Source organism: Chlorocebus sabaeus, chromosome 8, assembly GCF_047675955.1.
Source record: "Chlorocebus sabaeus isolate Y175 chromosome 8, mChlSab1.0.hap1, whole genome shotgun sequence".
Lineage (NCBI taxonomy): Eukaryota > Metazoa > Chordata > Mammalia > Primates > Cercopithecidae > Chlorocebus > Chlorocebus sabaeus.
Window position 1 is genome coordinate 39,314,846 of NC_132911.1, and position 210,761 is coordinate 39,525,606.

Below are 210,761 nucleotides of genomic sequence, written 5' to 3' on the forward strand. Positions count from 1 at the left end.
ATTAAGCATAGAAGGAATGTTTCTTTGTTCAATAAAGGCTATGTATGACAAACACAGAGCTAACATCATAATCAATAGTGAAAGGTTGAAAGATTTTTTTCTCTGAGATTACAAACAAGACAAGGATATCCACACTCTTCACTTTGTTCCAACATAATATCATTTCTGGTCACAATTAGGCAAGAAAAATTTAAAAATGCATTCTAATAGGAAAGGAAGAAGTGAAATGGACTCTTTGTAAATGACATAATATCATATCCAAAATTATATATGTTTTAAGGCTATAATATAAATTTTTATACATTAAAATATAAATATGTATATATTAATATGTAAGTATATATAATTATATATAATATATAATTTTAAATTAATATAATTTAAAATTGATATTAATTAAAATTAATTAATTATATTAATTAAAATTAATATAATTTAAAATTAAAGACTTCACCAAAAAACTGATAGAACTAATAAACCAATTCAGTAAAGATGCAGAATATAAAATCAGAGTATAAATATCAGTAGTGTTTGTATGCACTAACAAAAAAACTGTGTGAAAAAGATATTTAAAAATTAGCCTCTTTATTAAAATACTTGGGAATAAATTTAACCAAGGATGTGAGAGATCTATCTCTGTGCTGGAAATAATAAAACATTAATGAAAGGAATTGAAGAAGGTACAAATAATTGGAAAGATATTCCTTGTTTATGAATTGGAATAATTAATATGTTAAAATCTCAGTGATATCCTAAGCAGTCTACAGATCAGTCCAATCCCTATCAAAAATACAAGGGTATTTTCCACAGAATGGAAAAAACAATGCTAAAATTTTTATAGTACAACAAAAGATCTCAAATCATCAAAGAAATCTTGAGCCAAAAGGACAAAGCTGAAGACATCACACTGCTTGTTTCAAAACATGTTACAGAGCTATAGTAATCAGACCTTCATGGTACTGACATAAAAACAGACCGATTAAGCAATGGAACAGAATAGATCCCAGAAATAGTCCCCACAAAATTTTGGTCAATTGATTTTTGAGAAAGATGCCATAAACATATAATGGAGAAATTACAGTTTCCTTAATAATTTTTTTTTGGAAAAAGTTCATATCCACATGCAGAAATATGAAATTGGATCCGTATCTCATAGCATATGCAAAAATAGACAAAAATTGCATTACCGACATAATGGTAATATCTAAAATTGTAAACTATTAGGAAAACACAGAAGAGGAGCTCCACAACATTAGTCTGGGGAATAGTTTTTTGAGAACTTCATCAAACTGAAAAGCTTTTTCACAGCAAAGAAAAACAACACAATGATGACATATTTTCTGATTGGCAGAAAATATTAGTAAGCTATAAATCTGATAAGGGACGAGTATCCAAAATATGTTGGAAACATATTTTGATATGTTTCTCAACAGCAAGAAAACAAATAACCTGATTGGGCAAAGTATCTGAGTATAGACATTTCTCAGAAGAAGACACACAAGTGGCCAAAAAATATGTAAAAATATGCACAAAATCACCAATCATCCAAGAAACGCAAATTAAAATCACAATGAGTTATCACCTCAGACATGTTAAAATAGGTATTATCAAAAAGACAAAAGATAACTAGTGACAAGAAGGATGTGGACAAAAGGAAACCCTTGTTCATTGTTGGTGGAAATGTAATTTAGTGCAGCCATTATGGAAAACAGTATAGAATTTCTCAAAAAAATTAAAACATAGCTACCATATAATCCAGCAATTCTACTTCTGGGCATATATCCAAAGGATTCTAAATCAGTATATTAAATAAATGTCTACACCCATTTTCATTTCAGCATTATTTACAATAGCCAAGATTCATCAACAGATGAATGGATAAAGAAAATGCCCAGTATCTATTTCTCCTATTCTACTGTTCACAATGGAATACTTTTCAGCCTTAACAAAATGAGGAAATTATGTAATTTGCAACAACATGGAGAAAGCTTGAGGGCATAATGCTTAGTGAAATAGGCCAGGCACAGAAAGACAAATATTGTATTATATCACTTATGTATGAAATCTAGAAAAGTCAAACTTAGAGTTAGAGAACAGAATGATGGTTACCAGAGCTTGGCGGTAAGGAAGTGGAGAGATGTTGGTCGAAGGGTACAAAGTTTCAGTTAGATAGATGGAATAGGATTTTAAGGTCTATCATATAGTATGCTGAATATAGTTAATAATAATGTAATTCATATTTCACAAATGCTATTAGAGTAGATTGCAATTTTTCACACCACAAAAAGAACAATTATGCGAAGTTGTTAATATGTAATTTATCTTAAGTATTCCATAATGTATGCATATATCAAAACATCATATTGTACACATAAATAAATACATATATTTATTTTATTTAAAAATTAAATACAAACACCCAATCTGTAATGTGAAAGTCACGTTTAAGGAAATAGAGAAAAAAGTAAATTAAGAAAGCAATGATATAAAACTGATGGGAAAGAAAATCTAATAACATGTGATGGTTAATTTCATGTGTCAATTTTGCTAGGCCACGTTGCTCAGATATTTGGTCAAACATTATCCTCGGTGTTTCTATGAGACTGTTTTAAATGTGATTCACCACACCGGTGGACTTTGAGTAAAGTGGATTGTTCTCCATAATGTGGGTTGGCCTCATCCCATCTGTTGAATACTGGAGAGAATGAAAAGACTGACCTTCCTCCAACAGGAACTTCAGCATCAGGTCCTTTTGGTTTTCAGCCTGACAGCCTCTGGACCTCAATTGTAGCATCAGCTCTTCCTCTCTCCACCCTCCTGGCCAACTCTGCTGATTTTGAACAAGTCAGCCTCTGTAATCATAAAAGCCAATTCCTTATGATAGATAGCTTTCTATTTATATAAACATCCTATTGATTCTGTTTCTCTGGAGAGCCCTGACTAATATAGTAAGAAAAGCTAACAATGGCAGTTCAAGATAAGTGAAATTATCATGAATAAAGTAGCATGAAAAGTATTCCGAGTTATTAAAGAATAGAAGTTTATTGAAATAAAGTTGCCCTAAATGAGAAAAAAATTTTTAAGAAACTCTGATAAAAACTTGTATCACTGAGGTATAGTGAAATTAATATATTGGACTGTGTAATTAAATAATGAAAAATCCTATGGGCATCTTGGCCACAAGGAAAGTCAATAATGAGGTTAGGAAAACTGACTGGTGTTGGGCTTTGACAAAATGGAGTGCTTACAAATGAGTCAAATAATTTCTGTGAACTTACTGGAGGACATACAGTATCTCAGGGTTTTACACGGTCAAATTAGCATTGTAGTATAAACATTCTCACTTTTTCAAGAATTCTAAGACTGCAGTATCTATGGAACTTTGTGGCAATGTTACTTAAATCAATACAGCCAAGCAAGAACTGAAATACGCAACGTAACAGATACATGTAGAGAATCATGGGATCATAACGATAGTTCCAGGAAAAATCCTTTGGAAAAATTCCACATCCATTCATGATTTAAAAGTATGAATAGAGAACTTTATTGGTCCCAGAGTAGTGACTCATGCCTGTAATCCCAGTACTTTGGGAGGCAGAGGCGGCCGATCACTGAGATCAGGAGTTTGAGACCAGCCTGGCCAAAATGGTGAAATTTCGTCTCTACTAAAAATACAAACATTAGCTGGTGGCACGTGCCTGTAATCACAGCTACTTGGGAGGCTGAGGCAAGAGAATAGCTTGAACCTGGGGGGTGGAGGTTGCAGTGAGCCAAGATCATGCCACTACACTGCAGCGTGGGAAACGGAGCGAGACTCCATCTCAAAAAAGAAAGAAAAGAAAAGAAAAGAAAAGAAAGAGTTTATCGATCTAATTAAGAACATCTATGAGAAACCTATAGCTAACATAAAAGTATAAATGACTGAATATTTTCCACCTACTGTAAACTGCATGTTTATGTACCCCACAAATCCACATGTGGAAACTCCCCCAAAAAGATGGGATTAGGAGATCAGACTTTGGAAGGTAATTAGATTGGTTGATAAGAACCCACTCTTCCTGATGGAATTAATTTTCTTACAAAAAGAGGGCAGCATTCAGAGGATCTTTATCTCTGCTCTCTGCCATGTGAAGACACAAAGAGAAGCAGCAGTCTGCAAGCCAGGAAGAGAGTTCTTACGAGATATCAGATCTGTGAGTGCCTTCGTCTTGAACATTTTGGTCTCAAGAAATGTGAAAAAGCATGTTTGCTGTTTAAGCCACCCAGTCCATGTATATTTGTTACAGCAATTTAAACTAAGATGGGATTGGGATTACTACTTCCATTCAATATTTTACTGAAGTTTCTAGTGTAACAGGAAAACTAACAATAATAAAGGGCATAGAGTTTAAAAAGAAAATGGTAATCCTACTTATCTGGATCCTTACTCTTGACATAAAAATTGCTAAAAAGTCACCACTAAAAGTACCAGGACAAATAAGAATTTAACAAGTCACAGGAAATAGAGGAATTAGCATTGTTAAATTGTTCATTATTCCCAAATTGATCTGTAGATTCAGTGCAGTACTAATGGGAATTCTAGAAAGCATTTTTTTTTTTTTTGTAAAAGTTGGTTATCAAATTCATAAAGACATTCAAATATCCTGGAGTAGTCAAACAATTTTATAAGGCAGAATAAGAAGGACAAGTTATATTTTTCTTAAAAGGAAAGGAGAGCTTACTTCTTAAAAGACCAGATTGTGAATATGTCAGGCTTGTGAGAAATGTGGTCTGTTGAATCCACTTCATTCTGCCTTTGTACCATGGAAGCTGCATAGATGATATGTAAATAAATGATTATGACTGTGTTCCAATGAAATATTATTGCCAAAACAGAGCCATAGTTTGCTGACCCCTGTATATTGTGTTATTGGCACAAGAATAGACATATAGAACAGTAAAACAGAATGGAGAAATCAGAAGTAGACCCATATATTATTATTGGTTGGCTTTTCAAAAGGGTGCAAGAACTTTCAAAGGGTAAAAAATTATCTTTTCAACAAATGATACTAGAAGAACTGTATACCATATAGAATAAAATATACTTTGACTCCTGTAGAAAATGAATTAGGCATAGACTTATATGTCAAGGCTAAATAAAATTTCTAGTGGAAACTTTAGAAAAAAACAAATTAGTGGGCCACAAACATGTGAAAGATGTTCAACATCACTACTCATCAGAGAATGGCAAAGAAAACCTCAGTGAGCTATCAATACAGACCAACAAGAATAAATACAACAAAGAAGACTGAAAATACAAAATATAGGTAAGGATGTGGAACAATGGGAATTGATTTATTCTTGTTGAGAATGAAAATGATCAAACACTTAGGAAAGCAATTTGACTTATTTGTACTATTTACACACTCACAATTACCATATGACTCAGGTATTCTATTTATAAATATTTACCAAGAAAAATAAGAACACATAACTGCACAAAGACCTGGATACTCAGAGAGGCTTTATTTATAATTGCTAAAATGTGTTAGTAATCCAACTGACCATCACCAGGCAAATGTATAAACAAACTGTGATGTATCTATAAATGTGCAGTACTTAGCAATAAAAACTAATGGACAACTAGTAATCACAACATCGATGAATACTGAGTGAAAGAAGCCAGATATTTTGAAAGTTAACGTCGATGAATACTGAGTGAAATAAGCCAGATATTCTAAAAGTGCATGCCATATGATTCCAGTTATAAGAAATTTCAGAACAGACTCTCAATAGTAAGAGGAAGCAGATCACCTATTGTCTTGAATCATGTGGTCTATTGACACAGTAAAGGATGTTGGAAACATTCTTTATCTTAATTGTGAAAAATGGATATGTAGGAGTGTGCTGCAACTCTTATAACTTTATATTTAAACCCGATGCATTTTATTGGAACATAAAGCTTAACAAAGTTAATATAAAAGTTATAAGTACAAAAATGATGAGAAAAGAGAGACATCATTTGGGGTCAAGTTGTTTAGCTTGAAGGTTAGGGTGATACGCTACAGAGCACCCACGAATTTTTGAGAGGGTGGAAACATTAAATTCTCTCATTTTTGAAGGTATTAATTAGCAAGAATATAAAATTAAAGCTTCGTATTGTTTACTAAAATTTTTATTTGGACTCTGGCTTGCTTTTTACTAAGTAGACATGCATCTTCTTATTTTCCTATGATCTACATCTATATCTATTGTCAGAGCGATAGCTGTATCTATGTGTCTGTATCTGTGTTTGTATGGAACTATATCTACTTTACTTCTGTGCAGGTGTGTATACATTTATAGTATATATAAATATATAGCACATAATAATTTCGAAGTAAAAATTTTGAAATTGGTTTAATTCGTGTACTCTTGTTTCACAGAAAGAGTCACATGTTGCGCTATTGAAAAGAACCCTGAAAATACAAATCTTTATGGATAAAGCTTTGGTATGCATTACTGATGTATTTCATTATATCTTTGTTTTTTGTTTAAAATCAGGAGGAATATGCAAAAGAAATTTCTATTGTTTGCAATGCAGGCATATTTTACTCTGTTCAAAATATGTGTCTCAATAAAATAGCACATTAAGAAATGTTATCAATGGGCTTTACATTGACATAGGGAGATCAATATTTAGGTATTGATTACCAAATTCATATAAAAGTCTAGCAATAATGTACATATTTTTACAGAAGAGTTTGACCACACTATAATCTACTGGATTATAACTGGTAGCAGATATTCTGGATCCACTTCAGCTCCTAGATGAAGCCTTTTCCCTAAATTGATTATCATTTTAAAACAAGCTATTTCACTTATTCAATTGGAGATCTTTCTCATTAAATATTATATGTATTAAAATTATTACATGCTTTATAAGTGCTCGAGTTCTCTTGTAGAGGCTCTGTATTTTAAAAATGAGAATTATTTATGGGAACATTCAGGTTGCTGCAGAAATTATTGTTTATGTCAATCAGTTTCAGCACGAACTTACTGTCAGTAAGTTAAAATAACTGATTTGTTCATTATCATTGATATTTTTGCATAAAGTCTCTTAATGAGTGTCAGAATGTTCTAAATTTTGTTCTTAAAACAAAATATTTGCATAACTTAACAAGTTTTTATGAAAATAATAGTAGAAAAATATAGATGAATAAAACAATAGTTTATGGCAAGGTGATAAATTATATGCATATATTTCTGTTTTTCATATAATTATATATACATAAACTTTTATTTTATATATGCTATTTTATGAACTGTTTTATAATGTTTTCCCTTATATTCACTAAATACATCATGTCAACTTAATTTCAATATTTATGTATTGTCTATTTAATATGTTTAATGGAATTTAATCTATTTTACTAGCAAATGCCTCTTTCAGGACATTCAGATTTTATTATTATTGTTATTACATGAGGAATAATACTCTTTGGCTGAAAAACAAGATCACAAGCATTGGAATTGTGCTTTGCCACAGCTAAAATTAAATCCGTCAGCCTACTTTCCTGTCCCCACTTAGCCATATACCTTCTTACCACCCCAGTAACAATGGAAACCATTTTTAATGAAAAAGCCATCCTTCAAAAACAATCAGAGAGTTTTTTTGAAATAATATCCTATGATTAGTATTTTCCCTCTTTTTATTTTAAACGTATCTATCTTTAGTTTTAAAGTATAACACTGGGAAACAGCACATTGATTGACAGTCTTTTTTTCTCCCTATCCAGTCAGATAACCCCTGCCTTTTCATTAGAACCTTTAGTTGGTTTATGTTTATCAAAAATACTGATAACTATACATGTAAGTTAACTACTACTTTGCTATTAGTGTTTTTTTTTTTTCTCCCACATCACTTATTTGCTACTTTGTTCCTTGTTTCCTACCCATGGGTTATTGGGTTATTTTTAGCATTTATTTTTATCTTTTATATTGATTTTTGTTTTGCTATCTTCTGTTTCCAGATCTTCATCCCAGCGGTTTTTCTAGTTGTTACAATTAGCACTCTTACCATTATCTAGAATTATCACCTCTTATTTGATGTAAGAGCCATAAAACAATAAAGCTTCATTTAACCCCAATCAGTCATAGTTATTATTATTTTGTTGTTTTATTTTATATATATATATATATATATATATATATACACACACACACACACACACACATATATATATATATTTTTGAGATGGAGTTTGGCTCTTGTTGCCCAGGCTGGAGTACAATAGTGCAATCTTGGCACACCGCAACCTCCGACTCTGGGGTTCAAGCAATTCTCATGCCTCAGCCTCCTGAGTAGCTGGGATTACAGGTATGCACCACCACTTCCGATTAATTTTGTATTTTTAGTAGAGTGGTGTTTCTCCAAGTTGGTCGGGCTGGTCTCGAACTCCCAACTTCAGGTGATCCACTCGCCTCGGTCTCCAAAAGTGCTGGGATTACAGGCATGAGCCACCGTGCGTGGCCCGTGTAATATATTTTAATTCTTATGTATCATAAATTGCACAAGAAATTAATTTTTAATTGAGTATTTAGTTGTTGTTTACAGAAATTAAAGAAAGAATATATTTTATGTTTCTCCACATATTTACCATTTCCAAAGCTTTTAATTCCTCTAATAGGTCTGTGTTTCTGATATGCATTTTTTGACTATTGAATTCTCTTTAGCTTTTGTTCATCTGAAATTATCTTTACTTGTTAAATACTTTACTTTACATCAACTTTCAGAAAAGTTGCAACATTGAGAATGATACAAAGAATACCTGTATTCTCTTTATCTATATGTATTGTTAATTTGTATCTTATTATCACTTTGTTCTCTCCACGTAAAAGCAAGTTTTATATTGCATCATGGAGCATTATTCTAAAATATTTCAGTGTGTATTTACATAGAACAAGAACGTTATCTTTTATAATTACCGTGGAGTTATATGCCTCAGAAAGAATAGCCACATTTATCTTCTATCACTTTGTTGGATAATATAAGTGCTACTATGTATTATATTTAAAGAAGCTGTTTTATGGTCTAATATGGATCAGTTTATATAAGACTTTCATATATGTTTCAAAAATGTATATAATCTCTGAAACTTCCATATACATGTATGATATCCACCACTTGCTTGGGTTTTAACATCTTGTGTATTGTTATGGGTTAATTGATCTGTTTGATCTATTAGTTATTGAGATAACTGCATAGCAATATCTCACTCTAATAGTCTATTTCTATTTATTATTTTATTAGTTTCTTTTAAGTATTTTGTAGCCATATTACTAGGTATAAGGAAGTTTAGAATAGGTTTATTTTTCTGATAAGTTGAATGTTTTTATCAATATGTTGTGATAAGCATGTCCATTTTTTGCCTTTAAGCTCTATAATAGTTATATATTAAACACAACTATTAACATATAATGATCAATATAACTATTATGTTAACTAATATAACTATCATATAACATAACATATGCTTATTTTCTAGTATTTTTCTGGTATATTGTCATCCTTTAGCTCTTAGTATTTCTGTGTCCTTATGTTTTCAGGGTTTTAAATTTGTTTATACAGGATTTTCTTCACCCTCTTTATCCTTTAGTATTTGATCTGTTGTTATTTTGTGGTTATTTGGACTCACTTCCATTATCATGCTTTTGTTTTCTGCTGTCTTGCTTTTCATATGTTCAGCCTTGTAAAGGAGCACCTCCACTCATGCCACATATCCTACATTGTGTAAATGTGTAACATGGTTAATTGAGGAAGGTTACATACAGAGAACTAAGAAAATGTAAAACTGTTTCTAAAAGGCCTGGCCTCCAAGTTAGGAAAATAACATCTCTTTTGTCTGTATCAGAGAGGAAAGTTCTATTGCGTTATTTTTTTCTGTCAGGAGTTTTCGGCAGACTTGCTGGAGACTGTTGAAGATCCCAAGCTATGAATTTTTGTGTTTTCAGCAAACAGAAATGTGTGTGTACACTATTTGCTACAAAGTTTCAGAGAAAATAGTATAATTTTTCTCTTGAATGAGGATATATTATTGAAATTAATCACCATTGCAGTACTCAGGGCAGTGTGTTTAGAAGGCACATTGTTTATTCAGGATAAATAGTCATGTTGTTTTATTGGAATGAAGACGAATGATGGAATTATACAACAGTAGACAAAATAGGCTTAGTAGCTCAGTAAAAAGTCTGAGGCCTGGTTCTGGTCTTTAATGAATATGTGCTCTTGTGGAACAGGAATTAAAAGAAATTAAGGAGTGTGTAAGCAGAAACTCAGTTGTATGTAAGAAAACCCAGTTCACCCTGAGAAAGAGAAAGAGCCGGAGTCCTTTAAAAATTAACTGCCTGTTGTGTCTCTGCCAGGCTTTGGTATCAGGATGATGTTGGCCTCATAAAATGAGTTACGGAGGATTCCCTCTTTTTCTATTGATTGGAATAGTTTCAGAAGAAATGGTACCAGCTCCTCCTTGTACCTCTGGTAGAATTCAGCTGTGAATCCATCTGGTCCTGGACTTTTTTTGGTTGGTAGGCTATTAATTATTGCCTCAATTTCAGAGCCTACTATTGGTCTATTCAGGGATTCAACTTCTTCCTGGTTTAGTCTTGGAAGAGTGTAAGTGTCCAGGAAATTATCCATTTCTTCTAGATTTTCCAGTTTATTTGCATAGAGGTGTTTATAGTATTCTCTGATGGTAGTTTGTATTTCTGTGGGGTCGGTGGTGATATCCCCTTTATCATTTTTAATTGTGTCGATTTGATTCTTCTCTCTTTTCTTCTTTATTAGTGTTGCTAGTGGTCTGTCAATTTTGTTGATCTTTTCAAAAAACCAACTCCTGGATTCATTGATTTTTTGGAGGGTTTTTTGTGTCTCTATCTCCTTCAGTTCTGCTCTGATCTTAGTTATTTCTTGCCTTCTGCTAGCTTTCGAATGTGTTTGCTCTTGCTTCTCTAGTTCTTTTAATTGTGATGTTAGAGTGTCAATTTTAGATCTTTCCTGCTTTCTCTTGTGGGCATTTAGTGCTATAAATTTCCCTCTACACACTGCTTTAAATGTGTCCCAGAGATTCTGGTATGTTGTATCTTTGTTCTCAATTTTAGACCAATATCCCTGATGAACATCGATGCAAAAATCCTCAATAAAATACTGGCAAACCGGATTCAGCAGCACATCAAAAAGCTTATCCACCATGATCAAGTGGGCTTCATCCCTGGGATGCAAGGCTGGTTCAACATTCGCAAATCAATAAACATAATCCAGCATATAAACAGAACCAAAGACAAGAACCACATCATTATCTCAATAGATGCAGAAAAGGCTTTTGACAAAATTCAAGAGCCCTTCATGCTAAAAACGCTCAATAAATTCGGTATTGATGGAACGTACCTCAAAATAATAAGAGCTATTTATGACAAACCCACAGCCAATATCATACTGAATGGGCAAAAACTGGAAAAATTCCCTTTGAAAACTGGCACAAGACAGGGATGCCCTCTCTCACCACTCCTATTCAACATAGTGTTGGAAGTTGTGGCTAGGGCAATCAGGCAAGAGAAAGAAATCAAGGGGATTCAGTTAGGAAAAGAAGAAGTCAAATTGTCCCTGTTTGCAGACGACATGATTGTATATTTAGAAAACCCCATTGTCTCAGCCCAAAATCTCCTTAAGCTGATCAGCAACTTCAGCAAAGTCTCAGGATACAAAATTAATGTGCAAAAATCACAAGCATTCTTATACACCAGTGACAGTCAAACAGAGAGCCAAATCAGGAATGAACTTCCATTCACAATTGCTTCAAAGAGAATAAAATACCTAGGAATCCAACTTACAAGGGATGTAAAGGACCTCTTCAAGGAGAACTACAAACCACTGCTCAGTGAAATAAAAGAGGACACAAACAAATGGAAGAACATACCATGCTCATGGATAGGAAGAATCAATATCGTGAAAATGGCCATACTGCCCAAGGTAATTTATAGATTCAATGCCATCCCCATCAAGCTACCAATGAGCTTCTTCACAGAATTGGAAAAAACTGCTTTAAAGTTCATATGGAACCAAAAAAGAGCCCGCATCTCCAAGACAATCCTAAGTCAAAAGAACAAAGCTGGAGGCATCACGCTACCTGACTTCAAACTATACTACAAGGCTACAGTAACCAAAACAGCATGGTACTGGTACCAAAACAGAGATATAGACCAATGGAACAGAACAGAGTCCTCAGAAATAATACCACACATCTACAGCCATCTGATCTTTGACAAACCTGAGAGAAACAAGAAATGGGGAAAGGATTCCCTATTTAATAAATGGTGCTGGGAAAACTGGCTAGCCATAAGTAGAAAGCTGAAACTGGATCCTTTCCTTACTCCTTATACGAAAATTAATTCAAGATGGATTAGAGACTTAAATGTTAGACCTAATACCATAAAAATCCTAGAGGAAAACCTAGGTAGTACCATTCAGGACATAGGCATGGGCAAAGACTTCATGTCTAAAACACCAAAAGCAACGGCAGCAAAAGCCAAAATTGACAAATGGGATCTCATCAAACTAAAGAGCTTCTGCACAGCAAAAGAAACTACCATCAGAGTGAGCAGGCAACCTACAGAATGGGAGAAAATTTTTGCAATCTACTCATCTGACAAAGGGCTAATATCCAGAACCTACAAAGAACTCAAACAAATTTACAAGAAAAAAACAAACAACCCCATCAAAAAGTGGGCAAAGGATATGAACAGACATTTCTCAAAAGAAGACATTCATACAGCCAACAGACACATGAAAAAATGCTCATCATCACTGGCCATCAGAGAAATGCAAATCAAAACCACAATGAGATACCATCTCACACCAGTTAGAATGGCGATCATTCAAAAGTCAGGAAACAACAGGTGCTGGAGAGGATGTGGAGAAATAGGAACACTTTTACACTGTTGGTGGGATTGTAAACTAGTTCAACCATTATGGAAAACAGTATGGCGATTCCTCAAGGATCTAGAACTAGATGTACCATATGACCCAGCCATCCCATTACTGGGTATATACCCAAAGGATTATAAATTATGCTGCTATAAGGACACATGCACACGTATGTTTATTGCAGCACTATTCACAATAGCAAAGACTTGGAATCAACCCAAATGTCCATCAGTGACAGATTGGATTAAGAAAATGTGGCACATATACACCATGGAATACTATGCAGCCATAAAAAAGGATGAGTTTGTGTTCTTTGTAGGGACATGGATGCAGCTGGAAACCATCATTCTTAGCAAACTATCACAAGAACAGAAAACCAAACACCGCATGTTCTCACTCGTAGGTCTGAACTGAACAATGAGATCACTTGGACTCGGGAAGGGGAACATCACACACTGGGGCCTATCATGGGGAGGGGGGAGGGGGGAGGGATTGCATTGGGAGTTATACCTGATGTAAATGACGAGTTGATGGGTGCAGCACACCAACATGGCACAAGTATACATATGTAGCAAACCTGCACGTTGTGCACATGTACCCTACAACTTGAAGTTTAATAATAATAAATAAATTAAAAAAAAAAAATTAACTGCCTGTTTTACTGTGGCCAGTGAGTCTTTCTCTCTTCCTTCCCCAGGCATTGTGAAGACCCTGATTCCCTAGCTGTGCAGTTGCAAGGTCACTAGACAGATAAACTCAAGTCGCAAAACATGTTTTTCTTTTAAAAGTAAGAAATGATGTAATGCATGTCACAATTAATTAAATAACTGTCTTTATTTCTCACTTCTGTAATATGCTTCCCCCTGCACCGATCTCCCCCTGTCCCCACGAAATGCGTAAAAGGTAACGTAACTCGTTGTTCAGGGCTCAGTCCGTCCTTTGGATGTTAATCAGATTGGGCTGGTGCACCTAAATAATTAATAAATATCCTCCTGAACCCCATCAGTCTCTCTGATTCCTTAAAAATATCCCGCAACATTGGAAACTTCACTTTTTGACCTTTCATACATACATATATGTAAGGAAGATAATCACAACTATGTCATTTTAATATCATTAATTAATGTATAAAGCCTCTAGGGTTATGCCTCAAACTTAGCACTTAATTTTGTTTTTGTCTCTTCACTTTAGCACTGCATTATTCTAACATTTTATATTTAAATACATTTACAATGTGATAGTTCAGTCATTTTCACTAGGGATTAGGAAAGAAAATTTGTCTTTTAGTATGCTTATATGGGCTCTGACATGACAGCTGCAGCTGAGAAAGTTGTCTATATCTTTGGTCTTGTCAACACTGTAAGTATTTATCTTTAGTATTTAACAAGAAACATTTATTTTAATGCAGTAACACTATTTATATAAATAGCATTTTCACTTTTATAAAAACTACAGTTGTGCTAACTAGTTTCATCCACCAATGGATTCTTCTCCAAAAAATAGTAAATTGAACATATTAGCATTATGTATGGAGATGTAATGTTATATTTATGGTCACCCAAAGCCATGTATCGTATATCTTCTGTTTTCAGATGTTTTCTCAGCTTAAAATGACTATTATTCTACCTTCTTTGGAGCTCTGGTCAGATGAAAATAAGATTTCAACTAATGGGGATGCTGGTGATGTACTACAAAGGTTTTTGTCATGGAAACAAAAATTTGTGTTTCAAAAGTCCAATATCATGGCATATTTATTAATGTAAGCAATTTATTCACACTGATAGGGGGGTTTTCAAATATTTAATATGTTCACTATCAAAATTATACACAAAATTTATTATATGTATAATGCTAAGACACTTTAAAAAGATTTATTAATACTGTGTTGTCAAAATGCAGAATATAAAAATCTGACAACCATATAAGGCACCAATTAAGTCATAGTAGGACATTGTTCTTAAAGTGGACCATTTATTTATGAAAATGTAATGAGCTGAAAATGTAAAGCTTTTGGATAAACGTGGCGCCTTAATAATTGTAGAGCTCTTCTCAGTATTAAATAGTTAAAACTATTATTTTATCATTATTTAAAATGTAAACCAATGGCATGCAAAATATGCAAAAATAATGGATACAAAAATTGCATATGATGCTGGCTATAACACAAAACATTAAAATAGTAAATAACTGAAATGGATTACTTTATGATCCCTGTGGTTTTTCTGGCATTTCTATGATAATCTAATATATAGCTATTAAACTAATTGCTATATATCTTTGAAGAGTCTTTACATGGATTTTTTTTTGTTTTACTAATTTGATTATTTAGGGCCAAAAACCCAGTCCTAAAGATCTTAAGCAATACGTAATAAATTTGCAAATCTATGGTGTCTACTGTGGAAGCAGAAATAAGGTTTGGGAATTCAGAAGCAACATTAACAAACGACTAAAATGTGTGAGGATATCGTACTATATCATCTCTCTCTTTTTTGTAATGAATGTACTGAATGTTCTATCTCTCTCTCTCTCGTCTTTAACATTCCTTACAACGTTTAGTGTTGGTTTACTATGTGAAAATTATGGCAGTAAATAACCCTGACTTTTAGAATTTAGAATTTTATCCAGCCAGTTATGATGACAGCAATAATTAATTCTGGGGAAAGATTAGACACTGCTAGGTTTTGTGCTATGTATCATAAAATGTTCAATAGCCCTTAGAACTTAACTTTATAGAAACTACGGGAGATTATCCAAATAAAAAATGCTTGAAAGTATAAGACATGACCTGCAATATTCATGTTTTAAGGAAAGTATAGCTTAATTGGGGTACCCAATTTATGAAAGGTGATTAAGTTATTAATAAATTAAAATATATTTATTTTAACAAGAAAAAAATTTTAATTCAGTTATAGGGATCATCCTACTTATGTGGGAGCAAGGTACTATGGAGTGGCATGTGATCCAACATTTGCTGCAGGAATAACTTTGTTTTTTTGTACATTTTATTTCTATCTCTTGAGTAATACCAGATTTTGAAACTTAATATCTACTTGAAGGAGCATAAGTGCACATTTTTAGATTTTGAAGCACAAATCATTTTAAAGAGCTTTTTATTATGATAAGAAACATAAAAAATTTATAATCTTAACCATTTTAAGTCCACACTTCAATAGTGTTAAGTATATTCACAATGCTTTGAAAGAAATCTCCAATTTTTTTTTGTCTTGCAAAATTGAAACTCTAAACCTGTTATACAACCTTCATTTTACCCCTGCCCCCAATCTCTGATAACAACCAGTTTACTTTCTATTTCTACAAATGTGACAACTTTAGATTATTTATATAAGTAGAATTATATAGTATTTTTCTTTTTGCAACTGGCTTATTTCACTTAACATAATGTCCTTATGGTTTGTTCATGTTGTTATGTGTGACAAGATTTCATTCCTTTTTAAGGCTGAATAATATTACATTGTGTGTGTATGTGTGTGCTTGTTGTTTTATTCATTCACATGTCAATGGACACTTAGGTTATTTCATAATTTGGCTATTTTGAATAATGCTGAAAACATAGGAGTACAGATAGCTCTTTAAAATCCTGATTTTAATTCTTTTGGATATATACCCAAGAGTGGGATTGATGGATCATATAATAGTTTTATCATTAATATTTGGAGAAATCACCATACATATTCCATAGCAGTAGCACCATTTTATAATCCCATCAACAGTACATAATTGTTCACATCTTATACACCACACTTTTATTCCTGGTTCATTTAATATTTTTATTACAAAAGTGTGTGAAATCTTATGAAATGTATTTTCTGTAACAATTGAGATGATCACATGGTTTTTGTCTTTCATCATGTTAAAATAGTGTACCAGATTGTTTTATTTGCATATGTTGAGTCATCCTTGCATTTCAGATTGACTCTTACTAGGTCATGATATTAAATCCTTTTAATGTGCTACTGAATTCGTTTTTGTATTATTTTGTTGGGGAGTTTTGCATCAGTGGGTAATGGGGATAGTGGTCTCTAGTTTTCTTTTCTTGTTAAACCTTTGTCTGGCATTGGTATTAAGGTAATGCTGGCCTCATAGAATGAGTTGAGAAGTATTTCCTTTTCTTAATTCTTTGAAAGAGTTTGAGAAGAATTGGTGTTAAATCTTCTTTACATGTTTTATAGAAATCTCCACTGTAGAAATCTTATCCTGGGATTTCTGTATTCAGATTTTGGAATATTATGTCAATCTTTTTACTGGTTCTGTGTCTTTTAGATTTTCTATTTCCTCATGAGGCAGTCTTGGTAGTTTGTGAATGTGCGGTAATTTATATATTTCCTCTAGTTTATCCACTTTTTTGGCATACAGTTGTTCCTAGAATTATCTTATAAGATGTTTTTATTTCTGTGGCATCAGTTGTAATCCTTCTATTTCATTTCATATTTTAATTATTTGTGTATTTTCTCTTTTTTCTTAATCTAGCTAAGGGTTTGCCAATTTTGCTGATCTTTCCAAAAAAACAAAATCTTTGTTTCTTGATTTTTTCTATTGGTTTTCTTGTTTTATTATATTTGTCCCTGCTTTAATCTTTATTATTTCTTTCTTCTGCTTGCTTGGGTTTAGTTTAATTTTTATTTTACTAGTTCCTTGAAATGTAACATTAGATTATAGATTTTAGATCTTTCTTCCTTTGTAATGTGTGTGTTTAGAGGTATTAACGTCCCTTCTAGTAATGTTTTCACTGGACCCCATAACTTTTAGTATATTGTGTTTTCATTTTAATTTGAGAGAGTATTTTCTACTTTTCCTTGTGACTTCTTTGACTCGCCAATCATATAAGATTGTCTTGTTTGATTTCTATGTATTTCTGGATATACAAGTTTTCCATCTCTCGTTGATTTCCATTTTCTTTGTGTTGGGGTCCGCGTGTTTCCTAAACAAAGGAATGAACACACAAGACAACACAAGACAAGACAAACATGGCGGCTGCCTCGAATGACGTGCTCTGCTTTATTTTATACAGTTGTTTGTGGAATGTTGCCAAGTCACAAGACACATTGTTGTTTTTCTGACTTTTCCCTGACTTTCTGGATTTTCAAGATGTCTACACATAAGCCCCCAGGGTCTGCTGTTAGCAGCTGGCTCCTTTGTCCTCCCTGTTTGCAGGGAAGGAATGCCCTGCTTCATTTGCCCTGCTTTGTTTGCAAGAGCAGGACTTATCGGGAACGCCTGGTTTGCGAGCACGTAGTCCTCTACACTATGTATTTTATAGTTTCAATGTAAAGAAACTATAAAATACATTTTGCATAATTTGAATATTTTTAAAATTGTTAAGACTATTTCATGGTCTAAAAGATACTCTGTGCTGTAGAATGTTCAATTGCTCTTGACAAGAACATGCATTCTAATGTCGTTGAGTGCAATGTTCTGTAAATATCTGTAAGGTGTAATTGGTGTATACTGTTGTACAAGTTCATTATTTACTTGTTCATCTTCTATCTAGTTATTCTGTCTATTGTTGAAAGTGGAGTATGGAAGTATCCAACTACTATTGTGCTGCCATTGCTTCCTTCAATTATTTTTTAAAGATTGCTTCCTATATTTAGAAGCTCTGATATTTGATGTATACGTACTTACAATTGTTATATCTTCTTGGTGAACTGACTTTGATCTGTAACTAGTGTCCTTTTTAGTCTCTTGTAACAGTTTTGGTTTACAGTGTATTTTGTCTGATATTAATACAGCTATTTTGACTCTTCTCTGGCTACTATATGCATGAAATGTTTTACAGTCCTTTCCCTTTAAGTTAATATGTGTCCTTGTATCTAAAGTGATTCTTCTGTAGAGAACATATACTTGGATCTTGTTTTTCATCTGATTAGCTAATCTGTTTTTGTAATGAGAGTTTATTCCATTTAGATTTGAATTTATTACTGATAGGAAAGAACCTACCACTGCTATTTTATTGCCTTCTTTATACCTTGTAGATTTTTGGTTCTCTATTACTGCTTCCCTCTGTGTTTTATTGATTATTGTGTGTTATATGATTTCAATTCCTTCTCATTTTCTTCTGTGTATAATTTCTAGACATTCTCTTTGTGGTTATCATTGCAATTAGATAAAGCATCTTTATGTCATAATAGTCTATTTTAAACTGATAACTTCAGCCAAATGCAAACCTCTATTATTTATACATTCACTTCCATTTTATGTTATTGGTGTAACACATATCTTCATATGTTGTATACCCATTATATAGATGCTCAGGAGAATTTATTTGTCATTTAAATTCTATGAAATAATTAAAAGTACATTTGTGTCCCAAAATTATGACAATTTTGTCACATTTTTACCTTTATCAGATAACTTTATAATTTTTATATGGCTTTGTATTGCTCTCTATTTTCTTTTGTTTTCCAACTTAAAAGCCTCCTTTCTCTAGCATTTCTTACACAAAAGGTCAGCTGGCAATGAACTCCCTCAACTTTGGTTTATCTGGAAAATTAATTTTTTCTACTTTTACTTTAGGTTCAGGGAGTACATGTGTGGGTTTGTTACATGGGTAAGTTGCATGTAACTGAGACTTGATGTGTAAATTGCCCTATCACCAAACAGTGACCATAATACCCAATATGTAGCCTTCCAACCCACTGGCCTTTCCCAGCCTTCCTCCTCAAGCATTTCCCAGTTTCTATCATTCCCATGTTTGTGTCCACATGCATTCAATGTTTACCTCCCACTTCTAAGGGGAAATGTGCAGTATTTGGTTTTCTGTTCCTGCATTGGTCCGTTTATGACAGTGTCTTCCAGTTGTATCCATGGAGCTGTAAAAGACAAGATTTCATTTTTTATGGCTATGTAGTATTTCCTGGTGAATATGTACCACATTTTCTTTATCCAATCCACTGTTGATGGGCATCTTGGTTGATTCCATATCTTTGCTACTGTAAATAGTGCTGCGATGAACATATGGGTACATGTGTCTTTTGGGTGGAATGATTTATTTTCCTTTGGGTATATACCCAATAGTGAGATTGCTGGGTTGAATGGTAGCTCTAAGTTCTTTGAGAAAACTCCACAGTGCTTTTCACAGTGTCTGAGCTGAATTAAATCCCAAGCAGCAGCATATAAGGGTTCCCTTTTCTCCACAGCCTTGCCAGCATCTGTGTTTTTTTTTTTTTACTTTTTAATAATAGCTATTCTCACTGGTATAAAATGGTATCTCATTGTGGTTTTGACCTGTATTTCTCTGATGATTGGTGATGTTGAGCATTTTTCCACATGCTTTTTGGCTGTATGTATTTATTCTTTTGAGAAGTCTGTTAATGTCCTTTGTCCAATTTTTAATAGGGTTATTTATTTTTGCTTGTTCATTTGTTTGAGTTCCTTATAGGTTCTGGATATTAAATCTTTGTTGGGTGCAGTTTGTGAACATTTTTTTCCATTCTGTAGGTGGTCTACTTAATCCGTTAGTTTCTTTTGCTGTGCAGGAACTCTTCAGTTTAATTAGGTCCAACTTGGCAATTTGTGTTTCGTTGTAAATTCCTTTTGGGGATTTAGTCATAAAATTTTTACCAAGGCTAATGTTCAGAATATTTCCTGAGTTTTCTTCTATAGTTTTTATTGTTTTAGGCTTTACATTTAAAAATGTGATCCATCTTGATTTAGTTTTTGTATATGGTGAAAGGAAGATGTATGGTTTAAATTATCTGCATATGGCTAGCCAGTTATCCAAGCACCATATTAAGTAGGGAGTCCTGTTCTTTGTTTGCCATTGTCAACTTTATTGAAGATCAAGTGGTTGTAGGTTTGTGGATTTTTTTCTCAGTTCTTTGTCCTGTTCATTTGGTGTATGTGTCCTTTTTTTGTATCAGTATCTTGCTGCTTTGGTTACTGTAGTCTTGTACTATAGTTTGAAGTCAGTATAGTGTGAGGCTTCCAGCTTAATTGATGTTGCTTAGGCTTACTTTGGCTATTAATGATCATTTTTGGTTACATATGAATTTTGGTATAGCTCTTCATAATTCTAATTCTGGGAAGAATGGTGTTAGCAGTTTAGTAATAGCATTGAATCTGTAAATTTTTGGGAGGAGTATGGCTATTTTAATAATATTGATTCTTCTTATCCAAGAATATGGAATGTTTTCCATTTGCTTGTGTCATCTATAATTTTTTTTTTCCCCAGCAGTTTTGTAATTCTCATTGTAGACATCTTTTACCACTTTGGTGAACTGTATTCCTAGGAATTTTATTCCTTGTTATTTTAAATGTGATTGAGTTTTTGATTTTGCTCTCAGCTAGAATATCATTGGTGTATAGAAGTAGTACTGGCTTTTGTACATGTATTTTGTATCCCAAAGCTTCAGTGAAGTTATCAGTTCTAGAAGTCTTCTTGTGGAGTCTATGGTGTTTTCTAAGTATGGAATAATATCTTCTGTGAAGAGAGATAGTTTGACTTTCCTTCCTTCTATTTAGATGCCTTTTATTTCCTCCTGTGGCCTGATTGCTCTGGCTAGTACTCCCAATATTTTGTTGGATAGGAGTGGTGAGAGTGGGCATCCTTGTATTTTTCCAGTTGTCAGTGCTTCTAGCTTTTGTTCATTCATTAAGATGTTGACAGTAGTTTTCCCATAGATGGTTTTTATTATTTTGCACTATATTTACTCAATGTCTAGCCTGTAGAAGGTCTTTATCATGAGGGAATGTTGGATTTTGTGGAGGGATTTTCTGCATCTATCAAGATGATCATGTAGTTTTTGTTGTTAGTTCTCTTATGTGATGAATTACATCTATTGATTCATGTATGTGGAACTAACCCTGCATTCCAGGAGTAAATCCTGTATAATTGTGGTTAATTAACTTTTTGATGTGCTCCTGGATTTAGTTTGCTAGTATTTTCTTGAGGATTTTTGTGTCTATGTTCATCAGGGTTATTGCCCTGAAGTTTCCTCTTTTCGTTGTGTCTCTACCAGGCTTTAGTATTAGAATGATGCTGGCTTCACAGAATGAGTTAGCGAGGAGTCCCTTTTCCTTGATGTATTGGAATAATTTCAGTCAGATTGGTACTTGCTTTTCTTTGAATGGTTGGTAAAATTAGGCTGTGTATGCATCTTGTCCAGGGCTCTTTTTGGTTTGGACGTCTGTTAGTCTGTTCTCATGATGCTAATAAAGACATACCTGAGACTGGGTAATTTGTAAAGGAAAAAGGTTTAACTGACTCACAGTTCCACATGGCTGGGGAGATCTCACAATTACGGCAGAAGACAAATCAGGAGCACAGTCATGTTTTACATGGCAGTAAGCAAGAGAACTTGTGTAGGGAAATTTCCCTTTATAAAACCAACAGATCTTGTGAGACTTACTCACTATCATGGGAACTGCACGAGAAAGACCCACCCCCATAATTGAATTACCTCCTACCATGTCCCTCCCACAACATGTGGGAATTATGGGAGCTACAATTCAAGATGAGATTTGGGTGAAAAACAGTCAAACCATATTGTTCCAACCCGGTGCCTCCCAAATCTCATATCCTCATATTTATAAACCATTCATGTCTTCCCAACAGTCCCTCAAAGTCTTAACTCATTCCAGCATTAACTCAAAATTCCACAGTCCAAAGTCTCACCTGAGACAAGACAAGTCCCTTCAACCTATGAGCCTGTAAAATCAAAAGGAAATTAGTTACTTCCTAACTCTGGAACAGAAAACCAAACACTGTATGCTCTCACTGATATGTGGGAGCTAAGCTTATGAGGATGCAAAGGCATCAGAATAATACAGTGGACTTTGGGGACTTGGGGTTGAACGGGAGGGGACCGATGGATAAAAGACTACAAATAGGGGCCGGGCATGGTGGCTCACGCCTGTAATCCCAGCACTTTGGGAGGCTGAGGCGGGTGGATCACGAGGTCAGGGGATCGAGACCATCCTGGCTAACATGGTGAAACCCTATCTCTACTAAAAATCCAAAAAAAAAAAAAAAATAGCAGGGCATGGTGGCACGCACCCGTAGTCCCAGCAACTCTGGAGGCTGAGGCAGGAGAATGACATGAACCTGGGAGGCGGAGCTTGCAGTGAGCCGAGATCACGCCACTGCACTTCAGCCTGGGCAACAGAGTGAGACTCCATCTCAAAAAAAAAAAAAAAAAAAAAAAGGACTACAAATAGGGTGCAATGTACAGTGCTTGGGTGATGGGTGCACCAAAATCTTACAAAGCAACAGTAATTACTCATGTAGCCACATACCACCTCTATCTCAATAACCTGTGGATAAATAAAAAACAAATTTAAAAAACAAGTTAGTTACTTCCTAGATACAGTGGGGGTACAGGCATTGGGTAAATACAACCATTCCAAATGGGAAAAATTGGCCAAAATGAAGGGGTAACAGGCCCCATGTAAGTCTGAAATCCAGCAGGTCAGTCAAATCTTAAAGCTCCAAAATGAACTCTTTTCAATGCATATCTCATATGGATTGATGCACGAGGTGAGTTCCCATGGTCTTGGGCAGCTCCGCCCCTGTGGCTTTGCAGGGTACAGCCCCCATTCTGGCTGCTTTCAGAGGCTGGTGTTGAGTGTCTGCCACTTTTCTAGGTGCATGGTGTAAGCTGTTAGTGGACCTACCATTCTGGGGTCTGGAGGACGGTGGCTCTCTTCTCACAGCTCCACTAGGCAGTGCCCAAGGTGAGACTCTGTGTTGGGGCTCACACCCCACATTTTCCTTCCACATTGCCTTAGTAGAGGTTCTCCATAAGAGCTCTGCCCCTGCAGCACACCTCTGCCTGGACATTCAGGCATTTCCACACATCCTGTGAAATCTAGGCAGAGGTTACCTAACCTCAAATGACTTCTGTGTACTCACAAGCCCGATACCAAACATAAACCACCAAGGCTTGGGGCCTGCACGCTCTGAAGCAATGGCCTGAGCTCTGTGTTGGCTCCTGTTAGCCATTGCTGGAGTGGCTGGGATGCAGGACGCCAAGTCCTGAGACTGCACGAAGCAGCAAGGCTCTGGGCCTGGCCCACAAAACCATTTTTTTCCTCCTAGGCCTCCTACTTCGTGATGGGAGGGGCTGCTGTGAAGACCTCTGACAGTAACTTTTTATTACTGATTCAATTTTGAAATGCATTATTGTTCTGTTCAAGATTTTAATATCTTCCTGGTTCAATTTTGAGAGGCTATGTATTTCCAGGAAATTATTTATCATAGGTTTTTTAGTTTGTGTGTATAGAAATGTTTGTAGTAATGTTTGAGGATTTTTTTGTATTTCTGTGGTTTGGGTTGTAATGTCACCTTTGTTATTTCTGGTAGTGCTTATTTGGATCCTCTCTCTTTTGTCGTTAATTAATATAGGTAGCAGTCTATCAATCTTGTTTAATTTTTGAAGAACCAACTTTTTCTTTTGTTTTTATGGATTTTTCCAACTTAATTTCATTCAGTTCAGCTCAGATTTTGCTTATTTATTTTCTTCTGCTAGCTTTGTAGTTGGTATGCTCTTGTTTTTCAAGTTTCAGTGGGTACAATGTTAGGCTTTTAATTTGAGAACTTTCTAACTCTTTGATGTAGGTTAGGTGTTTAGTGCTATAAATATTCCTTTCATGTGCTTTAGCTGTGTCCCAAAGATTCAGATATGTTGTGTCTCTATTTTCATTAGTTTCAAAGAATTTTTTGATTTCTGATTAATTTCACTGTTTACACAAAAGTCATTCAGGAGCAGATTGTTTAACTTCCATGTAATTGTATAATTTTAATAGCTCTTTTTGATGTTAATTTCTGTTTATTTTGCTGTGGTTCAAGAGCATGGTTGATATGAATTATTATTTTTTTTTAGATTGTTGAGACTTGTTTTATGATTGAGCATACAGTTGATCTTAGTGTATGTGCCATGTACAGATAATAAGAATCTATATTCTGCTGTTGGTGGTGGAGTGTTCTGTAGATATCTATTAAGTCCAGTTGACCAACTGTCAAGTTTAAGTTCAGAATGTCTTTTTCAGTTTTCTTCCTTGATGACCTAATGCTGAAGTCCCACAGTAATACTGTGTCATTGTCTAAATCCCTTCATAGTTTTCTAAGAACTTGTTTTATGGATCTGGATACTCTATTTTTGGGTATGTATATATTTAGGATTGTTAAGTTTTCTTTATGGATTAAGCCATTTTATCATTACGTAATGCCATTTTTTGTCCTTTGTGATTATCTTGGTTTAAAGAAGTCGGCTTTATCTGATATAAGAGCAGCAATTCCTGCTTTTCTTGTATTCCATTTGCCTGATAGATCTTTCTCCATCCCTTTATTTTGAATCTATTGCTATTATTACTTATGGGATAGTTCTCGTGAATTCAGCAGACAGTTGCATGCTCCTTTTTTTATCTAACTTGCCACTCTATGTCCTTTAAGTAGAGCATTTAGCCCATTTACATTCAGGCTCAATATTGATATTGAGGATTTGATTCTATGATTGTGTTGTTATGTAGACTTGATTGTATAGTTGCTTTACAGTATCAATGCTTAAGTGTATTTCTGTGGTGGCAGGTATTCTTTCTTTTCCATTTTTAGCACTCCCTTCAGGACCTCTTGTAAGGCAGGTCTAGTGGTAAAAAATTTCCTTAGCATTTGCTTCTCTGAGAAGAATTTCATGTCTTCACTTATCAAGTTTAGTTTGGTGGAATATGAAATTCATGGTTGGAATTTATTTTCTTTAAAGGTATTGAAAATAGGTCCCCAGTCTCTTGTGACTTGTAAATTTCTGCTGAAACATCCATGGTTGGCCTGATGGTCTTCCCTTTGTAAGTGACCTGGTGCTTTTCTAGCTGCATTTAAGATATTTTCTTTCATGTTGACCTTGCAGAATCTAATGACTATGTGTCTTGGGGATGGTCATCTTGCATAATATGTCACAGGGGTTCTCTGAATTTCTTGAATTTGCATGTCAACTTATCTAATGAGATTTGGGAAAAATTTGTGAATATATTCTTAAATATGTGTTCTAAGTTGCTTGCTCCCTCACCTCTTTCAGGAATGCTATCAAATCATACATTTCATCTCTTTACATAATCTCATATTTCACAGAGGTTTTATTTATTTATTAATATTCTTCATTCTTCATTTTTATCTGCCTGTGTTACTTTAAAGGAATTGTCTTCAAGCTCTGAGATTCTTTCCTCAGCTTGGTTTATTCTGTTGTTAATTCTTCCAATTGTATTTTGAAATTTCTATGGTAAATTTTTTATTTCTAGTCTTTCAACTTTTAAATCATTTACTGTTTTCTTTTGGATTGGATTTAAACTTTCTCTTGAGCTTCCTTGTCATTTAGATTTGGAGTCTGACATTTCAGCCATTTCAGTTTGGTTAAGAGAAGATACTCTGGCTTCTAAGATTGCCAGTTCTTTTGCTGGTTCTTTCTAATCTATGAGGGTTGATGATCCTTTATCCTGTGAGGTAACTGTCCTTTGGATGGTACTTTTTGTTCTTATAATCTTCAATGTCATTGAAAATTAGACTGTAGTACAAGTTGGGTGTAATCAAACGGCTTCATTTCTGGATGCTTTCAAAGGTCCATGGCTCAACTCCACAATCCTGGGCTGCATAATCTAACTCTGGGTGGCTGGGACTGGGTCCACAGCTTTGTCCTCTGGTTTCTCAAGGTCAAGCACCAGCTGGGCTGGAGAAACCAAGCTGTTTCCATAGCACTGGTAGCAACATTCTTTAGGGGACAGCAAGGGGGCTGCAGGCATTAATGCTCTGGAGGAAGTGGCAGGGTTGTTTCAGGCTGGAGGTTCTCTGGTGAAGGGAAGTGGGAGCACTGCAGGCAGGAGGCGCTCTAGCAGGGGCACCACAGATGAGTGGTGCTCCAGTGGGGGTGGGCAGCACTGTAGGTGGGAGGCACTTTGGTGGGTCAGCTGGAGTGCTGTGGCCTAATGCACTTTGAAGGGGTGGCAGTGGGATTGCATGCAATCACATTCCAGCAGAAAGCTGTCAGCCAAAAAGCTCCAGTGGCTGTCCCATTTTGCTGATGAAAGCACTATGGCAGTGGCCACCTGGAAAAGCATTCTGATAGGATTTCTGAGGCTGCACTGCATGCAGTCATGGCCAGGCAGGAACTCTGGGAGGGGTTGGTGGACAGTGATGTGAGCAGATCAGACTTACTCCTATTCCCTGCCAAAGACAACTCTGCCCTCTCAAAGTCTGTCAGCTTCAACATCTCAGACCCACCCCTTCCTTAGGAGTCATTCAGGGGCTAGAATACATCCTGGCATGCAGCAACCCCATGCAGGGTTGCCAGTTTCCTACCTAAACTGTTGAGAGTTTTTATCAAGGAAGGGCATGGCATTTTGTCAAATTCTCTTCCTGCATCTGTTGAGATAATAATGTGATTTTATCTTTTGTTCTGTAAATGTGGCGTATAACATTGATTTATATATGTTAAACTACCTTTCATGTCAGAGATGTATGCCTCTTGGGCATAGTGTAGAATTCCTTTTAAGTGTTGTTGAATTCAGTTCCCTAATAATATATCATGGCTTTTTGCATCAGTGTTCATCAGAAATATTGACCTTTAGCTTTGTGTTCCTGTGGCATTTTTGCCTGGATTTGGAATGCATTTGTAAGTATTCCTTCTAGTTGTATTTTTTGGAAACGTTTAAAATTGAAGTGCATTAGACTTCTTTGAATGGTTGGCAGAATTCTGCCATAAAGCCATCCAGTCTTGAGCTTTCATTTTTGGGAGGTTTTAAATTACCATTTTAATCTATTTGTTATTGGTCAAGTAAGGCTTTCTATTTATTTATGATTCAATCTCAATAGGTTTTATTTTTCTAGGAATTCATTCATTTCTTCTAGGTTATCCAGTTTTTTGTCGTACAATTTTTATAATAGCTCCTTAGAGTACTTTTGTATTTCAGAGGCATCCATTGTACTGTCTTCACTATTATTTCTGCTATTCTTTATTTGTGTCTTCTCTCTTCTTTTCTTAGTTGGTATAGCTATCTGTTGATTTTCTAAACAAATTAAGGTTTGTTGATTTTTTAAATGTTTTTAAGTTCTGTGTGTGAATATTTCTGTTCTGATCTTTATTATTTCCTTTTTTATACTAAACTTGGGTTTTGTTCTTTTTCTAGTTTCCTGAGTCCTTTTTAAATGCAGAGATTTATTGCTATAAATTTGCATGTTAAATCTGCTTTTGCTACATCTCCCATGTTTTGGTATTTTGGTTTTTTTGTCATTTTTTTCAAGATAATTGTTAGTTTTCCTTTTAATTTATTATTTGTCTCATTAGTTTTCATTTAATTTTCACATATTTGTGTATTTTTAATGATTCCTACTTTTGACAATCTGTACTTTTATACTATTATGGATAAGGATAATACTTGATATGATTGGAATCTTTTTATGTTTATTAAAATTTGTTTTGTAACCTAACATATGGTTCTATACTGGAGAATTTGCCATGTGAGCTAGAAAATAATGCATATTCTGCTACTGTTGGACAGAATGTTCTATATGTGTCTGTTAGGTCCATTTGTTCTAAAGTGCTGTTCGAATCAAATATTTCTTCATTACTTTTCTGCCTGAATGTCCTATCCATTCTTAAAAATTGAATATTTAATTGTCCCCTGCTATTATTGTATTGTTATTTCTCTCTCCCTTCATGTGCATTAATGCTTACTTTATACTTTCAGTTGTTTCAATGTTAACTGTTTATATGTTTATAATTATTATGTCCTCTTGAGGTATTGATCTTTTTATTATGTAATTATATCCTTTGTCTCTAGTGACAGTTTTTGACTTGAAATCTATGTTTTAATGATACAAGTATGACCATGTCTGCTCTCTTTTGTTTACCATTTTCACGGGATATATTTTTCCATCCCTTCATTTTCAGCCAGTGTGTGTCATTATAAATGAAGTAAGTCTCCTGTAAGCAGCATATAGTGAGGTCTGGCTTGTAATATGTTTGTCCATTTTATGTCTTTTGTTAAAAAATTTAATCCATTTATATTTCAAATATTGACAGGTAAGAACTTATGCCATTTTGTGAATGGTTTTCTGATTTATTGTAGATCCTTTGTTTATTCCTATCTTATTACCATCCTTTGTAGCTAGTCAATTTTCTCTTGCCACTTGTGTGGTTTTTCTTTGCCTTTCACTTTTGACAGGTTGATTATAATGTGTCTCCATGAATACCTCTTTGAGCTTTTCCTAAAGTTGTTAATCTTGAAAATCGATGTCCATTTTCTTCCTCTTCTTCGAATTAAGTTTCCCTTTCTTTCTCTTTCTCTTTTTCTTTTGAAATACCCATTGGTAAGGTTTCACAGGATGACAGACAATCTTCATTTTCTCATTTTTTTTTTGCTTCCATGACTGTTCTAACAGTAGGGAGTGTGTTCTCATGAGATCTGGTAATTTAAAAGTATGTAGCACTTGGCTGGGTGTGGTGGCTCACGCCTGTAATCCCAGCACTTTGGGAGGCCGAGGCAGGTGGATCACAAGGTCAGGAGATCGAGACCATCCTGGTTAACACAAAGAAACCCTGTCTCTACTAAAAATACAAAAAACTAGCCGGGCATGGTGGTGGCGCCTGTAGTCCCAGCTACTCAGGAGGCTGAGGCAGGAGAATGGCGGGAACCCGGGAGGCGGAGCTTGCAGTGAGCCGAGATCGCGCCACTGCACTCCAGCCTGGGTGACTGAGTAAGACTCTGTCTCAAAAAAAAAAAAAAAAAAAAAAGTATGTAGTACCTCACCCCTTGCTCTCTTGCTCCTTCTTTCACCATGTGATGTGACTGCTTCCCCTTTGCCTTCTGCCATAACTGGAAGCATCCTGAAGTCTCCCTAGAAACAGATACTGCTATGCTTTTTGTACTGCCTGCAGAACCATGAGCCGATTAAACCTATTTTCTTATGAATTACCCAGTCTCAGGTATTTCTTTATAGCAATTCAAGATGGCCAAATACAGAAAATTGGTACCAGAAGTGAGGTATTGCTATAAAGATACCTGAAAATGTTGATGTGACTTTGGAATTGAGTAACAAGTAAAGGCTGGAAGAGTTTGGAGGACTACGAAAAATACAGGAAGATGAGGGAAAGTTTGGAGCTTTATTCAGAGACTGCTTAAATGCTTGTGACCAAAGTGCTGATAGTGATATGGACAATGAAGTCCAGGCTGAGATGGTCTCAGATGGAAATGAGGAACTTATTGGGACCTGGGTCAATAGTCACGAATTTTGTGCCTTATCAAAGAGCTTGGCTGCATTCTGTTCATGTCTTAGGGATCTGTGGAAGTTGATTTAAAGAGTGAAGATTTATAATATCTGGCAGAAGAAATTTCTATGAAGCAGTGTTTAAGTTTGGCTTGGCTGCTTCTAACAGCCTATGTTCATACACAAGAAAAGAGAAATGACTGAAAGCTGAAACTCATTTAAAAGAAAAGCAGAGCAACAAAGTTTGGAAAATTTACAGCCTAACCAGGAGAAAATTTCAAGCAGGCTTCTGAGTAACCCAAAATATAAGACAGCAAGTTTTTATTGCTCTCTTTTACTATTGGCCATAAGTACAAAAAATTTTCTGTTTTTCTTTTCTCTGTATACTCTCTAACAGACCAGTTTCAGTAAAGCTTGTATTAAATTTAAGGATTTGATGCAATTTTTAAAAATACATTTCCTGCTTACTAATAGACACAACCTTAAGTTCAAAGATAAAAAACAAACAGCTGCTTTGTTGAAACAGTTGCTTTGCTAACACGTAACAGTGATTAACATGTTTGTAATCTTTATTAAGATATTCCTCTTTGTAATGTCTAAAAAATATGATTGGTACTAGATAATATTAGTAATGTATTGGTCAGTTTATCTTGATGATGAATGGCCAAACAAGGAAAACACTGCAGAAGATTAGGTGGAAGATGGGTCTAGCTTCCTGCTAAGTGAATCTTTGTTTCAAACAGTAACAAGATTTTTGATCTATGCATCTTCTTGGGTGTCTTTGCATTGTGGCTGACAATTCTAACAAGCTTTCATATATGATAGCAATAGGTCATTTTACCTCTCTGTTTTTCTAGTCCACAGTGTGCTGTGCAATATTTCAGAAGAGTAGAGAGAGCTTCTCCTTTCCAACATTCATTTCAATACTTGGTAGTGGAGGAAAACATGAACAATCTTGTGAAACTGAATTTCCCACCCCTATACTATCATTGTATCTGAGGATGTGTTAGATTATCACCCTGTGTCAGAAGCAGATTCATGCGATTTATAACCCCCTTATAGTGGAGGTGGAACAGATCCTGAAAAGAAAATTACATGAACTACAAAATGAAAAAGATGTCTCTCAGACATTTTATTTTCATTAAGCATAAATACTTTCTAGTTATTTTGAAGAAAATAGATATTTTGAAGAAAATGGGATGCATTTTAACTATGAGAGCTTTCACTAAAAATTGTTTAAAAATTGGGGTGAAACTCACAAATCATACAATTGACCATTTTAAAGTGGCCAACTCAGCGTCGTTTAGTACACACACAATGTTGTACCTCTATCTACTTCCAAAACATATTCGTCAACACAAAAGGAAACCCCGACCCATTGAGCAATTGCTCACATTCTTCCTTCCCCTCAGACCCTGGAAACCGCCCCTCTGTGTTGTCTCAATGGAGTCCCCTATTCTGGAGATTTCATATAAGTAGAATTGTGCAATACTTGACCTTTTGCCTCTGACTTTCTTCACTTAGCATAGTGTTTTTGCAATATGTGTCCATACTCCTTGTAATATGTGTCCATACTCTATTTCTTTTTATGATTGAAAGTATGTTATTGTATGTATATTTACAATATATTTATCCCTTCATCAATAGATGGATATTTAGGTCATTTCCAATTTATTTCACTATAAATTTTTAGTAAATCCATAATTTAACACTAAATTGTTAAATGATAGAAATGATAAATGCTAATAAAATGTGCCTTTTGAAATTTTTGGCATTTTTTATTAACCACTTCATATATGTGTGTGTGTATATATACATATATATACACATATATACACACATATACACATATATACAGATATATATACACATATATACACATATATACACACATATATACACACACATATATACATATACACACACACACATTTTGTTTCCATTTGTCTCACAGATACATAAAAGAGGACATGTTTGCAGGAAAAGCATAGATCTGTGCGATTTTACAGAATATTGCAGTGAAACATCTGAGTTTTGTGTACCTGATGTGAAATCTGCTGATTACGAACTATGCAATAAGACTGCCTATTGTCTTAGAGGAATATGCCAAGATAGGGATGGACAGTGCGTGCAATCGTTCATTTTTAAACTGTAGTTATTCTGAAGTCAGTAATCCACCCTATAAGCATGTAAAAGAGTTTTGTTTTTTTAAATCCAAATTTAAAAATAAAATTGCAATTTAAAGTAACTTTGAACTATATCAAGAGGTAAAATGGACTTAATAATCACAGAACAAAAAAAAAATAGAGCATTAGTCAAATATCAGATGACAGGTAGAAACGGAGAACACTATTAGAACAGTAGAAAAGAGAGAAAATGACTGATCTCTCAATTATATCTGCACTAAAATAACACTTTTACTCTTTCTTCCCAAGTAGGTAGTTTTTAGCAGGTGTTTCTCCTTTGTGTATAGACAGTACTTACATCAAAAGGTTGTGGTGGATGACACTGAATGGGCATTATTGCTATCTAGATATCTCCATATTAATTTACTACATTTTTACTTTAAATTATTTTTTTAAAATGAATAATTGGAACTTCTTTATTTATGTTTTCAGTTGCTCAGGGTGCTCCTTACCTGTGTTCACAAGAAGTGAATTTACATGCTGACGATTTTGAAAACTGTAAAACTAGTTCCTGTAATTTTGAGTACGTATTTTTAAATGTATACATTTTTCTAATGTTGGTATGTGTGTGTGTATATTTCAGAGGGTCACTTAATACAAATGAGAGATGAACCTAGCATATACAGGTGAGTTTGTATTTTGCAGTTTATAAAATGGTATAGGTTCTGAATATATTTGGTGGTGTAATCTAAGTAACATTTTGAATTATCATTATATTTTGAGCTATTATTTACCTAGTATATTTTGTCCCTAAGTGAAAAATGGTTAATTTTTTCTGCCTTATATTCCCAGACATGTCCTTTGTGCAAGGCTAGTTTGTCACTGGACAAGTGCAGACTTAATATCACATAAAGATGGTAATGTTCAATATTCTTACCTTGGAAACCATATATGTGTGTCTGCATTTTTACAAAATTCAAGTGGTAGCAAAAAGGATAACTCCTATGTAAAAAATGGTACCTTATGTGGTCCAGAAAAGGTAAATAAAAATTTTACTTGACACTATATGGTGTGTGTGTGCGTATGCATAACAGTGTGAGAGAGATAGTCATCTTTACTGTTGTATTATTGTTATAAATTTTTATTACTGCGTGATGTTGAGATTCAACTTCAGAATTCTTGTTGGTCAAAGGAACTCTTATTTTACTACCTGTCATTTTTTTTTAAGGTAGATATGTTCTATTGTTAATTGTAGTTGTTTTTTTTCTTTTTTATTATACTTTAAGTTCTAGGGTACATGTGCACTACGTACAGGTTTGTCACATGTGTATACATGTGCCATGTTGATGTGCTGCACCCATTAACTCATCATTTACATTGGGTATATCTCCTAATGCTATCCCTCTCCAATATCCCCACCGCACAACAGGCCCTGGTGTGTGATTTTCCCTTCCTGTGTCCAAGTGTTCTCATTGTTCAATTCCCACCTATCCTTTTTTATGGCTGCATAGGGTTCCATGGCGTATATGTGCCACATTTTCTTAATCTAGTCTATCATTGATGGACATTTGGATTGGTTCTAAGTCTTTGCTATTGTGAATAGTGCCGCAATAAACATATGTGTGCATGTGTCTTTATAGCAGCGTGATTTATAATCCTTTGGGTACATACCCAGTAATGGGATGGCTGGGTCGAATGGTATTTCTAGTTCTAGATCCTTGAGGAATCGCCATACTGTTTTCCACAATGGTTGAACTAATTTACAGTCCCACCAACAGTGTAAAAGTGTTCCTATTTCTCCACACCTTCTCCAGCACCTGTTGTTTCCTGACGTTTTAATGATCGCCATTCTAACTGGTGTGAGACAGTATCTCATTGTGGTTTTGATTTGCATTTCTCTGATGGCCAGTGATGATGAGCATTTTTTCATGTGTCTGTTGGCTGCATAAATGTCTTCTTTTGAGAAGTGTCTGTTCATATCTTTTGCCCACTTTTTGATGGGGTTGTTTGTTTTTTTCTTGTACATTTCTTTGGGTTCTTTGTAGATTCTGGATATTAGTCCAGATGAGTAGATTGCAAAACTTTTTTCCCATTAACTGTCACAAATAATTCATTAAATGTTCATGTTGTGTATATATAATGCTCTTATTTTATTTGCTTTTGGTTTTAGGTTTGCAATACTCTGAATAATTGTCAGTGTGATGTTGGATATTCTCCAACTTGTAGGCAAGACAGTTCGTCACCAGGAGGAAGTACTAATGATGGGTTATAGATTTTAGGTTAGTCTCTAGATCCATGTTCCAATAGAGCTTTCTGCTCTCAAATAAATGGTCTACATCTCTACTGTCCTATGTGGCTATTGAACGCCTGATTGTGGATGGTACAACCAAGGAACTGAAATTTCAACTGTACTTTACTTTAATTTAAATTTATATAACCGTTTGTGGCTAGTGGCTAGTATATTGGATAGTGCAGCTCTAGATCATACTGTCAACCAAACTTTTCTGTACTCTTGATTTTCACCCAAAAGTCAACATTTGAAGAATCCTTTCCTCACCTTAATTATTAACTGAGGTCCCAAGAACATTTCTATTTATTTAAACTTCAAAGGACCCGCCAAACCATTTTCTAGAATGGCTGTGTCATTTGACATTCCCACCAATAATATATGAATGACCCAATTTTTTGGCATTCTCACTAATATTAGATAGCATCATTATTTTTTAAGACATTCTAATAGGAGTATATTAATCTCTATTGTGGTTTTAATTGTGCTTCCTCAATATGTAATGATGTTAAACATGTTTACTGTGTTTATTTGGTATCTGTATTTTCTCTTCAGTGAAAAGTCTGTTCATATATTTTGTCCATTTCAAAAATTGGATTGTGTTTTTTTAATGTTGCATTTTGAGAAATTTTACATTTTCTAGATACAAGTAGGTTTTTGAGAATATGTTGCTTCACACATATTTTCTTCAAGTCTGTAATTTATTTTTTCAGATTAGTTATTTTTTAAGTTTTATTTTGATAAGGCATTTTTTTTTTTTTCCATTTTACGATCATGCTTTTGGTGTCAAATATATTGAACTCTCTGCCTATCCTAAGTCCTAAAGATTTTTGCAATGATATTTCTGAAAGATAAAGTTATTTATTTTACATTTAGGTTCATTATATATTTTGAGTTATTTTTATAAAAGATGGGAGATATTAACACAACAGTAATTTTTTTATTTATGGATGTCCAAGTTTTCCAGCAGCAGTTTTTGAAAAAGCTATTACTCATCCATTGAATTTCTTCTCTCACCTTTGTCACAAACATTGGACAGATTTCTGTTGGTGTGTTTCTTAATCCTCTCTTCTTATCTTTTGATCTTAGTTTCATTGTCTCCACCAGTACACCAGTACCACATTGCTTATTATAGTTATGTCATAATTTTTAACATTGTAAAATAATTCTTTTTCTTCAGAGTCATTGTGCCTATTTTAGAATTTCTCCTTTTCATATGAGTTTTAGAATTAGCAGAATAAGCTCATCTATGTTTATAAAATATCTTGCTGTGATTTTGATACAAATTGTATTAAACTTATAGATTATTTTTGGAAGAATTTGCCTCTCTTCTATTATTGAATCTTCCAATCTATGGACACATGCATCTCCCTGTATTAGTCTGTTATCACACTGCTATAAAGATACTACCTGAGACTGGGTAATTTACCAACAAAAGAGAATTAATTGACTCACAGTTTCACATGGCTTGGGAGGTCTCAGGAAACTTATAATCATGGTGGATATGAAAGGGAAGCAGGCACCTTCTTCTCAAGATGGCAGGAGAGACAGAGAGAGAGAGAGAGAGAGAGAGAGAGAGAGACAGAGAGAGACAGAGATTGAGATAAAGGGAAACAGCCACACACTTATCAAGCAACCAGATCTCATGAGAACTCCACCATGAGAACAGCATGAGGGAAACCACCCCCATGATCCCATCACCTCCTACCAGGTCCATCCCTCCACACATGGGAATTACAACTAGAGATGAAATTTGGTTGAGGACACAGAGCCAAACCATATCACTCCATTTATGTAGGTCTTCTTAGATTGCTTTCATCAAAATATTATAATTTTCACAAGATACTATACATGTTTTGTTGTTTCATTATTGAGTACTTCGTTTTCTTTAGAGCAATTATAAATTATGTGAGTTTTTTGGGGAGGGGTTTAAATTTTGACTTGTTCACTGTAAGTATACAGATATGCAATTCATTTTGGGGTGTTGATCTTAGATTCTGCAACATAATATATTCATTTTTAGTTCTGAGATTTTTTTTGTAAGTGCCTTCAGATTTCTGTGTAGACTATCATGCTATTTTTAAAAACAGAGTTTTTTTCAATATAAATCCCTTTTATTTCTTATTATATTGGCTAGAAATGAATTAAAGTGAGTAAACATTCTACCTTTAATACTGATTTTAGGAGGGGAATAATTCAGTCTTTCACTATCAAGTCTGATGTGAGCTGTAGGGATTTTGCTTTGTTTTGTTTGGAGATAACCTTATGAGTTTGAGGAAGTTTCTCTCAATACCTAGTTTCTGAGATAGTTTTCATATACATAGCATTGGGTTTTATGAATGTATTTAGTTTCAATGGCTAGGATCATATGATTTTGCCTTTTTGTCTGTTGACATAATGGATTTGAATATCCACATGAATTTTGGATACTGACCTAGTCTTGAATATCTAAAATAAATTCTTCTTGCCTATAATCTATCATTATTAGTAGTATTTTTATAAAGATAATATGGTTATTTATTATTGCTTTTATTTATTTTTGTTATCTATTATTTATTGCACATTACTAAATTTGACTTGTTAATACTTTGTTGAGGATATTTGTATAAATATAGGTTTATATCTGTCATTATTTCTTCATTGTACTGTCTTTATCTTGTTTAGGTATCAGTAATACTACCTTCACAAAATCACATGGGAAGTATTTACTTCTATATTCGATATTACTTAAAATTGACATCATTGCTTCTAATAGTACATTTTCCAGGTAATTCTTTTGTGCTGGTAAATTTCTTTTCAGGGAGTTTTTGAATTTTTAAAAAATCGTTTTTAAATTGAAAGACAAAATTGCATATATTTACCATGTACAACATCTCACATATTTATCATTTTGGTCATGAGAACATTTTAAATATGCTCTCTTTGCATTTTTAAGAACACATATTTATTTTCTTAATAAATATATAGCCATTCATCGCATCAGTTTCATATTAGCTGAGTAGAGTGGTTTGTACTTTCTGAATAATCGATGTAACTAATTCTTTTCTACTTCTATCAAATACTGAGACAGAAGTTTTTAAAAGCTCCAAGCATGATTATGGATTTATTTCCGTATTTTTTATTTCACTGTATTTTTCATTCCATCTTGAATCTTCATTAATTGCTGCATTCATTGGATTTTAATGTCTTTGTGTGGAACAGCTTCTTTTATTACCTCTGTAATTTATTTCTTCATATTTGTCTTGAAGTCTACTTAATCTGAAAATAATCCTCAGAAGTTATCTTTAACCTGGGATCCATTAAATCCTTATTTTGTGTACTTTAAAAATCGTATCACAGATTATTTAGAGAAGTAGGAATAAAAGTAGCAAAAACCAGCTTTATAAAATCCTACATTGAAATTTAAACATAGAAAATCAACTTTATAGTCTACATTTTTACTGTGCTTCAATATGAATGAGATGAGATTAGTGCACTTGTAAAAAAGATCCCAGTGAAATTCTTCACCCTTTCCACAAGTGAGGTTATAGCAAGAAGATGGCTATTTATGAATGAGGTAGCAGGCCCTGACCACACAATGTCGCCAGCACCTTTATCTTGGACTTCCTAGCTCCAGAACTGTGAGAAGTACAATTCTGTTGCTTATAGGCCCCCAAGTCCATGGTAATTTGTAATAGCAGTCTAAACAGACTAAGATAATTATCATTACAGATTAGAGTCCAGCTTTATGTTTCTTTGGATTTATCTGATTCATATTGTGTAATGTCTTCTTGTACTGATTTTTAAAAATCATTATGGGCAGTACAAAAAAATCTGAGTTCTCACTTGTGTTCAATAATAGCTAAAATAAAAAGACAATTTGTCTTCAAGACTCTTCTGTACCTTCTTGAAAACGGATACATTACTTTGGTAAACAAATTAAGAAAATGAAAGATTTACAAAGAAATAAAAAAGGGTCCCAGGAATAAATCCTTTCATATATGTTGTAATAATTTTCAACAACACTGACAAAACCATTCAATAGAGAAAGGGCATTCTTTTCAAAAAATTGTGTTGGGAAAACTGGATAATCGCATGTGAAAGGATGACGTTGTACCCTTACTTGTATTCTACACACACACACACAAACTCACAGTGGATTCAAGATCTAAATGTGAGTTTTAAAACTATAAAAATACCAGAAGAAAATACAGGGGGAAATCTTCATGACATTGGATTTGAAAATAATTTCTTGTATATGACACCAAAACCATAGAAAGCAAAAGAAAAATAGATAAATTGGAGTTTAATAATTAAGAATTGTGCATTTTGGGAGGCCGAGATGGGCGGATCACGAGGTCAGGAGATCGAGGCCATCCTGGTTTACACGGTGAAACCCCGCCTCTACTAAAAAATACAAAAAAAACCTAGCTGGGCGAGGTGGTGGGCGCCTATTGTCCCAGCTACTGGGGAGGCTGAGGCAGGAGAATGGCGTAAACCCGGCAGGCGGAGCTTGCAGTGAGCTGAGATCCGGCCACTGCACTCCAGCCTGGGTGACAGAGCGAGACTCCGCCTCAAAAAAAAAAGAAAAAAAAAAGAAAAAAAAAAAAAAAGAATTGTGCATTAAAGAACACATTCAATAGAGTAAAAAAGAAATGTGTGAAATGGGAGAAAATATTTGAAAATTATATATCTGATAAATATTCAGAATATGTAAAAAATTCCTACAGCTCAAAACAATAAAATCCTGTTAAAAATGGGCCAAGGACTTGAATACAGACATTTCTTCAAAGAAGATATATAGATGACTAATGAGTACATGAAGGAAGATATATAGATGGCTAACGAGTACATGAAAGAAGATATATAGATGACTAATGAGTACATGAAAGAAGGCATATAGATGACTAACGAGTACATGAAGAAGATATATAGATGGCTAATGAGTACATGAAAATATATTTACCATCACTAACCCTTAGAAAAATGCAGGTCAAAACTATAAGGAGATAACAATCTTAACCTACTAAAATGGCTAGTATAAAAAATTTTTTTAAAAATTGTGTTGACAGGAGTGTGGAAAAATTGAAAGTCTTGCACATAACTGATGGTATGTAAAGTGATCCAGGCTTTGTGGAAAATACTCTAGTGGTTCCTGAAAAAAAGAAACACAGAATTACCATAGTAGCCAGCAATTTGCATATCCATGTAAACCCAAAAGTATTGAAAGCAGAGACACAGACAGATACTTTCGCATCCATTTTCATAGCAGCATTATTTCCAATAGCTAAAATAGCACGGAAATAACCTTTTCTTATACACGAGATAGTGAAGAACCTTAAAAGCATTGAGCTCTACCATACTTTAAGGTTGCTGCATATTTGCTTAATTTCAACAGTTTTGCATTGCAATTCATTTCTTATATAAAACATTCTGAATCACTTTTCTTTAGACAAATCACTTTAAATCAAGATATCATTATATTGTCTGCCTGTATATGTGTGCATGTACATGTGTTTTAAAGTTACTGTTTCCTTGTCTTTTTTGATGGTCACTAAATCTATTTACATTTAATATCATAATATTTTGGTGGCAATACTGATTGCTTAATTCATTACATTGATATTTTACTTGTCTGGTTTATTTCTTTCATTTAATTCTATAGATATTTTTGCATAGATTTTATATTCCTCTCTAATTCTCTTGATATTCATTTTATATTAATTAGAGAAATATCTATTTTTCTAATTAATACAGTCAAAAGTAGAATAATGTTACATTATACAAATAATGTGGAAATTTTCCATAGAAATTTTGCCATTAACTCACTTTAAAATTAGTTCCCAAGCATGTCAATAATTTTTCATAAAATTATTTTTGAAACTGCTTATATAGCTCCGCTTTAAAATTTATTTTTAAATGTTTGTAATTTTAACTGACAACTTATAATTGTATATACTTATGAGGTAAGAAGTGATGTTATGATGTGTCATGACATGTTATGATATGTATATATACAATGTGGAATGATTGAATCAAGTTAATTAGCATGTCAATCCTATCAAATACTTATCATTTAATCCTCCTATCTAACTAAAACTTTGCATCCTTTGACCTACATCTCCTTTTTGCTATGCCCCCAGCCTCTGGTAACCACCATTCTACTTTTTCATATATGTTTATATTATGATTTCATATGAATTTTATAAAGTTTTATTTATATGAAATATAGCATTGATATTTTTATAAAAATTTCATTGAATCTGTAGATTACTTTGGGTAGTATGGACATTTAAGCAATATTAATTCTAATTCATGAACATATGAACACATATCTTTCTATTTATTTATTTCAATTTAAGTACTGTCATTTATTAATTTTTATGATTCACCCTCAATAATTTTTTATAAAATTACTTTGAAACAGTTTTTTTGCTCCATTTTTAATCTGAAGAACACTTTATTAGATAATATTAAGTTAATGTGTTATATGTAGCCATTCATAGAAGGCAATATGTTAGAATATGATAGATTAGAATATATCATGTAAATAAAGATTAAATATAGCTAAAAGTTTAAGACTACATTTGTCAATAATATTGCATATTGCCAATGGCTGTATATTGTCAGAGATATGTGTAAGTGTACTGAGTTGACATAAACATATAATGCACTTTGGGGCACAGCTCATAGAAGATTTGAAAACACTTTTAAATTCAAATTTATGTATTTATTCTATAACTGTATTTGAATTTCAAATTTTAAAATTCAAATCAGCAGTACGCTTTAAATATCACGTTTGTAAAAGTCCCTCTCATGTTTTCAGGAAAAAGTACTCCCTTGTTTGTGAAACGACATGCTCTTCCTCAGAAAAATGGCCTTTTCATCAGTTCCTACATTTTTCTACCTTACCTCATTTTAACTGCCATCATTGGTCTTAAATGGAATAAAATGAAGGGATTTTGGCACTGAGCAAAAAGTGTAAGTGGAAGGTAAAAAATGTTAGACCAACATTAGATAAAGGCCAAACACAAAAATGTATGCTCTCTGAGGGGTAAATGGAAAGCAAAGTGTGGTATCGGTACCTATTAATTAGCTATCACAAATGTAGCTTTTTTACTCTTCTTGATTTTGCTTGAGATTACAACAGCTATTAACCCTAAAACCAATGTTAATCTCTTTTGTGCAGTTCTACATCAGAAGTCAGCAGTAGTAGCAGCAACAGTAACAGCAGTAGTGACAGCAACCAGTCATAGAGGTAAGTGATATAATTCATAATACATACATATTTAAAAATTTTTAACAGTACCTTGGTTTGAGAAAGCTTTTATTCCCATATTTTATCAGTATAGCTTCTACATTTTAATATCATATGCTAAGCAAAGACTAAAGTATTTTATGTTATTACTGCTTTATGCTAATTTGGAAATATTTTAGTGTAACTGATATCAGCCAGATATTTATTAGAAATATTTTCGTAATAAGAAATGACTTCCAAATTATTTTACATACATTCTTAAAGTATTTATGAATAATCATATTTCCTGCTCCTTCATTTAAGATTCTAATTTGTTTAGAAATTGGTAAATCTAGTTGATTTACATAGATTGTTTCCTTATATTTACAGTTTTTCCTTAATAACACTACACGGGTATTATTATCCTTATTTTAGAAATAAGAATATGGATGTAAATAATGTAAGTAATTCCTCATATGTATAGAGTTTTAGTAAGTTTTGCCGTTGGGGTTTAACTTAAAGCAATCAAACTCTAGAGTAGAAACTTACAATCTTAAAACATAGTCTGATATGTGGTTAGGGATAAGGAATAGAATACACATGGATTGAGGACCTAGTTGATGCTAAGCAAAATGCTAAATACGCTCTCCCTCCAAGGCAGAAAGACAATTAATTATTTACCATGAAATGGCTTGAAATAGGCATACACATGTACTGTTCAAATTCATATGGGTAGAAAAATTATAAAGTTTGATGTTAGGTCTATTACTGGCAGTAAATTGAAAAATTCAAAACTTCAATATAGAGCAAGACCCAGATTTCATCCAATTGTTTATCTCCCATTCCTTTGTATCAGAGTTTGAGTAATAATTATGTCCATGGGTCTCTATTTCCTTATCTGCCACCAAATAAAACCTTTATAACTTGTAACCTCAATGTAAAAGTTTTATTCATGCCTAGACCAATCTCTACATCCTCATTAAAAACTTCATTAGAAGCTTATGTCTTGCCTGAGGATTCTGGCACTTGGCTACTGCCTTCTTCTCATGTCCTTCAATCAGAATCTCACCATCCTGCTGCGTGTCTTCACCTGAACTCCCTATCACTACCATTGACCAAACATAATCATTTTCTCCTAGAGCTTACCATTTCCCTGATTTCTTCCAACTCATAAGTCGTAAATGCAACATCTTGCTTTCCTTTTTCCCTCTTTTCACAGCTTCCTTCTGCCAACAGTAGCTTCTGGTTGCATTGAAGTCTTGCCTCAATAATATGAGATAGAGGGTTAGGCTATCAGCCCATAAATAATAGACATACAAGTTGATGATATAGTAAATTGAAACATGATTAATCATATACAAAAGATTATAGCAGCAAGGATGAGTGGGAGAGTTGCTGTTGAGGAAGGAATTGGATAACAATTTTATTTTTTTCTCAATAGGTCATATAGCACAAGTGATTAGTAAGCAAGTAATCTGAAGGAGGTGAAATAGTTACTCAGCTTTGATCATTGAAAGGAGTTACCTGAGTTCAAAGGATGAACTCACAAAAAGCTTCTATTTAAATGCAAAGGGTACAGTGTAGCAAGAGAGCGTGCAGGCAAGCATTGGGGAGTCAGAAAAACAAGGGGCTCCAAGGTTCCTTATTGTAGATTTTGAACAGCCCATTAACAATCCCAATGCCTTTTTCTCAACAAAAAGTCAAAACCAGACACCCAGGCTTTCCTGGAGATAAAGATTGAGCTTTTCGATTTTAGCTGTAAATCAACTCTGTCCTACAGAGGCATGGAATTGGCAGAATTACTCATGCATATATCTAGGCAATATATTTCCAAGCACATGAATGATATGATACAAAATAAGTTGGGAATGTTTGAAGAATACCAAAGACGTGAGTCCACCTGGAGCAGAGTTAGTCAGAGGGCTGTCGTTGTGGTTAGGTCAGAGAAGCAACACCATGAAGGGTCTTGGAGCTTTTGGAGTCCATCTCTGTTTTACTTTGAGTGAAAGGAAAGAATTACTGAATAGTTCAGATTCCCGGTACATGGCCTTACTCTCTAAAAGGCTGACTTGTTGAAAACTGTCTGTATGATCGCAAGAGTAGAAGTAAAGAAAATACTGCAATAATACATGAGAAAAAAGATATACATGAGAGAAAAGATAGTACTTCAAGTCAGGAGTGGTAAGGATAATCTTATGGATACATTTTGAAGGTGACACAACAGAATGCATTGACAGTTAGGATGCAGAATGTAAGAAAAAGTGCTTAAATAATATGACTATTGATGCAAAGCAGGAAAACAGCAAGGCTAAAATGTAAAACTAGGCCTGTTTCTAGAATTTGGGCTCTTTGTGCTTTTTAAAAGTCATTTGCAAATCAATGAATACTGAGATATTAAAAAAAAAATGGGTAATATGAGCCAAGACAAGTAACTGGTATGCTACAATAAGGACTTTAAATGTTTTTCTATATGAGCAAGAGCAAAAAAGTATTTTTGAGGTTGTAAGAGAGAGATCTGGCATGACATGCTTTGCATTTTACCTATTTCATTGGGATAAAGTGGGGAGAACGGATTCTGTCAGGACTGCAGACTGGGGAAGCAGCTAAGAGATTACTGAATGCACAGGAAAGATGTGACAAGGGCAGGATTAGAGAGGAGGAAAAGCACAAAACTATTTTCAGGAATATGACAGAGGCAGAATCTGGTGAATTGGTTACTGAATGGATGTATTTGAATTAGAATTAAAGAGAGAACTACAAAGACCTGTACTTTTCTGGCAGAATGGATAGTGAAACCTTTTACCAAGGACATACTGTATAGTAGGGAAAGAACTGTCTTAGGTTGGGGTGAGGAAGTGGAGGGGAGTGAATGATGAGTATGGTTTTGAATGTGTATATGTGGAAACCTGTTGGAAATGCACTGAGCGTTTTTGAAAATTCTCTCCCTCTGCAGATACATAATATAATAGAGAAATGAATAGGAACTTTTTTCTGTTTTTTCACAGGTTTACATTGCTCTTTCCCCCTCTGTTTTCTTGTTGGTGATTTCCATTTATCGATGTAAATTTAGAGACCATGTTAATGAAACGTATGTGACTACAAATTTACAACATTTACTTTTAATGTGACTGTCACACATTATTCATGCATAAGGAACTTTGCTTTATGAATGTCCTGAGTATCAGGCACAAATTATTAATACAACAGTATAACAAGCAGTGTCTTATTTGACTAATTAATTGCTGTACCTGTAGTTGCATTATAAAACTTTTATTAACAATGACAATTTAACATTTCTATTTTTCTGTATTTCTTTTACAACAGTAACTACATGACAACTTCAAAAGCCATAAGATAGAGAAAGGATATGACCAAGAAATTTACCATTAACCGGTTTGATTCAACAATGAAAACAAAAATCGCCTTTTTTCTCCTTTCAAAGGAGAAAGGAGAAAAAAAGCTTAAAGCTTTCAATTGCACAAACAAAATAAATTCTATGACAGAAAGTATGCAAGTGTGTATCTATTATTCTACCTGCCATGAATCTGTAGGAAAAAAACACTTTGCCTCTGTTTCACCCAGAAACCTGTCGTCACGCGCATCCATGTGAAGAGGCTACCAAACAGGCTTTGTGTGAGCAATAAAGCTTTTTTAATCACGTAGGTGCAGGCAGGCTGAGTGTGAAAAAGGGGTCAGCAAGGGAGATATGGGTGGGGTAGTTTTATACGATTCGGGTAGGTAGTGGAAAATTACAGTCAAAAGGGGTCTTTCTCGTGTGGGCGGGGGCGGGGGTTTACAAGGTGCTGGGTGGGGAGCTTCTGATATTCATTGTCCAAGGAAAGAATTTCACAAGGTCAATTGATCAGTTAGGATGGGGCAGGAACAAATCACAGTGGTGGAATGTCATCAGTTAAGGCAGGAACTGACCATTTTCACTTATTTTGTGGTACTTCAGTTGCCTCAGGCCATCTCGATGTATACGTGCAGGCTTGGACTCAGAGGCCTGACACTTGTTACATCCTAAACTGAAAACTTTCAGATTCTTCAGATGCCCACAGTCATGCTGACTGCTGCCATCTCAGGAGAGGACACCAACAGCCACACCTCTCTGATAGTTCATGATTCCCCTGCCCTGTCTGTTCCAGGCATTAGGATTCTGAGTGGAAGAATTACTAGGTATTCACTCTCACAGCCCCCAGATAGTCACTAGTATCTCTTCTAAGGAAATTGCTCAAGCTGAGTTTGAGGTCATAGTGTAGCAGGACGAGCTGCAGACAAAACCTCTCAGACACCCAGTTGTAGAAGGAAGGGCTTTATTCAGCTGGGAGCATGGGCAAGCTACTGCCTGAAAATTCGAGCTCCCCGAGTGCACGGTTTCTGTACCTTTTAAGGGCTCACAACACTAAAGATTTCATATGAAAGGCTTGTGATTGATTAAGCAATCTAGGGGACACATGACAGGGATTTCATGCACTGGTAGTCAGAGAGAAACAGAACAGGGCAGGGAGTTTCACAACGTTCTATACAATGTCAGGGACATCTGTTTCTAAGTCATGAGTTGATTCTTAACTACTGGGTTTAGGCCAGGCAGACCCAGGCCTGGTTCCGGGGCTGGCACCGGGCTGCCTGTCTTTGGTTTTACTTCATTGTTTTTTCTTAAAACAGGTACTGAGTATAAAACAATATAAAACAATGTGAGAGGGTTTCTCTCTTTCCTCAATCGTACCATCAGGTACATATGCTTCCTTGGCCCTGTATAAACTGATCTAGAAGATTTCTCTGTCCTTTGGGAAAACCCAAACTTGCTGCTCTATCTTCCCTGAAGTTGGGCATTGCTGGCTAAGATTTTCTTGCCTCGGTCTCCCCTCCCCTCTGCCTCTTGCTGAGATGGGGGCACTTCTACACATCGCAGAGCATTGCACATGGGTTAGGGATCCATTAGCCCACCTGGAGTCCAATTAGGACCTACAGAGTCTTCATCACAAACCAAGATGCTCCTCGGACAGGAGTGGAGGAACCTCACCACAGAGGTCCAGAGTTTCCTATTCCAAATATCCATCAACTGAAAAATGGATAAACAAAATGTGGTATATCCAAACAATGGAATATTATTCAGCCCTAAAAAGGAATGAAGCACTGACACTGGTACAACATGATTGTTCCTTGAAACCATTATGCTAAATGAATAAAGCCAGTCACAAGCATCAAATATTTACATGTGTATTTGAAGCAGCCTCATTGTCTGGGGCAAGTACAAAGATTCTTTGTCTCATGGCCAAGGAGATCGAGGTCATGGACTCACACACACAGACACACACAGACACACACACACACTCAGAGGGAGTTTGGAGCAGGTGTTTAATAGACAAAAGGGAAGAACAGAGAGGGGTCCCAAGAGGGTTGCCAAGTTGTCAGCGTTTTTATAAATGGGCTAGTGAGGAGGGGGCTCGTGAGGAGGGGATGTCTTATCCTCCTAGGGCCAGACGATTTGATTGAGACCAGGTGTGCTATCTGTGTGGCGCAGAGTTTTTTGTCAGTTCTCATTCCATTCCCTGCCCACATAGGCAGAATCTCAGTCTGTGTCACTTTGTTATGCTTATCTTGGAGGGAGAGTTTCTGTGTCTGTTCCCAGACATCTTCTTGCAGCTGCAGGCATTCCCTCCCCCTAACAAGTCTGCTTTTAGCTTCCCTATCTTAGTGTGCCTAAAGGCAAAGGAATGTGCTTATTAAAGTCCGCTGTTTTACTGGGGCCCATTGTGTAAGTGTGAAGTTTGGTGATTACCCAGGAGACTTTCCCCTTCTTTCTGTGCCCGAGCTGCTGATCTGTGCTTTACAGCCTGAACTTTTGCCTGCTTGTTGTGAGAAGAGAAGTGATTTCTTTGAACTGTCTGAGGTAAGAAAGGGGGCTATTTTTGAGCTGCTTTTTGTTAAAAGGAAAGATTTCTGCCAGGGACTCACTTTACCCTGTCTACCTAAATAATTTATTTCTGCCTCCTATAACATATTCATTTGTATGAAATGTCAAGAATAGAGACATCTCTTGAGACAGAAATTAGTTTAGTGGTTATTTAGGGAGTGGAGGGGTGGGACAAAGAACTTGTGTTGGGGATGGGAGGGTACTGTATGGCTAATGGGCACAGAGTTTTTTCACGATGAGATGAAACTAATTTCAAATTGACTATAGTGATGGTCACACATATCTGGGAACATACTAAAAATCACTTAATTGTATGCTTTAAATGGGCAAACTGCATGGCATGTGAATTATATCTCAATAAAGCTGTTTAAAAATATAACCTGGGATAATTTTACCAGAAAATACAACCTGGGATAATTCTAGCAGACTTCTCTCATCTTCATTGCCACTAACTTATTTTGGGTCATTGTGTTCACTGGGCTGCTTCTTGTCAGTAATAATTTTTGAGCTACCTGTTCAGGTGTACCAGTACCTAGCAGATCCAAGTTTTAGTCCTCATGTGTTTTATTTATTTTGTTTTTTATTTTTTGAGATGGAGTTTTGCTCTTGTTGCCCAGGCTGGAGCACAATGGCACGGTCTTGGCTCACTGCAACCTCTACCTCTGGGGTTCAAGCAGTTCTCGTGCCTCAGCCTTTCAAGTAGCTGGGATTATAAGTGCCCACCACCACACCAGGGTAATTTTGTATTTTTAGTAGAGACAGAGTTTCACCATGTTGGCCAGGCTGGTCTCGAACTCCTGACCTCAGGTGATCCACCCATCTTGGCCTCCCAAAGTGCTGGGATTACAGGCATGAGCCACCACGTCCGGCCCTGATCAGTTTCATTTTTGCACACAATTTTGCACACAATTTTTGCACACATATTTTGACACAATTCATCCCTGAAATAGGGGGTACTGGAGTAAAAGGCTTGAATGTGATAGATGAGTTAGGTTTTGGACATGTGCCATTTAAGATATTTGTCAAAAAGCTAAGGGAGGCAGTTGTATAGTGTTCCACACTGGTCTCAATTTTTCTCTCTCCCCTTGCCTTGCTGCCCTTCCTGTCTCCAGAGTTTCTTACTCAGAGCTTAAAGTCACTGTTAACAAAACAGTCAGATTGCATTGCAAAAGTTTTCTTTTCCCTTAGAACACTATATTATAATCTTGTGTAGTAAGCAAGGTACACAGTTGAAGTAAAGTGCTTTCTGATTGTCTTTTCAAGATAAAGTTCCATTTTCTTGAATTCTCTTTATTTGCAAAAATAACACTAAATATTAAAGCTTTCCTTTCTCTTTCCTCCACTGATTATAATATAGTTTTATGAGAAAAATACACAGTTGAAGAAAAGTGCTTTTTGATGGTCTTAGTAGGATGAACTCCATTTTCTTTTTTGCAAATATATTTCAAATAATTTTGTGTATTTATAGGGTACAGTGTGTTTTGATCTGTGTGTAAACTATAGAATGCTTCAATCAAGCTAGTTAACATATCCATCACCTCGTCAATTTATCATTTCTTTGTGGCGAGAACATTGAAAATAAATTTTAGCAATTTTGAAATATGCTTATTATATTAACTGTGGTCACCATGTAGTGCAAGACATCATTAAAACTTATTCTTTCAGTTTGACTCATACTTTGTACCTTTAGATTAACATTTTCCCTTTCCCCATCCCTCATCTCACCTTCCCTAGCCTCTGGTAATCACCCTTCTATAAGATAGACTTTATTAGATTTCACATACAAATGAGATCATACAGCATTTATCTTTCTGTGCCCGGCATATTTCCCTTAGCATAACGTTCTCTGGTTCCATCCCTGTTGTTGTAAATGAATTTCCTTTGTTAAGGCTGTGTACGATTCCATTGTGTATATGTACCGCATTTTCTTTATTCACTCATTCCTCATCCACACTTAGGTTGATTCCATGTCTTGGTATTATGAATAATGGTGAAATTGTACCAGCATTAAAAAGTTCAATTTTCTTGATTTTTCCGTATTTGCAAAGATATTTAAGTCTGCAGTAGCATCTAGAAAATTGCTAGTAATAATAGCTAATAATAATAGCTATTATTTCTCTTTTCCTCTTTCTCTTCCACCTTAGTAAATAAAACCTGCCATAAAACCGTGATATGGAGAAACAAAATTACCAAGAACCTCACTAAAAAGGAAAATCTGGCTTATTTACCCCAATGTAACTACTGAGGGCTTTAAACAACTTAAATTTCTCTGCAACAAATTTTGCGCAACCTATGCTTCCATCTGGCATTTCCTCTCCCTGCCCTGCGGAAGTGGCCCAGCCCCCAGAGCTTCTCAGGCCTCACCCCCAGGGTCCTGGGGCAGCACAGGGTCCTCCCTGGCCCAGGCGCCCGGTGGCCAAGAGCCTGCCCGCGAGCTCAGCGCTGCTCAACGGTCTCTGTCCTTGGCTGTGCCTCCTGCGCTCTGGTTGAGCCATGTTCTTTCTCCTTGCCCTTCTCACTGAGCTTGGAAGGCTGCAAGCCCACGTAGGTAAGTCCCCGGGAGCCTCCCCTTTCTTCTTTGGCTTTAGAGGGGGCCTGGGCTCTTCCTGGGAGCAGTTTCTTGTTATTCTGGGACGCTCCCCCGCTCCCCTTTGGGATCTCAAGCAGGTGCTTCCGGTGTGTCGTGTACACCTTTCTACGCCAGGCCAGGGGAAGCAAGGTCCTTAGCGGAGGAGCTGTTAGCGCTCTGCATCAGCGCCCATGGTCTCAGTGGCCCACACGCAGCGCGCCTTCCGGGATCTTCCCACTCTGTGAAGGATGGAGGTGGTGGAGTACTAACTGCCTTCAGCGAACGCCTCAGAGTCCTGAGGAAGCAAGCCTCGCAGCGATTCTAAAAGGGAACCAGAGGGGCCTGTAGAACAGCAATGTCTACTTTTTTTTTTCTTTTTTTGTGCCTTAGCCATTTTCAATGTGCTGTTAATTATGTAGTGAAATTTGTGGACTAGAGTGTGAGCACATGTAAAAACGTTTACTTAAAATTTTAGGCGCCACCATGCAGTCAGGGATAAGAACCCATGCTTGACTGAGACGATTGTGGATGCAAAACAAAGACGAAAACAAGCACATTTCCTTACTGCAGGTTCTGAAGGAATATTTCTGCATGTCACAGTTCCACGGAAGATTTTGTCAAATGACAGTGAAGTTTCAGAGAGGAAGGTAAAGATGAGGATTATTTATTCTATATTTAAAGTTTTATGGCAATTTTTATTTACCCTTATATTAAGTCAGATCATACGGAATTGTATTCATTGCCAAATCATAATATTTTGCCTGTGCTATTTTGTCTCCTGCCATGTTTTGATCCTCTTCTCTCCCATTTCTGCTGCTTATTTCCCTGTCTTTTCTCTTCATCTCTTCCTAACACACTACTTGTTCACAATTTCCAAGAAATGTTCAGCAATCAAACTGGTAGGAAAAAGAAACCAGTATAAAATATGCATGACCATGGTTTAGCCAACAAATTAACAAATTTTTTATTGTCCACTAAATGATGTAGAAATTGGTCATAAGCAAAATTTAGACATGGAAAATTTGATCCACAGGCATAAGTCTTAATAGCATGTAACCTACAAAGACTTTGTAAAAAGCGAAGAAAAAATAAGAATGTCACATTTGCCCTGTTATGATGAAAAATATTACAATAAGTAAAAACTAACTGGAAAAAGAAGTTGGAAAATTACTAACCTGCTAGATTAAAAAGTGATTAAACTGAAGGCCTTCAGTCTTGTATATTTGCTTGATTAAAATGCCTGAAATCGACATAGTTAAAATGTTCTATTTTACAAACTGGAAGTTACAATATAGGGGTTTATATTTCTATGCAGTCAAAAGGTGCACAATATATGTCAACTCTGAAAATGTTTCAGGTTGAAAGAGTGATTTTAAAATTATGAGTAAGGAAAAGATTAATCCATTAATTCTATTTTGGCACACAATATTGGGACTTACCATGGCCATGTTCTACTAGTGAACAATTATACTAAATAAAATATATGTCAAATTGTGTTTAGGAATCACAGTAAAATGAATACTTTCCTTTAGAGAAGTTGGAAAGGATTTTCATTTATAAATCTTATTTATCACATTATCCTCCTGAAGTGGAATTATTTGTTATATATATTCATTTTAAAAGACAGAGGATTAAAAAATATTAATGGCATCAAATCTGTGTCAGCATGTAGAGTCTAATCTTTAATTTGTAACTCCAATTCCACTACAGTAAGCTGCTTTCTGTTGAAAAGTTATTTGCATAAGTTATTTTCTGACAACATAATGGCTCATGACTGTAATCCCGTCCCAACCCTTTGAGATCGCAAGGTGGGAGGATCGCTTGAGCCCGGGAGTTTGAGGCCAGCTTGGGCAAGTTGGTGAGACCGTATCTCTACAAAAATAACCTAACTGGGTGTGGTAGTGTGCGCCAGTAGTCCGAGGTGTTCTGGAGGCTGAGGCAGGAGTATCTCTTGAGCCCAGGGTTTGGAGGCTGCAGTCAACTATGATTGTGTCACTGTACTCTAGCCTGGATGACAGAGCGAGACTTCATCTCTTAAAAACAATAAACAAACAAAAAACCCCCAACTATCTATCTTTCTGTCTATCTATCTATCTGTCTATCTATCTTTCTGGTTTTTTTTTTTCCCTGATTTACTACTGTTGCACGTTGTCATTGTATAATCACTGTAAACTTCAAATTTCTTACTACTTGTCAAGAAGCATATAGCAACTACGCAGGACTTGATGAAATCGTTTTACTATGAGAGACATGCAGTATTCAGTCCTTGTCTACACTTTTGGTATTATTTATATGGAATTCTTGAAGTTATTTTTTGTTGTATATAGTATTCTCTTCATGTTTTAAAAACTTTATTGAGTTATAATTGATATAAAAATTGCACCTATCTAGTGTAAACATTTTGATGAGTTTGAATATATGCATACATCCATGATATCATGACCACAATCGATGTACTAAACATATCCATCACTTCCAAAAATGTCCTTGCATACTTTAATTTTGTATTTTGTGCTAAGAATGCTGAAGATGAGAATGATCCTCTTAACATATTTTCAAGTGCACAGTGATGTATCGTTAACTATAGGTGCTATGTTATACAGCATATCTCTAGAACTTATTCATCTTTCATTACTGGAACTTTGTATTCATTGAGCAACAATTCCCCATTTCTCTCTTTCCCCATACCCGTGGCAACCACTATTCTATTCTCTGCTTTTATGATTTTGACTATTTTATTTATTTATTTGAGGTGGAGTTTCTCTCTGTTGCCCAGGCTGGAGTGCAGTGGTGTGATCTTGGCTCACTGCAACCTCCACTTCCCAGGCTCAAGCAGTTCTTGTGCTTTAGCCTCCTGAGTAGCTGGTATTACAGGCGCATGCCACCACACCTGGATACTTTTGTATTTTTTTTAGTAGAGATGGGGTTTCACCATGTTGGCCAAGCTGGTCTTGAACTCCTGAACTCAAGTGTTCTGCCAGACTCAGCCTCCCCAAGTGCTGGCATTACAGGCGTTAGCCACCACACCCACCTATTTTAGCTATTTTAGATTCCTCATGTAAGTAAGTGGAATCATATAGTGTTTATCATTCTGTGACCGTCTTATTTAACATAGCATAATGTCCTGTGGGTTCATTCATGTCTCAAATAGGATTTCCTTCTTTTTTAAAGCTAAATAGTGTTCCAATATGTTTATATGCCACATTTTCTTTATTTGTTAATGTCATTGAACATTTGGGTTGCTTCCAAACCATGAATATTGTGAATAATGTTGGAATTAACATGGGGCTGCAGATATCTCTTCAAGGTCATGGCTTTAATTTCTTTTTGGATATGTAGCCAGATGTTGCATTGTGGATCATATGGTAGTTCAATTTTTAATTTTCTGTGGAACCTCCATACTGGTTTTCATAATGGCTGCACCATTCTCCATTCCCACCAATAGTGTACAAGAATTCCAACTTCTCCACATCTTTGCCAGTGCTTGTTATCTTTTGCTTTTGTTTGTGGGTGTGGGTTTGTTTTTTTAAATAAAACCCATTATAATAGCTGTGAGGTGATATCTCATTGTGGTTTTGATCCTGCATTTTTCTGATGATTAATGATATTGGGTACTGTTCCTTATACCTGATGGTCATTTGTATGTTTTCTCTGGACAGAATTTATTCAGCTCCTTTGCCCATTGTTTAATCTGGTTATTTGTTTTGTTTTTGGCTATTGAGTTGTAAAAGGTCCTTTTGACATTTTGGATATTAATTATTTGTCATATAGATCATTTGAAAGTATATTCTTCTATTCCATAAAACAATGGCTTAAATTTTAGGATATTACAGGAACTATGAAGAAAGTTTTAAATCTTCTGTTTTATCTAAGTATACATATGGAAGCCGTAGTACCCATTGTTGGTTCAACACAGGGAAACAACTCTCCAGTTGGGGAGAGCTGACCTCAGTTAGGATGTGTTTGTTTCCTGCTATCAATGCCTTCTTGTCAAAGACCGTTGTGAACACACCAGCAATTGAACAAATGAGAATTATTACACATTGCAGTGAGGGAGAATGCACACTGTAGGGAGCCATGGAACATCTCTTTAGGAGGTTGTTAAAGCACTTATAAGACATTGGCGTGTTTTGGGAATTTGGGGGAAGTTTTAGGACGTGTGCCTTTGATCTGATTTAGATATGGTTTGGAAGTAGGCATAATACTATGATTGTGTATCTTAGTAAGTCTTATCTAGGGCACAGGAAGACCAGAAGATTCCTAAATCTGTCATTAGTTAAGAAGCAGCAGCCATTCACACTAGCCCAATAAGGGCATATTCAATCTTTCTTTCTTTTTCTTTTTTTTTTTTTTGACTTGGAAGGACTTACATTTTGTTGGTGTTCACACATGATTATGAAGTAGTGTTGGTTTTGTCTTGATGCATAATTGTCTCACAGTGGTCCTGTGTTACACTGATGTCCTTTTAAAGTGATTATATTCAACAGAAGAACTCCAAGGCTAGCTGATGGTACCGAGCCAACTCTTTAATGTTACTGGCTGCTCTCCCCTTTCTTATTCTTTATGTGATTAATTTATGTTAAGCACATTATATCTTACTCAGACTGTAGCCAGAAGCAAGCATTGGAATCATAAATGTCTGCACAAGACAAATATATATATATATATTTTGTAGTGAATTAAGTTGTCATGGTAAAGTTGAGAAGAACCATCTATGCAGAATATCTATTGCAAATGACTGTTGTTTATAGATATTAATAGAAATAGAAAATATAAGAATATATGTAACTACATATTATGTATAAATTATGTATGATTGTGAATATTATGCATATCAAGATGTATGTATATATTCCTTGACATGCATATTTTACACACACAAACATGTCAATGATTATGTATGCACATGAAGAAATATATATAAATATATACACCAACTTGTGTATGTATGTATATATTTTTATTATTAATATTTTTATTAATAAATATTTTTAATTACAAATTTTGTAACATATGTTTCAAAATTTTACACTTTCATTTTAAGTACTCCTTGAGTTGTATTCTACACTTTTTAATTCATTTTTCAATATTTTAAAATGAATACTATCATTTCTTTTTGGCTCAAGTATTTTGGGAAGAGGACATTTTGCCTTTAATTTCCAAAATAAATTTTTTCTAGGTTTTCTTTTTTATACTAAAATAACATTTTACATTGATAAATAACATATATATCTCAATGAATTTTCACAAAGTAGACACACCTCCAAAATTAACACTCAATTCAGAAATAGAACATAAGGAGCAAGTCACAAACTCTCTCCTGATTCCTTCTAGTTATTTTCCTGCTTATTTTGACTTGTAATGTCCTTGCTTATTATTGTTCAAAATTGAAAGTTACAGGCATATCTTGGAGATATTGCAGGTTTGGTTCTGACTTACATTTGGTTCTAGACTGATGTCTAGAAAAAAAATGTAAAAAAAGTCACACAAACTTTTTAGTATCCCAGTGCATACCAAAGTTCTGTTTACACTATACTATAGTTTATTAAGTGTGCAATAGTGCTATGGCTAAAAATAACAATGTGCAAACCTTAATTTAAAATACTTTATTACTAAAAAATGATAACTATCATCTCAATTTTCAGTGAGTTGTAATCATTTGCTGATAGATGCCCTTGCCTGATGTTGATGGCTGCTGACTGATCAGGGTGGTGGTTGAAGGTTGGGGTGGCCGTGGCAATTTCTTAAAATAAGACAATGATGAAGTTTGCTGCATCAGTTGACTCTTCCTTTTGTGAAAGATTTCTCTGTAGTATGCAATGCTGTTTGATAGCATTTTACCCACAGTAGAACTTATTTTAAAATTGGACTCAATCTTCTCCAATCCTGCCACTGCTTTATCAACTAAGTTTATGTAATATTCTGAACTTTTTTTTTTTTTTTTTTTGTAATTTTAACAGTATTCACAGCATCTTTACCAGGAGTAGATTCCATCTCAGGAAACCAACTTCTTTGCTCATCCATGAGAAGTAACTCCTCATCCATTCAAGTTTTATTATGAGATTGCAAAAATTCAGTCATATCTTTAGGCTCCACTCCTAATTCTAGTTCTCTTGCCATTTCGACCACATCTGTAGTTATTTTCTCCACTAAAGTCTTGAATCCCTTAAAGTCATTCATGAAGGCTGTAATTAACTTTTTCTGAGTTCCTGTTAGTGTTGATATCTTAACCTCTTCCCATGAATCGTGAATGGTCTAAATGACATGTAGAATGGTAAATTCTTTCTATACTGTTTTCAATAGACTTTGCCCAGATTCAGTAGAGGAATCACTATTTGTGGCAGCTATATCCTTACAAAATGTACTTCTTAAGTAATAAGACTTTAAAGTCAAAGTATCTCCTTGACTAGGCTGCAGAATGGATGCTGTGTTCGCAGGTAGGAAAACAGCATTAATTTCCTTGCACATCTCCATTAGACCTCTTGGGTGACCAGGTACATTGTCAGTGAGCAGTAATATTTTGAAAGGAATCTTTTTTTCTGAGCAGTAGGTCTCAACAGTCAACTTCAAATATTTAGTAAACCATGTTATAAATAGTTATATTTTCATCCAGACTTTGTTGTTACATTTCTCATCACAGGCATGGTAGATTTAGCGTAATTCTTAAGGGCCCTAGCATTGTCAGAATGGTCACTGAGTATTGGCTTCAATTTAAAGTCACTAGCTGTGTAATAAGCATTAACAAGAGTCAGCCTGTCTTTTAAAGCAAGACATTAACATTGGGTTGAATGATAGTTCTGTTTTTACTTTTTTTGATGTTTGACCCAGCAATCTCCCTAATGGGTATCTACCTAAAGGAATATAGATCGTATAAAAAAGACACTTGCACTTGTATATTTATTGCAGCACTATTCACCATAACAAAGCCATGGAACCAATCTAAATGTCCACCAACAGTTCACTGGATAAAGAAAATGTGGCATATATACACCATGGAATATTATGCAGTCATAAAAATAATGAAATCGTGTCTGTTGTAGCAACATGGAGGAACTGGAGGCCATTATCCTATGTGGAATAACCCAGAAGTGAAAAATAAAATGTTGCGTGTTCTCACTTATAAGTAGGAACTAAATAAATGGTATAGTTGGACATAATACGATGAAGAAAATAGACTCTGGGGACTCCAAAATGGGGGATGGGAACAGAATACCTACTAGATACAATGTCCAATATTTCAGTGATGGGTACACTAGAAGCCCAACTCCCAGCATCATACATTTAATTCCCATGTAACAATCAAGCATATGTACCCCTGAATCTAAAATAACAATTTAAAAAATCCTATGCATGGATTTCCCCTCTCTAGCTGTGAAAGTCTCTAGCTGAGTCCTAGATGGCATATTCTAGTAGAAGGCTGTTTTATCTACATTGAAAATCTGTTGTTTAGTGGAGCGGTCTTCATCAATTATTTTAGCTAGATCTTACAGATCACTTATTTCGGCTTCTACATCAGGACTTGCTGCATCACCTTGCATTTTTGTTTTGGAGATATCTTCTTAAGTCTCACGAACCAACCTCTGTTAGCTTCACTTTTCTTCACTTTCTTATCATTCTCAGTCTTCATAGAAATGAAGAAAGTTAGGACTTTTTTCCAGATTAAGCTTTGACTTAAGGGAATGTTATGGCTGGTTTGATTGTCTATCCAGACTGAGGAAACCTCCATATCAGCAATAGCTTGTTTGCTTTTATGTTATGGGGCCACTGATTTTTATTCTTGGGTAATGTTGCTAAAATGTCCATACTACCCAAAGCAATAGGCAGATTCAGTGCAATCCCTATCAAAATTCCAATGGCACTCTTCACAGAAATAGAAAATGCAATGCTAAATTTTGTATGGAAGCATGAAATAACCTCGAGTAGCCAAAGCAATACTGAGGAAGAAAGTTAGAGGCCTCATATTTCCTGATTTAAAATTGTATTTAAAAAACATAATATTCAAAACAGCATAGTACTGTCATAAAAAAAAAAAAAAAGACATGTAGACCAATAGAACAGAACAGAGAGCCCAGAAATGAATCCAAACATATACAGTCAACAGATTTTCAACAAGTTCACCAAAAGGACACAATGGAGAAGGATAGTCTTTCCTTTCTGTCAAGTTTTGCTGCTTATATTTTGCAGTTCTGTTGTTTGGGGCATACCCATTTAGGATTGTTACATCTTGCTGGATTGATACCCTTTATCATTATATAATGCCCTTCTCATTCTCTGATAAATATCTTTGTATTATCTGATACTAATATAACAATTTCTACTTTCCTTTGATTTATGTTTGCATGATAAGCTTTCTTCAATATTATTGCTTTCAGCCAGCCTAGGCAATTGTCTTTGATGTGAAATTATTTTTAACAGAATATAGCTTTGTCAATTTTTAAATCCACTCAATCTGTAATTTCCCCTGTTCATACCATTTATATTTAATGTAACTATTGGTGTTACATCTACTAAGTAATTTTTTGTTTTGCTTTTAATTTTTATTTTCCTTTTTCATGCTTTTGTAGAAATTGCCAGAATAATATAGTTTTTTATTGTGGTGGTGATTCAAGAATATATACTTGTAGAGCTCTTTTAGTGGTTACTCTAGATATTACATTACATGTACATAACTTTTCAAAGCCTACTGTCATCATTTCACCAGGTTAAGCAAAGTATTTAAACCTTAATTTGTTTCTAAATGTATGTTGAGGAAATATTTAAGGCAATTGTAAATGGGCTAAAGTAAAGGAACACAAAGAAATGTGTTATAATTTTTGCTTCAATCTTCAAATTAATTTGGAAAACTCGGTATGAAAAGGTAAACTTTTGTAATTACCTGTACTTTCCCCTCTGTGTTTTTCTTCATTCTGGGTGTTTCAATCCTTCCTCTTTTATTTTTATCTTTTTGTTTAGAGAAATTTATTTAGTCGTTCTCTTAGTATAGGTTTATATGAGACAAATGTTCTTAGTTTCCTGATCTGAGAATATCTTGATTATCTCTTCATTTTTGAAGGCTATTTTTTAAACTGGATTTTCATAGAATTCTAGATGTATGAGTCTTTTTTCTCATCATATACTTATGTTATGACATTTCCTTTGATCTTCATGTTTTCTTATGAGAAATTTGCTGTCATTTGAATTGTTTTTTTTTTCCCTAATGCGTAAGTTGTCATTTCTCTCATTACTTTCAAGATTTTAAAAATTTCTTTTAGTTTTCAGAAGTTGAGCTCTGATGCATTTTGGTGTGAAGTTTTTTTTTTTTTTTATAGTTTCAATAGTTTCTAGCTTCTTAAATGAATAGGTTTATGATTTTATCAAATTTGGTAAATTTTCATCCACTATTTCTTGTGAGTACCTTTTCAACTCTAGCCTCCATCTGTATTTGGGATTCTAATGACACAACCGATATAATTTTTGTTATAGTACCTTAGGTCCCTGAAGCTCTGGACATTTTTGGTCATTGCCTCTCTACATTTTTTTGTAAGTTTCCTCAATTTTCAGGTTGGGTAATTTCTATTTTTCTGTCTCCCATTTCCATATTTTCTCCCCTAACCCCATTCTGTGGTTGAGCCTTTCCACTTAGATTTTTATTTTGGTAGCTTTGCTTTCATGTGTTATTCATTATACGTCACTGGAATCCTCAATAGGTGAAGCACAGGGCTGACTTTCACTGCCATGGAGGGTGGTGCTTCATCACTACAAGGAGGGACTGCAATCTCAGCTCTGCACTGGACCCTGTTGACACTGTGCCTGTTGGTAGTTCCAGGTTGCTATCTTCTCAAAACCATTTACAATGCATAGAAGTCAAAAGAAAACCAGTGAACTTTTTATTTTTTATTTTGTTTTTAAAAAATATTTATTTATTTATTTGTTTGTTTGTTTATTTTGAGACGGAGATTCACACTGACTGGATTCACTCCAGGAGATTCACTCTGGAGATTCACTCCAGGCTGGAGTACAGTGGCATGATCTTGGCTCACTGCAACCTCCGCCTCAGAGGTTTCAAGCGATTCTCCTGCCTCAGCCTCCCAAGTAGCTGGGATTACAGGTGCATGCCACCACACTCGGCTAATTTTTTTGTATTTTTAGTGGAGATGGGGTTTCACCATGTTGGCCAGGCTGGTTTCAAACTCCTGACCTCAAGTGATCCACCCACTTCGGCCTCCCAAAGTGCTGGGATTACAGGCGTGAGCCACCAGGCCCAGCCTGAACTAGTCATCACTCAAGTCCTTATGTCACTGGTTAGTCTGCCTTCTTGTTTCCATTTCTCCAAAATGTTTTATTTTTATTTTTCTGTTATATTTCCAGGATTTCTTAGCTTTAGGAGGGAAGAACTTGGAAGAATGAAGCTATTCCATTTTGGCTGGAACTTGGCTGGAATCTGATCTTATTCATTTTTAATTTCAAAAATTTCTAAAATAAACTTTTTTTTTTTTTTTTTTTTTTTTTTTTTTAAGAGCAGTATTAACTTCAGAGAAAAGATGAGAAGAAAGTACAGAATCTTTCAATTTACCACCGTCCTTATGGATGCACAGCCTCGCTGACTATCAGGTCTCACATGTTTGTTTCAATTCATGAATCTATATTGACACATCATCACTCAAATTTTCGTAGTGTACCTTAGGGTTCGCTTCTAGTGCTGTGTGCCATGTGGGGTTTGAACACATGTGTAATGACAAATACCCACTAATAGTATCATACAGAATAGGTTCACTGTTCTAAAATTCCTTTGTGCTCTACCTAATCATCCTTCCCCACCAACCAAATCCTTGACATTTACTTATTCTTTTACAGTCTCTATAGTTTTGCCTTTTCCAGAGTGTGTTATAATTGGAATCTTGAAGTATGTAGCCTTTTCAGATGGCTTTTCTTCCCATTTAGTATGTGTTTAAGATTCCTTTATGTCTTTTAATGGTTTGATAGCCCATTTCTTTCTATCACTGAATAATAATCTATTGTCTGGCTGTACCACAGTTTATTTAGCCATTTACCTACTGAAGAACGTGTTGGCTGCTTCTAAGATTTGGCAGCTATGAATTAAGCTGCCATAAATATTTCTACATAGGTACTTGTATGGACATAAGTTTTCAGCTCTTTTCAGTAAATACCAAGGAACACAATTGCTGGATTATATGGTAAGAGTATGTGTAGTATTGTAAGCAACTGCCAGCTTATCCTCCAAAGTTGATCTATTATTTTGCATTTCTACCAACGAGGAATAAGAGTTCCTGTGGCTCCTCATCTTTACTTCAATTGCGGTTGTCAGTGTTTGGGTTTTGACTATTCAAATCACTGTGTAATAGTATTTTATTTTTAATTTGCAATTCCTTAATAATATATAAGGGTTAATTTTTTTAGAGCAGTATTAGGTTCAGAGAAAAGATGAGAAGAAAGTACAGAATTTTTCAATATACCACTGTCCTTATGGGTGCACGGCCTCCCTATCAGGTCTCATGTTTGTTTGACATATGTCTAATTTGCTTGACATATATCTTATTAGATGAGATGTCTGTTTAGGTTTTTGTTTCTTTTTAAAGCCTGGTTGTTCATTTTTTTATTGTTGAGTTTTAGGAGTTGTTTACATATTTTGGTCCTTTATCATATAGGCCTTTTGCAAATATTTTCTTTTAATCTGTGGTTTATCTCTTCATACACTTGACAATGTCTTTCACAGAGAAGAAATTTTTAGCTTTAATTAAATCCAGTTTATCAATTATTTATTCACGGATCATGCCTCTGGGGTTGTACTAAAAAGTCACTGCCATAGCTAAGGTCACTTAGATTTTCTCCTATGGTCTCTTCAAGTAGTTTTATAGTTATGTATTTTACATTTTGGTCTATTATTAATTTTAAGTCAATTTTGGTGAACTATTATGTTCTGTGTCTAGATTTATTTATTTTTTTTATGTTTGGATATCCAGTTGTCCCAACACCATTCATTGAAAAGACTATCTTTACTTCATTGTATTTCCTATGCCATTTTGTCAAAGGTAGTTTATTTATATAGAACAATTTCTGTGCTCTTTATTCTGTTCCATTATTCTATTTGTTTACCCTTTAGCCAATACCACATTCTCCTAATTACTGTAGCTTTATAGTTCAGTCTTGACATCAGGTAGTGTCAGTCCTCCAACTTTGTATTTCTCTTTTAGTATTGTGTTGTGTTGCCTGTTCTTGGTCTTTTGCCTCTCCATATAAACCGTAGAATTTGTTTGTCGATATTTGCAAAATAACTAAGTGGGATTTTGATGGGAACTATCTTGAATCTATTAATCAAGTTGGAAATAACTGATGTCTTAATGATATTTAGTGTTGCTATCCATAACATGGAATAGTTCACTTAGTTCTTAATTTTTTTCATCAATTTTGTAGTTTTTCTCACATAGATCTTGTATATATTTTGCTAGATTTATATCTGGCAAATCTATCTAGCAAATCTATCTATTTTGAGTTTTGGATGCTAATGTAAATGTCATTGTTTTTACTTCACATTCCCTTCCTTCATTGCTGGTATGTAGAAAAAGCAATTGACTTTTGTATGTTTACTTTCTATCCTGCGACCTTGCTGTAATTGTATTTTAGTTCCAGAGGGGTTACTCCTCAATTCTCTCAGAATTTCTACATAGACAATCTTTTTATCTATGAACAAAGACAGTTTCATTTCTTTTTATCCCAATCGACTATACCTTTTCTTATTGCATTGGCTAGGACTGGTAGTGTGATGTTGAAAGGAGTGGCTATCTGTGCGTTGTTCCTGATCATAGCATGAAAAGGTCTAGTTTTTCAAAACCTATGTATGATGTTAGCCCTAGATTTTTAAAAAATAGATATTCATTATCAAGGTGAGAATGTGGCCTGCTATTCTTAGTTTGCTGAAAATTTTTATCGTCATCATTATTATTACTCAAAGTGGGTGTTGGCCAGGCACGGTGACTCATGCCTATAATCCTAGCACTTTGGGAGGCCGAGGTGGGTGAATCACCTGAGGTTAGGAGTTCGAGACCAGCCTGGCCCACATGGCAAAAGCTAGTCTCTACCAAATATATGAAAATTAGCAGGGTGTGGTGGTACATGCCCGTGATCCCAGCTACTCAGGAGTCTGAGGAAGGAGAATCACTTGAACCTAAGCTGAGATCACACCACTGCACTCCAGCCTGGGCAGCAGAGCAAGACTCCATCTCAAAAAAAGAAAAAAAAAAAAAAAAAAAAGAAATAGGTGTTGGATTTTTTTCTTTTTTCTTTTTTTTTTTTTTTTGAGACAGAGTCTTGCTCTCTCACCCAGGCTGGAGTGCCGTGGCATGATCCTAGCTCACTGCAACTGCCGCCTCCTGGGTTCAAGCGATTCTCCTGCCTCAGCTTCCTGAGTAGCTGGGATCACAGGACTCACCACCATACCCGGCTAATTTTGTAGTTTTAATACAGACGGGGTTTCGCCATGTTGGCCAGGCTGGTCTCAAACGCCTGGCCTCTGGTTATCCACCCACCTCGGCCTCCCAAAGTGCTAGAATTATGTGTGTGAGCCACTGAGCCGGGCCGGATTTTTTCAAATGCCTTTTCCACATCTATTGAAATGATCTTGTGATTCTTTTCCTTTAGACAATGTGATGATTGCATCAATTGATTTTGAAGTGTTGAGTTACCTTTGCACACCTAGGATAAACTTCACTTGGTTGTAATGTATAAAAAATAAAATAATTTGTATAAAATATGTAAATAGTTTGTATAAAGTAATGTATCAAAATAATTATTTTTATACATTGTTGAATAAGATTTGCTAATATTTTGTTGAGGATTTTTCATCTATCTTTATAGAAAAAGAAGTATTCCCTGTGCTTCTATCTCTTGAAAGAGATTGTAGAAAATTAATATAAATTATTTCTTAAATGTTTAGTAGAATTTACCAGTGAATCCATCTGGGCCCGGTGCTTCCTGTTGTACGAGGTTATCGATTCAATGTCTTTAATAGATGTATTTCAATGGCTTTATATATGTATATACACACACATCCATTTATTTATGTCTTTGTTAATTTCACTAATCATTTTTCTGAAGCTTTCTAGACGCAGATATTACTCATATATTTTACAACTTTTAAAAAATATTTCATGTTTTTGATGCTTGTGTAAATTCCATTTTTATTGCATATTCCTGTTATCCATTGTTGTTATGTAGAACTAAATTAAATTTTAAATATTGAGCTTCCATTCTAGTAGCTTTTTTCATATATTACTTAGAATTTTTTCTGTGTATTATCACGTGTTTTGAAGATTTAAAAAATTTGTTTTTTTTTCTTAATTCTGCCTACCAGTTATTCCTTTTCCTTGTGGTACTGCACTGACTAGAACCTCCAGTACAATATTCAATAAAAAGTGTGAAATAAATTGTCAATAAATATTTATTTCTTGAAATTTCAGAGAGGATGCATTCAATTATTCACCATTAAGTCTGACGTTATCTGTAGATTTTATTCAATGCCTTTTAATAATTTAAGAAAGTTTTCATCTGTTCTTGGTTATTTCTTGCTAATAAAAATATTTAAATTTGTAAATTTTTAAAAACACTGTTAAAGAAAGGTCTGTAAAGTTTCTTTTAATCACTTTTTATTTTTCTACAGGCCACAAAGTTTTATAGGTTATGATTTTATCATTATTTGTTTAAAATTATTTCTAAATTCTTAGAATTGCTGCTTTGACTGAGGGAATATTTAGAAGTGAGTTATTTAATATCTAAAAACTTGAGAAATTGTCTAGATATTTCTGATACTGATTTATATTTTAATTTTATTGGATCCAAATAACTTGCTTTCAGTGACTTAAATATTTTTAGAGTATTGAGGCTTGGCCTAAAATAAGGTATATCTTAATCATTGTTCTTTGTGGATTTCAAAAATGTGTTTATTTCATCTTGGTGGATTGCGTGGTCTATAAATGTAAATTATTTCAAGTTGATGGATAGTGTTTAATCTTCTGTGTCCTTGCTAATTTTCTGTCACTAATGCTATTTCTGTGGATAACTGCTCTCAGTTTGAGAAACAGAAACAGTTTTTGACTTGCTAATGAGCCTTAATAAGACTGAATGCTTAATCAGGGCACCAGGTTACCCTGGGACCTGAGCTGCCCATGAGTAACTGGGTGCTATCGGACCTACGAAGCTTATGGTGGCGAATGCACAACAGGATTTCACCATCAGATGGAAGGTGTATAAACATGACTGAGCTTTGGAATGTGCCTGAAGGCAGTATTAAGTTACATGATGAAGTGGCCCAAATGCCCACAGTCTCAATTCCTATTTGTGTTAGTCCGTTCTCACACTGCTACAAAGAAATCACTGAGACTGGGTAAGTTTTAAAGAAAAGAGGTTTAATTGGCTCACAGTTGGGCAGGTTGTACAAGAAGCATGGCTGGGGAGGCCTCAGGAAACATTCGATCATGGTGGAAGGGGAAGGGGAAGTAGGCATGCTTTACATGGCAGGAGCAGGAGGAAGAGAGAGGAGGAGGAGATGCTGCTCACTTTTAAACAACCAAATCTCACGATAACTATCACAAGAACAGCACTGAAAGGGAAATCTGCCTTTCTGATCTAATCACCTCCCACCAGGCCCCACCTCCAACATTAGAGATTACAATTTGATATGAGATTTGAGTGGGGCACAGACGCAAACCGCATCGCTGCTGCACTATCTTCTGTCTTCCAGCCCAAATGTGGCAGGGGCCAAGTGGTGGCACTTTGCTCTCAGTAAAGTGTTTAAATCTCCATTTATAGTTAATTGTTTCCTCCATATTTCAGTTTTTCATGCATTTTACAGCTTTATGCACGTTTGGATTTATATTGCCTTCTTGATGAATTGACACTTTTATCATTATGAAATGTTTCTACTTATTCCTAATATTATTTCTTATTATCGTGAAGTTTGCCTTCTTAGTTTTTAATGTACACATTTAGTTTATTTATGATTAGCATTTGGATGATATATTTCTCTCTGTTCTCTTAATCAACATGTCTCTGTGGGCATATAATTGGGTCTTGGTTTTTTATCCAATCTCACATTATCTGTCTTTTAGAAAAATGTACTGTACAGTAGCATACATAAGATAAAATTTACCACCGTAACTATTTTTAAGCATACAATTCAATGCTGTTAATTAAATTCACACTGTTACGCAACAAATCTCTAGAATTGTTTTATACTGGAAAACTGAATCTGTATACCCATTAAATACTAATTTCCTTGATGGCCTTCCCCAGCCCTTTCCACCCATCTTTCCACTTTTTGTTTCCGTGCTTTTGACTACATTAGATATTTTATATGAGTGCAAACATACATGATGTATTTCATGTTTGGCTTATTTCAGTTAGCATAGTGTCCTCAAGATTCAACCTTGTTTTGGCATGTAATAGCGTTTCCTTCTTTTTTAATGCTGCATAATATTCTATTGCATATTCCACATTTTATTCATCTATTCACTCAGATGGTCATAAGGGTTGCTTCCACCTCTTGGCTATTGTTAATTATGATACAAAGAATATTGGTGTGCAGATAACCTCTTCAAGATTCTGCTTTGAGTTGTTTTGGATGCATACCCAACAGTGGGGTTTTTAAATCATATAATAATTCTATGTTTTATATGATTCTATTTTTATGTGATTTTTTGGATGAACCTCTCTACTATTTTTTGTAATGGTTGCATTATTTTAAATTTCCACCAACACAAGGATTCTAGTTACTCCACGTACACACCAACATTTGCTGTTTCTTGTTCTTTTGATAGAAGCCATTCTATAGTGTTTAAGGTTTTGATTTGCATTACTCTTATGATTCTACAGGTGACCATGTCTCATGTAATAGACTGGAAGTCACAGTTCTACCTTTACTGGAACTGCCCTGAATCCAGATGAGAACTTTAGGGTCATTTCTGCCATACTCTTGTGTGCCTTCTTGACCTTCAATCTCTTGCAAAATCCCCTTCTGTTCTAAGATTTTAAAAATATACCTATTATTTTCCATAAGTATATCTTCTTTGGTAAGATTTGAAAATTTTGTTCATTTTTAAATTGAGTTGTTTCTTACTTTTGAGTTTCAAAGCTTTTTATATACTCTAGTTAAGTCTTTTATAAGATGTGTGATTTGCAAATATTTTTCCCTGTCTATAGCTTTTTTTTAATTCTTTTAACAATGTCTTTCTTTGAGCTAATTTTTTTTCACTTAAATGAAGTCCAACTTATTATTTTTCTTTTGTATGGATTATGCTTTTGCTCTCATATCTAATAACTCATCACCAACACCAGGAATACAGAGGTTTTTCTCCTGTGTTTCATTTTAGATATTTTGTGGTTTTATGTATTACCTTTAAGTCTATGATTTCTTTCCACAGTTGTGCAAGGTGTGATGTCTGTATTGAGATTCATCTTTCTCCCTGTGGACAAATTGTTCTATCACCATCAATTGAAATGACGGCCCTTTCTTATGAAATGACGACCCTTTCTCCATTGAATTGCCTTTGAATCTTTTTTAAAAATCAGTTGAAGGTCTATTTCTGGGCTCTTTTTTCTGTTTCATTTGTCTGTATGTCCATTTTGTTTTGCAAGTATCATTCTGTCTTCTTTATGGTAGCTTTAGAGGGAAATCTTGAAATTAGATAAGGCAATTTCTCCATCTTGGTTCTTTCTTCTCGAAATTTTCATGGGTATTTTATGTCCCTCACCACAGACAGACGTTATTTTATTGTGCTTTACTGAATTGCAATTCACACCTGTGCCAAGCAAGTTACCTGTGCCACTTGTACAACAGCAGGTGCTCCTTTTGTATCTGCGTTTGCATTTTTTAGCAATAAAACATTTTTTAAACTAAGGTTGAATAGTTTTAGACATAATTTGCTTTACATATTCAATGAACTATAGTATAGTGTAAATGTAACTTTTATATGCACTGGGAAACCAAAAAATATATATCACTTACTTCATTGAAATATTTGCTTTATTGCAATGGTTTGGAAATAAGTCTGCAGCATCTCTGAGGTCTGTGTTTTAAAATCTTTACATGACCCTTGATGAGCACATTAAGTGATAATACTTATGTGTTCAATTTTGAAGTAGTAGTTTTTAACTATTAATATTTCTTTCACTTTGTTATCTTTATTTTTGCCTTCTTAAATTCTTACTAGTTGATATTGGAAGTCCTGGAAATAGCTTCTCTGTTTCTTATTTATTCTTTCAGATCTTCCACTTTTAAAACACTTTTGTGTTTAATTCACAGAAACTTTCTTAGCTTTGATGTTCAACCTCACTAATTAATCCTTCAGATATAGCCAGACTCTTATTCAGGATAATGATTTACTTAAGAATAAACAGTTACATGATCATTTATATGATCTATAATTGATTCATTTTTTACAATTTTCTGTCTTTTCTTCACTAAGAACTCTCTGCTCTTCACCACGTGCTAGCATTGTCACACAGTGGTAAAGCACATTGCTTCTCTCCCGGGCTCTTACATTCATTCAGTGTGTCATCTTTGGGGAGTTACTCAATCTTTTTTTCTTGAAATGAAAAATAACTTTTCTGAGGATAAAAATGTTACAAAAAACATACAAAATGCTTTGGACAATGCTAGGCATTTGATAAGCCCTCATTAAGCATTAGAAAATTATAGAATTAGTTTCTTATTACATTCAATCCCTACTCCTTGTAATACCTATTTTTATTTTTCTAAAGATATTAAATATACTTATATTAAGGTCCTGTTTTATTCACACATGATGCAGTTTGCATATGTGTTCTCTCCAAATCTCATGTTGAAACGTGGTACTCAGTGTTGGAGGTGAGGTGCAGTGGGAGGTGTTTGGGTCATGGGGGTGGATCCCTCATGACTTGGTGCTGTCCTTGCAGTGGTGAGTGAGTTCTCCCGAGATCTGGTCATGTAAAAGTGTGTGGCACTTCTCCCCGACCCCCACTCTTCTTTTTGCTTTTGCTTTCACCATGTGCAAGTTCCTGCTTCACCTTCTGCCATGAGTTTAAAAAAAACTCCCTAGGCCTAGCCAGAAGCCAAGCAGATGCTGGTCCCATGCTTGCAGAGCCTGCAGAACGATGGGCCAACTAAACCTCTTTTTTAAATAAATTACCCAGTCTCAGGTAGTTCTTTATAGGAACACGAGAACAGCCTAATACAACACACCTCATGGTTTTCTCAGGAGTAATTTGAGAAATCACTCCTTTTGTTTGTTGAATTCGTTATTGTCCCTTCTTAGTGTAGATAACGCGGAAATTAGATTTTTACTGTGACTTGCCATCGGAGTGGAGATTGTGTCAGAACTTTTGTTACCTCTGTTTTGCATTCAATCTGGGAGAATGCACTGAATTTTACCGTAGTAGCTTATGTTAGTTTCAGGGGAATAATGGGATGAGATTTGCTTCCAGTCTGGGTGATGAGCAGATAGCCTTCTGAGCCTGTGTGCTCCGTTTTCTTTCTGCCATTTCCAGTCATAGGCAGTATTGCCCTGTTTCTCTCTACCCAGTTCACAGACTGCTCCAGCTTAAAATCAGAGATCTCGGCCGGGCGTGGTGGCTCAAGCCTGTAATCCCAGCACTTTGGGAGGCCGAGACGGGCGGATCACGAGGTCAGGAGATCAAGACCATCCTGGCTAACCCGGTGAAACCCCGTCTCTACTAAAAAATACAAAAAAAAATCTAGCCGGGCGAGGTGGTGGGCGCCTGTAGTCCCAGCTACTCGGGAGGCTGAGGCAGGAGAATGGCGTGAACCCGGGAGGCGGAGCTTGCAGTGAGCTGAGATCCGGCCACTGCACTCCAGCCTGGGCAACAGAGCGAAACTCCGCCTCAAAAAAATAAATAAATAAATAAATAAATAAATAAATAAATAAATAAATAAAATCAGAGATCTCTCTTGACATTAGTTTGCCTTGGGAGAGAAATGGTGGGTTTAGTAGGATAGACCTCTGTCTGCATCTGTAGACATAGGCCAGTTACGGTCCCTGTAGAATTTCATGGCATCACCTGCTGTTTCTGGATGCCATCACAATAGGATCATGAGCATTGTTAGTACCCAATGTGTGATAGTTTAGAACTCTTATCCCTGGAGGTGTGGTCTTCCTCACTGGCTTCTTGTCTGCTTTCAGTCTCTTGGCTCTTTTTCCTCAGTTTTACATGTTGAGAAAGAAATGCTAAATGTCTCTGAATAGGTATGACTGCATATACGTATGTATAAAAAATTTTTTAGTGGTTCATTATATTTTGTGTGGCATGTAAGCCTAAAGTCATGTCTAATTTATCTTGACTAAAAATGCATGCTTTTTTCTAAATAGAAGCAATTAATATAGTGTTAATAATGCTAAAGTTTTATATATATACATATGTACTAAAATGTATTTTTCATTTTTATTTTATTTCATTTTATTTTTTTTTCCATAGAGGTATTTGGTTACATGAGTAAGTTCTTTAGTGGTGATTTGTGAGATTTTGATGCACCCATCACCCAAACAGTATGCACTGAACCCAATTAATAGTCTTTTGTCCTTCACTTCTTTCCTACCCTTTTCCCCTGAGTCCCCAAATTCCATTGTGTCATTCTTACGCCTTTGCATCCATAGCTTAGCTCCCACTTATGAGTGAGAACATACGATGTTTGGTTTTCCATTCTTGAGTTACTTCACTTAGAATAATAGTCTCCAAACTCAGCCAGGTCACTGCAAATGCCATTAATTCCTTTCTTTTTATGGCTGAGTAGTATTCCATCATGTATCTATACCACGGTTTTCCTTCACTTTTATTTTAAAAAGTCACCCCTGCACATTAAATTGGTCACATTGTTCCTGAATTTATTAAGATACTAAACTCTTACTATTTAGGATAATAAATTCTAAAGACGATGTTCATTTTTAATAGATAGAGTGACTCATTTTTATTAACTTGGGTGAATATTGTTTTATTTTATATATTTCTGATTTCCTTCATAATCTTTACTGATGTGTTTTATTTTAGATGATTTACATCATTACAATTGATGGACAACCTTACACTCTACATCTCAGAAAACAGTAAGATGTGATTTTTTTTTCATTAAGGAAAAGGGAAAACCTGTAAGTTTGGATTTTACAGCCTTAAAGTTTTTGTGCAGTATTTAAATTCAGGAATGCTGTATAAAGTAGACTTGTTTTATCGGTTGACTTCCCAATTTAGGATTCATTAGGTCTTGAATATCAGATCTATAGATCTCTTTCATTTTAATTTTCACTTGGCATTTTCAAATTGTGAAATAAATTACATACTTGTAAAATCTCTGATTGAATGTAAGCCATTGAACCCAAGAACTGCAAGTTACATATTAAGTATATCTGGTGTGAAGTCAAATATAGTTACATGTCAAGTGATTATTGGTGGGAAATTCAACTAGTAACACAGTTTTTATGATGTGCTAATTACATGTGTGTCTATTTTTAACAAGTTTATACAAGCTACTTTACATGTAAAATTCTCTAAAGTATAAAATTCAATAATTTGATGACTTTATCAAATATAAATCAGTTTTAGAACATTCTTTCCCCATGTAAGAGTGCTCATGTTTTTTCAGTTAGTCTTTGTTCTCAATCACAACTCTAAGCAACAATCTACTGTTTGTATCTTGATTTATATTTTCTCAAAATTTTATAAAGATAAGTTAAGTAGCCTCTTCTCTGTCTGCATCTTCAAACATATATATTTATAGCAACTGTCCCTTGTCTGCCTGCTTCCTTGTAATTGAACAAGGCTAGACGGAATTATTCTAACTTAATTCATGACTACCCTACTTAATTCACATTTACTTTTCTTCCTGTACAACTGAACAAAAGTGTTTTCTGCACAAAAGATGACTCTGCACAAAAGTAGAATCATCAGTGGTCCTCATGTTTTTGAATGCCCTGTTTGTGTTTTAGTTTTAATTTTTCTTAACCAGTTGGCAGCATTGATCATAGTTGACCGGTGTCTCCTCCATAAAATACTGTCTCCATTTGGCTTCCAGAATACCACAGACTCCTGGTCCTGATTTTACCCATTGTGGGTACTTCAGTGCTCTCTCTCTCTCTCTGTCTCTCCTTTCTCTTTTTTTTTTTTTTTTTTTTTTAATTCTTTCTCATCTCTCAAATCTTAAAGTACTCCATGGTACTATTTCTGCATTCTGTTTTTTTATTTTTCTCTAGCTATATTCGGTCACCTGGTTGTCTAATTCCTGTGACTTTAAATGCCATCCACATGTTGGTTGCTCCCAAATTAACATCTCTACCTTATTCCTCTTCAATAAATGCCATATTCACTTACCTGAGTACTTAGTTGATAACCAAATATTTACTAGAATCCTCATAAGTAACATGTCCAAATGGAATTCTGACTTTCTTCGCAAATTTGTCTTTCCCACAGTCATGTCAGGAATTGGCAAATATACCAGTTTTTCAGGGAAAAAAAAATTTAAAAAGTTGGAGTCATACTTGACATCTTTGTGTCATTTTCCCCTATTTCCAGTGGATTATAAACCCATATATTCAAAATATATCTATATCTATATCTAAGCCCTACAAAATATATCCAGAATTAGACCTCCCCCATTGATGCTATCTTAGTTCAAAGCACCATCATGTCTTACATCTAAATGGTTTCCCATTCCCATGTAAGAATGGTTTCCCATTCTTCTGCCTATTTGTCCTGCAGATTCTTCTCAACATAGCACTGATTTTATTAGAACATTGGTCTGATGCTGTCTTTATCTGCTGAAACCCTCCAATGCTTCTCACCTCTGTTACACCATCTCTTACTATAGTCTCTCTTCATCACTCCACACTCCAGTCATATTGCCCCCAGTTGTTCCTTGTTTGTACGAAGCATATTTCTGTTTGAGGGTCCTTGCATTTTCTATTAATTCTGTCTAGAATAACACTTCTGTGAAAATCCATGTGGTTTATTCCTCAGGTATTTAATCATCTATTCAGAGAGATTTTCCATGCCATCTTATCTACATTTTGTAACCACCCTCCCCAGGCCTTATCTATTATCATCTAATTACTAATACTGTGTGCCCCTGGCTGTCACAAAGACTAAGGCTTGTTGTCTCTTGTTTATTGCTGAATCCCAGCACCTACCTGAGAGTCTGTCAGATAGTGAACACTCAGTACAATTGTTGAACGTCATCATACACAGCCATACGCACATATATCTGATGCAGAGGAGTCCCAGAGTCTGTCCCAGTGCTGAGAAAGTCTAAACTCCTTGATTCACCACTTCTATGAATTTCAAGTGTTATACCTCACTAGAGTCACTCGAATTAAATCATGCGATTATATAAAGCTAATTAAATCATGTTATATAAAATGTAATATTTGTTTTTAACATTTATATTAAAATTATGACTCAAACTTTTTTTATTATTTCTTGCTTTTTTTAGATCATTCTTACCCCAGAACTTTTTGGTTTATACGTATAATGAAGCTGGATCTTTGCATTCTGAGTCTCCATATTTTATGGTAAAGTAAGATACCTTATGTTTTTTGTTAAAGTGGATATATTATTACCATTAGATTGTGTTTCATGTTGACAGTTTAATACAGATGTTTTATCCTTACTGACATGTTACTGGCTTTTGCACATAGAAATGCCATGTGATAGAGATGAAACCCAGGTACAAGAATACTCACAGAGGCCTAGGTGGTGCAAAGTAAAGAGAGTTGTCACAAATCTTTTTTTTTCTGAAAATATGCATTAATAATTCTACATGATTCATGATCTTATTAAATCTTTTAATATTTTGAATCTTCTGACATGTTTGACAATACATTTTTTATTCACAACAAATTTATATACTTGCCTTTCTATACTGTTTTTCAGATGCATTGCCATTACCAAGGATATGCTGTCGAATCTCCAAATTCATTTGTGACACTCAGTATATGTTCTGGTCTCAGGTAATAGCACCTTATAAGAAATCTATAGATGGAGAATTTAAGATATACTTTAAAACAAAGCTTAGTGACTAGCAGATGCAAATCACGAAAGTTTAAGGGAAATCAAAATGGAAAGTTTTCTTTATAACAGCTTTATTCTATTTATATTAATGTTAATACTTAGACCTAAGGGCCTATTCCCATGAAATCAATCCAGGGATATCATGGAAAATGGAATAGTTTCATGAAAGAAAACTTTAAAATATCTCCTTAAGTGTGATTGTTGTATTCTGCATCTGTTTTCTCAAATAGTTATGGAAAATGACATTAATTAGTTATATAAATATAATAGGAAAATATAGTATGTTCTCATCTTAGTACCAGATATAAAACAACTAGTTAAGAAGATCCCTCAGGAATAAAGGATAGGGAAAAGTGATTTTTGTTACTGATTCTGGGAGACTCACTTATGATCTGTTCATCAGGAAAAGAAGGATCCAGAGCAGAGAAAAATGTTCCCTCTAACTTTCCTTTGGTTTCAATTGCCTGATTTCCAGAATTTGTTCACATCAACTCAGAAACTTGGCATTCTCTGAATGTGGTTTTTATAGATAACAACCTATTTAGATATATAGTCTGCATACATGCTGTCCCTTATCACACCTCTGTAAGAACAGGAACATTATTCCTGGGATTCTCAACAAATATATTTGTTTGTGGCAAATTTGGCCTTAATTAATATGATTGCCTTACAAAAATATTCTTCATTGCATTTAGATCTTTAAAATGTAAGCAAAAGGAAGCCAAATATGGTGGCTCTTACTAGTGATAAACTGCCCCCCCCCAAAAAAAATGGAAAAAGAAAATGGGCTTAAAGTTCTTTAGTATAGTTTTTTATTTCTTAGGCCATTTCAGATTATCATTTTGATGGGATCATTTGTGGGATTTTTATAACTATTTTCTTATGCTTTCTAAATTTTCAGGGGATTTCTCCAGTTTGAAAATGTCAGTTATGGAATTGAACCATTAGAATCTTCAGCAAGATTTGAGCATATAATTTATCAAATGAAAAATAATGAGCCAAATGTATCAATTTTAGCAGAAAATTACAGTCATATTTGGCAGAAAGACCAGTCCTACAAAGTTCCTTTAAACTCACAGGTGACTGTCATCATTCTGATGTTATGACATGCTAGAAAATTGCCTGTGTAGTTTTCTTTTAAATCATGAAAGGAATTTAGTTAGCTACTGAGTAGGCATATTAAATTTTATATATTTTTCTACCTTTAAATAAAACATTGAAACTTCATCTAAAATACTTGGAAAGTTACATATTTCAAGCTTAATATTTTATGATGCATTTTGTAGCCCTAATTTTTATATTTTTTTCAAGCCAAATGGATACTATTGAAAAAGTTTAGAAATGCAGAAAGAACAGTCACTGTTATTCCAGTACCTTGGTAAAATTAATTTTAATATTTTGATATCTATCTTACATACTATCTGAACATATCTCTCTAAAATACACAGCCATTTGCATGTTGCTCAGTGCTCTTAATTTGCTGGTAGACTAGGTATAGAATTCTTGCTTGACAGTTTCTTTCAGCACTTCGAATATTTCAATCCATCATCATGTGACCTCTGTTTTTTTCTGATAAAAGTATTCTGTTATTCTTATTGAGAATTCCTTGGACAAAATGAGTCGCTTCTCTTTTGTTTCTCTCTAGATTCTTTCGTTGCCTCTGTCTTATGGCAGTGTGCTTATCATGTGTCTATGAATGGATCTCTTTGTGTTTACCATACTTGGCGCTCAAAGCACTTCTTGGGTCTGTAAATGGATGTGTTTTGAAATTAAATTAGCTTGTGTGAACCTGAAAAAAAAAAATCCGTGAAGCTATGAAACCAACTATCTGTATGTTCCTAGAGACTTCACGCTTTTTTGCTACTTTAAAATTTGTCTCGATTTTGTAGTTCATTATTGCCAAAAGTATTTACTGAGATAAATAAAAAAGCATTCTCAGGTTTCTGGTTTCAGGTGAGATATGGAAAGCTGGAAACAGCATTGCTTCCACATATACAGCAGAGTAAAATTTAGACCAACTGCACATTATGATTTTTATGGAATATATCAAAAACCTGAGATTTCAGATTAAACCATTAACAAATATGTGGAGGAAAAAAGTGCCTATAGGTTGTGATGGGAACCAAATGTATAAAAAACATAATTTTTCTTTTTCCTTTTTTTTGTGACCACAATTAATTTGGTATCAGTACAAAATAACCTGCTACAACTGTAAGATGTTCTTTGTAAGCATCATGATAACCATGAAGCAACATTTTTAACAGACCCACTAAAAGTGGAAAGCAAGAACTCAAAACATACTTGATAGAGAAAAAATCACTTAACCACAAAGGAAGATAGCAAGAAATGAAAAAAAAATTAAAAAAGAAGAAGTTTATACAAAACAACTAGAAAACAAATAAGAATATGGTAATACCAACTTCTTACCCATAAATAATTACCTTGAATGTAAATGAATTATTCTGTTCAACTAAAAGAAATAATGTGGCTTAATTAGTGAAAAAAAAAGGGGAGGGAGGAGAGCAAAGATGGCCAACTAGACACAGCCAGGAAAGTTATCTCCCACCGGAAAACAAGACAAAGAAGACCAACACATTCTGAGCAGATCTTTGGAAGGAAGAAATTGAGGGTGGGTGGAGGGAGGATGTAGACCGTGTACTGAATGGGGAGGAAGCTGGGAACCCTGCACAGGACTGTTAAGCACCAGGACTCATCCCTGGCTCCCAACAGCTCCTGGGGAAGAGGATAAATGTTAGAGGAGTAGCCCACTCTCACTATAAAAACTTCCAGAATTCTAGCTGCAGGCGATACCATGACCCCCACAGACACTTGATCTGGCAGGGAGAGCTGCTTGGAGAAGTGGCAGGGACAGGACCCCAGCCTGTGCAGAACCCAGGGAGTTTGGTTCAGGAAGAGCTGCAGTGGAGTAAAGCCAGGAGTGCTCATACCCCAAGGCTCCCCACACTCCTCTACGTGGCTTTGGCTTTTGTTGATTGTTGGACCTGGACAAAACAGGGCTGCCTCGCTTGGGGGGACAAGGCCATTCTGATCTGAGCACCCCACTATCTGACGTATTCTTCTGGGGTTCCTCCCTGGCTACATTCATTTGCAGCACAACCTCAGCTGCGCAACCTGAATGCCTCCCTGTTGCTGCTACCATAGCTCTTTCACCAGCAGACCCTACCTAACCATTGGAGAAATTTGGACTCTTGCCATCATACATGTGCCAATAGCCTCTCCCACCACTTTGTTGGTGCACACTTACCCATAGCCTCCCCCATTATTTTTCTGGTATGTGTGCATGCACCTTGCTGTTGCAGCTTCACCCCTGCCGGTACATGTACACATGCAGACTCCATAGAGCTACCACTGCTGGAACACACCTGGATGCGTGGACTCCAGCATGTCTCCCTGTTGCTGCTGCCATGCATGCATGCATGGAAGCCAACATGCCGCTACCACCACCACATGTACATGCATGCAGACCCTGCTGCACCGCCAGTCAGCCACTGCTGGTCTGCATGAAGGAGTGCAGACGCTGCTGCCATCACCATGACAGAGCACTTTTGATAGCACGCCCAAATGGAATGTTGTTGCCAACATATCAGGAATATCTTGGCCCCTCAAGCACAGCAGGTGCTTAACTAAAGAACAAAACCATGGGCCTGATTTCAGCCCCCCAGGGTTACAGCATGCAGCCCAGGAATATGAAACCAAGCATGAACCCCCTAAAATCATCCAGATACAAAGTTAGTTGACTGAACTCAACTTACAAACATGGTCAAACCCTCAAAGCATCAAAGAATATAAAAACAAAAAGCCTCACCCAAAGGACAAAAACTTTAAACATCAGCCCACACAGATTAGGAAGCACTAGCACAAGAACTCTGGAACTCAGAAAGCCAGAGTGTCTTCCTACCTATAAATGACTGTACTGTATCTCTGGCAATGGTTCTTAACCAAGCTGAAATGACTGAAATTACATACTTAGAATTCAGAATCTGGATGGCAATAAAGATCATCGAGATTTAGGAGAAAGGTGAAACCCAATCCAAGGAATCTAACGAATCCAATTAAACAATGAAGAGGTGAAAGAGGATATAGCCATTTAAAGAAAGAATCAAACTGGTATAACAAAACTGAAAAATTCACTAAAAGAATTTCATAGTACAATCAGAAGTGTTAACAGAATAAGCAAAACTAAAGAAATAATTTCAGAGCTCAAAAACTGGTTTTTCAAATCAATTCAGTCAGACACAAAGAAAAAATGCAAAAGAATGAACAAAATCTCTGAGAAATATGGGATTGTGTAAAGAGAACAAACCTATGATTGTCATCCCTGAAACAGAGTGAAAGAGAGAGAGCAAGCAACTTGGAAAACATATTTGAGGATACTTTTCACAAAATATTTCCAAACTTTACTAGAGAGGTTATCATTCAAATTTAGGAAATTCAGAGAACCCCAGGAAAATGCTATAGAAGTACAACCATCCCAAGACACATAGTCATCAGATTCTTCAAACTCAATGTGAAAGAAAAAACATTGCAAATAGAAACAAGGGGCAGGCCATCTACAAAGAACACCCTATTAGGTGAAGAGTAGATTTCTCAGCAAAACCCTACAAGCCAGAAGAGATTGAGAGCCTATATTCAACATTCTTAAAGAAAATAAATTTCTTTCTTTCTTTTTTTTTTTTTTTTTTTTGAGATGGAGTCTTGCTCTGTCATCCAGGCTGGAGTGCAGTGGCACAATCTCAGCTCACTGCAAGCTCTGCCTCCCGGGTTCACGCCATTCTCCTGCCTCAGCCTCCTGAGTAGCTGGGACTACAGGCGCCCGCCACCACGCCCGGCTAATTTTTTTTTTTTTTTTTTTTTTTTTTTAGTAGAAACGGGTTTTCACTGCATTAGCCAGGATGGTCTCGATCTCCTGACCTCTTGATCCACCCGCCTTGGCCTCCCAAAGTGCTGGGATTACAGGCGTGAGCCACCGCGCCATCATTTTCAGCAAACTATGGCAAGAACAGAAAACCAAACACCGCATGTTCTCACTCATGGGTGGGAACTGAACAATGAGATCACCTGGACTTGGTAAGGGGAACATCACACACCGGGGCCTATCACGGGGAGGGGGGAGGGGGGAGGGGGGAGGGATTGCATTGGGAGTTATACCTGATGTAAATGACAAATTGATGGGTGCTGACGAGTTGATGGGTGCAGCACACCAACATGGCACAAGTATACATATGTAACAAACCTGCACGTTATGCACATGTACCCTAGAACTTAAAGTATAATAAAAAAACAAAAACAAAAACAAAACAAAACAAAACAAAAAAACACAAAAAGAAAATAAATTTCAACCAAGAATTAGATATCCATCCAAACTAAACTTTATAAGCAAAGAAGAAATAAAAACCTTTTCAGACAAGCAAATGCAGAGATAATTTGTTCCACCAGACCTGCTTTACAGGAGACCCTTAAGGGAATGCTAAACATGGAAACAAAAGACCATACAGGGCACCACAAGAACACATGTAAGTACATAGACAATTGACACTATAGGGAAACTACACAATCAAATCTTAACAGCCAGCTGACAAGAATCAAATGACAAGATCAAATCTGCACATATCAATATTAATCAGATGACAGGATCTGTCACATATCAATATTAATCAGATGACAGGATCAAATCTGCACATATCAATATTAACTTTGAATGTAAAGAAGAAAAACACCCCACATAAAAGCATGGCAGGTTGCATGAAGAAGCAAGACCCAACTGTATACTTTCTTCAAGGGACCCATTTCACATGCGATGACACCCACAGATTCAGAGCAAGAGATGGAGAAAAATCTACCAAGCAAACTGAAAACACAAAACGCAGGGGTTGCTATTCTAATTTCAGATGGAATAAACTATAAACCAACAACAATCAAAATGGACAAAGAGCACTGCATGATGATAAAGGGTTCAGGTCGACAAGAAGATTTAACTATTCTAAATAGATTTTCACCTAACACTGGCACACCCAGATTCATAAAGCAAGTTCTTGCAGACCTACAAAGAGATGTAGATAACTGCGCAATAACATTAGGAGACTTCAACACTCCACTGACGCAGTAGACAGAACATTAAAGCAGAAAACTAACAAAAATATTTGGGACCTAAACTCAGCATTTGACCAAATGGACCTAACATGCATCTACAAAACACTCCACCCTAAGAACAACAGAATATATATTTTTCTCATGGCTGTATGGCATGTACTCTAAAATCAACCGCATGCTTGACCATAATGCAATTCTCAACAAATTAAAAAAAAAAAAAGTCATACGGACCACACTTTTTGGAACACAGTGTAATAAAAATAGAAGTTCACACCAAGAAGATCTATAAAAACCATAAAATTACATGAAAATTTAGCAACTTACTCCTGAATGACTTCTGGATAAATGATGAAATTAAGGCAGAAATCAAGAAATTCTTTTAAACCAATGAAAACAAAGATACAACATACCAGAATCTCATTCAGTAGCAGGTTACTTAACAGAATCCCACATGAACATCTCAGCAGATGCAGAAAAGACTTTCAATAAAATTCAATATCCTGTTATGTAAAGAACCCTTAAACTAGGCATTGAAGGAACATACTTCAAAACAATGAGTCATCTATGACAAACCCACAGCAAACATACTCAACAGGCAAAAGCTGGAAGCATTCCCCTTGAAAACCAGAAAAAGACAAGCATGCCCACACTCACCACTCCCATTCAACATGGTACTAGAAGACCTCACCAGAGTAATCACGTAAGAGAAAGAAATGAAAGACATTCAAATAGAAAGAGAAGAGGTCAATCTCTCTTCATAGATGATATGATTTTATACCTAGAAAACCCCATAGTCTCTGCCCAAAGGCTCTTAGATGTAACAAACAACTTCAGCAAAGATTCAGGATACAAAATCAATGTAAAAAAAAAAAAAAAAGTAGCACTTGTATACGCTAATAACCAAACTGAGGGGCAAATCAATAACATAATCTCATTCACATTAGCCACAAACAATAAAATACCTAGGAATACAGATAATCAGAGAGGTGAAAGATCTCTATAATGAGAATCAGAAAACATTGCTAAAAGGAATCAGATGACAGAAACAAATGGGAAAAATATTTTATGCCCATGGTTAGGAAGGAAGAATCAATATTGTTAAAATGGGCCAGCCACCGTGGCTCATGCCTGTAATCTGAGCACTTTGGGAGGCTGAGGCAGGCAGATCATCTGTTATCAGGAGTTTGAGACCAGCCTGGCCAACATGGTGAAACCCTATCTCTACAAAAAAAAAAAAAAAAAAAAATATATATATATATATATACACACACACACATACACACACACACACACACACAAAAAAAATTAGACAGGAGTGGTGACATGCACCTGTAGTCCCCAGCTACTGGAAAGGCTGAGGCAGGATAATCCCTTGAACACAGGAGGCTAAGGTTGCAGTGAGCCGAGATGGTGTCACTGCACTCCAGCCTGGGTGACAGAACAAGACTCCTTCTCAAAAAGAATAAAAAATTGTTAAAATGTCAGTGCACCCCAAAACAATTTACAGATTCAATGCCATTCCTATCAAACAACCAACAAAGTTTTTCAAATAATTAGACAAAACTATTCTAAAATTCATATGAGACCAAAGAAAGAGCCTGAATAGCCAAAGGAATTCTGAGCTAAAAGAACAAAGATGCAGTCATCACATTATCCAACTTCTAACTATACTTTAAGGAAGTAACCAAAACAGCATGGTCCTGGTAGAAAAACAGAAACACAGACCAAATGGAACAGGTTAGAACCCAGAAATAAAGCTACACATCTACAACCATCTTCAACAGCATCAACAATAACAAACAACTGGGAAAATAATTTCTATTCAATAAACAGTGCTAGGATAACTGGCTAGTCACATGCAAAAAGATTGAAGATGAACTCCTTCCTTTCACAATATACAAAAATCAAATCAAGATATATAAAGGACAATGTAAAAGCTAGAGCTATAAAAACTCTAAAATAAAACCTAAGAAATATCACTCTGGACATAGGCCCTAGCAAAGATTTTATGATGAAGATGCCAAAAGCAATTGTAACGAAACCAAAAATTGACAAGTGGGACCTAATTAAACAGAAAAGCTTCTGCACAGCAAAAGAAGCAATCAACAGAGTAAACAGACAACCTACAGAATGGGAGAAAACATTCACAAAGTATGAATCCAGCAAAGGTCTAATATCTAAAATTTACAGGAAAAAAAAAGAATCCTATTTAAAAATGGCCAAAGGACACGAACAAGCACATTTCAAGAGAAAACATACATGCAGCCAACAAGCATATGAAAAAATACTCATCATCGGTAATCATTAGAAAAATACAAATCATAACCACAATGAGATACCATTCCACACCAGTTAGAATAGGTATTACTAAAAAGAAAAAGTGACAGATGCTCATGAGGCTGTGGAGATAAGGGAACCATTGTGCACTGCTGATGAGAATGTAAATTAGTTCAGCCACTGTGGAAAGCAGATTGGAAATTTCTTAGAGAACATGGAACTACCATTTGACCCGGCAACTCCATTGTTGGGTGTATACCCAAAGGAATAAAAATTATTCCACCATAAAAACACATGCACACATATGCTTATCATAGTGCTATTCACAATAGTAAAGACATAGTATCAACCTAGATGTCCATCAATGATGAAATGCATAATGAAAATCTGTTATACGTACACCATGGAATACTACACTGCCCTAAAGAATACTAAAATTATGTTCTGTGTAGCAATATGAATGGACTTGGAGGCCATTATTCTAAGCAAAGTAATACAGAAATAGTAACTCGAATACCACATGTTCTCACTGATAAGTGGGAGGTAAACATCGAGTACATATAGACACAAAGAAGGGAACAATAGACACTGGGCCTACTTGAGAGTGTCAGGTGGGTAGAGGATGGGGACCTATTGGGTACAATGCTCATTATCTGGGTGACAAATTAATCTGTACATTAAACCCCTATGACATGCAATTTACCTATGTATCAAACCAGCACTTGTACCCCCCAAACCTAAAATAAAAATTGGAAATGAATAAAGTTAATAAAACCAGAAACCCTAAAACAAGACCTAACTATTTGATGTCTCCAAAGACTCACTTTATCTTTAAGTATACACATAGACTGAAAGTAAATGGATGAAAAGTATATATTTAATGCAAATAAAAACAAAAATAAGTTAGGAGTAGCTGTACTTAGATAAAAATATTCTCCAAGGAAAAAAGTGTAAAAACAAAGACAAGGGCATTATATAATGACAAAGTGGTCAATACAGGAAAAGGATTTAACTATCACAAATATCTTAGCACCCAATAATTGTAGCACCTAAATATATAAAGCAAACATTAATAGATCTAAAGGAAAAGATAGACACATATACAATAATAGGGGATTTCAACACCTCACTTTCAGTAAAGGAGGAAACATGCAGGTATAAAATCAACGGAGAAATACCATATTTTAACTGTACTCAAGATTAAAAGAGACTTAATGGACATTTACAGGAGATCTGATCCAACAACTTTAGAATTCACATGTTTTTCAACTGCATATGGAGCATTCTCCAGGATAAGTCACATTCTGTGACACAAAACAAGTCTTCATAAAGTTTTTAAAAATTGAAATTGTGTTGAATAGTTTTTCTAACTGTAGTGGGATAAAACTAGAATTATAAGAGAAACATTGGAAACTGTACAAATACATGGAAATTAAAAGCAACATGCTCCACATAAAAAAATCAGTAGCATTTCTATATGCCAATAGTAACCTATCTGATAAAGAATTCAAGAAAACAATTCCATTTATAATAGCTACAAAAAATAAAATAACTATTAGTAAGTTTTTCTAAGGAGATTAAAGAGCTCCACAACGAAAACTATAAAACATGGATGAAAGAAATTGAAGTAGACACAGTAAATGGTATCTAACACAGGTATCTAATGTTCCTGAATTGGAATAATATTGTTAAAATGTTCATATTACTTAAAGAGACTTACAGATTCAATACAATTTCTATCAAAATTCTAATATCAATCTTTACAGAAATAGAAAAAATTCAGTCCAAAATGTATATGCAACAAGAAAACACCCCAAATATCTAAAGCAATCTTGAGTAAAAAGAGGAAAATATACTATAAAGCTATAGTAACTGAAACAGCATGGTATTCACATCAAAACAGACACATAGACCAATGAAACAACATAGAAAGCCCAGAAATAGAAGCATGCATTTACAGTCAGTATTTTTTTTTTTTTTTTTTTTTTTACAAAGGTGCCAAGAACTCACAATGGAGAAAGGACAGTCTCTTCAATATATGGTGCTGGGAAAACTGAATATTCACATACAAAAAAGAGAAAGTAAATTCCTATCTCTGAACTGATATAAAAAGATCAAAATGTATTAAAGATTTAAACTTAAAACCCCAAACCATGAAATTATTAGATGAAAAGCCTAAGCAAAACACTACATGACATAGGTCTGAGCAAGGACTTTTTTTAGACAGGACCTAAAAAACACACACAACAAAAGCAAAAAAAAACCAAAAACAAAAAAACAGAAAAACAAAAAAACAAAAACAAACAAACAAAAAACCAAAAAACAACCAACCAAGCAAACAAAAACACTACAACAAACTAAAAAGTTTTTGCTTGCAAATGGGCAAGATATTTGAATAGGTAAACATACTTTCTCAAAAAAACACATACAAGTAGCCAACAGTTATATTAAAAAAGAATGAAATCCTATCATTGGCAACAACACAGATGAACTGGAGGCCTTTATCTTAAATGAGACAAGTCAGACACAGAAAGATAAACACTGTAGGTAGTTACTTATAAATGGGATATAAATACTGTGCACACGGGGGTGTAGAGTGTGGAATGATAGACAATAGAGATTTGAACGGGTGATGAGGTGAGAGACGGGTAGATAATGAGAGAATATTTAATGGATACAATATACAATATTTGGGTGATGGATACCCTAAAAGCTCTGAGTTCACCACTACACAATCTATGCATAGAACAAAATTATGTACATTTATATCCCAAAAAGATAAGCCACAGACCTGAAATGCGACAATGAACTGATATTGAGACTATATAAATAACTCAAAAGTCAACATTTAAAAAATACAATTAAAGAATAGCCAAAACATTAAGAGGCATTTCACTGAAAAGGATATAGACATGGCAAAAACAAAACAAAACAAAATAAAAAATACATTAAAATATTTACATCATCACTACCCATTAGAAAAATGCAAATTAAGAACATTATCAGGTACTATTACATACTTAATAGAGCAGCTGAGTTTTTAAAATGTGACATGAATACATGCATGACAAAATGGCACACACACACACACACACACGCACACAGAGACTGTACCCATGTCAGTGTCCTGGTTTTGATAAGTTTATGACCACTGGGGAAAACTGGATGAATGACACATGAGTTCCCTGATCTTCTTTGGTATTTTCTAGTGTTTCAATTTTTTTTTATTTTTAAGTATAAAATATGGAAAATAAACATAATCTATTAATATTATAATAATTTTGGAAGTTACTTTTATTGCAGGTAACATATCCAACAATATTGTGAATATTATTTTAAATTTATTTAAAAACTCAGATACTAAAGATATTTATTTTTGTTTTGAGACTAACAAGAATATAAAGTCACAATAGTAATGACGTGGAATCAACCCAGATGGCCATCAGTAACACACTGGATAAAGAAAATATGGTACATATACACCATGGAATACTATGCAGCCATACAAAATAATGAGATCATGTAATTGCAGGGATATGGATGGAGCTGGAAGCTGCTATCCTCATCAAACTAAAGCAGGAACAGAAAACCAAACACTGAATGTTCTTTTATAAGTGGGAGCTAAATGATGAGAACACATGGACACATGCGGGGAAACAACACACACTGGGGCCTGTCAGAGGGTGGAGGATGAGAAGAGGAAGAAGATCAGGAAGAAAAGCTAATGGATGCTGGTCTTAATACCTGGGTGATGGGATGATCCGAGCAGCAAACCACCATGGCACATGTTTACTTGTGTAACAGACTTGCATGTCCTGTACATGTACCCCTGAACTTAAAATAAAAATTGGAGATTTAAAAAAATGTATATATACATATATATTCAATTTCCAACTTTTATTTTTAACTACTTCTACTTAAAAGTTATTGACAAAACTAGTTGTTTTTCTAAAAACAAGTACATCAACACACAAGGCAAAATTATATTCTCATTGATTAAAAATAGCATAGGGAAAATTATATGTAATATATTATGTATATTATATACATAATTTTACATATATAATATACATAATACATATAATATATATAATGACCTTTGGAAAGATTCTATTGAAAATGTTCACAATTTTAAATGTACTAACCATGAAATGCAGTTTTGAAAATAATCATAGGCAGTGTAATGAAAATATTAAGATAATATTGAAAAACACATTGCTCTAAAATATCAGAAATATAGCATTAGAAGGAGAGACACCTAAGAAAATAAAGCACATGAGAATCTATCAAGAGCAATTATTTTACTTATGCAATTTTTAATCAATGAGAATATAATTTTGTCTTGTATGCTGTTATATTTGTTTAGAAAAACGTCTAGTTTTGTCAATAACTAGTTTTAATTATATCAAAATAATACAAACTTATTAATTTTTCATTTCATATCTTATTTAATGCTATTTACAATCATGCTTGTCATACCTATTTTACAGATACATAACCGAGGTTATGATAAGTTACATAACTTAACAGAAGGCACAGAGATAAAAGATTTAGAGGAGTCATACACAACACACACTGCTGTTTGTAAACCTCTAAGACTTTCTAGTTTTCCAGGCTACCAGTCTCCAGTCTCTATATATTTATATATTTTATATATATATATATATATATATGTATTCATTTCAATTGCTTTTGGGTATGAGTGGACAGTTGCATGGATGAATCGTATAGTGGTGATGTCTGAGATTTACTCCACCCGTCACTTGAGTAGTGTTCATTCTACCCAATATGTGGCTTTTAATCCCTCACTCCCCCTCTCACCCTCCCCATTTCTGAATCTCCAGTTTCCATGATACCACTCTGTATGTCTTTGCATACCACTTAAAAGTGAGAACATATAGTATCTGTTTTTCCATTCCTGAGTTACTTCACTTAGAATAATGGCCTCCTTCATTCAAGTTGCCGCAAAAGACATTAATTCATTTTTTTTATGGCTGAGGAGAATTCCATGGTGTATATATTATCCACTCACTGATTGAAATACATTTAGGTTGGTTCCGTATCTTTGGAATAATGAATTGTGCTGGAGTAAACGTATGTGTGCAGCATTCTTTTGGATATAATAATTTCTTTTTTGGGGGATAGATAATCAACAGTGGGTTAGCTAGATCAAATGATAGATCTACTTTTACTTCTTTGAGAAATCCCCATACTGCTTTTCCATAGTAGTTGTAGTAATTTACATTCCCACCAGCAGTATGTACATATACTCCTGAACTTGAAATAAGTTCCCTGTTCACCACATCACATCTATTTTTTTTTTTTTTTCAGTTTTTTAAATAATGACCATTCTGGCTGGGATAAAGTGGTATCTCATTATAGTTTTTTGTTTGTTTTTTTGTTTTGTTTTTTGAGATGGAGTCTCACTCTGTCGCCCAGGCTGGAGTGCAGTGGGGCGATCTCGGCTCACTGCAAGCTCCGCCTCCTGGGTTCACGCTATTCCCTTGCCTCAGCCTCCCAAGTAGCTGGGACTACAGGCGCCCGCCACCACGCCCGGCTAATTTTTTGCATTTTTGGTAGAAACAGGGTTTCACCGTGTTAGCCAGGATGGTCTCCATCTCCTGACCTCATGATCTGCCTGCCTTGGCCTCCCAAAGTGCTTGGCTTATCATTATAGTTTTAATTTGCATTTCCCTGATGGTTAGTGATGTTTAGCAATTTTCATGTTTGTTGATCATTTGTGTATCTTCTTTTGAGAAAGGTCTATTCATGTAATTTGCCTACTGTGTGGGGGGGATTATTTGTTTTTATCTTGCTGATTTGTTTGAGTTCCTTGTATATTCTGGATATTAGTCCTCTGTCAGATGCATAGTTTACAAATATTTTCTCCCCTTCTTTAGGTTGCCTGTTTATTCTGATGGTTATTTCTTTTGCTGTGCAGAAGCTCTTTAGTTTAATTATGTCCCACTTATTTATCTTTGTTTTTGTTGCATTTGCTTTTGGGGTCTTAGTCTTAACTTCTTTGCCTAGGACAATGTCCAGAAGAGTTTTTCCTAAGCTTTCTTCTAGAATTTTTATGGTTTCAGGTGTTAAATTTAAGTCTTTGATCCGTCTTGAGTTGATTTTTGTATATGATGCGAGATAGGGATGCAGTTTCCTTCTTCCACACGTGGCTATCCAGTATTCCCAGCATCATTCATTGAATAGGGAGTCCTTTCCCCAATTTATGTTTTTGTTTGCTTTGTTGAAGATCAGTTGGTGGTATTTGGGTTTATTTCTGGGTTCTCTAGTATATTCCATTGGTCTGTGTATCTACTTTTATACCAGTACAATGCTCTTTTGGTTACTAAAGCTTTGTAGTGTGGTTTGAAATCAGGTCATGTAGTGTCTCCAGATACGTTATTTTGCTTAAGAATGCTGGTATGTTTCTGTATCCTCCCAAATCTCATGTGAAATTGTAATTCCCAGTGTTGAAGGTGGAGCCTGGTGGAAGGTGATTCGATCATGGGGGTGGTTTCTCATGGCTTAACACCATCCTCCTAGTACTGTTCTTGCGATAGAGTGCTCAGGAGATCTGGTTGTTTAAAAGTGTGTAGCACCTCCCCTGCTCTCTCTTTCTCCTGCTCTGTCCATGTGAGACATGCCTGCTTTTCCTTTGCCTTCCACTATGATTGAAAGTTTTCTGAGTTTTCCCAGAAGCTGTCATGCTTCCTGTACAACTTGTGGAACCGTGAGCCAATTAAATCTCTTCTTTATAAATCACCCAGTCTCAGGTATTCTTTTATAGCAGTGCAAGAATGGACTAATAACATTGCTTTGGCTATTCAGACTCTTCTTTGGTTCTATGTGAATTTTAGGTTTTTTTTTCTAATTCTGTGAAAATGGATTTTGGTATTTTGATAGGATTGCTTGAATATGTAGACTGCTTTTGGCAGTATGGTAATTTTCACAATGTGGATTCTTCCATCCATGAGCATGGGATGAATTTCCACTTGTTTGTACTATCTAGGATTTCTTTACACAGTGTTCTGTAGTTCTTGTAAAGATCTTTCACCTCCTTGGGTAGGTATATTCTTAATTATTTTATTTTATTTTTGCAGCTGTTGTAAAAGGAATTGAGATCTCAATTTGATTCTCAGCTTGGTCATTGTTGGTGTACAGCCATGCTACTAATTTGTGTACATTGATTTTGTAACCTGAGACTTCACATAATTCACTGGTCAAATGTAGGAGTCTTCTGGAGGAGACTTTTAGGGTTTTTTAGGTATATGATTATAATACTGGCAGAGTTAGCTTGACCTACTATTTTCCAATTTGGATTTCCTTTATTTATGTCTTTTGCCTGATTGCTCTTGCTAGGATTTCCAGCACTACGTTGAATAGAAGTAGTGAAAGTATCCATCTTTGTCTTTTTCCAGTTTTCGGGGAATGCTTTCAGCATTTTACCCATTCAGTATGATGCTCGCTGTGGGTTTGTCATATATAGTTTTTATTATTTTGAGGTATGTTCCTTCTATGCCTGGTTTGTTGAATTTTTTTGTTATAAAGAGATGCTGGATTTTATTGAATGCTTTTTTCCGCATCATCTATTAAGTTTATTATAATTGTTTTCCATTTTTATGTGGTGAATCACATTTATGGACATGCATATATTGATCCGTCCCTGCATCCCTGAGGTGAAACCTGATCATGGGTGAATTACCTTTATGATGTGTTATTGGATTCTATTTGCTAATATTTTGTTGAGGATTTTTGCATCCGTGCTCTAAATACTTTGCAATAGTTTCAGTAGGATTGGTATCAATTCTTGTTTGAATGTCTGGTAGAATTTGGTTGTGAATTCCTGTGACCTTGGGCTTTTCTTTGGCAGGTTTTTAAAATTACTGACTCAATCTCACTGATGGTTATTGGTCTAGTCAGGATTTCTATTTCATCTCGATTCAAGCTAGTAGGGTTGTGTGTTTCCAGGAATTTATCCTTTTCTTCCAGATTTTTCTAGTTTGTATGCATAGAAGTGTTCGTAGTAGTCTTGGATGATCTTTTGTATTTCTGTGATGTCAGGTGTAATACTTTCATTTTTATTTCTAAATCTTCTTTTAATCTTGTCTCTTCTTGGCTAATGGAGCTAATGGTCTATTAATTTTGTTTATCTTTTCAAAGAACCCAAGTTTTCATTTCATTGATCATTTTAATATTTTTGTTTCAATGTCATTTAGATCTGCTCCGATCTTTGTTATTTCTTTCCTTCTGCTAGCTTTGGGTTTGGTTTGTTCTTATTTCTCTAGTTCCTTGAGGTTGAGATTAAGTTGTCAATTTGTGGTCTTTCAGACTTTTTGATGTAGGCATTTGGTGCTATAAACTTTCCTCTCAGTGCTGCATTTGCTGTATCCCAGAGGTTTTGATAATTTCTATTATTATTACCATTCATTTTGAAGAATTTTTAAATTTTCATCTTGAGTTTATTGCTAACCCCAAAATCATTCAGGATCAGATTGTTTAATTTTATTGTATTTCTATAGTTTTGAGGGTTCCTTTTGGAGTTGATTTTTAGTTTTACTCCATTGTATCTGAAAAGATACTTGATATAATTTTGATTTTTAAAAAATGTATTGAGACTTATTTTGTGGCCCATCATATTATCTGTCTTGGAGAATGTTCTATGTGCTGATGAGAAGAATGTAGTTCTTGGGTAGAATAGTTTGTAAATATGTGTTAGGTCCATTTGTTCTAGAGTACAGTTTAAGTCCTGTGTTTCTCTGTTACCTTTCTGCCTTGAAATCTGTCTAGTGCTGTCGGTGGAGTGTTGAAGTCATCCACTATTATTGTGTTGCTGTCTATCTCTTTTCATAGGACAAGTAGTCATTGTTTTATGAATGTGGGAGCACCGAAGTTAGGTGCATATATATTTAGGATTGTAATATCTTCTTGTTGGATTGATCCTTTTATCATTATAAAATGACATCTGTATTAGTTTGTGCTCACACTGCTGATAAAGACATACCCGAGACTGGGTAATTTGTAAAGGAAAAAGGTTTAATGGATTCACAGTTCCACATAGCTGGAGAGGCCTCACATCATGGCAGAAGATGAAGGAAGAACAAAGGGACATCTTTCATGTCAGCAGGCAAGAGAGCTTGGGCCAGGGAACTCCCATTTATGAAACCATCAGATCTCATGAGACTTATTCACTACAATAAGAACAGTATGGGGGAAACTGCACCCATGATTCAATTATTTCCACCTGACCCCACCTTTGACAGATGGGGGTTATTACAATATTTAGATGGGGACACAGTCAAAGCATATCAACATCCTTTTGTCTTTTAAAACTTTTTGCTTAAAAGTCTATTTTACCTAAGAATAGCACCTCTTGCTTGCCTTTAGTTTCTATTTGTCTAGAATGTCTTTTCCACCCCTTTGCCTTGAGTCTATAAGAATCTTTACATGTTAGGTGAGTCTCTAGAAGACAGCGGATATTTGATTTGTGAATTTTTTTATCCATCCTGCCAATATGTGTCTTCTAAGTGGTGTATTTAGACCATTTACATTCGACATTAATATTGAGGTGTGAGACACTGCTCCAGTCATGCTGATTGTCACAAAGATACTTCGTATTCTTCATTGTGTTATTGTTTTATAGGTCCTATGCATTGTATGCTTTCAAGAGGTCCTATTCTGGTGTGTATTGACATTTTGTTTTAAGAGGTACAACTCCTTTTAGCATTTCTTGTAGGGCTGATCTAGTAGTGACAAATTCGCATAGTATTTGCTTGTTTGAAAAAGACTTTACTTCTCCTTCATTTATAAAACTTAGTTTTGCTGGCTACAAAATTCTTGGCAGAGTTATTCTTTATAAAGAGACTAAAGATGAATGTCACCCCTTCTTGTTTGCAAGGTTGCTGCTGAGAAAGTTAAACTTTTTAGTCATTAAGTATCGATTTTAATAATTCTATAATTTTGATTATTTTAGTGCACCCTTTTCTCACTCAACGTTATTTCAGTTTGAGCAATAAGTTGTATGGTCATTCAATAGTATGATCACAAAAAACATACCAATAACAGAAAGTTTAAAAGACAAAACTCACATATTTTAGAATATTGAAAAAAAATGAGAGTCCCTTTTTTTACAAAATTGCATATATACATGTATACACAAGGAGAAGATATATAAATAGATGGATAGATAAACAAACATATATGTCTTGATAGATGATATACTGATAGATTTAGATGATGAATAGATAGTCTGATAGGTCCATTAGATAGATAGATAAATAGATAGATAGATAAACAACAATAGATATATGAGATGAGGCATACTTTACTTTCCCATGGAAATATAAACCAACCTATTTAAATAGAGGCTCTATCCAGTAAGCTTATTCGTTTGCTTGTTCACTTATTTTAACTCGGACTATTCTATTGCAGATTCAACACCCTCTTTACTCTTGTATTTGGTGGCCAGTAAATATGCTTAGATCAAAGAAGAAATTTCTCCGAAGTTTCTATGTGTGAGAAGGCACTTCAGTTTGTTAGAAATAAAGCACATGTAAGATTATCAATAAAGTGTTCAATGAGGATGTAATAAGTGATGATTTATAGGCGATAATTGTATGGGTACACAGGGAAGAACAGAATGTAAAATATCAGAAATAATTCAATAGTTCCAGAGCATAGGCTTTGTGTGTCATTTGATGTAATGCAATAATTATTGATTGTACTAAGATAATAACCTATAAATCATCAATTATTATTAACAGACAAATCACAGTATTTACCTGAATTTCAGTATAGACTATGTGTTCTCAAATATTTCCTATATCTCTATGAATGGACAATTTTCAGTATGCCACAGTTAGTGTTGCTTAGTCCTTCATAAGACAGTCAGTGAAAAATGTTCAAAGTGTAGATTTGTCAGCAGATGAAGACAGCAGAAGGTGTATCTTTATGTTTATGTTTTTTTCTCCTCATTCAGCATTAACAGAGACTAGACCCTTACATTACTCTAGCAGGTTCATTGTAAATATTTTAAGCTTGAAATATGTTTTGAAGTAGAATTTTCTACGTTGGAATTAATTTTTATATTTAAGTCCTCATGAAAATTTTATATGCAATTTTTTGCTGTCTTTACATGCCATTTTTTCTGTTAAATTCAATACATGATAACATTTTATAAATCCGTGTTGTTGTTGTTTTCCAGAAAAAAAATCTTTCAAAACTATTACCCCAATATCTGGAAATATACATTATAGTGGAAAAAGCTTTGGTAAGTATGCTTTCAAGAGGTCTTTCAAAAAGGAACTAAGTATGCTTTCAAGAAAGAACTTTCCTTCTTGCCTTCCTGTCTGCTCCCTTTTCTCTCTTCCTCCTCCTTTCCCTTCCTCCATTGTCTCCCTATTTTCTTCCTCTCCTCTCTTTTCCTCCCCTCCCCTCTGTCTTCCCTTTTCTTCCTCTACCCCTCCTTCATTCACTCTCTCCCTTTGTTCCCCTCCCTCCTTCTCCTTGTTATCAAGATTATCCTAGCCTCATCAAATAAGTTAACGAACTTTCTTCTTCTTACAGTCTCTTTGAGAATTTAGATGTTGTGAGTATGACTCCTTCCACATATTGTTGAAAGAATTTACTCTGAAACCCTGTAGACCTTAAGTTTTCTTTGGGTAAATATTTTAAAGTACACATTCAATTTCTTTACATATGATATACATAGGGAAGTTTAGATGTTCTTTAAACTTGTTTTACTTTCTACAAGTTAGATTGCTATGGTTTGAATGTGTTCCCTTCATAATTCATGTATTAAAACGTAATGGCCAATGTTATGGCTTTAAGGAATGAGGCAATTCTGCCATGAAAGATTCTTCCCTCATGTATGGAATTAAGTCTCCTATAAAACAGCCTTCAGGAAGCATTCTGTAGCTTGCCTTCCTGCTTTCCTCCCTGTGAAGACATAGCAAAGAGGTCCTCACCAGACCAGTTTGTGGTGCCTTGATCGCGAACTTCTCAGCCTCTAGGACTATGAACAATAAATTTGTATTCTTTACAAACTACCTGTCATATTCTGTCATAGCAGCACAAATGGACCAACACAGAAGTTGGTATCAGGAGTGGGTGTTGCCATAGCAAGTGTCTAAAAATGTGGAAGTAATTTTGGCACCTGGCAATGGGTTGAAGCAGGAACTGTTTTGAAGTAAATAATGGAAAAAGCTTGTATTACTGCGAATGGAGTATGAAGGGTGATTCTGATGAGTGCTCAGAAGAAGAGAAGGGAATTAGGGAAGTTGTGAATCTTTTTAGAGATCAGTGGTTATGAACAGTTTTTAGAAGTTACTTAAGTGGTCATGAACAGAATGCTGGTAGAAATATGGACAGTAAAGGCTATTCTTATGAGAGCTCAGATGGAAGTGAAGTCCAAGGTACCGGAAACTGGGAGAAAGACCACTCTTCTTATAAAGTGGCCAATCACTTGGCTGAGTTAAGCCCATGCCGTAGAACTTTATGGAAGGCAGAACTTAAGAATGATGAACTCAGGTATGTGGCAAAAGAAATCTAAGCAGCAAGGTGTTCAGGATGCTGCATGGCTTTTTCTACTTATTTGTAGTAAAATTTGAGACAAGATAAATGGTTTAAATATAGATTTTATAATTAAAAGGGAAGAAGAATGTAAAGATTTGAAAAACTCTCAGCCTGGCCCTGTAAAAACAAACAAACAAACAAAACAAACAACAACAAAAAAAAACGGTGGAGGCGGGAGTGGGGGTGGGGTAAGTATGTATGGTAGAATAGCAAGAGTGTGTCAAGTGACCTTTAAAGAAAATTGGTGTGGATAGAGGAAGTCAGCTGCTATTTATCAACACAAGAGGAGAATAACCCCAAAGACATTTTGGAGATCTTCAAGGCTGCCTTCCTATTACAAGCCCAGAGTGCTAGGAAATCCCTAGCACTTGTAAGCAAGACAAGTTAAAGAGAGAAGCCAGAATGCTTATAGGACCTTGAGACTTACACACCAGGGCCACCTCAGGTCTAAGATGCTTGCATCACAGCCAGGCACTTCTCTGCTGCCCTGGCTGTAGCTCAGCTGGGCCCAGGTGCATCTCAGACTGTAATTTCAAAGGGTGCAGACTGTGAACCTTGGCTGTGTCCACCTGGTGCTAACTCTCCAGGCTCACAGAGTGCAAGAGCTATGGTGGCATGGCTACCTCCACCTCTATTTCAAAGGATGCCTCAGAGAGATCCCACCAAGGCAATGTCTAGCAGAGACACAGGTGCTGGACCACCCACAACACCGCAGAACTATAGAGGCACCAGGAAGGAATGACAGCCTGGGAAAGCGGCGTGCATGCATTTTCAATGTGTGAGAGCTGAAGCATGGGCTGCACACAGCAAAGCCTTTGGGGCTCAAATCCCACCCCGGTGTGTCTCATGGGTGGGTCATGGAGTCAAAGAAGATCATTTGCAGGCCCTAAAATTTAATATTGTTTGCTCTGTTGGGTTTTGCATTGGTTTGGGACCTGCTGTTCCCTTCTTCTTGACTCTTTCTTCTGCCTGAAGTGGGAATGTCTGTCCTATGCCTGTCCCACCGTTGTATCTTGGAAGCGTATAACTTGTTCGATTTCATAGACTCACGGCTGGAAATTAATTTGCCTCAGGATAAATCTTGCCTTGCGTCTTAATCATATAATATTTAGGTGAGATTTTGAAATTAGACTTAAAACCTGATGATAGAACAAGTTAAGATTTTTTAGGACTATTTGGATGGGATGAAGGTATTTTGTACGTGATAATGACATGAATTTTGGGAAACTAGGGATGGAATGTTAGGGTTTGAATGTGTTCCTTCCAAAATTCAGGTATTAAAACTTAATGGCTAAGGTGATGGTATTAAGGAATGGGACCATTTAGAGGTGATTAGTGCATGAGGAACTTCTTCCCTTGTGGATGAGATTAAGGCCCTTATAAAAGCACTGTGTGGCTTGCTCTTCTGCCTTCTGCCATGTGAGGATATAGCAAGAAGGCCCTCACCAGGCCAGATGCTAGCAACTTGTTCTTGGACTTCTCCACTCCCAGAAATGTGAAGAAATACATTTCTCTTTTTTATAATACCCAGTGTGTGTTATTCTTTTTAGCAGGCAAATGGACTAAGGCATAGGTTTTCAAGTAATTTTAAAAAATGATCTAAAGTATCAAATTTCTTAGAATGAATTTGTAACACATTCTTTTTATCTTTTAGAAATTGGTATATTTGTAGTATCAGCATTTCTAATGTTCACCAGTGATATTGGTGGGATATCCCTCTTTGCTTTTTAGCTGCATTTTACTATTTTAAACTTATTATTTCAAAAGAACTTTAGACTTACATGAAAGTTAAGAAACAGCAAAGAGATTCTTTTCACAACTTCTCCTAAGTTAACCTCTTATTATAATCATAATATCATAATCAAAACTTAAAAGTTATGTTTCTACATTATTATCAACCATTATAAAAATTTTGATATTTTTCCCACAAATGTCTTTTTCCTAATTCAGTCCTCAATTATAAGATCGTACATTCCATTGAGTTGACATGTCTCTTTTTTCTACTCCAATCTGTGGCATTACTATGATCTTTGTCTTTCATGTACCTTGGTACGATTGGAGAATACATGCCAGTTATTTTGTAGAAATGTTTCTCAGTTTGGACTTGCCTGAATTTTCTTGTGGTGACATTGATAATCCATTTTATGTCTGATGAGAATATCCAAAAAAGACCTTTTCTTGTTAAGCTGTTGTTAAAGTAGTGTTGGTTTCATAAAACAAATTACAGTGTCTGCCCTTTTCCTACATTCTGAGTGAATGATTTTTGTACAAATACCTTTACTTATTCTTTACTTATTATTTAAATATCTGTAACCATTAACTTTTTTTAGAGAGAGAGAGAGAGAGACAGGGTCTCACTCTGTCATGCAGCGTGGAGTGCAGTGACAAAATCATAACTCACCTCAATCTCGAACTCCTGGCCTCCACCAATCCTCCTGCCTCATTCTTCCAAGTAGCTGGGACTACAGGCATGCACCACAATGCCTGGATAATTTTTTTTTTTTTTTTTTTTTTTTTTTTTTTTGAGACGGAGTCTCGCTCTGTCGCCCAGGCTGGAGTGCAGTGGCCGGATCTCAGCTCACTGCAAACTCCGCCTCCCGGGTTTTATGCCATTCTCCTGCCTCAGCCTCCCAAGTAGCTGGGACTACAGGCGCCCGCCACCTCACCCAGCTAGTTTTTTGTATTTTTTAGTAGAGACGGGGTTTCACCGTGTTAGCCAGGATGGTCTCAATCTTCTGACCTCGTGATCCGCCCGTCTCGGCCTCCCAAAGTGCTGGGATTACAGGCTTGAGCCACTGCGCCCGGCCAGCCTGGATAATTTTAAAAAAATTTTTATAGAGACGAAGTCTCACCATGTTGTCCACGCCTCAGTCTCCCAAAGAGCTGGGGTTATAGGCATGAGCCACTGCACCTGCTCAACAATTAACCCTTACAGTCCTCTCAACCTGATATTTCTTTATGGGAAGGTTTAAAGTTATAGAATCCACTTTAATAGTTATATGATTATATATTGTTTGAACTTTACCTTTGGCCATTTTGGCAAATGCCATTTTAAGTAATATTTTCAAATTTATGAAAATGTAATAAGTGTTTGACATCAGTATTTTCATACTTTATTATCATCCTTTGATATTGTAATCTTCTTTCATTCCTGATATTGGCAATTTATATCTTCTCTGTAACCTTTTATTCTTTTTAAAAGTGTATATGTTTAAGATGTATACATCATGATGTTTTTGTATACATAGTGTTACCTTTTTGTGGTAAAAGTACCTAAAATCTACTCTTTTAGCAAATTTTCAGTATATAAAGCAATATTGTTAACTGTAGTTCTCACATTGTACATTAGGTCTCTAGATTTATTTATTCTACAAAACCCACACTTTGTATCCTATGAATGCCATTTCCACATTTCTTCCCACACTCTGCCCTCTGCCCGTTGACAACTACCTTTTCACTTTGTTTCTATGTATTTGAATATATTGGTTTTGTTTTGTTTAGATGCCACATGTAAGTGAGATCATGTAGATTTTCTTTTCTGTGTATGGCTTATTTCACTTAGCATAATGTCCTCCAGACTCATCCATGTTTTCACAAATGACAGGACAACCATTTTCAAGGCTTAATAATATTTCTGGGTGTGTGTGTATTTTATATATATATGTATATACATAATATATAATCCATAGACACTTAAGTCCCTTATGTAAAATAGCGTAGAATTTGCTCAAATCTACATTCTCCCATGTACTTTAAAACAGCTCTAGATTACTTATAATACCTAATACAATGCCTAAATATTTCATTCACATGATTCAAAATAATACTTTTATGAAAAATAAAATTTCTTTTTCAGTATGATTATATGGGATCTGAAATGATGGCTGTAACACAAAAAATTGTCCAGGTTATTGGGCTTGTCAACACTGTAAGTTTTTACTTTTTCACATTTCCATTTTCATGAAAGTTTCTTTAATATAATTTCGGTTCTATCTTGGCCAATGAATAACTTCAATACTTTTTGTTAGTTCAATACTCAAAATACTGGAACATTTTCTTTATTTTTTAGTGTATCTTCTAAATGTAATAACTTGTTACTTTAAAAATGTATAATAAATTTATTTTTAGATGTTTACCCAGTTCAGATTGACTGTTACACTGTCTTCCTTGGAACTGTGGTCAAATGAAAACCAGATTTCCACCAGTGGGGATGCTGATGATATATTACAAAGATTTTTGGCGTGGAAACGGGACTATCTCATCCTACGGCCCCATGACATAGCATACTTACTTGTGTAAGCACCATGTTCTACATTAATAAAGATATCTGCATAATTATTTTAAATTGGTAATTTAGTGAATTTATTGTGTTCGTCAACTTTTCGTAAGCCCCTTTGAAAGTGTTTAAAAATTAGTAGCCTTTGCCATGGAGGTACTGGTGTACTTAAAGATACAATAAAAGTAACAATAATCAATTTTGTATTAGAATAGTTTGGAGTATAAGTATTATTTCAAAAACCTGCATTTCATGAACTTCTACGATATTGACTTTACTACAGAAAACATATAATCCTTAGTTTATGAATGATGTAAAAACGGAGACTATTCAGTTAAAATTATCCATGATAAATTAATACATTTCATGTCTACTTTTTACTAGGAGAGATTTGGGTTTTTTCTTTTAACTATTTAATATGTTAAAATGCTTATCTTTAGGAGTGGTAAGATTGCCTCTTCCACAAATTAAAAATTATTTTCTCTTTAACTTTTGGTAACCAAATGGAGTTAAATTTGAGCTAATAAAATTATATCCATTTTAGGAGATGCAAAAGGAAATTACATTGGTGTTAAAGTGAATTGATTAAAGTCAATGATTTTAGTATTTTGTATAGTTTATTAGATATCCTAGTTTGAAGCTTTATATATTTGCAAAGTCATTTTTAAAATTTTATGTAAAGAAGGTTTAATTTAATAAATAAGTTTACAAATTGTTTTGCCTAACTATGTTAATAAAAAAAATTATAATAATGTAGTTACAGGAAACATCCTAAATATGTGGGAGCAACATTTCCAGGCACCATATGCAATGAAAGCTATGACGCAGGTATTGCTATGGTACGTAATTTTTATTCTTTGTTACATCACTGTTTTTAAGCTGTATATTATATTTTATAAGTATTAATTTAAGTAAACAGTGTATAATCACTTGATCTTTTCTGAATATGTATATTCATTATTATTTTGTTGGGACAAAATTAATAGAATCTCAGAAAGTTTATTTATTTATAAAGTTCAAACACAAAAAATATTATGTGAACAAACCTTAGCGTAACCACTCACCAACTGGTCATAATGGACACGAATATTTGCTTTAGATTTTTAAATAAATAAAGCATTAGAGCAATGTTAAAGCCTCCTGCATATTTCCTCCAAGTTCAATAAATAGCAAAAATCATGAATTTGTGCTTGCAATTTTACACATACTTTATGCTATTATAATAAATATATGTATGCATAAATGATATATATTGGTTTGGGATACTGAAAATTTGTATATTGATAAAAATATTTCCTGCATAATCTACAACCCCTAAATCATCTTTCTCAATTAAAAAATTTCATCTTTGTAACCATATAACTCCATGTTAATTTCTTTTTAAAGAAAAGTTTTATTGAAGTACAAAATATAGCATATAGATAAAATTCCACAAGTCAAAGTATATAGCACAATTTTTATCAAGTTTATACATAGGTGTAAACACCACAAAGATCAAGAAATAAAATATTATCAACACTTCAGAAGGTGCTTGTGAATCATGCGTCCTCCCACCTACTATTTATACCAAAGGAAACCACAATCCCATTGCCCTTGTTTAATTTTACTTCTTTTTGAAGTTTATGAAAGCAGAACAGTGTGTATTCTTGTCTGCTCTATTTTGCTCAATATTATGCCTGTAACAATCATTTATGTTTTTATGGGTAGGAATAGTTTATTTATTCTTTTACTATGTATTTCTAAAAAATATGCCCTCACTATTCAAATGTGAGTATTATCTATTGACTTCCTGTTATTGAAGTTAGAATGTAACATCCCAATAGTTCATCATATCCGTATTTTGACTCTTTTACTTCCCCTCTGTAATTATATACTTCATTTGAATTGTGTCTTACTCCCTAATGAGCCAAGTAATGAACTAAGATTACATTGCCTTTATTGTGTGCCTTTTCGTTCTTCCTAAATTTAATAAGTGCATTATACTGATTTGCACAACAATTGCTTAATAAAATTATACATTGCTTCTAGTTTTCTCCTTGTTTCAGAAATTTCTTTTTCCTTCCTTGGAGACATTCTGAAGAAATTGTCTGTTTTACCAATCTATATTAGACTTGATGCATAGACAGGGTTTGAGAATTTTCAATCTGGTTTCCTTTGTATTGTATGTATCCCTCTTTCATATTTTGCTCATTTTGGTAGAAATGAGCTCTTATAATTTACTGACAAAAATGGGAAGTAAATTGTGTGAAAGTTAAATGATAGAAAAAATTTTAATTTTTTTAAAATTTCAACTTTTAAATTCAAGGGTACATGTACAGGATGTGCAGGTTTGTTACCTAGTTAAAAGTGTGCCATGCTGGTTAGCTGCACATATCATTCCATCACCTAGGTAGTAAGCTCAGCATCCTTTAGCTGTTCTTCCTGATCCTTTCCCACCTCCCACTCCTCCAACCTCCAGTAGGCTCCAGTGTGTGTTGTTCCCCCCATGTGTCCATGTGTTCTCTTTATTCAGCTCCCACTTGTAAGTGAGAATATGTGGTATTTGATTTTTTGTTCCTGCCTTAGTTTGCTAAGGATAATGGCTTCCAGCTTCATCCATGTCCCTGCAAAGGACATAATCTCATTTCTTTTATGGCTGCATAGTATTACATGATGTATATGTACCACATTTTTTTTGTCCAGTCTATCTTGATGGCCATTTAAGTTGATTCTATGTCTTTGCTATTGTGACTAGTGCTGCATAAACAAATGTGTGCATGTGTCTTTATTACAGAATGATTTATATTCCTTCAGGTATATAGTCAGTAATGGAATTCATGAGTCAATGGTATTTCTGCCTCTAAGTCGTTGAGGAATTGCCACACTGTCTTCCACAATGGTTGAACTAATTTACACTCCCATGAACAGGATAAAACCATTCCTTTTTCTTCACAACCTCGGCAGCATCTGTTGTTTATTGACTTTTTAATAATAGCCATTCTGACTGATGTAAGATGCTATCTCATTGTGGTTTCAATTTACATTTCTCTAATGACCAGTGATGTTGAGGTTTTTTTCATGTTTGTTGGCCACATATTTTTTTTTTATGAAGAATGTCTGTTCTTGTCCTTTGTCCACTTTATAATGTTTTTTTTTTCTTGTAAATTTGTTTATGTTCCTTGTAGATGCTGGATAGTAGACCTTTGTCAGATGAGTAGATCGAGAAAATTTTCTCCCATTCTGTAGGTTGTCTGTTTACTCTGTTGATCTTTTTTTTTTGCTGTGCAAAAGTTATTTAGCTTAATTAGATCCCATTTGTCAATTTTGTTGCAATTGCTTTTGGCATCTTTTTCATGAAACCATTGCCCATGCCTATGTCCTGAATGGTACTGCGTAGCTTCTCTTTCAGGGTTTTTTAGTTTTTGTTTTTTTTTTTTTTTTGGAGTTAATTTTTGTATATGGTGTAAGGAAGGGGTCCAGTTTCATTCTTCTGCATATGGCTAACCAGTTCTCCCAGCACCATTTATTAAATAGGCAATCCTTTTCCCATTGCTTGTTTTTGTTAGATCAGATGGTTGTAGGTGTGTGGTCTTGTTTCTGGGTTCTCTACTTTGTTCTATTGGTCTGTATGTCTGTTCTTGTACTAGTACCATGCTGTTTTGGTTACTGTAGCTTTGTTATATATTTTGTTGTACAGATTATTTCAACACCCAGGTATTAAGCCTAGTACCAATTAGTTATTCTTTCTGATCCTCTACCTCATCTTACCCTCCATCCTCTGATAGGCTTCAGTGTGTGTTGTCCCATGTGTCTAGGTGTCCATGTGTTCTAGGTGTCCATGTGTTCTCACCATTCTAGGTGTCCACATGTTCTCATCATTTAGTTCCCACTTATAAGTGAGAACATGTGGTATTTGGTTTTCTGTTCCTGTGTTAGTTTGCTAAGGATAGTGACCTCCAGCTCCATCCATGTCCCTGCAAAGGACATAATCTCATTCCTTTTTATGGCTGCATAGTATTTAGAATGATTTATATTCCTTTGGGTATATACCCAGTAATGAAATTGCTGGGTCTAATGGTATTTCTGTCTTTGGGTCTTTGAGGAAACACCATATTGTTTTCCACAATGGCTGAACTAATTTACACTCCCACCAACAGTGTATAAGTGTTCCTCTTTCTCCACAACCTTGCCAGCATCTGCTATTTTTTGACTTTTTAGTAATAGCCACTCTTACTAGTGTGAGATGGTGTCTCACTGTGATTTTTATTTGCATTTCTCTAATGATCAGTGATGTTGAGCTTTTTCTCATGTGATTGTTGGTCACATGTATTTATTCTTTTGAAAAATGCCTGTTCATGTCCTTTGCCCAATTTTTATGGAGTTGTTAGTTTTTGTCTTCTAGTAAATTTCCTTAAGTTCCCTACAGATGCTAGATATTAAACCTTTGTCAGATGCATAGTTGGCAAACATGTTCTCCCATTCTGTAGATTGTTTACTCTGTTGAGAGTTTCTTATGCTGTGCAGAGTAAGAAACTTTAGTTTGTTCATTCTTCTGCATATGGTTAGCCAGTTCTCCCAGCACCATTTATTAAATAGGCAATCCTTTTCTTGTTAATCCATTCCTAGTTAATGAATGAAACTTTAGTTTAATTAGATCCCATCTGTCAATTTTTGGTTTTGTTGCAATTGCTGTGGCATCTTCATAATGAAATCTTTGCCCCTGCCTATGTCCTGAATGGTACTGCCTAGTACCATTCTGTCTTCCAGGGATTTTATAGTTTTGGGTTTTACATTTAAGTCTTTAATCCATCTTGAGTTAATTTTTGTATATGGTGTAAGGAAGGGGCCCTGTTTCATTCTTCTGTTTGTGTCTAGTTAGTTATCTCAGCACCATTTATTAAATAGAGAATTCTTTCCCCTTTGCTTGTTTTTGTTAGGTTTGTTGAAGGTCAGATAGTTGTAGGTCTGTGGTATTATTTCTGGGATCTCTATTCTGTTCCGTTCGTCTAGATGTCTGTTTTTCTATCAGTACCATGCTGCTTTGGTTACTGTAGCCCTGTAGTATAGTTTGAAGTCAGGTAGCAACCATTATGCCTTCAGCTTTGTGTTTTTTGTTGTTTTTGATTTTTGTTTGTTTGTTCTTTTCTTACAAGTGCCTTTCTATTCAGTCCTTTTATGGTTCCATATGCATTTTAAGATACTTTTCTCTAGTTCTGTGAAGAACGTAAATGGTAGTTTAACAGAAATAGTACTGAATCTATAAACTGCTTTGGGCAGCGTGACCATTTTAACAATATTGATTCTTTCTGTCCATGAGCATGGGATGTTTTTCCATTTGTTTTTTATCATCTCTGATTTCTTTGAACAGTGGTTTGTGGTTCTCCTTGTAGAGATCTTTCACCTCCCTAGTTAGCTGAATCCTAGGTATTTTTTTTCTTTTCATGACAGTTGTGAATGTGAGTCCATTTATGACTTGACTCTTGACTTGGCTGTTGTTGGTGTATAGGAATACTAGTGATTTTTGCATATGCTTTTGTATTCTAAGACTTTGCTGAAATTGTTTATCAGTTTAAGAAGCATTTGGGATGAGATTGTGGGGTTTCTAGAGATAGTATCATGTTATCTGCAAACAGGGATAGTTTGACTTCCTCTTTGGATGCCTTCTTTCTCTTGCCTGATTGCCTTACTAGAACTTTCAATAGTATGTTGAATAGGAGTGGTGAGAGAGGGCATCCTTATCTAGTGCCACTTTTAAGGAGATATTCTTCCTGTTTACTCTTTTGCACTGTTCTGATGACAATTTTTCTGTAATTCTTACCTTTTCCTCACTATGTAATGTGCCTCCCCCATTCCTGGGCACTTTTAAGATATATTACTTTGGGTTATGATATATTAGGGGATCTGTATTAGATTTCCAGGGCTGCCATAACAAAATACTGCAAACTGAGCACTTAATCAACAGAAATGTATTGCTTCACAGTTCTGGATAAAATGGAATTCTGAAATCAATATGAACAAAGTGACTTCTCTTAAGGACTGTGGAAAACAATCTCTTCTCTGCCTTTGCCCTAGCTTCTGGTGGTTTGCCAGAAGTCTTTGGTATTTCTTGGCTTATGGATGCATTACCCCAATATTTGCCTTTCTGTTCACATGAAGTTCTTCCTGTGTCTCTGTCACAGTATCTAAATATCTTCTTTTTATAAGAGCACCATTTATACTGGAAGTACAAGACCATATTTCCCTCTCTGACCTAGTATCAAAAGTCTAGCTTTTGGTTTTTATATTTTGCCCCAAAACATGATGGTCAGCCTAGATATCATTCTTCATATTCTGTTCTGGCTTTAACTTCTTTCAAATTCTGACACTGTAACTTTTAAACATATTTATTACAGGATAATAGGAAAGGATACTTATTTATTTTTTCATCTGCCAATTCTGTGTTTTCAGTCACATACATACAAACATATACACAATTTTTTTTCTTTTAGCTGTGCATTACACAAATTTTCTAGTTACACATTTAAATTGATACAGAAAAATTAGATATGTTCTCAGATTTTTGTTTGTAATGCTTAAAGAGTTAAGAAATATATCATGATTTAAATAAATATCAAAGATAAATAATATGAAAAACACTTCGAGTCCACACCGTTAGCAAGCATTTTTAAATATCTTCTCACTTCAAATTTATTTTTTGTTTTTTTTGGTCTTTGAGACAGGGTCTCACTCTGTAGCCCAGGCTGGCGTACAGTGGTGCAGTCAGCTCACTGCAACCCCAAACCCCTGGGCTCAAGTCATTCTCCTGCCTTCTCCCGAATAACTGGGACTGCAAGTGTGCATCGCCTTGCCGGCTATTTTACTTTTTTTTTTTTTTTTGTAGAGACGGAGTCTCACTGTGTTGCCCAGGCTGGTCTTGAATTCCTGGCCTCAAGCAATCCTTCTGCCTTGGCTTCCCAAAATGCTGAGATTACAGGCCCAAGCCACTGCCCCGGCCCAAATTTCTTCACTGTGATTGTGTCTGAATCTCTGGCTTCTGTCCTGTCATTTCTTCACTTTAATCATTATACATAACTTTCCGGTAGGTCCCCATTCAAGCCCCCTATACATATACATAATGTTGGGTCATTTCCCATACTTTATATCTCAGCCTAAATATAAATTTCACAAAGAAGATTTTCTAACTACCGTAGTTAACTGCCTTATTTTATACTCCTCCATAAAATTTTCTACTGTAGTACTTTATTTACTTAAAAGCATGTGTAACAGTCTATTTTTATATAGAAAGTTTATTGCAGATAACTGTTAATTATCTGTCTTTCTATAATATAAGCTATAGATGTGAACAAAGTCCTTTTCTTTCATACATGCCATTATATTCCTACCATCTATCATAATGCCTGACACATGAGTACTCTGAATCTATTCATTAGATGAACTGATTTAATGAGAAAGTGGAATAAATGTGTTTTATTGTATCAGAAATACCACCTGTTCAAAGCTCTAGAATTTTGGCATGCAAAATTTAAAATCAGAGACTATCATAGTTTGATTACTTGTATCATGCTTCTTAATCAGTAAATTATGGCAGATAAATAAATGGCATACCAAAATAATTTTTGTGAAGTATGTGCAATATAAAAAGTATTAAAATAGAAAATAAGATAGGAGTAAAAATATTTCAAGTTATTACTTGCTTTTGTTTTCACACATAATAGTTTTCTCTTTAATGTCTTTATTTTAGTATCCAGATGCAATAGATTTGGAGGGATTTTCGGTTATTATAGCTCAACTGCTTGGCCTTAATGTAGGATTAACATATGATGACATCACTCAGTGTTTCTGTCTGAGAGCTACATGCATCATGAATCATGAAGCAGTGTAAGATGTTTTCTTAATTACTTTCACTTATATTTTTATAAGGTTGTTTCCAAAATGTGATAAAGTTTTTAAACTTTTATATTCCACACCACATCGATGGCTAGAAAGGTATATCATGCTTGAAAAGTTATCACACAAAAATTCTCTATACTTAGGGACATATGCTATAGATTGATCTATATCTACATCTGTGCACACACATACACATCACTGACATCGCATTCATATTCTTTCTTGTCATACCCAACTTTTAAGCAGAGGTTTAAAAACTTGATTGCTTTGTACCCATCTTAAACAAAAGTCTTATTTTGTAAACAATACTTTCAATTTTCAGTTAGAAATTATATGGTCCAAGTAGAAGATATCTTCTGAGTCCCTATCCATTTATCCCCTAATTTTGTGTGAAGAGATTTTAGTGCCCAGTATTTGTAGCTTTTTGCATGAGTGTCTTGCAAAGGTATGGTAATACTTATTCCTATTAAAACAAAGTATTTTAAAATAGTAGAGACAATTTGATTAAGTAACATTATTCTGTGTAATATTTCTCTTACTTTTTCATAGTTGTTCCACAACAAATGGGTGTTAATACAAGCGAAAGCATTTCTTTTTGCTCTTAAACTTCCAACTCTGAAACTTTAGAAGTTATACATTGATTTCCTTGGAGGCTTAAAGGACTACCCAGAACCCCTGTCATCTCAGATTTTGCAGTTTAAGTATTTGCTATCTGAGACATGATTGTCTAACATAGTGCTATAGTGCCGTCTAATAAATGATTGTCTAACATGGTGCTGTCCAATAGAAATAAAATATGAGTCACATATGTAATTTTAAATTTTCTAGAAGCTTTGACAAGGTGAAATTAATTGCAGTAATATATTTTAATGATATATTTTATGTAACCCAGTAGATCCAAAATATTATCACTTTAACAAGTAGCCAAAATAAAAATTGTTCATTCATTATGTTCTATTCTAGTGTAGATGTGTATTTGTGTTGGGTATGGATTGTGAGAGAAAGAACAGAGTCCAGGGTCACACCAATGTTATGAGCCTTAGCCCCTGAAAGAATGGAGTAGTCAGCAACTGAGAACAGACATGGTTGTGATAAGTAGTTCAATACCACATACGGTATATTTGAAATGTCTGTTGTACATCTATTAGACATTTCTCCTAGACATACTAGTGGAAATATACCTGTGAACATATAAATAAAGATCTCCCCAGGACGTAAACTTTAGTGTGAAATTTAGGTAATATGAGATGAAATTTTGAAAATTAAAACTAACGAAACATTTTTACATAATGCAAAAGTGCTATATAGACAAATATTGAAAGTGGAAGGAGAATGAAGAGGGGGCACAATTTAAGATAGTGTTGTCAAGAAAGATCTCTCTGGGAGGTAACACTTGAGCAGACATCTGACTGAAATGAAGGAAGAAAGCTTGAACTGTGTAACAGAAGAGAACACTATGTAGCGGGAACAATAGATAGATGGTTAGATATAGAGATATGTAAATGCATAGATACATGGATACATAGATTTAACCACCATACCTTATCGCATTACTTTGATGAGAAAATACGTTTTTAGTTTGTTTGCTTGTTTGTTTGTTTGTTTTGAGACAGAGTTTCGCTCTGTCGCTCTGGAGTGCAGTGGCACCATCTTAGCTCACTGCAAGCTCCACCTCCCTGGTTCACGCCATTCTCCTGCCTCATCCTCCCGAGTAGCTGGGGCTACAGGCGCCCGCCACTAGGCCTGGCTAATTTTTTGCATTTTTAGTAGAGACGGGGTTTCACCATGTTAGCCAGGATAGTCTCGATCTCCTGACCTCGTGATCCGCCTGCCTTGGCCTCCCAAAGTGCTGGGATTACAGGCGTGAGCCACTGCGCCCCGCTGAAAATAGGTTTTCAATGCAGTTTTTAAAGAGAATGTTAAAGATAAGCAATATTAAAATTGAATTATCGTTGGTTTAATCTCTGCTAAGGTATAGATTTTGGGGTGGCCATCTTGTGATTTATATGATTATGTATGGAGTGTTGTTTAGATGTGGTTTTATTAGCAAGGTTTATTTGCCTGAGGAATATTATTTTATTTTAGGAGTGCCAGAGGTATAAAGATTTTTAGCAACTGCAGCATGCACGACTATAGATACTTTGTTTCAAAATTTGAGGCTAAATGCCTTCAGAAGCTTTCAAATTTGCAACCATTACATCAAAATCAACCAGTGTGTGGTAATGGGATTTTGGAATCCAATGAAGAATGTGACTGTGGTAATAAAAAGGTGAGTAACAAAGATTGAAACGCGAGCACAGTTTTTATGTTTCTGATAAAACATAAAACATGTTTGTCATGGTATATATAATGATATATGCAACTATGCCATTAATTTATAACTGAAATATGAGAAAGAGGATGAGTTAAGATGTATAAATCACATTCCCACACTTCTTAAATTGAGAAGGCAAGTCTGTCGTTAACACTAGGTTTGCATATCTGTTTCCAATCATGCCAGCAGATTGATTTTGAATATATTGGCTAAATAAGGTCCTTTTTATTATCCACATCTCAGTTCCTAACTCATTTAGCTTCATTCTCTATTTTCTCTACAAACTTCTACTAAATTTGGTTCAAATTTTGCCGTATCTCTTGTTCTTGCAAGAACTGCTAAACATTGTAATGAGGTTTTTAAATCCTTCTCAGGCATTCCTGCATTTACAAATTTTTGAATGACCAAAATTTGTTTTATTTATTCATTTAAAAATATATGTATACACCTGATTATAATTTCATCAATCAAATGTTCAACGAACATTATTTTCAACAGGTGAGATGACATACTTAACCCACTTTAATTATTGTCCCATAATATTTAACAATTTGTCTCTATTTCAATAAAGTTTCTTCATGATTTATCCCCCAACAGTTACATGAATTCCTCCTCCCTACATAAACAACTGTCACCACATTTTAACCCACTGTTAAATTTTCTCAATTTCTCTTAAGTCATCCTATATTTCACAAGGTAAAGCCTATATGTAAGAGTCTGTGTGTGTCTATATATGTGTATATACACACACATATATCACACTTAAACATATGTAGTACATACATAGCACACACACATACATGTATATATATATACACCAGTTTCCAATTATCTCATATTTTCCCATGCTATCTTAGTTTTCTGGTAAGCTGTACTGTGCTCATCTTGCCGTCTCCTACCCCCAAATATGGTATCATTTACTTGCCAATAAATACTAGCTATTTTTTATGAAGCATAAAATAAAGCAACACAATCTGGGTCTAGGTCTTCACATTTTGGATTTCTACAACTATAGAATGTAGGCAGATTGACATGAAGAGCAGATATAGCCAGTGTCCCATCAGTATTCCCTTTATATTTGCTGTTCCAGCAGTACTTGATGTTTCAAGTATCAGAGACTTTCTGCTGGAGTGTGCCTCCTGTTACCTCAGTGGTATGTGCATCCATTAGCACGGTGAGCTCAATGTGCTTGGAAACCAATGATCAGGCATCAGATAATTATGATGGTCAGTCCCAGATTCCTTTCTCCTTGTGAGGGAATTCTCTGAGACATTTTCTACATCAGAGTTCTTTAACTGTGGCCAGTTGGTTAAATCCAGCTGCTGCTTGCCTCTTCTTGTAAATGAAATTTTATTGAAATACAGCCATGCCCATGTGTTTGAATGTTGTCCATGGCTGCTTTTGTGCTATAATAGCAGAGGTAAATAGTTGCAACAGATACTATATGACAAGTAAGTCTGAAAAAACTATTTGATTTTTTACAGAAAATGTTTGTTAATCAAAAGGGAATTTAGAGAGTAATTTGAACTATATGAAAGTTAATTGAAATGAAAACCAAGACATTTCAGAAATACTCTATACAGAATCTGTTATAACACCCCGACATCAGAGGGCCTGAAACACCATTACAGTTATCACAGATTCTATATCCAGTCACTTTGAAAACCAACTGTAGACTTTCTGTAAAATAAATAAAGTTATATGTTTCTACTAACAGCAGTGAAGAAAAAATTTCTTATGCAAGACTAAGAAATAAAAGGTATCAAGCTCAGAAAAGAAGTTAAATTGTCTCTGCAGATGACTTGATCATATTTATAGAAAACCCTAGTGTCCAATAAAAAATTAGAACTAATAAATAAATTCAGTAAAGTTGCAGGATACGAAATCAATATACAAAAATCAGTAGCTCTTCCTACACTAACAACAAACCGTATGAAAAAGAAATCAAGAACACAGTCTCATTTAGAATATCTACAAAAAATAAATACTTGGGAATAAATTTAACCAGGGAGATGAAAGATCTGTATACTGAAAACTACAAAGCATTGTTGCAGGAATGAAAGGAAACAGATAAATGGAAAGATAAACCATGTTCAAGAACTGGAAAAGTTAATATTGTTGAAATATCTATAGTGGTTAAAGTGATCTACAGATTCAATGTAATCTCTATCAAAGTTCCAGTAACATTTTGCACGAAAATGGAAAAACAATTCTCAAATTCATAAGAAACCCCATAAGACCTTAAAACCTAAGCAATTCTGGGTGAAAAGAGCAAAGTCAGAGGCATCACAATACCTGACTTCAAAATATCCTACAAAGCTGTGGTAATCAAAACAGCATGATAATGACATAAAAACACATAGACCAATGAAACAGAGTATAGAGCACCAAAATGAATTGACACATTTATAGTCAATTGATTTGTGACAATAAAGGATGTCTACTAACTATCCAGTTTACTAACTGTATATTCACATGTAGAAGAATAAATTTAGACCCTTGTCTCACAAAATATAAAAAACCAATGCAAAACGGACTAAAGATTTAAAACTAAGACCTGAAACTATAAAATTATTAGAAGAAAATATAGGAAAAAGCTCCACAACATTGGATCTGGCAATGATTCATAAATATGGCACCAAAAACACAGACGACAAAAACAAAAATAGAGAAATGGAATTATATCTAACTAAAAAGCTTCTACACAACAAAGGAAACAGTCAACAGATTAAAGGGAGAACTTAAGGAATTGGAGGAAATATTTGCAAACTATACATCTAATAACAGGTTAATATAAAAATACATAAGGAACTTCAACCACTCAGTAGCAGGAAAACAATCCAGTTAAAAATGGGCAAAGGACCTCAATAGACATTTCTCAAAATAAGACATACAAATGGATGAAAGGTATATGAAACTATGCTCAAAATCACTAATAATCTGAGTAATTCAAATTAAAATCAGATTACCTCACATCTGTCAGAATACTATCATCAAAATAGATGACTGATAACAGATGTTGGTAAGGGTGTGGAGTAAAGAAAACCCTTGCATGCTATGAGGGAAATATAAATTAGTACAGCCATTACAAAAACAGTATGGAGATTCATAAAAAAATTAAAACTTCATATAATCCAGTGATCCCATTACTGGGTATATATTCAAAGGAAATAATAGCAGTATGTTGAAGAGATGTCTGCACTCCCATTTTAATTTCAGCCTCATCTACAATAGCCAAGGAATGAACCTAAGTGTCTATCAGTGAATAAATGGATTAAAAATCTGGTAGAGATACACAATGGAATACTACTCAGCCTTTCTTAAAAGAAGAAAATCCTGCAGTTGGTGACATGGATAAAACTGGAGGACATATGTTAAGTGAAATAAGGCAGGCGTAGAAAGACAAATACATCATCTTCTCACTTATTGTGGAATCTAAAAATGTGAAACATATACCAGCCAGGAGTAGAATGGTGCTACCAGGGGCTGGGGGTGGGAAACTGGGGTGACCGTGGTCAAAGGATACAGAATTTAAATGAGATAGGAGGCATAAGTTCATGGCGACTATGGTTAATAAAGATGGATTGTATACTTGAAAATTGCTAAGAAAGTAGATTTTAAGTGTTTTCACCACAAAGTAATCACAAGTTTGTGTGGTAATGCATGGGTGTGTTAGCTTGGTTTAGCCATTTTAGAATGTATGCATGTATCAAAACATTGTGCTGTATATCATTAATATATAAATTTTTGTTTTTCATTTTTAAAAATGTATTTTTAAAAAAAATCAACAATAATGGTCATTAAAGTTGAAATATAACTAAAGATCTTATACAGATATTAAAAAATGGTAAGATAATATCACACACATCATATAAGTAAACAACAATCAGATAAAATGGACAAATTATTCTAAAATTGTATTTATAAACATTAACACGAATCGATATTTAAAAAGGGAATAAATAGCCTTAAAGGAAATCATATCTATATTTCACAACCTCTCATCAGAGAGAAGTTCATACCACATGACTCTACAAGTAATTATTTAAAAGTTAAGGAATTCTACTGATTTTAGTCTTAGGAAAAAACCTAATATGCCCTAACATCTTTGAGGATAAAATAATCTTGATGCAAAAATCTGATGAAGATATTTCAATAATAGTTTTTATGTGTTTTTAATTGATACATCATAGTTGTACATATTTTGGGGGTACATGTTATATTTTGATACATGTATACAATGTGAAATGTTCAAATCAGAGTAACTGGGATATCTTTTATTTGTGTTGGGAACATTACAATTCTAGCTATTTTAAAATATGCAATAAGTAATTTTAAACTGTAATTTACTTATTGTGCTACTGGACACTAGAACTTATGTTTTCTATTTAATTGTATTTCTATACCCATTAACCAACTTCTATTCATCCCATTTTCCTTCCCAGCCTCTGGTAACAACCATTCTACTCTCTGCCTCCGTGAGACCCACTTTATTGGCTTCCACACATGATTAAGAACATGTGATATTTGCCTTCCTGTGTCTGACTTATTTCACTTAAGATAATGTCCTCCAGTTACATCCATGTTGCTGCCACTGACAGGATTTCATTCTTTTTATGGCTGAATAATATTCTATTGTGTATATAAACCACATTCTCTTTATCCTTTCATTTGTTGATGGGCTCAGGTTGATTCCACACCTTGGCTATTGTAAACAGTGCTGCAATAGACATGAGCGTGCAGATATCTTTTCAATATACTGATTTCCTCTTTTTTGGATGTATACCCAGCAGTGGGACTGCTGGGTCATGTGGCAGTTCTATTTTTTGTTTGTTGAGGAAGCTTCATACTGCTTTCCATAATGACTATAATATTTTGGATTTCCATTAACAGTGTGCGAGTGTTTCCCTTTCTCGGCATCCACATTAGCATTTGTTATTTTTTGTTGTTTTGATAATAGCCATTCTAACTGGGATGAGATGATATCTCATTGTGGGTTTGATTTGTATGTCCCTGATGATAACTGATGAACATTTTATCCATATATCTGTTGTCATTTGAATGAATTACTTTGAGAAGTGCAGGAGCTTTTTGTCCATTTTTAAATTGGATTATTTGGTTTTTGCTATTCAGTTGTTTGAGTTCCTTATATACTTTTATATTAAGCTATTATCAAATGTGTAATTGGCAAATATTTTCTCCCATTCTTTAGGTTGTGTCTTCACTCTGTTAATTGTTTCATTTGCTGTACAGAAGCTTTTTAGCTTGATGTAATCCCATCCATTTTTACTTTTGTTCCTTCTGCTTTTAGTCTTGCTTAAAAAAACCTTACTCCAGACCAATTTCCTGTAGTGTTTCCACAATGTGTTCTTCTACTAGTTTCATGTTTTCAGGTATTAACTCACTTATAGTTAAGTTTTGTAAATGATGAAAGATGGAGATCTAGTTTCACTCTCTTGCATATAGATAGTTCATTTTCCCAGTACCATTTATTAAAGAGACTGTTCTTTTCCCAATGTATGTTGTTGGATATATCCGTATTTCTCATGAACACAAAATCTTCACTAAATGATTAACAAATTGAAAATAATGATACAACATATACATAAACAGTAACATTATGTTCTATTGTTGGGAATATTGTGGTTTATTTACAGAATGTAAAAAAAGTGATCATCTCAATGGATAGATAATAAATTTTGAGAAAAAGGTACAAGAGGGAAATTCATTATATTTAAGAAAGTGTATCTATAAAATCTACAGTTAACATCACACATAATAGTTGAACAACCCAGAGGTCAGAAATGAGACAGTGAAAGATGTGTTATCATCTTTCACACTTATTATTGAATGTGATAAACTAGCCACCAAAGCAACAAAAAGAAAATGCATAATAGTTGGAAGAGAGGAAATTTAACTTTCTTTATTTATAATCATATCATTGTGTACATAAAACCCAGAATAATCTAGAAATAAATTATTTGCATGTATAAATGAATTTATCAAGGTCACTTGTTACATAGTCAATTCATAAAAATCAAATACTTCTTTATAAATGATTAGAAGAAAAAATTTTAAAATAACAATATCTACAATAATACCCAGGAACATAAAATACTTAGGAATATATATAATAAAACATGTATAAGACTACTAAATATAACACTGCCAATCATTAGGAGAAAAATTATGGAAGTACTTAATCAATGCAAGGATATGTCATGTTTTAAAATTAGAGAGACTAATATTGCTAAGATGTAGTTTTTGGTCCAAATTCATCATCCTCAAGTGCAATTCCAATTCATATGCTAGCAGGAATTGTGTTTGTGTATGTGTTGGTGTGTGTAAATAGACAAACTGATTTTAAAGTTTAAATGGAAACATGAAAGGCACAAAGCTAGCCAAAGTGATCTTGAAAAAGAACAAATTTGGTCCACTGAAATTTTCAGAAATCTATTTTCATTATAAAATTATAGTTATTAAAGCAGTATGGTATATGTGCTTAGACAGACACAGACAAATGAAACAGAATGGAACTTAGAATAGACCTACATAAATATAATTACTGCTTTGTGACAAAAAGGACATAGGAATGCAGTGTAGAAAGGATGCCTTTACAAAAAATGATGCTGGGACAATTCAATATACATAAGAAACAGTCTTTACCTATTTGGGTTATATATAGAACCTAATTCCAGATGTATTGTTGATAAATGTGTAAAGGCAAAGAAAAACCAAAACAAAGTGTGAAACATAAGTGAATATGTAGTCTAATAATTTTCTCTAAAAGTCAAAATTACCTAATATTTATGAATTGAATTTTGATAAAATAAAATATCAGATAAGATATTTAAAGTGTAGATTATGCAATAGGAGATTGTTTTCTCCACATAAATGTGGCAGAAGATACGTACTTAGATAAAGAATACATATAAATCAATAAGAAAATGACAGACTTTCGGACAGAAAAAATGACCTAATTCTTAAACAGAAACTTCCAAAGTGGATATACTAATGGCTTATAAATTTGTGAATCGATGCTCAACATCCCAAAATGCAGATTGAAAACATAATTTGAAAACAACCAAACACCATGAGAATGGCAAAGAAGGAAAAATTGGTGAGGATGAGTCACTGTAGCTATTATGCACTGCTGTTGGTAGTGAAAATTGGCAGAAGAAGTGAAAAGTTGTGCTATTTTATTGTAAAGTTGAACACGTTCATAGCTGTGATCCAGAATTTCACTCTCAGGTATATATAAAACGTAAAACATATTGTAATAGCAAAGAAAAGCAAACAGAAAAATAGCCCAAATATTCTTTTTCAGCAAAATGAAAAACGAATTGTGCTATAACAATAAAATAAAGTATGCTGCACAAAACAAAGTGGTTGAATTCAATAAACATTATTTTGAGCAAGATAACCTGGACCAAGAAAATTATAGTAAGTTGAAAAAATAAAACTATTATAAACTGTTAAAAGGCAAGATCACATTTCTCTTTATTGGTTAGTAGTCACTAAAAAGTGTGTTTTTGTTGCTTTTTTTTTTTTTCTTTTTTTTAGACAGTCTTGCTCTATCATCCAGGCTGAAGTGCAGTGGCTTGATGTCGGTTCACTCTAACCTCCATCTCCCGGGCCAGAGTGATTCTCCTGCCTCAGCCTCCTGAGTAGCTGGGATTACAGGGACCCTCCCACCAAGCTTATTTAATTTTTTTTTTTTTTTTTTTTTTGTATTTTTGATAGAGATGGGATTTCGCTATGCTGCCCAGGCTGGTCTTGAACTCCTGGCCTCAAGAGATCCACCCGCCTTGGCCTCCCAGAGTGCTGGGATTACAGACATGAGCCATAGTGCCTGGCCTAGTTACGAAAAAGGAGTTTAAGGAATCGTCTCAAGACTTGATGACACTGTTCACATTGTTTTGGGAAAATGTTGTAGATTTCAATCTCTTCTAGAAGTGTATTCAACATATAACTGTAGATATATGTTAATTTTAAAGGTAAATAGTACATCTAAAAAGGAATATATTGGAAATTGTATTTTCAATGAAAAAGACATGGAAGAACAAAGTCTTGATCGTCTTAAAAATGAGAAGAGAGGAAAAGCAAAACAAAACAATAAAACCTATGATACCTCAAAATATTAAAATATAATGATGTCAGAGTAAGAACATAACATTTCAGGAATGGACATAACTATTAAAAGGTTATATTTTCCTATTAAATGAGAGACACTTATGTTATAAAATATCCAGCTGTATGCTGTTTACATTTCCATATCTACAGCAATCGAAACACATAGGGAATTGTTTTGGGAATCTTTGAGCTGAGATTACTGATGGCAATCTTGCTGGTGAATATTAATAATTTGTTGCTTTTTATTAACTGAGTGAAATGAAACATAAATCAAAGAAAAAGAACTTAAAAGAATCTATGGCAAATCCCTTAAACTGTTTCATTAATACAATTGTGGTAGGCAGAATATTGTCCTCTTAAAAGTGCCCCCATCTCATCCTTGAACCTGTGTGCATGTTATTTCATATGACAAAAGGAACTTTGCAGGTGCGATTAAGTTAAGGACCTTGTGAGGGAGAAAGTACACTACATTATTCAGATGCATCCAATGGCTCAGATTTTTTAAAGCAGAAGAGGAAAGAGAAGAAAAGCTGATAGTGATGTGCTGTGACAAGAATTTGACTTTCCTTTACTGGCTTTAAAGATAGAGGAAAAAACCATAAGCCAAGGAATTTGAGGGGCCTTCTATGAACTGAAAAAGGCAGGAAAATAGATTCTACCGGAAAGCTTCCAGAAAAGAATCCAAGCCCACCAACACCTTGATTTTTAGCTCATTGGACTGCTACACTACAGAAGTTTAGATCATATGTTTGTATTGTTTTAAACCACTAAATTTGTGGTAACATGTTAAAGGTTATAGCAGTAAGACGAAACAAACACAATTATAGTAAGTAATAAGCAGGGGTTATTTATGCTAGTTTCTTAGTATACCACTGGAGATTTCTTTCCCAGAAATCTAAGAAAAAATAACACTGCATTAGGGAGGGTTGAAAATGGAATAATGCTTCTGAAGAGTACCTCACATGCCCCTCTTCATTATAACCTGAATGTTGGAGGGCAGATGTTCTATTACAACTTTTCTTATTTGATTGTGGAGAGGAGTACTTCCTATATTCTTTAATCAACATTTAAAAAGCAAAATTGAAAACAAGATGAATAATAAATGTAAAGAGCACTTCATATTTCCAACTTGATCTCTTGCTAGAAAACATTTAAAATAGTTTTGGGGAATGAAAAATATCTAAGTCTTAATATAGAACACCTCAGAGAAATTTGGGACAATTAGAATGCATGACGGATTTTTAAAATAACCCATGGAATTTTGAAATTGTGTATATTATTTTTTTCATTACAAAGTTCCCTTGCTATTAGATTATGCTTCTCAGTGGCTGTTGTTATATGTTATCTGATAATTGATTAATTGTTTGATAGCTAAAAGAATTGGTTGGATTTTAAATGTAAAGACCATCAATGCTAGGAAGAAACTGCATCAACTAACGAGCAAAATAACCAGCTAATATCACAATGACAGGATCAAGTTCACACATAACAATATTAACCTTAAATGTAAATAGACTAAATGGTCCAATTAAAAGACACAGACTGGCAAATTGGATAAAGAGTCAAAACACATCAGTTTCCTGTATTCAGGAGACCCATCTCACATGCACAGACACACATAGGCTCAAAATAAAGGGATGGAGGAAGATCTACCAAGCAAATGAGAACAAAAAAAAGCAGGGGTTGCAATCCTAGTCTCTGATAAAGCAGACTTTAAACCATCAAAGATCAAAAGAGACAAAGAAGGCCATTACATAATGGTAAAGTGATCAATTCAACAGGAAGAGCTAACTATCCTAAATATATATGCACCCAATACAGGAGCACCCAGATTCATAAAGCAAGGTCTTAGAGACTTACAAAGAGACTTAGACTCCCATACAATAATAATGGGAGACTTCAACACCCCACTGTCAATATTAGACAGATCAACGAAACAGAAAGTTAACAAGGATATCCAGGAATTGAACTCAACTCTGCACCAAGCGGACCTAATAGACATCTACAGAACTCTCCACCACAAATCAACAGAATATACATTCTTCTCAGCACCACATCACACTTATTCCAAAATTGACCACATAGTTGGAAGTAAAGCACTCCTCAGCAAATGTACAAGAAAAGAAATTATAACAAACTGTCTCTCAGACCACAGTGCAATCAAACTAGAACTCAGTACTAAGAAAATCAATCAAAACCGCTCAACTACATGGAAACTGAACAACCTGCTGCTGAATGACTACTGGGTACACAACAAAATGAAGGCAGAAATAAAGATGTTCTTTGAAACCAATGAGAACAAAGATACAACATACCAGAATCTCTGGGACACATTTAAAGCAGTGTGTAGAGGGAAATTTATAGCACTAAATGCCCACAAGAGAAAGCAGGAAAGATCTCAAATTGATAGCCTAACATCACAATTAAAAGAACTAGAGAAGCAAGAGCAAACACATTCACAAGCTAGCAGAAGGCAAGAAATAACTAAGATCAGAGCAGAACTGAAGGAGATAGAGACACAAAATACCCTCCAAAAAATCAATGAATCCAGGAGCTGGTTTTTTGAAACGATCAACAAAATTGATAGACCATTAACAAGACTAATAAAGAAGAAAAGAGAATCAAATAGATGCAATGAAAAATGATAAAGGGGATATCACCACTGACCCCACAGAGATACAAACTACCATCAGAGAATACTATAAACACCTCTATGCAAATAAACTAGAAAACCTAGAAGAAATGGATAATTTCCTGGACACTTACACTCTCCCAAGACTAAACCAGGAAGAAGCTGAATCCCTGAATAGAACAATAGTAGGCTCTGAAATTGAGGCAATAATTAATAGCCTACCAACCAAAAAAAGTCCAGGACCAGATGGATTCACAGCTGAATTCTACCAGAGGTACAAGGAGGAGCTGGTACCATTCCTTCTGAAACTATTCCAATCAATAGAAAAAGAGGGAATCCTCCCTAACTCATTTTATGAGGCCAATATCATCCTGATACCAACGCCTGGCAGAGACACAACAAAAAAAGAGAATTTTAGACCAGTATCCCTGATGAACATCGATGCAAAAATCCTCAATAAAATACTGGCAAACCGAATCCAGCAGCACATCAAAAAGCTTATCCACCATGATCAAGTGGGCTTCATCCCTGGGAAGCAAGGCTGGTTCAACAAATGCATATCAATAAATGTAATCCAGCATATAAACAGAACCAAAGACAAAAACATTTCAATAGATGCAGAAAAGGCTTTTGACAAAATTCAACAGCCCTTCATGCTAAAAATGCTCAATAAATTCAGTATTGATGGAACGTATCTCAAAATATTGAGAGCTATTTATGACTAACCCACAGCCAATATCATACTGAATGGACAAAAACTGGAAGCATTTCCTTTGAAAACTGGCACAAGACAGGGATGCCTTCTCTCACCACTCCTATTCAACATAGTGTTGGAAGTTCTGGCTAGGGCAATCAGGCAAGAGAAAGAAATCAAGGGTATTCACTTAGGAAAAGAAGAAGGCATATTGTCCCTGTTTGCAGATGACATGATTGTATATTCAGAAAACCCCATCATCTCAGCCCAAAATCTCCTTAAGCTGATAAGCAACTTCAGCAAAGTCTCAGGATACAAAATTAATGTGCAAAATTCACAAGCATTCTTATACACCAGTAACAGACAAACAGAGAGCCAAATCATGAATGAACTTCCATTCACAATTGCCTCAAAGAGAATAAAATACCTAGGAATCCAACTTACAAGGGTTGTAAAGGACCTCTTCAAGGAGAACTACAAACCACTGCTCAGTGAAATAAAAGAGGACACAAACAAATGGAAGAACATACCGTGCTCATGGATAGGAAGAATCAATATCATGAAAATGGCCATAATGCCCAAGGTAATTCATAGATTCAATGCCATTCCCATCAAGCTAGCTACCAATGATTTTTCTTCACAGAATTGGAAAAAAACTGCTTTAAAGTTCATATGGAAGCAAAAAAGAGCCCGCATTGCCAAGACAATCCTAAGTCAAAAGAACAAAGCTGGAGGCATCACGCTACCTGACTTCAAACTATACTACAAGGCTACAGTAACCAAAACAACATGGTACTGGTACCAAAACAGAGATACAGACCAATAGAACAGAACAGAGTCCTCAGAAATAATACCACACATCTACAGCCATCTGATCTTTGACAAACCTGAGAGAAACAAGAAATGGGAAAGGATTTCCTATTTAATAAATGGTGCTGGGTAAATTGGCTAACCATAAGTAGAAAGCTGAAACTGGATCCTTTCCTTACTCCTTATACGAAAATTAATTCAAGATGAATTAGAGACTTAAATGTTAGACCTAAAATCATAAAAAACCCTAGAAGAAAACCTAGGCAATACCATTCAGGACATAGGCATGGGCAAGGACTTCATGTCTAAAACACCAAAAGCAATGGCAACAAAAGCCAAAATTGACAAATGGGATCTAATTAAACTAAAGAGCTTCAGCACAGCAAAAGAAACTATCATCAGAGTGAACAGGCAACCTACAGAATGGGAGAAAATTTTTGCAATCTACTCATCTGACAAAGGGCAAATATCCAGAACCTAAAAAGAACTCAAATTTACAAGAAAAAAACAAACAACCCCATCAAAAAGTGGGCAAAGGATATGAAGAGACATTTCTCAAAAGAAGACATGCATACAACCAACAGATACATGAAAAAATGCGTGTCATCACTGGCCATCAGAGAAATGCAAATCAAAACCACAATGAGATACCATCTCACACCAGTTAGAATGGCAATCATTAAAAAGTCAAGAAACAACAGGTGCTGGAGAGGATGTGGAGAAATAGGAACACTTTTACACTGTTGGTGGGATTGTAAACTGGTTCAGCCATTGTGGAAAACAGTATGGCGATTCCTCAAGGATCTAGAACTAGAAATACCATATGACCCAGCCATCCCATTACTGGGTATATACCCAAAGGATTATAAATCATGATGCTATAAAGACATATGCACACGTATGTTTATTGTGGCACTATTCACAATAGCAAAGACCAAATGTCCATCAGTGACAGACTGGATTAAGAAAATGTGGCACATATACACCATGGAATACTATGCAGACAAAAAAAGGGATGAGTTCGTGTCCTTTGTAGGGACATGGATGCAGCTGGAAACCATCATTCTCAGCAAACTATCACAAGAGCAGAAAACCAAACAGTGCATGTTCTCACTCATAGGTGGGAATTGATCAATGAGATCACTTGGACTCTGGAAGGGGAACATCACACACCGGGACCTGTTATGGGGAGGGGAGAGGGGAGAGGCATGGCATTGGGAGTTATACCTGATGTAAATGACGAGTTGATGGGTGCTGACGAGTTGATGAGTGCAGCACACCAACATGGCACAAGTATGCATGTGAAACCTCTACGTTGTGCACATGTACCCTACAGGTTAAAGTATAATAATAATAAAAAAAGAATTGATTGGATTTTTACATGGAAAATGACATACGATATCTCAGTTTTCAAACATATTTTCTAAGGATCCCCTGGTATTGGAATGAATAATTAAAAAAAAAAAAAAAAACAAGCAAATGCACAAAAAAGCAAGTATGTGTGTGATATATTATGAAAGAAAACCAAATTATAAATATTGAACAGTATGTAAGTGACAACAGTTACTAAAATGTAAAAACTAAGGAGATGGGCAAGATATTGAACTGAATATAACCAACGAGGTGTCTCTGAAATATATAAAACAAAATACATGGACTATGCACATATCCATAGTCCACAAAGCTTTAATATACCTCTTTCAGGCTATCAAACAACTAATCAATTACCAGATAATGTATAACTACATCACTAAAAAGCATATTCTAATAGCAAAGGAACTTTATAATGAATAAAAGAATATACATAATTTTCAAAATTCCATGGGTTATTTTAAAAATCAGTCATGCATTAGATCATGCTGAAAATAATCATAGATACCAAAAAATCTGAAAATAAACCTGTCTTCCCACAACATAATAAAAGTGGATATTAACTTAAAACACGTTGGCCCTGAAAATTCATCTGCAAAGAAAAAGAAATGCTTTATTTTTAAATCATTTAAACTGGGGGAGGGGTGAAGTCTTGAGTTTTTGCATGTGACTGAAGTGAAGTTGTTATAAGTATACAATAATTTATTTTAACTATAAGATATTTTATGTAAGCCTTATGATAACCACAAAGCAAAAAACTATGGCAGGTGCACAAATGAGAAAGGAATTAAAACATAACACAAAAGAAAATCACCAAATCACAAGAATAAACAACAAGAGAAGAAGAAAAGAACAAAGATCTACAAAACAACCAAAAAACAACTAAAAAAATGGCAGTAGTAAATTCTTGTCTCTAATTAGTTACTTTGAATATAAATGGATTGGATTATTGAATCAGATGACACAGAATGGCTGAATGGATTTTTTAAAAAGATTAAACTATATGCTGTATTCAGGAGACTACCTTTAGCTTTAAGGACCCACATAGGCTGAAAGTAAAGGAACAGAAGACTGTATTTCATGCAAATAGTAACCAAAATAGAACAGGGACAGCTATATTAATAACAGATAAAGTAGACTTCAAGTCGCAAACAGTCACAAGAAACAACAAAATACATTGCTTAATGAAAATGGTACAATTCATCAAGAATACATAACAGTTATAAATGCATCCAATACTGAAGTATCTAAGTTTATAAGGTGAATATTAACAGACGTTAAAGGAGAAATAGATGGCAATACAATAATAGGAGATGATTTTAATACTCCACTGTCAACAATGGACACATCAATCAGACAGAAAATTAACAGGAAAGTACTGGAAGAGTTACTTTAAAAGAGTAATATGAATATTCCAGTCCTGAAATTAGGAAAATATAACATAAGCATAAGAAGGTAGTAATTCTAATCAATAATAGCAAATGCAAACATTTATAATCTGTGAAATATTCATGCAATATTGTGCAGAAACAGTTAACCTACCAGCCCTGAAGTTGCCATCTTTCGAAAGACCTGCTTCTAAGGTTGGCCTTCAGTTCAGGTCTGAGAATTTGAAGTTTTAAATGTTCCGTAGATGATAATGTTGGTTTGCTTTCCCAGACTGTGATGTTGAACAATTTAATTTATAGTGGATACCTGCTTCCTTTTGGGATTCTAGAATTTTGGTTATTGTGATTGATCATTTAAGTACATGATCAGGATGCCTATATGACCAAACTCAGAGAAAAATGCTGAGTCTCAAATGGGCTTCCCTAGGCAGAAACATTACATGCAATATTGCCTTTTTGCTAATAGAGAAGGGAACATGCTTATTGTGCTTTCTCTTACACTGGCTAGATGAAATTTGTGTAAGGAATTCTCCAGACTTTATCGGATATGTATTTTTCCTTTACTAATCCAGGTGTATATTCTTGCTGTGCTGTTGTAATAAATCTTACATGTGAATGAAACTGTCTTCTAAGTCCTATAAATGTTTCTGGGTAATCATCACATAGGTGTGTGGTGTTGGGGGCCCTGGAAACATTGATGAATTAACATTGGCATAGTTATTTATGTAAAACTAAAGACACATGTAGGGAGCATTTAGGAATGATAAAGAGGACATTAAAATATGGAGAATATTTAAGATGTTATTAATACATTCTAATGCCTTCATAATATTGGTGATTTTATAGTATAAATTTAAAGTATTAACTCATGAGAGTAGTCAGCAGTGTTACAATTATTGAAATATTAATAAATTACCAAAAATATAAAACAAAGGTTTAAAGCATCTATGGACTATTTCTATCCTTGAGGAGTATTCAAGGTTTAAGAATTAACAAATATTTTTTATTGCTTTATCAAGGACAGTTTTGAGTTTTTAGAGTGCATGATTGTGAATAATACAATGACTATCAGATTTAATTTATATGATGGCCTCAGCAGTTATGTCTACTGTTGCATTTGCATGGTCAGTGCAAATGCCAGCACAATAGTAAAGGCAAAGTCTAAGTTTTATTAAGAAAATTGTTTTCACCTCATAGATCTACTGAAAATATTTTGAGCCCCCCACCAAAATCTTCCAACTACATTTGGAGAACTTCCCATTTAAACTGATAGACAATAAAGATGCAATATTCAACTCATTACACTAGTAAAAATGGGAGAGAAATAGTAATAGTATTGCCAAAAATGCAATAAATAATGAAATAAAAAGGAAATTCACGTTAGTAAAATTAAAACTATGTAAAATTACAAGTAAAGTTAATAAACACTTTTAAAATAAATATTTTTAAATACTTCAAAGAACTAAATGATACAACAAAACTGAAAGAAACACAAAGATGTGAATAAAAGCATAGTTTTTTTCCTGGGATGGGAATACTTAACATCAAACTACATCCAATTAAATCTCTAAAGTCCCCATAAACACCTCCCTAAATTGAACTATTTTTCTACAAAAGCAGATTCTAAATTTCATCTGGAAATAAAAACTTACCAACTATCCCTTTTAGTAATTTGGAACAATGACCATCTAAAAAATGCTGTGATTAATGAGATATAGTATTGGCAAAAGAGTAAATAATAAAGAAAATGAAAGAAATAGTCCATGTTTTGGTCGTTATTATCATCCACACATAGAATAGTGTCTGGCAAATATCACATGCTCAATAAATACTTGTTGATTGAATAAATGTAAGGATAGTGTAATTATCTTGATAGCAATACGTTATTTTTATCACTGAGTAAGGAATGACTCCAGTATATTCAGGATACCCCATTAGAAATAGTGTGACTTAGAAGGTTTATTCAAAAGTTTGACTTTTTTTTTCTTTTTTCTTTTTTTTTTACTTTTCATTGAGTGTGATGCTTTTATTTCATTTCGTTTTACTTTTTATTATACCTTAAATTCTAGTGTAAATTTTTCTTAAAGAAAACTAAGGACGAACGCAAAGGAATTTTTACAAAAGTAGTTGACTTTAGCAAAAACTTGCCTTAAAAAATATCAAAATACACTATAAGGTGGTTTAATTTCACCTGCAGTGTTATTGGGCCATTGGCTGAAGAAAGAAGTATAGATGTTTATACATCTGTTTCTATTTATACATCAATATTTATATCTGTCCCCAGATCTAAGTATGTAAAAGTTGTATAGAGAGATAACATTTATTTCTAGGGTGGAAGTGGTTAATTTCATAAATATTAATTTATAAACTGGATGCATTCCCTGTGAGAAAGGGAGAAGAGCCTGTGACATCCAGGATCTGACCTGGTAAAATCAGTCAGGCTTTGGTGGCATTAGGAGCTGATTTGGCCCTCATGTATGGGCGTTAGTGTTCTCTTAAAGCTCTTTTGACCTTTGACTCAAAAGGTTAAAATCAGACTAGGAAATTCTATTATTATGATGAATCAAGAAAGAGAAATAAGGCCACTCTTCAGTTATGTCTAAACAGAGAAAACACATGCGCCAAAATGACTAAACACTCACCTATCCTAGCTAATATGAGTAGTTGCTGCAACTGTACCACTTTCAGCTTTAGCAATGGCCCAGTATTTCCTCCTTCTAGATAAGAATTATTAAATTTCCCAGTCACCGAATTAGCCCTTGGTTCCTGACAGCATTCAGTCCAGAGGAAAGTCCAGACTTCTTAAATTCTCCCTGAAAATTACCTAACACAAGCCCAGATCTTATCATTAAACCCTCCTACTGCAGTATTCCATGGTCCCTTTGGTGTGTGTTCTTTGCTGCATCAAGCAATAAGCCTAATTTGTAACACTACAGATATGTTCTAGGTAGTCTTTATTGAAAGGGCATTGACACCTGTATCTTCATAAATATCCTCCATTTTACACAAATGGAAGCTCTGTTTTGTGTACCCACACACCCATACAAATGTGGGTGCATGCACCTTATTTGTACCTGTGCTCACATATATAACTGCTAATAAATATTTGAACAAATATTCAACAGCATATAAAGCGATACATTTTACAAAAAGTAAAGCTATAAGCCTTAAAATTAGCAATAAAATATAAGAATAAAGTACTAATATTGTTTTATATTCTTGGCATGGTGGAGGTCTTGATAATCAATATATAAAACCCAATAGTCCTAAAGGAACAAGAATATTACAAATCACTCAAATTGATAGGCACCATTAACAGACCAATTATAGACTGCAAAGAAACATTATAAAAATGTAGAAAAGAGAGGCTGGGTGTGGTGGTCACGCCTGTAATCCCAGCACTTTGGGAGGCTGAGGAAGGCGGATTACGAGGTCAGGAGATAGAGACCATTCTGGCTAACACGGGGAAACCCCATTTATACTAAAAATACAAAAAAAAAAAAAAATTAGCCAGGCATAGTGGCGGGCACCCGTAGTCCCAGCTGCTTGGGAGGCTGAGGCAGGAGAATGGCATGAACCTGGGAGGCGGAGCTTGCAGTGAACCGAGATCGCACCATTGCACTCCAGCCTGGGCAACAAAGGGAGACTCCATCTCAAAAAAAAAAAAAAAAGTATATATATATATAAAAAAAACAAGATATCATATAAAATCTGGTTTTGTTATCTAACGGGAAGAGTGAAAGAAAAAAGCCCTGCTATGCAAAATGGTCAAAATATATGATTATTTAATTCATAAATAAAATTGCACAAATGCAAATTTATTCACAAACTCACTGGTAATCAGAGAAGTAATAATGAGAGCTTTGAGTTCATTTTTTCCATTCCTTGTCACAAATTAAAATGATTGGTCATAATTAGTACTGCTAAGTATTGTAGTACAGGGAGAGCTTCTTCATTAACTGCTAGTGAAAGAATATATATACACACACATACATTCATACAGCATTATTTAACTTTGGAAGGTTAAACAGTAAATTACACAATGTGATTACCCCTAGGGAATCTGGAGAATGTAATTATAATTTCAACTTTTGCTCTACATTTTATATATTATTTGATTGTATAAGCATGCATCTATTTACATGCATACACATGAAAATGTGTGAACAAATGGGAATTTCAAAATGAAGAAGAATCCTGCCTTCATATTAAAGGACAAGATCTTTGAAACTAGATCTCTGAGTAAATAAAATTGTTTAATAAAAGAGTTAAAAATATAAAAATGTGGTGTAAATGCAGTGTTATTTACATACAAATAATATTTGTTTTTTAACACTGTAAAGCTATTACCTAATTTATTTATTTATTTTTCTGAGATGGTGTCTCACTCTGTCACCCAGGCTGGAGTGCAGTGGCATGACCTTGGCTCACTGCAACCTCTGCCTCCTAGGTTTAAGTGATTCTCTTGCCTCAGCATCCTGAGTAGCTGGGATTACAGGCACGTACCACCAAGCCTGGCTAATTTTTGTATTTTTGGTAAAGATGGGGTTTCACCATGTTGGCCAGGCTGGTCTTGAACTCTTGGGCTCAAGTGATCTGCCCACCTTGGCTTCTCAAAGTGCTAGGATTACAGGCGTGAGCCACTGCACCCAGCTCCTAATTCGAATAATAATTGACTGCCATTTACTTTTTTAAAATAATAGGTATAGGCATTTTTTTGTTTATTTCTATTATAGTAAAACATGGTACATAAATATATACTAAGTACATTTTTACTCTACTTATTGCCTCACTCTAACTTTATTTGCGATTGGATTCCTTAGTAAACAAATCACCCATGAGACCCTTGAGAAAAGTTTATTTCTCCTAAAAACCACCTTTTCATTCCCCCAAGGATATATTTTGGTATTGGTAACTTACGAGTTGATTATCAAATATTTTAGCTAATGAATATTGCTGACCAACTGCTATTTTAGATGTTATTTCTGCAGTTCTTACACTTGCATGCACCTGTGGCTATTCTAGAAATAGTAAAATAGGGTCTGGCATGGTTGCTAACTCCTGTAATCCCAGCACTTTGGCTGAGGCAGAAGGATCGTTTGAACTAAGGAGTTTAAGACCAGCCTGGGCAAGATAGTAACTCCTAGTCTTTACAGAAAAAAAAAAAGGAAAAAGAAAAAGAAAAAGGAAAAAAAAATATCTGGGCATGATTGCTTGCACTTCTGGTCCCAGCTACTCAGGAGGCTGAGGTGGGAGAATCACTTGGGTCTCACTGGTTGAGGCTGCAGTGAGTCATGATCACACCACTGCATTCCAGCCTAGGGGACAGAGTGAAATCCTGTCTCAAAAAAAGAAAAAAAAAAAAAAAAAAAAAGAAGTAGAAGTAGAAGAAGAAGAAGAAGAAGAAGAAGAAGAAGAAGAAGAAGAAGAAGAAGAAGAAGAAGAAGAAGAAGAAGAAGAAGAAGAAAAGAAATGGTAAAGTAATACAGCTTCATTGGAATTATACAATTACATTGTATAATTACAAGTTTGTACAGAACAAAATATTAAATTGAAATTGAGATTAAGAAACAAGAGCTCTTAAGTGGTTGAACTGTAATAATGTTTCTTCCTCTAAAATTTTAGGAATGTCAATTTAAGAAGTGCTGTGATTATAACACATGTAAACTGAAGGGCTCAGTAAAATGTGGTTCTGGACCATGTTGTACATCAAAGTGTGAGGTAAGTTGCCAACATTCATTAAAAGTTGAACTGTGGTATGAGAAGTCTGTATTATCTGAATCAATGTGCAATTAATAAAAATAAAATGTGAAATAAAATGTAGAGTACATGAACAAACACGAGTTTAAAGGAAATTGCTATAAAATATAAAAGTCATCTCAGACAGGTACCGTTACAGTTACTATATGCATGGGCTCCACATACTGAATCGCTTAATACATGCAAACGTGAATTAGGCACGTTAGCATGATGCTTTTGAGATTTATTCATGTTGTGGTGTCTGTTAGCAAATAATTCCTTTTTGTTGCTGAATAGTATTGCAAATATTGTAAAGATATGCCACAGTTTGTTATTTTTATTTTTGTCTTTATTCCCTAAACAATACCATGTAACTGTTTACATAGCATTTATATTGTATTAGGTAATATAAGTAATATGGAGGTAATAAAAATATATGAGAAAATGTGTATCAGTTATATGCAAATATTACAAGATATTATATAAAGGACTTGAGTGCCCATGGATGTAATATCCCTGAGGGTTCCTGGAACCAAATTCCCGTGGATTCTGAGTGATGACTCTATTCTTCAGGGTTAAAATCACAAAGTTTACCAACTTGTAAATTATCAAAGGGAGAAAAAACACACATTACTACATCCAAAAAGTTATTAACTCTCAAATAAATTATAAAGTCAAATAAATGATAAATGATTATGGAAAAAATTGTAGCATGAATAGCAGACAAAATATGCATCATATAGAATGTGTAAAGAACTCTCATAACTGAAATGCAAATCATATACATACAATTGAAACAAACAGTATTTATTGATATTGGAAAGGTTACATAACTGTATATTGTACAAGAGTTAGTAAATATGGACTAAATATTTATGCAGTAATATAGTATTATGTCCAAGACACACATTTGGATAAGAAAACAAGTTCCTTAATAGCAAGATATTTTATTATTCCACTTCTGGTAAATTACCTCTATGTAAATATTCTATGTATTCTTTTTGTTGAATTTAGCTATTAATGTGTAATTTAATATACTAAAATTCTGTTAGTGAATATTCCCAAGTGTCAGAGGAAACATATTTAAGCTTATAACTAGCATCATAATCAAAGGTAGGCAATGTCATTACTCCCCTCTCACATTTCCCTGTGCCTCTTTATACTCAATCCATGACTCCACCCTCAGCCCCTGGTAACCATTGATCTGTTTTCTGAAGCTGTAATTTTGCTTTTGCAAAAATATCACATAAATTGAATCATACAATATGTGCAAATGTGAATTAGGCATCTTAGCATAATGTATTTGAGATTCATTCATGTTCTTATGTTTATTAGCAGATCATTCCTTTATAGTGACTGCACATTAGTAGTATTGCAAGGATTGTAAGGATATACCACAGTTCATTAATCCATTCCCCAGTTGAGGGATACTTTGGCTGCTTTTCATTTTTGGTGATGAAAATATGGCTACTTTAAATAATATTCATAAGCATATTTGTGTATGAACATAGTGTTTCATTTCATTTAGCTAGATACCTAGGAGAGGGATTGCTGGATCGTATGGTAAACATGACACTTTACAGGAAATTGAAAAACAGTCTTTCAAAGCAACTGTACTGTCTTGAGTTCCCATCAGACACTTATGAGACTTACAGTTGCTTTGTAAACTGAATGTAAACACTAAAATTATAAAATATATGGTTTTATGCTATCTTTGCTACTAATTTGTTGTTTGTACCTTTTAAAAATCATTTAAGTCATGGATCCACACAAATTATTGATTATAAATTACTGATTAACCATTGCTTTACAAATCATTAATTAATCAGGCTAATTTCTTATTTCATTTAATGTGTAGTGAATAATTCTTATGATAGAACATGATCATATACTATAAAAACAAAATACATTTTTACTATTTTTGCTGAATAGTCTTTTATCTTTTAGAGTAAATAAAAGAAAAAAGAAATTAAATGAATTAACATCATTTGTTTCATTTATGAGCTCTATTTTCTTTTGCATATTTGTGTTTACTATCATATTTCTTGTACCTGAAGACCTCCCTTTACTATTTCTTGTCATTTATGTTCTCTGAAAATAAATTATCCCAGTTATTTTTTTGTTTGAGACAGGGTCTGGCTCTGCTGCCCAGATTGGAATGCAGTGGCACTATCTCTGCTAGCTGCAACCTCCACCTCCTGGGCTGAAACCATCCTCCCACCTCAGCCTCCCAAGTAGTTAGGACTACAGGCACACACCACCATGCCCAGCTAATTTTTGTATTTTTTGTAGAGATGCAGTGTTCCACCATGTTTCCCAGGCTGTTCTTGAACTCCTGAGCTCAAGCAATCTATCCGCCTAGGCCCTCCAAAGTGCTGCGATTATAGACATTAGCCACCATGCCTGACTCCTTGGTTATTTTTTGTCTAGGAAAGTCTTTATACTCATTTGTTTTTGAAATATATAGTTACAGGGTATGGAATTCTAAGTTGAAAAAGTTGTTAAATTTCATCACTTTTAAGTTGCCACTTCTTTCATTTATTATGCATCTTTGTTTCATTATTAAGTATTGTATTAGTTCGTTTTCATGCTGCTGATAAAGACATACCTGAGACTCGGCAATTTACAAAAGAAAGGGGTTTAATGAACTCACAGTTCCTCATGGCTGGGAAGGCCTCACAATCATGGTGGAAGGTGAAAGGCACATCTCACACAGTGGCAGACAAGAGAAGAGAGCTTGTGCAGGGAAACTGCTTTTTATAAAACCATCGGATCTTGTGAGACCTATTCACTCTCAGGAGAATAGCACGGGAAAGACCTGCACCCATGATTCAATTATCTCCCACTGGGTTCCTCCTATCACATGTGGGAATTATGGGAGCTACAATTCAAGATTAGATTTGGGTGGGGACACAGCCAAACCATATAAGTGTTAATTTCATCAAACTGGATTGTATTTTGTGTATGTGTTTGTGTGTGTGTGTGTACGTGCATGTGTGTGACATCAACATATATAGCAGGATACCATTTCAACATGGTGAACTTCACTATGGATGGCAACCTATTAGGTCAGGTCACTGAAAAATTTTGACAATAACTGTACACCTCACCTAAGTGATGCAAGGAGGCCTTTATGCTCTCAGATAATAATAAATATATAAAAATGAGGCCAGGTGTGGTGGCTCAAGCCTGCGCACAGTGGCTCATGCCTGTAATCCCAGCACTTTGGGAGGCCAAGGTGGGTGAATTACCTGAGGTCAGGAGTTTGAGACCAGCCTGACTAACATGGTGAAATCCTGTCTCTCCTAAAAATACAAAAATTAGCCAGGCATGGTGGCATGTACCTATAATCCTAGCTACTCAGGAGGCTGAGGCAGGAGAATTGCTTGAACCTGGAGGATAGAGGTTGCAGTGAAATGAGATCATGCCTCTTCACTCCAGCCTGAGCAAAAGAGCGAAACTCCATTTCAAAATAAAATATACTGATGTGATGTGATGTGATGTGATGATAGCTATCATATGTGCATGCCGTTTACTATGTATTGTTCTAAGAACTTTTTCCATTACTCTTGTTCAATACCCATAAGAACTCTATGAGAATTTGTCTTTTATTCCAAGCTTACAAAAGTAAAACAGAAAGCTTGTATTTCTTACCCGTACAAATAAGCTAGTAAGAGTCAGAGACAGGGACTGAAACCAGGAAGCCTGGCTCCTGAGTTTCTCCAAGAACCAAAAAGTAGAGACGGTGTTCCTATAGTTCCAAGGAACAGGTATGTTTAATCTGTGTAGTTGTTTTCTAATGCTGTTTGAGTCAGTTTGTTTCAAAATGTAGAGCACAAAGGAGGTGAGCAACTGCAAACTCACTGTCAAAAGGGATTCTTTCATGTCTTTCAGCCAGTTTTCTCTGGGCTTCACAATGAATACTGTATTTGATTTTATTTTTTTTTGGCAAACTCATGGACTTGGGAGCTCTGGTGTTCCCTCAAATATCAATAATTAGAAACGTTTTATGTGCTAAATCTTTTCACTAAGCAATTGAAAAAAATGATTTACAGAACATAATTTTATTTTTCCTTTTCCTCCCAGTTGTCAATAGTGGGCACTCCATGTAGAAAGAGTGTTGATCCAGAGTGTGATTTTACAGAGTACTGCAATGGAACCTCTAGTGATTGTGTTCCTGACACTTATGCATTGAATGGCCATTTGTGCAAGCTGGGAACTGCCTATTGCTATAATGGACAATGTCAAACTACTGATAACCAGTGTGCCAAGATATTTGGAAAAGGTATTGCTCTTTCTTTCATATTTATTTTGCCTTAAATTTGCATCTCTCTGTAGAGTACATTATACACCACACAACTCTAGAAATGGAAAAACCTGAACCACAAGATTAATAAAAATTAAGTTTTAGTTAATGAAGGCTAGTTTTTTAAAAGTGTCTGAGGTTTTCCAAGGAAAGACCATACATTATTTTTATTGTGGTTTGATTTTTGTTTTTGATGATTAGCTATCTGGGCAAAAATCCATATTTGCAGCTCATCATCTATATAAAGATTAAAATCAGTAGATTCTAAAATTTATATAATTTCCTATTACTCCCCACATTAATGATCTAATTTTAATGGCATGAAACTTTCAAGGCTCAGAATGAATTTCATTTAAAAATAATCATATTTCCTAATTGAGGAATAATTCCTAAGATAATGGTGGTCTTAAGCCACCTGATCAAAATTCATTTTTATATTTTGTTTTTCAAACAGCTTTGAGAGTAATTCTAATATACTTGTGCATATATATTTGCTTTTCTGATGAGCAATTATTCATAATATCCAAATATAATTTTGTAGTTTTAGAGGAATTAAAATAATATAAACAGATCAAAATTACCCAGTGAAATGCGTATAAATATAATTATTTTCTAGTTGAGTAAAGTCGGTTTATTTGCCTAGTGGTAAACTCAATAATATAATTTGTACCAAAAGACATTTTTGTATGGTCCATCTTGTCTTCCTAATTATTTGAATAATAAATTTCAGTTTAGGAGGCTTAACCAAAATTCAACAAAAGCTGCAGAACTATGATTTCTTAAATCACAAGTCCATGCTATTTTCTGTGTGCTGTGTTTCTAGGATGCTACTTTTTATATGTCTGTATGTTTTTTTTTTTAAATATTTATTGCTATTTGAATAGTATTGTTTGTTATTTTTAACAGGGTTTAAAATACCTCTTAAAAGTAAAATTAAATAATACTTTCTGTAAGATTCATTAAGGAGAGTCTACAATATATTCTTCTATTTTTTAATAATAAAAAAAAAGCCTTCAACCTAGAATTCATTTACTTGACACAAGACATCTTTTTGAGTTCTAATTGCAACAGGATGTTTGAGAAAATGTTGTGTATTCCTATAATATATGTTCTAGGATCTCCACAAAACTAACATGAATGCGTCAAAAATTTCATCTTCTGATGCAGTGTTTTGTTCATCCATTAATTCATTCATTTCCCATTTTCTCCTTGATTCATTTACTTAGCTTTTTACTTGCAGGCATTTTTCTTCTGTTACCAAAAACCATAGGTGGTATTTTATATGGGACATGTTAACTAACAAGTAGTTACATTAATTTTGCATTCTTTTATTAAGTAAATCTAAACTTTTAAAGAACTGTTGAAATATAAGTAGATTTGTTATTCAAAATTATACACTGAGTGTCTATATGCAAAAAGCCTACAATATTCAACCGGATGGACATTGTCACATGATTATTATACTCATGGAGCTTATAACCAAGATAAAAGGACAGTAAAACAAAAGAAATATAAAACCTGTAGCCATGTTGTTTGCATTTAAAACAGTAAAAATAGAATGCTAAAAGAAAATCAAGGTAGTGAATAAGGAAAACACCGCCATCTGTCATCAAGTAGTCTTCAACTATCAGCTCTTTCAGAATTTTTCTCAACTGCAAAGAGACACTTTGCCCAAAGGCACACACTTCTCAAGCCAGCACACATGCAACAATTATGTGAGGTGGGGGTTTTATAAAAAAGGTCTGCCTATTTCGGCCCAATCAAACACGCACTGGCAGGTTATTTATACCAAACAGGTACCTATTGGTTTGTTCAAGACCTTGTTGGGTTTGCATCTCAGTTTGACTTCTCTTCTGCTTCATCCAGCTTCCTTCCACTTCTGAATATTCTGATCTTTAGTAAATAGCCTTTACAGTATACTTCATTTAGATGTCAGCTCCTAGAGGCCCCAACTACTAATTGGTAATGACAGTGGAATAAGTAAAGATAGCCTAAAAGATGAGTTTTCAAATCCAAATCACTCTCTGCCAGGCTATCAATGAGCACCTCATCACTGGCGGAAGTTGATAATACACTCTCTTGGCAGATTGGGATAGTATACTTGTGAGAGAGAATACATTAGCTGGTACAATTGAAATTAATGGGGCAAATAGTAATTCTAAGGGTAATGGCATTAAATGGCTATTACCAAATACCATTGAACTTAGGAAAATGTAACAAAAGGGCATGCATTTGAAAGCAAAGTGTGAGTCTAGAGGGCCTCTGCTAACTTATAAAGAGCCCTCATCATTTAAAAAAGAGGTTAGAGGGAGATGAGGAAGACTTAATTGAGAAGTTAGACTCTATATAAGTTTGAATTCCTTATCAGGTATATTTTTCAGGATTAGTGTTCTAATTGGGAGAAGAATGGGACCTACACTTGGGATGGAGACAATTGAAAATATGACTACCCTAATTTTGAGCCTCCAGGCTTCTTTGACTCTATTGAACCTATAGAATGATCTAGTTCTGATTTCTCCCCCATCCCTCTTCATAACATAAAGTGTATTCTCATCAGTATCTTCCCACTATCCTTCATGGCCACTAGCTGAAAATGGAGAAAAGGCACAGAGTAATAGAGACAGGGATGTGAGAGACTTTATAAAGCAGTCAGGAAACTATACCCCAAAAAGATTTGGTCCTAGCCAGCAGTTACTGCCAACATCAGGGAAGTACACATGGGACTGAATTCTGAGAGCTTGATCATGAAATTGAATAGAGGAACACAACATGGGATAGGGGGGTATTTATTGTTTTGGGAGCACTCTCCCAAAGTACAGCATTTAACATACTGGCATGGATCCTAGAAGACAGTAAAATCTTTCCACTAGGATGGCTTCCAGCAGCATGGAAAAAACATGATGACTCACCCTAAGTGAAATTTAAATGACAGAATTTCCATAGCAGATAGTGGAGAAAAGAAGAAAAAGGCTCAGGGAAGTGGGAATACTGTAATCTATATACTGTGTATTTAAGGCCAAATGATTTGGCCAAACAGGAAAGCCCAAGGCCATAAGGAATGTGCTGGAGAAAGGGATACCATATTCACTATAAATTTCAAAGATGGCCTCCTCTGCAAGTCACAGTCAGAATGCCACTATAGTAGTACACTCACCAGTAGCAATGGATATGATAAGATCTGGAAAAATCAATACCCAATAACAGTGCTTAACTACCAGAAGCCAGAAGAATAATGTTGTTATAAGCAGTAGATATGTAGTAGCAGACATGGGTACCTTCCCTACCAAGGGTCAGGGAGAGAGTTAATACAGTATGATTTCCCTGTATTCTGTGAGCAGCCAATAAGGGTGCTACTCAGATTGTTCCATTAAAGGAAATGTATTAAAATAGTTGACTAGGAGGCTGTGAAGAGTTGTTTCAGTAAATATCGCAATGTTAGGTCCACACTCTGAATATAAACCAATTTTCAGAGCCAGAACTCATTGACTTAAACGAGAGCAAGGGCAGTAGAAGAAAAACCCCATAGCACTTTGGCAAATATACATGTTAACTATTCCTCTAGTATGTTCCCATATGGACTTACAACCATTAATCACATATCTGTTCACTGGGGAAAAGAAAATATCTAACCTTTTTAAAAACTAGTGGACACAGACTGCACTGACATTAATATCCAGAAGCCCAGTGCGATCATGGTCTCCCTGTGACAGTGAGGACTTAGAGACACCCAAAGTTAAATAGAGTCCTGGCCAAGTTTCAGTTTACAGTGGGTCTGCTAGTTCCACAAATCCATTTGGTTATTTCTCAGACCTAGTGTATATAATTGGAGTTGGCGTATTTAATAGTTTGTGCAGTTCTTTCAGTGGGACCTTAGTGTGTTTGATATCTGTAACTGTCTGCTCCAAGAAATTAGTGCTACCTTTAAAGATCTAAAGGATGAAGGGGTGGTTGGCTGTATAATACACATGTTAAATTATTCAATATGATCCCTGCAGAAACAAGATCATCCTGGAAGATAATATTAAACTACTACAAATGTAATCAGATAGTAGACTTGATTGCATTCACTGTGCCAGTGTATGTCCATGCTAGAGCAGATTAGCATGGCCTCAAATATCTGTGAAAAGTGTATCCCCTGATACACTTGCCCCTAAAAGCAAGTGTATTATTATTATTATTATTACTATTTATTATACTTTAAGTTCTAGGGTACATGTGCACAACGTGCAGGTTTGATACATAAGTATACATGGGCCATTTGGTTTGCTGTACCCAACTCATCATTTACATTAGATATTTTTCCTAATGCTATCCCTCTCCCCACCCCCCACCCTCCGACAGGCCCTGGTGTGTGATGTTCCCTGCCCTGTGCCCAAGTGATCTCATTGTTCAATTCCCACCTATGAGTGAGAACATGCACTGTTTGGTTTTCTGTCCTTGTGATAGTTTGCTGATAATGATGGTTTCCAGCTTCATCCATGTCCCTGCAAAGAATATGAACTCAACCTTTTTTATGGCTGCATACTATTCCATGGTGTATATGTGCCACATTTTCTTAATCCAGTCTATCATTGATGGACCTTTGGGTTCATTCCAAGTCTTTGCTATTGTCAATAGTGCCACAATAAACATACATGTGCATGTATCTTTACAGTAACATGATTTATAATCCTTTAGGTATATACCCAGTAATAGGATCACTGGGTCAAATGGCAAATTCTAGTTCTAGATCCTTGAGGAATTGTCACACTGTCTTCCACAATGGTTGAACTAATTTACACTCCCACCAACAGTGTAAAAGCATTCCTATTTCTCCACATCCTCTCCAGCATCTGTTGTTTCCTGATTTTTTAATGATCACCATTTTAACTGGCATGAGACGGTATCTCACGGTGGTTTTGATTTGCATTTCTCTGATGACCAGTGATGGTGAGCATTTTTTCATGTGTCGGTTGGCTGCATAGATGTCTTCTTTTGAGAAGTGTCTATTTATATCCTTTGCCCACTTTTTATGGGTTTTTTTTTTTTTTCTTGTAAATTTGTTTGACTTCTTTGTAGATTCTCTATATTAGTCCTTTGTCAGATGAGTAGATTTAAAAATTTTCTCCCATTCTGTAGGTTGCCTGTTCACTCTGATGGTAGTTTCTTTTGATATGTAGAAGCTCTTTAGTTTAATTGGATTCCATTTGTGTATTTTGGCTTTTGTTTTCATAGATTTTGGTATTTTAGTTATGAAGTCCTTGGCCATTTTCACGATATTGATTCTCTCTATTCATGAGTATGGAATATTATTCCATTTGTTTGTGTCCTCTTTTATTTCATTGAGCAGTGATTTGTAGTTCTTCTTGAAGAGATCCTTCGCATCCCTTGTAAGTTGGATTCCTAGGTATTTTATTCTCTTTGTAGCAATCGTGAATGGGAGTTCAGTCAAGATTTGGCTCTCTGTTTGTCTGTTAATGGTGTATAGGAATGCTTGTGATTTTTGCACATTATTTTGTATCCTGAGACTTTGCTGAAGTTGCTTATCAGCTTAAGGAGATTTTGGGCTGAGATGATGGGGTTTTCTAAATATACAATCATGTCATCTGCAAACAGGGACAATTTGACATCCTCATTTCCTAATTGAATACCCTTTCTTTCTTTCTCCTCTCTGATTGCCCTGGCCAGAACTTCCAACACTATGTTGACTAGGAGTGGTGAGAGAGGGCATCCTTGTCTTGTGCTAGTTTTCAAAGGGAATGCTTCCAGTTTCTGTCCATTCAGTGTGATATTTTCTGTGGGTTTATCATAAATGGCTCTTATGATTTTGAGATACGTTCCATGAATACCCAGTTTATTGAGAGTTTTTAGCATGAAGTGCTGTTGAATTTTGTCAAAGGCCTTTTCTGCATCTATTGAGATAATCATGTGGTTTTTGTCTTTGGTTCTGTTTATATGATGGATTGCATTTATTGATTTGCGTATGTTGAACCAGCCTTGCATCCCAGGGATGAAGCCCCCTTGATCGTGGTGGATAAGCTTTTTGATGTGCTGCTGGATTCGGTTTGCCAGCATTTTATTGAGGATTTTCGCATTGATGTCCATCAGGGATATGGGTCTAAAATTCTCTTTTTTTGTTGTGTCTCTGCCAGGCTTTGGTATGAGGATGATGCTGGCCTCATAAAATGAGTTAGGGAGGATTCCCTCTTTTTCTATTGATTAGAATAGTTTCAGAAGGAATGGTACCGTCTCCTCTTTGTACCTCTGTTAGAATTCGACTGTGAATCAGTCTGGTCCTGGACTTTTTTTGGTTGGTAGGCTATTAATTATTGCCTCAGGGTCTATTGTTGATCTATTCAGGGATTCAACTTCTTCCTGGTTTAGTCTTGGGAGCGTGTATGTGTCTAGAAATCCATCCATTTCTTCTACGCTTTCTAGTTTATTTGTGTAGAGGTGTTTATAGTATTCTCTGATGGTAGTTTGTATTTCTGTAGGATCAGAGATGGTATCCCTTTGCCATTTTTTATCGCATCTATTTGATTCTTCTTTCTTTTCTTCTTTATTAGTCTTGCTAGCAGTCTGTCAATTTTGTTGATCTTTTCAAAAATCCAGATCCTGGATTCATTGATTTTTTAAAGGGTTTTTTGTGTCTCTATCTCTTTCAGTTCCGCTCTGATCTAAGTTATTTCTTGCCTTCTGCTAGCTTTTGAATTTATTTGCTCTTGCTTCTCTAGTTCTTTTAATCATGATGTTAAGGTGTTGATTTTAGATCTTTGCTGCTTTCTCTTGTGGACATTAGTGCTATAAATTTCCCTCTACACACTGCTTTAAATGTGTCCCAGAAATTCTGGTACATTGTGTCTTTGTTCTCATTGGTTTCAAAGAACATCTTTATTTCTGCCTTCATTTCATTATTTACCTGGTAGTCATTCAGGAGCAGATTGTTCAGTTTCCATGTAGTTGTGTGGTTTTGAGTGAGTTTCTTAATTCTGAGTTCTAATTTGAGTGCACTGTGGTATGAGAGACAGTTTGTTGTGATTTCTGTTCTTTTACATTTGCTGAGGTGTGCTTTGCTTCCAATTTTGTGGTCAGTTTTAGAATAAGTGCAATGTGGTGCTGAGAATAATGTATATTCTGTTTATTTGGGCTGGAGAGTTCTGTGGATGTCTATTAGGCCTGCTTGTTGCAGAGCTGAGTTCAGGTCCTGAATATCCTTGTTAAGCTTCTGTCTCGTTGATCTGTCTAATATTGACAGTGGGGTGTTAAAGTCTCCCATTATTATTGTGTGGGAGTCTAACTCTCCTTGTAGGTCTCTAAGGATTTGCTTTATGAATCTGGGTGCTCCTGTATTGGGTGCATATATATATTTAGGATAGTTAGCTCTTCTTGTTGAATTGATCCCTTTACCATTATGTAATGGCCTTTATTGTCTCTTTTGATCTTTGTTGGTTTAAAGTCTGTTTTATGAGAGACTAGGATTGAAACCCTCCTTTTTTTTGCTTTCCATTTGCTTGGTAGATCTTCTCCATCCCTTTATTTTGAGCCTATGTGCGTCTTTGCATGTGAGATGAGTCTCCTGAATACAGCACATTGATGGGTCTTGATTCTTTATCCAATTTGCCAGTCTGTGTCTTTTCGTTGGGGCATTTATCCCATTTACATTTAAGATTAATATTGTTATGTGTGAATTTGATCCTATCATTATGATGTTCACTGGTTATTTTTCCCATTAATTGATGCAGTTTCTTCCTAGCCTCGACGGTCTTTACAGTTTGGCCTGTTTTTGCAGTGGCTGGTACCAGTTCTTTCTTTCCATGTTTAGTGCTTCCTTCAGGAGCTCCTGTAAGGCAGGCCTGGTGGTGACAAAATCTCTCAGCATTTGCTTGTCTGTAAAGGATTTTATTTCTCCTTCACTTATGAAACTTAGTTTGACTGGATATGAAATTCTGGGTTGAAAATTCTTTTCTTTAAGAATGTTGGATATGGCCTCCACTCTCTTCTGGCTTGGAGAGTTTCTGCCAAGTGATCCACTGTTAGTCTGATGGGCTTCCCTTTGTGGGTAATCCGAACTCTTTCTCTGGCTGCCCTTAACATTTTTCCCTTCATTTCAACCTTTGTGAATCTGACAATTATGTGTCTTGAGGTTGCTCTTCTCTACGAGTATCTTTGCAGTGTTCTCTGTATTTCCTGAAGTTGAATGTTGGCCTTCCTTGCTAGGTTGGGGAAGTTCTCCTGGATAATATCCTGAAGAGTGTTTTCCAACTTGCTTCCATTCTCCCCATCACTTTCAGGTATACCAATCAAACGTAGATTTGTTCTGTTCATATAGTCCCATATTTCTTGGAGGTTTTGTTCATTTCTTTTTACTCTTTTTTCTCTAACCTTGTTTTCTCACTTTATTTCATTAATTTCATCTTCAATCACTGATACCCTTTCTTCCACTTAATTGAATCGGCTATTGATGCTTGTGCATGCCTCACGAAGTTCTCGTGCTATGGTTTTTAGCTCCATCAGGTCATTTAAGGTCTTCTCTACACTGCTTATTCTAGTTAGTCATTCATCTAATCTTTTTTCAAGGTTTTTAGCTTCCTTGTGATGGATTTGAACATCCTCCTTAGCTTGGAGAAGTTTATTATTACCAGCCTTCTGAAGCCTACTTCTGTCCACTCGTCAAAGTCATTCTCCATCCAGCTTTGTTCCATTGCTGGCGAGGAGCTGTGATCCTTTGGAGGAGAAGAAGCACTCTGATTTTTAGAATTTTCAGCTTTTCTGCTCTGGTTTCTCCCCATCTTTGTGGTTTTGTCTACCTTTGGTGTTTGATGTTGGTGACCTACAGATGGAATTTTGGTATAGATGACCTTTTTGTTGATGTTGATTCTATTTCTTTCTGTTTGCTAGTTTTCCTTCTAATGGTCAGGTCCCTCAGCTGCAGGTCTGTTGAAGTTTGCTGAAGGTCTACTCCAGACCCTGTTTCCCTGGGTATCACCAGCAGAGGCTGCAGAACAACAAATATTGCAGAACAGCAAATATTGCTTCGTCCCAGAGGGGCAGCCACCTATATGAAGTGTCTGTCGGCCCCTACTGGGAGGTGTCTCCTAGTTAGGCTACACGGGGGTCAGGGACCCACTTGAAGAGGCAGTCTGTCCCTTCTCAGAGCTCAACTGTCATGCTGGGAGAACCACTGCTCTCTTCAGAACTATCAGACAGGAATGTTTAAGTCTGCAGAAGTTGTCTGCTACCTTTTGTTCAGGTATGCCCTGCCCACAGAGGTGGAATCTAGAGGCAGTAGGCCTTGTTGAGCTGTGGTGGGCTCCACCAAGTTCCAGCTTCCTGGCTACTTTGTTTACGTACTCAAGCCTCAGCAATGGCAGATGCCCCTCCCCCAACTAGGCTGCTGTCTCGCAGATGGATCCCAGACTGCTGCACTGGCAGCGAGCAAGGTTCTGTGGGCGTGGGACCTGTCGAGCCAGGCACAGGAGAGAATCACCTTGTCTGCCGATTTCTAAGACCTTGGAAAAAGTGCAATATTTGGGTGGGAGTGCCCCATTTTTCCAGGTAGTCTGTTACGGCCTCTCTTGGCTAAGAATGGGAAATCCTCTAACCCCTTGTGCTTCTGGGGTGAGGTGATGCCCCGCCCTGCTTCAGCTCACCCTCCATGGGCTGCACCCACTGTCCAGCCAGTCCCAGTGAGATGAACCAGGTACCTCTGTTGGAAATGCAGAAATCACCCGTCTTCTGCATTGATCACACTGGGAGCTGCAGACTGGAGCTGTTCCTATTCGGCCATCTTGGCAAGTGTATTATTTTCTATCCCTATTTGAAAAGAAGATTAGAAATAGTTTACATTCACATAGAGTAGATAACAGGATTAATTTAGAATTTTTCTCCAGGGTTACATTTGCTCTTTTTCCCTCCATCATCATGTAGTAGAAGAGATTTGGACTTCTCATAAAACGTAACATTGATCCAATCCATCAGTGATTTTATACTAGTCAGGCAAAATAAGCAAAGTATAGCCAGCATGCTGGAAGGACCAAATAAAACACATGTGCTACAAAGGACAGGAGATAGACTCTGGAAAACTATGTAAGTTCCAGAGGTTTCTGTCCATAAGTGACATGCTTCAGATCTCTCATTTCGTTAAGAAGAGGAAGTTACAAGGCCGAGCCCAATATTCATTAGACTAGGAAGTATTTGCTCCCACCAGAAAGAGAAACATATTGTTTTTTAAAAAAATAACTTACTGCAATAGATATAATCATTTTCTGTGTGTGTAAGATAAGACAATATTTCTTTCTACTTGCATCGACAGGGTATGCATAGAAACAAAAGCATGATCAGTAAGTACATTATCTTTTTGAAATTAAATTTCCTTAGTCTGTTACTGACATTTAATTTATATTAAGACTGATAATTCAACTGACATGTTTGCATTTTAAGGTGCTCAAGGTGCTCCATTTGCCTGTTTTAAAGAAGTTAATTCTCTGCGTGAAAGATCTGAAAACTGTGGTTTTAAAAATTCACAACCATTACCATGTGAAAGGAAGTACGTATGTAGAAAATGATTACTTATTTGAATCATAAAAATTAAGTATTTTTATCAAGAGATACTAAGTAGTAATGAACGTTAAATTGTGTAACATGGGAATATTTTCAAATACCAATGCATACATTTTTTTCTATGAAATTCAGGATTTTATATTATTTTCCCTTGATATCATCCTAAAAATGAGATTGGACAAAAAAAAAAAAAAAAAAAAGGCTAATACTTAGTAACAGAGGAAGAAAATGGACACACAGTGCCAGAAATCAGAACTGCTACTCTATATTGAGAATTCAAATGAAGTTTTGTATTAAGTCTGTAAATAGCAACAATCTTAAAGCAAACCTCAAGCTTTGATTTTTAAGACATAGAATTATTGAGAAGAAGAAAGTTATTTTTGTTTTTGCTGATTGTGTCCAAAACATCAATATGTAAAGCATGGAAGTATCTGTTAATAGCTAAATTCAGACTATTGGGACGTAGTGTCACTATAATCCATGTAATAAAGGGATTAATGAAATCCAGTAATCTAATAAAGGAAGTGCCTACCCCATAACGAATATTTCCTTAATTTTATCTTCCTTAATTTCATTGAAAATTAAAGAGTCACAAAAATGTGTAACAGAGCCAGATTCACAAAATAAGAGAATGGGAATAACATTTAAAAATTAGATATAATTAATTCAGGGAGAAGCAGATATTTCTTTTAGTCTCAAAGACATAGCCAGGAAAAACCATAATAAAATCCTCAGGTAAGCACCACTATCAGTACTGTTAAAAACAATACGGTTCCTTCATGAAGATGAGGAATGGATGAAGAAGGTATCCAGTTGGGTGGGACTAAAGTAGTATCCTCCATCACCTTGCTCCTTATATGAAATTACCGTGGATATGTATGCTGTGGAGAGGATGCAGAACTTCCCACTTGCCCCAACACAGGAGGATTAGTACATGGAAAGAAGAAAGGTGGAATCACAAAGAAAGTACTGATGAGTGGAGATCTCAGGAGGAGACCCTGCATAATCAGCCACACCTATTAGATATTAATACAGAGCACCAGGGGCCAGCAGTCTCAGTTACACCACAGTGGATCCCCACAAAGACAGAAGATGGTGGTATGACAACCCCATTTAATCTTCTTCCTGATGTTCAGAGGCACATTTGTTGCCTTTAATTTAAGATTATTCATGAAAAAAAGATAAAAGATACCTGGAAGAAATTGTGAAAGTTAGCAAACATGACTCCTTTGGACTTTGTCTTATGTAATAATAGTACATGAATTTTCCTGAAATATCATCATTAGATGAAACTAAAATTGAATAGCATACATCATCTCATCTAAACAGACTGAGATTCCTTTTCAGACTGAGATTCCTTTTCAGAAAAGAAAAAAATAGTTCTAAGAATTTAACTATAAGTGCAAATTTTGGGAAAATGGACTTGGAGGAAGAATTTGTACTCGATAGCCAGACTAGAAGGATACATACGTACTATGCAAGTCTGGTTTAGAATATATTCTATAGAAAGAGAGTGGAGCCAAAATCAAAAGAAATATCGAGACCTGGGAAAGTAGAAAAGTTATGCTGGAGGGAAGACAAAAGTGGAATGTAATTTAGGTTTCAGCTCTTAATCTCATTTCAATCTTTACTTCTTGATGTAATTAAGCTTATTCTTCTGATACTGAAAAAGCCTCAAATGGTCTTTTAGGACAAATGGGTAAAATTCCCTAAGAAGAACCTTTTGATGAAATAATAATGACATGTTCAGTAGACGCAGATCAATAGCTAAAAATGATTATTCTCATTGAGGATGGTATTTGATAATTAGATTTCAATAATTTCAAGTAAAAAAAGTTACATAGATTGTCTTTCAGAGCATAGTCTAGAAATACTGTGAGCCTCATAGAGAAGCCAGTATTTTACCCAATGATAGATTACAAATGGCGAAATAAAGCATCTGTGGGATAAGATAACCTTTGGTATGTTTGTGGCATGGAGGGGATCTAAAAGTTCTTAAATTTTTAACAGATAAGTTAAATATGCTGGAAATATCTGTATGTTGGGAGAAATTGTGAATCAAAATGAAGGGTGTGTATACAGCAGAAATGTACTGTCTGTACATCATGACAAGAATGACAGGCACAATAAAATGTACAGAAAGAGAAATGCAATTAGCCACTCTCAGCAAATTTTGTGTAATAAGTGACCAGGCTGGCCAAACTATATCAAACCGGGGCAAGTGACTAATTCTCCCAGAGTGTGGTAAAATGTGAATGGTCTAAGACGACTGGAACCTAGAGAACCAAAATTGGGCTCTATAATAGGAAATGAAATCATGTCTTCACACGTGAGTTAAGCATATACATTTCAATTCTGCTATTAAGACAGTTGCATTTAGTTGTTGTGCACCATAAAATAATGTTTTAGTTTGGCATTTTTCAAGTGTTGTACTGTCAATTAACAGTATTTATGTTACCATCTATGCAGTACTCACTTAGAACTTGTTATCATTAAGAGATAAACTGATAAGGAATTTTTTGCTTTCCACTTCCAGGGATGTTCTCTGTGGAAAATTAGCTTGTGTTCAGCCACATAAAAAAGCTTATAAAAGTGACATTCAATATACAGTTTATTCATATATTCAAGACCATGTCTGTGTATCTATAGCCACTGGGTCCTCCATGAGATCAGATGGAACAGACAATGCTTATGTGGCTGATGGCACCATGTGTGGTCCAGAAATGGTAACAAAATGTGATAATTTATATTCAGCTGTGTTAAATTATGTTGATTATCAGATACTGCATTCCATGATGACTCTCACAATTATATTGAATGGATTTAAACTTGTGCTGGCATTTGTTTCCCATGTGATGTTTAAATGATAATTAAAACAAGCCTAAGTTATCCAATTACATTGCTTTTTGGACTAAAATACTATCAGTCTTTATGTAAAGAAAGTATATATATATATATTTTAAGCACAAGATTTTACTAACTGACATCTGGTAGCTTTAAATTGTAAAATGCTAATACAAAGTTTCCCATTTTCGTTGCTTCACAAAGAACATTAATTGACTTTACATATTTCTTAAATTATTTGATTTGTATCTGATCAAAATTTGTACAAAAGGTTTGAAACCAAACAAGAATCTATACTGAGAAACATTGCTATAGTATGCATATACAGGCTCATGCGTGAATATATATGAACGCTTATATCTATGTCATCATAACATAAAAAGAGGAAAAAAAGGCTTTGCAATATATAAAAAAAAGGCTTTGCAATAATATAAAAAGGCTTTGCAATATAAGGGCACATGTTCCAGAAAACATGATACTATGTGACATCTGAAATTTTGCACAATAATTATAAATTAGAGTGTTGCATTTAAATGTCATTTGGTGCTTATTTGATGTGTAAAAATAAAACAAAACTTAGAAATAGAGGATGAGTTAGTTAATTGTTATATCTGGTGTCAACAACCCTAATCCCTTGAGAAACCTTCGTGTGGTGATCTGCTCCTGTAATGACTCTCAGTGATCCCACTTTCTGTCATTCATTCCTTTGTGTAATCCCTTCCTTTGCCTGTAGGCTGTATCTAATGACTTGCTTGTAACAAATAAAATGCAAAAGTTTTGGAATGTCACAAGATTAGAGGTTAGAGACAAGAAAGAAGATGAGAACAGATAGTGACTTCTGTTTTGCATGGACTGTCTCCCTTGCGTTCTCAGATTGCTTGCTTTGCTGAAGCAAGCTGCCTTCCTGGAAAATCCCACAAGGAAAGCAACTGTGGGACAGTGAAAATCTGAGGCCCTCAGTTCAACAGCCTGTGAGGGACTGAATTCTGCCAAAACCACACAAGCAAGCTATGAAGAGGAGCTTTGCAAGTCAGAATAAGAGATGAGACAACAGTCCCAGAAAGCAGATAACACCTTGATTTCAGCTTGTAAGAGACTGTGAAGCAGAGAACCCAGATAAGATGTGCTTGAATTTCAGACTCACAGAAGCTGTGGTATAATAAATACGTGTTGTTTAATGTCATTAATTTTGGTGATAATTTGTTAGGCAGCAATAGATAACTGATACAGATTTGATACCTGGAAATACGGTGCTGCTGTAACAAATACCTTAAAAAGTGGGAAGGAATATAGAACAAGGAAGTAGATAGAGACCAAAAGTATGTTGAAGACCAAGGTACAGAAAGCTCAAATTGCCTGGGACGGACCTTAAGGACAACTCCGGAGTTTAAGGACCTGGCTGGTGAGGGCTCAAGTGGTAGTTAGGAGTATATTATTAAAGACTGGAGGAAGTAAAGTTCTTTTTATATAGTGGCAGAAAGCTTAGCATATCATCTTCTACATGTATGTGGAAAGTAGAATATGTACATAACTTGGTGATCTAGCTTCTGATCCCTTCTAACAGCTTATAATATAATATGAAATGAAATAAGCTGAGGGAACTGTTAAATAAAACATAACCATTGATGATTTTGAAAAATCTTAGCCTCTACAGACAGCAAAAGATGCTGAAATAAAGAAATGGATTTCAAGAACTATTGGGAAACCATGGTCAAGAGTGAGGCTATAAAACACTAGTTAAGAGTTCCAAAAGATTAGTCAAGATCAACTCTTAACTAATGTTCTACAATAAAAGGCTCAGAATGTTATTCAGTTATACAAAAGTCCTTTCAAGAAAGAAAGAATGTGCCTCACAAATCCTCTAATTTTAAAAAGTAGAGCATCTAGAAACTTCAGAGCTTTGTCCTTCAGCCATCTCAGCAGAAGCCCAAGGTAGAAAATGGTTCATTTCAAAGATATTTGAGAGCATGGCTTTTGTTTAATGTAGTGAGTCCCGAAGAGATTCACAGGAGACCCACAGTTTTTGAGAAACTGCCAGTAAATAAAATACAAAATGAAAAGAGGCTGTTGGACCCCCAAAATTCTACTGCAAGGAGGCAGGCTGAGACAATTGCTCAGAGGCAAACGCGTGCTACCTTTCCTGAAAAAGGAAGGAATACATAGTGAGTTAAGAACTGAGAAGGCAGAACTGAGAGCCAAGAGAGATTATTCAGAAACCTTGAAAGCCAATCAAGGAACTCCCAACATGAGCCCTTCTAGATATTTCAGAATTGCTATGGACTAGTAATTCCTTTTTAGTTCTAATCCTCCCCCCAACACACACACTTTGAATGAAAGTATCTGTAAGTTACTCTATGCCTTTATTACCATTATATATTGTTGGGGTTGGGGACAGATTACTCTCTAGTGTCAAAGATCTACAAATGGAGGAGCAATACTCAAGGAAGTATACCCACGAACTTAATCCACAGATGGAGTTAACTCAGATGAAGAAATAGGCTTTGAACTGATGCTATAATGAAATGAGAATGCTGGAGAGCTTGACAATTCTTGTGGTTTTTATGTCTAAAAGATACGCAACATTAGAAGCTGAGCTGTGCTGCTCAGCTTTTAAAATGCTCTCCAATATCTTACCATCTTCTGCTTACTCCCTTTATAATACACTTTCAATACACCTAGCAACCATGTGAGGGATGGACATAGTGACTTGCTTCTAGCAAATAGAGTATGGAAAAAATGGTGGACTATAACTTACAATATTAGGTTATAACAGATAGTATTTTTCATTTTGTTCTCCTGCCCCTTCTTCATTGCTTACTTGGATGAAACAAGCTGCCATGTTGAAGAGTAATACATGGGAAGAAACTGAGTATGGCCTCCACCCAAAAGACCTTGAGGAAATGAGCATGTTAATACAACAGCCTTCTGACAACCACGTGACAAATTTGGAAGCATATTCATTTTAGTAAAACCTTCAGATGAAATTGGCTGGCATTTTAATACCAGCCTATGAAAATATCTGAAGCAAAAGACTAAGCTGTGCCATTCCTTTCATCACTCGCAGAAACTGAGATAATACGGGTATTGTTTCCTTGTCCAAAGACAAACTTCTAAGAGTGCAATTTCTGATTTGCAAGCTAAGTATGTTTTTGGTTCTATGAGAAACTGCTATAATCTTTGATTGAGTGGCTCTACCATTTTTCATTTCCACTAGCAGTGTGTGAGTGAGAAGTTTCTCCATATTCTCACTGGCATTTGGTGTTAGCACTACTTATTATTTTCTCATTTTTATATGTGCATAGTGATATTTGCATTCTTTAATGGTTAATTATATTCAATATTTTTTCAATGAACTTATATGTCATCAGTATATCCTCCTGAGTAAAGCATTGGATCATGTCTAGCCTATTTTAATCAGATTGTCTTTTTTAAAAGTTCAGTTTAATTGTCCTTAAATATCATAAAGGCAAGATGGCAAATATTTTCTTCTACTCTGTAGTTTGTTTTACTTACTTTTTTTGGTTGAATTGTATAGTTTTCTTTGACATACAAAAACCACTTTGAAACACCAAGATGGGAGGATCACTTGAGCTCAGGAATTCCAGACCTGCCTGGGAAACATAGCGAGACCTCGTCTCTAAAAAAAGTAATAATATTTTAAAAAATTAGCCAGGTGAGGTGGCACACACCTGTAGTCTCAGCTACTTGGGAGGCTGAAGCAAGAGGATCTCTTGAGCTCAGGAGATTGAGGCTTTCACACCACTGCACTCCAGTCTGGTTAACAAAGCAAGACCCTGTCTCAAATAAATAAATAAATAGATAAATAAATAAACAATAAGTTGATGAGTTTAGAGATAATTATACATCTGTGAAATGATCACTACCTTCCATGTTGTAAGCTATTTATAACTTCCAAAACTTTTTCCCAATCTTTTATTTATTTATTTACTTATTTATTATTGTTACCTTTCTCATAGAAGCATTTAACGTATGATCTACCCCCTAGGAATTTTTTAAGTACATAATACATTATTGTTAACTATATACACTGTGACATTCAGTCAATCTCTAGGAATTACTTATCTCAGATAACCAAAATGTTTTAACTTTTGACTAATATCTCCCCATTTCTCCCTTCCCCCAGTCTCTAGTAACCACCATTCCACTCTCTGCTTCTGTTAAGTTTTATTATTTAAGATTTGTCATATAAGCAATATCATGTAGCATTTGTTTTTCTGTGCTTGGCTTATTTCATTTAGCCTATTGTCCTCTAGGTTCATCCATGTTGTTGCAAATGGCAGGAATTCCTTTTTTATAGCTAAGTAATAGTCCATTGTATGTATATACCATGTTTTCTTTATCCATTCATTTACTAATGGACATTTAGATTAAATTTCTTCCATGTTTCGGTTATTGTTAAAAATTCTACATTGAAGAGGGTAGTGTGGACATCTCTTTAGAATCCAGTTCCTTTGGATGTTTACCCAGTAGCGCAATTGGTGGATCATATGGTATTTCTATTTTCAGATTTTGAGAAGCTTGTGTACTGCTTCCCATAGTGGCTAGATGAATTTATATTCCCACCAACAGTGTACAAGGGTTCCTGTGTTGGTTTATATTAGGTGTCAACCTGACTGGATTGAAGAATGCCTAGATTGCTGGTAAAGTATTGTTTCTAAGTGTGTCTTTGAGTGTTGCCAGAGGAGATTAACATTTGAGTCAGTGGACTGGGAGAGGAAGACCCACCCTCAATGTGGTTTACAGCCCGACTAGAAAAAAGCAGAAGGAAGAAGTTAGGATAAGCTGGCTTGCTGAGTCTTCTGGCTTTCATCTTTCTCCCATGCTGAATGCTTCCTTCCAACCTCTGCCTGTTATCCAGTTCCAAAGTTGCGTCCCCATTTTCAGGTATCTTTATAGCAATGCCCCACTTCTCTGGTACCAATTTTCTGTATTAGTCTGTTGTCATACTGGCATAAAGAACTACCTGAGACTGGGTAATTTATGAAGAAAAGAGATTTAACTGACTCACAGTTCCACAGGTTGTACAGAAGGCCTGGCTGGGGAAGCCTCAGGAAACTTACAATCACAGTGAAAGACAAAGGGGAAATAAGCACATATCCACATGTCTGGCAAGAGAGAGAGAGAAGAGAGAGGAGAAAGAAGGGGGAAGTGCTACACACATTCAAATAACCAGATCTCATGAGAACTCACTATCACGAAAACAGCAAGGAGGACATCTACCCCCATGATCCAATCACCTCCTAACAGATCCCTCCGCCAGCATTGGGGATTACAATTCAACATGAGATTTGGCTGGAGACATAGAGCCAAATCATATCAGTTCCCTTATCTCCACATCTTCTCCAACTCTTATTATCTTTAGTCTTTTTGATAATAGCTATGCTTACAGGTATGAGGTGATGTCTTATTGTGGTTTTAATTTGCATTTTTCTAATGATTTATTAGTGATTTTGAGTATTTTTCTCTAATATCTATTGGCTATTTGTATCTTTTTAAAATAAATTTCTATTTATATACTTTGCCCAGTTTTTAATCAGATCATTTTCTTACCATTCATTTGTTAGAGTTCCTCATATATTTTGGATATTAACTCCTCATCAGATGTATGGGTTTCAAATGTTTTCTGTCATTTCATAGGCTGTTTATTCTCTCTGTTAACTGTGTCCTTGACTACGCAGATTTTCTTTGATATAATCCAATTTGTCTAATTTTGCTTTTGTTGCATATATAATTCGGATCTCCGAAATCATGCCAAAACCAATGTCATGAAGATTTTCTGTTATGTTTTCTTTTATTAATTTTATAATTTCAGGTCTTATGGGTTTTTTAATCCATTTTGAGTTGATTTTTGTATGATGTGAGATAAGGGTCTAATTTCATGTTTCTACATATAATATCCAGTTTCCCTGGATATTGACTATAATATCCCGTTTTCTTAACCAGTTTTTGAAGGGAATTTCCATTTCCCTGTTGTGTGTTCTTGGCATATTTTTCTAAAATCCATTGACTGTATATTTGTGAATTTATTTCTGGGCTCTCTATTCTGTCCTGTTGTCCATGTCTTTGTTTTCATGCCAGTACCATGCCATTTTGCAGCTATCAATTTGTAGTATAGTTTTAAGTCAGATTTTGTGATGCCTCCAGCTTTGTTATGTTTGCTTAATAATGGACTTTTGTTGCTTTATAAAAATTTTGAATTTTTTTCTATTTCTATGAAGAATGTCATTTGTATTTTGATACAGATTGCATTGAACCTGTAGGTTGCTTTCGATAGTGTGGACAAAAAATATATTTGCAGTCTGTGAAAATGAGATATGTTTTCATTTGTTTGTACCATATTCAATGTATTTCATCAAGATTTTATATATTTCAATGTTCAGGTGTTTGTCCTCCTGATTAAATTTATTCATAAGTATGATTGGGAGCTATTATAAACAGGATAACTTCTTTGATTTTCTTTTTCAGAATGTTTGTTATTAGCATATAGAAACCTGTGTACACAGGGGCAGTTCTGGTTTCTGTGTCTGCAAGAGCTTACTGGACTCTGGGGCTATCCTGCAGCCTAAGTCTGCAGCAGTGTGCTGGTGTCTGAATCCACTGGCACAGGACTGGGGCCTGGGTCTGCAGGGGTAGATCTGGAGCCTGGGTTCGTGGTGACTGGCTTGGTGATGTGGTCTCCTGGAGTGAGTCTGTTGCTCGAATTTGCAGCAAATTCAGACACATACTTCACTCTTTCTCACCAATGGGAGAGCTCCCAGGTGGAGAGCATCTTTCTCCAATCTGCTCTGTTAGGCTTGGACGAGAATTGACATAGTTAAAGTAAAATCATTCTTCCTACATTTTCCAATTTGTCTTTCCTCATTTCTGTGCTCCACATTGGTTCTTTCTTCCCTCTCTCAGATTTCAGAGTTCTGATGAAGATTACTTCATGCATGAACGGCTGTCAGATCAGTCTTTGAACCTCCTGTTACTCCATTTTGCTAACGCCATTCCTGTAGCTTTTTCCCTCCATCCTCTTTAGAACAGCTTTTCTCAGAACAAAACCTTTTTATTTTCATAAGGTCCAGTTTAGCTTTTATGTATCGTGTTTCCTTTTATGTATCATGCTTTTGGTGTCAAATCTAATAATTTTTCACCTAGAGCTAGATCATGAAGCTGCTCTCCTGTGTTTTTCAAAAATGTATATTCCATTTTACATTGGAGTCCACATTCCAACGTGGACTTAAAGTGTAACTTTAAGTTAACACTTTTGTGAAGTTTAAGAGTTTTTTTGTTTGCTTGTTTGTTTTTTGCCTATGTGTGGCCATTTAGTTAAAAACTATTTGTTGAAAGGCTTTTCTTTCTCCATTGAATTACTTTTGTACTTTTGTCAAAAATTAATTAGGTATATTTTGTGGGTCTATTTTGGAGTTCTCTGCACTGTTAAATTGGTCTACATGTCTATTCATCTGTCATTAGCATACTCTTGATTTCCCTAATTCTGAAGTAAACCTTACTATTAGGCAGGGTGATTCTCTTCACTGTATTACTATTTTTCAAAATTGTTTTGGCTATTCTAAGTTCTGTAACTTTTCATGTAAATTTTAGAATAAACTTATGTTAGACAAAAAATTTGGAGAATTTTGATAGAAATTGTGTAAACACTATAGATGAATTTGGGGAGAATTGACATCTTTACTATATTGTCTTTCAATCTATGAATATGATAAGTCTCTTCAACTATATAGGTAGTCTTTGATTTCTTTTATCAGTAGTTTATAATTTCCGGGATATAGATCCTGTATGTACTTTTTACATTTAAATGTAAGTGTTTTGCTTACACTGGAACAATTTTAAATGGTATTATGTTTTAATTTTCACACATACGATTGCTAGAGAAATGTGATTTTTATGTATTGAATTTGTGTCCTGAAACCTTGGCCAACTCACGTCTTAGCTCTAAAAGTTTTTAAGGATATGTTTGTTAATATTTGGTATGTGGACAATTATATCACATGAAAAATGGGAATGCTTAATGTTTTCTTTTATAATGTTTGTTTTTTTGAATTTACTCCTCTTGCCTTATTTCACCAACTAGGAATGTAACTACTATGCTGAAAAATCCTGGTAGGAGGGGACACCCTGGCCTTCTTCCTGCTCTTCTGGGAAAACATTCAGTTTTTCTTAATTAAGTGTGATGTTAACTATAGGTTTCTGAAGATGTTCCTTCACTGTTTCTTCATCATTGAGGGAGTTCCTATCTATTATTTGTTTATCTAGAGGTTTTTTTTCTTAAAATCATAAATGAATACTGAATTTTGCCTCATGCTTTTTCTGTGTTAATGGATGTAATTATGTGAGTTTTCTTGTTTGGAATTATAATTATGTTGAGTCACGTTGTCTAAAAAACAATATATGGAAGTTCGTTGATGGCATTTGGACACTTCAATATTCTGGATCCTCAAGAAAAATATGTGTTTGTAAAGATAATAAATGTCCTCTTATTCTGTGTATACTAAAGTAGCTTTGTAGAGATTAGATGGCACAAGAGATTGAATTTACATGGTAAATTTTGGGAAGATTGCTTGAAATTAGCAAAAACTTTGATCATAGCTGTTTAGGAGACATAACAGTGCTAAGCATATAAGATCAAGGAACCAACAGATTCAGTGTCTGGTGAGAGTCCACTCTCTGCTTCAAAAATGGCACCTTCTTGCTGCATCCTCACATGGGAGAAAGAGTGAATAAGCTCTCTTGGAGCTCTTCTAAAAGAGCACCAATCCCATTGATGAAGGTTCTTTTCTCATGACCTAATGACCCCCACACTCCCTAAAAGCCTCACTTATCAATAGTCCTGCATTGGGTATTGGGTTTGAACATATGAATTTGGGGGAACACAAACATTCAAACCATAACATTACACCTCTGACCCCCTAAATTCGTATTATTATCATATGTGAAATGTATTCCATCCCAGTAGCCCCCAAATCCATAACTCATTCTAATGTCAACTCAAAAGTCTAAAGTCCAGATTTTCATCTAAATATCATCTAACTCAGATATGGGTGCAATTCAAGATATGATTCATCCTAAGGCATTTTGCCTTCCAGCTTTGAACTTGTGAAATCAATTTATTTACTGACAAAATACAATAGTAAACAGGCATAGGATACACATGCCCATTACAAAAGGGAGAAATATGAAGGAAGAAAGGGTTGTAGGGACATGGATGCAGCTGGAAACCATCATTCTCAGCAAACTATCACAAGAACAGAAAACCAAACACCGCATGTTCTCACTCATAGGCGGGAACTGAACAATGAGATCACTTGGACTCGGGAAGGGGAACATCACACACCGGGGCCTATCGTGGGGAGGGGGGAGGGGGGAGGGATTGCATTGGGAGTTATACCTGATGTAAATGACGAGTTGATGGGTGCAGCACACCAACATGGCACAAGTATACATATGTAGCAAACCTGCACGTTGTGCACATGTACCCTACAACTTGAAGTTTAATAATAATAAATAAATTAAAAAAAAAAAAAAAGTAAGTTCAAAATCCAATGAGGCAAAAAACATTAACTCTTAGAGTTGGAGAACAATTTTTTGACATATCTTCCTGACACACTGGGGCACAAACTGGGCCCCCAAGGCTCTCGGCAGCCCAGTCTCAATGGATGTGCTGGTTACAGCCCATGCACACTTCTCACAGGTTGGAGTTGTATGTCTGGGGCTCTCTTAGGCTAGAGTTGCACACCAGTGACTCAACCGACCTGAGGTTAAGGGGGCAGTTCTGTACTCATTGCTTGAGTAATCATGACTCTAGTGGGGGCTATCTGTGCTGGCCTTAGTCTTGCTCTCAGCTCCACTGGGCATTGCCCTAGTATGACAGTTCTCTGCCTGTGCTCTGAGGGTCTCTGGGGCATCCTTTGAAGTCCAGATGAAGGCAGCCACGCCTCCATTGGTTGTTCACTCTGGGCCCTCATAGATATGGCACCAAGGAGACACCCCCAAGGTTGATACAATGTGCCCTCCAGAAGGACATTCCCTTGGGCCTCATCCCATCAGGGCCCACAGGAGCCCCACCTGGTATGCTTGAGAAGCACTTTGCTAGAATGCAGGGAACAGAGACCTGAGACATCATTGAGCAGTAAGTGCCAAAGTCCTGTGGGTGCATGAAGCTCCTCTTTTGACAAAGATCTGTCCCTGAAGCCTTGTAACTCCAATTCGTAATGGGAGTGGCAGCACTGATAATCTCTGAAATGCCTTCAGGGTCATTCTTCCATTGATTTGGGGAATATCACCTAGTTTCCAAACCTTCTTAATCTCTTTTTCAAAAGGTGGCTTGGTCATATCCTTGGTGTTTTCTCCTGAAAATGTGCTTTTTCATTCTTTACAACATGGTGGGGATAAGAATTTTCCAAATCTTTTAGTTCTGCTTCCCTTTTCATTATAAATTCCATGTTTAATATTTATTTCTTCTCACACTTTACTATAAACCGATAAAAAAAAGCATGTTGCATCCTCCACCATCTGCTAACATATTTCTTCTTCTCTGAAATATCCTATTTCATGGCTCAGAAATTCCATCTTCTACAAAACACTAGGACACAAACAATTTAGCCAAGTTATTTGCCTCTTTATAACAAAGATCATCTTTCCCTCAGTTTCCAGTACCTTGGTCCTCATTTCAATTAAGACCTCATAAAAATGGCTTTCACCATCCATTTTCCTACCAATGCTCTGATCACAACCAGTTAGGTAACCTGTGAGAAGACTGAGGCTCTCTCTACAGCTATCCTCTTCTGAGCCCTCACCAGAATCATCCTTAATTCTCCACTTACAGCAATGTAGGCTTTTTCTAGCATGCACTTCCAAACCTTTTCAGCCTCCAGTCATTGGTGAGTTCCAAAGCAACTTTCACATCTTTAGGTATTTGTTATAGCAACATTTCACCTCTCAGTACCAATTTCTGTCTTAGTGCATTCATGCTGCTATAATGAAATACTTGAGACTGGTTAATTTACAAACAACAGGAATGTACTACTTAATAGTTTTTGAGACTGAGAAGTCCAAGATCAAAGTGCTAGCAGATTTAGTGCCTGGTTGGGACTGGTTCTCTGCTTTAAAGTTGGTACCTTGCCATGTCGTCACGTGACAGAAATGGTGAACAAGCTCCACTGGACCTCTTTTATTAAGGCACTAATCCCATTCATGGGGATTCTACCCTCATGACCTAATTGCTTTCTAAGGGCTCCACCTTTCAATACGATTGCACTGCAGATTAGGTTTCAACAAGTGAATTTTGGGGAACACAAACATTCCAACCACAGCATGTTAATATCTTGGTTAAAGTGTTTCGTTTTTCATTTCTAAAATGACAATAGCTTGTTTGTCTCTTTTGTTCTTAAATGATTACAATTTTTGACATACAAAAAACAACAATAGTTAAGAAAAATTATTTTCAGACTCTTAGATATTTTTTATTCATTATTTGCTTTTAAGAAATGCATAGGAATCAGAACTCTGTGCAATTGGAAATTTCTTTGTTGAACTATCAGTTATCACACATCACTTGCAGTGTATTATGTGATTAAAAGTGTGTTTCCATTTCTTTGTTTGGTGCATATTCATATTGAGCCAACAGATCTAAGGGGAATTTGTTGAAAGTTAACTAAGAGTGCCTTCATCACAGGATGTTGACCACATTGATTTTTAAAAATAGATTCCTATTTTTTTTACTTGAAGTGTCTTTTGTCCAACTAGACTTCCAGAATGGATTGCAGAAATACAGATATTAAGTGAAACATGTTCAGTTATAATATTAGTATACATTTTAATATAAAGCTATTTTTCACATTCCCATGTGGCCTTTTGCACCTATATATAGATAGTTCTTGTGCTACTTAGAATACAATAAAAAATAATCTCAAAAACATTCAAAATATGTCTATGCAATATTCACATAAATTTTGATGCATACTTAAATGGCCATGAATGGTACTTTATTCTGTTTCCTAAAATTATTTATAATGCATAATTTGTCGTCTTCTTATTCTGATCAGCAATGTATAACTTCAAATCAAACTTATGATCCAGTGAGAAATGTTAGTTAACTTAAGAGTGCATCGCTTGATTATTAATTTCTTATAATCTCCCTTCCTCATACATACACTGGTCTAAATTAGACAATTTTATTCTATTGTATCATATTTTAGGTTTGGGAGGTATATGTGCAGGTTTGTCACATGGGTAAATTACATATCACTGAGGCTTGGTGTACAAATGATTCCATCACCAAGGTAGTGAGCATAGTACCCAACAAGTAGCCTCCCAAACCAGTCCTCTTTCCCTATCCTCCCCTTTCAAGCAGTCCCAGTATCTATTGTTCCACTTTTTTTTCTGCCATGTGTATTTAATATTTAGCTCCCACTTATAAGTGAGAACATGCAGTATTTAGTTTTCTTTGCCTGCATTAGTTTGCTTAGGATGATATCCTCCAGTTGCATCCATGCTGCTGCAAAGGACATTATTTCATTCTTTTTGTGTGGCTGCATAGTATCCCATGGTGTGTGTGCACCCTATTTTCTTTATCCAGCCCACCATTAATGGACATCTTCATCAATTCATGTCTTTGCTATTGTGAATAGTGCTGTAATAAGCATATGAATGCATGCGCCTTTTTGGTAGAAGGACTTATTTTCCTTTGGATGTATATCAATAGTGGTATTGCTGGGTCAAATTGTAGCTCTGTTTTAAGTTCAGGTAGAAATCTCCAAAGTGCTTTCCACAATGGTTGAACTAATTCACATTTCCACCAGCAGTTTGTAAGTGTTGCCTTTTCTCTGCAACCGTACTGGACTATTTTTGGACTTTAACTGATGTGAGATGGTACCTCATTGTGGTTTTGATCTGCATGTCTCTGATGATTAGTGATGAGTGTTTTTTTTCTATTTCTTTTTTTTTAACTTTTATTTTTAAGTTCAGGGGTACATGTGAAGGTTTGTTACATAGCTAAACTTGTGTCATGAGGGTTGTTGCAGAGATTATTCCATCACCCAGGTATTAAGCCTAGTATCCTTTAGTTCTTTTTTTCTGAACTTCTCCCTCCTCCCAACCTCCACCCTACCAAAGGCCCCACTGTGTAATGTTCCCCTCTGTGTGTCCATGTGTTCTCATTATGCGGTTCCCACTTGTGAGTGAGAACATGCAGTATTTAGTTTTCTATTCCTGCATTAGTTTGCTAAGGCTAATGACCTCCAGTTCCATCCATGTCCCTGCAGAAGACATGGCCTCGGGTTTTTTTTGTTTTTTTTTATTTTTTATTTTATTTTTATGTTTGTGTAGTATTCCATAGTGTATATGTAGCACATTTCTTTATCCAATCTATCATTGACGGGCATTTAAGTTGATGCCATGTCTTTGTTATTGTAAAGAGTGCTGCAAGGAACAGACATGTGCCTTTATACTAGACTGATGTATAGTCCTTCAGGTATATACCCAGTAATGGAATTGCTCTGGGAATCACCACACTGTCTTCCACAATGATTGAACTAATTTACACTCCCACTAATAGTGTGTAAGCATACCTTTTTCTCCACAACCTTGACAGCATCTGTTATTTTTTTCACTTTTTAATAATAGCCCTTCTGACCGGTATAAGACAGTATCTCACTTTGGTTTTGATTTGCATTTTCTTAATGATCGATGATGTTGAGCTTTTTTTCCATGTTTCTTGGCTGCATGTATGTTTTCTTTTGAAAAATATCTATTCATGTTCTTTGCCCACTTTTTAATGATTTTTTTTTTGTAACTTTGTTTAAGTTCCTTATAGATGCTGGGTATTAGACTTTTGTCAGATACATAGTTTGCAGATATTTTATGCCATTCTATAGCTGTGCAGAAGTTCTTTAGTTAAATTAGATCCCATTTGTCAATTTTCGCTTTTGTTGCAATTGCTTTTAGCATCTGCATCATGAAATCGTTGCCTGTGCATATGTCCTAAATGGTGTTGCCAGGGTTTTATGGTTTTGGGTTTTATATTTGGGTCTTTAATCCATCTTAAGTTAATTTCTGTGTGTGGTGTAAGGAAGCGGTCCAGTTTCAATATTCTGTATATGGCTAGCCATTTATCCCAGCATCATTTATTGAATAGAATATCCTTTCCCCATTGCTTGTTTTTGTCAGGTTTGTCAAAGATTAGATTGTTATACATATGTGGTCTTGTTTCTGGGTTCTTTGTTCTGTTCCTTTGGTCTCTGTGTCTGTTTTTGGATCAGTACCATGCTGTTTTGGTTACTGTAGCCCTGTAGGATAGTTTGAAGTCAGGCAGCATGATGCTTCCAGCTTTGTTCTCTTTGCATAGGATTGCATTGGCTATTCAGGCTCATTTTTTGTTTATGTGAATTTTGAAATAATAGTTTTTTCTAGTTCTGTGAAGAATCTCAGTGGTGGTTTAATGAGAATGACATAGAACCTATAAATTGCTCTGGGCAATGTGACCATTTCAGCTGTATTGATTCTACCTGTTCTTGAGCATGACATGTGTTTCCAATTGTTTATGTCATCTGTGATTTCTTTGAGCAGTGTTTTGTAGTTCTCCTTGTAGAGATCTTTCACCTCCCTAGTTTGCTGTATTCCTAGGTATTTGTGTGTGTGTGTGTGTGTGTGTGTGTGTGTGTGTGTGTGTGGCAGTTGTGAATGGGAGTACATTCCTGATTTGACTCTGTTGACTGTTGACTCATTTGTCTGTTGTTGGTGTATGAGAATGCTAGTGATGTTTGCACATTGATTTTGTATTCTGAGACTTTGCTGAAGTTGTTTATCAACTTAAGAAGGTTTTGGGCTGAGAGGATGGTTCTTTGAGATTGAGCTCCAGTTGGGTTGGAGTTGCCAAAGTGCTCTCAGACTGCTGGCAATACCACTCCGTAGGAGATGATGGAGAGTCATGAGTGTAGGTGTGCTGGTGGGTGTGGCAGGTGTGCCACTAGGGCAGGGGCACTCCAGCATGTGGCGCCTTGGGCAGGGGTGCTTAGGAGGGGATTACAGGCGCATGGCAAGTGGAAGGTGTGTGCACTTCAGTAGGCTTCACCGTGGGCAGCAGGGGTGCTCTGTTGGAGGTCCCATGGGCAGGGGTCACTCCAGCAGGTATAGTGGGAATGTCATAGGTGGGAGGTGCTACAGTGAGTGGTGCTGCAGGTAGGAGGCCTAATTTGGACAATTTTATAATCTTCATATGGCATATAAAATTTTTTCTTTTTTTACTGTGATAAAATATACATAATGTAAATTTACAGTTCTACCCATTTTCGAGTGGACAATTCATTAATTACATTTGTATTGTTGTGCAACTGTCACTACTATTCACATCCAGAACATTTTTTTGTCATCCCAAACTGAAACTCTGTACCCATTTAAAAATAAATCCTTGTTATTCTCTCCCCAACAAGCAAATGTTGGTGAGGGTGAAGAGAAAAGGAAACACTTACACACGATTGGTGGGGATGTAATAAATTAGTTCAGCCACTGTGAAAAGCAGTTTGGAGATTTCTCAAAGAACTTAAAACAATTACCATTTGACCCAACCATCCCACTTCTGGGTATATACTCAAAGGAAAATTGCTCACTCTATCAAAAAGACACAAGCATTTGTGTGCTCATTGCAAGATTATTCACAATAGCAAAGACATGGATGGAATCAGCCTTAAAGCCCATCAATAGTAGATTGGATTTTTAAAAAAATGCCCACCATGGAATACTGTGCAGCCCTAAAAAAGAATGAAATCATGTCCTTTGCAGAAACATGAATGAAGCTGAAGGTTATTACCCTAAGGAAATAATGCAAGAACCAGATGATGTGTATGCATCTCTTACGTATATATATTAAATGATTGTTGAATGCTTTTTCTTGTTTTATATGAAACAAGAAAAGTTTACAAGGTACAATGCACCTTATAAATACATACTATTTGTGTATATCAATTAATGTAATTCACTGTATGTATACAATGTGTAATGATCATATGTGACTAACTAGCAATCTCATCACCTGAAACTTTTAAAATACGAAAAAGCAGAGAATGCAGAGAAAGGGTAACTATTATACACTGTTTGTGAGAATGCAAATTAGTACAGCTACTATGGAAAACAATACGGTGTTTCTTCCAAAACTAAAAATAGAGCTACCATGTGATCCAGTAATCCCACTACTGGGTGTTTATTCAAAGAAAAGGAAATAAGTGTGTTGAAGAGATAGTCACTCTCCCATGTTTATTGCCACACTATTCACAATAACCAAACTATGGAATCAACCTAATTGCTCATTAATGGGTGAATAGATAAAGCAAATGTGGCACATACCCAGAACAGAATCATTATTTAGTGATAAACAAATAAATTCATGTTATTTTCAGAACAAGGATGAACCTAGGGACCATTGTATTAACTGAATTAAGCCAAGCACAGAGAAATAAATATCATATATTCTTACTCATACATGGAAGCTAAAAATAGTCTTGGATATCTTTTTATTTTTTGCTGAATTGCTCTGGAGAGAACACCTGATATTTGCTGAATATGAGAGACAAAACCGGGTTGACATATGCAACTTATAATCTATAAATTGGTTTCATGCAGATTTGAGGAAATAATTAAAAAGCTAATTTTTATTCATGTTTGGTATTGTTATATTGTGAATGACTTAAACAGATTTTATGGTGACATTTTGAAATAAAAGAAAAGCTTACAAAGTCAGAAAAAAAATAGAAAAACATAAATGAGGCAAAATACCACACATCTAGAGGATTATTCACCACTGTATTACCCATTTTGCAATAAAAAAAGTTTTATAAGAAATACATATTTTTCTTGCCATATTATTTTGAGGAATATTATAACAAAGATTCATAACTTATGAATTATACTTAAAATCTGAACAAAATGATTTTCTGTTCCATTTTTTGAGAAGATGAGTCATTAACATTTAATCAATTATTCATAACAAAACATTAACATAATTTAGAAAACTCATATGATGAGTGTCTCAATCCAATCCCAGCTGTAAGTATCAAAAACCAAAACTATATGTAACCTTTACATAAACCACATCAAGGTAAGCACCCTCAGTTTTTTGCTTGCAATTACTTTGTTTAGATTTTTGTATTAATGACTAATATTAATATGATTAATATATCTTAATTATTAATATTAGTCATATTGATATTAATAAGTCTTTCAACTTAACCATCTCTTATGCATATATATGAAACCATTTATGTTTTTTCTTGTTTTATATGATATTTGTGAATTGTAAAAATTTTGTTTGTTTCATTTTAGTACTGTGTAAATAAAACCTGCAGAAAAGTTCATTTAATGGGATACAACTGTAATACCACCACAAAATGCAAAGGGAAAGGGGTAAGTCACTTTTGTATCTGAATTGCGTGTTATTGTTGTGGGTAATTCAAATAAACATCTGTTTATGAGGATTGAGAGTCTAAGCTATTTAAACTTGCCCAGGTCTAGTAGACTAATATAAAGAAAATTACTTGACCTAGTTTCAACACTGTATAACATATTAAGTGAATTGTACAAGATAAGTATTGAACTGTAAGCAGTCACAACTTAATAATTAGTAATATGTTTAAATAAAAACATTTACTCTTCTTCAACACAAATAAATGCATTTTTACTTATATTGTGAACATACTTTTTCTCCCACATACATTTAATAATTAAGGCATATGAGCGTACAATATTTTACAGAGTATACTTAAAAACACGTTGACATATCAGGGAATATTTTTTTCTCATGGAGAGACTTCCAATAGCAAATGCAACTTCACGCAAAAAGCTTTCTTTATTTCTTCTGAGTTGTTTGTCTGTTTTAATCTGGTAATTTAAATTTGTTAATTTTATATTGCATTTCCATTTATTAAAATTTACAAGTTGAGGGTTTTAAAAAATTATTTTCCTAAAAGAAAATCAGTGCGTGACGTAGTTAACATTATAAGGGTAACCTCAAATTCACCAGAATGTATTAATATTTAATTCTATAATTTCTAAATTAGTTGGATTCAGAAGATATAAAATGCTAGTACATTGTCAGTAATTTGCTATCAGTTGTTAACAAAGAAAATAGCCACATTTTAATGTTTTGTTTTTTTCTTTCTGTAATTATAATTTTTGGCTTGAGTTTTTTACTTCCTCTTTTGTAGTATAGGTTTTCAGCCTTATTATTTTTTATAAAATCTCAACACGAAGTTATACATTGTCAATTTTTGCTACCATGCTTCATTGGGTACACAATTGTTTTCTTCATATATTTTTATTTACGTTCAGTCATTTTGCTTCTACTTTTTAGATTTTTTTGATAAAACCTTTTACTATGAAATATTACATTCATAAAGGAAATATATAAGGTAAAACTTCTGTATTTACATTAATTTATATTTCTACATATGTTATATTTTGTAGTTAAAATGTTTAAAAAGAAAAACTACTTAAAAATAATTATAAGTCGATAGAACTCTTACTGAATCTAGGCAAATTTGCATAGATTCTCTAATGACAGTTCTCAATAGACAGCTTTATCATTTATCATTCCAGTTCAATTGAATTAGCATGTAGGTGTTCTGAAATTCCATTATTCATGAAATGTTGCCAGTTATGATAGTGTCATTCTCTTTTTATTAATGATATACTTTTCATTAGTTGCCATGGACAGTTATAATTTATTACTCTGAAAACTAGTAGTCTAAGCATCAATATCAAGAAGTTAAGAAAATAACAGAATATTAAATTCAGGCTTTTATGCATAATTCAATATAAGTGGTGGATATTCTTGCTGTGAAAGAAAATATTTCAAGGCTTCACACTTTAGTGTAATATTTGCAGAATATTTTTATTATAATTTTCTATTAAAATAATTCTGTTGTTTTTAGTTTAAGTGTTTTCTATTATGAATAAATGTTGAATTTTATCAAAGACTTTTTCTGCATCTATTGACTTTACTATATGATTTTCCCCTTTAATCTGTTAATGTACAAATGTATTTATTGATTTTAAAAATAGTAAGCCAACTTTAATTCCCAGAATAAAACCAACCATGACCTGCTTTTAGTTCAACTTTTGAGTATTTTATTTGATATAAATGTTTCTGTCTTATGGATTTGATAGTTTCATATCTTGTACTTAATGTTTCTGATTTTGTATCAAGGTTATGCTATTTTGTTGGTGCTTCTTCGTTGTATATTTTCTATAGTAGCTTTTAAAAAATTAGCAGACATTTTTTCAGAGCAATGTTTGGTTTACATAAAAACAAGCACCAAGTACAGTGAACTACAATATATCTGGTCCCTCTCCCTCCCTACTTCCCCTATTATTTTGCATCTTGCCTTAGAGCGATACCCTATAATTCCTGTGCTACTATTTATACATTATTATTAACTACAGTCTATAGTTTACATTGGGTTCATTGGGTTTCACTCTTTGTACTTTCTATGGGTCCTAAAAATATATGGGTCTTATAAAATATGCATCTTAAAAAATATGTGGGTCTTAAAAATATGTTTCCATTATTACAGTATAATACAGAATAGTTTCACTGTGGAAGAATGCCCTGTGATCCACATATTTAGCCCTTCATCCCTTTCCATAAACTCCTAGAAACCCATGAACTTTTTACTGTCTCTTAGTAATATTTATTTAAGATCCCTCTATGCCTTTTCATGGCTTTATGTCTTATTTGCTTTTATCATTGAATAATATTCCACTCTACAGATGTACCACAGTGTGTTTGATCATTCATCTATTAAAGGACAATGTGGGGTTTTTTTTTTTCCCATTTTGGTCAATTGTGAATAACAATTGCTATAAACACTCATTTACAGGTTTTGGTGTGGACATAAGTTTTCATTTCAGTTGGGTATTATATGACTCAATTACTGAGTCATATAATAGCAGCATGTTTGTTTAGTTTTGTAGGAAATTACTAAATTGTCTTTCAAAGTAGATGTATCATTTTGCATTCTCATCAACAATGAATGAGAGTTCTTGTTGCTTGACATCTTCACCAACATTTGGTGTTTTCAGCCATTGAGATTTTAAGCATTCTAATTATTTAGTGGTAATTCAATATTGTTTTAATTTGCAGCTCTCTAATGACATATGATGTTGAGCATCTTTTATTACACTTACTTGGAATATGCGTATCTTCTATAATAAAGCATCTTAATCTTTTGCCTGTTTTTTTAAAAATAAATCCTCCATTATTCCCTTCCCCTAGTCCCTGGTAACCACTATTCTACTTGAGGTTTCTATGAATTGACTACTCCAAATACCTCATATAATTGGTATGATACAATATTTGCCCTTTTGTGTCTAGCTTATTTCACTTAGCATGATATTTTCAAGGTTCATCCATGTTGTATCATGTAGCAAAATTTCATTCTTTTTTAAGCTGAAAAATATATCATTGTATGCATATACCACATTTTGTTCATCCATTGATTTGTCAGTGGATGTTGAATTTGCCTCTACCTTCTAGCTGTTGTAAATAATATTGCTATGAACATTGGTATACAAATATCTGTTGAGGTCCCTGTTTTCATTTCAATTATTTCAGGTATATGGCCAGAAGAATTCCTGGAGCATATGGTAATTCTATTTTCAATTTTTTTGCAGAGTCACCATATTTTTTGCCACAGTCTCACCAACAGTGCAAGCACAGGGGTTCCAATTTCTCTACATCCTGCCCAATATTTATTTTTATTTTTTAATAGTAACCATCTTAAGAGTTGCACAATGGAGTATCACTGTAGTTTTGATTTCCATTTCCCTAGTGATTAGCAAAATTGAGCTTTATTTCCCTTATTGGCAATCCATGTACCTTTAGAGAATTTTCTATTCAAGTCCTTTGCCAATTTTAAAATTGTGCTTCCTTTTTATTATTGAGTTTTAGAATTATTTATATATTTTGGATATTAATTCCTTATCATATATGTGATTTGCTATTTTTCCATTCTATGTATTGTCTTTTCATTGTCTTGATAGTATGCTTTTGTGTACAAAAGTTTTTAATTTTGATAATGTTTAGTTATTTTTTCTTTTGTTGCCTGGTTTTTTGTTTAATACTAAAGAAATCATCAAATCTAATGTCACAAAGCTTTTCCCTTATGTTTATCTCTAAGAGCTTTAACTTTTTAACTCTTCTTTCAGTTAGATCTTTTATCTGTTTTTAGTTAATGTTGATATATGGTCGAGATCAGAGTCTAACTATATTTTTACACATGGATATACACTTTTCCCAGCATTTGTTGAAACAATTGTCATTTACCCATTGAATGGTCATGGAAGCCTTGACAGAAATAATTTGACCGTAAATGTTAGGGTTAATTTCTGGGTTCTCTATTCTCCATTTGTTTATATGTCTATCTTCATGCCAAACCACATTGTTTTTATTATTGTGGCTTTGCAGGAAGTTTTGTCCTCAGGAAATATAAGTTTTTCAACTTTGTTCTTCCTTTTAAAAAACTTTTAAGGCTACCTGAAGTGCGTTGGGATTTCATATGACCTTTGTGATGCATTTTTCAATTTGTGCAAAAAGCATCATTGGAATTTTGATCAAGATTGTTATGAATCTGTAGATTGGCTTGGGTAGTATTATCATCTTGACAATATTAAGTCTTTCAAATCATGAACAAGAGATGTTTTTAAATTTATGTCTTCTTTAACTTCAGCAATGGTTTGTAATTTTGAGTGTATATGTCTTGTCTCTCCTTGGTTTCAAGTTCGTTCTTAAGTAGTATTCTGTTCTTTCTAATAATATTGCAAATGGTATTGTTTTCTCAATTTCCTTTTTGGGTTATGCATTGCTAGCTAGTGTATTAAAATGCAGCTATTTTTTGTATGCGTGTTGATTTTGTATCCTGCAACTTTTTAAATTTATTAGCCTAAGATGTTTATGTGGGATCTTTAGGGTTTACTACATACAAGAATATATTATCTGCAAATATATTTTACGTTATTCTGTCTTTCCAATTTGATTGCCTTTTATTTCTTTTTCTTGCCTAATTGTTTTGACTAAAATTTTGCTGTATAACATAAATTTTTGTATGTTGTGTTTTTATTTGCATTTCTCAAAATATTTTCTAATTTTCCCTGTGATTTCTTTCTTGAACAATTAGTTGTTTTAAAAGGTAGTGAATTTTTTCGCATCATTCATTTTGTCTTCTATATCTTTTAAACATCAAAACACAATAATTATTGCTTTCTATAGTCAACATTTATTTATTCTTGCTTAATCATATATTTTACTCTTTCTATTTGTTGTGTTCTTTTCTATATTTCTGTGTTTATTTCTGTTAAAAATTTTCTTCAGCGTGAAAAAAGTATGGTGGCTAAAATTAACATTTTTTCTGATAAGTGTTTTTTTGAATGTTTTATCTTTAGGTCAGAATTTTCTTTCAGTAGTTTAAAAAATATAATCTGTTTTATATTGACTTACATGATCTCTTCTGAGAATTCAGATGCATTTTACCTTTGCTTCTTGAGGAACACCTGCTTTTAATGTTTTCCTTTTGACATTAGTGTTCAAGTGTTTGCATATGATTTGCTAAAGTGTAGTTTTCATCATACTCGGAACTTACAGAGCTACTGGATTCTACTAAGAATTATTTTTCTTAAGTTTTGGAAATTTTTAAGTCATTACTTAATTTTGCTTTTTCTATATTCTCTATGAATCCTTTTGCGATTAAATTTATATCAGATTTACGGTTTTGTACTCTGTTCCAAATACATTTAAAAATTTTTTAACAGAAATAAACACAGAAACATAGAAAAGAATACAAGAAATAGAAAGAGTAAAATACATGTTAGATTTTATTCTGAATCTCTCAAGCTTTCATTCTTTCTTCTTCAATCTGGGAGTTTTAAAGCTATTTTCTAGTTCTATTATTATTCTGCTGTTTCTAATTTGCTTTTACAGTCTTGTATTGTGTTCCCGACTTAATCATATTATCTTTCCATTTTTAAATTTCTTTAGTTTTAATAGATTTCAATTGTGTGGGGAAATTTTGTCTTCGCTATTTTTAGAATGTATTAATCAATTTATCTCATGTCTAAGTTGTAATTATTTAGCATATCCTTTTTATACCCTTGTAAAGTCTATATAATTTGTAGTGATAACTCCTTTTTTTGCCTGGTATTGTTAATTTAAGTACTCTCTTTTATTGTATTGACACCCAGCTAGTGTCCACTGGAGAACCTTTTGGTGAATTGCTTGGTGTCTGAGAAAATACCTCAACACATCAGGAGTCACAGAAGCGTTCTTTGTTGACTACATTAGAGTAATTTTCTGTACCTCTCACAGTCGTTTCAATTGCCTGATTTTTGTCTTGATACCTTTCTATGTCCTTACAAACCTCCTTACATAATTTGCAATGGAATGTTTAACGACAATGGTAAGTTTTACGAGAGGCTTTATAGTTTTCTCTTGACAGAAATAGTGTGGATCTGATTAGTTTAAATCCATTTATGGATTGAGCTAGGTAAATACAAGTTCGTCGCTTTATAAATCTAAAGACACAGTTTTATAAGTCTGTTACACCATATTTCAATGGTGTAAGTATCTAAATCTTTCACCTAAAAAACTGCAGCATCTTTATCTCCTCAGCATCCAGAAACTCTAAGAGTTACAGCAGTGCTTTAGAGAAATTTTTGAATTAGCTTTTAGCTTAAGAATATGGAAAATGCTTTTAGGGAGATAATGGCTGTATTATCTAGCCCTTCACAACTCCACTTTCCAACCCCTGCATTTCAAGAAAATGATAATAATTCTGTTGTTTATTTGTATCCTAAAAATTGCCCTTATTACTGTCAAGCTGGAGTTATACTTCTAAATGTGCCAAATTGGCAAGAGCTTCTTTGAAAAGGGGCAATCATTGGTTTGAAATTATCATTCCTTAAAGAACTAACAAGTCTCACTTGTTTTTTATGGTTTTTCAGCTTAGTAATTGCATGTTGAATTATTCTAAAGTTTAATAATGTACATCATATTCATTCTAGGTTAATGGAAGCTTCCAATATTTGCTTAACTTGCTGAAAAATTTAGGAAGAAAGACTTCAATTTTATTGAATTATTTATTTTTTAATTATATAATGTGTTTTTTCCTATTAATAATTTACTTGAATGAATCATATTAGTGAATTTCCTAAAGCTGAATTATCTTTTAATTTCTAGGATAAACCCTCCTTAGTTTTGATTTATTATTTTTTAATACACAAGTGAGATGTGTTGTGTTAATATTATAATATATATGATTTTGTTTTCTTAAATATACTGTGTGTAGAATTTTTTGTGCTAATATGAGATGCTTTATGATCTTGATATAAAAAATAATGCAATGCTTATAAATCACAGTTTTTCATCTAACAACTGGACCACATTTATACTGCTAATTGAATACAAGTGTGTCACAAGATATTGAGTCTGATGGCCTTCAGGTAATGAGGTTGGATATAGAGTAAATATTGTTTCAATGAGAAGCCCATCCAAGGATCTTCAAGGAGTGACAAAGCAGAGCAGAATGTGATAATGGGACCTTATTGCCCCAGTAGGCAGCAATGATGATTAGAAAAATCTTGAAATTTCTGATCTTTCCCAATAAGCTGAGGATATCCAAAGAAGTACACAACTACCTGTGCATTTTTCTCAGAAATTAGTTGTATAATGTATGTGAACAGGAGGGACAGGAAGGTGACAGGGAAATGTATTTTCTGGATACTCAGAGAGCATAGGGTGTAAAACAATGTGAAATAGGGGACTGAATTGGTCAGAATATTCTATCTGTGTGTAATTTATGCCACTTTAATAACACTTAAATTAACTACAATGTGATTTTTTTAAAAGTGCGTGTGCATTCTAGAAATTAAAGCTACAGCATTACTTGGAAAACGACATTAAAAATTGATTTTTAAGACAATCACATAATCACTGGAAATTTTAACATCAAATTTATCAACAAATAAAAGAATGTTGTTGCAGCTTAAAATAATTTTAATTGCCACAAATTCTAAATGTACAGTAATTTCATTTCATAATTGCTTACTTGTGTAAACAGTTTTCTCATTCAGAATTTCATAGAGCTTATCATTAATATTTCTTGGTCAGGAGATGAACGTGAAAAAGTAAACACAAAATTTGATATGAGAATATTCACAAAACAATTCTCTCACTGAAATTTGAAAAATTGTACGTAGAACTTTTAGGTAAATGTAATAGTAAATATGTGTCCTAACATTTTGCAATTTATCTTTCTTAAACAATTATGAAATCTAACGAAAATTTAATAAAAATAAGTTATCCCAAGCTCTTTCTATTTAACTAATTGGTACATTATAAACATTAATTTCTGAGTATAACATGACATGAAAAATTCAGATTATAGAGTCATTTGGACACTTTTTATATTTTATTTCTATGATGTTGACAAGGTTAAGTGATGTAAATATAATTGCTTCCAAAATTTTTGCTCAAAACTAATAATGAATTTGAACCTGCTGTTCTTACAAGACTTAGAATAATTGATTATATTTTTAACTTTTTCCCCACCAACCGACCCACGTAAGTTAAAATTTATTCTAATGTAAGTGTGGTTTATTTGTGTTTTATATGAAAATCAGTGATTTTATACATCTTTTAATTTTTTTCTAAAAATATATGTATTTCCAATAATCTTATTTTTCTTATTCTTAATTGTGATATATTTTTGCTCATATTTGCTGATATATATATTCCTATTTTCACTTTTTAATACATTGTGATAATCTTTGCCTTTTATTAATTAAGATGCTTATTGTTCCTGACATTATATGCTCCATATTTCTTATATTTCACATTTAAACATTTTTCTTTTTTTAAATTAACTATGAATTAATTTTTAGCTTTCATTTTAAGTTAAAGGGTACATATGCAAGGATGTTACAGAGGTGAACACATGTCATAGGAATTTGTGATACAACTTATTTGTTACATAGATGAACACGTGTTATGGGAATTTGTGATACAGTTTATTTCATCACCGAGGTATTAAGCCTAGTATCCATTAGTTATTTTTCCTGACCCATTCCTCCTCCCAATCTCTGCGTGCATGTGGGCCCCACTGTGTGTTGTTCCCCTCTATGTGTCCATGTGTTGTCGTCATTTAGCTCCCACTTATAAGTGAGAACGTGTGGTATTTGGTTTTCTGTTCCTGTGTTTGTTTGTCAAGGATAATGGCCTCTAGCTCCATCAATGTCCTGGCAAAGGACATGATCTCATACTTTTTTATGGGTGCATAGTATTCCATGGTATATAGGTACCACATATTGTTTATTTAGTCTATCCTTGATGGGCATTTAGGTTTATTCCATGTCTTTGCTATTGTGACTAGTGCTGCAGTGCACATATGCCTGCATGTGTCTTTATAACAGAATGACTTATATTCTTTTGGGTATATTCCCAGAAATAGGATTGCTGGGTTGAATGGGATTTCTGTCTTTTGGTCATGAGGAATTACCACACTGTCTTCCACAATGGCTGAACTAATTAACCTTCCCACTAATAGTGTATAAGCATTCTTTTTTCTCTACAACCTTGCTAGCATCTGTTTTTTTTTTGACTTCTTAGTAATAGCCATTCTGACTGGTATGAGATGATATCTCATTGTGGTCTTGATTTTTATTTCTCTAATGATCAGTGATGTTAGGCTTTTTTTTTTCATATAATTACTGCCTGCATATATGTATTTTTTTGAAAAGTTTCTGTTCATGTCATTTGCCCGCTTTTTAATGGGGTTGTTTTTATTTTTTATTTTTTCTTCTCATAAATTTGTTTAAGTTCCTAGCAATGCTGGATATTAGACCTTTTTCAGGTACATAGTTTGCAAATATTTTCTCCCATTTTGTAGTTTGTCTGTTTAATCTGTCGATAGCTTCTTTTGCTGTACAGAAGCTCTTTGATAATATCCCATTTGTCAATTTTTGATTTTGTTTCTATTGCTTTTGGCATCTGCATCATGAAATATTTGCCAGTGCCTATTTCCTGAATGATATTGCCTAGGTTGTATTCCAAGGTTTTTATAGTTTTGGGTTTTACTTTTAAGTCTTTAGTCCATCTTATATTGATTTTTGTATATGGTGGAAGGAAGGGGTTCAGTTTCAATTTTCTGCATGTGGCTAGCCAGTTATCTCAGCACCATTTATTGAATAGGGTATTCGTTCCCCATTGTTTGTTTCTGTCAAGTTTGTTGAAGATTAGATAGTTGTTGGTGTGTGATCTTATGTCTGGGTTCTCTATTCTGTTCCATAGGTCTATGTGTCTGTCCTTGTACCAGTACCATGCAGTTTTGATTATTGTAGTCCTGTAGTATAGTTTGAGTCAGGTAGTTTGATGCCTCTTTTTGCTTAGGATCGCCCTGGCCATTTGGACTCTTTTTTGCTTCCCAGTGAATTTTAAAATAGTTTTCTCTAGTTCTGTGAAGCAAGTCAATGTTAATTTAACGGGAATAGCATTGAATCTATAAATAGCTTTGGGCAGTGAGGCCGTTTTCACAATATTGATTCTTCCTATCCATGAGCATGGAATGTTTTTCTATTTATTTGTATCATCTGTGATTTCTTTGAGCAATGTTTTGTAGTTCTTCTTGTAGAGACCTTTCACCTGCCTAGTTAGCTATATTCCTAGGTGTTTTATTCTTTTTGTGACGATTGTGAATGGGACTTCATTAGTGATTTGGCTCTCCGCTTGACTGTTGTTGGTGTATCAGAATGCTAGCAATTTCTGTACATTGATTTTGAATCCTGAGATTTTGCTAAAGTTGCTTATCAGTTTAAGAAGCTTTGAGGCTGCTGAGACAATGGGGTTAATTGTAGATATAGGATCATGTCATCCACAAAGAGGAATAATTTAGCTTCTTCTCTTTCTATTATTTCTTTGTCTTGCCTGATTGCCCTGCCCAGAACTTTAAATACTATGTTAAATAGGAGTGGTGAGAGGGGGCACCTTAGCTCATGGCAGTTTTCAAGGGAAATACTTCCAGCTTTTGCCCATTGATTATGATGTTAACTGTGGTTTTGTCATACGTGGCTCTTATTGTTTTGAGGTATGTTCTTTCAATAGCTAGTTTATTGAGAGTTTTTAACATGAAGGGATGTTGAATTTTATCAGAAGTCTTTTCTGAAGGAAATTGAGACACACACAAAAACATTCAAAAGATTAAACAACCCAGAGTTTATTTTTTGAAAAAAATTATAAGACAGACCACTAGCTATACTAACCAAGAAGAAAAAAGAGAAGATTCAAATACACAAAATCAGAAATGATAAAAGGAAAGTTACTACTGACTGCACAGAAATACAAACAACCATCAGAGAATATTATAAACACCTCTATGCACATAAACTAGAAAATCTATAAGAAATAGATAAATTCCTAGACACATACACTGTCCCAAGGTTGAACCAAGAAGAAATTGAATCACTGAACACACCAATAACAAGTTCTGAAATTGAGGCAGTAATAAATAGCCTACTAACCAAAAAAAGCCCAGGACCAGATAGATTCACAGGTGAATTCTACCTGAGGTACAGAGATGAACTAGTACTATTCCTACTGAAACTATCCAAATAATTGGAAAGGAACTCCTCCCTAACTCATTCTATAAGGACAGCATCATCCTGATACCAAAATCTGGCAGAGACACAACAAAAAATGAAAATTTCAGGCCCATATCTTAGATGAACATCAATGCAAAAATCCTCAACAAAATACTGGCCAACCGAATTCAGCAGCACATCAAAGAAGCTTATCCACCACAATCGAATAGTCTTCATCCCCAGGATGCAAGGTTGGTCCAACATATGAAAATCAATAAATGTGATTCATCATAAAATTAATTCATCATTAATTCTGTGATTCAGAATTAAAGACAAAAAAGTCACAATTATCTCAAAAGATGCAGAAAGGCTTTTGATAAAATTCAACATACTTTTTAATTTTCTCTAGATCATTTTAAATGTTTTATCTTGCCATGACTTGCCCTAATACAAAGTAAATTCTATAATAGGACTTTGTATTGACTGAGGGGACCCTAGTTACCTGGGAATTTAAACATTTGTTTCTTTTTCCTTATTTGTCTATTTCTATGCCCAGCTTAAATAAAACCTATTTCTCCTTGCCCATGGAATTAAGGAGTGACCATTTTTGCACTTGTACCTACCCTTTACCTTAAACCTCTAAAATTTGTGGTTTTTTGGAAATTTTAGACTTGAAGTTCCTCATATTATAAGGGATTATATACATTATGTTAATTCTGGTTTTTAAATTATCTTACAGTTAAAAGTATAATATATTTAGATTTGCTATCCTAGATGAAATATTCTATCATGTCCTTGTACTTTCATTGGAGGGGTGGGGAAGTGGAATAACGCTTTGTCAAAATATAGAGAAAAAATATATGTGAGAAAAATGCATTTAGAGATCTTGATATCAAAACGCAAAAATGATGGTTTTCCATATAAGGGATCCTTTGTTGTCTAAAAATTATCATATTTTTGTTTACCTTCAAACTTTGAAACTCTGTTGTACTATACAGTTTCTTTTAGTCTTATCAAGGAAGAATCTGATGCTATATTCAGTCTCTGTACACTGTACAGAATATTGTAAGGTTGTCTTTTGTGTTTGTGTGTGTTCTTAGAATTATTGCCAGCAAGGGTCTAAGGTTTGTGCTTGTTGTTTTTTTCTATTTGACAGTCAATTGTTACGTATTTTCCAAAATATCACGTTTTTTCATTTTTTTTAAGTTGTATTATTTATTTGGTATTGTTTTGCTCTATTTCTTTTAAAGTTAGTAAAATAATGAGACCCTTTGTTGTCTTCAGGTATTTAAATAAATGTGAATTAATTCAGAAGAGGATTAAGTTAAAAAGAGTAAGTTAAAAAGATGCATAAGGATAGATCACACCTGTAATCCTAGCAATTTGAGAAGCTGATGCAGGAGGATTACGTGAGCCCAGGAGTTCAAGACCAGCCTGGGCAACAAAGCAAGACCCTATCTAAAAAAATGCATAAGTGATATTCTGATTCTAATGTTAAAATGCTGTGCACTAAATATTCAACAACAAAAACATAGATATGTAAAATAGAATACTACTTCATGGAACTCAGGGCTATAATTCAAACTCACTTTATTGAAATCTCTTTTTATATGTAGAAAAGAGGTAATCAGTTTCAATATACTGTATAAACAATTTAGCAAAGTGAGTGTAAATGGACAGGACACAACATCTATAGGAAAATTATAGGGAATACTCACACTATTGAATATTATGAGTCTAATTTTTAAAATGTGCCTGTGAATTCTTTATACATACAGGTATGAGAAGTTCGTGGTATCTTGTTATGGATATCATTTGGCAAAAATCTATTAATGTGTGTGTGTTTGTGGATGTGGGTACATGTATTTATAAATGCATTTGATATATATGAATGAAACACAACATCTTTAGCAGCTGGAAATGGTACTGAAATAGTGGCTGAGGAATTTCACTTCTATACACTTTTATTGTTTGAATTTTACAAAATAATGTGCTTACTTGTTTTATTTTAAAATGAAAATACTAAACTGTTGAAATATTAATACAAAGGCATGAATAATACAGAAACATTGTCAAATGTTAACTTCTAGCAATGCAAGCTTATCATAAAGTTGTATTTGATCGTTGATTTTTAATATTTGCTTTGCACATATGTTATTTTATTATGGAAAATATAATTACTTAAAAATAAGATGCGCATTATTGACCAATAATGTCAAATGTTGAAAAGGGGCTAGGATAAGGAATTAGAGTGGCCAAGTCAATTGATGTTTATTTTATCACAATACTTTGTATAGACATTGCAGTGCATGAATAGAAAATGTCCAAATAGTGACAATAAATGTTTTCAAATTACAGAATAAGATAACAGTCATTAAAAAAATTTAACCTCTCTGAATATGAAGGCTACAAGTTTATTAAATTTTATTTTTTAAAGATGATTGAGGAAGACATTAAACATGCTCAGGCCAGAAATAAACTTTCATGTAGGTATTTTGCCATCTGGCCATTATGTTGTGAAAATTTGTACTACTTTTTCTGACCTATTTCTCATATTTTATAGTCATAATAATCTTAAGAAAAAATAATTATTCTATGAAGTTTAGGTATTTATATCAGGTACAAAGACTAAGATGACTCAAACTGTTTCTGTATTTTTCTGTTTCAGATATGTAATAATTTTGGTAATTGTCAATGCTTCCCTGGACATAAACCTCCAGATTGTAAATTCCAGTTTGGTTCCCCAGGGGGTAGTATTGATGATGGAAATTTTCAGAAATCTGGTAAGTGGAAATTTATTTTCTAAGGCAAAATACAAGGTTGTTTTATATAAAGCTAATTAAAGAAATCTAAGTTATCTTGAATGGTAGCTTCATCTACATTGCAGTAGTTCCTCCTTATTTGTGGGCGATACATTCTAAAACCCTCAGTGGATGCCTGAAACTGTAGATAGCGCCAAGCTCTAAATGTACTGTTTTATCCTACATATACATATCTATGATAAAGTTTAATTCATCAGTTAGGCTCAGTAACAGCAATGACTAACTGTCCTTCCATGTTTTATGCCCTGGCGCCTCCTTTGCACTTTCATTACTGTAGGTTCTATTGGTCTTCTTCTTCCAGAAGACTGACTTCATTACAATTGATAACTGGCTTTGGATGATATCCTTTCTCCCTGATTAACGTCAACTCTGCTGGAAATGTGGAAGCTGCTTTTTCATCAGCAGACACAGCCTCTCTAGTAATTTTTCCATTTTTCAGTCCAGACATATTTCTGAATCTGTGTAACCATCTCCTACTTGCAATAAATGTCTCACTTATTTCAGGGAATTCCATGCTGAAGTATTTCTATAGGTTCAAATGTTTTCTGGTGCAACACATTGCTGTTAATCAGAACACATTTTCTGTTCATGTCTTCTACTTACAAATTTACCATCTTTTCTGTCTTAACTAAGCGTTTATCATGCACTGCAGTCTTAACTTTTGTAGTTCGAGATACATCAGCAAAACTAGTACAGATTTCTTTCTCCTTTACAACTTTATAGACTGAAGATTTGTTTTAACCATAGATCTTAGCAATGAATAGTTTCCTTATTAAGGAAAATATGTATGTATATTTTGTATGTATATTTTGTCAAATGTTGACATTTATAAATATAAACATGTTTATTTAAATATTAAAATATACACATACATTTGTAAGTATGCGTATACATTTTTTCTTACATATATTTGGAATATGTATGTATTAATATATTTTCCTTATTAAGTCAAAAGTATTCACACTTTTCCTTAAGGAAAGAATTTTTGCCTTCTCTTGGGCATATACAAATTGATGGCTTCACTAATCTTGCCCTTTGCGATCATAATGAAGTAAAATAAGGGTGATTTGAACAAAGCACTGTAATGGCATAACAGTCAACCTGATAACTAAGATGGCAAAGTGACTAATGGACAGGTAGCGTATACAGTATGTGTTCGTTTGGAAAGATTCAGGTCCTGGGTGAGACAGAAAGGAATGATGGGAGATTTCATCATGCTACCCAGAACAGCGTGCAGTTTAAATCTCATGAATTGTTGATTTCCAGAATTTTTCATTTAATATTTTCACACAGTGGTCGCCCATGGTTGTTACTGTGCAACCAAAGCTGTAGATAAAGGGGAGTGACTACTGTAATCTTACACAATATTTATAATCAGATATTCCCAGAGATATTCAACTTCAATTAACTCAAATTAAGTTAGAACACAGTACCACTAAGTTTCAACAAATGTCATTCAATAAAATTTTTGAGGCCGGGCGCGGTGGCTCAAGCCTGTAATCCTAGCACTTTGGGAGGCCGAGACGGGCGGATCACGAGGTCAGGAGATTGAGACCATCCTGGCTAACCCGGTGAAACCCCGTCTCTACTAAAAAATACAAAAAACTAGCCGGGCCAGGTGGCAGGCGCATGTAGTCCCAGCTACTCCGGAAGCTGAGGCAGGAGAATGGCGTAAGCCCGGGAGGCGGAGCTTGCAGTGAGCTGAGATCCGGCCACTGCACTCCAGCCTGGGCGACAGAGCGAGACTCCGTCTCAAAAAAAAAAAAAAAAAAAAAAAAAAAATTTTTGAAATTCACGTATAGAATAATAAAAATTACACAAATGTTTTTCATTCCATATTATTACAAACTCTGTAGGCTGTTTAAAAAAAAAACTGTACCATACAGTGTTTATTCTCAATGAACTTTGAAAAATATGGCAAAATACACATGCATTTTTTTAGGAAATAATAGTAAATCAATCACATTTTGAGTGATGGCATACACATTTATACTTTAATTGTTTCTATAAATGAAGGCAATATTGAAGCGGGATATTTCCGTGACCCCTTCATGGGACTTGTGACAGGGGTGCCTCATTTGCACAACTTGCAGTTCTCAACTCCTTGCAGGAGGGAGTGTGTGAGTGAATGAGGCGGGAACTGGAGTGCATGAGCACTGGAACCAGCTGGCTCCTTCAGTGCCAGCACAGGCAAACTCCACACACTGGGACCTGCTGTGGTCCAACCCTTGAAGGAGGGAGAACATCGGTAAGTGGGTGCAGGAGTCAGGGCGAGTGCTTTTGAGCCTCGGCAGGAGCAAAGGACGTTGAATACTTAAGATGCCTTTGAAGAAAAAATATGTTGTAGGAAATACACTGCCCAATATTGAAACTCACTATAAAGCTACAGTAATCAAGTCAGTGTGGTACTGTCATTAACGCAGACATACAGGTCAATAAAATAGAATAAGAAACCAGAAACAGATATACAAATATATGGAAATTGGATTTCTAATAAACGTTCAAAGCAATACAATGGACAAAGTTTAGCTTTTTAAACAAATTGTGCTAGAATAATAATATATTTATATGTAAAAAAGATAAACCTAGAGCTGTATTTCACAGAATGTTCAAAAATTAAGGATTACAGACCAAAATATGAAACTTCTAGCACCAAGCGGACCTAAAAGACATCTACAGAACTCTCCACCCCAAATCAACAGAATATACATTCTTCTCAGCACCACATCACACTTATTCCAAAATTGACCACATAGTTGGAAGTAAAGCACTCCTCAGCAAATGTACAGGAACAGAAATTATAACAAACTGTCTCTCAGACCACAGTGCAATCAAACTAGAACTCAGGACTAAGAAAATCAGTCAAAACCGCTCAACTACGTGGAAACTGAACAACTTGCTCCTGAATGACTACTGGGTACATAACGAAATGAAGGCAGAAATAAAGATGTTCTTTGAAACCAATGAGAACAAAAATACAACATACCAGAATCTCTGGGACACATTTAAAGCAGTGTGTAGAGGGAAATTTATGGCACTAAATGCCCACAAGAGAAAGCAGGAAAGATCTCAAATTGACACCCTAGCATTGCAATTAAAAGAACTAGAGAAGCAAGAGTAAACACATTCACAAGCTAGCAGAAGGCAAGAAATAACTAAGATCAGAGCAGAACTGAAGGAGATAGAAACACAAAAAACCCTCCAAAAAATCAATGAATCCAGGAGCTGGTTTTTCGAAAAGATCAACAAAATTGATAGACCACTAGCAAGACTAATAAAGAAGAAAAGAGAGAAGAATCAAATAGATGCAATAAAAAATGATAAAGGGGATATCACCACCGACCCCACAGAGATACAAACTACCATCAGAGAATACTATAAACACCTCTATGCAAATAAACTAGAAAGCGTAGAAGAAATGGATAATTTCCTGGACACTTACACTCTCCCAAGACTAAACCAGGAAGAAGTTGAATCCCTGAATACACCAATAACAGGCTCTGAAATTGAGGCAATAATTAATAGCCTACCAACCAAACAAAGTCCAGGACCAGACAGATTCACAGCTGAATTCTACCGGAGGTACAAGGAGGAGCTGGTACCATTCCTTCTGAAACTATTCCAATCAATAGAAAAAGAGGGAATCCTCCCTAACTCATTTTATGAGGCCAATATCATCCTGATACCAAAGCCTGGCAGAGACACAACAAAAAAAGAGAATTTTAGACCAATATCCCTGATGAACATTGATGCAGAAATCCTCAATAAAATACTGGCAAACCAAATCAGGCAGCACATCAAAAAGCTTATCCACCATGATCAAGTGGGCTTCATCCCTGGGATGCAAGGCTGGTTCAACATATGCAAATCAATAAACGTAATCCAGCATATAAACAGAACCAAAGACAAAAACCACATGATTATCTCCATAGATGCAGAAAAGGCCTTTGACAAAATTCAACAGCCCTTCATGCTAAAAACGCTCAATAAATTCGGTATTGATGGAACGTATCTCAAAATCATAAGAACTATTTATGACAAACCCACAGCCAACATCCTACTGAATGGACAAAAACTGGAAGCGGTCCCTTTAAAAACTGGCACAAGACAGGCATGCCCTCTCTCACCACTCCTATTCAACATAGTGTTGGAAGTTCTGGCTAGGGCAATCAGGCAAGAGAAAGAAATCAAAGGTATTCAGTTAGGAAAAGAAGAAGTCAAATTGTCCCTGTTTGCAGATGACATGATTGTATATTTAGAAAACCCCATCATCTCAGCCCAAAATCTCCTTAAGCTGATCAGCAACTTCAGCAAAGTCTCAGGATACAAAATCAATGTGCAAAAATCACAAGCATTCTTATATACCAGTAACAAACAAACAGAGAGCCAAATCATGAATGAACTTCCATTCACAATTGCTTCAAAGAGAATAAAGTACCTAGGAATCCAACTTACAAGGGATGTAAAGGACCTCTTCAAGGAGAACTACAAACCACTGCTCAGTGAAATAAAAGAGGACACAAACAAATGGAAGAACATAGCATGCTCATGGATAGGAAGAATCAATATTGTGAAAATGGCCATACTGCCCAAGGTAATTTATAGATTCAAAGCCATCCCCATTGAGCTACCAATGCCTTTCCTCACAGAATTGGAAAAAACTGCTTTAAACTTGATATGCAACCAAAAAAGACCCTGCATTGCCAAGACAATCCTAAGTCAAAAGAACAAAGCTGGAGGCATCATGCTACCTGACTTCAAACTATACTGCAAGGCTACAGTAACCAAAACAGCATGATACTGGTACCAAAACAGAGATATAGACCAATGGAACAGAACAGAGTCCTCAGAAATAATACCACACATCTACAGCCATCTGATCTTTGACAAAGCTGACAAAAACAAGAGATGGGGAAAGGATTCCCTATTTAATAAATGGTGCTGGGAAAATTGGCTAGCCATAAGTAGAAAGCTGAAACTGGATCCTTTCCTTCCTCTTTACATGAAAATTAATTCCAGATGGATTACAAACTTAAATGTTAGACCTAAAACCATAAAAACCTGAGAAGAAAACATATGTAATACCATTCAGGACATAGGCATGGGCAAGGACTTCATGTCTAAAACTCCAAAAGCAATGGCAACAAAAGCCAAAATTGACAAATGGGATCTAATTAAACTAAAGAGCTTCTACACAGCAAAAGAAACTATCATCAGAATGAAGAGGCAACCTAGAGAATGGGAGAAAATGTTTGCAATCTACTCATCTGACAAAGGGCTAATATCTAGAACCTATAAAGAATGCAATCAAGTTTACAAGAAAAAAACAACCCCATCAAAAAGTGGGCAAAGGATATGAACAGACACTTCTCAAAAGAAGACATTCATACAGCCAACAGACATGAAAAAAATGCTCATCATCACTGGCCATCAGAGAAATGCAAATCAAAACCACAATGAGATACCATCTCACACCAATTAGAATGGCGATCATTAAAAAGTCAGGAAACAACAGGTGCTGGAGAGGATGTGGAGAAATAGGAACACTTTTACACTGTTGGTGGGATTGTAAACTGGTTCAGCCATTGTGGAAAACAGTATGGCGATTCCTCAAGGATCTAGAACTAGAAATACCATTTGACCCAGCCATCCGAATACTGGATATATACCCAAAGGATTGTAAGTCATGCTGCTATAAAGACACATGCACACACATGTTTATTGCGGCACTATTCACAATAGCAAAGACTTGCAATCAACCCAAATGTCCATCAGTGATAGACTGGATTAAGAAAATGTGGGACATATACACCATGGAATACTATGCAGTCATAAAAAGGAATGAGTTCGTGTCCTTTGTAGGGACATGGATGCAGCTGGAAACCATCATTCTCAGCAAACTATCGCAAGAACAGAAAACCAAACACCGCATGTTCTCACTCATAGGTGGGAATTGAACAATGAGAGCACTTGGACACTGGAAGGAGAACATCACACACCGGGGCCTATCATGGGGAGGGGAGAGGGGGTAGGGATGGCACTGGGAGTTATACGTGATGTAAATGATGAGTTGATGGGTGTTGACAAGTTGATGGGTGCAGCACACCAACATGGCACGGGTGTGCATATGTGACAGACCTGCACATTGTGCACATGTACCCTAGAACTTAAAGTATAATTAAAAAAAAAAAGAGACAGAAATCCTCAGTGACTTTGAGCACAGATTTTGTAGGTATGACACCAAAAATATGACCCCAAAATGTGATAAATTGGACAACATAAAAAATTTAGGACTTTTGCTATTCAAAAGCCACTGTTAGGGGAATAAAAGGGCAAGACACTGCTTCTTAACAAATACTTGTAAAATATACACCTGATAATATATTTGTATTCAGAATATATAGTGAATCCTTGAAATTTAATTTAAAAAACCAACTCTATAGAAAAGGGGGACAAAATAAGTATATGTAAAGATGCCCAACATCATAGGTCATCGGAGAAATGCAAATTAAAATCACAAATAGATGCTATTCATTCCTTTAAAAATTGCTTACATTTAAAAGGGCTGACCACATTAACTGTGGCCAAGATGTGGGGTTAGGAACCATATACTGATATTTAAAACAAAATTTAAAACACTGATATTTAAAACAAAATTTATAGTTTCAGAGATTCTTAAGGAGGTAAATATAAATCACCATATAATACAGCTATTACACTATTTACCCAATAGAATAGAATGCTGATGCCCATACAAAGCCTTAGATATAAATGTATATAGTAACAATTTTTGTAATAGATAAAATCTGGAAACAATAAATATAAATCAAAATGTATACAGTAACAATTTTTGTAATAGATAACACCTGGAAACAATGTAAATATAAATCAACAGATGGCTAAACAATGTGTAGTCTCTCAATACAGTGTAATACTATCAAACAAGAAAAAGAAACAAACTTGTTATGTACACCAATATGGATGAACCTCAACATTTATGCTAAATGAAACATGTTAGACTATAAAGAATACATATTGTCTTGTTCTATTTACATATAAGTATAAAAAAATGAAAGCTAATGTATAATGAAAGAATACAGACCAGATTAGCGGCTGCCTGTAGGGGGAGTGGCAACATGGCAGGATTAGTGGGCATGGGAAATGTGTGTGGATTATGGATATATGCATTGTTTGCATTTTTTATGGTTTCATGGCAGTATACATATAACAAAACCTATCAAATTATACACCTAAAATATGGGCATTTATTTTATGTCAATCATCTCTCAGTAAAGCTGTTAAAACAACAACATTAAAATAATTTATAAAAGAATTTACACTATTTTGTTGCCAACTCTTAGGCACTAGTTAAACTCACTCTATTATCAAATAAAATTTTATAAACACTTTACATTAAGTGAAAAAACTAACACATCAAAACAAAAAAAAAATAGAATGCTTGCCTTATATTTAAAATGTTTGCCTTATATTTGTGAGGGTTATTATTTGTTTATATTTGTGAGATTATATTTGTGACATTTCATCCAACTGTACAGTGGTGTTTGCATTTCATTTTACATGAAGAATAACTAGGGAAAGAAGAAAAATACCAAAGATAAGTAAAAATGAAGACACTCATTTACTACTAATAGGAATATAATGGTTACAACCACTTAGGGAAATCATTGGAAATATTTACTAATGTTCAATACGATAATATGCAAGCATTGACACTTCCCATGTATGCATATGTCTGAGAGATTTTTAAACACAATGTTGACCAAAAGACATGCTGTAAAATATTCACAGCAGCACTCTTCGTAATACCTCAAATTTCAAACTACCCAAATATCTGTCAGAATATCAGAAATTAATACCTGCTGTTTCTTCTATTTATTTATTTATTTATCTATTTATTTAAGACGGAGTCTCGCTCTGTCGCCCAGGCTGGAGTGCAGTGGCGCGATCTCGGCTCACTGTAAGCTCCGCCTCCCGGGTTTACACCATTCTCCTGCCTCAGCCTCTCGCAGTAGCTGGGACTACAGGCGCTCACCACCACGCGCGGCTAATTTTTGTATTTTTTTAGTAGAGACGGGGTTTCACCATGGCCTCGATCTCCTGACCTCGTGATCCATTCGCCTCAGCCTCCCAAAGTGCTGGGATTTACACTTGCTATTTCTACGCAAAGGTATAGTATGCATCAATTAGAATAAGCATTTTACAACTATAAGCAACAACATCTGTGAATTTCAAAAGTCAGTAATGAACAAAGTCAGAAAACAATGTGTATGCACTATAATTCCATTTATATAACATTTAAAATCTGTCAAAAATGATCCACGCTCACCCTATTCAATAAATGGTGCTGAGAAAGTTGAATAACCACATGCACAAGAATAAAACTATGTATTTCAACTTATACAAAAATTAACCCAAGACGGATTAACAAATGTAAGACTTGAAAGTATAAAAATTCTTACAGAAAACCTCCAAAATCCTTTTCTGGATATTGGCATAGGCAAAGAATTTATAACTCAAAGACCTCAAAAGCAAATGCAACAAAAGTAAAAATGGACAAATGGGACTTTTTAATTAAACTAAAAAGTGTCTGCAAAGAAAAACTAATTATCAACAAAGTAAGCAGACAACCTACAGAATGAGGGAAAATATTTGCAAACTATATATTAACAAAGTACTGTTATCCAGAATCTACAAGGAACTAAAAAACTCAAAAAGAAAAATATGAACAACCCCATCAAAAAATTGGCAAAAGACATGAACAGACACTTTACAAAAGAACAGACACTTTACAAGAGGTCAAAAAACGTATGAAGAAATGATCAGCATCACTAATCATCAGAGAAATGCAAATTAAAACTACAATGAGTTATCATGTTATCAGAATGGTTAGTATTCAAAAGTCATAAAACAACAGATGTTGGTGAGGATGTGGAGAAAAGGGAACACTTGTATACTGTTGGTGGAAATGTACATTAGTACTATCACTATGGAAAACACTATGAAGATTTCTTAAAGAACTAAAAATAGAACTATCACTCAATCCAGGAGTCCTACTACTGACTAGCTATCCAAAAGAAGAGAAATCAGTATACATCTTATATTCATTGCAGAACTAGTCACAATAACAAAGTTATGGAATCAACCTAAGTGTCCATCGATGGAGGACTGGATAAACAACATACACATACACACACACACACACATTTATCATGTGATATATGTTGATATCATATATATATATCAATGGAAGACTGGATAAAGAACACATGGTGCATATATACACACACACACACACACACACACATATATATATATAATATTTTCTCCCATTCTGTAAGGTTGTCTGCCTACTTTGTTGGTTATACCGTGTGTGTGTGTATATATATATACCATGTGTTTTTTATCCAGTCCTCCATTGATGAATACATATTTATATCTCTTGATACATACATCATGGAATACTACTGAGCCATAAAAAAACCAAAACCCAGCAACATGGGAAAGGCATTAACCTAAGTGAAATAACTCAGAATCAGAAAACCAAATGCTGCATGTGCTCACTTATAAGTGGGAGCTAAGCAATGGGTACCATTGGACATTCACAGTGGAATAATAGACACTGGAGACTCCGAAACGTTGGAAGGTGAAAGAGATATGAAGGGTGAAAAATTACCTATTGAATACAATGTACACTATTCCGATGATGGGTACACTAAGGGCCTAGACTTCACCACTACACAACATATCCATGCAGCGAAACTGCACTTGTACTTCCTACATCTATTTTTCTAAGTGTATACAATATCAAAAGATATAAGTATAGCTAATATGTCTGTATTAATAGCAAGTCAAAATGAAAGGAAAATAAGATTCATGCTGTTACAGGCAAAATTAGTGATTTTCTTTGGGAAAGATAGTATCTGGTAAACTAAGTTGGGGAGTTACGTTTCCAAAATTTGTTGCTGGTTACATAGTCTTGTTCAATGTAAATGTATTTTGAGCGGTACAACTTTATGGCACACATTTTTGTTACTATGTTACATACATTAATAAATTTCACTAAATAATTAAACAAACCATGACCTTTGTAACCTTTGGAGAGGAGAAAGGATTAGGAAATGTCCCACAGTGCTTTGGAATTATAACAGGATCTTTTTTGAGACCTGGAGTGTGGGAATGTGTATATTCTTTAGTTAACTCATTACTCATTTTGTTAATGTATTTACGTATTGTATACTTCTCAGAATTGTGTGATATCTCAACTTTTTAAGTATTTAAAAAACCCAAAGGGAATAATATGCTTATAGAATGTCAATGAGTGGAAAGATACACACATACACACATGCACACAGAGGCACATGTAATGTATAGATATATAGATATAGATGCAGACACAAGCATAGGTATAAGTATGAATTTTCTTTACATACGTAGAACATAGACACTAGATGGAGAGAAATTAGTCATTTATAAATGGTTTTCTCTAAGGGAAAAAACTGATTTAGCAAGCGAGTGGGATGGTGGTTTCTCAAAGTATACATTTTAAAAAATTGTAACTTAATCCCTATTACTGTATTAACTTTTAAAGTATTGATGTTACAAATAAGCTGAATACAGCAAACAGCACTCTAAACATGTATACAGCAGATTAATATTAAATAAATATGTGTAAGCAAATAGAAATCCATGAAAAATATAGCACTGTAGTTTGCATTTATGTTCTATTTTTTCCTAGTAGTTTGCAATGCATTAAAACCTCTTTTTATATACTCATATATGATTAAGGTGAAAAAATATAAATGTATTTAAATATCCACTGAGTCCCCACTAATTTATGATATGATTCATTTCTAGATGAATTTTATACTGAAAAAGGCTACAATACACACTGGAACAACTGGTTTATTCTGAGTTTCTACATTGTTCTGCCGTTTTTCATAATTTTCACCATTGTGATCTTTAAGAGAAATGAAATAAGGAAATTATGCAACAGAGAGAATACAGAGTGTAAGTGGTAAATGTGATATAGGATTAATGTATTAGGCTAAATTATCCTAGTCATTAACCAGTGTCATGCATGTTATATAACATTTATATTAATTCTTAAATATACTATTTTAAATCTAATGTAAGTGGTATCTTTATAATTTTGTTTTTCAATAGTTTGTTATTATATCGGGGCAAGCCTAAATTCTGAATGTTCTAGAACTTTTCTTCATGAGTATACTATGCTGTACCAAAGACTTACCAGGTCAGAAAAAAATATAGTTGGTACATTATTTTAAGTGCCCTTCTAGTTAGATCTAATTACACATTGGTGTTGGGTTTACTTGCCATTTTAATATATTTATTCTTGTAATCTGTTCGGATTTTCTGTTCTTTATTAAGTCATGTTTGGAAGCTTGTGACTTAAAAAATATGTCCCTTTCTTCAAAATTGTGTAATTTGTTGCACAAAGTTATTCATTGTATTTTCTTGTAATCATTTTAATGTCTGTAGGGTCAGTATTGAATTATTGCACTTTATTCCTAATTTTGTTTATTTGCATTTTCTTTTTTTTTCTTGTTCAGACCCATTAAAGATTTGTTAATGTTGCTGATATTTTTAAAGATCCTTAAAAGATCCAACTTTTTGTTATAATTATTTTTCACTAGTGTTATTCAGTTTGTATTTCATTAATTACAGGCTAATATTTCTTATCTACTTTTTTTCCTTGCTTGGGGATTGGCTAGTTCTTTTTCTAGTAATTGTAAGGCCAATGCTTACATCATTGTTTTGAGATCTTTGTTCTTCTGATATAGGCATTTAAATCTATAAATTTTCCCTTAGGCTTAGCTGCATTCTATACATTTTGATAGCATATGTTTTCACTTCCATTCAGTTCAAAATATTCTGTTTTTTCTTGTGAATTATTCCCTTGGACACATACATATGAGTAATAAACTCATAATATTGTTTAATTCCCAAATATTTATAGATTTTCCATATTTTTTGTCTTGTTAATTTTCAACTTAGTTGAGCACAAAATATACTTCATATGATTTCAATCATTGTAAATTTAAAATCATTTTAAATTTTTTGAGACTTTTAAATGGCCTAGTATATAGTCTGTCCTGAAGACTGTTCCAAATACACTTGAAGAGAAGGTGTATTTACTATTGTGAATACCCACTGCGTGGGTGGGGAGTTCTATAGAATACAGGTAGGTCAAGGTGGTTGATGGTGTTGTTCAAGTCTTCTATATCCTTGCTGATTATTTTTGTCTAGTTATTCTATCAGCTTTATACCACTTCATGGAAGTATAATTGACATACAAATATGTATACATACTTAATATATACATCTTGATGAGTTTGGAAATAAGTATTCCCCTTTAAACCATCATCACCATCAAGGCCATAAATATATCACCTCCCAAAATTTCCTCCCAAACTCTTTATTACTATTGTTGTTTTACCAAGGTAAGAACACTTGACATAGATCTACCCTGTTAGCAAATATCAAGTATACAATACAGTATTGTTAACTATAGGTACTGTGGTGTATAGCAGAGCTCCAGAATTTATCTTGCATAACTGAATCTTTGTACCCTTTAACCATCACCTTCCCATTCTCTGCTCCCATATTCCTTGGCAACCACTGTTCTACTCTCTACTTCTATGAATTTGATTATTTTTGAGCCCACATGTAGTTAAGATCATGCAACTTTTGTCTGACATATTTCACACAAATTTTGTCTGGCATATTTCCCTTGGCATAATGTCCTCTACATCTATTCATGTGATAACAAATAAGAGAATTTTCTTCATTTTAAAGGATGAGTAATATTCCATTACATACATTTGGCACATTTTCTTTATCTGTTTACCCACGATGGACATTTAGGTTGTTTCCATATCATAGCTATTGTGAACAATGCTACAATGAATATGGTCATGCAAATATCTCTTCAAGGTCTTGACTTCAAGTCCTTTGAATTCATACCCAGAAGTGAGGTTGTGGCATCATATGGTAGTTCTATTTTTCATTTATGAAGAACCTTCATACTGTTTGCATAATGGCTATACCAATTTACGTTTCCACCAACAGTGTACAAGAGTTCCTTTTTCTTCATTTCTTTAGCAACCTTGCTCTCTTTTCCCTTTTTTCAATAACAACCATGTTAACCTAAGATGTGAAGTAAGCCATTCTAAGTAGAAAGTAATATCGCATAGTGGTCTTCATTTATGTTTTCCTGATTATTGGTGATATTAAGTACCTTCTGATACCTGTTATTCCATTCTATGTATTCTTGAAGAAATGTCTATTAAGCTGCTTTGACAATTTTTAAATCAGGTTGTTTGCTTTCTTGCTATTCAGTTGTATGAGATCTACACACACACACACACAGACAAATATATATATGTGTAGGGGTGTGTGTGTGTGTGTGTGTGTGTATATATATATATATATATATAAAGTTTGTAGAGACTATGTCTCTGTCTGTTGCCTCGGCTTGTCTAAACTCTTGAGCTCAAGTAGTCCTCCCGCCTCAGCCTCTCAAAGTGCTGGGATTACTGGCATGAGCCATGGTGCCTGGCCTCCCACACATATTTTTGATATTATGAAACCCTTTATCAGATATATAGTTTGCAAATACTTTGTCTCATTCTATAGGCTATCTTTTTATTTCATTGATTGTTTCTTTTGCTATGCAAAAGCTTTTTGGTTTAATGCAATCACTTTATTTCTGCTTCTATCGCACACACGCCTCACCCCTCACATTGTAATTAGGATGACTTCTTCTTACAGTGGTTGTAACACCCACCTATTAGCTTATACCAATTGCAGGCTGATTGCTAAATTGTTTTCAACATGCCTTGGAGCATAAATTGCTCCATAGTCTGATCAATTAAATCCAAGTGATTTTGCAAAAATAGTCTTTAAACCTAGCCCTTGAAGCTTATTTCTTCCCTCTAATCCCCAAAGAACCATCCTTAGTGACCTCTTTCTTTGGTTGTCTTTGTTAAACTTCTAGCTGCTGTATAATTTAGCTTGTTTCACATATATATATATATTTGTGTATATATATACCATCTTTTCTTAATTGTTTACCATCACAGTCTCCATTGTTTTTGACAGCATCCTTAGACTCACACTTTCCTATCCTCTGTTGTAATTAAGTTATCTTAAAAAAAGATACAGACCAAAATTTTACTCTTGGACATTTATCTCCAAGAAATGAAAATTATGTTCTCTCAGAAACTTGAATTCAAATGTTCATAATACTTTAGTTAATAATAATGAAAAACTAGAAATGACTTCAATGCTCTTCAGTAGGTGAATGGTTACCAAAAGCAGAGTAAATCCATACTATGACATATACTAACTGAAACAAAGCCAGTTTCAAAAGCTGACATACTGTGTGATTGGACTTATATAAAGTTGTTGCAATAGAAAAAAAATCATTATGGGAAAAAGATTAATGATTGTCAGGAACTAGGAATTGTAGGAGAGTTTAATGTGTATGTCTATAAAGGGGGAAGGCATCAAAAAGTCTTGTGTTTATAATATAGTTCTGTATCTTAATGTGATTATAGTTATATGCTACCACACATGTGATCATTTGCACACAACTACACACATGCCAGCATAAGATCGTGTATACCTGGTGAAATATGACAAATCTCTGTGAATTGCATCAATATTAATTTTCTGATTTTCATATTATATTATAGTTAGGCAAAATGTTAGCATAAAGGAGGTTCGGTAAAGGGTACACAGGACCTTCCTGTGTATTTCTTTGAAATGTCCTATGAATATGAAACTATTTCAAAACAGCAAATCAAAAAGTTATTTCATGAACATAAATGTAAAGATAAAGTTATGGAGCTTTTTGAAGAAAACAAAACTTTTGGAGACCCAGAACTATACCAAGAGTTATTTTACATGAGAACAAATCATGATCCATAAGGAAAATTTGAACTTCATAAAAATATAGGAAGCAATTTTTATAAGGTACCTTCAGCAGAAACGAGGAAATAGTATGACGTTAAAAAGTAGACTGGTTAACATTAGGTGACTTCAGGTTATATTTCCCTGCAAATGTTAGAGCAGAGGGCGCTTTCTTATCACATAAGCTGACATTGACCTGTGTAAGGATTAGGCTTTAATTCCTCTCCTGATTTCTTGGAAAGTCAGATAAACAACTTAGTTTCAGTTTGGTTACATGGCACCTTAGGATGAATGGCTCCATTTTAGTTTGTTCTGTTGGAGACTAGTGCAAGAACTCAGCTCAACAATAACCTCCCATAAATTTTATTTAACAACCACTTTCCCAAACAACCATCTTGCAAAATCTTTCTAAGATGAAAAATTAACACTCACACTTAAAACTTTTGAATAATTTAATATTACCCTCATAAAAAGTTTATTTACTCACCCAATTAGCTTAAATCTCAAATGAGATATTCTTTCTGTAGTTACTTTTGATAGAGAAAGATAGATTATTTTAACTGCATTCCCAGGGAAAGTTGTATACATCCTAAAAATGAATTTGTAAAGTATTTCTAGCTATGACATTTCTTCAATATGTCTTGTTTCCTATTAGCCTCTGACCTACTTGAACATAAGGATGGCATCTCTATATTTTGGAAAGAGCTGCTACAAAGGTCCCTGAAATGTCTTCAAGGCCTTTCCCCCATTGTCTTGGATATTAGCACTTGGCTCCTTTTTAGTTAACAGAGATTTTAATAAAATTATGAGTAACTGTATTATTTATCATGCCTTCAGTGATGTATAGTAGACTTCAAAAATGTGTTCAGGTCATAGAGAGTCAGAAAGTCATTATTCTTTAATAGCAACACAGTAAATCTTGATACATTAATTATCAATTATGTGAATTAACAAAATATATGAAAAATAAAGTCTTTAAGGTGTATGGGACTATTTAAATAAATATGACATACAACATATATCACAACCAAAAGCACATGGTTAAAAAATAAATACTTCAGTGAAATAAAAATTTTGGCTATTTGGAGGTTAATTTTTTATGTTATTATTGTTTGTAAGTCAAATAAATATTATATGTTTAGAAGGAAGTGTGGAAAAATGAATTGTAAAAAAGCCAACCTTATTTTGTTTCCTTCTACAAACTGGAGAAGATAATCAATATTTGATTTTGTTTTTAAATATTGCATGAAAGGTATATAAGCAAGAGTATTCCACAGAAGGACAACTTAAGAATGTCTGGCCAAAGAAAAAAAATGCAAAATTGAAATTAGGTAATTCCATTTTTATATTTTTGAGAACTACCATACTGTGTTCCACAGTAGTTTTATAATTCTTCATTCCCACCAGCCGTCCAAAAGTGTTCCAGTTTGCCCATATTCTTGCTAGGATTGTTATTTTCTGCTCTTTAAAAAAACATAGTAGCCATCCTAATGGGTGTGAGGAGATATCTCATTGTGGTTTTGATTTGCATTTCACTAATGATTAGTGATATTGAACATATTTTCTTGTGTTTGTGGGCCACAGAGGATGGGAAGTTGTTGAATACGTATCATTCAATGAGGAGTTATTCTTTACTGAGCACAGAAGTTCATTTTCGCAAGATGAAAATGTTTCTGGAGACAGATGGTGATAGTTTCACAGCAATATCAATGTACTTAGTACCACTGAACTGTACACTTTAAAATGGTTAGAATGTGTATTTTACTACATAAAGTATTTTTATAAACTGAATAAAGAAATTGTGAAAAAATTAAAGTCAGCAACCTGAATATTAACTATAAAATGAAAATTATTTCCATGTTAATTCTATTGTTTTCATGTGTGAACGTCATATTAATGGGGAAAAAATAAAGACTAACCTTTTATTTTGTCTCCCTAAGCCGTAAGTTTTTCTAAGAAACAAAGTATATAAAACTGAATAAATGGATTTTGATTGTTTTTACATAGTCATTTCATAGTTTGCCTGGTAAATGATAAATCAGTGCTAATGTATGAAAACACATACATTTATTTTATGTTTAGCTTTTTAGTTGGACTCCTCATAATATAGATACGTTACCTATAATATAGATAAGAACCAAATTTATCTATAATATAGATAATATAACATCTATAATATAGATAACCAAACTTATCTATAATAATCTTTGATTTTTAGCAATTATAAAGTAGAAATTCAGTAGTAAATATGGTTTAAAATAGGCATTGGCTACTGCTAAACATATTGTGAATTTCTATTTCTTCTGTTTTTCTTCACTATAGTAATTCATCCGCTGTATCAGAAAGCTATGATGTGGAACATTAATATTGCAGAGAACTTCCGTAGCAAATAAATTAAAGGAACAAATGTGCTTTATAACCTTATGTTATCCCCGAATGCATTGTAAATGCTAAACTTTTGGAAAATAAAGCTTGCGTGCCTTCCCACGTGCCTCCTCCAATGCATCCGGTTGTGCGTGGGGAGCCCCCTGATTCCAAGTTCCACGAGTCTCTGGGATCCACAGAGCTGGGTCTGGGCCACACCCTCTAGACTCCACCGTTTTTGGGCTCCGCTCGGCCTCCCCAGCCCTGGCCAGAAGCAGCCCCGTTCCATGCTCAGCAGCCATTACTGTGGCGAGGCCGCTGGCCACGCAATGCTCTCTTGCTGATCCTCTCAGGGCTGGGCCGGCTGACCTCCGCGGGTCATTGCAAGTGAAGAATTTTGCTGCGTACGATGACTGCATTTCAGTGTCCAGAGAGGAGGCATGTGTCACCCTCCCTGTTCCAGTAGCTCGGGCCAAGCTGGGTGGAAGAAACAGCCCGTTGCTCTAGAGCCCCAGATCCTCAAGGACAGGCGGGCATCATCCTCCTTGGTCTTGAACCTTAGGCCAGGTTGGGGAGGGACACGGTCAGAGCCTGCCCAGTTTCAGGGCCACTGTGCCACTGGAATCTGGTTGAACCTACTAATTGGAGGGCTCAGCCCAGAACTCAGACAGCTGTTCCTCACTTAACCTGACTCTGCTCAAGAGGGTGCATTTCCTGGAGAGCTGGGAGAAGGAGGGAGGCTGGACGGGGTCTGACACCTACAGCCCATACTTCCTTTGCCATTCTGGGTTGAGGTCACCGAGACCCGGAGTGTAGGGGATGACTCTGGGTAATACTCCTTCTTCTATTCTAGGAGAGCTTCTTCTTGGAATTGGACAAAGTCTGGTTTTGTGGGGTGTGTATATGTGTGTGTATGTTTGTGTGTGTGTGTGTGTGTGTGTGTGTGTGTGTGTTGGGGCTTGGAAGTATGGTGATGTAAGATGAGCAGATGAATGAAGAAAGGATGCTGTGATATGCTGGGAATGCCCACATGTGTTTCCTTACTGCGGATTCTGAAACACTATTTCTGCAAATTGTATGGCCACAGAATATTAAGAAAGACACCAATAATGGCGATGTATCTATACATATTCATCTGTGAAATTATGTTTGTGCTCATATTTACTTTGTGCTTACATTTTGTCTGAGTGAAAATAAATGGTTTGCTTAACTTTTTCTTTCATTATTCTTCAAGTAATATATGTATACTAGGGAAATAATTCTTAAATATTTAAAAATACAGTCTCAAATAGAAAAAAACAAAAGAAAGCATACCAAATTCCTAGCACATAAAAAGGCTAAACAGTCAACTTGAACTTGATTTTAACTAGCTTTATTGAAACATAACTAACATATCATACAATTCACTCATGTAAAGTATGCAATACAAAGGTTTTAGTGAGATCACAGAACTGTGCAACTATCACCATAATCAATTTTTGAACATTTCATCACCCAGAAAAGAAGCTCCAGAAACATTAGTAATCACTCCCTATTGTTTTCTTCTACTTTCCACCTAACTTCTCCTTTACTTCACCGGCCCCAGGCAATCACTTATCTACCTGCTAGCTCTATATATTTGTTTATTCTGAACCTCAAAAGACAAGAAAAGCAAGAATAGAAAATAAGGGATTATTTTAAACTAAAAAGCTTTGATATAGCAAAAGAAACAACAGAGTGAAGAGACAACCTATATAACAGGAAATGTTTGCAAATTATACATCAAGTAAGGGGTTAATATCCAAAATTTATAGGTGACTAAACTCAATAACAAGAAAACAAATAATATTATTTTGAAATGGGCAAAGGACCTGAATCAACATTTCTCAAAAGAAGACATCTGAATGGCCAAGAATTATATCAAAAAATGGTCAACATCACTATCATCAGGGAAATACCGATGAAAATCACATGCACGTGATGTCACTGCACACCTGTAGAATGGATCCTTTATTGCCAAAAAAGTATACAGTTATGCTGAGAGATTTTCTCATACAAATTCTTAGAAAGTTTAGCAAATGATACTTGAGCTCTGAAAAATTAATACCATATGTATGATAATGGGTAGAAAGCTGAAAAGTGTTAAAGGAAGTGACACATGCAAGTCTCTAGTTGTGTTTCAAAACGATTCTAACTGCTCTGCATCTTTCATTTTCTTAACAGTAAAGTAGGTAAAGTTATGCCAACTTGTGAGTATGTTGTTAGACTTTATGAGATATTTTATAAGGCATTTAGCCATGGTACATAAAACTTGTTTTTTACATTTTTTGTTATTATGAGTAAGGTACAGGTAAGTTATGTTGTTGAAATATAGATTTGTGCTTTAAGCAACTGTGTATATTGTGACACCATTACCCGATATCCAGAATGTAGAAGGCAAAATGTATGTCTTTATTCTCAAACAATAGGATAAAAGAGAAATGCAGAATATTTCATTGGCTCGTTTCCTATAGAGTTTGTATCAAATACAATTATAAGACACATCATGAAGTTCTACATTTGAAAACCAATCCATGTAATAGAATGAAAGAAAAGAACCACATGGTCATCCTAAGTGAGGCAGAATAAGCATTTGACAAAATTCAGTATACTTAATGATAAAAAGCCTCAAGCAGCTAGGAATAGAGGGAAACTATCACAAAATAGTTAAAGGTATATTTAATAAATCCACAGTGAATGTCATATGTAATGGTGAGAATGGAAACATTTACTCTAAGATCAGGAACAAGATAATGATGTCCATTTTCACTGCTTCTATTCAACATAGTACTGGAAGATCTGCTTAGAGCAATTAAGCAAGAAAAAAAGCATTCAAACTAGAAAGAAAAAGTAAAATCTCTGTTCCCAGTGGTAGAATCTTATCTATAGAGAACACTACACACAAATGCCCCCCCCACCACACACACACACACCATGTTATAACTAATAAATTCAGCACAGTAGCAGGATACCAAATCAACATCCCAAAATAAGTTGCTTTTGCCCAGGCATATAGTTCACATTTGTGATCCCAGCTACTTGAGAGGCTGAGGCAGGGGGATTGCTTGAGGGAAGAAGTTCAAGACCAACCTGGGCAAAACAGCAAGAAGTCATCTCTAAAATAAATTTTTTAAAAAAATTACCTGGCCCTGATGGCACACTTGTAGACGAAAGGATCGCTTAACCCCAGGAGTTCAGGCTGCAGTGAGTTGTGATCATACCACTGCACTCCAGCCTAGGTGACAAAGCGAGACTTCATCTTGGAAAACAAAAAGAAAAAACTGTTGCACTTATTTATACTAACAATAAATAGTCTAAAAGGGAAATTAAAAAATTAAACAATAGTATTAAATGGGATGAAATAATTACAAGTAAATTTAACCAAAGAGCTGATGAAAGACATGTACAATGAAATCTACAAAATATTGTTTAAAGAAAGTAAAGACATAAGTAAATGGAAAGTTATCCCATGTTCATGGATTAGAAGACCTTATATTTAAGATGCCAATATTATGTAAATTGATCAGATTCAATGAAATCCCAATCAGAATCCTAATGGCTTTCATGCAGGAATAGAAAAACCTCTTCTAAAATTTATATGGAATCACAAAGGATTCTGACTAGCCAAAATAGTTCTGAAAAAGAACAAATTTGGAAGGCTCACACTTTCTGATTTTAAAATTACCTAAAAATCTACAGAAATTAATAAAGTTGCATGTAAAGACAGATATATAGACCAAAGTAACAGACTAGAAAGACCAGAAACAAACCCTCATGAGTATAATTAAATGGACTTCAATAAAGTACCCAAGACAAATAGGGAAAGGGCAGTCTTTTAAACAAATCATGTTGGGAAAACTAGATTCCACAAACAAAAGGACAAAGTTGGACCCTTTCCTAAGGCCACATACAAAAATTAACTCAAACTATATCAAAGACTTACATGTAAGAGTTAAAACTATAGAAGCCTTAGAAAAAATACATAGACCAAAAACTTTATGATGTTTAATTTGGCAATGATTTATTGACATGATATCAAAGATACAAATAACAAAAGAAAAAAATAGACAAATCAGACCTTATAAAAATTAAAAACTTTTAAGCAAAAAAAAAAAAAAAAGAGTAAAAAGGCAACCAACAGAATAAAAGAAAATATTTATAAATCACAACTTAAAATGGATTAACATCCAGAATAGATATACAACTTCTAAAATTCAGCAACTTCTAAAACTCAATGCCATAAAAACAGTTCAAAAGAACTTGAATAGACATTTATCCAAAGAAGACAAACAAATGGCCAACTAAGCACATGAAAAGATGTTTAACTCCAGAAACATTAAACAAAAAAGTAGAGAGTCGTGAAAATAGCAAAGGAAAATTACTTTGTCACATACAAATGATGCTGAATAAGAATAATAGCTGATTTATCATTAGAAACCATGGAGGCCACAAGACAGTAGGATGAAATATTCAAAGTTCTGAAGGAAAGAAATGATCAATCAATAATTTTATATTGAGCAAAACCATCCTTCAAAAATGAAAAAGAAATTAAGACATTCTCAGATAGACAAAAACTGAAAGAATTTGGCACTAGCAGACCTACCCTATAAAAGAAGTGAATCCATATGAACAAAAATTAGGCACCATTAAGGGTAACTATGAAGGTAAATATAAAAGACAATGTAAGTTTATTTTGGTTGTGTCTTTCCTATCCTATGTTATTCAAAAGACAGCTACATAAAGCAATAATTATGAATCTAAATTGACTGGTACACAATAGTAAGTATGCAATTTGTGACAATAACACAAAGTATACTGGAGCAGAGGACAGACCTACGTATAAGCTAAGCCTCTATGCTGTTGAAATTAAATTGGCATTACTCCAAAATAGATTGTTATAAATTAAGATATTAATGTAAACTGCAGGCCAGTCACTAGGGAGACAATTCAAAAATATATGTTAAAGAAAATAACATTAAAATAGTAACTTGAAAATATCCATTTAACTCAAAGAAAGCAGTAATGGAGGAAAAAAAGGAAGAGAAAAGGCATAAGACATAGAGAAAACCGAGGGTCCATTTCAATATGACTGAATTGGAACAACTCCAGTCTGCAGCTCCCAGTGTGATAGATGCAGAAGACAGGTGATTTCTGCATTTCCAACTGAAGTACCTGGTTCATCTCACTGGGACTGGTTGGACAGTGGGTGCAGCCCACAAAAGGTGAGCTGAAGCAGGGCGGGGCATCGCCTCACCCAGGAAGCACAAAAATTCAGGGGATTTTTCCTTTCCTAGCCAAGGGAAGCCATGACAGACTGTACCTAGAAAAATGAGACACTCTCGCCAAAATACTGTGCTTTTCCATGGTCTTAGCAACTGGCAGACCAGGAGATTCTCTCCCGTGCCTGGTTCGGTGGGTCCCATGCCTATGGAGCCTTGCTCACTGCTAGCACAGCAGTCTGAGATAGACCTACGAGGCTGCAGCCTACACCTACAAAGAAACATAGACTTCTAGACAATAATAGTGGAAAACTTCAAGACTCCACAAACAGCATTAGGTAGACCACCAAAGCAGAAAATTTAATAGATATTCAGGACCTGAACTCAACATTGGACCAAATGTATCTTAGACATCTACAGAACTGTCCACCAGAAAACAACAGAATATACATTCTTCTCGTTGCCACATGGCACATACTCTAAAATCAACCACATAATTGGACATAAAGCAATCCTTAGAAAATGCAAAAAAATAAAAAATAAAAAATAAAAAATAAAACCAGTTATACGAAACACACTCTCAGACCACAGTGCAATAAAAATGTAAGTCAAGACTGAGAAAATCACTCAAAACCATGCAATTACATGAAAATTAAACATGCTCATGAGTGACATTTGGGTAATAATGAAATTAAGGCGGAAATCAAGAAGTTTTTTGAAAAGAATGAGAACAAAGATACAGTGATACCGTTTGGCTGCACCCCACCCAAATCTTGATTGTAGCTCCCAAAATTCCCGTGCATCATGAGAGGGACCTGGTGAGAGGTAATTGAATCATGGGGCTGGGTCTTTCTTGTGCTGTTCTCATGATAGTGAATAAGTCTCACAAGATCTGATGGTTTTATAAAGAGCAGTTCAGTTCCCCTCCAAATGCTCTCTCTTGCCTACTGCCGTGTAAAATATGACTTTGCTCCTCTTTTGCCTTCTGCCATGATTTTGAGCCTTCCCCAGCCACGTGGAACTGTGAGTTCATTAAACCTCTTTTTCTTTATAAATTACCCAGTCTTGGGTACGTCTTTATAAGCAGCATAAGAACAGACTAATACAGTAAATTGGTACCAGTAAAAAGGGGTGCTGCTGTAAAGATACCCAAAAATGTGGAAGCATCTTTGGAACTGGGTAACAGGCAGAGATTGGAACAGTTTGGAGGGCTCAGAAGAAAAGAGAAAAATGTGGAAAGGTTTGGAACTTTCTAGCGACTTGTTAATGACTTTGATGAAAATGCTGATGGTGATATGAACAATGAAGTTCAGGTTGATGTGGTCCCAGATGCAGATGAGGAACTTTTTGGGAACTGGAGAAAAGTTGACTCTGTGCTTTAGCAAAGAGACTGGTGGCTTTTTGCCCCTGCCCTAGAGATATGTGAAATTTTGAACTTGAGAGAGATGATTTGGAGTATCTGGTGGAAGGAATTTCTAAGCAGCAAAGGACTCAAGAGAAAGCAGAGCATAAAAGTTTGAAAAATTTGCAGCTTAATGATGTAATAGAAAAGAAAAATGCATTTTCTGGGGGAAAAAATCAAGTCTGCTGCAGAAATTTGCACAAGTAATGAGAAGCTGAATGTTAATCATCAAGACAATGGGGAAAACGTCTCCAGAGTATGTCAGAGAACTTCTTGGCAGAGTTATTCTCAGAGGGTTGTTGTAGTGTAGGTCAGAAAAGTAAATCTCATGTAAGGTGTCTTTGTTTTGTGTTGCTATAAAGGAAGATGTGAGAGTTGGAACGTTTTTTTTATTATAAAAAGGTTTATTCTGCTCACAGTTCTGTTGGATGCAAGATTGAGCTCCGGTGAAATCCTCAGGCTGCTTCTACTCATGGTGGAAGGTAAATGGGAGCAGGCATGGGCAGAGATCACATGGTGAGAGAGGAAGCAAGACGTAGCGGGAGGTGCCAGGCTCTTATTAACAACCAACTCTTACAGGAACTAATAGAGAACTTACCCATTACCATGAGGATGGCACCCAGTAATTCATGAGGGATCTGCCCCCATGACCCAAACACCTCCCATTAGGACCCACTTCTAATACTGGAAATCAAAATTCGACATGATATTTGGAGTGAACGAGTGAACAAACAGCAAACTGTAGTATTAGGTCTTAATGTCAATCAATATAACTTACACTTTAAAAGAATATTTTTTTGCAAATAAATTATAGATAGGCAAGGGGAAAAGTAAATGGAACAAGTATGGGGGCTGTAACAATAGTCAAGGAGAGTAACAATGGTGGTTCAACTAGGAATGGTAAGTGTAGTCAAAGTTTGAATATTTTTTGAAGTAAACAATGGAGATAATTGACAAATTGAATGGCTACTGTAACAGCATTACTTTACAATCCAACGATTTCACTTCTAGGTAAATATCCAAGAGAAATAGAAACATATGTCCACAAAAACCTACATTAGAGTTCATAGCAGCATTATTCATAGTAGTGAAAAAGTGGAAAGAGTCCAAATGTCTGTCAACTGATATATAACAAATAAAAATATAATAATGAATGAATGAAATGTACTTTATTTACAAAATGTGGTGTAACAATGAAATGTTACATTTTTGGCCGGGTGTGGTGGCTCATACCTGTAATCCCAGCACTTTGGGAGGCCCAGGTGGGTGGATCACCTGAGGTCAGGAGTTTGAAACCAGCCTGGTCAGCATGGTAAAACCCTGTCTCTACCTAAAATACAAAAATTAGCCAGGCATGGCGGGGGGTGCCTGTAATCCCTGCTACTTGGGAGGCTGAGGCAGGAGAATTACTTGAATCTGGGAGGCAGAGGTTGCAGTGAGCTGAAATCATGTCACTTCACTCCAGCCTGGGCAAAAGAACAAGACTCTGTATCAGGAAAAAAAAAAAAAAAAAAAAAAAAAAGAAAGAAAAAGAAAAAAGAAAAGAAAGAAAGAAAAGAAATGTTGCATTGTCGTTTTGACACTGTAACAGCAGATTTGGGGATTTGCAACGGAAGCCATGTGACTCATAATGCCAAACACATTTAGTATCTGGCTCTTTACAGAAAAAAATATATGCTAACTACCAGACTAAATACAAGTTATGAGATAGACATTGTCTGATTGAATTAGAAATCAAAGTCCATCTCTATGCCTCTATAATAAACCTCTTTTAAATATAAACATTTAGATAGGTCAAAGGTAAAAAGACAAATGTATCAGGCAAACACTAATTAAAGTAAGTCCAGGTACTTATCCTAATTTCAGATAAAATAGATATTCCAACAGACAGTTTTCAGAGAAAAAGGGGACATTACAGATTATAAGGGGAAAATTCTCCAAGAAGACATAACAATACTAAATGTGTATGCTTGAAAATAAACTGGAAAACTGACAGATCTGAAAAGAGAAACAGACACATCCTCAGTTATAGTTGTAGATTTCATTATTCCTCTTTCCATATCTGTTAGAAGTGCTAGGAAGAAAATCAGTAAAGATACAGATGATGTGAAGAAAGCCATCAAGCAACTTGACCTAATTGGCATTCAGACACCCAACATCCAGATACACAGTCTTCTGAAGTGCACATGGACCATTCACCAAGACAGATCATATTTTGGACCATAAAATAAATAAGTACTACTTTGGAAATGTTCTTGTTGCTTTAACTGCACTATAAAAAAGTTGCAGAAGAACAATGATCACAAGTAATTTATAATTAAAAGTTCCTAACCGGTGATGAGAAAGTCAGTGGCGGATTATACAGGGAGGGTAGATTTATTTTACAAATAAACTGGGAGAACTCTATTCTTATATCTGTGGATGTCTGAATGTTCGGCTTTCACTCTTGACTTAAGTAAGGGAAAGAATATGAATAATTTGCTGTTTAAGGTATAATTCCCTGAAAACCTCCAGGACCAATTGACTTACCTGGAAAACCTGGTTATACAACCTGGATTTTCCTTCTATACCTAAATGCATAAAGACTCCACTGGAAACGTCTGCCATGAGCTTTCCTAGAGACAGAATTTATTCCACAAACCTTTGTTATTTCATGAAGAGATTAAGCCATGAGTCTGTATGTATAAATATTAATAAGAACCCCAGGGACTTTGCACGTGGATGTCTATTGAATCCCTGGGCCCCACCAGCACTCTCTCTTGCTACACCAAATCCTTCATCTTTGAATAGAACATTTAATGTGAGTATTCTCTACTGAGGCTTTGAGTCCATCAAATATCCAATCTTAAATATCTTTATATGGTCAGAGTCTGTAAACTATGTTCTCATCTTGAAACATATGAGCCTGAGAGAGATTCTGATAAAGATTTTAATTTCAAATGTATTGTAAATTTATAGTGTTCTTTGTTGAGGCAATTATTAATCATATAAAATTATTCCATGGTCTAGTATTGTTTAGCATAGAGGTCTATATTATCTCTAAGTTCTCAAGACTGTGAAAGATTGCTTAGTACCAAATAAATAGATAGGGAGGTAGAAATATAGATAGATAGATAGATAGATAGATAGATAGATAGATAGATAGATGATAGATAGATAGATAGATAGATATAGATGATAGATAAATACATTATAACTGACACAAAAGTTTCTGAGAAAGGAAATTTACTTCATACTCAACTTTGCATCTAACCAAACAGTGCATTTAAAAAGAAAATTAGAATTAAAACTCTGACCACAACAATTTCCTTAATTAAAGTAATGTTCTCTTATTGCCCCGGTGGAATTCTTTATTGCGTAATGTTTGATATTGAGGAGGGCATGGGCCATTCTAAAGGTTCCCATTTAGTATAGCTGCAAAAATTAGTTAAGGGGTAAACTTTAATCAATGTCCTTTGCCGTCCTCCCATGAAAAGGACAACACACCCCACTCACACGGAACACTCATACCAATTATATGCTCAGGTACAAAGAAAGTAACCATGGTACAGTCTTTGGAATCAAACTTTACTATCTGTAATTTCCTGTTTCCACTGTGGTATTTCCATTTCACTCACATACATCTTAGGTCCTCCTTGTCTCTCAGAGGGATTACGGTACATTGAGTTCCTGTAACTAACAGTTCTAAGATAATTTGCATGCCAATTCAGGCCACTTTACTCAAACTACTGATTCTCCCCCAAAAAAGTCTGGACCAACATATTTTGGTCTCCCTATCAGTCTTTTTCAGATTTATGGCTTTAAATAAGTTATTAAATTCAGCTCATTCTTTAACTATTTTCTGTTCTAAACTACAATCCTCATGATTAGATTTGAACTCCACTGGACTAGAATAGATAAATTTCATATACCGTTGGTCTATGAGTTGGGGTTGGGGTTGGAACAGGTCACTTAGCTCTCAAATATTGATAAATTGCTATCAACTTCTTGGTGGAAACTTCATTTATTTCTTTTTTTAACTGCATATTTAAAAGTAATGAAATAATTTTAATCAGTGGGCCTGTTGTTATGTCTACTTTATCTTTTCCTTTTTGTATTGTCTACTTTTTTCAATTGACAGATAAAATTGTATGTACCTATCATGTATAGCATGATGTTTGGAAACATATATACATTGTGGAGTGATTAAATGTAACTAACTGATAAATTCATTATCTCAAATAGTTAACATTATTGTGGTGCAAACACATATCTGCTCTCTGTGTTTTTCAATAATAAAATACACTGTCATTGACTACAGTCAGCATGATGGATCTCTTGAGAATATTCCCCCTATTTAACTGTAAATATGTACCGTTGGACCAACATTTCCCCAAACCCTTTTGTCTTCTAATCACTTCAGCTTCTGGTAACCACCATTCCACTCTCTACTTCTTTGAAATCAACATTTATAGATCCCACATGAGTGAGATGATGTGATATTTGTCTTTCTGTGGCTTATTTTACTTAACATCATGGCCTCTAGGTTCATAAATGTTGTAGCAAATGGGATAATTTCCTCTTTTTATGGCTGAATTATTGTATATATGTACTGTATTTCCCTTATCCATTCATTAGTTGATGGACATTTAGCTTGATTCCACATCTTGACCCTACTGTGTGTGCTGCAGTAAACCAGGCAGTGCAGACATCTATTCAACATACTGATTTTGTTTACTTTGAATACATAACCAGTGGTGGGATTGCTGAGTCATACAGTACTTCTAGGTTTAATTTTTTGAGGCACCTCCATACTGTTTTCTGTAATGATTGTATTAATTTATATTCCCAACAACAGTGTGTAAGTGTTCTGTTTTTTCTGCATCCTCATCTGTACTTACTATCTTTTATCTTTTGATAACTGCCAATCTAACATTGTATCTCCATTGTATCTTATTGTGGTTTTGATTTACATTTTCTGGTGATTGGTGATATTGAACATTTTGTAATTTATGTGTTGGTCATTTGTATGTATTCCTTTGAGAAAGTCTATTCCTTTATTGTGTCCATTGTTTAATCAGGCTATTTGTCTTATTGCTGTTTGAATTTGTTAATATTTTGAGTATTAACTTATTATCAGATGTATAGTTTGCCAGTCTTTTCTCTTTTTCTGCAAGCTGTCACTTCACTCTGTTGAATCTCATTTGCTGTACAGAAGTTTTTTAGTATGGCACAATTCTATTTGTCTATTTTTGCATTTGGTGTCTGTACTTTGAGGTCATATTCTAAGAAGTCATTACCCAGACTAATGTCTTGGAGCTTTTCCCCTATTTTTTTTTTCCTTATACTTTTACAATTTCAGGTCTTATATTTAAGTATTTAATTCATTTTGAGATAATTTATCTATATATTAGATCCTATATATCTAAGACATAAGGATCTAATTTCATTCTTCTGCATGTAGGTAACCAGTTTTGTCAACATCATTTGTTGAAGAAACTTTTCCTCATATGTATTCTTGGTGCCTTTGTCGAAAATCAGTTGGCTCTAAATGCATAGATTTCTTGGCTCTCTATTCTGTTCCATTGGTCTATGTGTCTGCTTTTATGTCAGTGCCATGGTGTTTGCACATTTGGAAGTTAGGTAGTGTGATTTACTTACAAATTATCCAGCCTCAGCTGGGCGCAGTGGCTCACGCCTATAGTCCCAGCACTTTGGGAGGCCAAGGCGGGTGGATCACCTGAGGTCAGGAGGTCAAGACCAGCCTGGCCAACATGGTGAAACCCCATCTCCATTAAACATACACAAATTATCTGGGCATAGTGGTGTGCACCTGTAATCCCAGCTACTCAGGAGGCTGAGGCAAGAGAATTGCTTGCACCTGGGATGCGGAGGCTGCAGTGAGTCGAGATCACGCCATTGCACTCCAGCCTGGGCAACAAGAGCAAAATTCCGTCTCAAAAAAAAAAAAAAAAAAATTCCAGCCTCAAGTTTTTCTTTATAGCAATGCAAGAATGGCCTAACACTATCTTTAATTTCTTTTAATAGTAATTTGTCACTTTGTATGTATGGGTGTTATAGTTTTCCTAGAATGGTTATTTCCAAGGATTTAATATGTTTGGTGCTAATGTAAATAAGATTCTTTTAAATATTCTAGTTTTTACATTTTTTATTTTATATGTAAATGGGATACTTGTGTATTAAATTTACACCCAATGGATTTTTTAGATTCACTTGGTAATTAAAATATTTTATCTATAGATTATTTTAGATTTTCTGTGTTTATATTATAAGGTTTTCTTTGGGAAAAGATTCCTTTTTAAAGTGTATTTTTTATATTTTTGTAGCCATACTGACTACTATTTCCACAGATATATAAAAATGTTAATAGTGAATTTTCTAAATGTCTTCACAATATTAGGAGGAAAGACTAGAAAATTCAATATTAATTATTTTCATTATATATGTTTTGCTGATCCCTTTCGTCAGATTAAAAAACTTCAAATCTATTTCTAGTACCTAAAAATCTGTGTGTCTTGTGTGTGTATATGCTTATAAATCAGAGAATTGAGTCAAATAGTTTGACTGTTTTAGATCCCTCATATAAATGGAATCATGAAATGTTTGCCTTTTTGTGATTCACTTATTACACTTAGCATATGTCCTTAAATTTCACCCATGTTACTACATATAACAAGATTTCCTTCTTTTTTCAGGCTGAATAATGACTGCCATGTTTTGTTACTAATTTTTGCTGACCTCATAAAAGAAATCAGCATGTGTAGGACTGAAGTTATATCTTCCTAAGTACTTGCTTGATTGCAAAGAGGAAGTCATCAAAACCTAAATTTTCTTTATTAAACACTTTTTAACTTTGATTACAGTTGCTTTTAAATTACAGTTACATGCAGATATTTAAATTCTTCTTAGGTCAATTTTGGAAAATAGAAATACTTCTATTTCATTTAAATGTTTAAATGTCTTACTATTAATAGTGACTGTGAGTGTGTGCCTTTTCACTTCTGATATTGTTAATGTATGCCTTCAAAATTTTTCTCTAGTATTAGTATATTCTTAAAGGTTTATTAATTTTATTGGTTTCCTCAAAGAAATAACTTTGGCTTTGTTTATTCTTATTATTATTCTTAATATAACATTCTTAATTATAGTTTAATTTTCATTAAATTTTTC

The 210,761-nt window shown here is 34.8% G+C and overlaps 1 protein-coding gene and 1 long non-coding RNA gene across 4 annotated transcripts; both read left to right on the forward strand.

Moving 5' to 3' along the window:
• Positions 1-34,445: 34,445 nt before the first annotated feature.
• Positions 34,446-45,287, forward strand: LOC119618873 (uncharacterized). The gene is made up of 4 exons (XR_005235228.2): positions 34,446-34,554; positions 41,368-41,533; positions 41,742-41,799; positions 45,103-45,287. It is a non-coding gene; the product is annotated as an uncharacterized lncRNA (long non-coding RNA).
• Positions 45,288-50,135: 4,848 nt separating this feature from the next.
• Positions 50,136-197,384, forward strand: LOC103215664 (disintegrin and metalloproteinase domain-containing protein 18). 3 transcript variants are annotated; one of them, XM_037983546.2, is made up of 20 exons: positions 50,136-50,243; positions 50,835-50,911; positions 71,295-71,350; positions 73,726-73,804; positions 74,166-74,242; positions 75,205-75,382; positions 93,892-93,957; positions 99,118-99,189; positions 99,390-99,556; positions 100,295-100,376; positions 107,258-107,394; positions 109,492-109,675; positions 130,374-130,469; positions 134,574-134,772; positions 145,213-145,318; positions 147,869-148,058; positions 165,514-165,594; positions 179,480-179,594; positions 190,509-190,668; positions 196,911-197,384. In XM_037983546.2, exons 1-20 carry the CDS (start codon positions 50,189-50,191, stop codon positions 196,951-196,953), a joined length of 2,220 nt encoding a protein of 739 aa, XP_037839474.2. In that variant the 5' UTR covers positions 50,136-50,188; the 3' UTR covers positions 196,954-197,384. The 3 variants fall into 3 exon arrangements, with proteins under 3 accessions (XP_037839474.2, XP_037839475.2, XP_007960442.3); XM_007962251.3 differs by having other exon boundaries at positions 50,189-50,243; positions 190,509-190,661; positions 196,911-196,981; XM_037983547.2 differs by lacking the exon at positions 99,118-99,189.
• The last annotated feature ends 13,377 nt before the right edge of the window (positions 197,385-210,761 follow it).

Excerpts from the sequence above, each read along its gene's own strand:
- LOC103215664 (XM_007962251.3), top strand. The coding sequence starts at position 50,189 with ATGTTCTTTCTCCTTGCCCTTCTCACTGAGCTTGGAAGGCTGCAAGCC. Across the intron at positions 73,805-74,165 it reads CTGAGTCTCCATATTTTATG|ATGCATTGCCATTACCAAGG; the intron begins GTAAAGTAAGAT and ends ACTGTTTTTCAG. Across the intron at positions 130,470-134,573 it reads GTTGTACATCAAAGTGTGAG|TTGTCAATAGTGGGCACTCC; the intron begins GTAAGTTGCCAA and ends TTTTCCTCCCAG.